This window comes from Pholcus phalangioides, unplaced genomic scaffold, assembly GCF_987345545.1.
Source record: "Pholcus phalangioides strain wild (caught in Gottingen) unplaced genomic scaffold, Ppha-v1.0 ptg000015l_1, whole genome shotgun sequence".
NCBI classification, from domain to species: Eukaryota; Metazoa; Arthropoda; class Arachnida; order Araneae; family Pholcidae; genus Pholcus; species Pholcus phalangioides.
The window spans coordinates 96,007,960-96,296,317 of record NW_028301608.1 but is presented as its reverse complement, the minus strand read 5'-3'; the positions used below and the strand labels follow the sequence as shown (position 1 = coordinate 96,296,317).

Sequence of the window (288,358 nt, the reverse complement as noted above, 5' to 3'; positions counted from 1 at the left end):
TAGAAAATCCACCCATCATAATGGAGCCTTAACAGATTTATGATGCCGGAGTTATGAGTGTTTGAGAGAAAGAAAATAAAGACTTCAGTGACGTCGCGAACTCCGCGAGGAGACTTTCTGCTATAGAAGGTGTTGACCATAGCTCGTTATATCCTCTTCAGGAAGAAAAAATCTGATTAGAAATAAATACAACGAAAATTTACAAAACTTACCAATAAATGATGCTGACATGAATTGATAGGGAATAAAGGAATACAGTATATGAATGTACAGCCCCTGTACCTGGAATGTTGCATACGTTAATATACCTATTGAATTATCCCCATGCTAAATTTTATATCTAACGGTAAAAATCTAAAAAAACTAGAATATTTATAAAAACTACAAGCTTTGTTTGAAACTCTCTTGTAATTTTTTTCCTACGATATATAAGTTAAACACTCTGAAAAAAAAATATTTCAATTAAAAATACACGGAACTACGACTTGTGAGAAAATTTAAATAAAGAAAGATTCTTAATCTGGAGTTTTGAAATTGTGAAAAAAAAGAATTATTAAATCTTCACCTCGGAGTGGATTTTAAGATTATAAAGAAAATAGGGAATAATAAGATTATTTAGAATTGTGTGGAATTCAAGTAATTAAAAGTGTTTTCTCTACCTACAAGATTCGCTTTAATATCACGCCTATTTTATTCCAGAAAACTTACGTATTAAGATTCAGATTTTTTTTTTCTCCCAAAAAACTCTGAAAATATTTTTTCACTAGCTATTGGATTTAAAAAAAAAACTACGTTGGTAGATATTTTGTGAGAAGCAAATAAATACAAAGAAAAGATTTTTTGTAGTTTAATTAACGAAATGTATTTACTCTTTCAATATTAATCTTCATACATATCATATGGAGCAAACTCGAATGTGACGAAACCTCGGTTATAACAGTAATGATTGGCAGTTCGACAGACAATTTATTGATTGAACTTGTTATAACATCGATGATCGCAGTGACTTCGGAGATATCGACAAATTTTTCGTCGATTTCGCTGCCTTTATTGGAACTTTTCCCCCAGAAATTCTAAAAATTACAATTCGGCACATTGAGGAAACGTATGTATAATGTTCTATTGATACCTAAAGATGAAATATTATCGTTAATTTCGGTTTTAATCGGTAATAATCGGTTTTATATGACAACCATATTTTTATGGGCATCTTTTTATCAGCCACCTCGTTGGGCATTTTGTCTGTTGTGGCGTTGTATTTGTATAAAACAAAATATTTATCACATTTTTGACATTTTAAACTTGCTCATCGTCGTGACCCTTGTACGGAAAAAATTCCGGTATTTTCCTGTATAATTTCTTGCCCTTTTCCGGCTTGTCTGTTTTCAGAACAAAAATTATTTTAATTAATAATCTGAATCAGGGAATTAAAATAATTTGTATAATTTATAATTTATAAACCATATTATAATGGAACTGCAGCACCAATTCGTTAGAAGTTCGGCGGAGGAATATGGCCGAAGTGCACGTGTAGTTTAGTAGCGTCTTAAATTTTCTGAAAATTGTTCAGTGGTGCTCAAAAAATCTTGAAGTTCTCCGCGTTCTCCTAAAGTCATTCTTCTGCTTTCCCGAGGCTTAGTTCGTCCGAGTATGCTGTTAGGTTTTGAAGACTGTGCTTAAAGAGGGCATTGACTAGGCTTAGGGGGGTGCAGAGAATAGCTACGCGTGCTCTTTTTGGCACACAAGGCTTGAGCTATGAAGAAAACTTGATTTCTTGAATATGCTTACATTGGAGGAACGTAGGTGTCAAGCGGGGATGATTTGATCGAAGTGTTTAAAATTTTCAACGGGATGGATAGGAAGGACCATGAATTAATAATACTACGTCAATGAATTGTTTCGACAAGGGGACACCAGTATCGTTCAGTAAGTGACAACTACGGGTTGTGGTGTGTCGCAGGGAGTTTTTCTCTAATAGGGTTGTTATTAAATGGAATAGAGCTTACCTCCGGGGGGGGGGGGGGTCGTGAATTCTAACACTATTGACGGTTTGAAAAGAGGCACGATAAACACAGTGGGACAAATTGAGAAGCTGTCCATACTTGGATAACACAACCATAAATTTTTTTTTAAAGGCAGTGTATATTATATTTGTCATAATAATAATTTTTCTTTTATTGCTCTTATTGGATTGCCGTATACTTTATATAGTTTATAAAGTACATTTGATATCCATATTTTTTTTATTTGCATCTTTTTTCAGCCACCTCATTGGGCATTTTGTCTGGTGTGGCCTTTGTATTTGTATATAACACTCTTTGAATGTGTGATTGATTCAAATTGAATGAACATTGAACAAACGCTGTGATTGAATAAAGTTTTTTCAATTTGTGTTTCTTATTTTGTATGTCATTTTTTTTCATCTAGTGGTTGAAATCGAAACTATTATTTTTAATTAAAGTTTCTATTCCCCATGGTGTGTAAGGTAAATTGTGTTGCTCATTACGTATATACAAATTTTCAACGTAGTACGTCGGCCAGAACAAGTTTCAAGCTTTTTTTAATTCACTGCAATTTTCAGTAGCGCTTCATTTCCTACGATTGGTGACTTTTCTGTGATTTTTAGCATGAATTAACAACTTTTCGCACTCTTGGCATCATATTGGCAATAATTGACGATGTCCCGTATTTTCCCGTATTTCAAAGCCTAATGTTCAGTATTTTTCTCGAGCAAATATGGTCAGCCTACCTAGAGGGACAGAGCAGGGTGTCACGATTGGTCTGGAAGCCAGAACAAGCTATACATAGATCTCAGTAAGATCAGTTTAACTGTAACCATCCAGATTTGATTCTGCATCCGACTATATTTTAGTCAAAGAAAATTCTTGAAAACGTGAACTTTGTAATCAATCACTCGGTTTTATCACAATAGTTTAGGCTATTACACAGACAACACTAGTTTCAATGAATTTTTCGACTAACATGAACTATATTAAAGAGGGAATATTCAAAACTGCTCTATTATAAATATTTTCATTACTTATTCTCGAGTGATTAGATCAGAATTCGAGGCTTTTTGCTAGCTCTCGTTGCCACTAATTCCACGTGAAACTACTGGTGCCTTCCGGATAAAAAGGAGGACCCCCGAACGCACAAATTTTATTCTCCAGTATTTATCCAGTCCTCCTGATCCTCTTCGAACGAGGAACATTCTCGAACTCTCTTTCAAAAAGGGGGGAATGAAGAAACGGGATAAACGGGGAAAAAGCAAGGTAAAACTTATTACGATGTTCACTCGGCTGTTCACAGCATCACACTTTCTGAAGCATGATTCAATCTACGAAGAGGGTTTCTTCGAGAGAAAACGTTATCATTCCGTGAGTGCTATACACTCACTTCCTATATATAACTAGTGTCTCTCTCAAGTGGCTGTTTCCCCCACTACCAGCTTCTGAGAGGAATGTTTCCAAATGAAATAGGTAATTTCCTGATTGCTGCAAAGTGTTGACGGTATCAGAAAGGTCATAATTCCCATCTCTGAAAGGTTATTGGATTATATACAGGTGCACGTAATCTTCAGTGATTCTAGGATCTATCTAGGAATCAACACAAACACGTCTGTAATAAATAATTCAAACGCTAAGAAAAAGATTGCATTGGATTCTTGAAATACATTTGTCTATCAATTAATGATGGTTGGCTAAATGGTAAAAGCTAATAACTGCCATTTTTATTTTCATTATTATGCATAATAACTGGTTAAAGTATGCATAATCACCGACCATTTTGGTAAGTTCCATGAATATATCTCTAAATTTATCACGTTTACCGGCGATTATGCATAATACCCAAGCGTCGTTGGTAAACATGATAAATCGTTCCAATAAATTCTAATAAATTTTTCACACTGTTTAGTAACAAAATTTTTTACCAATTTACTAATTAGTTAATTTTTGGATCTTGTTGTGACTTCACATGCGACCACTAGTTCCTTCGGGGCCCACATGCGACCCGCGAGTTTGGCACCCCTAATTTAGATTAACCTACTTGTAAGCCAGAGTCGTTCAAACTTCTCTTTTAAATCGACCACAACTCCGGTCCTATAGGCAATTTACTACCAAGTGAGTTTTGCTGGAAGTGTGAGTGTGTGTACGTAACAGTCTGAATGCATATCTAGTGTTGTATCAGATTTTTCCGTGCTGCCATCTATATATCAAGTTGTGAGTGAAGAGTAACGATTGAATACTTGTACCGCTGTAAGAGTCAGAGTCTCAATTAGATATAATGAACTCGAATTTAACGATTTTTTTCCTATAATTAACTCTTATGTGACGAATTCTGAAATTGGACCTCGATATAATTAACTCCTATTTAACAAATTTTACGATCGTATCCCGATATAAAAAAACTCTCACTTAACAAATTCTTTGATTTAACGAGTTTCCGCAAGTATTTGTGCGTATACAATCAGACCCCAACATAACTAATTCTTATTTAACAAATTTCGAAAATGAACCCCGATATAACGAACTTCTATTTAACAAACTTTACGATTTACCTTGATATTATGCTAGTTCTAATTTAACAGCCTTAACCATAACTTAACTATAACGAACGACGCTAATTTTTTAACCGTTATCAAATTTATCAAACTTTCCCAGGTGATTAGTGATTATACATGATAACTAGCGATTACGCATAGTAACCAATTAATCGCATTTACCTGCATATAAAATGTACAACTAGCGTTTCTATCTCTTTCTGTGGCAGTTCCTCCCCCCCCCCCCCCCCCCACCCATCTTCTAAGAGAAATGTTTCCAAATGAAATAGGTAATTTCTTGATTGCTCTAAGAGTGTTAACGATACCACAAAGGTCATAATTCCTATCTCTAAAAGGTTATTGTATTATACATGTATATAGATTCACGTAATCACGTAATCTTCAGTGATATTCCAGGATCTATCCAGGAACCAATACAAACGTGTTAGTAATAAATAATTGAAACCCCAGGAAAAAGATTGCATTGGATTCACAAAAATATATATGCCTATCAATTAATGATAATTGGCTAAATGGTAAAAGCTAATAATTGTCATTTTTATAGCTATCTTTGTCTATTCAACACCATATCGAGATTTCGTGAAATATGCATTTCCCTAAGGACTTGCGTATCCAAATCAAATACGTACGTGTATTTACTCCCCGGAAGGCCTTCCTTTATGAATATTGATAATTTATTACTCATTCGTGCCCCCCTGAATATTAATGAGCTCCCCATTAATTATATTAATATTAATCTTACGGTATTTGCGGAGAGTTGTGAATGAGGGAGGTTTCACAGTCATTTTATTGTGTATTGGGAGGTAAATTCCTAATAAGCGAATTTCGTAACGTTAATTTTTTGAACGTTTTTTGGAAACTAAAACTAATATAACGAATGGAGCTTTATAAGGCTATTTATGGCCGATAGTTTTGTTTATTATCCTCGGTATATTTTCATCAGATAATTAAGGTTATTGTGATGATGTTGCTTAAAATGAATACCTCAGAGATTGCAAAAGAGAGATTTCTTTAGATAATCAGCAGAAAACAGATATCCCTGAGTTATCTCTAATGCATTTTATAGAGATAATTAAGCGGTTTTTTTTCCTACAAAAAAAGTAGTTATGTGTTACTGTAGTTTTTTATATTGAGGAAGTAATATTTTTTTCATATTGGGGGCTAGATTTAATGACTTGCTTCTTATATTTATAAAAAATGTAGCATAAAATTTGATAATTTTGCACAAAATATTTATACATCGTTTTTATGTATTTTTGGAGGTTTTCTTATTTCTAAACTTTCATCTTTTTTTAATGTGCAAGGAAATCAATTTCTTACAAATTAATACATGTAGGAAGTGTGGGATTTCGAAATAGTCGGGTAATATGGAATACCGGGTTCTTTTCCGATTTCATTTATGGCCGCAAAATGAAACAGTGATAAATAGAGCCCGGATTATATGTAAATGCAAATGCATGTGCATTTGCATATTTTGGCCTTTTTTTAGCATTAATGCATAAAATCAAAGAATTTTCAGCATAAGTGAATATTTTTGAAGGTTTAAGAGGAAGGTTTAAGCTCTCTCTCTCTCTCTCTCTCTATTTTTTTTGTAATTTTCAAATAAATATTTTTAATATTTTCATAACATCGGTTTTTCTGCAGCAAGTGAAATTTAGTGAATTAATACATATTCATAAAGTATGTTTTATTGTAAGGCTATTTCTAGAAATGTATCAAAGTGTAAAATGATTATTTAGAAATAGTGTCGAAATTCTTTTGTTACTGGTATTTTCGTTATTGAGCAGCTACAACAAACTGGAAATTAAAAAAATGCCTGAATAAAAAATATGTAGAAGTTATTTGCATTTTTATGTGCATATTTGCATATTTTTAGAGCATATTTTACCACTTTTTTAGTGCATATAATCCGGGCTCTAGTGATAAACTACCTCAAAATGCTCCTATGATGCTATAGAGTCAGCGTCACTCGTTTTTTATCACCACGGCCGCTATGGGAGAATATTTGTTTTCTCATTTCTAGAAATTTATTCAGATAAGTTTTCAAAAGTGATTATTAATTACTTAAAAGTATGCCCAATGATTTGAAACTAAGCACAATGCACCTCCCAAGTATCGTATTTCATTGTGCTTTGCTCATTTTCACCTTGCAATTGTCTCCGGTTAGATGGAACGCTATCTTTTCAGAGATAGTGTGTCGAGTAACATGGAGTAGGCTACTACAAGTATTTTCCTGTGAGTTGGGCTCATAGGCGTACGCAGAGTTTTCTCGAAAAGTGGGGGGGGGGGGGGGGGGTTCAAATTTTTTTTTTCTGAATGAGGGGGAGGGGTTACGTTTCTTCCAGCAAAATAACATTATAATCTCGGCTTGCCCCCCCCCCCCCCCCTTGCGTACGCCAATGGTTGGGCGGGAATATATCTTAAAGACGATAAGTTTAGGAAGATAGAAGATAGGAGGTCTAGGAATATAACTTGTGTCCTGCTCTCTGTGGGCCCAACTCGGATGTCCTAACGCAGAGAAGAGAGATCGAATCTATAACTTCTGCAATTAGACTATGGCACCATAACCACCATCAAGCAAGAAACATGCTTTTTTTATTTTTCATGGTCATTATATGCATTAAATGTTGATACTTGATCAATTTCCGTCATTTTTCTCCATTTTGAACCCCTCCCATTCAATACTACCTGACCATTTAAAAAAAGGTGTTCAACCCGTTGCCCGCCAAGACATCGATTAATGAAACAGGAAATCCGTATTCCACGGATTATGGTATTAATTCTTATTCATTTTGGGCATGACATGCATTGTGCGGACAATTGATATCTACAAAAATCTTGACCAGAATTCTTACCGACTTGTTTCCACTTTGAAGCAATAAGAGAGTTAGTTACAGAAAATTTTAATTACAGAAAAGCAATAAAAGAAAATTTGCTGAATTACATCAGAATTTTTTTTTTCAATAGTTTTCGAGTAGTTGACACTTGAAATAAATTTGTTCAGGAAATTACTATTCTAAGATAAAAGGTCTTTTTTTTTTTTAACATCAGATGATAGTCCTGGGTATTTATTGAGCAAAAGCGTCAGACTGAGCGAGCTCTAAATTGTCAATAAACAATCCAATAATCAATGCTTATTAATTAATAATTCTAATTTATTTATATATATAGGATACTACTAAACCATACACGTACATCGTCCATATTCCTCTTCTTCGAATTTCTGACGAATTGGTACATGCTAGAATGTTCGCGTCCGTGTTGTGAACTTTATATGTGAAGCTTGTTTCTGTGTAATTCTTGTTAAAGTACTTCCATCTGCCTCCTATTTTTCAAACTATGAGTGAAGTGTAATGATTTTACTGTTGTAGGCTTGCATATATTTTTTATGTATATATTTTTATGTTATGTAAGTTATTATGTAAGTTATATGTATATATTTTTTACAAAATAAATTCACAAATTTTATAACAGCCATAATTTTTCATTACATGGTCACCAAGACGGAGGGGGTAGGGTGCCCTGTGACTTCAAAAATCTGTTGTGGCCCGCGGATGCAAAACGTTGAAGACACCCTCCCCCCCCATTTAATATTACTCCACTGATATGAATTTTTAAAATAAATTTTTTGTATATATGATATTCATTTTCAAACACCATACATTTGTCTAAGGTTTACATCATCTTTTAAATTGGAACATTAAAAAATATAACGACATTCCCCCCCATACTTCTTATATTTCAAAAAATGTCCTCAATCATTGTGTTATGCACAGGGTGGGCAAAAAGTCCGTACAAACTTTAGAAATGAATAAAAACCGAAATAAAAAATGACTTGCAGGGTTAGCATCGCTAGGGCACGGGATTTTTTTTGATAGGGAAAAAACCTAAAACAGCAGCTGATAGGTGGCGCTGGTACGAGTGACTTACGGTAGTACTGGGAATATGTAAATGAGACGGTTATAAGAACTTGCGCTCCTAATCCACAATCAGTATACCGTTGAAAACCGTGTATATGGACCTGCTGCTCTCTACCGTTGCGGGATTTGCGACTCGCCTGCAATGTGTTATCCCCTGTGGTGGTGGTCACGTGGAACTCATACTGCTGTAATAAACGATTTGGAGGCATTCTGTTCGTTATTTGCGTATCTTTTCTTTGACTTAATGAAGTCAGCACCATCTATCAGCTGTTTTTGAGTTTTTTTTTCCTGTCTTAAAAAAATTCTCGTGACCTAGCGCCTAACCTTGCAAACCGCTTTTTATTTCGGTTATTTTTCTGATATTTATGAATTTTTAAAGTTTATACGGACTTTTTGCTCACCCTGTATATAAAAACCCACACAGATGAAAGTGTATTTCTTTACAAAAACTTGAGAGTTCTAGCATGCACATATTCCAGCAGTTTTAATAGATTTAATTGGAAATACATTGGCTTCCAAAAGTTAAGGTACGCGACGGCTTACATAACTTGACGCCACAACTTTAATCGTGTTTCCCCCATAATTGGACAGTGAGTGGAGTGCAAACACGTGGTACCCGGGTACACTGTCATCCAAAAATATAATTTCGAGTAGTAATTTCACTCCCAAAATTTTAAGGGGGATTTTTTTTATCAGTCAGAAATAACTCTATTAAAAAAATTACCTTAAAATTCAAGGATTATTTTCATTCTTCAACGAAATTTCGAGGATTAAAATTAAATTTCGATGCGTGAATCACGCATCTAGATGCGTTTTGGCGAACACTGCTCGGGTGTGCAGCCCCTTCCTGTGAAACCTTCAGTACTTGCACATACTGTGTTATCAAGTGATACTGCAAGCATGTATGTAACAGTTGTGGAAGTCGCTCGTCGAAGGTTCCACAGAAAGGGATTGTACTTCGAGTACAACGTGTTTGTGTTCCACTAGCCGTCCAATCCAGAGGGACACGATTAAAGTGGCGTGTGTCGTCATGTTATATACTCCATCGCGTGAACCGTAACTTTTGAAAGCCAATGTAATGGACTACAATAGGCCAACGCCTAATGATTCTAGCGGTGGTGGATGGAAATATATGTGGGGAATCGGTTAAAGCCGTCCGGATATTATATATATTTTTCCTTGTGGTTGGAAGAGAAGTCAAAGCCGTCTGGAGATGACACTCGGTGTTTTGGTTGAGGTGTCACATGTTGTCGCGTATGTGTTTGTCCGTTCCATGCGTATGTAGTGATTTTTGTGATTTGTTTTAGTTTAATAAATAAATTGAATAGATTTTATCATCGTTAATCACTACAACTGGTGACCTATATTGTGAAGAGGACAGGCAACCAAAGGATTTAAGCAAAACAAAATGGCAGATGAAAACGCAACTGGTTCGGCAGAGATCGCCCATGTTTCCGTAAAAGCTCCACCGTTTTGGCGAGCAAATCCGGAGATCTGGTTTAGGCAGATGGAAAGTCAGTTTCTTCTGGCAGGAGTGACAGCCGAGGTGACCAAGTATCATCACATCGTATCTGCCTTGCAACCAGAGGAGCTGTCTGTTGTCGGGGACATTATCACCAGCCCACCCACCGCAACATCTTACGCTACGCTAAAACACCGTTTGTGCACGCAGTATGCGGACTCGGAGGAACAGCGGTTGCGCGACCTAATTTCTGGATTGCAACTGGGTGATCGGAAACCATCACGCCTTCTCCTGGAAATGCGAAGTAAAGCTGGGCAACGGGTGAGTGATGATATTTTGAAGTCTCTTTTCCTCCAGCGGCTGCCTACAAATGTTCAGCAAATACTAGCGATATCCAATGATAGCCTGGATAAATTGGCAGAAATGGCTGATGCCATACTTGCCGCCGCGGAAAGCTCCACTGCAATTCATGCGGTTTCAGCTGAAGCTTCGCAAATGCAGACCATTCTAATGGACATTTCTTCCCGTTTGCAGCGTCTCGAAACGCGTGCTCGATCCCAATCAAGAAATCGCCGAGGATCTCGTCAGCGTTCCAGCAGTCGTGACAGAAATTACCAGCACTGCTGGTACCACTGGCGTTTCAAAGAAAAAGCAACCAAATGTGTCCAGCCTTGCAGTTTCAACCAGCAGGGAAACTAGTTGGGCCGTCACTCGATACTCAGAGTGACGGCAAACTCGAGTGCTTCCGGCTATATCTGTCTGACCAGTCATCTTCCGTGCAGTTCCTCATAGACACTGGCGCTGATGTATCTGTACTGCCACTACGCAAAGAAGATTCCCGACGTCAGCCAGACAAGCTTCAGTTGTTTCCTGCAAACGGAACTGCCATACACACCTTCGGTCAACGACTGTTAAAACTAGACCTAGGACTTCGTCGTGCATTTCATTGGTCATTCATCGTTGCTGCCGTTTCACGTCCAATCATCGGATCTGACTTTCTGCGGCATTTCGGACTGCTTATAGATGTTCGGCGCGGTCAATTAATCGATCCACTCACTCAGCTTCGTTCACATTGCAAGATTGCTGGTGCGGACGTACCATCCCCAGCAGTGAAATGCATCCGGGACAATAGTGAATTTCATCGAATTCTCACCGAGTTCCCTGAACTGACAGAGACTGTAGCAACGTTTAATGCTGTTAAGCATGACGTCCAACACTGCATTGAGACCAAAGGCCCGGCAGTTGCATCAAAACCTCGCAGGCTACCACCGGACAAGCTGCGTGCAGCCAAGTGGGAATTCGATCATCTAGTTGCCCAAGGAGTTTGCCGACCATCTCAAAGTTGCTGGGCAAGCCCACTGCACATGGTACCCAAGTGCAACGGCGATTGGAGACCATGCGGCGACTACAGGAGACTAAATGCTGCAACTATCCCTGACAGATATCCCGTTCCGCACATCCAGGACTGTCTCCAGGTGCTAGAGGGGAAACAAATATTCTCCACCCTAGATCTCGCAAAAGCTTTTCATCAAATCCCTGTGAGACAAGAGGATATTCCGAAAACAGCCATAACAACACCATTCGGGCTGTTCGAATTTCTCTTCATGCCTTTCGGACTATCGAATGCAGCTGCAACATTCCAGAGGTTCATACATATGGTGCTGCAGGGTTTCACCTTTTGTGTACCGTATTTCGACGATGTTCTCGTGGCATCTACAAACGCTGAAGAGCACAAGGAACATTTGCGCCAAGTATTCAAACGTTTTTCCGAATTCGGAGTTCGCCTCAACGCTGCTAAATGTGTTCTGGGGCAACCATCAGTTCGATTTTTGGGTCATTTGATCTCTGCAACTGGCGTTGCACCTCTTCCTGAGAAAGTGTCGGTCATCGCTCAATACCCAAAGCCAGACACAGTCAAAGAGCTCCGACGATTTTTGGCCCTCCTCAATTTTTATCGTCGCTTCGTTCCAAAAGCAGCAGAGACGCAGGCGCTCCTGTATAAATTTCTAGCGGGTTCCAAGCGAAACGATAAGAGGAAGATCGTTTGGACCAAAGAAGCCGATGAAGCATTCCTGAAGTCTAAGCGGGATCTGGCAGATGCAACAGCTTTGGCATTTCCAGTGGCAGCAGCATCTTTGGCTATTGTAGTAGATGCTTCCGATATTGCCATGGGCGCAACTTTGCAACAACGTGTGTCAGGATCTTGGCAGCCACTTGGGTTCTACTCCAAGAAGTTATCTCCTGCACAAAAGAATTACAGTGCCTATGATCGAGAGTTGTTGGCAGCTTACTCTGCTATCAAATATTTCAGGCACATGGTTGAAGGCCATTCATTCGTCCTGTACACGGATCAGAAGCCTCTCACATATGCCTTCAGACAGACTACTGACAAATGCTCACCTCGTCAGCTTCGACACTTGGATTTCATTGGCCAGTTTACCACAGACATCCGACACATCAAGGGTGCAGAAAATGTTGTGGCAGATGCATTGTCTCGGATATCTATATCTTCCATAGACACACCATCTCCCACCGACTTCAAACGAATGGCAGAGGAACAACTCAAAGATGAGGGTATTCAGCAACTACTCACCAATCCTTTATCTACTTCCTTGAAAATCCACTCTCTTCCTGTTGATGAATCAAAGCTTCAGCTGTACTGTGACGTCTCTACAGGACGCATTCGACCACTGGTTCCATCCTCGATGCGTAGGGACATCTTCACTGCCTTGCATGGACTGTCACATCCTGGCGTGAAGGCCTCTGTGAAACTAGTTCAAGAGCGTTTCGTGTGGCCCGCACTGAAGGCTGACGTGACCACTTGGTCACGTACATGCATTAGCTGTCAGAAGTCTAAAGTGAGTCGGCATACGAAGAGCCCACATGGGGAATTTTCACCACCTGATGCCAGGTTTGAACATGTCCACATTGATATTGTAGGCCCTTTGCCTCCATCAGAAGGCTACACATATTGCCTCACCTGTGTGGATCGCTTCTCTAAATGGCCTGAAGCCTTCCCTATGCCGGATAGCTCTGCTGACACCGTGGCCAAGGTTTTCTATTCTGGATGGGTTGCTCGGTTCGGTTCACCTAACAGAATCACCTCAGATCAAGGTGTCCAGTTTGAGTCCTTTTTGTTCAAGGCTCTAACCAAGTTTTTGGGAACCAATCGCCAGAGGACCACATCATACCATCCACAAGCAAATGGTCAAGTAGAACGCTTCCATCGAGACCTTAAGTCTGCTATCAAGGCTCACGCAACTAACCGCTGGGTAACAGTACTTCCTACGATTCTGTTGGGTTTTCGAGCCGCCTGGAAGGAGGACTTGCAAGCTACAACTGCGGAAATGGTGTATGGTGCACCTATACGGCTGCCAGGAGAGTTTTTCGTACCTAGTCGTCATCACCCAGATCCATCAAGCTTCGTTGATCAGTTGAAGACCACCATGGAAAATTTAAGCCCAAGACAGACTGTTCGCCACGGAAAACATTCTGTTTTTGTCAGCAAGGACCTGCTGTCTTGCTCATATGTTTTCCTCCGTACGGACAGAGTGAAGAAAGGCCTAGAACCTCCGTACGAGGGACCTTACCAAGTACTGTCAAGATCAGAAAAGGTGTTCCAAATACTAATAAAAGGTCGACCAGTATCTGTAAGCATAGACAGAGTCAAACCGGCTTACATCTGCGGTGATGACCTGCCTTTCAATGCCCACAAGCCTTCCAACGATCAACAAGAAACAACAACTTCAAAGCATCAGCAGACAACTTCTAACGATCAGCAAGCAACAACAACTTCACAGCAAGCAACAACAACTTCACGGCAAGCAACAACAACTTCACGGCAAGCAACAACAACTTCACAGCAAGCAACCACAAGTTCAAAGCATCAGCAAGCAACAATAACTTCAAAAGATCAACTGATTTCCAGTGACGAGGACCAAACTTTCATGACCACCCGCTCAGGTAGACGGGTCAGATTCAGGTTGCCTTGCAGGTAGTTCTCTCGCTATCGCTGGTGGGGGACTACCTGTGGGGAATCGGTTAAAGCCGTCCGGATATTATATATATTTTTCCTTGTGGTTGGAAGAGAAGTCAAAGCCGTCTGGAGATGACACTCGGTGTTTTGGTTGAGGTGTCACATGTTGTCGCGTATGTGTTTGTCCGTTCCATGCGTATGTAGTGATTTTTGTGATTTGTTTTAGTTTAATAAATAAATTGAATAGATTTTATCATCGTTAATCACTACATATACTTAAGATTTTTTAATTTTAAATTATTGATCAGTTGAAAATATTTGTTTACTGTTTTGAATTCCAATCAAAAGAAAACAAATACAATCATATATGTTACTTATACAGGGATTTCCTGAAACTTAAATTTGAATGTGCCAAAAAGTGAAATAGATGAATCTCCAATTCTTTGGATAATTATGCTCATCCTACGAGAAATGGGTTTTCTGAAATGTCGTTAGAGATACAAAAAAAAACAAAAAAAACTGAAGTAGTTTTGGGATGAATGTTATCCCCCTCTCCCCGTGTGTATATACAGTGGTGTGACTGACTCTAGCGTAGGTCACAGAACCTGTCACCTCAAGTCAAAGAGCAGATGTTACTCATCACTGACTGCCAAAGGATGAGAAGAAAAAAAGTTAGACATGGTTCACACCAAGAAATGTCAAAACATGTCTATTATGAGCGTCGTTGTCTGTATGTTAAGAGTTAGATTATGAAGGAAAAATATTGGTGAAGGGCCAACATTTCCAAGGAGACGACATTTTGATAGACGTGTTTAGGACACGCTGCTAACCTTCAACTTGCTCCGATAGTAGTTATACGCAGAGATATTAAAAACAAAAACTTCCCGAATCTTCCCTTTTAGAATTTCTAAATTGTTAGATGGTAATTGTCGATGATCTCATTAAATCTATTGGTATTCCATTATGTTCTTAATTTTTTCTCATTAAATACTTTAATGTTTTAGTTGCATAACTTTTAACGAATGATAAGCCGCTTAATGAAAAACATTAATTTTGTGGGAGAGGCATCATGCTTACAAGGAACATACGACAACTCTTTTATATTACCGTACATTCAAAAAAAAGGTCTGTTTACATGCATATTTTTTATGCTTACTTGCCAAAAAACAAACAAAAATTGATTATTTTTTGTCATAATTTTGGATGAAATTTTAGAGTTCATCGTGATTCCCTGAGTACTATCTACAGACGCAAATCGCATTCACAAATACTGGAATTTCAAGGAATGGAAGTGGTTGTTACTCACTTTCTTTCCGTTGAATTTTTCTTCCAGATTTTTCAACCCCTGGATCGATACGCCATCCAGGCGTATGTATTTGTACGAATTTGTAAAATATATTCAAAAATTACATTTTAAAAATTTATTTAAAAAAATATTTATTCTGACTCTAAATTTAAGTGTTTACTCCTATCTTTAAAGCTGCAGATAATACACAGCGGTATATAAACCACGTCAACAAACAGATGTTTCTTTAACGTATAAAGTTTGCAAGTTATATGCAGAAGAATACGATAAATTATGGTTATACGTATTTGCAATTTCACGGACCTTCAGAGATTAGTAACCTGGTTCACTGTTTATTTCTTAGGGTGCGAATTTTTCTCGGTAAGGGTGTTGAGAACTTTACCCGAGATTTGAAAATCTTTGCGCGAGGTTTTTGTAATTTTGAATATTTAAGACAAATTATCTTCAAATTTTCTACAATAAATTTTACGTTTATAAATTAAAGATGTATCGCGGTGTGTACATTTACGCGAGAAGAATTTTTTCTCAATTTGTATTCGTATTTATTTCGAAATATTTCCGTTTCTAAAACAAATTTTTGTGATTTTAGTCTACTTGGAACTTGTTAATATCATACCCCAACACATAAAATATTCACATGGTTTGAGCTGTAATTCTCTTTATAGATCAAATACTGTTTAAAAATAAATTATATGCATGCACAGAAATATGTTAACATTGAAATCGCATATGGGAATATGTACAGTACTCGACGTTGGGCATAAAAAAAATTGCCCGAAACAAACAAACAACTTCTAATACATACATCGGCTTTCAGGAAGGACGATGTCCATTGAGGATACATTGCGTGTGTTTTCTGTACGTGAATAGCGAAACGTATTTGCTTGCTAAAAACACATTTTGCCTAAAAACTTCTTTATTCATGGGTTATTTTAGATTTTGTCCCAACTTTAGAGAACCGAAAAAATATTTTTGACCTCAAATCTGTAGACCATAAAATAAATATAATTAAAAAATTTATATTTTCAAATTAACACTGGTTTTCAATATAAAAACCAAATTAAATAATAATTATGATGAATATTTTAATAACGCCCAGTCGATCATTGACCAACAGCAACAAAGCCAGTGGCTTTTCATGTAAAACATGCATAAGAGAATTGTACGCAAACAGAAGAATCAGAACTACCTCCTAACCAGATCATGACTCACCGCTCTGTCTCGACGAAATGGTTTTAGAAGATGGAAAAAAAAGACCTGGGCCATGCTGGAAGCTGTGCGTGTATGTGTTATGAACCTAACGTGAAGTTTGTTTCCTTATAAGACTTGTCATGCGTAATGCTGCAACCTGCTAACAATTTTTCTAACTATGAGTGAAGTATAATGATTTAATAATTGTATCGTTGTAGAACTGCTGCGCTGTGTGGCAATCAGAACCGCCGAAAAAAGTTGAAGAAAAAAATCATTGGGAGTGAACATAGTGCTGGACATAACATTGTACCAGGCTTCAGATATTACTGACGAATAATGATTGTAATGTAAATATCTGTCATGATGAACATGGCTTTTGCTGGCAGATCGAGTGCCACCTGCTGGATAACAATTGTTGTTATTGTTATTTTTTTGTATGCGTAAATTAGTTGTTTGAATCAGCTGATGTATCACAGATACTTTTCATTCGTGTACGGAAAATTCATCGCCAATAATACACCATCACGCAATTCACCGACGTATTGACGTAGTACATAAGTGAGTGGATGAGCACTGCGAGTTAGTGAGCAAGTGAGTTAAAAAATCGTGCTTGCTTGGCTTATCAAGAAATAGAAGACGTACATCTTTGAGCCATTTTGCTGGCAATTACAGAAACATCATGAACATCTATAAATAAAAATCGAATGTTTAGGATTTGCTTAAAAGCATCAATGCCGAAATGACCCCTAAATATACAATGCCTTTACTAGAAAAATATAAGAAACTCATATTGTTTGGAGAGCAACACACTACCAGATAAAGGATTAAAAGAAACACCCAAAAAATCTACAAAATGCATTTCTATATACAAATACAAGTACATAGGTTACAACAGAAAAATTTCAAAAAAAAAAAAAATGTTCATAAAAATATGGATGCCAAATATAACCAAAATAGAGCAACCCAAAATATCAGCAATTATCGCGAAAGAAATACTAATAATTAATAATATACAATGATACACTGCCCAAAAAAGAATATGGTTGCCTTATTATTGAGAATGAATAGCTTCTCGAGTTATCCAGTATGTTTATCGTACAGTGGAACTTCGGTTAACGAGCAATTCGCACAACGGGCAAAAGTTTTGATTCGGTTAACGAGCGATGATTCACAATAGGAGCAAAAAAATTAGAGCCTTGTTTATTTATTTTCACTTTATCACAACTGATCTGAGGATTTTCCATTTTCGTCCACACAAGTACTGTGAAATTGTGGGTAATGTTCTCCCCTACAGTCTTCGGTCATCGAGCCTGAAAATGAACATCCCCTACGGAATTGACTCTTCAGTATATGAAAGTAGATGTAGCAATGTAACCCCGCGTATGTGCGCTCTAAGTTTTAAATTCTTCTTGGAGAAAAACTTTGGATTGATAGCATTATTGACCGTGACTTTGAGGGGGGGATAGTTCATGAACAAGGGCCATCATTTCTGAAGAGATTGTGTCCTTGGGGGAAGACCATAAGATTGGAGGTGCATGAGCCCGCATTCAAGAACTAGTGGAGGAACATGGTTATATCCACAGGCGAACTGTGATTATTATTAACGCAAGAGTTTGTTGTGATCTCGTCTGAGGAGGACGAAGAGAGAAATGAGAAGTCCCTCATTTCAAATGAGATTAAGAGATGCGTAGAACGTGGGAATATTTGTGCAAAACTTTGTAGAACAGAATGACACCAAATAAAGATGCAGCAGTGAACAGTAAATCTGTCCAAGGATAGTGCGATTTCCCATTTCCGAAAAAACCAAACAAAGAGGCAAAAGCACGTGTCATAGCTAGGGTTCCATTTGAAAGTCACACAAAAAAGAATAAGTTTACGGACGGTGAGTGCAGTGCGTAAGTCGTCCTAAACCAGAGATCTTCAACTTTTTTTTAGTCACAAGCCCTGTCTGTACTCCATCATAAAAAAAAGAGCACTCTTACGGCAAGTTTGACATATAAATACATGGAATTAGCATGATTTCGGTCCTTGAATGTAATTTGTACAAAGTGTTTAATAGGAACTTTGATCAAGTGCTCGCGAGCACAAAATCGAACATGAGCGTCCAGCACTCTAGGTGCTTCAGGTAGCACCGTGGTGCTTGCGAGCAACGGGTTGAAGATTCCCGCTCTAAACTACCAGAAAGAGGAGGAATACCGTTTTGGACAGGCATCTTCAACCCGTTGCTCGCAAGCACAACGGTGCTTTCTGAAGCGCCTAGAGTGCTCGATGCTCATATTCGATTTTGTGCTCGTGAGCACTTGATCAAAGTTCCTATTAAACACCTTGTACAAATACAAATTATATTCAAGGACTCAAATCATCCTAATTCCATGCATTTGTATGTCAAACTTGCCGTAAGAGTGCTCTTTTTTTATGACAGGGTACAGGCAGTGCTGGTGACAAGAAAAAAAGACCTCTGGTTTAGAGTAAGTTAATATTTGTAAACATTATCGTATTTTGTATATTTATTTATAGTATTATTACTTTTTAAATATTTAAGTATTATTTATGATATTGTTATTGTGTTGCATTATTGAATGAATGACGTTTTTATTAATCATTTTCATGTGAATGAATAATTGTCAAACGAAGTATCCAAGTTTCCATTTTCCTATGAGGAAGTTTGGTTCGCATAATGGGCAATTCGGATAACCAGCACGTTGGTGGAACGAATCAAGCTCGTTAATCAAAGTTCCACTCTACTTCTTTTTAAACGTGTCAATTGTGTTACAATTCACGACACCCGAAGGTAAGCTATTCTATTTATTAACAACCCTATTAGAGAAAAACTCCCTGCGACACCACAACCAGGAATTGCCCCTTACTAAACGATACTTGTGTCCCCTTGTCGAAGCAGAAAATTGACGGTGTATTAATAATGGTCCATTTATTCATCCCGTTGAAAATTTTAAACATTTCGAATATATCCCCGAGTATACCTACGTCCCCTCGAATACAAACATATTCAAATAAAGTTCTCTTCATAGCTCAAGACTTGTGTGCCCACAAGAGCACGCGTAGCTATACTCTGCACCCGTTTAACCAGGTCTATGTCCCTCTGTAGTTATGGTCTCTAAAATCTTACGGCATACTCCTGTCCAGGACGAATTAAGTTCCGAAAAAGTGGAAGAGCACTGACTTTAGGAGAACTCATAGAACATTTTTAATTTTAAACCGAACATTCTATTCGATTTTATGAACACCGCTGAACAATGTTGAGAAAACCTAAGCCACTCGTCAATGACATTTCCCAAATCGGTGACCCTAGTTGCATCCAGGATAGTGACACTATTCTACTCGTAAGAGAAACGTGGGTTGGTCGAACCAAAATGAGCGACCATGCCCTTTTCAACGCTAAACGTCATGCTCCATTCATTTGCTCATGCTGCAATCCTGTTTAAGTTGGTCTGGAGCAACTCCCTATCGCTTTGATTCCCGACTAATTTTGAAAAGAACTCATAATCAGGAATATAACAATATGATCAGAGTTCTTGTAATTGATAGAATAGATATAATTAAGCGGATTGAAATAATTGAAGAATTTCTGTGTTTTGTTTATTCTTCACAGAATATTCTAGAAATATTTTCTATTCAAACATATCGTCACTCCTCATACGTCTTTTTTTGCTAAGTTTTGCCTGAAATGCGAATGTGCATCCCCCATTTGAATTAGTAATTTTCCTAAAATGTTACAAAATATTTCAGGAAAATAACTTCCATAGAGTAAACATTCAAACGTCATTTCCCACGTCCTTTTTCTTTTTTTTCCAAGGGCATTGTACATTCGTGCTTCTTGCATATGGAGGATGATATAAGCTAATTAGCTTTACGAAAAAAATAAATTATCTAGTACAAGAACATTACTTAGCGTTATCTTATTACTTAATTAAAACTGCCGTCCTCCCTCATTTATTATTATGCAAATGCAGCGTAAATCACCAGCCGATGTCATTTTATTATCTAATCATGATCAAAACATAAAAATAACCAATGTTTTACATGAATTATAAAGATTTCATGCCAGAAACTAACACCAGAGAAGGATAATAAAAAAACTACATTAATAAGCTCCATTGGATCGCGGATTAATGTTACGCACATAATTTACTTCCAACAAATCCCATCGTGACTAGATTTCCGATCATGGCTTCTATGGTTTGGTGGAAGAAATGAGACTCATGACGTATCAAGAGAGTTTTCCAGATAAGTTCAGAGATAAACAATTACCACAGCAAACCTGAAGAATCTTGGAATTAATTATTAGATAACTGGTTTCAATCAAGAATCGTCGTGCATCGAGTTAATGAGTAACGCTACCAGTTGATTGAGTTCTAAAAAAAATATTATAAACGATGAAGAATACGGTTTCGTAAAGAAAAAATTCATTTTGGTTCCTTGATGAGTTTGGTTATTTTCCCATGAGGATAAATTTTGATGTCATAATTGTATGTCACAACTAGAGCCCGGATTATATGCGTTAAAAAATAGAAAAATATGCACCAAAAATGAAGATAATTAAGGTAATTCTTACTTAAGTATGCCAAGATATGCCATGAAATCAAAAATATGAGAGATAAATGGAAACAAATCCATCTAATGATGCTGAAATATTGCACAAAAAATGAAAAATATATGCAAAAATAAAAAATAATAATTTTTTTGAAAGTGCCGAATAAAAAGAAAAGATTCATAAAAGTTGTGAAAATATGCATTTAAAGATACCGAAATATACATGAGATAAAAAATATGCCTTAAAATTCTTCAATATGCCGTAAAGGACATATCTATCTATTCTATAATATAAAATCACAAACAAACTCGAAAAGGGCCTGTTGCTAAGCCACCGAGTGACGGAAGTGGGTGAAATTTTTGAGTGACGGAAATCTGTTACGGAAGTCGGTTTCGATTCCTATATCGATATTCACATTCATATATCGTACATTCATATTCATATATTCATATATCGATATGATATCATATATCATATATCGATATTGGGTCGATATTCACATATCGGGACCCATTTAACCCATCGGGACCATGTTATGTGCATGTACCAAGAGGCTCCCACATCCTACAGCAGAGCCCTTAGGCTGGAATTTAGATTTCGAGCCCCCAAACCAGCTTTTCAGGGGCCCCTGTGTGATTAATTTATAGTGTGAAAAATCAAAAAGTGATAAGAATCGTTGTGGCCCCTGTCAGCCCTTCCTTTGTGGGGGGGGAGGTCCATGCCGAGAGGTATATATATGTATAATATACACACACAACAGCAGTGCTCCCAACACAGGGTCGGGGTACCCGGGGAAGATTTCACGTATAAGTAAAAAGTTTTCATTTCCAGGGGCCCTTGATGGATCTCATTGTTTTCTTGCTGCTTTAACGTTGAAAAATTTCGATAGCGGAAGCAACAGATATATCCAGTCTGGGGCCCCACCAAAAGTATGCGAATTGGTGTCCCGGGTAATTGGTTGGGGGGTCCTGGATCTTATTCGTTGGTAAAACGAATACAAATGAAAATTTTTCATGGCACTCGCTCCGGGGGATGACCGACAAGCTTCCAAGTCGGGGGCCCCATGTTTACAGGTTTCATTTTGGGTGCCCTGGATTTTATTTGTTGGTAAAACGAATACAAATGAAAATTTTTCATAGCACTCGCACCGGGGGATGACCGACAAGCTTCCAAGTCGGGGGCCCCATGTTTACAGGTTTCATTTTGGGGCCCTGGACGAATCTCATTCTTTTCTGTTGTAGAATTCGCAACAGCGGAAGCCCGAGATAAAGCCAGTCTGGGGCCCCACCAAAAGTATGCGAATTGGTGTCCCGGGTAATTGGTTGGGGGCCCTGGATTTTATTCGTTGGTAAAACGAATACGGATCCTCGTGATGCGAGGATCCGGGTTCGAACCCCACAGTGGTGGTCGGCTGAAGTTGGTTTTCTGTGGTTCCCAACTTCAAGGCGCAAATGCGAGCTGATCTCCCCGTTAAAAAGTCTCGCCACAGAGAGCAACAGTCCTACAACGAAAAATCATTCAACCATAACACTTCACTCATAGTTAGTAAAACTGGGGGCAGATGACAGCACCACACATAACAAGCATTACACAGAAACAAACTTTACGTCAGGTTGCACTACACGTACACGCACATTCCCGCATGTACCGATTCGTTGGGGGTTCCGCGGGGGGGGGGGTGCATGTGTGGTGTAGCAGTAGTAGGTAGGGGCTCGGGGATCCATGATGTTCTTAAGTCAGCCACCTCGTTGGGCAATTTGCCTGTTGTGGCGTTGTATTTGTATTTGTATTTGTATAAATGGAAATTTTTCATGGCACTCGCTCCGGGGGATGACCGACAAGCTTCCAAGTCGGGGGCCCCATGTTTACAGGTTTCATTTTGGGGGCCCTGGATTTTATTCGTTGGTAAAACGAATACAAATGAAAATTTTTCATGGCACTCGCTCCGGGGGATGACCGACAAGCTTCCAAGTCGGGGGCCCCATGTTTACAGGTTTCATTTTGGGTGCCCTGGATTTTATTTGTTGGTAAAACGAATACAAATGAAAATTTTTCATGGCACTCGCACCGGGGGATGACCGACAAGCTTCCAAGTCGGGGGCCCCATGTTTACAGGTTTCATTTTGGGGCCCTGAACGAATCTCATTCTTTTCTGTTGTAGAATTCGCAACAGCGGAAGCCCGAGATAAAGCCAGTCTCGGGCCCCACCAAAAGTATGCGAATTGGTGTCCCGGGTAATTGGTTGGGGGCCCTGGATTTTATTCGTTGGTAAAACGAATACAAATGGAAATTTTTCATGGCACTCGCTCCGGGGGGTGACCGACAAGCTTCCAAGTCGGGGGCCCCATGTTTACAGGTTTCATTTTGGGGGCCCTGGATTTTATTCGTTGGTAAAACGAATACAAATGAAAATTTTTCATGGCACTCGCTCCGGGGGATGACCGACAAGCTTCCAAGTCGGGGGCCCTATGTTTACAGGTTTCATTTTGGGGGCCCTGGATTTTATTCGTTGGTAAAACGAATACAAATGAAAATTTTTCATGGCACTCGCTCCGGAAGATGACCGACAAGCTTCCAAGTCGGGGGCCCCATGTTTACAGGTTTCATTTCGGGGGCCCTGGATTTTATTCGTTGGTAAAACGAATACAAATGAAAATTTTTCATGGCACTCGCTCCGGGGGATGACCGACAAGCTTCCAAGTCGGGGGCCCCATGTTTACAGGTTTCATTTTGGGGGCCCTGGATTTTATTCGTTGGTAAAACGAATACAAATGAAAATTTTTCATGGCACTCGCTCCGGAAGATGACCGACAAGCTTCCAAGTCGGGGGCCCCATGTTTACAGGTTTCATTTCGGGGGCCCTGGATTTTATTCGTTGGTAAAACGAATACAAATGAAAATTTTTCATGGCACTCGCTCCGGGGGATGACCGACAAGCTTCCAAGTCGGGGGCCCCATGTTTACAGGTTTCATTTTGGGGCCCTGGACGAATCTCATTCTTTTCTGTTGTAGAATTCGCAACAGCGGAAGTCCGAGATAAAGCCAGTCTGGGGCCCCACCAAAAGTATGCGAATTGGTGTCCCGGGTAATTGGTTGGGGGCCCTGGATTTTATTCGTTCGTAAAACGAATACAAATGAAAATTTTTCATGGCACTCGCACCGGGGGATGACCAACAAGCTTCCAAGTCGGGGGGCCCCACGTTTACAGGTTTGATTTTGGGGGCCCTGGATGAATCTCATTCTTTTCTGTTGTAGAATTTGCCACAGCCGAAACCCGAGATATAGCCAGTCTGGGGCCCCACTAAAAATCTGCGTATTTTGTCTCCGCTAATGGATGTGGGGCCCTGGATTTTATTTGTTGTAAAATTGATAAAAATGAAAAATTCTCACAGGGGGGTGTCCGACAAGCTTGCAGGTCAGGGCTTCATGGAAATGTTGGCAGGTTGTAATTCGGTGCCCCTGAATGTATCTCATTGATTTTCGTGGTTTAACATTGTAAAATTTGCAACACATCGGTAGCCCAAGATATATCCAGTGTGGGGCCCCACTGAAATTCAGCGAATTGAATCTGGGGACCCCCATGGGGAAGTTTTCTGGGGATACTTGATGAATCTCATTTGTTTTTTGTTGCTTTATTATTATTTTCATTAAAATTCGCTTCTTCAGTAGGCTGGTGCTTTCACACGTCCCTTTCCCCTTTTCCATAGCACGCTGATGAAGTGGGACGAAATAAACAAGATATGTCCGGGAGAGAAGTGGGGGGGGGGGGGGGGGTTGGCCGCCAAAGGCGGCAGGGGCGCAGAGCCCCCCTAGTATACATATATATATCATACGTGTACTGAAAAATATACTAGAAATGAAAAAAATATGCATTTAAAAATGCTGAAATATCCATAAAAATGATAAGCATGCACAAAAAAAAATGTATACATAATAAGAGAAATATACAGAAAAAAAGTATATTAGAAGCACTGAAGTATGGCCTAACCTATAAGAGAAAAGTAGAGTATGCAGTAAAACTAAAAAATTTGCGCAAAACACGTGAAGAAGTGTCTAAAAATATTCCTTAAAATGATCAATACTCAATGACAAAATATTTTCTTAAAAAAATTAAATAAATTTGATTAAATTTGAGGAGCAGAAAGATAAAAAAATAACCTTGCAAACATTAGTACAATACCATAAATATAAATATTCAGGTTGCATAGCAGGGGAGTATGGCATTTGAGTGGCAAGCCGTTTATCCTAGAGAGGTATACTTCCAATTAGAAAAAGTATACAGCCCTTGTATGCTCAAGAACCCAAGTAATTGCCAAAAAAATTCCACTTTTCTAAGTGTAATTTGCTGAGATATCCGAATTCGAAAAACGGAGGAAAGTTGGGAAAAACCAGCAGTAAATGAGGATAAAACGGTTTGTCCACTACGGCATTATGTTCGCACACCTTACGCTGCAGTGTTTTAGTACTTTTTGCTTAGAAGCAGGCAACAGGCGTGTATTAATATGTTTGAAATGATTGGTAGGTACAGTCTACATAACTACACTACCAACCGCATTTATCTAATTTCCCGGATTTTTTTTCTCAAATCCGTGGTGAATGTCAAAAAGGATGAAGTGAGTGCAATTTCAAAACTTTATTGTTCTCATTCTTTCACGTTCAGATTATTTTTTTTATTTTAAAGGGTTATCTAATTCGAATATTTGTGCTTCAAAGATGAAGAAGAAGAAAAAATATCCATTGACCAGTGCTTCAAAACAAAAAGTCTCTCCACAGTGAGCCGGGACCAACAACATTTAAAACGCACGCATAATACAACAGGCAATTCAGAATAACTTGCGGAATTGTTTGCTTCCAAACACGGAAGATAGTACTTCCTAAACACGAAACAAGCACATTCCTCATAAACATCACGTCAGGTAAAGTACGCATACGTGGCATGCACTAATTCGTTAGAACTTCCTCAGAGGAACATTCACGAGGTGTATTTGTGATTTAGTAGCAGTTGATAAGCGATGAGAAGTTACTGCGACCGAACATTTCCCATACTATAGCATAAACGCTTACCAATCGAAGGGATTTCAGCAACGAGATGTGTCCGGTGACTGATTTCAGGCGTTCATGTCATGGGGGGGGGGCGAACCCCTGATTTCCTCTTGTATGAAGAAAGCATGGCAATCACGATAAGTGTATTCAGACTCCTTGAAAGGGGAGGGGAGTGAATCACCAAGGGTGTGTATAGTGAAAGCGTAAGAGGCAGAACGAAGGCCCACCTCTACCATACCGCTTTTTTTGCCAATAATATAACTTTTGCATTTAAAAGGGGGGGGGGCTATCGCCTCCTCCTCAGTATCAGCCTATGGAACTCGCACGGTTCTAACAATGCTCAGATGACTAAAAGCCCGTTTACACGCGTCAGGTAATTTAGTAGTTAAGTGAATTTTTAAAGCGTCAAGTGCTTGAAAATGTATGCAGACTGTTAAGAGCCGTTTAGTTGTTGTGTCAAGTAGACAAGTAAATAAAATGGATTCTATTTTTTTGAGTTAAGTGAAAAAAGCCCTATGCGCATGCGCCAGTGGGAGCGGTCTCGTATTATCCAATGAGCATCGACTACTTGATCACCTACGGTAGGACAGTTTTTTGAGCTCTCAAAATTTAGTTAACCACTAAATTACTTGACGCGTGTAAGCGGGACTTAATGTTATTATTAAGCTGAAACGGAATAGGAATCAAGCACATTGGAAGCCATTTCCTGTATAAAACTCAGTAAAAAAACTGAAACTTTATCGTTTGGGATCGAATTTATGTGTATATAAAAGTGATAAATAAAGATTTTGCATGTGCGTAATTAATGGTATTTTGCATGCGGCAAATTGAATATAACCATAAAGTGTCATTGAAACATTAAAATTCTACAGTTAGTGTTATCATCGCCAATAGATTAAAAACTGTAAAAAAAAACTTCCAAATATCCCAAAGAATGGGCTCTCGTTAATTCTCGAGTACTGATGACCAATAATAATAAATTTTTTTTTTCATTTCTTCTTCGAAAAATAAATCTGATGAATTTTCAAAATGGTATAGATAAGTAGCTAAAAATATTATTTCTTTGATAGGTAAGCGTGCGGGTAATGACTGTCACATAAGCATCTTCCATGAAAAGGACGCCTGTCAAGAGATAAAGCACGAATCCTACGCTCCATTTCCATCCTCATAATGACATCGAAAATCGATATTCGCTTTCTGATAATAAATTTTTCTTCTTCTTACTCTTTTTGAAAATATCGATTTGTGAATGTTTACTCTGGATTCAGTCGAATTGCATTCAGTAGGAGTGTGTGTGTGTGTGTGCTTCAAAGAGAAAGTGAGTTTTTACTCTTTTTATTCTTTTCCTTTACAACTCTAAAGCTCTTTCCGAGTAAAGAATGAGAGATTTTCATTCAGGAAAAGGATGGCGAGAGAATATTTCTGTGATGTTGGGAAAAGTCCCTACCGACTGCATTTGAGTTAGTACTTCAAAGATCGGTTTATAGAAAAAAAAAAGGAGGGGAAAAAATATCTCGTTGAGATTGAGATTTTTGTACGATACACGGAATATGTACAACATATTGCTATCGTTCTATACGTCCATGTAGCAGAAACTGGCTTTATATAACTTTTGAGATTCCTTGGGATATCATTGGTGGACCGACTATTCAACGGGAAAATTCTCTAGAATCGGGATATGGTCATGAAGTTGATGTACTTGCGCGTAGATGAGAGGCGATGGAAGGCATGATGGCAAATGATGACTTTATCGACCATCAGAAATGTTTCTAGGAAATGAATAACGTTACTTGATGGAGATCGTAAAGAATATTTATTTCTATATTCCAGGACCACCAAGGCCTATTGCCATAGGGCAGTGCGCTTGAAACTTTTTTTGGCTACGAAACAATTTTTTTTCTCTCAGGAAATACAGGACAGCTTATTTAAGGAGGCCACCATACGCACCTGAGAACACTAGTCCCATTCGTAGAGGCGAACCCTTTATGCAGGGGGTGTTCAACCTATCAGACACGGTGAACCAGATTGGAACTTCCCACGAAGCTCGCAGGCCACCAACTCATGCAATTTGGTGAAATCTTAATAGAAGGGACCAATGGTGCCCGAGTTAAACGGGGGCAAAAATAATCGAAGACTTTTATTTATTCTGAAATTATTTCTTTCATTTATAATAGGTTTTGAAATAATTTTTTTTTCACTAATTCTGAAAAAGTTTTTGAATAATTACTGATCAAAATGATTAATTCTTAGATTTATTTTAATCCGAAATCATTTTAAATGATTCTTTAATTATTTATTTTCGTGACTCTGAAATTATTTTTCTTGTGAGTACATCTTGAAAACATTTCTTATAATAATTATGCAATTATTCTTTCATTGATCGTGAAATTATATCAATCAGAAACTACGAAATTATTTTTCTCATTGATTTATAAGTCATTCTTACCGCGCTTTTGTCATATCTGAATGATTTCATAGAATGGATATAAATACCTTTAGAGAGAAAATTGATGAAAAATATTTGTTTTTGACATAATGTATTATTATTAGTATATCAAAACCACATTTTACACTTTCGATGAAGCAACATCCAGGTCCACAATAAAACCCGAATCTGTTCAATCAAAAAAAAAATTGTTAATAGTTTTTCTGCTAAAAGTTTTATCTGGACTCAAATGTTTTTTTCTTTTCCGACTCGATGATCCTGAAATACACGATTCCTTCTCAGGGAATATCCCAAAGTTAATAGAAAATTTTACCAATAATATTTCTTCTCGACGTTCGCGCAATTTTAACCAGTAAAAAAACCTATTTATTTATATTTATTCATTTAACTCTTCATCTAATACATAACTCATAAATAATGGAAATAGATATGAAAAAATAAAAACTCAAGACAAACAAACATGCAACTAATCAGTACCGATAAATTTACAAATGAAATAAACTACACTGAATATGAAAAAAACACACATACACATAACACACGCAATCCATACATAAACATTCAGTATATATAAGAATCATCCAATTAATTTTCCTTAGACAACATATAAATTTTATTGATTTTAAACATTTCTTTCATACTCGGAGATATAATTCGGAATAATTTAGCAACCGAAGCGTAAAAAATCTCTTATTATCTCTAACGATTACATAACCTTTTTTTTTTCAAAGATTAAGAAAACTACGAAAATTTACCATTTTTGTATAATGTCTTAGGATGTAAACTTAGTTGCACTAGGGAGCTGGAAAAAAAATTGAAATACGAGGGATTGGGAATTCCCTTCTCTAAAGGGAAATTATTATTCGTAATAATTGAATTCAACGTTTTTGATCGTAAAAAAACTTTCTTTTCATAACATAACTAATACTAGAATTACGGACTGAAAAAAGCTGAAAAACCACGGTCCAGAGGAACTTTAATTTCCAAAATGTTTCATTAAAACGAGATACGAAAGTAGACGATTACATTTTTTCAAGTGTCCCCTGTCTCATCAGCTGCGATCCCGTCTCAAATGAAGACTTATACGGTGGAGGGAAAAAAAGTTTGGAAATTTGAAAAAAAATTCAAGAAATTTGATTCAAATTTGCAAAGAATTGCATTTTACGTTAAAACTACTGCACTTCTTTCGAAATATGTTATACATATAAACCCCCGCAGAGTTCAGGCGAAATGCCATATATATGTGGGATTTTATTTTTGTTATTATCAATCTTTTTTTTGTTGTTGTAAAAATGCATTTTTACGAATTCTTCATAAAAAACATATTTCGATATTGTTTTGTGTTTATCCGTGAACTTTAGAGGTCATATTTTCTGTAGGATGTGGATATTTTGGGCATTGAGAATTTCAGGCATTGCTTTGTTCACAATCTTCAACTTTTAGTATCAATTATTACAAGGAATCCTCCAGCCGTTCTAGACCCCATTTAAAATAGGCACCAGTGCCTGAGGGATAGAAAATTTGGCGTTGTCAGGCACAGACGTGACAAAAACTACTCATCTGTGCTATACTGATATTTTTCAAAAACACGCACAATATGTCGGGTGCGATGTCTACCCGCAGAGAGCACGTAGATCTTCAACACGATATTTATATAACATGAAAGTTCAGGCATCTGCTGTTTTCACTTCAAAATATGGAATACAGACGGAAGCAACTATATAACATGAAACACGCTTAACACGTAAATACCTTGAGGGGCACATATACACTAAAAACGCATGTTCAGGCATGTACTAATTCACTGGAAATTCCACTTAGAAATGTTCACGAGTTGTGCATGTACGGTTAAGTACTAGTAGTAGTGACAAAGAAGTCGGCTGAAGGTATTTTCTTCGATTTTCTAACTTTGAAGCACAAAGACGAGTGGTTTCCTATTTGAATAAAGCCCCCTCGATAAAGAGCGGGTAGATCTTCGACACCATACTTGTACGGTTCTAACCCCACCGTCGTCATAGTGGTGATCGGCTAAAGTTGGTTTTCTGTGGTTCCCAACTTCGAGGTGCAAATGCGAACCGATCTTCCCCTTAAAAAGTTTCGTTACAGAGAATAACAGGCCTAAAACGGTACAATTATTCAATAATTGCACTTCACTCACAGTTACGTGACGTTACTCACGTCACCACTGAAGATGTCCGTCTTTAGGTCACGTGACCCAGCTGGCGCTGTCATCATTAAAGATGACGTCTTTTCGTCACATGACCAAGGTAGAACCCCTTTATACACGGCGGCGTATATGAAGGCGTCTTAGACCAAGGTGGCGCTAGATGATGTCAATGAGAAAGTTTTCGCCTTACTGACACCGCTGAACATGCAGGAAAATGTCGGGAGGATTACGAGATCAATGTTAACCGTGGCGACGTCACTAGACATACAAGAAGATTCCGAGTAATCACGTTAGCGCTCTGGAAAGATCTCTGGGGGGATATCAGGAAGAGGGGGGGGGGGTTTATAAAATAGTGACCAGAAGACGACATCTTGAATTGTGACAGAGACAGCTCAGCCTAGTTCACGTGACCAAGATTTCATTTTGAATGGTGAAAGCGCCATCTCGGTCATGTGACATAAAGACGAACACCTTTAATGATGATGTCACGGGATGACGGCGCATCGTTAAACAACACGATCATCACCGACAGGGATGGGGGGGAGGGGGTCCAAAGGAGTGATGGTACCCTTTGGGGAATGTCTTTTTGTTTACATGAAGCTCAATGAGGAGTAATTTGAATAAATTAATATCGATCAAAATTAAACAAATATTTACACGTTTTATAGAAGCCTGATACTGAGCCCCATTTTTCTTCTAGGAACTCGATCAAATTAATTTTAATTTAATCAAGCTCCGCGGCAAGTCGAATGTTAAGCAGAGCTTAGTTACAATGAAGAACATGAGATGGCTGAAGTACACATCGAACACTGAGACATACATTTTTCCGTTGATAGCAACACGGAAATTTCGAAATAAAAGGCTCTCAAAGTCAAGAACGTAATCACGAGAAGTTCATTTGCATGAAGTCCTAATGGAAAATCATCTCGTGTTGTCTCACCACAAGAGGCACCCGGTTCTAAATGATCTAAAGTCATTTGCAGAGGTGGCGGCGGCGCTAAGGCCATTAGAATGATTTAATGCATATAAGATGCATTGGATGGAGCCACACACTCTATCTTATTACATACCTTCTGATTCGAATTTTCCGAAATGACTTTTATATGTTTGCTGCACGTGGTACAAACACCCGCAGCAGAGAATTTCTGGATAATTCCCTGGTGCGGGATAAAATTCCTAAGCATGGACGAATTCTTAGAGCGGTGAAGTTTCAGAGCTGAAACGATCTCGAGGCTGCGATGATTTAAGTGTGTGTTATATAGCCCGTAAATCCTTATAGTTAGATCTCGTACTATAAGCGCTATTTAGTACCCTTTTGAACTTCCCATGATTTTCGAAACCATAATCTTATTAATTTGTCTTCAAGTTTATTTAAGGGGTCTCCTAACTATCAACATGGTGAAAAACTATGCTTTAATAGAAATATCATTTAAAATATTATTTAACCATCGATTTATTCAAGTTTGGTGCAGATATACAGGGTGATTCAGGAAAAAACGTCGCCAAACTAAAAGGGAAAATTCAGGGATACGATAACAATCCAAAATCACATGGGTGCGCAAACACCATCTAGAGCCGCTACAGGCAGTTAGTTACTGTGTGACAAACTTTTGAAGCAATCCCGGAGTCAGCAAGCATGAAGTCACAATTCTGACAACATAAATATGTTAGGGGGGGGGGGCACACTTACATTCAGAACACACATTCCCGCATGTACCGATTCGTTCAAAATTCCTCAGAGGAACGCGTACGAGGTGCATGTACGGTTAAGTAGCAGTAGCAAGCATGTAGTCCATGCGGAATTTCTAACGAATCGGTACCCGTCGGAATGTGTGTTCTGGGTGTATGTGTGACTCCTAACATATTTATGTTTGCCAGAATATCGACTTCGTGCTTGTTGAGTTTGGGACTGCTGTAAAAGTGTGTGATGCAACACACTAGCGGTTCCGGATGGGGTTTGCTCATCTGTATTCCTATGTGGTTTTGGATTTTTACCGTTTGCTTGAATTGTCCTTTCAGTTTGGTGATGTTTTTCTGAATAACCCTGTATTTGATTGTATATGCTGTCGTATGCTAGTACAGAGGTTTCGAACACCTCCAATGCTTGCTTCTTTTGCAAATTTTCAAAAAAAAACCCCGAAAACATTACAGAATCAACAACGAGATCCATTCATAAATTCTACTGTTATATGAAAATATTTAAATTATTTTATGGAGTTTTAAAACTTAAAGTTTAACTTTAAGATAGAGTCGACAAAATCTCTATATTTTTAATCATTTTATAAACGGTTTCCGTCATTTTGAAACAATTTTTATTCCATTACATTGATGTCACGTTATTTCATCATTCACGAAGGTGTTGATAATGCATTTTTTTTTAAATTTGCGCAAAAAATTAAGTATTAGGGATATTCAGGATGTCCTGTAAGTCTTAATTTGACCTTTATCTCATCAACCATTTAGCGTTAACAAATGGTTACGGTTAAGAAAAATTCTCAGAATGTATTCAGAAAACACTCTGTACCAGTTTCGATAGTGAAAATATAGTCTGTCACAAAATAAAAAGTCTAAATTTTTATATGGTCCCCCGTCTCCTAACTTTCAATTAGAAAGATGTTGATTTGTCTATCCTGGAGCAAGCAAATAAATTTCATTTTTCCAAGTGCAATATTCGGTAAGGTATTTGCATTCAGAAATCGGAGAAAAGTAGCGGAAAACAGCATTTAGTTTATGCTGTTATATATAAAACCCAACTTTTCTCCTATGTTTTTGAATTCAAATATCTCAGTGAATACTACACTTCGAAACATGACCTTTTTTTGAGCTCAGATTAACATCTTTCATCGGGGCAACAGCTTTCTAATTGAACTTTGGCACGCGATGGACCGTATAGAAATTTAGATTTTTATTTTATGACGCACTGTATTTTCACTCTCGAAACTGATACAGAGTATTTTCTGAATACATTTTGAGCAATTTTTAAATCGTAACCATTCCTCTACGATGAACGGTTGATGAGGTAAATTCCGAATCACGACACCCTGCATGGGATATTCTATCGGCATAGGATAGCATGAAGAATACAAAATATGTGCATCAAATTTGAAATAAATCACTGGTTAAATAATATTTTTCATGCTATATATTTCTACTAGAGCATAGTTTTTCATCACATCAAAAAGTAGGAGACAATTAAGTTATTCAAATTTATTTAATTAGTTTTTAAATTAAAGGGAAAGAACGTTTTCTACCGCATGCGTTGCTCATTTTTCCACAATTTTTCTTACTTTCGACCGTTCTCATTGGGACTATAATAAAAAATGACAATTTTTTCCCCATGACATCAATATGAAAAGCTTGCGTTTTTCCGTCCTTCTCAATAATACGATAAAGTACAACTGATTCCCTTTAAGCAAACAATAATAGCAATTAATTAATACAATATCGAAACTTCAGGTAGACTATCGCTATCTCCTCTAATAAACATTTGAAACATTAAGCTTAAATTATGCATTAAGTTGAAAAATTGATACGATTATTACAACACAATCAACACTGATATTTTTTCAGAATCAAATTTTTTATTTACCGTATTTCTCTGCATTAGCCGGGTCTGTCCCGTTCCCGGCATGTCGGGTTTCAAAAAGGATCGAAACAATTTAAAGGATTAAAAGTGAAATTTAAAAGAAGGATCAAAAATCAGGGATTTTAATTTTCATCCCTACATTTACTAGAAAAGTTATTGTTATTGCCAATTAAGTGAAACGAATTTTATGCTCTTATTATGGAAATGAAATCTTTGAATGCGTTTTCTGAAGATTTGTGTTTCTTGCTTTTCACTTCATGAAAAACTTGATTTCTCGAGCTTTTTTTTGAAATGTCTCTATCAAATTTCCCACTGTGTTTTAAACAATTTTGACTGTGCAATGAACTGAAAACTAAGCAATATGTCTAAAACTATTAGATTTATATGATTTTGGAGTGAAATGTGAAGTATTTTTTTACGAAAAATGTGTATTTTTTCACGTAAACAATCATATCTCAAAAAGTTTTCATAATATTTTGAAACTTTTAGTTTACTGCATAGAACAAGGTCATAGCAATGGTCTGCGTGAAGAACATGTTGATAAAATAAGAAGTTCTTAATGCATAATGTACGACAGAAGAAATTATGCTCATTTTACATATAAAACTGGGAATAATTATTTATTCTGTGTAATTCTGAAGAGTCACATGCCATTATGCCTGGAAAGAAAAGTTTTTAACCAGGGTCTGCTACCAGCACTGGCGTTTGGAGCTGAAACATAAACACTCACAAGTAAGACGATACAAAGTCTACAGACAACACAAAGGAGCATGGAAAGATATATGCTAGGATCACAAGGAGAAACAGGAAACGAATCACTTGCATAAGGAACCACATAGGTATATGATATCATGGAAAGAATTAAACGCCTAAAATGGAAATGGAATGGACATATTGCAAGAAGACAGGACAACAGATGGACCACAAGTATGAAGGCGTCCCCACGCAAGATGGATTGACTAGATCAGGAAAGAGGCAGGAGTCAATTGAATGGCTGAAGCATCAGACAGAGCAGAATGGAAAAATTTAGAAGAGACCTTCATCCAGCAATGGATGAAGGTCATCCATTGCTGGACATCAATATAAACCATCATTTCTATTCATTCATTGCTATCAACAATAACCATTGAAAATGGTTATTGTTGTTTATGATCATGATGGTGAATTAGTTTTTTTGTAAAGTCTCCAATGAAATAACATTTATTTTCTTAATTTTATATCATATCCAAACCCAACTAATTAACTCAATTTAAATTTAAAAAAAATCAAAACTTATTTAATAACCAAAATCACATTCGTTTTATCCAAAATGACTTTGAAAAAAAAAGTATTTTGAAGAATGATCGTCCGATGTTTCCAAAATTTGTGTCTCGAATTTCCCGAAAATGCTGGTCTCCCTCGCCGTTCACCGGCATGCAGACTAATGTAAAGGAATACGGAATTTAAAAAAAAACATGTTTTAAAAATCCCTGCAAATGGAAAAAGTTAAAAGACGAAAAATATTCAAATAATTGAAACTGATTAAACGGTAAATTAAAATTCTCACATGTCTCAAAATTGAAACCGAACGGAAACTCATTTTCCGAACACTCTGTGGTGGATTTAATTCGTTTAATTTTCTCTCTAATAAACAAAAACAGAGCAAGTTTGATAAATTTTCTGAATGAGCATAATTAATATAAACCTTTTCCTTCCGAAAAAAAAAATTTAACTTCGCCGTATTAACTTCCAGTTCGAACGTAAAAATCAAAAATCACAAATCGTATTTCCTCCGGCATTAAAAGCGATGAGATTGGATGTGTTGCAGCAGACATTCGAACAAACACACACACACGTTGGCTGTAGAATAATTTTTCTCAGTTTCGGAAAATATCGGGGTGGATAGAAAAAAAAAAACAACAACCATAACTGAAACTAATTGCGGGCATCCTTTACCCGTGAAATGTTTTTCTTTCCCGTGTTTATCGATCAACCAATTAGCCATTTTCGTTTCGACCGCCGTCGATCGTAGTTTTTGGAATCGCGCGATAGAAATTAATCGCAATTCATTTCCCGAGATAACGCAAGGAGAAGACTGTAATTTCGGATTCCACAGGAATGATGGTGCAGAAATATGCCATTATTATAAATGATATGGCCTGGAGGGGATCATTTCATTTTTTTTTCCCTGAACGCATTTCTAGTTGCTCCTAAAAATATCGTGGGATTAAAGAAGTTTTCTGGGGTTTTCCGACCGGTTAATACCTTACCCAATTTATGAGGGGGGGGGGGAAGATGGTATTTATATTACCCATAATAATAAAGTATTATTTTTGATTTTTGCCTCTTTTTACATGGTAAAATGACCAAGAATCAAAAGAAATACGGATATTTTTGTGGAAAAGTGTAAAAAATAAAGAATTTCAAACTTGAATGTCTCGGTGAATTTTCAACAAAATATTAGCGCAGTAAATTTCTTTGGTTGGTGTAAACAGAGAAACTTCAAATTGGTTGATTACTATTGAACAACAATGGTTCTTGGGTCCCAATAATGACTTTCAGAATGTTTACTTTGGTTACCATGGTTCCGAAAAAATTCATTTCAGACATGTTTATTCTTTTGCAAATGGTTTCTTGTTCTTCAATGCTCACAGTACTGTTTTATATGGGGGAAATCCCGACAGCTCATGGTGTGATGACTAGTTTTCTATAAATTTATAATCTGACACAGCAAAAATTGGAAATTCGCTGATAACAAGAAATTCGTTATAACCACAATTTACCCTCGTGATTGGGAACTGTCGTTATAACAAATTTTTACTGAGTTGTATTAATGTTATTTTTGGGTAAAATCTCTAAATTATTCAAGCTCAACCCACGGGCACTAGCTCAATGTAGCCCCCGGAGTCATCTGATTTGGAACGCGAACTCAAACAAAATTTTTTTTAAAAATGAAATAAGCGACACATTTTTCCAGAGCACTTGAGTCAGTCACAGCACACTTCCAGATCACTTCAATGACCCGCGGCACATTCACAGATCACTTAAGTGGCCAAAATCACAGTTTCAGATCACTTCAGTGACCCGTATGACAATTACAGATCATTTAAATGATCCGCGACACAACTCCAGATAATTCAAGTGGTTCGTTGCACAGTTTCAGATTACTTAAGTGACCCACAGAGCATTCTGAGATCACTCGAGTAAGCCCCGGCACATTTACAAATGCCGTAAGTGATCCACTGAGAAGTACTAGACCACTCACGTTGTGGCAAATCTCCAGATCACTTAAGTTATCGGGGGCACTATTAAAGATCACTTGATTCACCCGCGGCACATGACATGAGTGACATGTACAGATGACTTTAAGTGACTCGTGCCACATTTACAGGTAACACGTGCCTTTTCACACCAATGAAGTGGACATAAAAGTTGGACACCCTTGCTCTAAATTATTTAACCCAGACACTATACATTTACAAACTTTCACTCTGGCCTCAAAAGAAGCAACAGAAACATTGTCATACCATAAGTGAATTAATGCTCACATTTTCTTGAAGATCCTGGAGACGCTTCAAATAACGTTATTTCACACTCCGTGATTTCACGTCACCAGAGCGATGCGTATAATCACAAAATTCTCAGCGTATATAAAAACTTTCATCGATCGAATGGAAATTTATTTCCCTTCACAAGGGAGTAAAATTATTTCAATGCATGGCATTTTCCCTCGAGAACCACGTTTTTATGTCCATGGAAAGAATTTTTTTTTTTTTAAAAAGTGTTAGCCGATACATAACATTTAAAGCAACATGTACAAAAGCCATTAAAAACCTCATTTTTTTTAAAAAAGAAAAAAAAATACTTTATTTGTACTTTTACAGGAAAAAGAGAGGAGATAAAATTGTTCCGTTCACTGGATTGGAACAAGCTCTTGGGAAATTCAATGAGATTTTCCCCTGGAACCAACCACACCAGGAACGCCAGCTTGCGTGTAAAAAAGATTTTTTTAGGAGGGTGTTAATTTGTGTTTCGCTTTATTTTTTTCAATACTATTATTATTACTATTTTTCCGAACAAATATTTTAAAGACACGTGTCGTATAATAATAGCTCGAGCGTACTATGCGTCACGCAACAAGAGTATGTGTAAGAATAGAAAAAATATGTTGCACCATCCGGAGAGACTACTGACGCATCAATTCAACGCGATAACATGAATTGGAATGGAAGTGAAATATTTGAAATTTTCATGAGCTTTTCCACAACGTTGCTATTCGCTCTTTTTTCATGTGACTTCCATTTTCATTTATTCATTCGCATTATTTATTCACATTACGTGATTAAATACGGACCAATGTAAAATCCGTTAATGAAACTTCAAGAATAGAAACAAATGGAAAACTTTGGCGGGGGAGTGGGGAGGGAATGAAACACTTGAACGTATTAACAGAACAACAGAACCAAATTTGATAAGTAATGTAGTTTCTTTCAAAATGCGTTTCGTAGGTCAATTATGGAAGCGAAAACGACGTTTCAAAGGCTATGAATAGCGTTTCTTATGAATAAATAATATGAGTTGTTCCTAAATGAATTTATACAATGGCGCAATCTGAAGCATAGCATTTCGTAAGAGAATGCGAGAAGGTAAATTAAATTTTGAACTATTAAAAGAAAACTTAGTTTCCCGATATTTGTGTGATATTTTGAGCTTAAAAACTGTTTGATTTTGACGTCATTGAATTTTGTTTTACATATATATTACTGAAATATATCACCTACCGGTTATTTCACGGAGTTTTCAAAACAAATCGGAATGAATGATGAGTTTCTTTCGTAGCAGTTTCCGAAAGCAAACACACACAGAGATGAAGGGAAAAATGGAGATGAGATTATTCTACTCACTGTGAATTGGAACAAGCTGTTGAGATATTCAATTAAATTTTACTGGAACAATAAACGAACTCCAGCTTGCTTTTTAAAAAGATTTTTAGGAGGGTATTGATTTGTGTTTCACTTCATTTTTTCTCAATACTCTGTTGTTATTATTTTTTCGAAAAAAACTTTCGAAGGCACGTGTCGTATTATAATAACTGAAGCATTCTATGTGTCACGAAACAGGAGTTTTTTTTGTAAGAATAGAAAAATATGGTACACCGTCTGGAGAGTGCAGATGCTTCAAATTCAACACGATATCATGAATTTTAATGAAAATTAAATATGTGAAACTTTTATGTGTTTTTTTATAACGTTGCTGTTGTTCGATCTTTTATCTGACTTCCATTTTTATTTATTCATTCGCATTACTTATTCGAAACGCATGACTTGACTACGTACGGACCAATGTAAAATCAGTGAATGAGACTCCAACAATAGAAACTAATTGAAAATTTTGGACCTGGGGGGGAGGGGGAAATAAAACACTTGAGCGTATTAATAGAGCAAATGAAAAAAATTATATAAAATTTGTTTTTCTTTTTCAAAATGCTGTTTGTATATCAGTTATGAAAGTGAAAATGACTTTTTTCCAGAGGTATGGAGAGAGATTCTTTTCTATGCATAAAATGTATAGTTCATCTGCTTGTATACTATTTTCAGGGCATAATTTGAAGAATAATGAAAATATTTTTGTAAAAGAAAATACGACAAGATAAACTTATTTACAATTAAAAGGAAATTTAGTGTCCAGATATTCGGTATTTTCAGTTTAAGAACTTTCCGATGTTGAAGTCATTGAACTATCGGCTATTTCATAGCATTTTCAAGACAAATCGGAATAAATGATGGGTTTTTTGATAACAATTTCTAAGAGCAAACTCAGAAAAATGAAATAAAGTTGTTCCGATCAGCTATTCGGAAATTCAATGAGATTTTTCCGGGAATCACGAAGGAACGTCAGCTGGCAAGTATTTTTAGAGGGTGTTAATTTGTGTTTCGCTTTATTTTTCAATATTATTATTTTTTTTTCCGAACAAATATTTCAAAAAGACACGTGTCGTATAATAATAACTCGAATATTCTATGCGTCACGCAACAAGAGTATTTCTAAGAATAGAAAAATATGTTACACCATCCGGAGATTGCCGATGCATCAAATTCAACACGATAACATGAATTATAATGAAAATTAAATATGTGAAACTTTCATGTGCTTTTTTTTATAACGTTGCTGTTGTTCGATCTTTTATGTGACTTCCATTTCTATTTATTCATTCGCATTATCTATTCGAAGCACGTTACCTGATTACGTATGGACCGATGTAAAATCCGTGGATGAAGCTCCAAGAATAGAAACTAATTGAAAATTTTCGAAGGAAAATAAAACACAATTCAACGTATTAATAGAACAAAAACAAAACAAAATTTGATAGCAAATGCATTTTTTTCCTTCAGAATGTTGTTCGTAGGTAAATTATGAAAGTGAAAACGACTTTCCAAAAATAGAGCGATTCTTTATTATGCGTAACATGCATAGTGTTTATAAAGAAATTTATCTGCATATAATATTATATTCATTCATGCCATAATATGAAGTTTAGCGAAAATATTTTTCTTAAGGGAATGGGAGAAGATAAATTTAATTTAAATAATAAAAGGAAATTTCATTTTTTACAGATAATTTGATATTTTCAGCTATCCGATTCTGACGTCATTGAATTTTTTTATAGCCTATACTACTGAAATATGTCAAATGCCTGTTATTTTATGGAATTTTCAAGACGGATCGAGTTTCTTAGTACGAGTTTCCGAAACAAAACCCAGCGTTGAAGAGTGAATGAATAAACATATCAGTATAATTTGAAGCACGAAATGTAATCCAACTCACAAGTATTTGAAACTGTTGCTCGGTGAGGTGCTCATGGAAGCACTCAAGAACGCTCGATGCTTGTCCCCGATTTCGAGTTCGGCTTCTTCATCGACGCTAAACACTTCAACTGAATCATTTGATCCGAGTTTCATTCGAGTAGTAATTTAGCATTAAACTAGTCTCAGTTTCAGTTTGAACACATGTTGATGTCCACTTCTGACCACTTACGGGATTAGAAAGATACATCGGCTTGCGTAATTAATTAGGATTTTAACTATCAGATGGAATCACGGTCATTTGATTCCACGAAGTCTTTCTGTGTGGTCATTTGAAGGTCGTTATACAAATACAAATACAACGCCACAACAGGTAAAATGCCCAACCAGGTAGCTGAGAAAAAGATGCCCATAAAAATATGGATGTCATATATTTCAAAAATAAAGCAACCCAATTAAAAATGCAATTAACAAAAATTATAAACAATATATATACATATGATAAAATATTATATTATATTATATAAATATATATAATATAAATGATATATATATATAAGTATTATATATATTGTTTACATTAAGTCCCCCCGAACATTGTATCTCGTTGACCATTGCAGGAAAATTGGCTCAAAAACAGTGATTCCCAAACTTTTTCAGGCCAGGCCCCACAAAAACATCTCTGAATGTTTTGTTTTTCCTGAACCTGATGTTCCCACGTATGGCCGTAGCCGAGAGGTACCACTCATTCCCTCCATCGGCGAGAGAGAAACTTCATAGTTCCACAACAAAGTTTTTTTGTTGTATAAACACCATTCATTTTTTGTTTTGCATCCTTAAATTTTGCAACCTGGGGGCTCCCCCCCTTCCCAGGTGCCGGTCCGGAACGATGTGACGGGAGAGGCGAATTGTGTAAGTTCGTTTGATTGTACTGATTTTATGGGACAAGCAAACTTTCACATATTATTCGGCTCATAGGAGGGGGGTGGTCGTTCTTATCGCCCCCTCGAACCCGCACCTTAGCAAAGGCAGACATCTTCAGCTTAAAGGAAGCAGAGACAGTTATCTTCGGCTGTAAATGTGAGTCCGAGCTATATATCCTCATCTGCGAATGAGGCCGAAGGAGACATCTTCATCCTTGATTGGAGCAAAAGAAATCTTCAGCTGGAAATGGAGTAACCTTCTGTGATTTTGATTCTCATACCATACAGTCGTAGAGATACAAAAACCAAGTGATGAAAAAGCCTAATCTGCTTGTGTTTTATCCGCTCATTATTGACTGACGTTGCATTTGCGCAAAGCTTGCTAAAAAAAAAAATTAATTTTCATACAAATCTTTGTATGAAATTAACATTCTTGGAAGCTGTAAGGTTTAATAAGTGCCACAAATTTTTTTTAAAATTTGCTTACAGAGAAAAATAAATTTTTATGATTTTTTTCCAAAATGAAATCTTTGGAAATTAGTTTAAAAAAATTACTAAGCATTATAATGCATTAATTTAACACGTCTTTTGGAAAAACCTGTTAAATTAATGCGCTCTTTTTTTGAAACTTCTCAAAAGTATTAAGTTGTTGTTACATATAAAGAAATTGTGTAGTTTGGTTATGAACCGGAGAAGCGGTCAAAAATGGGTTAATTAAATAAAGAAAAATTTTTTGATTTAATTTTGTAAAAAAAAAGTTAGATCCTGAAGGCAGTTAATGATGGTAACATGATTTCAATAGAATTGTCTGACGGCATTTAGTCTATAAAGAAGGCACAAAAAAAAACAAAATGTAAAAAATGTAAAATAAATAAATAAATAAAATTCGAAGGCAAAAATTGAACTTCAGATTCAATCACAATTTTACAGTGCGAAACTTTAACCAACCTTTAAAGTACCAAAATTTTATCATGCTTAAAATATTCTCCACCAATTTTGTACAAACAGTTCCTTTAAATAAGTTTTAAAATATCCCTTCGATTCTCAATGCGAGAAAAAAAATATATATATAAATACTAAAAAAATGAAAAAAATATATGAAAATATTTTTTCATTTTTTTCATTCTCATACCTAACGCATTTATATAAAAGAGAGAAAAAAATATTCCAGAAATGAATTCTTCATATATATAGCACTTGTGCTTTTTCACTTCTGAACACAAACTAACCAATATTTCTGAACAATTTGGGAAATTTTCTTCCGGCAGACTCAGTATAGAGAATAAAATTCTCGAAATTCTATTTTCCAAACGAATGAATAAAAAAAAAATTATAAAAATAGCTGAGGGAATGAATAGCGAGGGGAAGGAAAAAAAAAAAGAATTCCGGAAAATACATTCCCATTCCTGCTTATTGATCTTTATTTTATTCTTCCGGATATCCACGACGGTGAACCACGCAGAAAGAAAGAAAAGAGTCAAAAAGAAAAGGTAGTTCTCTCGAATAAAGATTTTCTTGAGTTTTCTTGGCAAATGCAAACTGAGTTCCCCATTGCGGATACTCTACCAAAGCATTCTTTTGCTATATTTCCTCTTTTTTTCATTCCTTTATCATAAAAATGCAAGATTCGAAACTTTTTTTTTTTTCTTCCTTCCATTATTTTTATTTTCCTGGAAAAGATTTAGGAGAAATGGAATGTTCTATAATTTATTACGTCTAATGTAAGTCATGTTCATTTCACCTGCATTTTACACCGAATCTCTTTTCTAAGTGAATTTCTTTTCAGGCCTTCGCTTTGTGTGAGAGTTTACGGAAGAACTTACTTCCGTGTTAAATCAGGGAAAAAGAAAACTCTAAAGGGAAAATGAATTCGAGGAAAAATAGGGATCAAAAGTTATGAACTCAATTTTTTTTTCTCAGTAATTCAATGTTTTCGGAAATACCAGATAACCCATGAATACAAGGATGACGTCACTCTCCGTTACCATAAGAAGGTTTTTTTTTTTAAACAACTGGCTGTTGCAAAGATGATTTTTTGGAAGAAGAGAAAATTCAACTGCCTTTGCGAGGAATCGAACCCACGTAATTTCACATTCCGGGTGAGCGCCCTAGACCACTAGTCTACAAAGGGAACGAGTCTCGCACTCTTTCCTTGGAGCTCGTACACTTTGTACAACACTGCTTTCAGTACAGAAGGGGGTTCAGATTTTACCCCTTCTGGGAAGGTTTTCGTTTTATCCTGCAAAATAACACTATAATCTTGGCTCGGGGGAGGGGGGCGTACGCCAATGGTTGGGAGTTTTGTTTTACACGCTATCTTGTCAGTTTTAAACTTTCTTGGCTACAAGTTACTACAACAAGCTGTTCGGAACTATTGATGTTTTGTAACTTTAGTATTTATAGGTTTAATAAACATTTTTACTGTTGCGTGCGTATGAAAATAATTAGAGGAAAAATAATAAAAAATTGTACTTTGCTCTCAACTATGGTCCAGCCATTTTTATGGACCACAAGCTGTTACTCGCAGCATCGCTCGCGTGGATTTGGTAATTTGAAAGTTACTCGTCGATGACCACCACTCATGTAACATTTGAACCTCTTCATGACCTCCTTAAGGGGGGGGGGGTGAATTTTCAGAAATTCCGTCTTAGTGGGTATTTACTAAGAAAATTCTGAAAGAAAAATGAATTCGAGGAAAAATAGGGATCAAAAGTTATGAACTCAATTTTTTAAGTTAAAATACAATATTAACTAAATTTCATATTTATGGCTTCAGCGATTTCGGCTCAGTGTTGATTACTCCATATAACCCTTGAACCCCTCGTTCCCAAGGGGGCTGAATTTTGTAAACTCCATTCTCAGTGAATTTATGCATTGCAATACAAAAATACTGACTGAATTAATACGACCCCCACTCCATTGAACTCCCTTATGACCGCCTTAGCGGTCGAATTTCGAAAAACCCTCTCATGGTCATGAAACGAAACTTCTAACCAAATTTCATTATGTACTTCAGCGGTTTTGGCTCAGCGGGATTTCTCTACGAACCCCCCGTTTTGACCCCGGGGTCGAATTTAGAAAAACCCTTTCTTCATCTTCTAGCAAAAAAGATGAAGATGGATATATGATATAGTTGAAGTAGATTCTCTCAACTATGGTTCGTAAGTGATTTATAACGCGAAATATATATGATGGACTATGATTGAGACGATAACACAACTATGTTGCAAAATTTAATTTTCGAAAAATTCCACATTTGAGCTGCACAAGCAATAAAAAAAGTGTTTAACATTAATGCTTGATCTTTTTATAAACAATATCGGCAAAAAAAAAAAAAAAAAAAAATTGAATATCTTGCAAACAGAAGTTATGATGATTAGATAATTAGATGATATCTAGAAAATGATGATATTTTGGACCATAGTTGTGTGAAATTATGGTATCCAAGTACATCTCTTATAATCAACACACAATTTAGGTATGTGAGAAGTTTATTTAATTGAGAAATGAAGTAATTGATATTGTAAAGGGAGTTTCAAATTGTTTTTGTCCGAAGAACTATATCTGCAACCGCTGACATTAGAACTAGTACCACTTGAGAAATTTTTCAACACGCGGTTTCTTAAAATGTCATAATTTTTTGAGGGGATCGTATTAATGAAAAATATATGAACCAACTTTTTATACTTCCCGTTTGCCAAAAACTTTAATTAGTAAAATTTAGAATCTGGTCCTAAAAGCTATTTGCAAGAAATTCCACGTTTTTGAATGCAATATTTATCGAGATGTTATTATCTATATATATAAAATTGATTTTCTGTGTGTCTGTGTGTGTGTTCTCTATTACAAATCTACAATTTTAGATCGATCGTCACCAAATTTTGCATATATACCAAATGGGACCCGACTTGAACGACAGGCTACTTTAAAATTTCGTCAGAGCAGGGCAAATGCCGCAAATGGGCAAAAAACTGTCGGGCCTCAACAATCACTTTCCGAACTTTTTACTTTAGTTACCGTGGTTCCCTAGCATTGCGTTTAAGACGTGTATATGCCAATATATATATATATATACTAGGGGGGCTCTGCCCCCCTGCCGCCTTTGGCGGCCAACCCCCCCCCCCACTTCTCTCCCGGACATATCTTGTTTAATTCGTCCCACTTCATCAGCGTGCTATGGAAAAGGGGAAAGGGACGTGTGAAAGCACCAGCCTACTGAAGAAGTGAATTTTAATGAAAATAATAATAAAGCAACAAAAAACAAATGAGATTCATCAAGTATCCCCAGAAAACTTCCCCCATGGGGGTCCCCAGATTCAATTCGCTGAATTTCAGTGGGGCCCCACACTGGATATATCTTGGGCTACCGATGTGTTGCAAATTTTACAATGTTAAACCACAAAAATCAATGAGATACATTCAGGGGCACCGAATTACAACCTGCCAACATTTCCATGAAGCCCTGACCTGCAAGCTTGTCGGACACCCCCCTGTGAGAATTTTTCATTTTTATCAATTTTACAACGAATAAAATCCAGGGCCCCACATACAGTAGCGGGGACACAATACGCAGATTTTTAGTGGGGCCCCAGACTGGCTATATCTCGGGTTTCGGCTGTGGCAAATTCTACAACAGAAAAGAATGAGATTCATCCAGGGCCCCCAAAATCAAACCTGTAAACATGGGGCCCCCCGACTTGGAAGCTTGTCGGTAATCCCCCGGTGCGAGTGCCATGAAAAATTTTCATTTGTATTCGTTTTACCAACGAATAAAATCCAGGGCCCCCAACAAATTACCCGGGACACCAATTCGTATACTTTTGGTGGGGCCCCAGACTGGCTTTATCTCGGGCTTCGGCTGTTGCAAATTCTACAACAGAAAAGAATGAGATTCATCCAGGGCCCCCAAAACGAAACCTGTAAACATAGGGCCCCCGACTTGGAAGCTTGTCGGTCATCCCCCGGAGCGAGTGCCATGAAAAATTTTCATTTGTATTCGTTTTACCAACGAATAAAATCCAGGGCCCCCAACAAATTACCCGGGACACCAATTCGCATACTTTTGGTGGGGCCCCAGACTGGCTTTATCTCGGGCTTCGGCTGTTGCAAATTCTACAACAGAAAAGAATGAGATTCATCCAGGGCCCCCAAAACGAAACCTGTAAACATAGGGCCCCCCGACTTGGAAGCTTGTCGGTCATCCCCCGGAGCGAGTGCCATGAAAAATTTTCATTTGTATTCGTTTTACCAACGAATAAAATCCAGGGCCCCCAAAATGAAACCTGTAAACATGGGGCCCCCGACTTGGAAGCTTGTCGGTCATCCCCCGGAGCGAGTGCCATGAAAAATTTTCATTTGTATTCGTTTTACCAACGAATAAAATCCAGGGCCCCCAACAAATTACCCGGGACACCAATTCGCATACTCTTGGTGGGGCCTCAGACTGGCTTTATCTCGGGCTTCGGCTGTTGCAAATTCTACAACAGAAAAGAATGAGATTCATCCAGGGCCCCCAAAACGAAACCTGTAAACATAGGGCCCACGACTTGGAAGCTTGTCGGTCATCCCCCGGAGCGAGTGCCATGAAAAATTTTCATTTGTATTCGTTTTACCAACGAATAAAATCCAGGGCCCCCAACAAATTACCCGGGACACCAATTCGCATACTTTTGGTGGGGCCCCAGACTGGCTTTATCTCGGGCTTCGGCTGTTGCAAATTCTACAACAGAAAAGAATGAGATTCATCCAGGGCCCCCAAAACGAAACCTGTAAACATAGGGCCCCCCGACTTGGAAGCTTGTCGGTCATCCCCCGGAGCGAGTGCCATGAAAAATTTTCATTTGTATTCGTTTTACCAACGAATAAAATCCAGGTCCCCCAAAATGAAACCTGTAAACATAGGGCCCCTGACTTGGAAGCTTGTCGGTCATCCCCCGGAGCGAGTGCCATGAAAAATTTTCATTTGTATTCGTTTTACCAACGAATAAAATCCAGGTCCCCCAAAATGAAACCTGTAAACATGGGGCCCCCGACTTGGAAGCTTGTCGGTCATCCCCCGGAGCGAGTGCCATGAAAAATTTCCATTTGTATTCGTTTTACCAACGAATAAAATCCAGGGCCCCCAACCAATTACCCGGGACACCAATTCGCATACTTTTGGTGGGGCCCCAGACTGGCTTTATCTCGGGCTTCGGCTGTTGCGAATTCTACAACAGAAAACAATGAGATCCATCACGGGCCCCTGGAAATGAAAACTTATACGTGAAATCTTCCCCGGGTACCCCGACCCTGTGTTGGGAGCACTGCTGTTGTGTGTGTATATTACACATATATATACCTCTCGGCATGGACCTCCCCCCCCCCCACAAAGGAAGGGCTGACAGGGGCCACAACGATTCTTTTCACTTTTTGATTTTTCACACTATAAATTAATCACAGGGGGGCCCCTGAAAAGCTGGTTTGGGGGCTCGAAATCTAAATTCCAGCCTAAGGGCTCTGCTGTAGGATGTAGGAGCCTCTTGGTACATGCACATAACATGGTCCCGATGGGTCAAATGGGTCCCGATATGTGAATATCGACCCAATATCGATATATGATATATGATATCATATCGATATATGAATGTGAATATCGATATATCAATCGAACCCACTTCCGTAACAGAGTTTCCGTCACTCAAAAATTTCACCCACTTCCGTCACTCGGTTGCTTAGCAACAGGCCCTTTTCGAGTTTGTTTGTGATTTTATATTATAGAATAGATATATATAACGCTGCCAGTATATGCATTTATGCCTTTTTATAATGGTTTCCCACATTTTCAATACTCCCGGTAATGACGCTTTTTGAATAGATATCATAATCATCATCAGCATCGCTTTGTCGGTGAGGAAAAGGGTCATCCTCATAGAAATCAGTGTTAAAATTTTCGATTTTACTGAAGAAATGCCGAAATTTGGTGGGGTTTTCCGCCACATAAATAATTTCAAAAATTACATTGAATTCTCGATTTTTGAAATATTGAATTCGTTTAGAGATATACAAAGCCCAGGAGATTGAATATGAAGTAATTAGCTGGACCTACTTTTGAGTTGGATATTCATGCAATAGCACATTGCTTTCAACTTTTTATTTATATCTTCTCAAGCATAAAAATTATGTTCTTGGTATTGTCTTTTAATAGTCAACTGCATAAATTCATATAGTTTAGGTTGTTTTAAAATCAATTATGGGCCCATGAAAAGTACATAGAAAAAATCCCAGAGCTTTAATTAAGCATTTTTGGAAGCTGAGACAGGCAGATGCATAACTTGCATTTCAGGGGCGGGGGGGGGGGGGGAATAGAAATACTTAGCGCCCCTTAAAAAATATATATATTTTCATTTATACGTTTCCTTAAATCTAGATTTATTTCATGAGTCGCTCAGGAAGTCGCCATATTCGTTGACTTAGACACGGATTGTATGTCCCTTAAAGAAAGAAGGGGGAAATTACGTGATACAAAAAAGCCTCATTAAAGAAAACCCGGGCAGCACCGGGTAATATAGCTAGTTTATACATATTTTTCATGTATACGATTCTCCAGGGCCGCAGCTACACGCCTTGAGTCATCCGGGGCAAGCACGTATTTTTGCGCCCTCTTGTAATGTAGAAGGGGGAATTCAGAGCCCCTACAGTTTGGCACCCGGGGCACCAGACCCCCCTGCTGCCCCCCCCCCCCCCCCAAGTCACAGCTTTGTGACCCTCAAAAATATTACGACATTTCAAGAGAAACCGCCTGTTATTTTAAAACTTTTGTGACTTTTGGAAGTATACCTAAATAAGTCAACGGTTGCAAAGATAATCCTGCGAACAAACAATATGAATCACCCTGTATATTTTTCATTGTAATTTTTTTATATTTTAGAAATATATGAATTTTTTTAGCCAGAGACATAAATGAGAATATTGTTATATACATTACTCTAATTATTCATTGTTCTAATTACTCAAATTAATTTTGGATATAATAATGAAAGTTTAATGCAAATTTGAGAACGATTTAAAATTTGGTTTAGATACCGATAGATTTAACGTATTAGTATCTAAACTTTCCATTAAAAAAATTCTATGAAAAAAATGACTATATATACGTATCAAGGAAAAAAAACGTATTTTAATAAAAACATAATTGTAATAATTCTTTCAAAATTTTACACATGAAATAATATACACGTATAAAGTATAATAAAAGTGCATTTCGCAGAAGTATGTAAGAAACCATTTCTTTGAGAACAAAGACAATATAAAACTATTAAACAAAGCATTTTCTCCTACTATAAACAACAAAACGAAAAGTACGTGACGTCTTCTTCTAAAGTGCATCACATAAAAGTACATAAACCGAATAATAAATTGCTTGAAAGCTTAAAAACTCGAAGTACATTATCGTATGAATCATAACGTGTGGAAAAACTATTCATCTAATTCAGTTATGAACTCGAAAGAAATTAAGGAGAGAATTATTGTTAGATGAACTTGAATTAACTAAATAGAAAACGTCTGAGATATAGAGCTCATAATAACTCATTTTTCATACTTACATGCACTAAATTTTTAGGTATGATAATAAATTTAAAAGCAAATTTTTTTTTTCGTTTAAAATTTTATTTATTTTATGTTTTCAAGAAAAAAAGTTCTTATTTTCATTTTTAGAAAAATGTGTTGAGATGATTGTTACACGTCTCGAGTCTTTCTGAATGAATCCATGTAAGAAATTATTCTTTTTTAAAAATAAAAATGTATAGAAGGTATACTCTTTGTTTCATTAAATGCTGCTATCCAGAAGTTTTATATCACGCCATCTTTTTTTTTTGCTTTTCAGAAGAATATTTTCAAAGATAATCAATCTTCTTGGCACTTTTATACGCGAAGTCATTGGCACAAAAGAGAAGCTTCAGTTGCGAGAGATTTTAAGCTTTTTTCTCCCACTTCTTTCTTTTTTATTTTAGGAATTTCAGGAAAATAGTCGGATTTTATAGTTCGTTTAATGAGCCATAACCAAACACTTCCGTAGCCTTTCTCTTTGAACGAGGGGAAAATTTTTATGTTCTTATATTATTGTTTTTTGCTCTAGAGAAATTGAAGTGCAAAAAATCCCCGAATCGGATTAAAATCTCAAAATTTTACTGGTCATTCCTTTTCTTTTTCCTCTTTTGAATAAAAATTGTTTCATTTTCGATTAAATCTGGATAAACGGTAAAATAATTGTTTAAATAAGATATATTATTTTTTTTTCCTTGAATAATTAATATTTGTATGGAAATGGTTTTTATTAAAGTCTATATTTTTCTGAATAAATCACACGAAAATATTGAAAATTAGAATGAAAGTTATTCCAATTGTTGAAAATCGGTTAAAGATTGAAGAATAAAAGCTTGATTGGTTTAATTAGTTATTCAGGAAGTTATTTACAGTTAGTTACACAGGCATGAAAATTACAATGAAATTGTCTCATCAAATTTGTTAAACAACAAGTTTTTAATTGTATTTATGAGAACTGGTTTCGTCTATATAAAAATGTAATTGTTTTATTTTAATAACTATAGTAGTATAGTATAGTATAGAACCGAGCACGCCCAGGTTCTGTCGCTTTTGCGATATAAGCTCATTGATCGTGAGATCGTGGGCGTGCCGGAAAAAACTCAAACCGGCAAGCCGGCCGGGAAAGCATACCCGGTTCGGACCAACATCCCGTTAACCCCCCCAAGCAGCACAACCACACCCCCACACCCAAACCCCCCCAATCCCAGGGCACATCACCGCTCGACAAATAACTATACAATTCTTAGCAATATGAATGACAGGTCTGAGGTCTATACGTAATTTGGATACTTTTCCTAACTGGAAGTATGCTTTAGGATCAACGGTTCGCTAGTAATGTCCGGTGCGTGCTGTTAGCTGCGCACTCTGTTCCGCTATGTTTATTTTTCCAGCCGAATTACGAATAAAATTACGGTCATACCAGTTTTATATTGATATCCTATGTAAACATTCTTATGAATATAGTTAAAGAACAGAATATACGATTCATATTATTCGTTGGTTCAGTCAAATTATGGTATAAATTGGAGAAAAAAGTAATGTAGAAAAGATACTGTACTTTACTGAAACTTGAAGGATGAGAAAATATCTACTTTTTTCTATAATTTTGAATTTTTTTCTCATTTAAGAACTTTTTACTTTTTAAGCCATTTTTATTGATTTGGAATCATCTATTTACTACATTTAGTATTTTCTACTTATTTCAGTATTTTTTATTTGCTCATTTACATGACTTTTAACATTTTTACTTGCTCATTTACATGACTTTTAACATTTTTACTTGCTCATTTACATGACTTTTAACATTTTTACTTGTTCATTTACGCGTTTTTAGTATTTTTTACTCGTTTATTTATTTTTGTATTTTTTATTTGTTTATTTTAGTACTTTTTACTTGTTTATATATTTCAGTGTTTTTCATTTTTCAGTAATTGCGAATTAGTTTTTATTTGGCTGCTTTTCTCTACATGAATTTTGCGTGAATAATAATTGTGTATATTAAGGATATATTTGTTTCCCCGATATATTGAGCAGGGAAAAAAGCCGTCTATCTTTCAATTGCGTGTACTTTTTATGCCCGGTGTAAATACATTCATGCCTTCTAGGGTGGTATGTAAATGTTAATTATTCAACTGTAAATGAAAATTCATTCTTTCGTTCCTTTGTAACTTACACAATATTGTAAATATTGCGTATAAATACTGTTTATGGCAACCGTAATTTTTTTTGGAAAGATCTCAGAATTATCATGAGCGTGGCGAAAAATTGGATGATAACATCTGAAATTGCTCTGAAAAGTGATTTTAAACACATAAACGCCAAATCGCTTCCCTCACAGAAATGACGGTACGTATAACATACAATATTTTCATCTAAGATTTGATATGTAATAAATAAATCCTAAATCATGTTTATTGAATAAATAACATGCACTTGGGAATCGAAATACGAAAACTTGGCTTCGTCTTCGACGTTAAAGCTCCCTCGTATGTCTGTATACTGTACACGCCCAGCAAATGTTTATTTCATGTAAATGCGTGAATAATATCTTTTGTCTTTCCATGTTTATTTGAACCATCTGCCACGTAAACTAATTATGATATCGAAAGACAAATGTAATTAGGGGAAGGAAAAAAAAAATACCTTGAGAAACAAATATTTTTATAGACTTCAATGAAATATTTGCATTTATATCTAACATGGCATTTGTCTTGTGCAATATTTGTTGTTTTTTTTAATAATCTATTTGATTTCGTTGAGACATTCGAGATATTATAGTTTGGTTTTTTTGGTATAATACCATACAATATGCGTATGAATTATGTATTTTCGGAAGATTATTCTTCTATTATGAAAAGCTGAATATATTAAACTTGAGAAATTTTGTCTGGATATTTTGTGTGAGTGGGTGTTTTTTGAGTGTTGAAGCTTCAAAAATAATTAGGATGATATTACCATATGAAAATTAATTATGAATAAGCCAAATGCTTTTATCATATGTGTATTGCGTAAATACGACACCTTCACAAAAAATTTTTGAGATATAGATAGTCGGCAAAATTTAATGCATCTTTAATATTAATGAGCATTAAATTGATTTCGAATTCATTGATTAGTTCTTCAATTAATTTTTTTATCAATTTTTCGTTGGTTATTGTTGTCTCTCGAAGTATATCTTTGAAATTTGTGTCAATGCGAATAACATCCATTTTTCAGTGTAAGGATCGCAATGAAATAATTTCGTTCAACGTAAGCGAATGATATGCACTATTCCTACGAAGAAATTTAATTAAAATTTTACCAGCGCAGTACTATTTTACTGGAGAAAAACATATGTAGGCAATATATAAATACATTTGGTAAGCACCGGCGTACGTTTCGGCACTCATCGGCGTTGTTTTCGAGCCGCTAAACAAGAAAGCTTCTACAACTAGGAAAAATCGTGGTTAAAATAAGAGTTCTCTTGTTTTTAACCTTGAAAACGGCACTCACGAGTGCCGAAACATATGGCGGTGTTATTTATGTATATATACAGATTTATTTATGTATCGCCTAAATACGCTGCAATATTTCACTTTTTCTCGCTAGACTCGGGCAAGTGTTATTGATGTCAATTACTGTATTCTTAGAAACCGATATTTATAAGAAAATCCTCGCTAAATTTTTCGAATCAATTTTAAAAAAGTTGGAATCAGATTGAATTATTTGATACTTGGATGTTGCTAGATATAATGCTTAATAGAAATTTTTTCGAAGAAAACTGACAGTTTTATTGATAAGTACGTTAATTTCTTAAAATAAAATTTTACATAGGTGCACGCGCGTCATCAGTGTAAGCGTCGCAAATCTCCAAAATTAAGTTCCTAAAAATTTATGCGCCAAAAAATGTTTTAACTATTACTGCTAAACTGCATATTCACCTCGTCCATATTACTCTACGGAACTTTAAACGAATTGTTACATGTCGGAATGTGTGTGTATGTGTTGTGAACCTGACGTGAAGCTTGTTTCTGTGTAATGCTTGTTATATGTAGTGCTACCATCTGCCATCAATTTTCCTAACTATGAGGGAAGTGCAACGATTGAATAATTGTACCGTTGTAGGCCTGTTGCTCTCTGGGGTGAGACTTTCGAAACGGGAGATCGGCTCACATTTGCGTCTTGAAGTTGGGGACCAATGTCTTAACCGAGGTTCACGAGAATTTCATTATGTCCGTTTTTAATGAGAAGAAATCACATAGCTTTTAGAATCAGTCTTTGTCAGTAATAATAGCGATAAGACATTATGGGAATGACAAATCAGGGATGCACAACACCTGTTTACCAAAAATAACCGCTGATGGTGGGGGTGTAGAATTATGCTAATTTTAAATATAAAACATTATTACAATATTGTAGCACGTGCAAGATCTATAGTCTTGATAATTGGCACGGGTGAGTACAAAGTTCTCGGCTACAACTGTCCCGTGAGCTAATTTCCCATACCTAATTAACGAGAGCTGAACAAAACTGCTCGATAATAAAAATTCGTACTTTGGCCTTCTCATTAGCTGAATGTGAGTCATAACCCTACCAGGAGGCAGAACAGAAGGTGAGGTCAACGGAACTCCCAACAGGACGATTTTTTAGTGTTATGAAGAAAGCGTCTTGATGCTGGTGTTACCATGCTGTGACGCAAGCTCAGGATACGGGACCTCCCGATGTTTAATGATATCAGTCATGATCTGCACTGAAAAGCCTCCTTTTGGTATTTTTCTACCATTCCTCGTTTTCATTGGTATGAAATGACAATTTGGACGTTTCAATGTAGACTGGTCGCCCTCTATGTATTGCCTAAAAAACGCCATCAAAACCCAAACGCTTACATTCAATGTTTCGTTTTACTTACACGGTACATACAGAAATTTTGTGACTTTGAGGAGGGAAAATATATATGTGTGCAGGCAAACTTTTGGGTAATTCGAACTTGGTTTATTCGAATTTTAGTAATTCCCCCTGGCTTTCCTATTCAGTTTACTGTTAAAATGACCTGTTTATATAATTCGATTTTTTTTTCACTATTGATGTGGATAATTCGAAGTTTGATTCAGATATATAATATGCAAAATGTCCCTTTTTCCTATGAATTCCTCGCTAGCGTTAGTCATCTTTTTCATTATTATACAAATGCAAATACAAGGACAACCAGGGGTACAACAGAAACGGCGACGTGACCACAGAAAAAATTGCTACGGCAGGGAGTCCCCCATCGAGGGGTTAGCACGCCAACCTCCCGATGAGTATAAAAAACAGGCCTGCCGTTCGGAATCGGCAAGAAATTGTAGGTCCCGTTGTAATTAGCCCTCGTGTGCAGAAAATGACCGTGGTAAGACAAAAATTATCAAATGATCAAGGACACAATAGGCAAGATGCTCACAAGAGGTAGCTGAGCCGTGGTTTATAAGGATTTCTACTAGATTATACAGGGTGGTAACTATCGACCGCCCAATAATTACACACGGGATTCCTTGTGAAAAACTAATAAAGAAAAGTGTTTTCAGTTTTTTGATTTGACCCATAGCTAATGAGTAGGGCTCCGATTTTTATGCCCTAAAGATAAAGTTTCGTTACTGAGAGGTTAAAAAACCTGAATTTACCCCCGATCAGCAACGACGTTTCATCTTTAGGGGCATAAAAATCCGAGCCCTACTAATGAGTTATAACTAGAGCCCGGACTATATGCAAATGCATATGCACATATGCATTTGCATATTTTTGCCTTTTTAGCATTAATGCATGCGAATGCATAAAATCGAGGAATTTTCAGAATATGGGCATACTTTTGAAAGTTTATTTAAGCATAATCACACACACTTTCTTACAATCTTTCAAATAAATATTGCTAATAATAGAGTAAAACCTCTCTTTTGCGGTCACCAGCTGGATAAAAAAATTCGTTCCTAAAAGACTGAGTGACCGATGATCAGGGGTTTGAAATGTATACTTGTATTATATAAGGGGAAAATATCACTTGGCCTTAAAAGAAGGGTGACTGCATCTAAGTGGTTGTCCGTTGAAAGGGGGTTTCACTGTATTTTTATAACATCGGTTTTTTTTGCCGCAGGTGGAATTTAGTGAATTAATAGAGATATTTATATTTATTGACGCAGAACAGTGACCCTGACAAAGGTTGAAGGCGCGCCATGGCGCACAGTTTGAGAACCCCTGACTTGAACTATTAGCATGTTGTGCTTAGATTTGAACTATCGTGAACATGGTTCAGGGAAAAACGTCAAAAAATTTAGTCAAGTGTCAAAGAAACATTAGTTTATAGTTGTTGCGGCTGGAATCAATGCGTGAAGAAATATTCAATAAAAAATATTTCTAAATCTGGAAAAAATGTTAAAAAATAGTGACTTTTTTTAGTTCCGTTTTTGAATCAATTAAAAGAATAAATGAGCGGGTGCAGGAAGGAAAAAGGTTAAGAACCACTGCACTATCATTCATTATCGTTCGTTTATTTTGGAATACCAATGTAGCCTAGTAACATTTTTCATCACGTCCTAAACGAGGTTCAAAGGCTTGTCTACCTTTCTAAAATGTTGTCTCATGTCTAAAAAGTTGATGGTAAAGTTCCGTCGGTACTTTTAAAGGGTTAACTTTCAATTAGCAATATCTCAGCGAATATTCCACTTGAAAACTTTTTTGGGTTCAAGAGACAGATGGAAAAATGTTTCTGATTGAAAATTAGCGTAGGTTACTTTGACAGCGGAACCGTCCGAAAAATTAAATTTAGTGTACATATACGCGACTCCTAGTAAAATAAATGACACGAGTGACTAAAATGGGAAAGTTTTTTGGATAATTTTTGTCAATTGAAAGAGTTTGTTTCCATAATTAATTATTCACTATTAAAAAAAAACATTGATAATGACCTTCTGGACCCTGTATGTAATCGATCTCCTAGCATTTTAATGTTAAAGTTGATGTCGAAGTTTTTCCATTCCCCGAAAACATCCTATCCTTAGCGAGCGATCGTATTCTAGAAGTTCGAAAGAGCTTCGCAGGAAACGTGAAATCGTTTTCATTAGAGTAGGAGATTGTGGAAATGTAAATTAAGGCAGTCATGGCTATCAGTACAATCGAATAGAAAGCGGGGAAGGTCATGTTTGCTGTGCCGAGAGTAAAAGGATGGCGGGGATGAGTCCGTGTTCGTATGTGAAAGACAGGGAGAGAGATAGAAACTCTTTCCCCGCGTGATACACCAACTTGTTTGCCTAACCGTGCAAAAGCAGAAAACAGAGGCCATTAAGTATCTGCTCAGTCGAGAAGAGAACACTGTTTTCTAAATTAATTCTGTCTGTCAAGAGTTACGTGCAGGAACAAATTGAATTTTCATGGGGTATTTAGGTGTTGGCGCTGGCGGGGAAATGGGAAAGGCCCAAATGCAAGATCAATAGTTAAGGCGTAATATAAACGAAGACTCATTTTTGCGGAGAGTGTATTTATGTGATTCGAATTAAATTAGGATGTTTCCGCAGATATCGCTCTGCGCGATAGAAGTGTTATGAAGTACTCGTGATATGTCATGTCCCGCCAAATTGCAAAAACATGGTGTTATTATTCAATTATTTCAACGAAAGTGTGGCTTAAATGGTGCTTTTACATGAAGTCTGAATGGATTGAATATACAAGGAAGTAAGTGAAATTCCCATGGGATCGTTTTACTGGTGATCCATTGATCCTAGAGGCATACTTCCAATTAGAAAAATTATGCAAATAACACATATAAGTCATTCATATTGTAAAGACTTGTATAATTATTAGAATAAAAAAAAATAACTTTTTACACGGAGACCATGTCCTCAAAAACCTAATTAAAATGGGGTTTGCCCTGTCTCTCCTGAGGCCAAAAAAAAAAATTCCACGACTCTAAATTCAATCTCCACAGAGATATTTGAATTCAAAAATCGGAGAAAATGTGGGAAAAAACAGAATAAAGGGGGGGGGGCGGGGCGGAAAGCGATGCTCTTTGGTTTCTGCTGTTTCTTCCACAACATTCCAACGGTTTTTGAATTCAAAAATACCTCTGGGAATATTGCACTTTGAGACGTGGAACGTTTTTGTTGGCAGCAGGAGAGACAGGGCAACACAATTCTAATTGGGTTTTTGGGGGCAGGGTGTCCGTGTAAAAAAATTATTTTTCTTTAATTTCAATAACTATACAACCCCTTTGTAAAATGAATGAAATCTACACGCTAATTGGATGCAATTTCTAGCTGGAAGTATATGCCCCTAGGATCAGCGGTTCACCAGTAAAAAGCAGTCAATGGACTTCCCTTACTATACTGTATATTGTAAGGTAATAGTAAGGTGTATTGTAATTCTTGGGAGATTTTTGTTCAATATGTAGTAAATTTTCTTCTCTATTTTGGAAAGAGTAGGACAAATTTCAGTCCAGAAATACGATTCAATTTTAACTCATGCTTTGTAACTTTACTAGCCTGTCTCAAAAGGATTAGCGCAGAACCACCTCTACTAGGTGCGGGATCCTTCGAACCTAGATGCAAAAATAATACCGGGGAGGGGGGAGGGGAATCTTTAGAAATTTCGAAGTCCCCCCCTATCAGCCTTGAATTTTTATATTTTGATTGAAGGGAATTGCCTCACACAGAAATTCATAAATTTATACAGAATGCCGAAAAAATATAGAAAATATCATGAAAAAATATTAAACACAGAATTATATGTAAATTAACACAAAAATTAATGAATATTCATGAAATTTCAATTGAAGAGAATTTTAAATATTGATGAAAGAAGTAATTTAAAAACTAATAAAAACCATGACCTGAAGCAAGTAACATCTAGAATTGATAAACAGGCTATTCCAAAAATTAATGAAAGGAATAATTCCAGAAATGATGAAAAAAAAAAAAACACTTTCAAATTGAGGAAAACTCAAGAATTGATGATGGAATTATTTCCAGAATGGATGAGAGAAATAATTCTAAAACTAATTTAAAACCACAGTAGGCCCCATTGCGATCTCACCTTTTGCACACTCCAAAAGGTGGATGTGATCCAAGATTGTGCATGTGCCTGAAATCAAGAACTCATCGTCGAAATGTGTCTGCGAAATCTGGCCTGGAATTTCGGACGGGACCAAGGATTGAAAAAGAAGAGGTATAAATTCGTAAATGTGCTAACTATACACAGGGAATTAAGGTAGTTGTAAATTAGAGTACTATGTAATTTTTGAATATGATATAGAATACTGAAGTTTTTATTTTAACTTTTTTAAAGCCGAAAGATATCCGAGAAAAATATGATAACATAATTTCTTTTTGGCTGTTGTATTCGTTATACAAGTATGAATTGTTTGGTTGGCAAGAAACTAGAGTGTTTTGAACTCTTTCTTTGATCCGTGTTTGGCTTCATTTCAAGATTTTTTACGCCTCACGCCATCATTAACGTCTGCCGAGTTGTTTTGGGGATAATTTAAAATCGCACTACGTTCTTGAGCAGCGATTTTACAACCAGAATCGAACTGATTTTATCAATTTCGGTCGTAAGAATGTAATTTTTTTTTTTATGGTTCAACATGTACATGGAAAATATTTTTCTGAATATGACGTATAAGACAACTAAACCATGTAAGAAAGTCAAATAGCAACATTTTTTTGAGAAACATACAGTAACGCACAGACGTATTTTGACAACCGTAAATGTCTCTGCAAAATTTTTATTTGAATCTTTTAATGAAATCTACCCTATTAAACATAAACACTGAGTCTCATTACTAGGGCTAGGATTTTTATGCCCTAAAAGCTTCTAAAAAATGCTCTATAAGAAATGCATTTATTTCCTTGAAAAAATGGAAATATGTCCAAGAAATTTGTTCATTCCCATCTCAGATGACATTAGTTTTAGCAAAATAATATGATAAAGTCTAGATGCAGTCTAGACTATTTTAAACAATTACTTATTGTATGTACAAACATTCTTCATTTTACTAACCATTAGGAGTATAAGAGAATCAATAACGTAGTCTTTTTTTATATACAGTGGAACTTCAGTTAACGAGCGGTTCGGTGAACGAGAAATTCGCATAACGAGCAAAAATTTTTGACTCGATTAACGAGCGATGGTTCGCATTACGAGCAAAAGTTTTGCACTTTTTATATTTATCGTCACGTTATCACGACTGAGCTGATGGTTTTACGCTTTCGTCCCCACACGTACTGAGAAATTGTGGGTAATATTCTCCCCAACAGTCTCCAGTCAGCGTGCCTTACTCGAAAAATGAACACCCGTGTACGGGCTTGACTGATTACGATACGAAACTAGATGTCGCATTGTAACCATAAGTATGAGCGCTTGGAGTTTTTTTAAATATAAATTCTACTTGTGTGTGTGTGTGTGGTCAGGAGGTGATTCTAGACAAGCTGATGGACCTCCATTGTGTACAACAGCAAGATCTTATAGAGGGTATATTTTCTGAGGAAGAGAAAAGTGCCTCACTTCGAATAAGATAGATGAAAGAGATGTGTAAAATGCGGGAATCTGTGCAAAATTCTGTAGAAAAGAACCAATCAAATAAATCGGTAACAGTGTGCGAGAAATGAATCTGTCAGAAAAATGTAAATTCTAAATTTTTGAGAAATCCTAAAAAGGAGGCAAAAGAAAGTGTCATTAGATACGTTCTTTTTCAAAGTCGGACGAAGAGAATGCATTTGCAGGAAAAAGTGGGCCCCTACAATTGCTCAAAACACTAGTCCTCATCTCTCTAAATTGTTTAGAGTAAGTTAATTTGTAAACATTACTGTATTGCTTGTTTTTTATGGCGTTATTTTATCATATATATTTTATTGTATTATTTATTATATTATTATTGTGTTGTTTTATTGAATGAAGCCAATTTTATTAGTCACTTTTATGTGAATGAATAATTGGGGAACGAATTAAGTGAATTTCCATTATTTCCTATGGTGAACTTTGATTCGAATAACGAGCGCTTCGCATAACGAGCACGTTATTAAGCTCGTTAACCGAAGTTCCACTGTATATTCAAGTTTTTTCCCCACGAATTCAGAATTAACATGCTGCCATCTATCGGTAAAGATATCTAAGGTTGCTGTCACAGTTCCAGGTTCTAAACCAGAGGGAGGATATTGATAAAATATTTCCCTAATGCACTTGAGGTGGCCACCGATAGATAGCGCTTTCATTTCCAACCCATCTCATTAATGGCAGTAAATTGCAATATAGCGATATGACCAGAGTTGGTGTTTGGTGAAGTAGTGGTAAAAATATCCATCTCATTATTATTTCTATATTCATCATTATTTTTTAGCTCCTTTTTAAAGGAGTAGCACGAGAATATTTGTAAAGGATCTAATTTTCAATAGATGATATCGTCGTTTGATGCCGCGTTTTCCCGCTAAATAATGTGCCGTACAGTTTTGCTAAGGCGAGTTGCTAGAAGCCCGAAATACAATTGTTAACTTATCATTTAGGACTTTTACCAAGTCAAAGTCCGTTTTCAATGAATCAATTAACATTCATCAACTGGTTATTTCCGGCTGCTTATTAATTAGTTAATAATTACAATCAATAATCAACACATGAAGTCATTATCCCCCCCCCCATGAACTTATTAGTTTCCTGATGCCAATTAAGCAATTATTAAATATCTTTAATAATTGCTTCATTTTTAGTTAACTTATCGTTAAGCCAGTTTTTAATGAATCAGTAAATCATCAGGAACTTTTTAGTTCCTAACGCTTATTAATCACTTAATTAATATAAATATTTAATATCAAAATGTAATTAATAATTATAGTTATTTAACAATTACAGTTAAATTATAATTGTAATTAATTAGTAATTGTAATTATCCAACTCAGCAAGCGCATCTTAGCCCGCGCATGATGACTCCGCTCCTCCTCAATTAGCGTTAGGAAATAAAGTTCGTGGTGATTAATTTCATTAGTAAATTATTAATTAATCATAAATATTATAATTAATCAACTACTAAATAATTACTATCATTTAATAAGCATCAGGAACTACATGAAATCACGATTGTGTGTTTATTTATTAGAAACGGGCTTTTAGTGTTCGGAGTAAATTAGCTAATTGATTTATTCCTAACAGTGTGAACTTGAAATTAGTTTTATGTAAAATATTTATTGCTTAACGTCAGGAACTATTCATGGTGTTATATATATATATATTCAATAAATATAATTAATTAATTATAATCAATACAGTAATTAACTAATAAAAAGTGTTAGGAATTCATAAGATCTCGATAGTTAATTGATTCATTAACACCGGGCTTTGACAGTAAAAGTCCGAAACGAAAACGTTTTAACAAGCGTATTTCAGGCTTCTACCAACTCGCGTTGTTATAAGACCTCGTTTTTACCAGTCGTCCGCTTTTACAAAAAAAAAAAAAATACGTACAAAGACAGTGAGCTGAGCATTTACTCCACTGCAATTAAATTCCGAGGCCTTTATGTTATGGCTGTAAAAATAATTTTTCCAGCATTTCATGCAAAAGTTTCTCGTCAAATAAATATCCGCGAATGAATAAATAAATCACAGCATATTTTTGAGACATTTAGACAATTATTATAGCGTTAATGAGCCAAAAAAAAACAAAAAAAAACAACAACCATCGTTTCAAAGCGAACCGGAAATTTGTTTTCCCAGTAAAACACGTTTTTCCCTCGTTACCTTGCTAATTAGCAAATAAAATGCATGTCGAAAAAAAAAGACATTATTTCCAGTTGAAGAGTAAACGTTTATTCATGCAGCTCTCTCGTATAAGTGAATTACCACGTCGAAAAAAAAAAAGCTTCGAACGTCGATAAAAGTACTACAAATACAAATCGATAGCCTTCTCATAAAACCAGAACGGAAGGTCAATAAATGTCGTTATACCGACCGCTTCATGTTCTACTACCAAAACCCTAAATGTTTTCAATAGAAACCTAAGTGAGTAGGTGCGGCTCCGTGCCTCAATACTGATTTTGTTCTGTCAGGTAAATTGGCACACCGGACATGAAGAAAGATCATAAAATGCACCTGTTCTTCGTCTTTTTTCTTTGCTTTCAATCTTGTTCGAGCACCTTTTGTTTCTCCTCTTTCCGCGAGAAAAGAAAAAGGTGCTCGAGAGAGGTTGTAAGAGAAAGGTAAGCAGAAAATCTCTCTCTTTCCTCGATATTTAAGGAGAAAACATTGACTGGAAGCGCAAAGGTGTAGAAAAATAATAATAAAGAAAAAGCAGAGAAAAACTTTTCCAGAGAGAAGAAGCTAGAACCCGGAAAGTTAACGTTAATGTCTATAAGTAAAAACTGTTCGGAATAAGCACCGAGACATCTGTTGCCAACCTCCCTCAAGTCTTGAGTGATATTAAGTTAAACGGATTTTGCTCACGTAGTATATAATGTATCGGCACGTCCTTGCTGTTCTGCAAAGTACTACATTTTTGCTTGAAAAATACGGATGTTATACCTTGGAAAGATTCTGTGGACCATGATATAGTAAAGATGGTGTAAGTAAGGTATTTTTCAGCTTTCGAGTATTGTAGTCTGACTATATTAATTGCAAGTTTTATTAGAATTTACTGAAATATGTTAGAGTCAACGTTCATAATAACGAATCCTCCCATCGTTCCACGGTAAATGGACTTTATAATGGGAGGCCGTTACATCGAAAGTTGGGATACACATCGATTTCTTAAGAGAATTCCTGTTTGGACGGAATGAAAATTTATATAATTATGTAATTTTTATTCTATAATGCAAATAGTTTCAGCGAAAATTCAACAGATTAGAAAATAATAATAAAATTGTGATAATTAATTACATGCACGCACTATATACTTTTACAAAAAGGAATCGTGGCAGAGCTGAGCTTCGATATTGCATTGGATTGTATGGTTTTCGGGGACGTTATATTGGAAGAAATATATAATGCGTAAGAAAATATAATGGAATGGTCCCCATTATATTTAACGCATGGTCGTTATAACTAGCGTAGAAAGTGCTTTTTTCAGAAGGTAAGTGCTTTTAGTTACTGAAAGTAATTGTTGCGGTAGTATCAAGCTTATGTTTAAGGTGTTTTTTGCCTGTGCAGTCGAACTCGGTTATAATGACCTCGGTTGTGACGACAGCTCAGCTATAACTTCTATAGTTAGCAGTCCGGATTGATTCCCAAAGAGAGCAATGTTGATGAAGCTCGCATATAATGTCAATGAAAAACAACCACCCTAGACACACAACACGGATATAACGACAAAATGTTTTGTCGCGTTTCTTTCGCTAACAAGGTGTTTTCCCAAAAGTAATGCTGATCATATCCAGGGAATGCTACCGTTGAAAAAAGAAAAAATTATTACATGTTTGACGCTTCGAACCGCTCAATACAAAACATTTTTGTATTTTTTCGTTCTCGACTACTTTTTTATCAAAATGTCCCGTTTTTTCAACGAAGCTTCCTTTAAGGGGTTTGGTGCTCGCAAAGTTTACAAAAAAACATTTTCCAATTTTTCAATTTTTAAATACTATGAATTTTTTTGCGTCTGACTGTGTGTGTTCAAGTTCTTGTTCTACCCCTGCATTAGAAATATTTTTATAATATTTTAATATAAACTGCTAGCATGCACTACACGTGCTAATGTCTTCCACTGAAATGCTCTTTTCTCAAAACTAAGTCTTTTGTTAGATAAGAAACAATTTTTTCGAACACCAGCACCACTCATTCAAATGCCTTGAAACTTTGTGTGTCTCTCAATACTATGGTTAATATTATATACTTTGTATTGTACACTTTGTATTGTACACTTTGGTGTACAATACACAAGGTTAATTACATGGCGTCCATGTGATTAACATGTAACAACATGTTTATACACTTTAACACGAGGATTTTTTATTGAAATTATTTAAAAATTTTTATGGCACAAAATATTCGTAAATTTTGGTGATTTTTGAAAAAGTTGCATGTTGTTAAAGTTAAAATTCAAGAAAAACAATAACCAAAAATTAAAATCTTAAAAGCTCGCGTTAAAGTATGTAACACCATAGTGATAGTGTTGAGAGACACACAGTTTCAAGACATTTGAATGAGTGGTGTTCGAAAAAAAGTGTTCCTTATCTAACAAAAAACTTAGTTTTGAGAAAAAAGCATCAGCATGTGAAAGCCCGCCAGCAGTGTACAATAGATATATTTTTGTACAGGAAATATTTTTAGTACAGGTAGAACAGAAACTAAACTTGAACACAGACGCAGAAAATTTCATAGCATTTAAAAATTGAAAAATTGGAAAATGGGTTTTTTGTAAAATTTGCGTGCACCAACCCCCCTTAAGTCCTAATGTTTACTAGAATCAGGAATGAGAGTAATTTGCATATTTATAAATTGTGTTATAATTAACCTTTTAGCTGTCGTATTAAGATTCGAATTGATTTTCTTTCTGTTATTTTCCTTTCTGATCTTTTAGTTTCGAGATATCAGTCATAAAATTCATTGGGGAGGGGGAGAAACTCTCTTGTACGTTTTCTGGACTTGCGAATGTCAACAGAAACAACATTAAAAACAAAAAAAAAAATTAAATTCTATTCTTCCTTGAAAATAGATGACTTAAAAAAATAAAATTCATGGCATAAAATTGAGTGAAATTTTTGTTTTGTTGGTGAAGTTTTAGAATCTCATTCTTTGAGTGAAAACAATCAAGTGCTTTCATGTAAAAAAAAACATATTTTTTCAATTAATAAGACCGATGTACTCAATTGGGAACTCTGACCGTTTAAAGGTTAATGCGACTTTAAATATTCATCTCACATATTCACCAATTTGATATTTTTCCGTGAAATACACTTCAGCAGATTTACTGCATCAGTGCATTTCTTTGCAAGGGAATATTTGCAATATACAAATAATACAAACACACACAAAATTAGAAACCGCAGCAGGAAAATTTTTCAACAAGGCGGCTGGGAAAAAAGGATAGAATAGAAACCATGTAAAAATAAAATAAAAAATGTATTAGAAAAAGCCCATAAAATTATGGTTGTCGTAGTCTAAATGCAGCTGCCCAAAACAAATAATATGCCAGAAAAAAAGTAACTGAACAACTAAAATAACTTCCCATTGAAATCCGGTTGTCATTCTTTGAATATGGATAACCTCTCGATTACTCTCTCCCACCCATCTTATCATATTTCTCTTGAAGGTGTCTATCGTGGGGAGGATTCACGACATCAGAAAATTAGTTATTCTTTACATTTACAACCCTGCTGGAGAAAAACTCACTGCTACACAATAACCTAGAATTATCCCTAAATAATCGAAACTGGTGTCTCCGAGCCGAAGGATTTGGAAGACGGCTTAACAATATTTCAAGATTCACCATATCGATCTCCTTGAAAATCCTAAATACCTCAATCATGGCTCAAGATGCCTATATATGCGCTGTTCCAAAGAAATTACATTCAAGGAATCAAGTCTTTCTTCATACCTAAAGCCTTGTATACCCGCCAATGTTACAGTGACTCTTCTTCAATCAAGTCTATATCCTTCTGAAGATAGGGTAACCATAGGCGTATGCAAAATTTTCTCGGGGGGGGGGGGTTAAGATTTTTTTTTCTTCTAATGGGGGGTTTTACGTTTTTTCCTGCAAAATAACACTATAATCTTGGATCCCCCCCCCCCTTGGGTACGCCATTGTCCATAACCGTTTTGTGTACTCCAGGCCAGGACGAACTAAGCATCAGAAAGGATGCCTTTTAATAATCAAACCGAGCATTCCATTTGCTTTTCTGACCACAGCGGAGCAATGTTCAGAAAACCCAAGCCACTCGTCAATAAGAATTCTCAAATCTGTATGCCTAGTTGCATCCGGAATAGTTTTCCCATTTAGCTCAAAAGTGAAACGATGGTTTTTCAACCCAAACTGAGTGACCACACACTTCTCAACCCTAAACGTGCTCCATTCATTCGCCCATGCTGCGATTCTATTCAAGTTGACCTGGAGCAGCTCCCTATCGTCTTGATTCCCGACGATACCCATTAACCTAATTTCCTCCGCGAATTCGCTAATAATCCCCATCAATTCCCTGATTGAGGTAATCGATAAAAATTGAAAAGAATGTTTGTCCTAGGACACTTCCCTGAGGGACTCCACTTGTGACACCTGTCTAATCAGAAAATTCCCGTTGACTATGACCCGCTGTGACCTATACTGCAACCATGATTCCATTCATCTCAATCAGTTGTCCCCAATCCCAATCCCATGTTTACGTTTCAAGAGTTCACTATGTTGAAAACGATCGAAAGCCTTTATGAAATCAAAATAGACCACGTCAATGTTTTTGCCTTTGTTTAAGACTTCAACGCATCATAAAAGAAGGTTGATTACATATGGCTTGTCCTTCCTGAATAAGCACTTATTGGCAGTTTCGCCAACATTTGGCAACTTGTTTGGAGAGAATCAGCGATGGCCCGTATTAATTATCTAATTATTTTGAATTTTTCTCGATCAAATATGGTCACTCTAATCATGAAGAAATAATAAGTTCATGCATAATGCATCTGCTTATATTTTTCGTCAAGAAAAGGTCTTGAAAACGTCAATCTCGATTGTAACGAGAAAAGTTCGTGGAAACTTCCAAGTCGTTATAACCGAGTTTGACTGTATTTGAATATTTGACGCGCATTCATGTGCACTATCCCTACGCGAATCAATCTCGGCTCTTACATACTTCATACAAATAGCGGAAAGTGGCATCATTTCTTTTCGACCAAATAATATGAAATTTCTGTCGTTACTTTCTGAAATCGATTATCATAAATACCTTAAATTTTAGAAGCTTCCGAAGTTATAAATATTTAGAATATGTTACAATTATATCCTGCTACGCGTATTAACAGCTTGAAAGAGTAGGAAGAGTAGGCAATTAGTAAGCTGATATTGCTGATCACCAACGGACATTAAAGATGAATGGATAATTGACTTGACCAAGCGGTCTATTCAGAATATCTGCCGCAAATGGTTTTGACTAACTACACTGCTGGCCACCGTAAATGCAACACCCTGAAGGAAGCATGCAAATAATATGAAATTTACAACATGCATTAGCGGAGGTGAGATATGCAAATGATTAGAATTTCAGCGCAGACGCACATCACGCGCGCCTGTGGCGCCACTTCAAAGCGCTATTTAAGGCTTGGAGATTTCGACGATTCGAAGTACGGCAATTGTGTTTTTCTTGTGGTTTTTTCAAAAAAACGATCAATTATGTCTCGTAGAAAACAGCGATCATCTTTTGATCAAGTATCCGAGTTCGACAGAGGAAGGATAGTGGCCTACCGAGATTGTGGATTATCTTTCAGGGAAATCGGTAGTCGTGTTGGACGAAACCAAACAACTGTAATGCGGATATGTGATCGTTGGATGCAGGAGGGTACGACGGACCGACGTGTTCGATCGCATCCGCCTCAGTGCACCACTTCACGTGATGACAGGCGTATTGTGCGTATGGCAGTGACGGATCGCTCAGCCACATCACGAACCATAGCACTACACATTCAGTCTGTACCGCATCATCCAGTGTCTGCGCGTACCATTCGACGCCGTTTACAGCACAGTGGTCTGTCCGCAAGACGTCCATTGCTTCGTCTACCCTTGACGCAGAACCACAGACGTCTCCGCCGCCAATGGTGCGATGAAAGAAGGATGTGGACGGCACAATGGAATGAAATTGTCTTTACTGACGAGTCACGCTTCTGTCTGCAACACCACGATGGTCGGATTCGAGTCTGGAGACACCGTGGAGAGAGGATGCTGAACAGCTGCGTTATGCACCGCCACACTGGTCCTGCACCGGGTATTATGGTATGGGGCGGTATTGGATATCACTCTCGCACTCCTCTAGTACGCATTGCCGGTACTTTAAAAAGCCAGCGCTACATCTCTGAGGTGTTGGAGCCAGTTGTCCTTCCTTACCTTCAGGGCTTGCCCACAGCCATATTTCAACAGGATAATGCGCGACCACACGTGGCACGCATTGTCCAAAGGTTCTTCGTCAATCGCCAGATTGAATTGCTTCCCTGGCCAGCTCGCTCTCCGGATCTTTCGCCGATAGAAAACATGTGGTCCATGGTTGCTCAACGATTGACCCAGATTACATCCCCAGCTGCCACACCAGATCAACTTTGGCAACGCGTGGAAGCTGCTTGGTCTTCTGTACCCCAAGAACACATCCAAAGTCTCTTTGAATCAATGCCGAGGCGTGTGGCAGCGGTGATCTCCAACAATGGCGGCTACTCTGGCTACTGATTTTGGCAGGAACCACACTTCACAGAAGTCTATAAATTTAATCATTTGATGCTTGGTCAACATGTTATCTACAAAATAAATATTGTTGCGATATCTCTTGTCTTTCTTGGTGTTGCAATTTGGGTGGCCAGCAGTGTAATTTCCACCCTTCGATGCATCGTGCAACTGATGGGTTGCAACTAATTTAAATCGATAATAAATTACTGTAATTAATTTACGTAAAAACTATTTTCATGTGTTCTATTTAATTTAATTAATACGCATGATATTCAAGTGGAACAGCGATAGACCAGTTCAAAATATCCCAAGACGTTCTGTAATGAGTTTCGCTCGATTGTAACTATCATCACGGTTGACATAGAAAAAGATTTGTTTTTGTACTTCCTCCTCCTAAGCACATCATGACACTTTGCTCTGTTTCATTGAGGAGATATAAGCACGCTGTCGAAGAAGACCTTCACCATGCAGGAAAATGTGCCTGTACGTGTGTTGTGAATGTAACTGGAAGTTTGCTTCCGTGTAGTGCCACTAACTGCTATAAATTTTATAGCGGTAATAGTGTACTGATTGAATAATTGTACGGAGGTGAGCCTGTTGCTCTCAGTGGCAAGATTTTTTAACGGGATTTTTTTTTTTAATTTATTCCTGGAACTTGGAAACCACAGAAAACAAATTTCAGACGACCACCACGGTAGTGCCTGCCGGTGGGGTTCAAACTTCGTCACTATGACCACACAACAACCATAGCGGCTTTTTCACTTCCAGAAACTTGAAAATTCGAGTCTCTCCGCTTCTCTTCGAGTGCCTAATAATTTGAAATTTATGCACATTGTACATGCATCACAAGAGCTGTATTTTATTATGCTGAGCTCACGTTTCAGCTAGCGATTCTTTGCGGTTGTCGCGATGAAACGCTATTTTCCAAGACCGGTGTGTCGGGTAAATACTATAAGCATCGTTTGAATTGGCGTCTCCTCCGGGCGGAAAGTTTTAAAAGATAGAATAGAAGAGAGTTTCACACAGGAGAATAATGTGGCCCGGTTCTCTGTGGATCTACCTTGACTGCTCTGGGAGAAACATTCCGAGAAGGATTATTGCATCTGTTATGGCTTTTGTATAAACAGACTATAACACCACCTCATCATCAACTACAAAAGCACACGATGAAATGTTCATTTTTGATTGTCATAAGCTAGACTTATTAAGTCTTGTTTTCAATCAATTTTAATCCATTTTCTTCATTTCAGACACCCCTTTCTATATTACCGACTTATCTCATACTCTTCAACTTTACGCATAGTTTTCAATATATACTATGAAGTTTAGATACTTAAAGACACGATGCATCATCTGAATATAGTTGTGCTCATTATAATGACCCCACGTTATAGCGACAATTACATTACAACGAACGGTAGGAAAAGTCCCACCTAATGTTTTCGTATTATGACTGTGCTATATGTTCTTCTCCCGATATAACGACCTCCCAATATAGCGTCAATTTTCTGTGGAACTATTGGGGTCGTTATAATCAGCGCATCGACTGTATCAACAAGTTTTACATTTTTTAAAATAATTTTTTGTCGCATCACGGTCATTTTCTGCACACGAGGGCTAATTATTACGGGACCTACAATTTATTGCCGATTCCGAAAGGCAGCGTTCGAAATTCTATATCACCGACAGGTTAGTGCGCCAACCTCTCGATGAGGGACTACCTGCGGTGGCAATCTTTTTCTGTGGTCATGTCACCGTGCCAGCCGCTGTGGTGGTCGAGTGGTCATAATGACGGACTCGCATCGCGAGGATCCGAGTTCGAACCCCACCGTCGCCATAGTGGTGGTCGGCTGAAGTTGGTTTCTTGAGGTTCCCAACTTCGAGGCGCAAATGCGAGCCGATCTCCCCATTAAAAAATCTCGCCACAGAGAGCAACAGGCCTACAACGATTAATTATTCAATCATTACACTTCACTCATAGTTAGAAAAACTGGTGGCAGATGGCAGCACTACACATAACAAGCATTACACAGAAACAAACTTCACGTCAGGTTTCACTACACGTACACACACATTCCCGCATGTACCAATTCGTTAGAGGTTCCGCAGAGGAATATGAACGAGGTACATGTGTGGTGTAGTAGTAGTTGTCACCGTGCCATGTCACCGTTTCGGTTGTACCCCTGTGTCATAAAAGTTTCTGACACGGACTGACCGGGTATCGCACTCGTGACACCTCTAAACATGCTTTGGTACTTTAGGTGACTGTCTCATCGATCTAGGGCAGTGGTTCTCAACTTTTGGAAGCCCGCCCGCGGCTCGGTTTCATTTATTTTTGTAAGTGGAAGGCCCGGTCAAGCACATGGTTATCGGAACATGAATGGTTGAAAAGGAAACGGGGCAGATCAGTCGTGGCCCGGTATGAATGATGGATGTCACGGCCGAGTACCGGACCGCGGCACGGCGGTTGAGAAACACTGACCTAGGCTACCGCTCCCAACAAGTTTTGTATGAGAATAGCTTGGCTATGAAAGTATCTGACGTCAACGTAATAACGTTCCTTACAAATAACACGGGTAATTAAGGAAAAAAGACCAGTCTCATAATTAAAAAGTGCATATGTAATCTATATTGTAACTTTTTTTTCTTTTCCGCGAATAAATGAGTACAAAAGAGAAATCTGAGGTTAAACTGATAAATTCGAATAAATGTTTGGCACAAATTAGTTTCCATCAGAGATATCTCGTGTCCTATTCGGAGATTTTTCCTCAGGTGCAAAATAAAAAAAAAGAAACAACATGACCTTCAGAGCAGTTAACCTCTGTTCTATGAAGATAAAGTGAAAAAAAACGGCACCTTTTGACTGACTCCGGGCCAGAGAATGTGGGTGTAGAATGCGTTTGATGGGCTCAGCAAGTGTCCCCTCTCGAAGGGATACTGTTGCTCTTTTACCGAGGTAAAGTGGAGGGCGATAGTCGAGAGTTGATATCGACCGTTCTCGTTCGACTCTCTCTTATAAGTCGATGAGGAATCGGCAGGCAGTGCCCTAAACACACACTCACACACACACACCACACGCAAACACATACTCGTTCGGAAAAGGGGTAACACTTTCCGAAGATATTATGGAAGAGGTGGAGAGAAGTGCGAAGAGAAATAGTCGAAACACACTAAACGAACTTCGCTCTTTTCTCGCCCATTTTTTTTTTTTTTTTTCTTATCCGGAAAAGTCGCCTCGTAGCGACACCCTGCGGTCCAACTTATACGATCATCACTCGAGCAAAGATTATCCGCGATCAGCAGCAAAAAACTATTGAGACAGAATATCTGCCGCGATATTAGAATCCTTTCTTGTGTGTATTTTTGTTCCTCATCATATCGGGTAAAAAGAGAAGTCTGAGAAAAAAATGCACACACACGCGGAACTTTTGACATCATTTTGTGTGTGATTACATGCCATTGTTCTATTTTTTATTTTTGCGTTTAATTTGATTTCTCTCGTTGATGATGGTGTGAATTCGAAACTTTGTCAGAAATAATGAAAATGAACTATGATTGTGGAAGAGAATATTAAAAACTGAAGAAAATTTCAAGTAAGTAAAAATAATTTACTTTCACTAATATATTTTTTTAAATGATAATTCTTGCATGATATTACGTAACTATCGAAAGAATTTCGAATTTTTTTATGGAATAAAATAATTACTATTTGGTTTTACTTATACAGTATATAAGTGTAATACAAAACTTATAGCTTAGTGACACTTTTACGATGACGATTATAATTCTGTGACTTGTAATATAACTATTCAAATTAATCTGATCGTCGTTTAGTTGTTATACAGTATGATACAAATGTGACACTGCGGCTCGTGTCACTTCAACAATGGTTATGATTATTACATGGTTATATTATCGATGTGATTATAAAAATTTATCAGGTCGAGAATTTCGCATGATAAAATGATATTTCACTTGTTGCTGCAATAATTCGTTAAATAATGGAATACATTTTGGTGTTATAATTTTCTATTGTATTGAATACATGATTCAAATAATTCCTATAAGGGCTAAAACGATTCTCATGCTGGGGGAAAATATCAATATAAACATACAAATACCCAAAGATCAGGTGTCTGTAAGATATATAATGCATATAATTAAAAGAAATGAATAAAAGATGATGAAATTATAAACGAAGATAAGAAGGGGGATATACAATAGCAATATTACGATTACAAAATAAATAATTATTGTTTACAGTACGTTAAAACATATTTTAGTGGCAGTTGTCAGATAGTCTCAAGCAGTGTCGATAGTATCATGTTATACAATATTCGCACGGAAGCTTAATGACATGTCATTGATGTTATAAAGTAACTCATTTTATTACGTGTTTCATAGTTGTTCTAATAAAACATGAAAATACCAATTTAAATTTAACTAAACTTCTAGTATCTTCGTCGCATAGATGGAAAATTACTATATATACACTTAAAATGATTTAAATATAGTCGTACATTTTAGTAATATTATTTCCCGATTATCAGAGATTTTACGAGATCATTTACCTAAACCTGTTTGTGAAACCAATGAAGTATATACTTTTTTGCAATTACTATAACACTCCGAATTTTGAAAATAATAATAATAATATGAATATATTTTTTATTAAAAATTCAATGTGTTTTTACAATTTATATACACGCTTGTTACAAAAAACTGGAACACCCCAGAAATTTACGAGACCAGTTCATGAAAAGCTGTACCTGGAAAGCCCACATTAAGGGCACGGTTATAATTTGCATTTTCATCTTCCAAGAGGTTCTTCTGGAGAATATCGGTGACAAAACATCTGCATAAAGTAGATCGAATGTTTCTTAAAGTGCAAAATTACTTTTTCCTCTTTGTTTCAAAAAAATTGAGCATCTGTCTTAAAACATATTATTTACATGAATATTTTCATGCAAGTTCAAATCAATTTGACCGAATAAGTGTTGGATGTATTTCCTGTTTGTGTATATAAAAACCTAGAATAGTTCAATATTCGCATTACCGGTATAAAAACGAGTCATTTCTGCCAACGCAAAATTACACGTGCATTTGCTTGGACAGTAACGAGAAAACGCGTGCTAATATCGTGCGAATACATTGTAGTGTAACCATCTTTGATCTTGACCATGGATTTTATGCATCAAGACATTGAATTGATAAGTTTCCCGTACAGATCTGGATCGGACTTCAAACATGAATCCCATCGTCGCTATTGTAGAGACGATAGCAACTGGTTTGCAATCGATCAGCTTCTTTTTTTTTTGCACGACTCATAAGTCTCTTGATAGGATCAGTATCGGGTGCAATGATCAGATATCGCGAAACCACCTAAGTATTGATGGTATTTTTATTGTACCCCTTGCCGAATTCTTGATCCAATCTTCATTTTCCGTCTTCCAAGTCTTCAGCTGCGCGGACCAAAAAACAAAGACCATTGGATCAGAAGACTTCTCTGGATGGAGGAGTATAATAGGCTCTGAACTTCTTATTCCAGATAACTTTTGCTTTTATTTACTACTCAATTAGCCTAGCACCGGGCAAACTAAGAGAAGAAAATTAACTCATACTTGCTTTCTACTTCGCAAAATTCTGTTTTCAAACAGGTTTGAATTGACTGGTATTAGTTTTCTCAACACTAGATGGATCACGGTCATTTTGACTGGTTTTGATCTTTCTTCTCGCTCGATTTGCATCATGGATCAGTTTATATTGCTGAAATTTCACAACTTTTCTTAACATTACTGAAATATTATACTGTTCAGCTATTACCATCAATTTGAAGAAAAAAAATTGGCAGAAATATTTTTACTCATACCTAAATGGACCATGACCGGACAATTTGACCGGTAAGGCCGTTTTGCATGCACAGCAAATATTACGTCGAATCGTGACATCAAATTTCCTGTAATAAAGACGTTCTAGGTTCGTCTAGTTGAAACCATCTTTATTGAATACCTAATGATGAAATGAAAATACCAGTTTGGCCAAAATTATAGCAATGCAAATCACTGAATCGTATCTGAAAGCTAGTAGAAATGTGCACACTATTGATGAGTTTTTTACTTCATTAAATCTTGCTTAAAAACTAAAACAGAATAATACCATCTTGGTGAGTGTAATAATTTAAGATCGAAAATAAATTTCGCAGGATTTTAAAAAAATTTAAAACAAGGATCGCTGCATAAAAGAAACACATTTAATAGTACATAAAGACATTCGACTGAGTGTTTTTTAGAGTGAGAAAAAACAAGATATTCTTGAACTAAGTTAAACGCATTGAGTTGAAATATATATTTTTAAGTTGAGGAAACATTTCCCGAAACCATTGCGTTTTACAACGAAACACAGTATTGTGTTATCAGATGGCTCGAAAGCGATCCATCCGTGCGAGTATCCATCATTTGCCAGAGCGCGTTTTCTACATCATTCTACTTAGCATCAATATATACTAGGTAGATTTGTAGAAAAAATATATACCACCGGAATTTCTTTCTTGTTGAAATTAGCTAGGAAACTTAGAGAACCTTACTTGTTCAGAAATCTCAGAATTGTACTAATAACAATCTTGAATCAAAGGCGTCGGTAGTGTCTACAACGTGGGTGCTCGACTTGATCATAAAAAATATTTTGATTTCTGAATTAATTTTTGGGGGTGTGCAGACAGGTGCTACAAAATACTGTGGGTGCTCGAGCACCTCCGGCTCCGATGCCACTGACAACAATTACCGTGGCATCAGGAAAGAGACATCGATGTCGGATCCTGCTATTCAATAACATAACAAACGGTACATTTCAGTGAGTGAGAAATCTATGAGAGGAAAATTTATTTGTAATGCAATATATAAATATATATTGAAAATGTAAGAAGTGTGTTGTGTGAATATAACCGTAGTTATATAATGTTTAGAATATCAATATTTTTTATTAATTGTACTACGAAGAATTTTTTTGGAATTTAAAATGAAATCGAATTATCTAATTTTATTTTTGGGAAGAATCTTATAAATTATATATTTTTTGTTTAGGGGCCGTTTAAGTATTACGTAAGCAAATTTTAAGCAATTTTTGACCTCCCCCCCCCTTGTCAGCAAAAGTCAACAAAACGCTGACCCCCTCCCCCCTCTTGTCAGCAAAATTTCGTCATCAGCTCTACCCCTCTGCATCCTAACTCATATTTTCATAAAGGGTGGTCGATGACGTAAGCATTATCCAAACCCCCCCCCCCCTTGTCATCAAAAGTCAGCAAATCGGTAATTCCCTCCCCCCCCCCCCCCTATCGATGATGACGTAACACTTGAATGACCCCTTATCTATATAAACTCATGTACATTTTAACATGATAAAATTTACGAAAACACGGAGCGTGTAGTGAAAATCCAGCTCATTTTGGGTTCAAAAATGAACCTTTCTTCCTTCTCTTCTCTCTTAGGTTCTTCCTTCCGGAAATTCCTTCTTCTCTTATGTATAACGAAACGACGGTCCTTCTAATGTTAATATAATGTCGGGTGTTATGTGGTAGGACCTCACGGTGCACCCCCGATCGAATCTACCACAATTCAAGGCTTCCTCTCAAGGCCAAGTGCAACAACCTAGTATAGGAAAAGAAATTATTTTTAGATTAGACAAAAAACGAACTAATATAAGAAAAATACGTAGATGTGCCATCTTTATATTGATCATAAGGTGCCAATAACCTCACATCATGACAGTGGAGTAGAATTCTAAAGTATATTTATATATATATAACTCTCCTACTACACATTACAGAAAGCGAATCGTCCGATTGCGTGCCAGTCGACGTGAATTAATGATATTCTGGTGACTTATAAAATACACGTCTTTCGCGCTTATTTCAAAAAATATGGTGTGTCCACACGTCACAGAAAATTTTCAATACTATTTCGGGTTTTTTTTAATTGGAATATATATCGGAGAAAATAAATAAAATTCTCTCTACCCGGCTTCAAAAACCAATTAACTAGAGAGTTTCGCGAATACTATTCTTTCTTCCTTCTTCAATGTTAACATAAGCATTAATCTTAATTACAAAAATGTGTCCGATATATTTTCTTACTTAATAATATTCTTGTCTCTTAATTGAGCAGAAATTCTAAATTTAATTGCAATTATCTTGTAGCGTTTGATCAGATTGAAATTGCATCGTGGGGAAAAAAAAGGTATCTTCCAAGGAGCTCTGGAGCATGTGATAAGATGATTATAGTGATTAGTTTTCAATTTTTGATATTAATTTCCGGGAATAATTATATGGTGTTTTAATTGATGTTTCATCGGATACATTTCTTAGGTCCGGTTGAGGGATTTTAAGTATACACCGGCGTTTAAAATAATGAAGCGCGGAACTTTATTTATTATTACATACAGGGTGATTCCATAATTCCGGTTGCCGCAATTTACTAGTGAACCGTTCATCCTAGAGGTTTACTTTCAATTAGAAAAATACAGTATTCAAATGACAGGTCGAACTCAGATATATATATGCCATTCATGTTGCTAGAGGTTGCCTAATTATTAAAATTTAAAAAAAAAAACAATTTTTTTTAGTTATCAAGAACCCAATTAGAAATTTATTGCCCTGAGACCAACAAAAAAAATTCCCATTTCTAAGTGCAATATCCACTGGGATATTTCAGTTCAAAAATGGAGAAATAACAGACTAAACGATGAGAAGAAGCATTCTCTGTTATATTTGAATTAAAAAATCGGAGGAAAGTTGGGGGAGAAATTAGCATAAACTTACGAACAACGCTTCTTTTTTTATTTTCTGATTTACGCTGTTCTTTCCAAACTTTTCTCCAATTTTTGAAACGCCAAATATTCACGAATATTGCACTTAGTAACAAGGATTTTACTTTTGTTGACCTCAAGAGAGACAGGGTAACAATTTTCTAATTGGGTTTTTGAAGATAGGGTGTCCACAAAAAAGGTGTCCTTTTTTTATTTTAATAACTAAATAACCCCTTGCAAGATAAATGACGCATCTGAGGTCCACACACGTTATTTAGATACCTTTTCTAATTGAAAGTATGCATCTGGGATCAACGGTTCATTGTGTGCTCATTAGAAGGCTGTCAGAAATTTCATGATTTGTAAAAGTAAGTTAGAAGAAATGAATAAATAGTATGAACGAATTTTGTGTGCAAAATGTTATTGAAATAATGCTTGATATATTTCTGTAATTTATGATTTTATTTCGTCCATTTTTTATGTTCAGTATTGGTTGATACAAAATCGTTCGAAATAGAATCAGAATAAGCACTAGATTTGTGGCTAAATTTTTTAATAACCTAAGATTTTGATATTTTTTAGTTTTTTCTTAATATTTAAAAATGATATGATAAACAATTATCACTATATATTTTTTCCTTTTGATGTATTACTGACATTTTGAAAATTCATGAATATCATGTTATACAGGGGTGGAGGTTAGAACCGATGAACCACCACCCACCTCTCCTCATGGTGATGCAAAAACAAAAAAAAATTTTTGCCATCACGCGCGAAGCTCGTGACGTCACTACTACTACTGAACCAGACATGCACCCGGTCCATATTCCTCTGCGAAACTTAATACAAATACAAATACAACGCCACAACAGGCAAATTGCCCAACGAGGTGGCTGACTTAAGAACATCATGGATCCCCGAGCCATTTTTTGGAGGCCCTACCTACTACTGCTACACCACACATGCACCCCCTCCCCCCGCGAAACCCCCCAACGAACCGGTACATGCGGGAATGTGCGTGTACGTGTAGTGCAACCTGACGTAAAGTTTGTTTCTGTGTAATGCTTGTTATGTGTAGTGCTGTCATCTGCCCCCAGTTTTTCTAACTATGAGTGAAGTGTTATGGTTGAACGATTTATCGTTGTAGGACTGTTGCTCTCTGTGGCGAGACTTTTTAACGGGGAGATCGGCTCGCATTTGCGCCTTGACGTTGGGAACCACAGAAAACCAACTTCAGCCGATCACCACTGTGGGGTTCGAACCCGGATCCTCGCATCACGAGTCCGGCACTATAACCACTCGACCACCACAGCGGCCACCACTTCTAACGAATCGGTACATGTTGGAATGCGTGTGCATGTGTAGTGAACCTGACGTTAAGTTTGTTTCTGTGTAATACTTATTATGTATAGTGCTGCCATCGATTTTTTTCTATGGTGAAGTGTAGGCTGACCATATTTCTTAGAGAGAAATACGGGAAATTGGAATTTCAAATACGGGACATCGCCAATTATTGCCAAGAACAACGCCAAAAGTGTACAAAGTTGCCAAATATTGCTGAAATTACAAAAAATCGCAATGGCGGGAAACGAAGCGTTACTGCGAATTGCAGTGAATTAAAAATGAATTCCACGAAATAAAACGTTCAACAAAACAAATGTGGGAGATTAATGTTCTTATTTATAATTTTAATTATCATAATATAATTTATGAGATGAAAAATAATTTCAATCTTTGATTTCAATAAAGAATAAAAATCCAAGTAGGCGTCATGTAAAAAACGGGAAAAACCGGGACACTTTTGCAAAAAACCGGGACTGCTCCGGGAAATACGGGATGTATGGTCACCTTAGTGAAGTGTAATGATTGAGTAATTGTATTGCTGTAGGTCTGTTGCTCTCTGTGGCGAAATTTTTTTAACGGGGAAATCAGCTCGCGTTCGCTCCTCGAAGTTGAAAACCACAGAAACTCGTGACGTCACTGTAGAAGGTCACTTCACCTATAGCCATTGGATATAGGAGGCCGACCGACTGCATGCACCATCTTTACCCTTTTTTGTAGCATATCCAATGGCTATAGGTGAGTTGACCTTCAGTGACGTCGTGAGCTTTGCGCGGAGGCCTTTTGCTATAGATGGTGTTGCCATAGTTCGAATTCGTAAGGTCCATACACCATTTTATATATAGTAATTTCATTGAATACTGTAGATAATAAAAAGCGCTCTTCAAAAGGGTTAACCTAAAATCCCTACTTTAATTCAGAAATTTTGAGGAGTTAAAATGGAACTGTCTATTGAAATGTGTATAACGAATTACAATACTTATTTGAATGTACTGTACGTTCCACAGATTCCTTGTGAAATTATTTCGGCAGAGAAACTGTGAATGTGGTCAGTTGAAAGAAACTGACGAAGAAATGGAAAAAAAAAGACTTTATTTTTAATCTCACACATACATTCACCGAGAAAGAAATTGCAAAAGAAGCGCTACGCTTACATGGATCATAGCGGCTATTACGGCCCGTTTAGGACATTGTGAGCCCGAGTAGGGGAATTTTAGTCGATAAGGAAGCCTTCTAACCACCTACATAGTCTTGCATATTGAAAACGATAACTAAAAGAGAAAGAATGAGCCTGGTTCAACATTAGCTTCAAAATATGCAAAAAAACGAAAAGAAAAAAAAAACCTTTCGAGAATGTAGTCCTGATAACTACAAACGGATATTTCCGTACTCTGCGAAAGTGATACCAATACCCGAATGATCAGGGGCGGCTCGAGCTTACCGGCCGCCAAGGTGTGAAACATTATATGCCGCCCCTAATGGTGACCCGAGCGGGAGGCTGACAGGGCTTCAGTGAAGGGGACCTCGAGATAAACCTGATTTTTTTTTTTTTCAGAGGAAAGTCGCACATCATTGTTTACCGTGCAAAATGTTCGTGACCATACGTCCCGCTTTTAAAGTAGAGTTTCCCGGTTTTTTTTCCTTCCAGAATTATTTTACCATTCTTAAAAATGTCAGATAACTTAAACCTTGAAACAGCACTTATTTCTTATTTTTGTGATTCATCTTCACTTATCCTATAAAGATGATATAACGAAGTAATTATTTTTCTTAACAAATTTTTTTCAAAAGTGTTTCTGGTACTCCAGTGACCGGACAAGTCAGAAGTCGAAATTTTCCTTTGCTTTCATTTGACTATTGGGGAACAAGTTCTGGGTGAGGGCAGGCTTATCATGCTACATGCCTCTCTCCCATCCTAGAGTAGGACACCTAGAATGGGAATCTTTTGCGCCCCCTCAGTCAAACTGCTCAAGGGCCCTTCTATAATTAATTTATAGAGTGAAAAAGCCAAAATCATATGAGAATTGTCCCGGGCCCTTGTGGGAGCCATGGGTAAGGGAATCAAAATTCACATTTGCCTCTTGTGATAGAATACAGGGGCGACACTTGGACATGTGACCCATTGCGGCTGCATGGGACGCCACTCAAGAGGGGTGCTAAATCCGAGGTGAATGGGTAAAAAAAAGTTCCATTGGCCGAAAAAAATAAAAAAAAAACTTTCTGTCGGCTCTGGAGGGGCACAAAATTCAAGATGAAAGGGCAAAAACATTTTTGTGTTAGGAAATGTTTGGATAAATTGTGAGAGTGGGGCCTGACCCCCAAAGATGGGCTGACAGCGTTACAACTTGAAGCCCGGGCATCCTTATAATTTTTCTTTTTTTCACTATAAATTAACTGTAGAAGGGGCCCCATGGGAAATCTGGTCTGGGCCCCACGAATGATTCCAGCCTAGGGGCCTGAAGTAGGATGTAGGAGGTATGGGGGGCAACAGGCAGGAGGCCCAGTCCCGCATGGGTACAGATTTTGTTTCGAGCCGCCCCGATAGCTTACATTCTAGTTTCTGCTATTACGGGCAGATGCTCTGTCTATTTTCTCAACGTTTCGTCGTAGAGGAATGACTCAAAAGTGTGGCGTCATGTGAATTTTTACTGTGTTAAATGTTAAGGTCCTAACTAAAGTCTACGCTGCCGCCCTGGGCGGCACCCCTTGCACCCTCACCCGCCCTTGCGAATACCATTATCCGTGATTCTAATAGGTGGCACAGACTGTATTCCAATACATACGGAAATTCTAAATACATAGTATTTTCCTTATTTGATAAATATTAGTTTGGAATTCAAGCAAAAAAAAAAAGAGTTTAATAACTCATATTGAAATCATGAATGACCAAAATATAACTATTACCAGTTGTTTTAGATGAGAATAGCCTAAAACTGAACTTATTATCATTGGTTAGAGAACTGTCGTACAGAAAGCAATCGAAATTCATATCACAGCGCATCAAACTTCCATACTTCCAATTATAATTTAACTCTCTCTCTCTCTCTCCATACTTTGGAACAACCCGTCATTACGATGCATCACATGAATGCTCAAATCCATGTATGTGTGTGTGTATGCTTGTGTAGAAACCTATTATACACGGTTGGCGGTTAGAAATTTCCGAGTTCAGTCCAATAATCTTGATGCACACTCTTGTTAATTACAATAACCGTTTGCCCGGAAACTGGCTTTAATAGCCCTTGAATGCAGTCGTAGGAGGGTTACGACGCAATTTCTGGCCACTCGGGCAAAGATTTAGGGAGATGATGGCTGTCATCTCTTCGTCGGTTGTTAGTTTCTCTTCGAATTGAAAATTAAAAAAATTTCGAGGTATGTGTGAGAGAAAGTTTTTCCCACTATTTCCTATACAGGGTGATACAAATTGTTTTTCTACGGGACTAGTTCTGCAACCGTTGACTTTCGAAATGTTCTTCTAATTGCAAAATGTTTACACATGACAATGATTTCTTAGAATGTCGTATTCTGTTTTGAGGGTTCGTATACATCAGGGGTCTTCAACCTTTCAGACATGGCGGGCCAAATTGAAACTTCCCACGAATCTCGCGGGCGACTAAACTACTGTGATTTAGCGCTGTCTTAATAGAAGGGAGACAAACGGGGCCCCCCAGTAAAACAAGGACAAAAATAAACTGAAGACTTTCACTCATTCTGAAATTATTTTTTTTATCAATTATCAATTTTGATTAGTTCTGAAATTATTTTTTCTACTAATTCTGAAAACTTTTTGATTAATAATCACTAAATAAATTAATTAATTCTGTGATTAGTTTATATCTGAAATCACTTTTAATGATTATGAATTAATTTCTTTTATTGATTTATGATTCTATTTCACTAATTTTGAAGTTATTTATTTCAAAAATTATTTCTTTCTTAATTCTGAATTTTCATCAATTTGTTCTGGAGTTATTTTTTCATTTATTCTAGATTTAATTGTTTTTCTATGTTTTCACCCATTTTCTTAAAATTTTCGGCGTGCACGACAAAAAGCAAGGTCCGAGAGCCAAATGTGGCTCGTTGAAGACCCCTGGTGTACATAAAAAAAAAAAAAAAACCATATTTTCATAGTCCCATTATGTTATAACAGGGTAACGCAGAACCTGCTCCGAAAAATCATTTGCAGAAAATTCCACATTTTTAAATGCGATACTTATCGAGATATTAAAGATGGAAAATTACTACGTTTGGCGACTTATCGTTCAGCTGGAAAGTTTATTTTGACTTGAAAATTTCCATATCAAGAGGACTGCTACTACTTAACCGTACATGCACCTCGTACACATTCGTTTTCGGAATTTCTAACGAATCGGCACATGCCGGAATGTGTGTTCTGAGCGAATGTGTGGCCCTAACGTATCTATATTGCAGAAATTCGCTTGTTTCGTGTTCATGCTGCCATCTGTCTTTCATTTTCTGAAGTAAAGATCGAAATGCTTGAATTTTCATGTTATGTCAGTATTATATTGAGAGGACTTCACACCAATGGAATATTCTCAACTAGCGGTTACTTCATTTAGATTACTTTATTGTGTATTTAAAAGATAAATGCTTTTCATCGCTCACTGTGTCAGATACTCCTCTCCTCGGTTGCACAAAACTATAAAAAACACAATAATTATCGTTTGGGGAACAAGAAGTGGAATAAAAAACAAAACCCATAATGTATGGTAAATGTCTGTTCGGAAGATAACAAACGCATGAAGCGTTGTTGCTTCCAACTTGAAATTACTGGTCACATGAGAAACGCAAATTAATTATGTAGTTTCGTTGTGAAAAAACTTACCTAGAAATGCTTTATTATTGAAAACTTGAAAGCGTGAAACTACAACTGTTTAATTTTTTTGGTCACCATAACAATTACATTATTTTTTTACATTTGGAATTTGATTCAAGTCTTCGGAATTTTTTGAAGCCTACCCTCAATCGTTATAGACAAATGATGTAAACTTCGAAGATAAAAATATCGCGATAAATATTTCATTTGTAAATATGGAATTTTTCGCAAATTACCTTTCGGAGCAGGCTCTACATTGCACTTAGGCCGGAATCACACTCTAAAAGTTTGATAAAAATTATTTTATAAAAGTTGAAAAATGTAACCAATAAGCACATGTGTTACATTCGAGCGAACTTAACTGATCCGCCTATTGGTTGCATTTTTCAAGTTTTATAAACGAACTATTATGAAACTTTTATAGTGTAATCCCAGCCTTAGGCACTCCGGAACTTGATCAAAATTAGTTTTTTATATTATTTATGTACTCCTACTTTTTACGACTCCTAAAAAACAAAGTACAAAATTTCAAGAAACCATGTTACTTTAAAACTTTTTTTGAAACTGACAATATACTTCTACAGTCATTGGTTGCAGAGTTAGTCCTGTAGACAGATAACTTGAATCAGCCTATATATTACAATGAACAATATAAATTTTTCGTAACGCCATTAAGTTGTCTTATACGACACAAAATATCGGTCTCTTCTAAGTCAAAGTGAAATGGAATTTTTTCTCCTGCGAAAAGGGTCGTGACGTATTCAAATTAAGTATCAGCATCGCTGTGTATATATATGCGTTCCTCTCTTGAACGATGTATTTTTTTTGTTTTTAAATCATTTAGCGTCTCCACAAGTTGATTTGACGTGACCTGTTATCGATCGCGTCGGTGGTTACGATGGCTTTTAATTAAAATTTGGAAAAGGGAAGAAAAATCACCTGGGAAAGACGTTCCCTGATTATTTTTTATTTTTCAATTCCTGTGAGTAAAAAGAAAACGTCAATGTAAACGAAAGCAATATTTTCGTAAAAAGTGTTTGCGATTAAACAAACGCATAATTTAAACCAGTGATTCCCAACATGGGCATTAACGCCCCCCGTGGGGCGATGGAATGTTCCGGGGAGAGGAAGAAGCCACGGATAAAGCATAAGATCCTATGGTTTACATTGCCTTGGGGGGGGGGGCGATAGGACAAAAAAAGGTTTTGAAACACTGATTTTTAAACCCTTTTTTTTACTAAAATAATAAAAAACGCGCTTCGGAATGTATATCATCGAAGTAAAGGTATATTTTATTTTTATGTTTCAGTCGGGAATGGTAAAAATTTGACACAGAGGCATACTCTAACTACTATAGCTCATATAAATTTCTAGCAAGTTATTCTTTTAGAGCAGGGATCTTCAAACTTTCAGACACGGCAGGCGAAACTGAAACTTCCTACGACGCTCGTGGGCCACCAACTCATATAATTTAGTGACATCAGCCATCACCACCTAGAGATAGAAGGCCTTCGCACTCTGCTTGTGACGTCAAGTAAGTAGTCCATTTTCCCTCAGATTATTCAGGGGAAAAAAATTCCCTGCTCGTGCCAGTATCATCATTGCGAGGAAAAGAAACGATCGAGCTCAGAATTAGTGATTTATATGCCCCACATTCAATCACTATGCGGTATTTGTGAGTCAATCAGGAAGATTCTACGCCAAAATAAGAAGAAACGAAATATGATGCTATGTTTCAAAATGTGGCAAACTTGTTAAGTAGTCTGAATGACGTTTATGGCAAACACTGCAGATGCCTCTCAAGGTGGTGATGCATCAGCCCATCACCTCCTAGAGATAGAAGGCCGCTGCAGTGTTTGCCATAAACGTCATTCAGACTACATAGCAAGTTTGCCACACAGCATCGTATTTCGTTTGTTCTTATTTTGGCGTCGAATCTTCCCGAGTGCCTAAAAAAAGCCGCATAGTGATTGGATGTGGGGCATAGAAATCGCCAATTCTGAGCTTGATCATTTCTTTTCCTCACAACATTGATAGTGGCACGAGCAGGGAATTTTTTTTCCCTGAATATTCTGAGGGAAAATAGACTACTTATTGACGTCACAGGCAGAGTGCGGAGGCCTTCTATCTCCAGGAGGTGATGATCAGCCCCGTTTACATGTGCAAGCAGTGATGGTAACCTCTTCCAGCGAAATTTCCCTCAAAAATTTCCCTTTTGACTAAATGTTTCCCACACATTCAGAAAAGTGTGCTGCCGTTAAGCGGGGAAAATACGTAATCAAGTATTTTACAACAGGGAAGTGGGAAAACTTGGTAGACAAAAAAAAGTTGATAACATAAAATGAAATTCTGATTGTAAGACACTTTTCCTGTGTTATGGTATTGGTCCGTCACGTTCCTTGTGAAAGTAATAACAGTGCCTAAATGGTAACATTATCCGTGGATTTTAATAACCGGCATCGACTGTATTGCATTTTTTTTCAATAAAATTCAGTATTGGATATTGGCAAACTCATTATTAGGTATTTTTCCTGAGAAAATTCATTATCAGATCATTTTTTCCGAAGAAAATTCATTATCAGATCATTTTTTCCGAAGAAAATTCATTATCAGATCATTTTTTCCGAAGAAAATTCTTTGATAGACACTTTCTCTGAGAAAAAATTCCTTATCAGATAATTTTCCGATGAAATTCCTCCTTCAATACTTTTTCAGAGAAAATTCATTATTGAATATTTTCCAAGAAAAATCATTCTTTGGTGCTTTCCGAGAAAATTTATAATTAGATCCATTCCGAGAAAATTTATAATTAGATCCGTTCCGACAAAAATTTTTATTAGACACTTTTCCGACAAAGTTCATATTATTAGATACTTTCCCCGAGAAAATTCCTCTCTCATTAGATACTTTTCTCGAGAAAATTCCTCATTAGATACTTTTTCCTAGAAAATTCATTATTGGATACTTTTCCAAGAAAATTCCAGATTAGATACTTTTCTCGAGAAAATTCCTCATTAGATACTTTTTCCTAGAAAATTCATTATTGGATACTTTTCCAAGAAAATTCCAGATTAGATACTTTTTTTCGGAAAAAAAAAACTTTATTAAATTATTTTCCCGAGAATACTCATTATTAGATAATTTTCCTACAAACTAATTTATTCCAACGTATTACTTTTCTACGTCATTCTTTTGAAATTAAATGAAGCTATATTTGTTTAATTTCAGCAGCCTATTGTTCTGATGATTTGATTATCTTATTTCATTAATTTCATTTCATTCGAATTATTTACTGACTCATAATATTTTCTTTTTCCCTTTTACCCAAGTTGCCTGGTCTCATTATTAAATACCGTATTCCTGCTCATTAACCAGAAAGCAGCCGGAAAGCAGCGAGGGAGACCAGCATGACGGATAATTCAAATCACAGGTTTTTGGAAAATTCGTAGATATATTTATTATAAAAATCCATTGAATTGGATGCACACTGTGATCCGCATTATACCTCGCTTTTCTTGACACGCCGGGAACGGATCAGACCCCCAACATTAAAAGATCTGATATCCCTCAAGTTTGGCGACATGCCCGCTAGTGCGGGGGAATACGGTTATTTTATTTTCCAGCGATGACATTTTTCAATTAAGAGGTATAAAACATCATGGTTCATATCATGATTAAACATGAAAAATTTAAAACATTTGGAGTGATTTCAATTCAATGCACAAAGTACAAAGTCGTTTATAAGTTCTAAGTCGTTTTCAAAGTCACATAAGTTAGAATCGGAAAAAAGAAACTTCTTATAAAACATGAACAAGGTGCCATTTTTTACGAATATTTTTTTCATCATATGCCTTAAGTTGTTGTGGAAATCCACGATTTTCGAATCGACGAGTACATATTTTTTACGAGGCAAAGAAATTGATTTCAATTCACTTCATGACCACCACGGAACATATTCATGAATAAACTTTGCTTTGAAAAATAAACTTACAGTGGCATGGGAAGATGTCAGAGCAGTAAAATTTTGGAACTTTCCTACAAACAATCTGGCAGCTCGTCAAATACTCTATCTATGTATGCGTTCAAACAAAGCATAAAACACAAAATTTTACTGGGTATGCAACGGCAGAACACCAATGAAATATTCAGTTGGGCAAAAACGAAACAAAAAACAAATGAACCCAACTGTCATTCGCACAATATTTCCTTTTTATGCGTGTTCAAATAATAACCACGTAAGAGAAACCTCTTCTATCTCATTCAAAAATATCGACGGCATCATTTTTTAAACCGAAAACTGATCATTATCAGCTTCGTTTCAGACACATTTCACTGTTTTCCGTCGGTGTATGAAAGTCACGGAGGTAAATGGGCCATGAGCCAAAAAAAAAACCTATTTAAATATTATAAAAAATTGGCAACCTGTGAAAGTAAGTAAAAGAAAAAAAGATGTAAGAGAAAACGTATTCTAGAATATGCGAACATACGAAAATGAAATTATTCGGAAATTAAAAATAGTATGCCTGGCTCGACGTTACATTCAGATTGGATTAGAGATTAGAACAACTTTTCAAGTTGCTCATAAGCTTTTCATTACGCTCATAATTTTGACGTTAGTTGTAGTTGGTGATTATAATCTTGACCACTAAAATAAAAAATTTACTTGTATATCTTACGTCAAAAATATTACATTACTTATTATATCGAAATCCATTGCTATTCGAAGTCATGGAAGAGTATAACACCATTGAGAATTATTGTGTTTTTCTAAACCCCAGAAAACTTGTATTGATGACACTGGTCGTTAAAGCCGGATTTTCCTAGGAGTAGAGCTTTGGCGCCGTGTGCAGCGTGAAATTGTTGATTGGTTAAAAACTTGAAATTCAGGTTTTTTTTGACTAATCAGCGTTTTTACGCTGCGTGTACTGTGGAAACCTGCTTCTAGGAAAACCTGGCTTTAAGCCGACATTCTTTGAAATTATTGGATGCTTTTTCCGAGAAACTCTCTCTCATTATTAGATACTTTTCCAAGATAATTCCTTATTAATACTTTTCCAAGATAATTCCTTATTAATACTTTTCCAAGATAATTCCTTATTAATACTTTTCCAAGATAATTCCTAATTAATACTTTCCCAAGATAATTCCTAATTAATACTTTTCCAAGATAATTCCTTATTAATACTTTTCCAAGATAATTCCTTATTAATACTTTTCCAAGATAATTCCTTATTAATACTTTTCCAAGATAATTCCTTATTAATACTTTTCCAAGATAATTCCTTATTAATACAATACTTTTACCGGGGAAATTCATTGTAGGATGCTTTTTCCGGGAAAATTCATTTACTATATACTTTCCTTAAAAAATCGATTAATATAGATACTTTCCGAAAAATTCATTATTGGATACTTTCGAAAAATTCATTATTGGATACTTTCGAAAAATTCATTATTGGATACTTTCGAAAAATTCATTATTGGATACTTTCGAAAAATTCATTATTAGATAATTTCGAAAAAATTCATTATTAAGTAGTTTTTCCGAGAAAATTCATTATTAAATACTTTTTTCCGAGAAAATTCATTATTAAATACTTTTTCCGAGAAAATACTTATTAAGTACTTTTTCGAGAAAATGCATTATTAAATACTTTTCCGAGGAAATTCATTATCAAATACTTTTCCGAGAAAATGCATTATTAAATACTTTTTCCGAGAAAATTCATTATTAGATACTTTTCGGAACACTTCGTTATACAAATGCAAGACCACAACAGGCAAAATGCCCAACGAAGTGACTGAGTGATTATTAGATACTTTTCGGAACACTTCGTTATACAAATGCAAGACCACAACAGGCAAAATGCCCAACGAAGTGACTGAGTGATTATTAGATACTTTCCCTATAAAATTCATTATTAGATACTTTTCCCCTGTAAAATTCATTATTAGATACTTTTCCCTATAAAATTCATTATTAGATACTTTTCGAAAAAATCAATATTAGATACTTTCTGAAAAAAATCATTATTAGATACTTTTCGAAAAAATCAATATTAGATACTTTCTGAAAAAAATCATTATTAGATACTTTTTCCGAGAAAATTCATTATTAAATACTTTTTCGAGAAAATTCCTTATTAGACACTTATTCTTTAAGGAGAATTCCTTACCAGATACTTTCTGAAAAAAAAATCATTATTAGATAATTTTCCGAGTAAGTTCATTATTGGGTACTGCTGAAATCGTGGAAGATTTTGAAAATTATTGTTTTTTTTCAGTGATCGGTGATGCTGTGGGGCGCGATGTCACCGTGGTCTCGGCCCACTTGTTATCCTGGATGGGAGGGTTAATGCAGCGGTGTATGTTAGTATTCTGGCCGACCACCTTCATCCAATGGTGCAATATTTGTTGCCTGATTCTCGACCTGTTCCTAGAAGATAATTTGCCCGTTTACACTGCTGGAATTGTCGGAGACTGACTTGATGAACTGCAACACCTCGTGTGGCACGCTCGGTCCCCATATCTTAATATAATTGAATGTTTGTGGGGTATTTTGCAGGCCAAAATGTGCAGAAGGTTTCCACCTCCAAAGACAGGTTCTGAATTAGTGGCTTTTTGCAGGAGTAGTAGCTACGTATACCTGTGACTGTTGTGCATGACTTGTATTTGTCCATCCCAGGACGGATACAAGATGTAATTAATGCAAAAGGAGGGCCAACAGCCTATAATAAAGATTTTGTCTCATTTCACAGGTGTGCATATTATTTTGTCCAATCCCTCTATATATAGCGCCTCCTCTGTTTCGGGAAACGAAGAAACAAAGCCTCCACACAGTACTGTTTTGTTCCCCTTTAATTTTACGGAATATGCAATATACACACACAGAAAACATATAGAGCCTCCGCTGCGACGGGAATAACCAAACAGAGCCTCCGTTGACAGTTCTAGGCATTTACATTTGAATTACTCACATACATTATTTACATAACAAAAATTTCCCTTTTTTATACTATTGGGAATGTACATAAAGATTACCATGAAGGTAATACATATTGGGAAGAAATATCACCATGAGATCATACAAATTATTATCGCTTCTTATAGTGAAGGAAAATGTATGTGTGTGACACACAAAGGAAAAAGATCTATCCTTCAGTTCTTGAACAGTGTCTTTCAATTGGCCAGATTCAAATTTCTTTTTTCCAAGAGGCTTTTTCTCAAGGAAATCTATGAAACATATAATTGCACATTAATAAAAGTATCGTGATTTCAAGAAAACAAAACATGAGACAGTTGCGTTCCCAACCAACGCCTCACAATGGCTGATTATAAAAAAAATGTATGATTTTAGCGTAAAGGGAAAAAAGTTCCGAAAAAAATGGAACGATTGAACACATTTCGCACCCAATTATGTAGCAAAGAAAAACAAATTTTCCGTGTTACTATTATCCATTTACCATAAGTCTCAGTCAACCAAACGGGATGTATGGTCCCCGTACCCGCAAACGGGATTTTCATCGAATACAGTCATCATTCGGCGATTCTTGTCAGAAATCCCAAGTTCCGATGTGACCAGATTAAGCTGCATATGGACTGTATTAATATTAATCAAATTGCGCGTTGATATTTTGGGTATTTTCTGCTAAAAAACCGGATTTATATATATACCAGACATCATTTTACTTTATTAGTCCGTCATATCGAGTGTTTAGTGCATTCAAAAATGAAATATCCTGGCACTTTCATCCGGCATGGAATAAAATAATGTATTCATTCAGTTTTCAATGAGAATGGATTATGAATAGCTGCGGCAACTTGTCCCTTCGAAGAATGAAAGATGAAATATCGCTTATCAACCCATGCATTTTTTTTATTCTTCTTTTCACGCTGTTTTTGAAGCTCTTTTTACGCTCTGAGAATCCAGGCCCGAAAATTTGTGAAAAATCTGCGCTCTATTGTTTCCACGAAGACAAACGGGAAAACACGGGACATCTTAACAGTGGTGGAGGATCTTATTTTTATTGGCGTGTTTTATAGATCATTAAGGTCGCTTTCGGATTCTCTGTGAGTTACTCATGGCAGAGCACGTTCCTATAAGGTTTTTGGGCTTCTTCTTTTTTTTCATTATTATCTAGAATACAAAAGCGCATCCTTTCATTCTACTTTGGGGGGGCTTCATTGACAGATTCCTTGGCCGCTGTCTTTATTATTTTTTTTTATCTTTCCTCACCCTTAATCTTTGTCTATTCGGTTCCGTGTGTTAGATCAACGCCACCAGTTGTGTAAGCGTTTCCTCTTTCTTTTATACGCCACTGTTATCTGATTGAAAGGGCGAATCCCATGGGTACTGAATGAGAAAAAAAAAAAAAAGGAAGAGTGAACTTTTATCGACGAAATGCTATTTACGGCGTGCGAAGAATTTTTCATGGAGTATATGTGTTGTTTTTTTTTATCATCATCATCATCATCATTATTTTTTTTTACTTTATTCATATCTTTTATCGTGTTCATTTGATAGTTATTATCGCGTATTGGAAAGTGTGGAAACGTCGGGCGGGTCACGTACGCGGTTTGTGTACGGAATATATAGACGTCATCGTCGCAAAATGGAATGATTATTATTTTTATCATATGGGTAAAATTTAACGATAATTTTATTTTTTGATAGGTTTTTGTATCTGTTATTTTTCTCTTGGGATTTTTTTTTTTTTAAATAGGAAATTCTACGAAAAATATCAATGATAAATATTTTAGTTCCTTTTATCGATTTTAAGTCCTTGTATTTTAATAGAATGCGATTTAATATAAAATTGTTTTTCTTTTTGCATGGAGGTATTCATGGAATATTCATGTTAAATTATAATTAACTTTTTTTCATGAATATTATTAAAAAAAAAAAAGAGAAGCGTTTCTCGGTTATGGATCTGACGTGATTCACAAGCAGATATTGCATGTTAATTAATTTTGTATTTATATTCATGATGCTTAAAGTTTAATTTTGATGGAGTGAAAATACAATTTTAAATATAAATTGGAAGACAATTATTCAACTGTACGCTATGGAGTTGAATAATACAGTCGAGTATAATACATATCGAATCCCGTTTTAAGGAATACCGACTTAGCGAAAATCTCGTTTTAATAAACACTTTTCTAATCCCCCCCACCAAATAAGTCTATATAGGTACAATGCCAAAAAACTTGGAATTAATTTATAGCGAAATTTCATTACGACGAAGGGATTTCTCTGGTCTCTTGGAGTTCGTTATAACGGGATTCGACTGTAGTCATGAAGTCTCTAATAAAATATTGAACCCGCCTATTGCGAGTTAGTGAGTGACCTATTAAGGGAATTTATAACGAATTGGTACAAGCCGGAAAGTGTGTTGTGAACGTATGTGGGGCCCTAACGTATTTATGTGAGTCAGAATTGTGCTCGTTTTTTTGTGGTATTGCTGGTGCTGCTTCCATTTGAAGTGCTTGACCTTTTGAAGTGAAAAAGTCCCTAAATTTTCGTGTCGTCTTAGTACCGTGTTGAAGGTCTGCCTGCTCTCGGCGGAGATATATATTTTTTCCAATTTTGGACCGACAGGAAGAAATGGGAGTCTGTCGAATTCATTCACACATTTCCTTGGATTCAGAAATGTTTGAAATTTCCACAGAAAATTCCGGATAAATCCTAAACTGTTACTCATAGCATCGATACTATATCTTTTTCCCAAAATATCTGAGGGAAAATGAAATTTCACGTTTGATTTGACTTCTTTACCATGTTGGAAAGTTTTTTACCGTACTATTTATACTACGGGATTTTGAAAATACTGTAGCGTATGCAAATTAGACGACGGTGATACAGCGGATGCATCTTCACGTCCAATTTGCATATGCCACAACACCGTATTTTAGTTTTCCAGACTGCAGCGTCACCTGTTAACAAACTTCGCCACGAATTTCGATATCCTGTTTGAGTTGTATTCATGTCATTCCGGATGAAAGGTTTGCATGAGTTTCTACGAAGTCTATTCTAAGACTACACCAAGTTGTTGTTGCAATATTGTTGTTGTTTTGTTTCCATTCTGCAGTGCCATCTGTTTAAAAAACTGTAATTAATTTTGAAATTCTGTCCGACTTAAAATGTTACCCAAAGCAAAATTCAGCAAACGGTGCATTTTTATCGCTTTCCGGTTTTTTTTCTTCTTTTCCATTTCCCGTATAAGCCTGCCAATTTAGGGACACCCTGTATATCTAATGTGGACTTGGGGCACCATCTGATGGGCATTATTGAAATAAATTTTATTTGATTAAATAAATTTTTTGAAATGAATGTAATATATTTCATTTCACAATATGCTTATTATCTATCGAACTAAGCTGTTTAAAATGTTTCCTGATTTTTGAATTGCCTTGTATGTTCAAATTTTCTTCTACTTTCTCAGTATTCAAAAATATATATTTGTATTTTTTACCTTGGGTTTTATACCAATAGACGAATAAAGTATTAGTATGAAAATTATGAATACTTTCTAACTTATACAAATACAAATACAACGCCACAACAGGCAAATTGCCCAACGAGGTGGCTGACTTAAGAACATCATGGATCCCCGAGCCATTTTTTGGAGGCCCTACCTACTACTGCTACACCACACATGCACCCCCCCCCCCCCGCGGAACCCCCCAACGAACCCCTAACGAATCGGTACATGCGGGAATGTGCGTGTACGTGTAGTGCAACCTGACGTAAAGTTTGTTTCTGTGTAATGCTTGTTATGTGTAGTGCTGTCATCTGCCCCCAGTTTTTCTAACTATGAGTGAAGTGTTATGGTTGAATGATTTACCGTTGTAGGACTGTTGCTCTCTGTGGCGAGACTTTTTAACGGGGAGATCGGCTCGCATTTGCGCCTTGAAGTTGGGAACCACAGAAAACCAACTTCAGCCGACCACCACTGTGGGGTTCGAACCCGGATCCTCGCATCACGAGTCCGGCACTATAACCACTCGACCACCACAGCGGCGAAATAATGAACAGAAATATTTATGATTTATCACGATGATTAATTTTTATCGTATATACATTTTTAGTTGAATTTCTATAAAATTAAAAGTATCTAGTTTTTAATTTAAGATATGATTAGGCGTGATTATCATCTTAAAGAAACTTCTACCGATAATCTAATTATGCAATCGCATTTCCTTCGGTGAATGTTTTTCGAGTAATATATTTAGCTTGCGTCATCTTTAACGAGCTTTTCTGGTGTGATAGTGATTAATCACAATAAAAAGTGCCAACGTTATGTATACTTCATACTAATTTGTCACCCGGAAGTCGAAAACCTGAAATTTTAAGGTGGAAAAAATTCCCTGCGTGTTTTAAGGGAATTTTTCTATAGGGATTTCTAGATGTATTATGTAAAGCGTTGTTTGCGTATGGAATGCCTTTTTTCGCGATTTTTGGCTTTTCCCAAGTTTTATGAGGAAAAAATAAAATTCTGAAACATTTATACTAGTCGTAAAAGAAGAAATGTTGGAGAAAAATTTTTTTGAACGTTTCCAAAGTGTGTGAACAACATGGTGTTTTGACAGCTCCACATGTTTCGTTTGCTTGGAGAAAACACGCACTTTCCCCCCCCCCCCCCCATCATTATGTTTCTTCCACGTAGAAAGTATTTATAAGTGTTTAACACGTACAAAACACGTGTGGAGAAAAAATGTAGTAAATAAGTGTATTTTGCTTAGGTTAATATTTTGAATATTAATCATTTCTCGCGATCTGGAAAAGATAGTTTGAATCCTGGAAAAAAAAGGATTAATGTGAATTTATATTACCAATCTTGTTTAATAAACTTCTTTGATCAGTGATTTTCAAACATTTCTCCCAGTTTTGAGAATGACATTTTTTCACTCAATATTAAATCCAAGTGAGATCGATATCAAGAATGCATCAAATTTAAAATGAGACTTTCTGTCCTGAAAAGGATCGTTTTATTTAAAACGAAAGTATATTGAATGTATATTACTCTATGATACGAGTTTTTGGATAGGATAAGCAAATGATAAGGGATAAAGAAAAAAAAAACGCATTTTACAAAAACGAAATGAAGTATTTTGTAGCATTTAATGCAGACACCGTTAAGTGATCATTGCATCAGTATATAGCATTAAGCTTATGGAGGGAGGGGGTCTTTGACCAAAAGTACGAGTAGGCAGACCAACCATTTCATTCCCATCACAGCGGACCACTGATGATTGAGTTTTTATAAAACAGTCAACGTTCGAGAGTCAGGAATACTATACTGCACCTACTTGAAATATGGACGACGGATGACAGCACTTATTGAATATAAAAAAAAGAGGTACACCGTACGTGTACCTCGTATACATTCCTCTGGAAAATTTCTAACGATACGGTGGGAAAGTTTTGATTACGCATTATGTATCCTAAATGTATCTGTCATGCCCTAGTTATGCATGTCTCGTATTCGATAAGTGCTGCCATCCGTCGTCCATATTTCAAGTCAGTAAGATATACTGTAAGATAGGCGTGCTTCTAAATTATGCTATAATAGAGCACACGTCCTTGAATATTGAGTGAAGACGTTGTTTCTTGCAAGGCTTAATGTCTGTTGCTCACCATCGGAACAGCAAATTTCCAATCGCCTTGACAAATTCCAATGGGAAATGCAGGAACATCTGCCTTATACTCCAGATTTGCCGCAATGCAATATTGATTTGGTTATCTCTCCCCCCCCCCCAGTTCTTTTCTTCTCACGAAATTTTTTCTACAAAACGGAACTATTATGTTACATTTTGAGTGAAGGACATTGTAAAGCATTAGTTGCTCTCATAGTCCAAGGAGAAAAGCCAAAGAAGAACATTTCATTGCCTTCTTTCATTTTGATTAATCTTCATAACTATAAGCATAAATATTTATCTTCTTAAAGAACTCGTGGCACCTTTATTTTCTCTAGCATACAATTCAGAACAATTACGAATTTTGATAATTTCTAGATTTAATATGAGTTATTTAGGTGATACATTGTACACAAGAGACTACAGCACATAAATCATATTCAATGAATAACCCTATTATTCAAGTATTTGTATGCAGCCAGTCTTTGGAATCATTTTGTATGCTAGCGGATTGTTTTATCTCAGGGTATGATTCGGGCATAACTTGGAGAAAAAAAACCCCAACTATTTTAGATTTAAACCATCCAACTTCTAGTTTAGATTTTTTGTTTCATACTGAAATGTAGAACCGAGAGAGAGAGAAGATATGATGGCTATCCTCAGAACATGAATGAATGAACGCCAGGACTTTGCTATGGACTTATCCCGTTGCCGAGATCTCTTCCAGCCCAGCTTCATCTATGCTCAGAACAGTGTTTCTCAAAATTTTTGAAGTGCAACTCTCTTTTGCCATTTTATTTGCGGCTGCCTACATAGGGTGACCATATGTCCCGAGGTAAATGTGCTTTAATTTCCGTACTCAGGGATGAATGAAATAAATTTTTCAATATTTAATTGGCAAAATTGTTTTATTATGGAATTTCTAACTACCCACGCATTTTTTAGCTTTGAATTCTGCGGACGGTGTCATCAACACAGCCGCAAGTTAGGACAGAATGCATATCTAGCACATCGCAATGGTGCACAGGAACTAAACTCAAGGTCACCATTACCAAACGCATGAGACAGTGTGAAAATATTCTCGGGTTCCTTTAATTTGTTACATTATTCTGAACATTCGTGACATTTTCATTCGTTGACATTTTCAGCCGCACTTGCTTTTTTAAAAATATATATATTTTTCAATTGAGTAGGATTTTCTAATATAACGAGTAACCGGCGTACTCCCCATAACATTTTTGACCCCCCCCCCCCTCCCGATATTTTTGAGTCCTCCCAATATTTTTCAATAACTTTACTTCTTCATCAAAAAAGCTTCATAAACGACACACTAGCATTACTAATTGCTCATAATCTGAAATGTAGTCATTTCCCCCATACATTCGTCTATCACTTTTATCATTCTGGGTTTTATATTTTAAAAATACACTGGTGAAATAAAGTAAGAGAATTTGCATATTTTATCGAATTTCATGAAAAGAACTGAACCGAATATAAAACCACTGCTTCTAGACAAAAATGCAAATCTTGTACGTCTTTTACGTAAGCGTACACGTGTGTGTAGGCGGAGCCAGTAGAGAAACAGGCTTTATAAGCGCGCGTAAGTTAAGACGCATTTCGGTCGCTAGCACACCTCGGCGAATTTCTTAGAGTTATTTTGCAGCAATCGGGTAATTTCAAATTGTAACAGTAAAAATGAGTAACCACCAGCGTTCAGATGATGGAATGAGGTGGCGAACTGTGGGGAGGCTAGAAGCAGGCCAATCTCAAGTCCAGATTTGTAGAGTTCAATTTAACGCCCAGCGTCGTGTGTAACTTATGGAAACAGTTCCAGGATACCGGATCCATCGAGAGAAAGCCTGGGCAAGGTCGTCCAAGAGCCACGACGGCCAGAGAAGATCGCCATTTGTCGATTATAGCGAGGCGTAACAGGGGTGCTACAGCTTCTCAGCTCTCTCGTGACTTGTATACAGCCACAGGAACCCGTGTATCAAGGGTGACTGTTTCCGAAAGACTTCATGAGATAGGGTTGTTTGCAAGAAGACCTGCTGTTTGCGTCCCGCTCACTTCTACGGACAGGAGAATCCGTTTATCATGGTGCATAATGATTGGAGTATGGATCAATGGGCGACCGTTCTCTTCACTGATGAGTCCCGGTTCAGCCTAAGCACCGATTCTCGCCGTACGTTCATATGGAGAGAACCAGGAATCCGCTGCCTACCCTCCAACGTCCGCGAAATCGACCATTATGACGGAGGAGGTTTAATGGTCTGGGCAGGCATCATGTTGGATGGCCGCACACCTCTCCATGTCAGAAAGAAGCACTGTGACTGGTGTGAGGTATAGGGAGGAGGTCTTGGAGCACTATGTTCGATTTTTCAGGGGTGCAGTTGGCCCTGAGTTCATTTAAATGGACGATAACGCGAGGCCACATAGAGCTCTTCTGCTCGACGATTTTCTAGAGAGTGAGGATATTCGCCGGATGTATTGGCCAGCCAGATCTCCAGACCTTAACCCTATAGAGCATGTCTGGGACGCTCTGGGGAGGGCAATTGCAACTCGCAACCCCCCTCCGGGAACCATCCAGGGAATTAAAACAGCTTTGCTGAATGAGTGGGACCAATTGCCACAGGAAATGATAAACTGCCTTATTTCAAGTATGAAATCTCGCTGCGAGACCTGTATATCTGTAAGAGGGGACCATACCCCCTATTTACTCATTTTTTTGTTTATTCTGCAACCGCTGTTTCATACTTTCCGACTCCAACGAGTGTTACGCACGATCATGCGTGTGTATTACAATAATTGAATGATTAGTTGTTTTGTATTGTGTCAATGTATACACATATCAAATTTCATTAAAATCGGTACAGTAGTTCTAGAGATAATCGAACAAGTCTGCAAATTCTCTTAATTTTTTACACCAGTGTAAAAATATTTCAAAATCGAAGGATTCTTTCTGAAGATTTCTCGGTATGATTATATTAACTTGATCTATTAGAGTTTTGTACACGTAGAATTTTCGATAAAATTACATTACACTGTATGATACATATGTTCAGCTGTGAGTTGAGGAATTTTTAATTTTTATATATCTTTACACTTACTTACCCTGCGAAAAATAAAAATTGATTTCTTATCCGGACATTTTCATTTTGGAGAATATCTCACGATCTCACAAGTTCATTAACGCCAACCTCACTTTTTTTGCTCCACGATAATGGACACGATGACAAAACTTACTTTTCCCCCTCTAAATCAATAGCATATAAAATGAGTAACCTTATACGTACTCTAAGTATTCAAATTCTATCATTATCATCACCGTATCCGCCTGAAACAACTAGATTGAGTCAATTAGTACAGAAGCCCTAATGTGTTGGCAACATGAAATTTTAAATTCCACATCCGTAAAATGACGGACTGGTATTTATTCTTTGGCTAATAGCGAAAGCGCTATAAATCTGATTATCGTCTCATCGTAATCGGATTTAAAATTTCCAACAGCAATGAATGATGAGATAGTTTCCAATCCTCGGATCAATAACTCTAATGGATATTTATTTCTATGTAAGCAACTCTTTCAATTTCTGTCATTCTCATTTCAATGTGAAAAATAAAACAAGAAACTCTATCAGAGCTATTTTTGCCTTTTAATTCGGATGAGTAGTGGTTTCTGTCTAGGATCCGATTATCTTAAATGTAAATTTAAAATTCTTATCTATCTGACGAAACAAATTAAAATGAATAAGAATTCCTAATTTTTCAAGTTCTTTCGTACCCGATCCCAACCAATATACGTATGTTGGTTTTTGAACCAGAGCTGGTGTATTCATATTTTGATCTGTCTTGCTGCAGTCAGCTATCTAACTCACTCAAATGGGTGAATTACAGCGTGATCCAAACTCCAAAATCGATTGTGAACGTCGAGATAGATACCTTAGTTAAGGAATTCTACAATCAGAGTTTGACTTCTAAACCACATGACTTTGGAGTCTATCTAAAATTAATTATACTTGAGTAGCTAACCGATTGCTCAGAACGACTAGTGAATGACAACCGCATGGTGTAAGCCAAGGCTTGTCAATCGTTCCTATTTGCTATTACTTAGTTGTAATCCACGCTGTGATCTGGAAGGGTTAGTTTCGTCACACGATAGTAATTTTATGTGGCCACGCGGCTAAAGGGGTCCAGAACCTCAACAGATATAACCGTATCCAGGCTGAAATCCGAATTCAGAACTGCTAAAAACCAAATAAGTTTGTGTATTTTTTTACATAGTTTCTCCATAACTCCATTTTAACATCACTAATAAGGGAGTTTAATTTGCATGATTAATATGTTTATTATCACTAAGGGAGTTTAATATTTATTCACAAATAATGGAGTTGGAGTTTAATACATCCCGATTTATGAATTATGACGTTACGAACACATGTACCTTTGCTGTGTGTATGTGGAGGGGGGGGGGTTTCTGTGGTGAATATATATATATATATTAGACTATAAGTGAGGGATCACACACACACACACTGTTTAAATTCAACTAATGAGATGTGGTCATGAGACGAAAATATCCCGTTGCCTTCAAATGTTTTGATCAGCGTTATTGATACGGAATGACTATAGGTGTCTGCATAATGTGGAAGAATAAAAAAAAGCTCTCGTCATCCGGAATCGTACTTCACTGAATTGATGTGTTAGTAATACTGCATTTCCCCCACATTATCGGGCATGCCGGGAAACAGCAAGTGAGATCAGCATGCCGTGAATACCCGTATTTTCTATCATGCCGGGGAATTCGAAACACAGATTCCGGATAATTCTTAAATATTTGGAGTCTTAGAACCAATCGAATTGATTATCCTGTTCAAAAAACGTCCAAAAAAATTCTATCACATACAAGACAAAAATTATTTTGATTATTTATATAAGGACTATTACGATTACGGACTGATTATCTGTGGATGATGCTATGATCACAATTTTTACTCCAGATTCTTTATTGTATATATGTATATCGTTGTTTGTTATTTTCACATAAATTAATAAATTTCCGGATACACCCATCCCCCGGGAAGGCTTTGATATCTCTCTAAAATTGGAAGCGGGGTGTGTCCGGTCCTTCAATGTCCAAAAAAAGTAACCAAATACAAAGTCGTTGCCCTGTCTCTCCTGAGCCAAGAAAACAAATTCCATATTTTTAACTGCAATATTTGCTGAGGAACTTGAATTCGAAATACTCTGAAAAAATGAGCAAAGGAAAAGCATATGAAGATTGGAATAAGCTTGTTCGTTAGTCTAAGCGGTTCTTTCCCCTCATTTCCATCGATTGTAGTTTTGTGAGTTGCAGTTTACGTTCATTGATTGTAATTGCTATGATTGGATTTTTGAGAGCAGTGTGTATGTATAAAAAAAGTTAATTTTTATGTTTTTAACTACACACCCACCCCCCTGTAATATGAACGATATGTACCCAAATAATCGCACATTCCAGTAGCCCCATTAAAGAAAATGCCAACTTCATTCTATGATTTGACCCAATATTATATTGGTGATATTGTAATACGATTTTCACTTATTTCGCAATAACAGTTGCTGGTGTTCCAACGCAGTCTATCGGTGGAATGTATTGTGTTAAAAAACATCTAATATAGCATGTTATTCTGTCAAAAATCTGCAATGAGCTTTTCATTAATTTTGTTTTTTTTTAAAAGCGTCAATCTACTTCAGGACACACTGTACTAGTAATAAATATTACTGAGACATAGCCGATTAAGCAAGTGCGTTCATGTACAGGAGAACAAAATAAATTCCCATCAAGGCTTTTTTTCCCATTGTCCATTGTTATACTCATGTCTACGCATATAAATAAAATTCAATTTCAAAAAAAAAAAAAATCCTGTCATGTACACAAGTAATTTATTTACCGAATGTAGAACGATTTTGAAAACTTTCAAGCATATCTTACCTCTTTTTCTTTTTTCCTCGTCAAGTATAGCGACGAAGTAGGAAAAAAAAGACAGAGTGAGAGCGAAGTGTGTGTGTTTTTGGAGGGGGGCATGGAAAACTCAAGATATATTTTTCATCTTTTTCTTTCTATAAATAAATATATGGAGTACCTTCGCTACGTCGAAGTGCTTCCATATTTCATTGCGATAGAGAAGCGAGACGAGAAAAGAAAAGAAAAAGAGAAAGATGAAAAGGAAATGAGAGATAAATATAAGATATAAGAGGAAAAGAAAAGGTGAGATATCATTCTATGTTTGGCTTCTTTCATCACTAAATTAAAAATACGAAATAAGTTACATGCGATTTATACACTTGAAGGAAATACGGAAATTAAATTATATTATCCATCAACACCTTTGGATAAGAAGAATATATTCGTCGCTCGTTGTATATCGCTTCACTGAAGAAATGCATTAAACACATTATACATGTCTCAAGGCACACGTAATTATATATAAAATAATTTAGATCGTTATTCAGTATCACTGATAGCAAAGAAGTATTCAGTGGGTGGCATTGTTTTCTCACAAGATGTACTCAATAATTGAATTGCTATTCGATATTTATGAATAGTTCTCCCTTCAGATAGGTATATGGATACGTATTTCCATCTTAAATACTGTTGACGAAAAGCATTGAACTATAGAACTGTTGGTATTTTGCGTATTTTATCTGAATTTCTTCAAAATGTAATTTAAAAAAATTCCGTTTTATAAATTATATGTAAATTTCTTTTCTTGTAATCCTATCCTGCATTGATTTTTAGATAAGCGGAGTACATACAGTGAATGCCATTTCGTATTTCAACAAGTTTATCTATGGAAGTATCATTTCTAGCGGTTGCTATCTTTGTGGTTATCTCCAAGGCTTTTGACATTCTGAATTCATTCAAATGTTTTTTCTTCTGCTTTGCATTCAAAAATTATATCAGCACCTGTTTTAAAGTAAACATGTTTCAGTGATTCAAGTGAGTTATTTATTTAAATTTAACAAGCTACAAGAGAATAATCCAATTACAGCTGGGTAAGACATACAAATGTAAGAATAACGAAATCAAATTGAATAAAATGAAATAGAATACATACACGCATAAAATATATATATATATTAAATTGAAATTCAATTAATAAAAACAAACAGAATTCAAAAAATATGTAAAAAAAGTAAAAGGCTTGTAAAATCGTGAGATCAATCAAAATAGTTATAATAATAACAAACAGCATAAGTCCATTAAAATAAAAATGAATAAAAGAAAAAACAAAAGCTAAATGCATAAGCAATCGCAAATCAAATACAAAAGCAAAAATCGCCCATCAATCGGAGAGAAGCTTTCTCAATTTACAAATACATGTTGCAAATATATCAAATTCATCAGGTAAATTATTGTATAAGACATAAAATCAGTTTATCGTGCAAGAAAGACCAATAGAGGTCCTAAAGGGAGATATATGACACAATTTATTTGACCTGGTGTCGTACCGTGTGGCCAAGAATCCTATTTTAGACAACCTAAATGAACAATCGATACTCAAATTAATCAACCGCTAGAAAAATCTCAAAAGAATGAAATAATTCGAGTCACTTTTAGAAAGTAGCATTCGAATCCCACCAGATTAGTTACTAAAATTATTATACGGTCCCCACTTGGCGGTGTCTGCTAACGTGGAGTGCCAATTGTGAAAGGCACAGTTCCCACGCACAAAATTATCATGCAAAATTACAAAAATTAAAGTAAAGTTCAAATTTTGCTCTCTTCGAAACACCCGTCTTTCATAGAAACGGAAATAGTCTGATGTTCTTTAATTCTTTCCGTTCAAGAGCGAGATATTTCTTTTTTACCTCAACATTTCTCTCCTACCTTCTCTCACTAAAGTCTGACGAGTAAAATAATACCATAGCATGACATATAGAACGTAAGTTCGGCCAGGACAAGAAGAATAGAAAATCCTGCCCCCCACTCATCTTTTTTTCCTTTAATATCCTAAATGTTAAAAAAAGTTACCAGTTTTTGAGATATATCGATAGTGCTTCAACTACAAATCATCCAAGTTTGCTATCAAAATCGTGCGCGTAAAAAGTCTAACGCATAATCGGCGGAATACAGGCACGAGAGAGGGAGAAAACGTGAGAAACACTTTCCAAACTAACTTGTATATATCACCCAATTCCCGTTTAAATTTCTTTACATAATCCTGATTAGTTTTCTTTCTGTTCCTAATTAGGATTTAATTGCCATTAGATCTGAAACATCCAAAAAGATAAATCCTTTTTAATCAGCAGAGAGAAGTACAGCAACGTTTATTCCTTTTTTCTAATATACACTTCGGAGCGGCTATTATCTGTGGAGCGCCATTGGACTGTAAAAGAAGGATAAAGAAGAGACTTTTGGAGAAGAACATCCATGTACTTCGCGTATCCTTCGGAACTCGCAGGTTTTGCCTCCAAGAAACTCGAGAGGGTTTTTTTTTTCATTTTCTTCCTTGCTTCTTACCTCCTTCACATTATTGCAAAACCGTGTAAACGGGAGACGGTGAACGAACGTCACGGGACACACACACACAAAAAAAAAAAAGTTATTCGCCAACGACAGAGTATTCATCTCTTATGAATGGAGGTAATAAGCGAGTCCCTTGAAGAACATATTTCGAAAACCGGGACGACCTTTTTCATCTACTATGTGGGTAAAAGAGAACAAAAAAGAAATATACTCTTTTGATATATATTTTCTTTTGAATAGGATCTTTCGGTGGAATATCTTTTAAGGTTTCTTTTCCACTCTGGATGTGAAATAGAAAAAGCGAATCTCTCAATGAGAGACCCTGAAAAAGAATAAATACACACAGATACATAAAAAAAAAAGATGAAATGGAACAGAAATGTTGCTCACCTCACATTACGATAAGCCGCCGAGGATTACTTACGGATCAAATGTGATACTTTCCAAAACTATTTTTTTTTTCCTTCTGCGTGTGGGAATTTAGAAAAGTGAAAATAACAGTGAGGAGGAGAAACACAGAATTATTTCTAGTATGACGTAAATAGTTGAATTCAGAGAATTTCGGAAATTTCAGCGCAAACGTCCTGTAAATGTGTACAACCTATCATCAAAAGAGAGTTTTGTCGCGAAACAATTTCGAGTTAATGATTTACAAGACCCCCAGTTGTCGTAGCAGAGCCAATACCACGCAGTTTTATTACCGGAAGAGAAATTTGTTAGTTTTTTTGTATTTTTTTTCAATTGGAATTTTCCGTTACAAATTGCAAATGCAGTAAAAAAAAAACACCGTCAACGTAAAGATACGAAACAATACAATAAATATATATATATATATATATATAAAACAAAAATGAGACATATATACACTTTTTGGGACCGTTCAAGTATTACGTAAGCAAATTTTTAAGCCATTTTTGACTTAAATGTCAAAAGTCATGACTCAAAAGTCAGCAAAACTCTCAACCCCCTGCCCCCTTGTCAGCAAAATTTCGTCATCAGCTCTGGCCCACTGAATCTTAACGCATATTGGTGGGATCAGAGACGTATACAGGTGGGGGGGGGGGCATGGTGGGTGCTCGTGTCCCCCCCCCCGACGATAAAAAATATTTTTTTAATTGTTTAATTGAAATTTTGGAAGAAAATACCTTTATATGTTATTGTAATCAATTTATATTAATTTCAATGTTTTTTGAACGGTTATGAACTCAAAATGTATCTTTAATAAATTCATTGCGACCCACCCTCTAAGCCATATAAATCCCCATAAAGGCCCTTGGCCCGCGGACCAAATATGGCCCTAGGGGTTATCTGATGCGGCCTGCCATCCTCAAACCTAATTTTGTAGAAATGAACTAAGCGCACCATTCACAGATCGCTTAAGTGTCCCGTGGTACAATTCCAGAACATTTAAGCGGCAAATTTTTAGATCACTTAAATGACCCGGGACACAGTTGCAGAACACTTCAGCGATCCGTGATACATTTGGAGATTCCTTGAGGGACAGGTGCCGTAGTTTTAGAGCATTTAAGTCCCCCCCCCCCCCAGTGCGGTTCTACATCACTCAAGTTACCCGCGGCACATTCTCAGATTATTTAATCGATCCCCGGTATATAATTACGGATCGCTTGAGTGATGCGTTTCACAGTTCCAGAGCACTCAAGCGGCCCGGACACATTTCCAGATCACTTGGATCCGCGAAAAATTTAGAGATCACTAAAGTGGCTCTGTAAAGCACTTGTCAATAGGGGGAATGGTACTTGAAGTGCCCACAAACTATCGAAAGGTTTTTCTCGTTTTTGGGGCAGCGAGTAAGATGCCATTAAGAATATTTCATATTTTCATAAAGGGTGGTTGATGATGTAAGCATTGTCCAAACCCCCACCCTCATTGTCATCATAAGTCAGCAAATCGGAACCCCCTCCCCCCCCATCGATGATGACGTAATACTTGAACGGCCCCTATGTGACCCGAAGGGATTTTGCAATCCTTCCATCAGGTCTAGATGAGGTACATAATTCAAAGTTGTTACAATGCAACAGCATTGGTTACTGTGGCGTTTTTGTTAGTTACTATAATATAGTATAGCGCTCGTTATGATTCAAAAACCGGTCTTGTTCCTGTTTTGTTTATATGGCGCTTATAGACACGAAGTTACATCCATTTTAGTATTGCATTTCTACATACAAGTAATCCGTGAATAAAAACTAGTGATGTGTTTCACGAATAAAATTTTATTTTTGAGTTTGAAACATGATTTCTAAAAATGCATTGATTACGTCAATACGAAATTTAAATATAATATTTTGCTACACACATTGATTCAGAAAAAATGGGAAAAACTGTGATAGCACACACCAATACAAGCAATTGTGATCAAACAATGCTCGGTCTAACATGAAACGCACACGGCCGCTACGCAAACGTTAAAACGGCATTCCTGTTGAAATTTATCGGGAGAAAAAGAACACCATGCATGCAAATGTAACCTGGGGAAGAAGAAGAAGAAGAAACCGTATGCAAATCTGCGTCACAGTGAATAAAAGGCACGGACGCCAGCCCTGTGAAGTTATTCCAGCGTGCAACCGTTCTTACAGTTGTAACGTGCGGGATAATGACGCACTTTAGTAATACTGAGTCTGAATGAGGGGTTTCATTCTCAAAGAGGTCTCTTCGCATTCTCCAAAAGTCATTCTTCCACTTTTCCGGGGTTTGGTCGTCCTGGACTGGAGTATGCCGTTATGTTTTGGAGACCATACTTACAGAGGGAGATAAACTTGGTCGAGGAGGGTCCACGGTGGCACACGGGCTTAAGCTATGAAGAGAACATTGATTTGTGGATCGAAAATGTTTGCATTGGAAGAAAGAAGAGCGCAGGTGTCGGGGCGATATGATTTAGGTGTTTAAAATTGTAACGGGATGGATAAAATTGAGCATGTATTTTATTAATGCTATCTCAATCAACTTCTTCGAAGGGGGACACCAGTATCGATTGGTAAGGGATATTCTAGGTTGTAATGTCACAGGGTGTTTTTCCTTTAATAGGGTTGTGATTTTGTTGTCCCTTTAATACATGGAATAGCTTGCCTCTAGGGGTCGTGAAGTGAAACACAATAGAGACGTTAAAAAAAAGAACTATAGTAGACATAATGTGATAAATCCATGAGCTATACATTCTTACGAAGGTATTTTTTAACAACTGGCTGTTGCGAAGATATATTTCGGAAAGAGAGAAAATTCAACTGCCCCTGCGGGGAATCGAACCCACGTCCTTTCACTTTCCGGGTGAACGCCCTAGACCACTAGACTACAGAGGCACCGAATTTCTCAATCTTTCCTTGGAGCTCGTGTACACTGAAAGGGAGCGTACATAGACGGCCGGACCAGACTCAGGCCAAGCTCACAACTGCTGACGCTGCCACCAGATGGCGACTTATACAAGGATGACGTCACTCTCACCTTCGTATGGTAGCGGAGAGTGACGTCATCCTTGTATACATTCTTAGATGAGACAACCATAATTTTTTGTTTGCATCATATTTATATTTTAACATAATAATTGTTTTTTTATAGCTCTTATTAGGTTCCTGTATTTTTGATGTAGTTTAGATATAATATTCGACGTCTATTTTTTATGAGCATCTTTTTTCAGTTGTGGCCTTTGAATTTGTATAATCATATTCCTTGACAATTAAACTGTGTTATAATTTGACAGTGGCACAGTGATTGCGTGTTTCAATGTAGATGTCTGTGTCAGCGTTTTTTCTTCTGATTTTTAAACACATGTATTCAGTTTTTTTTGTACGTTTAATTTTAGTTTATGTTTGACTGGCCATAAATTTCAATTTCAATTTTATTAATATTTTAGACGAATGATAACAATACATTAGGTTAGTGAAAACCACCAAGGAGACACCAAGATCCCATGATGGTTGTTACAATGAAGTTAATTCAATAACATTTAATTATCATACAGTGTAAAATAAAGAGTCGCTATGTAGTGATTTTTGAGATTGAAAACAAAAAATTATGAAAAAACTTCAAAATAGGAAGGGGGGGGGGGTTGGGGGAATGTGATTACACAAACACATATAATACAAGAAATACAAATATATATGAATAATGCAATGATGCAAGGGACACAGGGGGGTGCTTTAGTGATTATAAAAAAAACTATAAATCAACATACGATTATGTATGAATTGGACTGGCAGAGCAGTTGAGAGCAAAGGTATTTTAATGAATAATTCGACCGTGGGAGGTGAAACGACAGTAACACACACACAACAGGGAGTGATTGAGAATCTGAGGATGAAATCAGAAATAATTTTCAATATTGAAAATTTGTAGCAAGTGTTTTTTCAGGTTTTTTCTGAAAATTGAAAATGAGTGCGACTGTATGAGATCATTTGGAAGGCTATTAAAAAATTTAGGAATGAAAAAGCTAAAATGTCTTTTCAGGATAGTTTTATGAACTAAAGGCATTGAGTAAATTAAATTCTACCTATTAGATGTTCTTGACGAGTTCAGAGGTAAAGAGAATTGGTTTTCTTTAATTATAAGTATGGATCGGTAGAAGTATAGATGTCTTAAAGGAAGGATGTTTAATTGAAAAAGTTCATTGTTGGAGTGTTGTAATTGCTTGCCAAAATTCTAATAACTTTTTTTTGTAAAGAAATAATGGGTGCAATATTGGTGACATAATCACTTCCCCAGAGTGGCAGACCATACAGTAAGTGTGAATGAAACATTGAATAATAATAGGTTAACTAGAAAGATCGGTTTACATATGGTTTCAGGTTGGAGAATTTGTATAAAATGAAACGAGGTTTTGATTTTAAATGATTACAATGAGATATTCGTTTTAGATTTTGATCTAATTAATTTTAAATTTTAATCAATTCCTCTTCTATATTTTTAAAAGACTTTACAACGTATGGCACAGTATCGTCAGTAAAAGATATCAATTTGCCATTTAGCTTCAATTTACAAAAAATGTTGATAACAATTAAAAGCAATAATGGTCCTATAAAACAGATTCTTGTAGCGTGCCTTTTTTGACTTCCTGAAATGTGCGTATTTCTTCATTAATTTTAACAACCTGCTGTCAATTATAGTAATTGAGTTACAAACCAACTTTACTATTTTTTTTCAACTAATGATAACACTCTTACTGCAATTTTAATACATTGTGTGCATTTTTATATTTCCTCTTAGATAGTGATAGGTTTGATATTTTCGAAAGAGCTTCTTCAAAAACAAACACACTAACACACAATAAATTTCAGGATAATACTTATTATAAGCACTTAACTGTGCTCTTTTCAGTTTCGATAGATAATTAACGATGATTCCGGCATCTAACACTTTAGTATGCCATGCTAAAAATACTAATGTAATTTATAACGATTTTTTTTATTACTTGTTCGATAGTTTTCCACTGATCTCTCAAGAAATTCTTCATCGAAAAACGAAATTGCTTTGATGCATCGTTATATGAGTGTGTCACGAAAGCGTCGATAACACATCATGGAAGCAATCAAGGATCTATTGAAAACCGTGGATGTCTTTCTCGTTCTCCTCTTTGTAAAAATAAAAGTGGAAAGAAATTGGGTTTTACAGAGGTGTTAACCATTACACGAAGACTAAGTTGATTCGGTAATAACTAAAAAAAAAAATGGCGAAAGAGTAAAAAGTAGAAAATTGCACTAGCATCGGAAATCATTGGAGAGAGAGTCTCGAGAGATAACCTATTCTATCTCTTTGGGTGATTTAGAACCAATCCATTTCACAACGGCTCTCACGGAATTTCGAATTCAAGCTTTGACAGGGAAAAGGAAAATTATTAAGCAATATTAAAATTGGTAGTCTATGTTGTTTTAATAGTGAGTGACAGTTTTTATTCGAAGATTTTTTAAAACTACGAGGAATTTCCGTTCAATTTAAGTGCTAAAAGTCTCTTTTTCTTATCGAATTTTCATTACTATTATTTATTAGCACTTTTCACGGGAGGAAAAGTTGGGAAATTGACATATTTTTGAATCTCGATGCATGGGAAATATTTATTTAATGGACAGATGGTATAGAAGCACAAAGAGGGAAAAAACGGTGAATGGTTTGGTAATAAATGGTATTCTTGATCTTATTTTTTTAATGAATCGGAATAGAAATCGTATATAGATGAAGGTACTGTTATGTAAATACATATGGTATATATTTTTTTCGAAAAACTTGCATTTTAATAATAAACATCAGCCAGAAACAATATATGACAAAATCTTTTCGTATGGATGACAATTTATAATGGCATGTTTATATTAAAAATTTTGATATTACTATAACATGCTATACTATGTATAGAATTCAGCTGTTAATGTAATGAACGTTACGAGCATATTCAAAATAATGTGTGGACGAAACCATTATATCATATTTTAAATGACGGTCACTTGAGGCATACAAATAACAAACTGAGATGTTACAGACACATAATGACATAATTCATAAGTCAAATCTGCGAGTGTATTTAGGGTGATGGGGCGTCAAGGAAACCACATTGCCAACAAAAATAATGCAAATAAATGAAATTTTATATTTTAAATATATGAATTAATTGAAAAAAAACCTCGCAACTCACTTAAACTATCTAAAATGGATGACTTAAACAGAAAAAAAATTAAAATAATCTGAAATAGTTGTAAAAATATCTAGAAAAAATCTTCGTTGAAATAAGAGATATTTTCTTTGAGGGGTAGTTGAGAACACAATGTCGTTGAGAGAGTCACTCGCCTCATCGTCACTGCCATCGTAAACTGGGATTCCTCTACATCGCATGTTCTCAGGAAAGAAACTTCCAAATCTTCATCATCATACTTGTTCACAATTTCAGCCTTGTAGTGTTTGATAGAATTTTCCCCAAAAGATCACGAAGTCACCAATTTCAGCATTCTGTGGTTACGACTGATTGTTACTTTGACTGAAGATCTCGTCTTCGTCACATTCAGTTGTGTAAGGCCCCAGTCATTCAATGGATGTCATCTTCCTCCTGGGTGCTCAGATATTTATCTTCTTGTCGTCTCTTCCTTGCTAAATTAAAATAAATGTTGGTTGGTTCTCTGATAAAAAATGACAATTAGAAAATGGGCAAAGTGACACCACGGATTTCCTATGGAACCTGGGATGACGTTGCCCAATAAAATAAAAATTAAGGTTCAAAATCTAAATATATTCCACAATTGCTTTAAAATCTCCATTACGTTTACTAATAATAATAATAACTGATGGGACTCACCTCGTTATTAACCCTTATAGCGGCAATCCCGAGATATTTCGTCAAACTTGATCTGCTTTATTTCGGTCATCCCGAAATATCCAGGGTTCTTAAGGTGTTTTAACTTATAGTGTGGCAGTTATAATGCGGATTAGGAAAATTTTAAACACAGCTCAGAGGGTTATAAACGCTGCACAAATGAAAATTTGGGGTCTTCAAATTTTCCTTCAGATTCAACTCTCGTCAGCAAAAAACCGCTCATTTATATGTAAAAAAAAATGCCTTGACGAATGCAACGTGTCAAAAGATCAGTTAAGGTATCCGAGAGTACTTTTCTGTAAAGTGGTACTGGAGTGAACTTTAATAGCATTTTTTGGTTGAAAATGTCTCGAAATGGTGAAAACAGTAACAAATTTTTGTCTATCTATGTCATTTTCTATGAAAAAGTAATTTTTATACCAAATTTTTGGCAAAATTCACGTATAATTCGAAACGCGATATCAACACGTAAAAAAAAATTGTTAATGAAATGTTTTGTGCGCATGGAAGTAGAGTGGCTAGGAAGCTAGCCTCTGACTGTTCAGTGTTCAGGTCTGGGTTGAATCCCGGCTCGGGCAGGGACGTCCACCAACACTAACTAATTCCCTGGATGGATCATGCTGATCCCTGTGGAATAAGTGAGGATCACGTTATTATTATTATTACATTTAGCTAGTGCTTTTGCAGGTTGTGAACCGAAATTTAAAGAATTGCATGATACGCTCATAAGTTACACCCAAATACGTTAATGTAAGTGTGAATGTTCTTGAAATTTTATCCTACAATACTACTATAAAATACTGTAATTCAAAAAATATATGTGATATACTTTAGACATTGATTCATAATCTCAACAATATATAGCAATATACCATATTAAAATTTCGTATTTATACAATGAATAGAGTTTTAGAAATCATGTCACAAACTCACAAGTAAAATGTCGAAAATATTATTGTTCGTAAAACATGTTTAAATTTTTCTTTCACGGAATACTTGTATGTACAAACGCAACACTGAAGTGGACGTAACTTCGGTTCTGAGCATCATGTAAACAATGCCTGTTTTGGAATAACAAAGAATAGGGCTTTCATAAAAAATAAAAATCGATATTTTCTTCCAAAATGACATTTTTAAAGTTGTCGGATACATTAACACTTAAATGACCACATATTATTTCCCGTAGGCTTACTCTAAGACCGGCGATTTTCACGTTTGGAAATAAAAACAAATACATGAGACAATTAAAAATCGAGAAATCTCGTTGCCGGTCTATTACGTCTCAACATTGAAACACGAGAAATCTCGTGAGGGGTCGTTTAAGAAGTGTTTTTAAGCATATTTTACCCCGCTAAAAACCATTTTTCCAAAAGTGGTCAAAGTCACCCTAGTTGACGGTAGTGGGATTATTGAAAAAAAAAAATTACCGCAGTAAATGTGCATAATGGTTTCAACGTAGAAGTTAAAAATAAAATCTTGAAATTTCCATTGAAATTCTCATCAAATGTTATACCCATGTTCTTCCATGTTCTTACATGGAATATAACTCGCGGCATCACCACATTTCATTTTCAGCGTTTTTCAAAAGAGTGCATATTTCCTTGAAACTATAGATTTGTGTCTTTTTATCGTCTAAAAACTCTCCGAAACTGAATTTAACATTTATTTGACGTTTGTTCCGCATCTTTTGCCGAAAGCGACAGTTACCACAAAAATACTTCAGTTTTTTGTCTATTGTGCAATACTTTCTGTCATACACTCGATGTTTCTCAGAACTTTGTACAAAACCAGTAAACACTTGTCTAAGGGGTCCTGAATTCTCTACTTTATACTTTAGTTTAAGAAAAACCATATTCATGTATGTTATGCTATATTGATATACGTTACAATTCCTATATACACGATAGTCAGTTGGAGTTTCAAATATACCGAATTGTATTTTGTTACGGGAAACTAGGCCTGTCTATAGGCCAAAAGTTCTGTACCCTTGATCTTTTCCCATGGGTGCACAACTTCCGTTTCGTGATAGGTGTTCCAGTAAAAAAGTATCAATACATAGAAGACGACAAACGCCTAGGCTGACCACATTTCCTTCATAAAAGTACGGAAAATCATATTTTTACGGGTATGTTTCACCAATTACCGCAAATAATTATCAGGCGCTGGTAAAGTCGCCAATTATCACAGAAAAAAAATCGCTAACTGCAAGTAAAAAAATTGTCAATTGCACCCACCAAAATTGTTAACTGCAATTAAAATTGCCAATTACAGCCAGAAATGTTTTCAAAGGAACGTAAAGTTGCCAGTTAGATCGAAAAAAGTTGCGAAAGAATAATAATAAAATAATCAGAAATTATTTTTTTCAAAATTTCTAGTAAGCGTAAGTTATGACGATGGAAATTACTGGAATGTCTCGTGAAATTAAAGGAATGTCTCGTGAAATTACAGGACATATGGTCACCCCATGTATAGAAATCTGGCCCCCAAGCGGCAGAATTTCCGCATGTTTGGCCAGCGGACTGAAAAAGATTGTGTACAACTGTTCTCTGTTTCGTCAGCATTAGACAATAGAAAATCCAAAAAATTCATCAGGAAATTAAAATAACATTGAATTTCCACTGCATTAGAAAAAGCAAAATATTTAACAATCGACTTGTAAATGTAGAGATCACAAGAAACATATCACGTGACCCAAAATCACTAGATCAGTTTCTAACATCGATTCCAAATAAAAAAAATGCCGAAAAAAATATTAATACAAAAAAAAAAAAAACCATTCCGTTTCTTCAGCGAATTTCATTAATTTCATTAACCATTATCCGATTTTCTCTACGTTAGCTTCTTTTTTTTCCCATAGAGAGAGATAATATCCCAAGAAGCAAGACATTCTATATCAGTGTGTTCTAAAGAAAGTGGGCAATACAGCCCCCTGATGAGCGATGGAATGGTCCAGAGGGGCAATATACGCTACGAGTATAACATAGTATCCTATGGTTTGTTTGAGTTGGAGGCGATGAGTGAACATTTCTGAAGAAGGGCGCGATGGAGCATAAAGTTTGGGAAACTATCTTCTACATTAGGGGTGACCAACTGCTTTTCTTATTTGACAAAAACAATTTGTATTTTCATATTCTCAACACACGAGCATAAAACCTCTTTAAACAAACACAGGTTACATAATCGATTGGAAAAATCAATTGTGGGAGTTATGGAAGTAACAGTAGCAGATTTTCTTGCGGAATCATCGGAGGTCAGTGACGGTAATATCGACGAGCAAAATTTTTCTTTTAAGTAAGTAAAGCTAAAAAAAAAATACTCGGGGCCCACAAAAAAGATTCGGCTGAGTTGCGAGCAACTGACACCATTAACTTGAGGGCTAAAATTCCAGAAAAATCTCAGGAGAATATTAAGTTCACCGCGTTTGATAAATCAGAGCAAACAAACACCAACACCACATTCCTATCACGAAGTTCTTGGGAAAAGTTTCACATCCATGAATAAAAAAATGTCCAAAATCCAGCCTTCAGTGGAAATGTTTCTAGGACTGCACATAAAGGACCTACTAACTTCGCTGAATCTAATGAGTTGCTGAGAAACTTGGAAAAAATCAGATGACTCAACCCCAAAAATTTTCTCCAATTTTACTTTTTGGACTTGGGGAGTGGATTTCCCGACTTTGACAAAAACTCGGGAAAAATTCTAGTTAGTGGGGATCCGGAAGCAGCCGATGTTACTTACTTACTGACCGTCTGTACTAACTGAAGTACATTACATACACCTTCCTAGGCTGTGTGTTTACTAGCCCGTCTGTAATCCCACAATTCCATCATCAGCTGGACATGGGGGTAAATATTTGAGTCTGGTCTGGTAAGCAGTTGTAGTCCTTGCTGCAGACGCGATTTCCGTCTGAGCGGATTTCAATGTCTATGAGAGAACATAAATACTCTCTTCCAAAAAATGAAGAGTTCAGTTAATAATTCATTGATAATTGTTTAAGTTAATTAGTTAATAAATCTCTTCAAAATGTTTGTGGCCCGCGATGCCATAGCAAGCAATCAAAAAAAAAAAAAATGGGTGTGGCTTATTTGTATATGCCGGGGTTTTCTCTCTCCTTGTGCATGCGGCTTATATACCGGAGTTTTGTCCCTAGTGCTGTCCGTGACTCTGCATCTGACCATTAAGTTGGCCCTCGGACAGAGAGAAGTCCACCCCTGTTCTATATCATGAAATATGAAAGGAATAAAAATCCAACACTTATACAGAAGAACAGCGGTTGAAGAAACAGAAAGATAGAGAGATAGATATATATGAGAGAGAAAAGTAGAAATGAGAAAATAAACAGGATACAGAGTACCCCAAATAAATAGAAAAATAATAGTGGGTACCGAAACTGATTTCCTCATACAACCAATCGGTAACAGCATCGTGTTTCCTATCGTGTTGAGTGTATTTATATTTTTCTACTAATACTTACTAGCAACTCTTACTTGCAACTCGAATTTCGAACGAATTGGCGCATGTTTTGTGTATCATTGGTTTGCCTCAGAGAAGCTACTGCTATGTGTTCAAGAAATGCTGTCAACTGCTTTGCAAATTCGGAGGCAAACGACTGGGCAGTTTCCTTGTTCGAATAACGCGTGGATTTTAAAGGCTTGGTTGCTCTATGTATATAGATACTTTTCTCTTAGAAAACATTTCCAGGTCCGGATGGAACCCTTTGACGGTCCGCACTTGGCCTACGGTCCAGGAGTGTGGACCTTTCCTTTATTCCAGGGGGTGCACAACGTCCGGTCTGTCAAGAGCTCCATCCAACCAGTGAAAATTGTTCAAGGTAGAATGTATCAATACATACAACACGACAAACGCCTAGGCTGGCCATATTGCCTTCGTAAAAGTATAGGAAATCGGATCCATACGCGGGTATATTTCACCAATTATCAAAACAAAATTATGAAGTGCTAGTAAAGTTGTCAATTATCGCAGAAATTGTTAACTGCAAGTAAAAAGCTGCCAATTACACCCAAAAATTTGTTAACTGCAAGTGAAGTTGCTAATCATAGCCAAAACAATTGACAAATTCAAGTATAGTTTCCAATTACAGCCGAAAAATTGTCGAAGGCCAGTAAAGTTGCCAATTACAGCCAAAAACAAATTACCAAACACACATAAGATTGACAATTACAGCCAATAAGTTGTGGAAAATAAGTGAAGTAAACCAATTACAGCCAAAAAATGATGGAAAAAACCTTAATTTATAAGTCCTAAACATAACTTAACATCCTTTTTTTCGAAACTTCTAGTAAGCCTCGATGAAAATAAAGTAAAAAACGGGACATTTTATGAAAAAGTTAGGATATTACAGAAATGCCCCGTAAAATTACAGATCATATAGTCCACCCCTTGTATAGAAATCAGGCCCTCGAGCACCAGAATTACCGCATATTTGGCCCGCGGACTGAAAAGATTGTGTACCCACTTCTCCATTCCGCCAACACGTGACAATAGAGAATCTTAAAAAATTCATCAAGAAATGTAGTATATTATAACATCGAACATAAATAGTAAAAAACGTAACATTGAAATTCCACCCCATTAGAAAATACAAAATACTTAACAATCAACATCACTTAGTAAATATAAGAACATATCACGTGACACCAAATCACTAGATCAGTTCCCAACGTCGATTCCAAATCTCAAACAAAAAATATATATTAATACAAAAAAGTATATCCCGTTCCTTCAGCGAATCATTAACCATTCTCCGATTTTTTTCTACGTTAGTTTCTGTTTTCTTTTTTCTCCCCATAGAATAGATAGCATCCAGAGAAGCAAGACATTCTATACCGTGAAATGAAAAAAAAAAAAAAATTCAGGAAGAACCATTATCGTAAACGTGCCAACATTTATATAGGAAAAAACAGCGGTTGAAGGAACAGAAAGAAAGAGAGAGATACATAGCGAGAGAGAGAGAGGAAAAAATAGTAAATAAAATGAGAAAATAAACAGGATACAGAGTACCAAAAAAGAATAGCGTGTACCGAAATGGATCTTCTCATACCACCAACCGGTAACAGCATTTCTATCTTTATGAGCAAAGAGAGCTCCAATTCCAAACTAGAAGGTGCAATATTTGTTCCTCTTTTCGTTACCAGATAAGAAGAAGTTCCGTTTGGTACTACATACATCAACTTTAGTGTAGATTGGATAAGGAACCGAAATATAAATAAAAACTGCTTCCAACTCATTTCAACAGCGGAAGAAATATAATGAAAAAAAATCGCTGGAATGTGTTAAAAAAAAATTCAAAAACAATTGTGACGTGTGATTTTTTTCACTCGCTTTTCGTCGGGACTATTTTACTATGTTATCATTCTTTATGGCCAATTATAAAGCATTGAGATATTTTTGTTACCGTTATTTTCATTGGATTTATCAAAAGAAGCCTCGTAGCAAACGTTTCCAGTGTCAAATAATTCACAATTAATATAAAAGATACGAATAGAAGAGTACAGGCGAACTCGACTTTCGCACAATTCGCTATTTCGCATATTTTAAAAATTCAATTTTTTTTAAAGATTTTTGTCGATAATGCAAAAATTGTTCGCTTAAAAAGTTAGCTCGCGCTCACTCAAACATTGCCTCCTAGTGTAGCGGACTTCTCGAAATCGGCATTACCAGGGTTCCGAGCCGCAGTGTCGGGGACGAATATTTCACGTTTATTCTTGAGTTGGAGTGCGTGTCGATACGTTGTGTGTTCTGTCAATTTATTATTTGCATATTTAAATATTTTGCCTTTATAAATTTATTAACATGAGTGAGAAACAAAGAAACTGCAGTGTTGATACAAAAAAAAAATTAAACACTCAAATTTAATACGATCGAGACAAAGATGGAAATAATTAGACGTCCTGTAAACGGTAAATCCTTTGCTTCATTTGGCCGTTCGTACGACACAAACAGGTCAACGATATATTCAATTTTGAAAAACAAGAATAAAATTTGATGATTGTGAGTTCTGAAGTGCTTAAAAGGCCTATCAACTTCTCCTGAGGTTAAAAAATGTGGTTTTTATTACCACCCATTCCTGTTCCGGGTATTTACTACCATGTTTGCTCTCATCAGAATTTAAGAGCAACTAAATTTTCTTGGTTGAGCAGATCCATAATGCGTATGAAGGTATTCATAATCTACATTGAAATCCCATAATTCATATCGATACACTTTTTCTTATAGAACGAGTTTTGTGAAACCGAATCCGTAGATTCAAGATTACTCGAAAGACTGGTTATTTGTGGAGATGAAGATTACAAGGAAGAAAATTCGTCACTGCCTCCACGGGGACTCGAACTCCGGTCTCTCGCTTGCCGGACGAGTGCTCTACCATCTAAGCTATGGAAGCAGATAGAATATTTAAACCTTGGAGCGTATATAATATTGGCTTGGAATATTTAAATATTCTATCTGTTTCCATAGCTTAGATGGTAGAGCACTCATCCGGCAAGCGAAAGACCGGGGTTCGAGTCCCCGTGGGGGCAATGATGAATTTTCTTCCTTGTAATCTTCATCTCCACAAATAACCTGTTTTTCGATTAATCTTGTATTGACAAGTGGAGAGGACGTTTCTATATGCGAATCCGTAGAATATAAAACTACATTTTGTTTCTTCAAAAATAAAAATCATGCGTCGTATAAAAAGACGAAGTGATATCATTCCAGCATGTTTCGATTCTACTGAGACAAAATACAAATCTATTCACAAGTATCGAGGTTACGAGAGACGATTTGAAATTCTGAATTTATACATGTTTTATGACACTGAAATACTTGTGCGAAGTTGTATATTCGATGCATCATGTTCAGATGTCTCCTCATGCGATACATTTCAGTAATGTAATGATACTTTTCAGTCTAACTGGGGGGTATAGAGCGTGGGATGTTGTATATTTGTCATTTTATTTTTGAATACGATGTGAGTGGATATACGTGCTTGAGTTAAATTTGAGTGAGCATCATATGGTATTTTGGAGATATTTGTAACATACAAAAAAAAGTGTTGATTGTAGTGTGTTTTGACGAAGGAAAACCCATGTATCTGCTAAATATATCTTTATCTACAAACAAGAAGTTAATCACCATGGTGAAAACACAGTTATAGATGCTAAATTTGAAATTATAAAATAAAAATTCATGCCGTAAATGTTGAGAGGTTTACGCGCATGAAAGCTACCGAAATCTTAAAATCTCAGTCTCATTACTAACACAAATACTTAAAATATTCAAAAATAAAACTATGTAAAAATGTTTTCAGACGATAACACCAAACACTATAACAGAAACAGATAGTAACGAAATGTATAAATAAATAAGAAAATGGTATAAAAAGTAAATAAGTACATAATAATAAAATAAAATAAATAAAAATAAAATAAAAAGAGGTGTAACAAAACTAAATGAAAGTGATACACAAATTGAAGAAATAAAAATGAAATGAATAAATATAAAATAAATTAATAGTACATAAATGAAAATAAAACTAAAAAAAATGTTTGAAAATTTGAAAAAAAGTAGACAAAAAATAAGTATCGCAATTTCATGCGCATAATCCACGGCTTTATAATCAACGTATGTGAAATACATTCACCAACAATGAAGTATTAAAAGTCGAGTCATATTGTTCTTACAAACAATGTCGATGTTTCAACTCGCATCTACATATTCATCCATGAAAAACAAAATTTTTTATTTTTTTCGAATCAGTCTTCTAAGTATGTATTTCTATCCCAAACTCTAAGAGAAACCCTTGCAGAAAACGGTAGTACGCAACGACATATTGTATGCAGTAAGGAGAGTAATCTGTGGGATTATACAGGGCTCTCGTCTTATATAGTAAGGGCTGTTTCATCCCTTTTAAGTTACGCTTGCCGCCTCGGCTCAGTGGGTGTGACCTCTTAGCTACTACTATTACTTAACCAAACATGCACCTCGTACACATTCCTTTGAGGAATTTCTTCCGAATCTGTACATGTCGGAACGTATTGTGTGAGTGCATGTATATGCAAAGTCCTAACGCATAAATGTTGTAAGAGTTGTGCTTGTTTCGTGTTCTTGCTAGTGCTGACATCTGTGCTTAGATATTTTGAAGTAAAGATTGTACTTGATTGATTTTTCATGGCGTCTTAGCTACTTCTTCACATCTCTGCATTTTCCTTACAAGTTAATCGCCTATTCTACTGTTTTTAAGTGAGTGATCTCTCGTTCATGGCGTCGTTTTAGTGTATCAATTATTATGCCCGCGTGGTATTTTTATAATCTTTTTGTAATCTATAAGCTAGAAAACCGATTAAAATCAAGAAATAGTTGGTAAGTAATAATGTCGACTCTGGTGCTTCATGAAACAGTCCTCCTTATATAGCCCTAGAGATTATGCAAGAAATTATTATTATAGGTTATAATTAAGAACAAAATTATCCACATTTAAATGAAAACTTGATACTGCCTTTGTTTGAACACGAACTCGATCTAATGCATTAGTAACAAGTGCAATTCTTCTCAAAATGATGTAAATGATAACCAACGCCAATACAGTATTTCAATGCACTAAATATAAAATAATGCTATTCTATTTCACGCCGCTTCGAAAAATTGGGGATAAAAATCGGTTTTTAAAATTTTCTTCCCTCCCTAGTAACACTGCGATATCTTGTCTTACAAGAATTTTAACGTTGGCTGTTGCTATTATTATTATTATTTTTGGCAATTTTTTCACGCACTTGTTGTTAGTGATAAAGGCGATCAAAGAAATTTTTCCGAACCATCATTTGCAGAAGAGAAAAGTGGGGAAACGGAAAAGAAAACACACAATGTATAAAAGAATCAATCCGTTGCGTCTGCGGTTTTCAGATAAGTGAGACATAAAAGAAATCTTTACAAAAAAAAAAACCCCGAATACATGAAATTCTTCTTTTCTAAATATTTATTTCCGTTTTTTGTCTGTTTGTTCAAAGTCGAAATTTCGACGAAAACCGAAATATTTGACGCTTTTTGTTCGATGAATAGAAATGGAATATTCTTTTGTTAAATATTCACACCCGAATGACGTAATATCCAATTTATTTGATGGAGAATAATTAGTTCTTGGTTTTCAATATGATCCGTTCACTTTCTTCATTCGTTTGCATTTAAATTTTTCTACACGAGAATTTGAATGAAAGTTTTATCCAAAAGTTCTGGGAATATATCCTTTGATATGGTTTAGTTATTATAATTGAAGATGGTCTGTTCTTCGACACAGTTGGATAGACTCTTGATTATTGTAAGAAGTTTCGAAGTTCGATGGAATTAATTATCGAAGATTTATAATTGGCAACTTTACTTGTATTTGACAATTTTTAACTGGTAACTTTACTTGTATTTGGCAATTTTTAATTGATAACGTTTACTTGTATTTGGCAATTTTTAATTGATAACGTTTACTTGTATTTGGCAATTTTTAATTGATAACGTTTACTTGTATTTGACAATTTTTAATTGATAACGTTTACTTGTATTTGGCAATTTTTAATTGATAACGTTTACTTGTATTTGGCAATTTTTAATTGATAACGTTTACTTGTATTTGACAATTTTTAATTGATAACGTTTACTTGTATTTGGCAATTTTTAATTGATAACGTTTACTTGTATTGTGAACTTTCAATGTGAACTATTCACAACTTTTTTGTGATAATTGGTGTTATCGTGTATGGATCTCATCTTCTCTAATTTTAGTGATGGAAATGTGGTCAGTCTAGGCTTTTTTTCGTATATATATATTTATAATGGAACATCTTTCGCTGCCAGATGCAACCACCTGGCGTGCCAGAGGTTGTGCACCTCTGGTTTAAATTCACAGAGGAGCTCAGCCTATTTCTGCTGATACACAATAAATAAAAATCATGTTACAGTAGAGCCTCGATAATCCAAGGTGGATGGGACAGCAGCCAGCTCGGATTATCGAAAAACTCGAGAATTATCCGAAAAACAATAAAAAATTCTTAAATGTTGCAAGTTTATTCACGAAAGTTCACGAAGTTTTTCACGAAAAAAGAAAATGACAAGCAAAAGCAGTACTAGCATACTTACTCTATTTTTATTTTTGAATACGATATAGATGCCATACGGTGTGTTTCAAAAAGTGACAAATATGAAAAGGGTTATGAGGGAGTGATTAACAAAAGTTGGGAATGGGACTGATTGTGAACGAAGCTGACACTGATAGCTTTACACTGTTTGCCCAATAATTTTACGTGACCAATCAGGGATTACGAAGAGAACCACCATTACGAAGAAAAAGGTTAAACTTGCTTCATTTTCTCAACGACTCTCTCCGAAATTTAAAATGGTGTATGTCCATTAAAGTGAGTCTAATATTTTGCTACATCCACTACCCATTATAGGACTGGGGGGGGGGGGCTAACTAGTCCCTTTCAAACTGAAATTACTGTAGAATATGTACGCCCACTACGTAGTATTCCTGGACAAAAAATAAAGAAGTTTCGTTATTGGAAGAAAAAGAGGGTCTCAAAAGAAGAAAATTCGAACATTTTCATCGCCTTGGATAATCTGGCAACTCTAACTTTCGGGATTCGGATTTTTCGAGATTACTGTATTTTAATATATCGCACTTTTTCTTGCAATCTGAACCGAAATGACTACTTGCGTTAACATTTCATCAAATCAAAAAAAACAACTCACGATAATAATAAAAAAAAACTGGATTTATTAAGATTTCGGGAGTAATATACACGAGACTCCCACGCTGAGATTTTCACCTTTTGCATGTTCCGAGAGAGAATTAGGTTCGACCATTAACGTAATAGATCCAACTACGTGCACGTCCCTTCGGGATATGGAATAAGAGTGCTCGCATATCTCAATCTCATTTTTGCACGCATCAAAAGTCCCTCAGGTTATTACGAAATACAGAAAAGTTGTTACATATTACTCTCCGAGAAGCATCGATGTCAGTTAAGGAATTCGCAAAATTACACGAATATGAATACATATTTGAATATTTTGAATTGATCTTCCCTCTAGTTCGTATCAATTTCAATTCGAACTGACGTTGTCATCGAATTCATTTTGATCTTTGTTGGCGAATTTTATAAAGACAAAAATATCCTATTACACACCTATGAAATGTTGTATAATTTGTTTTTGTTTTCACTCACACAGTGGATAGTTTGTTTCTAAGTTATTATTTCTTAACGATAATAAAATACTAATCGTCTTTGGATCATGATAATAAAAAAATAAGTTATTAATTTTCATTATTTCGCAATAATAAGAGACGTCTGTGATTATTAAAAAAGTTTATTAAGGTAATATATTTTGAATTGATTTCTTCTAGCACTAAAAGACGTTGCTCGGGAAAAACATTTATTTTAAAAACTGAATTTTGTTATTTGAATCGAAATTTGAATTTTTTATTTCGTGTGTTGAGAGATTATATAAATGTAAAAAGAACGGAAAAATATGATAAAAAATAACAAAAGATGCGTCAAAAAATTGCATAAAATTTTATTAGTTTTATATTCTAAGAAATAAAACGATAATGAAAATTAAAATAGCAAAGAAAATATAAATTTTTTTCCTTTTCGTTTCCATTTTTTGAAATATATATTCAATTAAAAAAATACTACAAAAACTTGGTTTCTCAACATTGTCATTGATACAAATACAGAGAAAACTGAGATAGCAACATATTGAAGTATTTATTTTGGTAGTATTAAATTATATATTGCTATATTTTAATTAAAATTTTTTAACATATAGTGAATATATCTTGAAGTTTATGCAGTGTGCTAATTTAAATTTTTTAATGAAATTAAAATAATTCGGATTGGGAATTTTTTAAACACTACACCAGTCATAACTAATGGGGTCCTTCCTTCATTATACTCTGGTTCCAATGTCCATCATACACATTCGATCAAATTCAATACAGTGCAACTTCGGTTACCGAGGAATTCGCATAACGAGCAAATATTTAGAAAAAAAAACTTAACTCGGTTAAAGAGTAATGATTCGCATTACGAGCAAAACGATTTGCGCTTTGTTTATTTACTTTCACTTTATCGCAAATGAGCTGATGGTGTTAGCTTCCACTCACACATTTACTGTGGAATGGTGGGTACAGTCTTCGATCAGCGTGCTTCACTCAAAACATGAACTGAACGTACGTGGGAGGACGAACCGGGTATCGAACTCACAACACCTCTAAACATCCTTTGGTAGTTTAGGCGAGTATCTTATCGATCTGGGCTATCGCGCCCACCAACGCCATAGGCAGTTGTAATATGCAGTGTGGTGAAAAAATATTGTTAGTTTCATTGTGCATGAAAAACTGAAAACAAATTAATTACGTGAACAACTGGAAATTGAAAACAATATACATGAACAGCGAAAATTTAATTTAATAAATTTTATTAAATTTGATAAATTAATTAATAGAATGTTCATTCTAAATTTTTTTGAAATTTTCAGTGTTCATACATATTGTTTCCAGTTTTTGACATATAAACAATGAAGCTTTAACAATATATATATGTGTGTGTGTCCATTAAATATTGTGGTACTCTAAAGTAGTTTTCGTCTTTCTAGTTTTTTTCAGTTTTTGTATTTTCTCATATTTGCTTTTTTTCGACTTCTAAAGCTTGTTTTCACAAAAATGTCGGGGGAACTGATGGTAATTGTATGCCTTTCTTTTGCTTATCATCATCAGCAACATTTTTGCTTCTTGGGACAATCTGGGGGGGGGGGGTCCCCCTTGAGAACGACCTCTTCATTGTTCCATTTATTTTTGTATTTTTTTGATTTTCTCCTTTTGTCCCTATTCTAATTTTACTTGTATAATTTATAGTTATGTGTATACAGCTGCCTTGGCTGCCTTATTCTGTGGCTTTTGAAATGGTTTAATTTGGAGTTTTTCATTTAAATTCAGTATTTCTTTTATACACTGTATGTTATATATATATATATATAACAATTGTGGAACGAGTTATCCGAGTTTCCATTATTTACTATGGGGAAGTGTGATTCGATACACGAGTGATTCAGATAACGAGCACATTGGCGGAACGAAGTAAGCTCGTTAATCGACGTTCTGCTGTACTAAAATATATAAAAACTTGACATATATGATGTGCTTATTGATAAAAACCCTGCACATTTATTGAGTAAATGTGCAAGATCTTGTTATTTTTTCGGGGCTTAGCGAGTAAACGTTAACACAAGCAAATCCTGGAACTTTTCACTTCTCGTGCTCTGGTTTCTGTAGTATTACTAACATAGGTAGGCTACTAAGTTATACGTGAGAGAAACAAAATATGCGATTGTTTGAATATAATACCCCCATTATAGAATCCGAAATTATTTCCAATGGTTATTGAATTTAATGGTAGGCAAAGAAAACATTCGAGAATTAAATGACTTACTATCGTCTGAATCTTAGGAATAACACCACATTCTTCAAGAAATACGAAAACTCCATAAAAACAAGGACTTAATTCCATGATCTACTGAATAATGACCACAGGCCACTCATAAATTTAATAACTCCTGAAAGATTTCATTCCAGTGAAACATATTGCTTGAATTTATTTCATACTACTCAGAAAGAGAAGTTAATGTCGAAATACAGCACGACGTATCGCAATTCATACGGTATAATTATAATCTGGAAACAATCGTTTGAATGAAAATTTCTCTTCGGGACGGTTCTAAATTTCCCGAAGCTTAAAATAAAAAAATAAAATCAATAAATATAGTGTCAATGAACGAGTGAAATCTAATGGAGCCCATGATAAAGTTAGTTCAATGTCTGACTTGAATGGCTTACCTCTGCGGCGGAAGCACTAAGAGAAACGTGAGAGCGGCTAAAGCATGCGAGACTGTATACGTAGTCATTATACGACCATTTATCTTTCGGACTTGTCATATTCAGGAGCTCCGGCCATCTATACTACACAATGCTGAGATCACGTTTCCCCTCTTATTAATAAACACGATAGATTGGAACAGGAATCAAATCTAGAACATGTAAGTTTAATGGAATTTTCCGGATAGTGTTATATTTCTATTAAAAATTGAAGTGGGAATTGTGTATTATTATATATATATATTTTTTGTATTTTTGTGTATTTTTTGTTTGGTTTGTCTATATCACATAGTTTCCCATCCTTTTTTGTCCCATCGCCCCCTTCTTCAGAAATTTTTTTTTTCTCCCAGCGCCCTCCACCGCAATCTCACCCATAGAATCCTATGCTATACTCGTAGCTTCTACCGCCCCCCCCCCGGAACATTTCATTGCCCCCCAGGGGGTGTTAACGCCCACGTTGGGAATCACTGGTCTATATCAAAAGTACATCTTGATAGGCAAAAAGAAGTATTGCGTCTAAGTTGAGTGAATCGTTCATTTCCCGCTGAATAAACAATGCATATCGTTGTCGCCAAAGGACCAGTTCTCGCGTGTCGCCAAGATGCTGGTTTGACACCTACCCCCCCCCGCCCCTTATTGGAATGCTTAACCTTCCACAACATCATGTCACTTACCTACGCGAACGGGTCACTTACGAGAACCTTTAGAACAGTGTGGGCTACTTTACTGGTTCAAAAACGAGTCTCAGGCCACTTGAGTGATCTGTAAATGTGCCTCGGGCTTTCTTTGTTCCAAAACGCTCACAACCCCGGTCTATCCCCATGAGCAATTTATTACCGAGTTAATTGAGTCGAAAGTGTGTGCATCTAACAGTCTGGGTATATAGTGTTGTGTCTGATTTTTCAGTGCTGGTATCTATATTTCAGAAGTGAAGTGTAATGATTGAATATTTGTACTATTGTAAGCCTGGTGTTCTCTGTGGCGAGACGTTTAGTAGGAGAAATCGGCTCGCATTCCCCCACCGAAGTTTGGAACCACAGAAAACCAACTTCAGCCGACCACCACTGTTGCGAAGGTGGGAGTTTGAAACCGGGACAAATTGATCACAACAGTGGCTGTGCCGCGGGCCGCTTAAGTGATCTGAGAATGTGCCGCGGACAACTTAATTGAAATGAGAATGTGCCGTAGGTCACCTAAATGATCTTTAAATGAGCCTCGGGTCACTTTTTTGAGTCCGATTTCCAGAAATGATTCGAGCTTTCACCGTCCAATTCATGAAGTGGCTGGAGATTCCTGGCCAAAGTTCGATGCACTCATATAAGATGGTCCGGTTGGCGCCAAATCTATTTTTTTTTCATCGCTAATGAGCTATACATGCCCATATATAGTATCTGTAGATCCACATGACGAGAGAATAAAAAGAAAAGAAGAGACATTTGAGAGAAAAAACAACAACAAATATATAGAGTTTTTTCGGCCAAATGTTGAAGAAAAAAAAGATCACCTCATCATGACCGCGTTATGATGGGTTGTCATATCTAAGGTGGGCATAATATAATCATGCAAGGATGACGTCACTCTCCGCTACCATACGAAGGATTTAACAACTGGCTGTTGCGAAGATATATTTTGGAAAGAGAGAAAATTCAACTGCCCCTGCGGGGAATCGAACACACGTCCTTTCACTTTCCGGGTGAACGCACTAGACTACAGAGGCACCGAATCTCTCAATCTTTCCTTGGAGCTCGTGTACACTGAAAGGGACCGTACATGGACGGCCGGACCAGACTCAGGCCAAGCTCACAACTGCTGACGGTGCCACCAGATGGCGACTCATGCAAGGATGACGAGGGTGAAAGGACGTGGGTTCGATTCCCCGCCGGGGCAGTTGAATTTTCTCTCTTTCCAAAATATATCTTCGCAACAGCCAGTTGTTAAATCCTTCGTATAATATAATCATCACGAAAAAATACTCAAACTTGGCAACGATCACGAATCATGTCTTATGCTATCGGACTTTGACCAGAGATCCCCGGCCACTTCAAGAACTGGCTGGCCAAAGCACGAAATTCAGACATTGGCAGAGTCAATTCAAAACGAAATTGGCCAATTCGCGATATGGCCGGCCACCTCACGAACTGGCCTTTTTCAACGAGCTTTGGCAGTAACATACTATAAAATAAAAAACTTTTTTTTTTGACATAAATAAAATTCCGTCAAACAGTTCCAAAAAAAACTAAATCTATTTTTCTCTATGCGGTGTTTTGCTCCTCAAAAATACTATATAAAATGTATATACTGTTAAAAAGCACACACACACGCTTCTTCACATAGGATTTTTATAAATCTCTTTCTTATGTGTCGCGAGATGATTCCTGGATCTAGCTTCGGGCAATATTTTATTCTAGGGATATCTAACATGAATTCTAACTTGTTTTTCTTGTAAGTGTTTCATGTGGGAATATGAGAAATTCGAACCGACCTTTATCTTCACTAAAATATTATATTCTATAGATCGTATACGAGGCGACGAAATAATTGTCAGGCATTTCTTTAGCCAATTCTGATTAATACACCGTTATCAATGAAACAAATATAAAGTGCTCAAATGCAAATGCAAAAAATTTTAATGGGTTTTAACCTTAATAAGCATTTGTTTTGGTTGAATGTGAAGCACCGAGGAGTAAACACAGTAATTAGACGAAGTAATGACGCAATATAGTGCTATTAATGTTTTGACGTTGTAGTCAGTAATAGAAATACAAAATCAGAAACCATAACACGGTGGCTCACATGTGATACGCTACCACCTACACCAATTCAGTCTTGATGAATGGGTGTAATCTTAGCACTATATAACGGTAATCTTAACAGTGCATATAACAACCTCGATAGAAGTTTCTCTCACAATGCCCTTCAGACTGTCCCCAGGCTTTCCAGAGGTTCATCAATTTTTCTAACTATGAGTGAAGTGAAATGATTGAAAAAGTGCATCGTTGTGTAGGTCTGTTGCTCTCAGTGGCGAGACCTTTTTAATGCGGAGATCGGCTTGCATTTGCGCCTAGAAGTTGGGAACCACGGCAAACCAACTGTATCCGACCGCAGATGCAAATGGGATACATCCATTTTTCTGAACCATACGCGTTTGTCAAGCATGGCTCAGGTCTTCTTCTACCACGTGCGTATATGTCTTCCTTGAGACAGGGCTGCGGGTCATGATCTGGTAAGGAGGAGGAACCATATGCTTCCTCGAATGGGGTGACGATAGTACGAAAACATAATTTTGAAGAGTAATTTCATTCCTCTCGAAAATTTTAAGGGTATTTTGGTTAAAACGAGGAATAATTTTTTTCTTCTTATCAATGAGAAACAACTCTGCAAAAAATAATAATTATTTAAAATTTGAAGAATAGTTTTAACTCCTCAACGGAATTTGGAGGAGTGAAATCGAATTTCCATTCGTATTGGCGAGGTTGCCGGTTATAATTGTACAAACCAACATTTTGCTCGACTCTGATTTCCTTTCGTGCAGTGCCTTCTATCGACATAAATGTGAACTAATTTTTTTTCTGATGGAAAAAAAAGAATCTCCCTTCCAGGGAATAGCATTTTCGTTAACCGCTTTCAAATATACCAATACTCTTTTATGAATTAAAAAAATTACGTATTTACGGGACAGTCTGTATTAAATATATTTCATTCTATGTTTGTTTGATCATTTTTGTCGCACCACAGTCATTTTCTGCACACGAGGGCTAATTTTTTAGACCGGGACCTACAATTTATTGCCGATTCCAAACGGCAGGCTTGTTTTTTATACTCTTCAAGGGGTTGGTGCTCTAACCCCTCGATGAGGACTCGCTGCGGTAGCAATTTTTTCCTGCAGTAATGTCATCGTTTTTGTTGTACCCCTGTGTCAGGAAAGTATTCTGACAAGGACGAATCGGGTATCGAACTCGCGACACCTCTAAACATCTTTTGGTACTTCAGGCGAGCATCTTATCGACCTGGGCTACCCCGCCCATTCTATGTTCGTCTATAGTTAACTTTACACATTAAAAAAATAATTAAAATGTTTGCTTTACCATAACCTAAAAAAAAAGAAGAAATTTGCGTTTAAAAAAAAATTAATTAAACAACACCATGTGGCATTTTCAACAAATACATTTCCTTTTATGCTATTTATTCGATCACGCATGAATGTTACAAGAGTTTCTGATCCGATTTCCAATCCTGGTTCCAATTAACCAACTGACACGCAGATTGAGGAATTCTCAGTAAATCGTAATCAGATTTACATATGAACGAAGATAAGAAGTAACGTGGGAAGTTATATATACAGTTATATATAAATACGTCGAAACGCGTTCAAAAGAAAAATCCGATTCCCTATCTACTGTATTATTGTTTTTTCATGCTTACGCCACTTGTTAATTGAGAAATCTTTTTAATTACAGAATGCTTAAATTTTTTTTTTCAGCTGGAGATAATGAGCATATGTTGGTTTCTTGATTAACAAGTTATTCATGTGTTTAATTATTTTATTACATGAAAAAGAAAAAAGATCGTAAATTAAACTTTTTTTCGCTGCTTTTTTAGAAATTAATGGATTCGCGTTCGATGGACTGTTCTATTACTATGATGTAAATGTGGAATTTATTTTTAATTGATAGTCAATTTAAATTATATTATACATAATTATGAATATTATTTAAAAAACTAAATAAAATGATCGAATTAAACAGATAGGTTTTTTTTTCGAGGGGCCGTTCAAGTAGTACGTCATCATCGATGGGGGGGGGGTTCCGATTTGCTGACTTTTGATGACAAGGGGGAAGGGGAGTTTGGATAATGCTTACGTCATCAACCACCCTTTATGAAAATATCAGTTAGGATTCAGAGGGTCAGAACTGATGACGAAATTTTGCTGACAAGGCGGAGGAGGGAGATCAGCGTTTTGCTGACAGGGGGGGGGGAAATCAAAAATGGCTAAACATTTGCTTACGTAATACTTGAACGGCCCCCGAATATATTTTTGCTTTTTCTTGTAAGTGTTTACTTTCGCAAACACGTCTGCAGTCTCATTTAGCTCAGCGTAATTATTTCTGGTTTGATTACCAAATTTTTGAACGAGATTGGAAAATTTTAAATGCAGTCTAGCTCGGTTATAACGAACTTGACTGTAACGACACGGCGTCAATAACATCAATAGTTTGTGGTCCGAATGATCACTCTGGAGAATAATGATAATGTACCATTCTCTTATGATGTCGATGAATATGCAGCGACCTAAGATATAACGACACAGTTTTCGTTACTGTATCCGTTTTCGAAGATATTCCAAATAAATTGTTCCTTTTTTTTTCTCTTAAAACAATTTAGATTTCTTGAAGACTTTCTGTAATATTTTACATGCTCTTAGCCTAGAGTAAGTTATTTATAGGCAATAATTGACTCTCAACGGCAATCACCAACGTTTTTAGCAAAAAAGGAAATCGTGTCCTATGTTTTTGATTCGAACTTTACGTATTGTTTTTCCTCGATAAAATATGGTCAACCTCAATTTATCATTGTGAAATAATTTAATTTTCTGCATAAAATTGCATGTGATTGCATTTTTCGTATTTAAAATGTCCTGGAAAACATCAACATTGCTTGTAACGACAAAATTTCAAGGACTGCAAGCACCCCTTCCCCCAAAATTGAATTTAATCGGTTGATGGTTAGAGCAAAAATGAGTTAATATCTTGGCCTAATCCCTATCATATCTCTCTCATTATATTGAAAAAAGGGGATCTCAATATAGTTCTCTCACTTGTGCACTAAATTAATAACAAGGAAAGGGACCCAAGGTGATGTCTTCTAAACGTTTTGAAAAAAAACCCCCACTGATTCTACTTATTTAAATACACACAAAAATATTTTAAAAGGTCCGATGGAAATATTATGGGTCACTCAAAAATACTTTTAAGCGAATATCTTATCGACCTGGGCTACTGCGCCCGTATTCAACTGTTATTATTTTTAATAATTTTCTACGGCTTCAATAATTGCACTCCACCGTTAATGTTCTTATTTTTATTTATTTCTGGGTGAAATGAATGTATTTAAACTTTTTCATAATTTTTGAGGATGACATCTGGGACCCTTTCCTTGTGAGTCCGGCCATAGTTGACAGAGATATGACCCAGAGACATGGGAATGAATTTTTCAACACATTTTTATATAAATTCCCCTAGAACAGGGGTTCTTAACGTTTTTCAGCCGCGACTCAAAATCAACGACAAGATCAGCTTCGGGACTCATGGGACTATTTATTTTTGAAATTGGTAAAACCAGTAATGCAATAAGTGCATTTCTAACAGGACTGTAAGGGGGTTTGTACGTCGACGACTCATATAAGATACCCCAAGCGAATCAAGTCTACGATGTGATACATGGCTCAATAATCCCTGCCTGTAAGTACATTTGTACGACCCGTCTCAAAAGCCCCTCCGAATCAAGTTTGGGTCGTTGCCGATAGCTTCAAGAATCCCTAGCTGCAAGTGTATTTGTGCGACAAGTCTCGGAAGGCCCCCCCCCCCTCCCTACGAATCAATTTTGAATCGGGACCAATAGCTCAAGAGTCGTTGGCTGTGTGTCAGTGGAATTCTACGACCCTTCTTGGAAGCCTCTGCGAATCAAGTTTTGTTCGTGACCCATAGCTGAAGAGTCGCTTTCTGTAAATGTGTTATTCTACAACCCATTTCGGAAGCCCGTGCGAATCAAATTTGAATCGGGACTCATAACTCCATAGTCTTTTTCTGTTAGTTGATCTAAACCAGTGGATCCCAACCGGGGGTCATATGGCCGCCCTAGTGGTATTGTGATACTTCAAGGGGGGCCACGGAAGAAAATTTAGAAAGGGGCCATGACAGGTGGTTTGGAGGACTGCAGAGAGCTGAGAAGAAAAATTAAGGTGTGAAGAAATAATGTTTTTATATTAGTGACTAATATAAAAACTGTTATACACTTACAGAATCCAACAAAACCTGGGCCGTCTTAGGGCATGGACCCACCCGGGCCTCACCACCTACATGTTGCAGCAGGTTCCCTAGGAGGTTCCCAACTCTTGTGAGGGGTCATGCCCTGGGTTCTCATGTCCATAAGTGATCCCACCTTATGATATTTTTTATAGTACAATAAATTTTGAAAATAAGTAGGAACTATGCAGGCTGTTTATTTCCGGTTGTAAGTATGGGACTACCATAGCATCACTTTGGCTGGGGGCCCATGATTTTGAGACGGTCCTGAACAAAACTCGGATTAGCGGGGAGCTCAATAAATTCTAGGCCAGTGGTCTGGAGGCCAATCTTATTTGCAAAACTTTCATTCAGTATAAATTCACTGAAAAACATCATTTCAATACGCATAAAAGATCTCGCTTCTAGATGACAGGTCGAAGACTGGGTGAGACAGGGGAGTCACGAGAAAAAATATGCTTCAAAGGGGGCCACGGGCGAAAAACGGTTAAGAAACGCTGATCTAAACGACCCATATCGGAAGCCCCGGCAACCCATAGGTTGAGAATCCCTGCCCTAGAAAATCATTTTAATCAGCAAAAAAAAAAAAATTAGCATGAAACAAAAACCTCCTCCGACATGTAAGGAGGGCTCTGCCCCCCTCTATCATGTTATTCAGTAAAAATTTAAGTCGGTGCTTTGAATTCCTTCAAGGATTACGTAATCTAGAGATTAAAGCGGCTTAAAATGAATTGATTGCTAAAAATAAGTGGAGAAAAAAATTACGGAATTCCGGGTAAAATAATAAGGAAGAGATCAATTTCTCTCGCGTTAATGCCTCAGGTCGATTGTGCAAAAAAACGGAAAAAAATCAATGAACGCGGCGCCTTTGAACATTTCGGAGAGACGTTTCCGCTATCATCAGGAAACACGTTGTGTGTGTGTGAGAGATGTTGAATTATCGGCAAATATTTAACATCAGCAAGAGAAAAGAAACACCTCCATCTTAAGTTTTAAATTGCAGTCTACACGTTGATGATGTTCTTCGATCATTGTCAAGAGGGGGGAAGAGAGACCGCGTAATTACAAACATTAACTCCAAGTGTAAAGAAGATTAGGAACCGGGGAAAAAAAAAAGATAAATAACGCAATAGTAAAAAGAAAAAATGTTTTAACTCTCTCTCCCGTTTTTAGAATTTTCTCCGGGAAAACTAATATTTACTGGAAAACACCGAGAAAAGCTTCTTACGTAGAATTTGATTGCATAAATTCTTGTTTGCACTCTCGCTAAGAAAACTTTCCCGGAAATTCGAGATGTTTTAATGTAGTTATCATATAATGAGTGGTGAATTGATTGCCAGTGTGTATAATTGAATTGTTATGCATTTGTTACGGTAAAATCCCGAGCACTACTAAGATCTACTACTACTACTACTGAACCACACATGCACCTCGTTCATATTCTTCCGCGGAACTTCTAACGAATTTGTACGTGTTGGAATGTATGTGTACGTAAAGTGAACATTCCGTGGAGTTTGTTTTTGTGTAATGCTTGTTATGTGTAGTGCTGCCATCTGCAATCAATTTTTTAAACTATCAGTTTTTTTCTCTACTCATAGTGAGTGAAGTGTAATGAATGAATAATTATACCGTTGTGTAGGTCTGTTGCTCTCTGCGGCAGGACTTTTTAATGGACAGATCGGCTCGCATTCTCGCCGCAAAGTTGGGAACTGCAGAAAACCAACTTCAGCCGACTACCACTGCGGCGACGGTGGGGTTTGACTGAAGTTAGTTTTCTGCGGTTAAAGTAAGATCTTACCTGTAAGATCTAGGTTTTACCAAGGAGAGTTGGTAAAAGTCCGAAATACGCTAGAAAACGTTTTCATTTCGTATTTTGCCAAGTCAAAACCCCTTTTCAATGAATCAATTTACAATCATGAACTTTTTAGTTCCTGCCGCTGATAAATAAATTAGTAATTATAAAAATTTAATAATTATAGTTCTTTAATAATTAGCATTTAATTAATCAACAACTATGAAGTTATTAGTTCCTGTTCCAATTAATTTACTCCGAACAATAAAAGTCCGTTTTTAATGAATCCATTAACCTTGATGAACTCATTAAGGGGACACCATTATCGATTCGTAAGGGGCAATTCTGTAGGTTATGGTGTCGCTGGGAGTTTTTCTCTAATAGGGTTATTAATAAATGGAATAGCTTAACCCCGGAGGTTGTAAATTCTAACACAATTGATACGTTTAAAAAGAAATACGATAAGCATGTTGGGGGTAAATCGAGAAGCTATCCATACTCAGAATAAGACAAGCATAAATACATTTTATGAGCACATTGTATAATATTTTGCCATGTATATATATATTGTCTGTAATTGTATTTTTAATTGGGTTGCTGTATTTTTGAAATATATGGCATCCATATTTTTGTTATGGGCATCTTTTACTCCGTCACCTCGTTGGGTATTTTGCCTGTCGTAACGTTGTATTTGTATTTGTGTAAGTTCTTAACGCTAAAATAAATTAATTTCTAATTAAAAGTATACAATTATTACAGTTATAATTATAATTATCCCATGCATCAAGTGCATCCTGACCCGACACCTACTTACTCAAAAGTATAAAATAATAAGTTAATTGTGGTTAATTAATGAATTCATTAATTAATTACAATAAATGAAAAATATTAGTATTATTTTTAAGCGTTAGGAACTAATAAATTCCCGATGGTCAATTGATTCACTAATATAACGGGCTTTCACTGTACAGTATGACCTTTAAAGCAATTAATAAATTAATTAATGATAAATTTCAGGCTTTCGCCAACTCGCCTTGGTAAAACACTGGTCTCCCCGGTCTTGGAACTTTCCCCGTGACACGGGTTGAGTAGTAGCTTATCTGCGAGGAATCATTAGTTTTTGATGAATTAGGTATTTATTAATCTTGCTTGCAAGATCTTCACAGTACAGTGCACGTCTTAACGTGATCATACATCGAGACTCGGGATTTCTGATAACAATAACCAATCGATAACTACATGAGAAATATCCGGTAGTAAGTACGATGACCGTATGTCTCGTTTTATCAAACCCGCATAAAAACGCCCCGTTCGGTCCACACCGGTTTTTCAGCCACCTCGTTGAGCAATTTGCCTGTTGTGGACTTTGTGTTTGTATTTGTATAAAAAAAGACAGTACTAAGTTTTTCTTTCCCACGTAACTGGTTTCAAAATACAGGGTGTTTCAAAAAGAACCATCCGATTTTAAAACAAGTCATAACTATTCAGCATTTTAATCTGTGTTGATCAAATAATGTATAGGTAGAAATAGGAAAATCTCGTGTTTTTCTCTCCCACGCAGTTGCAAAGAGATAGCGCTGACGCTCTTCCTTCAGCCGCACTTCAATGTTTGTGAAGATGGCGACTGCACAACAAAAATCTTCTTGTGTTCTAAGCTTCGCGAAGTGTGAGTCCGTAAAAACTGTTCACCGTGCTTTTCGTCGACAATACCCTGGTGTTGAACTTCCTACCGCTCGGAGCATTAGGCGATGGTACAAATAATTCCGAGACATGGGTTGTCTGTGTACAGAAAATTCTCTTGCCGTGCCCGCATGTCAGACGAAAATGTGGATCGCATCCGACAGAGCTTCGGAAGTGGTCCACAGAAATCCACTCGCAGTGGATCCAAACATGCTTGCAAAAGTTAAATATGAATTTGACTACCGTATAGACATATGCCGTGCGTCCCAACGTGGAGACATTGAGCACCTTTAATTTGGAAAAAACATTTATGACTTGCCATGTATAATATATATAAAATTAATCTTAAGTGTGTATGTGTTCAATATTTTTCGTAATATACGCATTTCAAATCGGGTGACTCTTTTTGAAACACCCTGTACTTAATATTACAGGTGTTTTCCTCCTTTATACCAAAACGGGATTTTTCTTCTTCTATGGATTGTGTGTGTGTGTGTGCGCGAATCCTTTCAATTACTTTAAAACACGTGTCTAATAAACCTTTCTGCTAAATTTTAGAATTTATATTTTAAATTTTACGGATTAGTTCAAAAAACTGAAATCTGAGAAAATTGCGTTCAAAATGTGTTTTTTTTTTTTGCATGAAACATTTACATTATAGTTCATTAGTTGTTTTATTTTGAAATAATAAATTAACCGATCGACCGAAAAATTTTTGCATTTTATTTTCAATTGAATACAACATTTTTCAAAGGCATTTTTTAAAAATCGACTTCTGGGATCGTGTCACCCCTTAATTATTAGTTTAGAAAGAATGTTCTTCATGCCAAAGAACCGCATCCATCTATGTTCCAGATCAGACGTGAGGAATTAGAAAACGAGTGGATTTTTTTGAAGATTCATGTGATTCGAGCGCGTACTTAACGTTTATAATGTGAGATAAACTGATGCCTTCTCATGAGAGTCATCCACACGTCTAGACCATCTCACCGGCATTGACGAGATAATTCGTCTTGTTAATGAAGGATTCTCTATTCTAGGATGTGTTATGCCGCTCTTCACTATTGATATGAAGGGTTTTAACGACTGACTGAACTGAAGAGGAATTTAGGAAAGATAAAAGTCCATCTGCCCTTGCGGGAAATCGAACCAACGTCCTCCAATTTTTCAGGTGAGTGCCCGGGTTTAAACCCCACCATCGCCGCAGTGGTGATCAGCAGAAGTTGGTTTTCTGCGGTTCCCAACTTCATGGCGTAAATGCGAGTCGATCTCCCATTTAAAAAGTCTCGCCCCACGTTGATATTTGCTGACACAATTTGCAGTGCGTTTGGCCTGAGTTAGGTCTGAATGGTTCCGTTTAGTACACACGAGTTCCATGGAAAGATTGAGATGTACGTTACCTTCGTGGTCTAGGGCACTCACCCGGACGTGGGTTCGATTCCCCACACAACGACAGTTGAATTTTTTCTCTTTTCTTAATTCATTTCACTTCAGCCAATTGTAAAAGGCCATAACAATTCTCTAAAGATAAAATTTGTGACAAACTTTAAATATAAAAATTTTATCCAATCGGAATATCTCAGAAGAGAATTATAATTCAGTTAAATATTCGCGAAATATTACACACTCAATTACGCTGTTTTCAGTTACGCATGTAATTGCGCACACGCGGCAGAGCCTTTTCCAAAACAATAACCATGGAAATTCACATTTTCCCCCTCAGAAAAATTCATCTGCAATAATGTATTTGGTGGGATAAAGTTCTAATCTTAATGATCAAATATTCATCCCAAGAGAACAATTTTCGGCGATTTAAGTATTAGATACTCAGATGCTCCCTATTGTTACTCCATAATACATTTTCTAGGGATTAAACAGGAGTTATAAAGGATTTTCCTTCCGAAATTTTCCAGTCCCGTGACTTTAAGGTATTAACTGAGTTCTAGAAAGGTATTCGTATGTTCGATGAAATAAATAGAAATAATTTCCGACTTTAGCTTTTCGCATCGATTGATTGTTTCTACGCAGTATAGCGTATTGTACGAAATAAAATTACTGAGAAAATAACTCTATAGCGTAAACTCTTGTTTTATGTGTGTGTGTGTATTACAAAAATAAACACAAATTCTATAAGGTATAATGACAAATCAAATGTACTGGGCGAAAACTACTATTTATAGCTAATTACTAAACCGTATCTTAGAGGAAACTACTAATTATCAAATATGTTTGTAATGTTGCCACCGATTATCTTATAATGATTGATGATTTTTAATAAATTTAATTTTCTCATGAATTAAAATTTTCCCAGACACTACTGTACGTTTGTTATATACAGTCGAATCCCGTTATAACGAACTCCAAGAGTCCGGAGAAATCACTTCGTTAAAACGAAATTTCGTTATAAAGAAATTCCAGGCTTTTTCATTGTTGCTATGTAAACTTATCTGGCGAATTAGAAAAGTGTTCGTTAGAACGAGAGTTTCGTTGTTCGTTAAAACGGGATCCGACTGTATCATTTGTCAGAATCCGGAAAATATATTGTTTTACTTTGACATATATGCCTATACGGTCTCAAATCTTTCAAGGGACATTTTCAAATCAGGAATATCCCTAAAATTAAAAAAAAATTCAGCAGTTCATTACTTTGTCAGTTTTGGTCGTAAGAGAATGGAGTTTTTTTTTTGTTTCACATATAGAGAAAAAAAATTCCGTTTTTACTAAACATGAATTATAGGTTCCAAGGACCGTATATCAGTATAAAATTCTTATTGTTCAAAAACATTATGTATAGTTGTGAGGTAGATGACCGTTTAGAGATGTGTGATAATATTTTAAACAGGCTGGGATCTTTTTCGAACATAATCCGAATTCGTGATTAAAATAGTAAATTCATTTTAAAGTATCATTTAAATCACCCCAAGAGAATTACAGTCTTATTAATTACACTCTTAGAATTACACTTATATTATGGTAAAATAGGAATAGAAGTGGTCTATAAATGGAAAAATATAAAATGGTGTATAAGCAAAGTTTTCAGACAAATTGAGAGTTACGTCATATTACAAGAGGTTTTATTATAATTGTATATTTATTAAATGAGGAAAATTTCCAAAAAAACATGGTTTAATATCTATGATGATCAGGAAAGTATCTGACAAGCTGGTATCGAACTCCCGACACATCTATACATCCTTTGGTACTTTAGACGAGTATCTTATAGACCTGGGCTACCCCAGGTCGTTATGGACGAGAGATATGTGTGATTCCTAAACGGAGGAGCGATAATTGGGTCACAACAAAAACAGCGACATGACCATAGAAAAAAATTGCTACTGCAGGGAGTCCCGCTCCGAGGGGTTAACGCACCAATCTCTCGGTGAGTATAAAAAGACTGCCGTTCGGAATCGGCAATAAATTGTAGGTCCCGGTCTAATTAGCCCTCGTGTGCAGAAAATGACCGTGGTGTGACAAAAATGATTGAAATGATCAAATATTTATGAGCAACGATCTTGCATTTACACGGAAAGCTTTTGAATATCCAGTCCAGCTTGTAACTGGCCGTTTCTGGTTTAAGTGTAGGTGGTGATTGAAGTAAACCACCTCTGAAAAATCAACAACTGGAAAGGTATTTTGATAGATTCTGAGATTCTTTGTTTTGATTTTTTTGAGTAAATGTATAGTGAGCAAACATTTTCAAAGAGAGGCCGATTCCCATACCCAAGTTCTAGAGTTCTAGAGTTCCTAGTTATTTCCTCTTGTGGGATTCTATGCTGGGCCATCTAAATGTGAGGGGCCCCGGGCAAAAAGTCATGTTATTTGGACAACCGAATAAGCAATCTGATTTTCAGTGCTGTAAACTATATTTTAAATTGTGAGCGAAGTGTAATGATTAATGATGTTTCATCTGCGGCTCATTAGAAAAGTTTAATCAGAGATATTGTTCATTCTTAAAGAACTACTTCAAAGCATAAATAGGTACACACATCAATATTTCCTGCTCATCGCGACGCATATGCTAAGAAACACTAGATTACACATCAACATACTTGGTCTCGAAAAACATGGTACTAGATCTCGTTTTGCAGCTCTCTCCCCCCCCCCCCCACCATGGACATAATAAAGGGTCATGGTTAGAAGGGCCATCTCTATACATTAAAATGGCCCTGATTCTATAGGCGTCGCTGCTGGAATATGAAAGTAATCAAAATTCCCCACATATTTCTCTTAGAGAAGCATTATTTCTTCACATCTGAATACAATTTCCACTGCTACAGGGAGCACTACTAAAGAAGCCAAATGGCCTCAGTTGAAGAAACACTGATCTAGTGTATGGTTGCACATTTTCAGGACCTCAGAAGAAGCTAGGTTGTACTATAAAGAACAAAGAACCAAATTACAGTAAAACCCTGTGATACGCGATAGACGTGACCGGCACTAAAAATGTGTTAAGTCGGGGTGCAATTCCGCATACAAATACATTCAATAGTGGTTGATTGGAACCAACATTGCTGAAAAACACCGATTTTCCGAAAAAAAAAATTCAATCAAAATGCATGAAATTAAAATATTCACATTTATACTTTCAAGTTGCGCCAAAATATATGCAAATGAAAGTCATTGTAGTGCAATATTTGGTTTTTTTGGTTCATCTTTTTGTTAGTTTTCGTTCTTTATATAAAGTCAAGTAAAGTTTTCCCAAATTAATTTGCGTTTCAGGTGAGTAACCGGATGCATTATCAGTAAATGTTTTATAGCATCATTTCGAACCCAGTGTATTAAATCAGCGTTACCCTAAGTGGACAATATCACCCCCTGGTGTGCGATGGAATGGTTCGAGGGGGCGATAGAAGCCACATGTGTAACATAGGATCTTATAGGTTTGCTTGAGTTCGGGGGGGGGGGGCGATGAGGAAAAAAATTCTGAAGAAGAGGGTGATGAAGCAAAAAGTTTGGGAAACTATGTATTAAATGGTGACCAAGCCATTCGTCAAAAATGGAAGGCGTGCTTCCAAATGGTTCCAAGGTACAAATCGAATTTAAAAATTTCTGGGGCAAAGTGTAGATCTTAAACTCCGCTTTCCCGGTTCCTACTTTTAGCAACTTAGAAATAATTTAATTACCCAAATCAGCTAATATTTGTGTTCTGTTCAGACAAGGACACAAGACCCAACTTTGTTTCCATATCAGCTATAATCTCAAAACGTTTACGGAATGTGATGAATTCAAGACAGACATTTTCAAACAGAAAATCGCATAAATCGGATCATCACTATATTCCCAAAAGCGTACTGGTTCACCGTAATAATATACAGTCTAAAAATACATCACCCCAATCGTTATTCCCCATAAATATCCGTATCTATTAATTTTAAACTACCGCGAATATACATCTCGATCCCCATCCTTAATATCAATATATCGTAGGTTATAGTATACGTAAGTTCGTGATTTGTTGGTCTATTTTGAGTCTTTGCGGATAAAGAAAAATAATGGAGACAAAGGAAAAAAGAAATAAGAAGTGTACATGGGATATTGAATTTCCGATGATTCTCTGCCAAAGAAAACAAACAGAAACTATCGGAACAATATTTCAGGGACAAGATTTCTTCCATTGAACAAACATTGGCAGGAAGTCGACAAAAATTTTTGCCGAACACGATGTTCGTTTTTCGATATCAAAGACTTCATCAACGTTGAATGAGTATACGGAACTAATATATATATCGAACATCGGTTCAAGTTAGAATCTTGTATCGAGCAGGGATTTTTGAGCTTCTACAAACTTTAAACTATTATAAACATTATTTATCTTGAGGGTAAGTTATTAATTCCTGATTTATCACACGAATACACAATCTTTCTGATGCAGACAGCACACGATTATCGATTATGAATTTAATTTCAACGAAATAATCATTAAATTGTATCAGAAAGTTATGTAATTATTAATGGTTTTTTTTTTAAATTTCCATTTTTTTTTTAATAACATAGATCATAGCTCTTTAGTAATTTTACAACTGCTTACCAACAGAATCGAGCGACACCAAGTCTCTATCACATAAGGTCATTTACGCACATTGTCCCATAGGAACTCGGGTATCGAATGAATGTCCGAGCAGGGCCGCCCTTACCAGACGCGCGACCCGATGCGAAAATAATAGCGGGGTGCCTTTAACCTCGATTTTTTTCTTCTTGAGAGAAGGGAATCAAAATTATTCAGAAAAGGAAAAACCATGAAAATTCACAATAAATGCAAGAAATAGTTTCGGAACTGATGGAAATTCCGAATACTAGAATTAAAGAAAATTCAGAACAAACGAAAAAAATAATTTCAAAATTGCTAGAAGTGCAAAATTTATTTTTAAAAGAAACCAATTCTAGACAGGGTGGAAATTCAGAATTTATCAAAGAAATAACTCCAGAATTATTTCTTTCCAGATGGAAATGTGTGCATATTTACAGGAATTATGAAAATTCAGACTTTATGAAAGAAATTATTGTTACCGTAAATGCTGCCCTCCCTGCTCCCACCCAAAACGCGGTCGCACCTGCCGCACAGCCCTATGGGCACCAACCTTTGTTTCGTAACAAATTGTTTTCCGCTGTATCTCGAGCAGTTCACAACGAAAACACACGACGTTGGTATCATTTGTTAGCTATTACAAAAACAAAGACGATGATAGACCTAGTTTCATTATGCTAGTATCTGTCACGTGACTCAAGGCACAAGAAAACGTATTCACATCAAAACTTGCGGCAACCGATTGCTTACCACAATTATTTTTAATTAGAATAAAAGATAACGCAATTTTTCTTTACACGTAAATTTCAATTATATAAAAACTTAACTGTTCAAAAGTTTGAAAATTACGAAAGTGCAGAAAATTAATCAGAGATATTTTAGTTACTAATTCCATTCAGATTAACTGTTAATTCAGTTACTAAATGTTGATTTCAATTCTTTTTACTATTAATATTTAAAAACAAAAATCGGTAGAATTCTCACATTTGCACTTTACAGTCATATTATGAAATAATGCTGCAAAAGATATTAAGAGAGAGCCTCATAGAAAATGTCGAGGACACATTTCAGAAATCAATAACAAATCAACCAATTAACATAAAAAAAGGTGCGGTTTTCACTGAAATACATATCATGGTACAGAATTTTTTTCAGGAGTTTTAAATTAAAAAAAAAGTCACTCGCAGGTGGCACTGTACAACGAAAACCTCGACACAACACATATTATGTGGCACAAACAGTGTATAATCAATGTTTAAGACAATTTTGTTGCATAAAACTATCATTTTTCAACCCTTTCACCTGTTTAGATGTAGCCCAAGCTAAAAAGGTCGCTCATATTCGAATGTGATAGTTTCATGTAACGCAAATCGTCATGAACATTAATTATATAATGTTTGTGCTGTATTTTATGTGTTATGTCGAGTTTTAATACTACAGTGAAACCTATATGAGGGAAAATTTGTACTTTTGTTTTGAGTTATCAAACAAAAAAAATCTCTAGGCCATGATAAGTATTTTAGTGCAAACGGAACCCTTTAATGTCGAATGTTCGATTCTTTATTAATTTCCAAAATGTGTCGAGGACTTCTCGTCAACCCTGTACCATTAAAAATTTAACTGCGTAAAGGTACGGATCTACGTAAGGCGCGAAAGTAGATAAGATTAATATGAAAAATTGAAATAATTAATTTCATTTATATTGATATAATATTGAGTTTTTAATTACTAATTATTAATTTTATCACTGTTGATATTAAAGAAAATAAAAAAAGTCGTATTTTAACTTTACAGTCATTTTTTTCATTACACGTGAAATACTTTGTAAAAGGTATGATGAGAGCCTCATCGTAAATACTCATCATCATCATTATTACAGGGAACCTCTCGATGAGTGACACCTGTAGGACCGATATTAACCTCTCTTCCAATTTGTGGTGAAATATATAATAATATATATAATATAGAATATAATATAATATATATAATATAAAATATAATATAATATATATAATATAAAATATAATATAAAATATAATATAAAATATAATATAAAATATAATATAATATATATAATATTGCACATTGTTTTATATCTCATAACTGGCACTTAAAAACAATAAGTTTAAAAAGTTACAAAAAGTGACCAATTTACAAAAAAATGACAATTTATTCAGCCAAGTTTTCATTGCAATTAATGTAAACTCAAATCAATCAACTTTTAAATCGTATAAATCAACTAAAATTTAATTAAAATAATTAGAAATTATGATTTTGGGAAACCTCATGTATCATATAACAAAAAAAATTTGCGAGAAAACTTTTTTTCTTTCTAAATTTATTTCTGTTCATAGGGTAATGGGGAAAAAATTCCAGATCTGAAAATCAAGATAAAATTTCCGAAAATTTCATTTTTGAAAGGTCATAAAAAAACCAAATTTCTTCAAATGTAATTGAAGCCCATTGATGGAATTCGGAAAATTGTACATAAGAAGTACCATCGTATTTTGTCTTTTCCCCCACGTGTATTGATTTCAGTATTTCTCTCCTGAAATAAATTTCCAAATTTATAATATTTTTTTTAATGAAAAACACAGAACAATTCGGAAGCCTAATCTAATGACTTCCCCAGTTACGGGAAACAAGAAGGAGTGAAAATCGAAGGCAAAACAAAAGTTTCGCAACCGGGCTCTAAAGAAATCCATTCGGGCTTTCGTCTGGTGGCCCTAAAAACGCGCTCGATCACTTCTGGGCCTCAAAAGGCGCAGGCGCGCGAAACGGAAAAGGTCGCTTTTCTGGAGAAAAGGTGGGACCTCTCCGAGAAGCGTCAGTAAAAGTCACCATAAGCTCTTCGGCGATCGCTCTGGGACAACACACACACACGCAACTTTACTTTTCTCGCAACCGATAAACAAATTAAACAAAATACATTATCAATTGAAAGCGTTTGACGAAACGATTCTGGGATCTACTCGGAACAGCAGTGGATATTATATAAACACGGCAACGAAGAAATATTATTATTATTGTTTCTTTAACGCTCCACTTGAAAACTTTTTCCTCAGAGTCTATATACGTCACTGTATGCGTCACTTTTAGTGAATCCCAAGATAAAAACTTTGATTTCTTTTTCCATATTCAAGATTCCTTCTCCGTTGCATATATAAGGTAAGAATTTTTATCTATCTATTTTTACAATACATCTATTTTTATCTTTTTTTAGAACAATTTTGTAATCATTATTGCCTTACTGATAGATTCTCAATCAATCTGATATAATAATCCGATAATAAATTGGTTCAAAAAATATTGATAATTAGACAGTGGAATATAAATACTTATCAAGATATAATATATATATTTCTTTTATATTATGATGAATCTATATGAAAATAAACACTGCTGTGTTTGAGATTGAAGTAATTATTATCTTTTCATTCCTTTATGAGTGATTGAAATTTATGATTGATCGATAGATTAATAATCGTATCATTAATTATCTATTTATTTTTATTCTTTTCTTTAGACTTTTTTTATCACTCTCTTTAAGATACGAGAATTGATTATATCTGTGTCATACGGATCTTAAAATAATATGCAGTATGCCTGAATGATATAAAGTATTTGTTATTCCATAACATAAGACTATTTAGAAAATATATGAATAAAATTTTACTTGTTTATGTATAGTATTGTAAATTGAAACGGACATATGGTATGGGATTGGGGTTGCAATGAATTTTATGGCCATTTCTCAATCAATTCGTGCCATTTGAGCGTCACATTCATTATATTGTTTTTTTTGTCCGACTTTATCTTTAACCTTCTTGATCCCGGGTATATTTGAATGTATATGGTAAGTACATGGCAAAAAACCCATTATACCAATCAGAGCCGCCCTTTGTGGTGTGCGACAGGTGCGGTCGCACCGGGCCCCGCGTATTGTGAGACCCCACACTCACGGTAAATAGTTGGAGGTTTTCAACAATTTTAAAATATTTCTTATATTGATTCTGAACTTTCTTAAATTCTGGAATTTTCCACCCGTTAATTCTGAATTTTTATTCCGGAATTATTTCTTTCAATTAGTTTTAATTCATCAATTCTAATATTTTCATTAGTTTCGGGATTTTTTCTCTTATTATTTTAAAATTATCTTCATTCTGAAATAATGAGTTTTGGTATTAATTTACATTTGATTGCATGTTTCAATTTTTTTTGTATGCATATTTCCTGCATGTTTGGAAATAATAGATGTTGATTCCTCTCCCTTCTGCAAAATATAAAATTGGTGCGAAAAGAGATATAAACATTTTTTGGTGCCCCGAAATTATTGAGACCCAACTGGCCTCGCTATTATTTTCGCTTTTGATGTCTGAAACAATGGATTTCCATGTTAATTTCTGAGACTGATACATTGGTTTTTATAAATTTTATTGGAAATACATATATCCGGTAACGCTAGAATATTCTTATACATAGACTGACTGCCAGACTGTGCTATTTAAATTCGAATTTTAATATAATAAATGAAAATAAATAAATAAATAAAAATATATACATTCGAATCCCGTTTTAACACTTACCGTTATATCGAAAATCTCGTTTTAACGAACACTTTTCCTAATCCCCCAGATAAGTTAACATAGGAACAATGTATAAACCTGGAATACCTTTATAACGAAATTTCATTATAACAAAGTGATTTCTCTGGTCGCTTGGAGTTTGTTATAACGAGATTCGACTGTATATATATTATTTAAAAAGAAAGCAACAGACTAAAACCAAATTACGGTTTGCGGTATAAAAATGTCCGTAAATTATGAATAAATTAGTAAAAATTCACGCAATTGTCAAATAAAAATACAAAAACTCTACACAAAGATGAGACATGTTACAGTAAATACATAAATCGGAGATTACACATTATATCGCCGAATTTATAAGATTTACCGTAATATATACAATAAATACATTTACAATAAAAGCCTTCTGAAATTAGTAATAGATGAATGAAAAATATCCAGAAGTTGAGGATCATATTCAGTGGGTAAAAAGAACTAATGAATAATTTCGCATTCATCAATGACATAAATAAACGAAAAACAGTTTTGCGTGAATTATAAATTAAAAGTTCAAAATAATTATAAAGTATGACTTTTGTCCTGTGTTCGAATATATAATTTAACTTTCATTAAATAAGATCATTCCTTTCCTTTAAATGTTAACATTTTACAATTTATCCATCGTTCTTAAACGCGCTTCATACTAAATTTGCTATTATGCAAATACACAGGCAATAATCAGTATGAAGCCACACAAAGTGGTTAATAAATAAAAGCAAATTCCCGTAATGCTAAAAAAATGAAAAAAAGTAAAATACTTACTGTAAAAATACGGTATTATATAAATATAATTATCTACACTGATTTAATTTAAAAATTATGTTTACCTAATTAGAGTTTTATTTTATCTTATATTCAATTAACTGAATTAATATAGCTTAATTAACTGCGTTAGTTTTTTTTTAATTGTGTTATAGAGAAACGCATGAGAGAGAGAGAGAGAATTACATTTATAGAAATTTTTTTAATTGATTCGTGTTCATAAAATTAATAAATATGAATAAAAGTTCTGATAATTTTTCATTTTATAGTCTGTATCAGAAAAATATTTTTTTAGCACAATTTGTATGAATGAATTAAAAATTATAATTTTATGAATTGACTTAAAGCCCGTCATTTGTGGGAGGGTGTCGGGGACGATTTCCCCCCCCCCGGCTTTATAAAATACACTAGAAATGATATATATATATATATATATTTATTTATTTATTTATATATATACTACACACATTGAGTATATGTTCTTTGCCCTCCCACTCCGAAAAAAGTTGAAATGATGGGCCTGATTGACTTATAAATTTTTGTGATGGATTTAATACATTTGAAATGTCTCATTTGTTTAATTTAAAAGATGAATTTCATCAGTGTGATTTTAATGTATTTAATTAAATATAATTTCAATTCAATTAATAAACTGAGTTTTTACAGGAATGATTTTACATCCATCTCTCCTCTCATTATCAAAATTGCTAAAGTCGAAAATAGTTTTATCACTCATTATAAATTGAAAGACTTCCCCTTCTCCCATGAAAAATACGGGTCATCATTATTACTATTATCATGAGTGTTCGATGCATAGAAATTTCTCGGCCAAATATAAGAAATAAAGTAATTCGAGAGACCTTTTTCAGTGATCCTCCATTTCGGAATTTATTTCGAAGAAAAAATATTCCCTATTTCTTATTTGTGTTTCATATTCTTATAAGAAAATATATTTCGGATTTTTTATGAATGGATATCTGATGTATGAATAAATATCCATTACCGACAAGCTTGATAACTCTATTATTGCTATATCTTTATTTTCCAACGGAAATGAAAAACCTAAAATTGAAATGGGAAGAAAATTTCTTATTATAATATGACGTCTCCAAGAAGACATTGCTTATTTCATCCAATTTATCAACATTGAGAGTCCCGTTTTATTTTGGATGAAATATGCTACGATTATATAGAACGAAATACTTTAATGACATAGAATGCTCAGTTATGAAGAATAAAATTCACTCATTTTTGTGAAAATTTATAGTACGAAATGTTTTATCGTCAAGGCATTCATTTTCTATGAGATTTTTGAAATTTATAACACTCATGAAAATACAGTCGAACTTTGTTAATTTGAAGTCCAAAGTGACTGGAAAAAAAGTTTAAACTATCCTATAAATCTATCCTGGGTCCGTAAAAAGACTACAAATTGCAACTATCGATCATTATCGTCAGTTACGAAACTGTTTCCCAAATTTTAATTATTTATAATTTTAATATTTTATCTTAGCTGCTACATTATTCCACTGTTCTGAAATTCGATTTGTTTTCCTTGAATGCTTTGGGTAATTCGAAGTTGGGGGAAAATATCATGATTTTTTATACAAACAATTTTATCGCATTTAGACAAGAAATTCTGCACCATTGCAGAATTTCCTGATCATGCTCAAAGCCTGATTTACGGAAACAGTCCATGATCGTCCGTTAGGAAACTAGAAAGGAAATGTAATTTCATTAAGATATTACAAAATCTGTACTTCCCGATACTTTTTATACTCTTGATGTCGATAAAATAATTCAAATTTTGAATGGTACACCTTGATTCACTGGCTGAAGAATATAACCGGTATCAAGGGATACTCATTCTGGACGCACTCAAGCTGAACAATGTTGAAAAATGCATTAAATTATCAAAGAAAGAGTAGAGAAAAACTTATAGTGAAAAATAATATATATATAATATCTACGATCGATCTCCGGGCTTTCCTATTGATCCTGATTTAAGCCGTCTCAACATCATGGGGGGGGGGGGGGAACATAAGCAAACTGATTTTCTAGAGGCCCAGTTTTAGCTGAAACTAACAGCTTACACATATGCATGTACTGCACTTTCTCGCGAAAGTCATAGTGCCATATCTCATCATATCGGCCCCATATGGACATACGTCAAGTCTCATCATATAGGCATATAGATCATCTTGGACACAAAACCCCCGGAGAGGCCCATGCGTTAGAATGACCCTGGTACTATAAGTAGTTTTATAGGATTCTGAAAGTAGTCGCACTTGTACCCACCATACTTCGCTTGAAATCTTTTTTTTCCTTCAGATATGAATTTTTTCAGAGCTCTCTGCCATCTTTAGCCACCTGCCAATTAGCCTCCTTCAATATGATTTTCACCCGTATCCCTCACTCCTGAAATATTCCATGATTACTAGAGGGCCACTTGGCCTTAGAATCAGAAGCATATCACTTCGGCATTTACTGTAGCGTCTCCGCAGCATCCAAACATTCACAATGTCACCAAAAGGAGAAATTATCAGGCTAATCATCTTGTCGAATGCCGAATGGGAAAAGTTTTAACGTCATGCAGGAGGATAAGCCTCATTCAACGACAACTAAGGTAAAAGGACCCTCTGGGTGGGCGGAATGTTGTGAGAAAAATCTCAGATTTCCAGTAAAATTTGGGGATTTAAGTTTCGGCTTTCAAGAAAAGAGGGGAAGTTTAATCTGGAGAAATGGCAACACAACCTCGTGTGTTAGTCCAGTTAATAAAGCTTTGAAGTCGGCGTCTAAATGGAAAGTCCCAGAAGGCCTGAAAAATAATAAATAAAAATTTCATGAATAAATATGAGAAAAATGTATTAGTGTGCTAAGAGAAAGGGATAGAATTCAAAGGCTTTTTTATAACTAATCGCCTTCAATAATAAAAGCCGCTATACACTACTCTGACGTCGCGTGGTAAATTCCGATTCGTGCGAATCCTGTGACGTGGAAGTGACATACACATTCCCATGCCACAGAATTCCCATGAATTCGAATTCACCATGTCACTGATGGTGAGATTAGTGTGTTGCGGCTTTAAGAGCCGCTGCAAATATCTTGGAATGTTGACTGAGCAGGGACTTGTGTTGAACTATATTGCTGCTCACCCATGTCTCAGAAAGTACCCAATATCTCTCTTCTCACTAAGTATCACTGAGAATTATGAACCTCGATCACTGTAGTCATTAACTTCTGAAGTGCATAATACCGTTTTCCATCTACACACTCACACAAGTTGATACCAAAACACTTTTTTCCCCCGGTCTTGTAATTCGAAGATTATTACTGAAATTTAAGACGTGGTGAAGTATGCAGAACATCAGTAAATTCCAAGAATGCATTCCGAATAATTTCCCTGCATCTGAACATTTCTGGTCGCTCAATAACATCCTATTATTACCAGTAGTTTGAGTACGTCTCACGTATATTAACTGTAATGAACAAATATTAATTTCCTCGCATTTTCCGAGAAGACATTCAGTAATTAAAGATGGCTGAAATCTCTTTACGCCATAGGCTGTTTCTTATTGAAACTAATTAGAGCGAAATGAGGAAAGATCATTTACGTGGAGTGGTATGGTACCCTACCTTAGGTGTTAATGAGGTTCCCTACGTCTCGGAAGAAGCGAGGAGCTTAACTTGAAAAATGCAGTGTTAAATATGATTGAAATAAAGATCATTCACCTCCTTTCCGATCGGTAGAAACTCTAATCTTAGATCTATCCGAAAAAGAAAAGAGTGTATTCTCTGTAAATTTCGTGCAATCACACGTATAATTTTTCTAATCGTAAAAAACGAAGTGAACTCTTGTCGATTGCATTGGGTATTCATGCATTCTTTACGAAGCTTCTAAGCTGTGTGTTAAATCTGGTTTAATCTTTAATTAAGCTGTTTGTTTGATCCATTAAATTCTTACTTATCAATCGATATACATAGGGTGCATAGGAAATCCTGTTTATTCTAGAATAACTGGCGATCCTAGAAGGATACTTCTGATTGGGAGAAATTATCGGAATAACGTGTAGACCTCAGATACGTCATTCATATTGCAAGGGGATGTGTAATTATAAGTGCACCCTTTCCTCAAAAACATAACTAGCCCTTTTTTTGCCCTGTTTCTCGTGAGCCCAACAAAAAATTAAATGTTTTCAAGTGCATCATTCGCTGAGATATTTGAATACGAAAATCACTGAAAACGAGGAAAAGAACAGAATGTAAAGCGTAGAATGACTTCGTTAGTTTATGCGGTTCTTGTTTATTGGGGTTTTTTAGGTCAGGGTGATCAAATTAAAAGTTAGTTTTTATTTTATTTTAATAACTGTATAACCCTTTGTAATATGAATGATGTATCTGAGGTCTGCCCGTTATTTGGATACTATTTTCTAATGGGAAGTATACTTTTAAGATCACTGGTTCACGAGTTATTCTCCAGGATAAAGGTATATTCTGATGCACCCCCGTATAATTATGAATTATTTTTGTTCTCGACGCTCCAAAATATCTAGTCAATGCTTTATGTCTTAACGTTATTGAAAATTCGGGTCCAGATGTTACTTTTTACGTACTGCATCAGCTGAAGTTCTGCAGCTTTTATGAAATATTAGTCGATAAAATCCAAGGAAGATCGAGTAATTGTCAAACAGGGAGTGTGATATTCACATAAAACAATCGCTGACCATACGGGACGTTACACGAAGAAAGTCTGGAGACAGTAAAAAGTCTATGGTTGGTTCTAAAAATGAAATAATAAATATGAGAAAGAATAGGATGAAAGGGAGAGAAACTCTCAGCTGTGAAATGATTGCCCCTCAGAAAAATAATAATCAGAATAATAATCAAAATAATAATAATAAATAAAATAATAATTTTAAGTGCAATATTCGCTGAGAAATACTGAATTTTGTAAACGACTCCGAAATCAAAAAAAAAATTCAATTATAAAAATTTCTGACTCCTTTAATTCTCCTGGAAGTAATACCTACCGTGACATTCGAATTAAAATTTGTGGGATATCTATGAGTGAAATTATTGATTTTCGCCGATTTTTACGTGATAAAAAAGCAACTTTTTTTTAATCGACGCAAAAAAAAAAGAATTTCAATTATTGTTATATCAACGAATTTCCATCCAATGTTTTCTGACATTGCCAACATTTCGACAAAAAGCAAGATGGACGAATTCTAATATTGACTAAGTGTAGGTTTTAAAGTGTATATTAGTACATTTTATATATCCGCCCATTATTATTATTATTATTTTAAATAAGCACTGGGCTATCGCAGGTGGATTTTTTTATTGTCCGATATTTATTCATTATTGTTCTGAAATCTTAGAAACGACCGTAAAGAAAAAGAAGATTCCTTTGATGGATTTTCTTGAAAGAGGTAACAAAAATTAGAGCTCTCGTCGTAAATAAAACCCAATAAACTCGAGCTAACCAATTTTGAAGAAATTCCTCGAGTCCTCTGCATCGGACAGTTTACAAACAGAATCGCTTTGATTAGCAGCATCTAAAACACCCCGTCAAGACATGTCTTGAAATTCGCCATTCGTCTGCAAAAAAACAACAACAAAGTTTTGAGACAAATTGGATTTTCTTTAGAAGAGCACTGATTTTTATTGTCTCATTCTTTTTCAATTGCCCTCTTCAAAAGTCTAACAATTATTAGGTTACCGTAAACATGGGTTTTACTTTGGCCCACTTTTATAAAACTTGTTTTTAAATCTTATGCTAAAAATAAGAAACAATAAATACTAAGATTTAAGGTAATTTTTAGATAGTTCAAACTTTTCTCTAATTGACTGTGGTGTAAGAAATTCACTTTCTATAATATTTTCATGAAATTTATTTATTTTATTTTGGGCCAAAGTAGCCCATCAGTTAGGGATGACTTTGTTCGACGTCAAATATAAAAAATATATTTTGAAGCACCCCGTGAAACATGCTTAAAGCGTTAAAAACCCACTGGTTTTGAAACAGGTACAACGAGATTTTTTATGATGGGTACAGGAAATACTCGCGACTAGGAAAAAGTTGGAAGACCTCTGTTGGAAAGTGCCCTTGAGCAATTGGGCTTCCATATTTTTCTCAATGGACTAGTTTGTCTTACCTTTCCCAGTTGCTAGTGTTGGATCAAGAAGCAACTTACGCTACTTTGTCCCACTTTTTTGAGACAAATATTAACACGTTTTTCGGAGTTACTTGCACTATTTTTTCATCTGTGCATTTTACCAAAGACACCTTGATTCAATCAAAAGTTAAAAAAAAAACAAAAACATTTTATATGAGGTTCTTATTTTCAAAAAGGAATATTTTTCCACTTTTTTTTTTTCAAAATACACATTTTCGTCGGTTTCTGAATATTTGGGATGAGCTCTGTCGGACTATGCAACATGGTTTATACAAATAGGAACAGTTTTGGTCGAAATTACGATGTAAAAAGGGTAGTTTCTATCAAAAGAGGGAACCTACACATCTTGTTCATTTACCTCGGCATTTTACATTCAAAAGGGAACATAAATAAAAAAGCGGTTGTCCTATTGGCGTTAAGGGATTTCTTCCGAAACGTCACATTTTTCTGAAGCATTTTCAAAGTCGCATTCCACTGTAGAACCTCCCGATAAAGGACACCCAAGAGACCGAAAATTTTGTCCGTTAACGAGGATAGACCGTTTATATATATATATATAGTATATAGAAGTGCGATATATACATAGTGGGCTAAATCGAGAAGCTATTTATACTTAGATGAGAGACAACCGTAAGCTTTTTATGGTCAGAATATCAGATATTTTATCACAACTATTGGTTTATTATTGCTCTTATTGGGTTGCTGTATTTTTGATATTGTTTAGATAAACAATCGACATCCATATATTTAATGGGATTTTTAAGCCTCCTCGTTAGACATTTTGTTTGTTATAGCCTTTGTATTTTTAATATCACTGAAATTCGTTCCCTAAACTAAAGGATTCTTGACATATGGGTCGTGACCCCGTTTGCAGGGGCTTCTCAGAATGGTTCGTACAAATTTTCATTGAATCTGTTTATAAATTCACTTGTCTCACTGGTTTCAGGAAAATGAAGGCAACGATCTTTTTCATTGAATGAGAAGCGCAGATCAATGCACACACAGCATAATATGAAGTGTTGACACCTTGTCTTCGAGGGCATTAAAAATCATGTTGAGAATACGGAAAATCTACCACGTTCGATCAATCTCCAATCCCACAGGGAACGGAAGGACCGGAAATCATTCTCTTGTCCCCAAATCTATCTTTAAATTTGTGGCTTGAATGTCGTCAATTGTTGAATCTGGTTCTTGATGGGAGATTCCAGGGAAGCCAGTGGTGATGGAGAAATCCTAGATGTCGAAGAGCGAAATTATTCAGGTATTGGGAGGGATGGTGATGGTGGGGGGGGGGGGGTGAATTGGCCATGTTCCCTGCCTGTCAGTTTTCCATCTCTCGCATCGATTCTCAAATGGAGAAGTTGGGATGCAAGCTGTTGCTTGGAAATAATGGCGGACGTGTTGTGCCTCTCATCAAGAAAATCGATTTTTTTTTATATTTCGATGAAGATTTCTCTTTTGGAAATAAAAAGAAAGCATCAAATCGAAGGAAACGCTGATTTTTGACACGTGTGACATTTCCTTTTGACACTTGATTGTAAAAAAAAATCATTTTTTTTCAGATATTTGAGAAAAAAGAAAACCATATCTGTTGTAGTAAATTTACCATTTACACAATACTTTGTGTCTTTGTGGTAGCGTTAGTGCACCATTCTGTGTAACCGTGTGTAGGTTTTTTACGCAATCAAATGTCCAATTTAAATGTGTGAGGATGATTCTTAACGGCTACACCAGGCTATTAATAGCGGGATCGATCTTTGCGCTAAGTTGAACCTAAGGTGGATGAGAGAACTTACAACGGATGTAGTTGAGGCCAGGCCCGTCATTTGGAAGGGGGGGGGGGAGGGGGGTTGATGTACTAGCACTTCTCTGAGTGGAGGGATCGTGGAAATGTGGAGAAGTATCATTCTGTGGAGATTTTCCGTGTTTCTAAAACAGTATGAAAAGGGAAGGAAAACATAGTAGCTGATACCGTTCTGATGAATAATGGAGCTTGTACAGGGTAGCCTTACATCAGCGTTTCCCAAAGTGGGCAATATCGCCCCCTGGTTGGCGATGGAATGGTCCAGGGGGCGATTGAAGCTACGGGTATAACATAGGATCCTATGAGTGCTCTTTCGTTGGGGTGGGGGCGATAAGAGGAAAAATTTTGAGAAACTATGCCTTACATTATCATGTGTAAACAAGAAACCTTTGAAGCTGCTCTATAATTTTGGTATGTATTCTAAACCAATGCTGGCTTTAAAGAGACAAATTAATTCGTTACCAATAACAAATTACCAATTAATTCGCGTCCAATTCTTTTTGTAAAAATATAGAATATATTCCGTTATTCCTGGGGAGTTGAAAGGAGAGAAACTCCTTAAGGGCTTCGGCACATTTGTCAGACTCGACTACAGTAATAACCCAGAGTCCTTCAGAAAATAATTTCAATCAAAATACAGGTTCCCCTACATTTAATTCAACTAATCCCATTAATACTTTTAACTTGCTCCAAAATATGTACAAACGCACAAAAATGTTACTTAACAGTAATAAAACGTACAAAAAGGTCATGCGTAATATTTTTATCATCCATCATGAAATGAGCTTCTGGTGTTAAAGGGGAATAGTTTTGTTACTAGATTTTTTGTTTCTTTAAATATTGTCAAGTATAAAGTGGCAAAATATTTCAAGGTAATAGTAAAGGTTCGAAGGTAGTTTTAGTCTGTTAACCAATGTCTGGTTCGGTGTGTCCGCCAAGGTAAATCTCCCAATCCTGTAAATATTCAAGTGTCTCCGCTTGGATGACGGTGTAATTTCCATCAGGTCGTTCAATAACATCAGTTTTATTAGAAGAACTGTTTTTGGTGAATTTGATTACTTTGGCATTATCTGACAGTGAATTTTTTCTGTACAGAACTTCTGTCAAGAGAAATTCTTTTCTTTTCTGATTTCTTTCTTGGAATTCCTTTGTGCTTCTTTATAATAAATCCAGTTCAAGTTTGGTACGGACAGCTTTCTTGTGTACTTTCCTTGTTTCCTTACGAACGGATTCACGATCTTCAGCGTCTTTTTTTTAGAGTAGACTTCCGATTTATATAGCTGGAATGGACATACTGATTTTATTGCAGAATTTCTGATTGATCCCATCAGGGTAATCCAAGTCGTCTCATGCTAAAATATCTCTAAGGTTGCTGAGAGTGTTGAAGCCTTTTCAAGGTTCCCTTTTAGAAGAACCCTAGTTTGTGTTCCTGAAATTCCGAAAAAAGCTAGAAACATCTGGTACTTCATAATGGAAGTTTACAAAGTTTATTATCCCCCTCCCACACAGTAGAAAATTTCTGAACCTTTTTCTTCACCAAACAAACCCGCTCTACGAGATTTTACACAAAATTTGAAAAAAAAGTCAAAATAATCTCTAATTACATCATCAGCATTTAAATCCCAATAACTTTTTATTTTAGAAATCACATTGCGTCAACATGAGAGGATAATAAATTGTATTCTATGTACTGTACACATCTCAGTTAATTCTGTTTACCCCTTTTATATTTCGCTTTTGGGATTGTCCGATTCCGGTGGTGACACGACGCGGAAACGTTGATACACAACGGTGTGGTTCAAGTCCAGAAAACATTAATCGCTGTAAGAGAGAAAACGACCGTGAACCTCACGTTCAGCCTTGTTCATGAATCAGCGGGATCAAGACAAAAGAGAAGGGCAATGGCTTTGGCAATTGCCCAAATGGGCCGGGAGGCGTCCCCCCCCCACTCCCCACCACACTGGCAGTACCTTAAGAACACACATAGTTGTGTTGCGTGGATCTTTATTACTGCCCCGAGCAACTTGTGCTACCTTTCACCGGTGACGGTTCATTAATATAGATATTTATTTATTATACGTTAACGCCAATTTTTCGATGATTTTCAATCACGCAGAGGAAGTCAACGCCTTTCACAGCGGCTGTTTAGTTAAATAATCTGTCGAGCTAAGCTATTAATATGACGTCTTTTCCCGTTCGATAATTTTTTTTTCATCAACTGTTTTACGAATTAAATCAATTTAAAACCATATGTTTTAGTAAGTTTTTACAATTTCATTCAACACTTGCAATGAATTATAACTGGGATTCTTCTCAGGGAATGCAAACGCGATTTCACCGCCCTTTCACAGTAAAAGTCTTTGATTGTATAACAATATTTTTGTTTCCCCTGAACTTTGCCACCCGGGGGCAACTGCCATTTGTCTTCCTCCCTAGTCCCCGCTATAGGTTATCCTATATAAATAAGCGCAGTATAGACATACTTGAACAACGTACTTGAATTCCGTTCATCCACATCATTTAGGCTTGCATGTACAGGTACGTTGAAAAAAAGAAACCGATCCGTTCACGTCGATCGTTACTGTGTTACTGTCAATACTACGCAGGTATACCGGATAGTATACCGTTCAGGTTATACACACGACGGATAAAAGTAAACTTAAACGCATGTGGCAACCGTTAACTTTCTTCGCCCATGGGTTTTCCTCTTCAAGCCATATTTTCCTTCTTATGAACCCGTCATATCCGGGTCTCCTCCGTCAAGAGCGTATTAAGTTGATTTCTTCAGTAAATTTATAGTGAGAGGATTTTATACATAAAGTCGGTTTCCAGATCTCCCATGAAGCAGTTCAGTGACGCCTTCCCCCTTCCCTACTTCTTCCGAAGAGCCTATATCCATTTATGATGGGTGCCAGGGCAAAATATGTTCTGTGTCCCCGTACTCGGCTGGAAAAACAGATTACGTATTTACATATACACTTTCGAAAATCATAGCGTCAGTTCTCATTATGTAAACCCCCTTCCCTACGTTCATGTAAGCCCCATGTCATTTCAAGACGACCCTCCTTTATGGACAGTTCCGGACATGACTCTGGAAATACAAACACATTTCCCTACCAAATTTTCCTTAAAAGCTTTATTCCTTCAGAGATCATTAATTTCCCCACGTCTCTCCCTTAACCACCTGTCACGGCTTTCGAAACAACTTTTATGGCAGTGGGTCTCTTGGACTATTGCAGGACCTTGCATTAGTCCAAGTGTGGGTAGAAGAGGGCCAGGTGGCCCCCAGGTTCAGAACCACTGTTGTAGAATATGCAGTATGAGTACGATATAGTTATGTGCAATAATGCATAATTACTTTCGATAGAACACATTGACAATGATATATATTTTTTAATTCTCTGTAGAATCATTCGAAATTCGTTCAAGGTCGCAAGAGCATTCAGTTGCATAATTTCTCTCTTTTAGGAAAAGGTAACTTCTACTATATACAGAGTGTCCTGCAAGTCCTGATTCGGCCTTTATCTCGTCAACCGTTCATCGTACAGGGATGGTTCCAATTTAAAAAATACTCGAAATTGGTTCAGGAATCACTTTGTAAAAAATTTAAGAAAGAAAATACGGTGTCACGAAATAAAAAAATAAATTTTTAAATTGGAACCCAGTCCTAAAAAATCCAATCAGAGAGAAAGTTGTTGCCTTGTCTCTTCTGAGGCAAAAAACAATCACGTTTCTAAGTTCAATATTCGCTGAGACATTCATATTCCAAAAATCTGAGAATACTTGGGCAAGAACAGCATGCAAAAAGTGGACAACGCTTCTTACTCTCAATTATAGTTTTTTCCAGATCTTTCTCCGATAATTAATTCAAATATCTCTACGAATATTGCGCTTAGAAACGTTATGTTTTTTTGTTGGCCTCAGAAGAGACAGGGATACAACTTTCTAATTGAAATTAGAAAGACGGGGGGGGGTTTAAATTGAATTTTTTTGGTATTTTCTGACACACTGTATTTTACACTCTCAAAACTGATATAGAGAGATTTTTTGAACACATTTTGAACATTTCTTAAATTGAAATCATTTCCTTACGATAAACCGTTGATGAGATAAAGGCAGAGATACAACTTACAGGACACCCTATATAATGTAATTGTCACATGAATGCAATGCAATTGCACAGTTTATTCAACCGAAATCTTGTAATTGCTTAAGGGAAATCCAAATGAACTTTTCCAGCGTCATTCCCCATGTCTCGGACAATCAGTATTAAAGATTAATGTTTAAGTGGATCTTGGCAATGAAATAAACACAGTGTGCTTCCCGGATGTCCGTGACGCATCCTGGATGATTACTTCCTACCCACTTTGGGTAAAATGTCTCCACAGAATTCCTTGGTACGCGAATTCTGATTTCTATTCAATTTGTCTAAAAGAAACTCGTACAAAGTTCACCTTTATACAGAAACGGTGCGGTTTATTGTGCACATAAGACAGAGAGAGAGAGAGCCCTTTAAGCTTAAATTAAATTTCCGTTAGACGCTTAATGAGGATTTGGTTGCTCTTAAATCTCCATATACGAGATTAAACCTTTTCTGCAGCATAATTTTAAATTGATTCCCTGAAGTAAATATAATCTGCATATTTCTACCAGAAAGAAAACCAGGGAAACTTCCCTGAAATTGTTCACTTCGCTATTTTGAAAATTAATATTAAAATCCATTTTTTAATATTCAGAAGTTTTTGATCACGCGGTTTAGCTGTTATATACCATTAGGAATTTCAAATATTATTTACCTAAACCAAGGTATAGTTTATGATGATATGCAATAGACGGGGGGTTTTCAAACTTTTTCAGATATTACAGACCAAATTGAAACTTCCCACGAATCCAGTGAGCCACCGCGCTATGTCATACTGCGGTAATTAAAATTGTAATATAGAATCCAGAATCTCAAGGACTTGAGGTAATGTGCAGTGGCGTCCAATACGACTCGGAGAAAAAACAAGGGCCACAAATAATTGACGATTTTCATTTATTCTCTGACATCATTTCTTTCACGATTCTGAAACTATTTTTAGGTTCATTATTTCATTTTTTACGTCTTAAAGAACTTTAAATGATTCTCAAATTATGTCTCAATATTTCCTGAATTTCATTTTTTTTCCTTCTTTCAGGAATTCTGAAATTACTTCTTTCAAAAATTAAGAAACTATTTCTGTCACCAATTTATTCTTAAATTGCTACTTCAGTGATTCAGACACTATTTCTGTCAATAATTCTGGAATTATTTGCCATTAATTCTGGAATTATTTGCCAATTATTCTTAAATTATTTGTCATTAATTCTTAAATTATTTGTCATTAATTCTTAAATTATTTGTCATTAATTCTTAAATTATTTGTCATTAATTCTTAAATTATTTGTCATTAATTCTTAAATTATTTGTCATTAATTCTTAAATTATTTGTCACTAATTCTTAAATTATTTGTCATTAATTCTTAAATTATTTGTCACTAATTCTGAAAAATTATATGTGTTACTTCTTATATTATTTCTTTCAAAAAATTTTCAATTTTTTTTTTGTTTCAGGGTTTTCAAGTATTTTTGTAGATAGTGAAATTATGTATGCTCTTTTTAGATGCTGATTTTTCGCTTTAAAAATAATGAAATTATTTCTTAATCTTCTTTCGGTATTTTGAGGTGGGGAGCTTCAGACATTTTTACCTTATACTTCCTTACGCGATATCAACATTTTCATAGCTTTCTGATGAATACTTACGGCCTGCTGTAGAGAGCTCAGAGCAGGGAAACTTCAAGTTTGACCGAGATGACCACATTATACATATTTTCAAATATTTTTTTACCTTTCCCAATTGCACCGTTCTTTTTTTTTTTCAAATTTCCGTTTGTCGACGAAGCCTATACACGAATTCTTATTCTTTATTGAAATCAAAGATGGAAACATATTATTTTAATAATTTACAAATTATGAGTGACCAACTTATAAATTGGTGATTGAGAATACAGATTTCTATATTCATCTCGAATATCATTCCTGTTCAATGAATTTTCAGTAAAATGCATTTGAATTCATTGTGATTCAAATTAGCCGTTTATATATGCTGCCCATCTGCAATATTTCAAACATAACAGGCAATTTTACCATGTTTGGCAGCTTTATTTATTTTTTTCGCGAGAATTACTTTATTTCGTATTTTTCTGTTCTACTAGTTACGAGTATTTTTTCGTCAATAAATATGGTCAGCCTGTTTTGTAAGCAGTCTATATTCAATGTTCATAGAGAATAACATTGGAACGGTTAATTACGTGCTTTCAATCTTTCACGTTACTTTTATATCAATGATATTAACAAATATCATCGAATGACACTAATATCAGGTCAATTCAGAAATTAACTGAGATCAAATGTTAATTAACTTAATTATACGACGCAAAAAATATCAAAGTTTAATGAATATATTAAGAAATTGAATTGATTAATGTATATTTGTGTGCGATGGATTCTTGCTTTCATCCGATGAATATATCCTGGTTAATACAGAATTCGTCTGAAAATTTCAGGGAATTCTTTCGAGTGATTTTCCGATTGATATTAATTACAATTTGATTGAGTGTAATTGAAATTAGCTGATAGTTTTTCTTTCGAATGATAATATTTGATTACCTTCACTTGATTTCGATAAATGAGTTTTTTAATCTTAAGAGGTATATGCGGGGATAGTGTCTCTGATTGAAAAAATTAATTTCATTTTATTTATTTTTCTTTTGGTTAGGATAGAAGGAGAGAGTTTCTAGAGATTTTCTCGTTTAGCTTTTTAATATTGATGACATTCACTAAAGTTCTCTATTGATGCATTTTTTGGAATGTTTAAAAAAATTTTGATAGAAATAGCAAAAAAATCCAAGTTAATCAACACGTGGCTATTCATTTGGTGACTTTCAACGGAAAGTTGTTCTTACGTTTGAAAGGAATATGATAAGTTGTGAGAGTCCGTATTTTTTGTGAAATGGGGGAAAACGTGACGCCAAAACTTTGAGAGTGTGCACGCGAAAACACCAAATTAACCACAGTATACATGATTACCTTACTGTTCCTAAGGTGCTCCTGGTGAGGCCCGCAATGGTGCAGTTTGTTGGCCCTCAAACAGAGAGAAGTTGGCCAACCCTGTGCTTTAAGCCTATACACCAGCAGTACACAACTTACGGTCCTCGGGCAATATGCGGCTCGCAAAATGTTTTTATTCGGCCTATGAAATGCGTTCGTGAAAATGAAGAACAATTCACATAATGCGAGATAAATTCTCTAATTTGATATGCCGCCCACGGCCCGTGATCATCTCGCATGTCTCGCCCGAAGCCTGAACAGGCTGCGTACCCCTACTATAGACTTCACTGGAGAGGTCATTGGTGTCTTTCTTATACACAAAGCACTTAGGAGACATAATATTGGAGATCAGGGGATAAAAAGTGTTGATAAATCACAAAGCCTCATAGAAGTCTGGAGTAGTGATGGGAAAACTACGGTCCACGGGCCAGGTGTGAAAAATGGAACACATGGAATGAATATGTATAAAATTATTAAAATATACTTGTTTATTTTTTCACAGTTGCAAAGGATAATTATTTTCAATGAAATCATTGCAAACTTTATAACCATGCTCCAGCAACAACAACATGATGACAGTCCGCCACTTCATTTTAAGCATAAATAATCCAATTACGAATTAATGTCAGAATACATCCGTCCCGCCATAATTTTTACTTTTTGTTTTCTGCCCCGCTCCTAAAAAAATATTACCTATCAAGACACTACAATAGTCAAGACAAACGTATTACGTTAGCTCGATAACTCCGGATAGTGTCCACACATGATCCCACAATATCACAGCTTGAAAGATATCGATTAATATACCTCGCATTATTCGAATGTTCGAAGGGAAATTGAAAACGGTTCGAATCTGTTAAAGTATGTAAATTTTTATATGGATTTCTGACGAATGCACTGGAGTTTTTAGTCTGGGTATCCAACTTCCGTGCCATTATGACTAAACATGCCAGAGGGCTATATACTCGCTCCAGAGAGAAAAAAGATTTCAGCAAACAACCTCCTCATCTTGCCTCTTATAATTCTCATCTCTTTCTTGTTCCTCTCGTAAAATTGGAGAAAAAATCCACTCAGTAGGAGAAAACAAGGGACGCCATGAATTGATTGCCATCGTTTCAAGCGTTGAACACTACTCATCATGGCTACAGAAAATGGCTCGTAACTCTCCGACCTTGAGCATTAATGGAACTCGACCAGAAAAGCAGAGAGTCACCACTTTTCCCCCTACCGCTTTACCTTCATAACTTTATAACCAAGTTCCAGCAACAACAAGTTACAGCACCGAAGGGTAAAGATAGACATAAATTCATACATATCTATATTATTCTTAGTCGTCACTCTACCAAGAGCTCCCCCAACATGAAACTTATTTCTCGGTGAGTAAAAAGGAAACCTCCAACGACGAGAGAAAAATTTCCGAAACATAACTAACATAATGATACTGATATCAGCTCTCTAAAATAACCAGTTGGAATGGATCGGGCTTTTTTTATTTTCTGTAACGCCTCTTATGTCTTTTACTTATGTTGTCACGTTATTTTTAAAACCACTTTCGGTATTAAATGACATATTGATGTTTCGAGGCTTTAAATTCGTTTTTTTCCTCCTTCGGAAGACGCATTTAGTTATTTCCCACTACATCTCCGCAGTTTTCCCCCCCCCCCATTTTCATGTCCTCTCTCTACCATTTATTTATTTTTTCCCAATTTCCATTTCGTATTGCTCTGCGACACACAACTCTCACTTCTTTACTATTTTGTTTATTTTTAAACAAGTGAAAAGCGCATGAGAGAGAGAGAGAGAGAGAGAGAGAGAGAAAGAGAGAGAATGGTGAATTGCATTTGCTCGGGAAACTAAATTATACTTGAGTGAGAAGCGAAAAGAGCGATTCATTCAAATTACTGCAAAAGCAGGAAGTGAAAAATTTAAATAAGGACAAATACAGTGTAGAATAGAAATTTCTTGGAAAAAAAACCTTTCCTTGTATTATATATCTTTTTGTATATATGAATGAGATCCATCAATAACATGTACTTTTAAATATGGATGTGAAATATAATACATTTAATGTGCTGCTCCTCTTATGCTACATTCTTGGAATTTGCAATCGTTCGTGCACTTATATTCAAAAGGATTTTAGTACTGAAATGTATGTATCAAGTGGCCTAAACCGAGCACATTAATTAACATTTCAAGAGCAAAAGCATGTGCCTGTGCCACCACTCCTATAATGTATAACCGTCGCAAAACCTAAATAGTAATAGTTTTGCATATATTTTTTTTTCCAAAGAACTTTCTAACATTCAACAAGCTTATTATTTTGTTCTTGTATGGCAGAGAACTCACCAGAAGGGGCTTCACGTTACCTCTCCAGAGCACTCCAGATAGTATCTTCACATGATCTCGCGTTATCAAAATTTGAAACAAATTGGCCATATTCGCATTGCTCGACTGTTCTGTAGAGAGGAAATTAATTGGTATTGAAACTCTTCGAATATCAGTTAAAAAATTTAAATTTTCACATGAACCTTTAACAATCTGGATATCTAAGTTTCGTGACATTACAACTAATCATGCAAGAGAGATACCTACTCACTCTAGACTTGAGCGAAAATAATTGCTGCAAACAGCCTCCTCTTTCCAAAGAGTAGATATAGACATTAAATATATATACTCATAAATAACCTATATTATTCTTAGTCATCCTATCAAGAGTCCCTACGAAACCTATCATTTTTAGTAGGCAAAAGGAAACCTCCAACGACGAGTGAAAAATATTCCAAACATGACTAGCATAATGATACGGATATCAGCTCTCCCAAAAAAAAACCGGATCAGAATTTTTATTTTTGTAATGCCTCAATTATGTCTTTTACTTATGTATCGTCATTATTAAAACCAATTTTAGTATTAATCCTAGAATAGTACCTTAAAAAAATCTATGCTTGTGATACCTATAACAAAACTACTTCTACGTATAGGCACCATTCTAGGGTTAAATGACATATTGATGCTTCGAGGCTTTAAATTTGTTTTTTTTCGAAAGACGCATTTAGTTGTTTTCTCCCTACATCTCCGCAGTTTTTTTCCCCATTTCAACGTCCTCTCTCTCTACCATTTATTTTATTTATTTATTTTTGCGAATTTCCATTTCGTATTGTTCTGTGACAACTCTCACTTCTTCTTTTGTTATTATTATTTATTTTTTTAAACCTGTTAAAAGGTGTATAACAGAGAAAGAGGGAGAGAATGTTGGATTGCATTTGCTCGGGAAACTAAATTATACTTTGCGAGTGAAGCGAAAAGAGCGATTCATTCAAATTACTGCGAAAGCAGAAAGTGAAAAATTTAAATATGGACGGATATATATATAACACAGAATATATACATTTTTCTTGGAAAAAACAACTTTTCCGCGTATAATATTTTTTTTTGTATGAATGGAATCCATCAATAACACGTACTTTTAAATATGAATGAGAAAAGATAATTTTCGACGAAAAATATATCTGATTTGCTTTTAGTCTCACGCTACATACATGGAATTTGCAATTGATCGTGCACTTATATTCGAAAGGATTTTAGCACTGAAATGTCTATATTACTACTTTTTTTTCGAGATAGTTTTAGCTGTAATTACCTCGAATAAAGAAGAACGTTTGATGCATTATGTACTCGACATTTGGAATTAATGGAACCTAATTGCATCTGGAATGGGAAATATATACTCCGGAAGCAACTAGGATCACCGATTTGGGAATTCTCATTGACAAGCGACTTTGGTAGATCGCGACGAGGCCTTTTTAAGAATCAACCCTCCCGTCGAATCCCGTTATAACGAACTCCAAAAGATCGGGGAAATCAATTCGTTATAACGAAATTTCGTTATAAAGGAATTCCAGGTTTTTTTGCATTATTCCTATGTAAACGTATCTAAGAGATTAAAAAAATGTTCGTAAAAACGAGATTTTCGCTGTAACTGTATTCGTTAAAGCGGGGTTCGACTGTATATCACACTTTAAGATTTATCATGTTTACCAACGACGCGACGCTTGTATATTATGCATAATCGCCGATAAATCTGATAAATTTAGGGAAATTTATCAAACTCAACAAAATGCTCGGTGATTATGCATACTAACCGGCTATTATGAATAATAATCAGATTTATCACATTTACAGTATGGTTTGCTATTCTCAATATTTTCAGTATAAATGTAGGGTGGTTGAAAGTTGATGACATTTGAAAAAATTATTGGAAAATACACAAATTTGACAAATAAAAATGCGGTTAGCAGTAAAATTCTCATTATAGGCAGAAATATTCCACATAAAATTTTTGAAAATAGAGTAGTTCATGATTCCAAACTCTTCTATAAAACATGTAAACAACGGCAGGAATTTGACGCAAACATTTACAGTGCTTGATAGTTTAAAAAATTTATAATTTTCAATTTGAACCAAATTTTCATATGTGAAAAACCATTGCAGCTTGTGTGAGTCAAAAATTCAAACAATAATTTTTTCATTAAATGCGTGTCTAAATACGGCGTGTTGTAGTTTTGATTTTATGCTTGATTCCTGTCTTCAGGTGTTGAGTGGTAACCAAATACAGTATAGCATCGACTATCTGAAACTATTGGGGACTGAGGGGGGGGGGGGGGTTGTTTGGATAACCGATCATTCACGGAAAAGTACTTCATTCTGGAAATAGTACCAGTCATTGGAGCAACATGAAACAAAGAAACTGACATTAAACACAATACTGTATACATTTTGTATCACACGTCTTAAAAATAATACAGAGAACTTACTAGGCTAGTTTGACGAGTTCAAAATGGCCATTAAAGCATAGTATACAGTGGAATCCCAGTATAACGAACTCCAAGAAACTGGAGAAATCATTTCGTTAAAACGCGCGAAATTTTTATAAAGGAATTCCAGATATTTGCATTGTTCCTACGTAAACTTACCTGCGGGATTAGAAAAGTGTTCGTAAAAACAAGATTTTCATTATAACGGTGGTCGTTAAAACGAGATTTTCATTATAACGGTGTTCTTTAAAACGAGATTTTCATTATAACGGTGTTCGTTAAAACGGGATTCGACTGTATCAGCAGTTTAGTAAAAGACCAAAATTTTCTTTTGCGTCAGAGCTGAGACTCGTTTTTCTTTTGCCGCTGAATCTTGCAAACGTTTTGAAGACAGCAATTGGACAGCATCACATGCTTTTGGTTGTTCTAACCACTTCATAGCCGTCTCAAGGCAGTGAATTTGCCGACTGGAACTCTTTCGGTTAACCGATGTTACCGTTGATCGGTATTGGGATAATCAATACACGCATGAAAACGGAGTACATGGTCATCCACGTGATGACTTTAAATCTATTTGTGAAATGTTTCAAAGACTAACATTGACTTTGGGAAAAAGAATGGTGACACACTACAGAATCATGTTTTGTTTTTCTGCTTGTGTGGTGCTAATAATTTTTTTTTTCTCCACTTTCGGGAAATTGAATCGATTTTTATCGTAGAATCTTTTGAAAAATCGATCTAGAAATCTTATTGAACTGACGATTTACATTGAAAAGCTTTAATTGCTTGTACGTACTAGGCTAATATCAAAAAGTGATGTTCAATAAACCAAATGTTATTAATTTTTGAATCAGTTTAGGAAATTTTAGTAATTTTTTTTATTTACATTTTTCTCTGAATGCTTGAATCAGATTCGTTTATTTCAAAAGTAAACATGTGGATATGATTGCTTCTCTTTGATAGAAATACAGTTTTTGTGTTTTCTAGCGCTGTTCCAACGGGGTACTATCCTAACTTATCCTATTGAATTCGACATATTCGTTTTTTAGAAACAAAATATTTTTCAGTAAATGTAATCTATTGAATCTAAAATCGAAAGTAGATTTAATCATACATATCTTTTATCATACATATCTTTTATCATACATTTTTCATTTTATAAAATCTTAAGCAAAGTTAATTGAATGATATATTATAATACATAGGAATAAATTCCATTAATTGATTTATTCATTCATTCGCTGATATTTTATTTGATTCTTAAAGGCATCATAGAAATTGGAATTTACGCTTATAATAAAACATAGAGATTGGAAATTTTATGTTTAAACATTTAGGAACGAACTCATATATTTTGAGAAAATAACTTAAAAGTGGAAATATATAGCCGTGAATGATGATAATTTATGGAGATTCTTTTTTTGTCAGCATTAAATCATTTTATCATGATTCATACACGATAATTGAGACAACGATATCCTGTGCTACGACAAATCGAAATACAGCGATATTTTTTGAGTAGATTTAGCAACTGCTGCAACGATATTTTTTATTTTTCAACTCATATATCACCTTCTTTAATATATTTTTATATTCCTCACCGTGCTTGTTCTTTCGAGAGTGTTTAATGACACCGATAGTTTCCAGTATCTCCCTTCGAAAGTGTTATTGAAGTTGCCTTAAAAATACTTAGTATGCACTTAGTAATACTTTGCATATTATGCTCTGCGGTATGCAAAAGTGTTGGGTGGTAAAATATAAATTTAATTTAAATGGTGAATTTAATTAGATATTAAACCAACTTTTGCTATATTTTTGTCCCTTCCATTGCAGTGCTTACATTTTTAATATTGGAGGCTTGCGGTGCTTTTACTGATGTGACAACGATGTTAATCATTGCTCAAAAATGCATTATCAAAAAAAAAAAAAATTGACCATGAACAAAGAAGAATAGACTTGGATTACGAATTGGTTAGTTGCGTTTCAACTGTTCAGAATCGGGTGAAAACATTTGGAAAGTGTTCAGACAAATATTTAGAATTTAGAACTTTTTCACAATTTTTATTGACACACAAACATACAAAATGTGGGGAAGGAACAAAACATGAATAGGCAAAAGCAAACACAATGAGAGGAGGAAAAAATCAATGCCTATATCCATATTAGACTAAAGACATCTATATGTGATCTGTCCAGGGTCGATTACAAGTAATTTCAACGTTGGCAAAAACATGCTATAGAAACACACAATACTCAATACTCAGCATTATAAATATACATAAATGATACACACAAGTTGATCAAACAATAGGTACAGTAAAAGGTATGGTTGTTATTTCTATCCAATTCTTTCTCTCTTCTTTTACAACTGAATAATAGAATACAAAATTTTATCACTTTTTTATTTGTCGAACACAAGAAACAGTATTTACTATAAAATAAATATGAAAACGAATTTTATTCTAGAGAGGTGCAGCAAATAAAATTTCATTGGTGAATTTCATCAGCAATTCTACCCATATAAGTTGCATCATTTTTAACTGGAACAATTAAATTCAAATACCCTACTGATTTTGTATTATTTCTTCTTTTAAGTACAATGTACGGTACTTATATCATAATATGATCATTATATGGCACATTTATAGGAATTTTAAATTCATATTACAGATACTGTATCTATGGTAAATTTTTCTACCCAAAATTATAATTTACGAAGGAAATAAGCACATTTACGGGTCCTCTCTTTTATCTCATTAGTCGAGGAAAGGCGCAATTATGACTGACAGTCATAATCGGAACTGCGAAGTTTACGAGCAAAGTACGTGCGGGTACTTGTCAAATCTCACAATGCCATTAAACGCACCGAGAAAGAACATTGGAAAAGTTATTATCCCACATTCAACTAAACAAACAATGACACCCTAGAACTTTCATCAAAGAGAGAATATCGTGTTTCCCTTTTATCTACAATTACGCCTTGAATATACAGGGCGCATAGTTATCAGGGATATTAAAATTTACTGGCGAACTGTTTGTCCCCGGATATGTCATTCATGTTGCTGGGGTTATGAAGTTATTAAAATAAAAAATTAAATTTTTTACACCATCACCGTGTGCCGGAAAACCCAATTAAAAAGTTGTTGCCAAGACTCTCCAGATGCCAACTGAAACTTCCACGTTTCTAAGTGAAATATTCGCAGAGATATTCGAATTGGAAAAACCGAGGAAAGGTGCGAAAAAGCAGCATTAAATGCGGGTAAAACTGTCACATTTATAATGATGTTTTTCCCAACTATCCTCTGGTATTCGAATTTGAATAGTTCAGTGAATATTACATTTGGAAACGTGGAATTTTTTTTTTTGGTTGGCATCAGGACAGACAGGACAACAGCTTTATAATTGGGTTCTTGAGAACAGGGAGTCCGTTATGAGAAGTTGACATTTTTATCTTAATAACTATGCAACCCCTTGCAATGACATGAATGACATATCCGAGTACTACAGTCGAATCCCGTAATAACGAACGCCACTTCGTTAAAATGAAATTTCGTTATAAAGGAATTCCAGGTTACCTAGCATTGTTCCTATGTAAACTTATTCGGGGAATCAGAAAAATGATCGTTAAATCGAGATTTTCGTTATAACGGTATTCGTTAAAACGGGATTCGACTGTATATATTATTTGGATACTTTTTCTAATTGCAAGTAAAAGGTTTATAAATTTAAGTTTTAATTTTACGATTTGATTCATAGTTTTCTCAATTGATATGAAACTATTTCTATGGAAACTAATTACTATTTCCTGGAAATGAATAATTAAATTATTTACTGAGAAACAAAAAGTATAAATATTACTAAAAAAAGTCATTAATTTTTAATATAATTATTTAAAAGGGAAATAATATAATAATGATGATGATGATAATAATAATATCAATAATATATATATATATATGGAAGTAACCAATTAATAAATTTCATTCGTTTCTTAATCAAGTTAAAAACTAGTTAATTATATATAAAGCATTATTATTCTATAATATTACCCTAATTTTCAGCATATTCTTCGTGATTCTGAAATGAATCATTGTATATGAATATTTCTCTTATTAGTGCTGATAAAATTTACATTTGAGTGTTGTATATGCATAAATCAGCTGAAGTAATTATAAGATAAATTTTATTAATTCAATTCAATTCAATTTTATTTCCGCACACGAAAAATTATAGAATGTTTCAAAGCTGAATAATATAGAAATAAATAAGCATCAACGATGAGAAGTGCATTGCCGTACATAACAGTCGAACCACGGAGAATTACTAGAATTATTATAATACATTTCACAAACTTTTTCTGTTCAGCTTCGAAGAAAAATCAGATTTCGTGAGTATAATACTTCTATTAATTTTTTATTTTCTTAAACTCTAATATTTTACCAAAACTCTCAATAACATTTTATTGTTAAATGTATCGGAAAACGAAGAAGCACAATATCTAAGAGAAAAACTCTATAAATGGTTGGCATCTCAAGTCTTTCTTGAAGATCCACAACATTTCGTCTGTAGTAATTGTCTTTATCCAGATATAAAACGAGAGGGGAAAAAACATTATTATCTGGATACTACGTATAATAAACTTTAAGCGAATGGCTGAAAGCCAAAGCATAAAAAAAAGGAGGAAAAAGGTACATGATAAACTCCAGGAGTGTAAAGTCCGGAAAGAAAAGGAAAGTATCCACTATTATATACAGTAAGGGTACACGGAATAAAAAAAAAAAAAGCTAGATAAAGATAAATGGAGTCATGGTATCCTTTTAAACTGAATTCCAAAACAAAACGGGCTGTCGGAGTATAGAGAGTATTTTATAAATACAATAATATATCTCTCGAAAAAACGCAAAGAAAATGGTATAAACAGTGAAATGAAATTTTACTTGAGAAGCTTTTTTTTGGGAAAAAGTATCTCTTGACTTTTCTCGTGTTTTTAGTCTTTAATGTTTGATATTGAAATTTATTTTTAATAATGAGACGTGTTTTTTTTTAAAAAAAAAAAGGAATTCCAAACATATATTTAATAGAGTTTATTTTTTTCCCCAAGAGGAAAAACTTTCACCATTTTTTGTATCTTTTTTCAAGTTTTTTTATCGCAGTTTTCTCTTATTTTTCTGTAAGAGAGAACGAGGAGTTGCTTTCAAAACCATTATCTTACTTACCTTGATTCCACTTTCACAGAATAAAGGTCTTTTTTTTTCCCAGAAAGTTTTCTTCTATAATATATATATATATATATATATATATTCTTATTTTTGTTCTTTTTTTTAAATATATAACTGGTTTACGTTAATGGGATATATATAAGATTATAGGATACCTCTAATGACGGTGGTCTTACCAGAATATCGCTCGATAAAATCCTCTAATGGTCGGGAAACGTTATTGATACCAAAAACAAATTGCATTGCGTTTTTCTCTATGGGTATCGGAAATAAATTTTTTATTGGCTCAAGCGTTTTTCTTACTTTACAATGATATATGCGGGATTTTTTTTTTTTTTTGAAAATTAGTCACAGAAATGATTTTACGATGGAAATAAGAAAACAACCTTACACTCGGTTTCCGGGATATTAGGCCATGGGCTACGGCATTTTCTTTCTGATGGTTTGTCCACATCTGTGGCCGGCATCTTCTGAAGTTAAATGGACACAGGACTCGCGACAACCGAAAAAGGCTTCTTACATTACATTATCTGTACGAGGCCAATGAAGCCGACATTTAATGCCATGTAGGAAGCCTTTCTTGCTTGTCGCGGAGACCTGCGTCTATTAACCTCAGGAGATGCATGGCGCAGATATGAGTAAAACGTCAGGAAGAAAATGCTTTAGAGTTTTAGACCATGGCCTAATAGCTGGGAAATCACTTGTAATTCAGCAATTTTTTTCTCTTTTTGTGGCATTTCATTAGAAAAAGCACGGACTGACATTCTGTATAAAATATTTTTTTAAAGTTTTTTTTAAATATATATATTAAATGCTTATAGTTTTTCACTCACTTATTGCTGTATAATTTAGTGTAATTGTAATATAGCAAAAAAAATGACATTTTGATTCTATTTAATTTTTGAACGTCATACAGGAAGGCCATTTCTATACACAAAATTACAGTATATTCACTATTGATAGTCAAAATTCTTGCTTTCTTTCAAACCGAACACAACTCAGGTCTGTCCCATCTATGGGCAATTTACTACCTAGTGGGTTGTGCCGGAAATGTAAGTGTGTGTACCGAACAATCTGAGTGGGTATCTAGTATGGTGTTTGATTTTTCTTTCTCAGTGCAGCCATCTATATTACAGAAGTGAAGCGAGTGAAGTGTAATGTTTGAATTGCAATTGTAGCGTTTGTAGGTAAGTTGCTCACTCTCTCTATGGTGACACTTTCAAAAACGGAGATAAATAGGCTCGCATTTGCGCCTTGAAGTTCGGAGCCGCGCAAAACCAAACCACCATGCCAACCAGTGAAAGTAAGCCGAACACAACCACTGTGGTGACGGTGGGGTCGTAGAATAACCAAAATTCTTGCTGTTATATAATCATATCAAAAGAAATGTGACGATCCTTCAAATACAAAATTGAAGTCACCCAACGAGGTGCCTGTAAAGAAATAATAATAATAACAAAAAAAGTTGTAAAAAAATGAAGATATGAGAAAATATATATAAACATATTTTATATATAATTAATAGAGATAGAACATTTGAAAAAGCACATAAAAACTATATTTTCATATCATGAATATAGTAACATAAAGTTAGGAATAATTCAGAAAACAGTGATCATAAAAATATGGTTGTGATTTCAGTTAAGTATGGATAGCTTCTCGATTACTCAGATTTCACAGCTACAAGTTTAAATGACGTCAAGAACAAATTTAAGAAAGCTCATAAGCTCTGCCAGCGTTTCGAGGAATTTAGGAATTTTTAGGCCTATTTCATAATGTGATATAGTGGTGTAACGGCTTTTAGTTCTTCATTTAGCAAGTCATAATTTTTATCGCAATTTCATAATTGTTTACAGCAGTTATTATGCTCCGGTTTGACACCTAACTATCAAATAAAGAATTATCAATGAAATTACTAAAATTACTCGTATTTATATTATTCAGACATAGCCAGATTAAATAGGCATATAGTTTCGAATAGTGAGGAATATAAACCAGATTTGAGAATTATTGTTTTCAATTACTAATGACAATTCATGACAATTTCTTTTTTTTTGTGTTTAGAAATCATTTATACAGAACGATATGGAATTATAAATTAATATTTGAATCTAAGACTAATATGAATACCCTGTCATCATTTTAGGTATACGCAGTTAATTAAAATCATTCGTGAATATGCCATTTTCAATAAAAACAATCATAAGTAGATCAATTTCATTGAAAGAGAAGTATGTATATTGAGATATTTGTAACGCGAACAGCATGCACCCTTCTCAGCCACCTCGTTGGGCATTTTGCCTGTTGGTGCGTTGTATTTGTATTTAAGCGATTTTTAAAATCTTACCGATTCGCCTTATAACTATCCTAGTGGAAGCCACTAGGTCGTTTTTTCAAAAATAATATATATATTTTTTGATTTTGTGATCGTTCTCTCCTCCCCCAACTCCTAGAAAAATTAAACCGAGGAAGACTATATGGCTTTTTTTCTATCACTTACATTATAAGTATATCATGCCCTACCTCGAAGGGAAAAAGAAAAATCAAAAACTGTCGCTCTCTCTCCTTCTAGTATCAAACTTTGAATAAAAGTTGGCTCCGCCCACCAGCAGTTACTTTGACAGGTTGGGAGGGGAAAGAAAACATTTACGCGAAAATATAAAGTATTTCAGAGAAATATCTGTGCGGCTCGGCCAACACTTTCTATAGCAGAAAGCGTCCGCGCGAAGCTTTAACATCACTGAAGTCGTCCATTTCACCTGTAGCGATTGGATGTATCAGGTCGACGAATGCGGAATCTTTACCCATTTTTTTTTGCAATATATCCAATGATTACAGGTGAAATGAAGGTGACACGAGCTTCTCGCGGAGACTTTCTGCTATAGAAGGTGTTGGCTCGGAAGTGCTAAAATAAGAGTGTTTTAAGGAGAAACGAGATGTTTCGTAAATGTCGAAATGCAAGGCATAAAGTTAGACGAAATATCTTAGGGTTAATTGCCAAGGCTCATACACGACATTTTGTGCTTTCACTTAATATAGTTTAAAGAATTGATATATTTAGCATGTTCTTGAATTCTAAGGGCTATACGGCACCATGGAAGTGCGACACGAATACTTTTTCATCATTCCGACTCCTTATATAGACTGGTCATTTAATGGCTGTCTTCGTACGCGTATATTATATGTGGATACCGGCTTATATATTTGTGTGTGCGTAGGTTTAATTTATATATATTTGAGCACAGTGACCTCTCCGAGTATATTACGCGTGACGTTCTCTTCCTCCCGATAAGTAATTCATTAGCATAGCGAACGATAGTGAAATTTGTGTTGTCATCTCAAACAAAGGCTGATTGCTGCGATGTCAACGGCTACAGAATCCATCTCCGTCCGATAGGGCTTCAGATATCACGAGGAGCATTAGGTACTATTTGATATGTTGGCAATACACTACTAATACTACTGTATACCAGTAGTGTATTGTTATTTGATACGTTGGAAATACGCTACTGGTATACATATAGTTGTTCTACTAAGGATATATATGGAATTGGAAATTGATAAATGAGCATCTAGAGCATATTTTTAAGAGCAATTTTTTTTTTATCGGCGTTTGGAAACCAAAAATAAGTACAGTATTCGGAAACTAAAAATAACTATTGAAATAAAAGAGCATTATAATTGAGAAAATAAATATTTAGAAACAAACTGTATGCACTAAAATAAGTTTAATATTCTTGCTTATGAATTGCATTCAGTGTTGTATATTACCTTGTATCGAAGATTCTGCATGGGATGGTGAATTTCCAATTAGAGTGCTAAGAATATGTATAGCAGTAGGAATGAACTTTATCAGAAATATGTATGGCAATAAAATAAAGATTCTACTAAGCAATTACATAGCAATCACAATTATAAGACTTGGTGGTGCAGCATTTTTTAGTCGAGGAACCCTGTTCACATTTTTGCAATTATCTACAGAAAGCAGGCACATACTTTTAACGCGATACTTACGTAACATGAAAATTTAGGCACCTGCCATTCTCAGTTCAAAACATGGAAAACCGATGACAGCACTACTATGACATGAAACGAGCATAACACTAAAAACATAAATATGTTAGAGCCAACGCACACACAGACAACACGTTCCTTCATATACCAATTAGTTAGAAATTCCGTACGAGGTGCTTTTGTACGGTTAAGAAGAAGAAGAAAACTTAGCTAGAATCGAACGTCTTACGACAGACAAAATCAAATATTGAATCATCATAACACTTCACTTACAATTCGAAATATACAGGGTGTCCTGTAAGTCCTAACGTGGCCTTTATATTATAAACTGTTCGTCGTAGAGTTATTACTGATACGAAATTCCCAAAATGTGTTCATGAATCACTTTGTACCAGTTTCGAGAGTGAAAATACAGCGTGTTATAAAATAAAATAAAAATCTGAATTTCCATACGGTTTCTCCTGCACTCTACCTTCCAGAAAGAAAGTTGTTGACCTATCTGTCCTGACGTCAACAAAATAATTCCATGTTTCTAAGTAATATTCGGTGAGACATTTCTGAATTCAAAAATCGGATAAAAGTTAGGAAAGAATAGCATAAAAACGAGGGAAAGAAGCATTGTCTTCTAGTTTAGGCTGTTATTTCCCAATTTTTTCTAACTCAGATATCTCAGCGAATATTTAGAAACATGGAATCCTTTTGTTGGCTTCAAGAAAGACAGGGCAAACAGCTTTCTAACTAAAAGTTAGAAGACGTGGGGGGGGGGGGGGGGACTGAAGGAAAATTTAGATTTTTTTATTTCATTACACGCCGTACTTTCACTCTTCAAACTGGTACAGAGTGATTCATGCACACATTTTGAGCATTTTTTAAGTTAGAACCATACATCTACGACGAACAATTATAAGATAAAAGGCCCCATTAGGATTTACAGGACACCCTGTAGATAGCAGCACTAGTGGCACACATAACACCGTATATATATGCGCGCAGACTGTTGAGCACACGCACTTACGGCATAAGAAACTCACTCCAGAAACGGTTAAAACTATAGTAAAATGTTCAACGGTGATAGAACGGAGTAGTGCTTTGTTTAGATTCTAAAATCTAAAAGAAGAAGTTGCTAGGCATCGTCAATTTTCGGGTATACGAAGTCATCACGATACCGACACGGTTACGCAGGCTCATCTGATTCCTTGTTGTCATAGCCTGACATATCCTGCAGTACAATTCGGCCAGTATGTGACGTTCAAGGTAAGACGCAATTCAAGATTCCCCGTAGTCGATTGGCACGCAAAAAATCAACTTTGATTAGGTGTTAGTGAGCATATTTCTGTTTGGAGTCCTTGATCAGGGGATACGAGATAATTATGATCTTCAGGGCATATCTGATACCGTTGGCTTAAAATGAAGTCTGTCGCCACAGTGGTGGTCTGCTAAGTTGGATTTCTGTGGTTCCCAACTTCGAGGCGCAAATGAAAGCCGATCTCTCAGTTAAAAAGTCAAAACGTCTCACCACACAGAGAAACAGGCCTCTACACCGGTACAAATATTTAATAATCACACTTCGCTCATTGTTAGAAAAATTGATGGCAGTTGGAAGCAATACATATAACAAACCTTAAACATAAAACAAACTTCACGTTAGGTTCACAACGCGTACACGCACATTCCGGCGTTTACCAATTTGTAAGAAATTCCGTAGAACAATGTGTAAGAGGTGCATGTGCGTTTAAGTTGTGGTAGTAGTAGCAGTAGCAGCAGCAACAGCTAGAGTTTTGGCCATGTTTGCTCCAGATGTCAGTTCAAGAAGAGGATTCACCCCTTCCCCCATATCTTCCAGCATGGACTAACCAGTTCGAGTCTTTGAAAGTCATCACATAAATCATGGGTTCTCAACCTGGGATCCACAGATCCTTTAGAGTTCTTGGAGAGGTTTCAAAAGGTTCATGTGATCTTGAATGAGGAAACAGTTGACTTACCGAGAAAATGACCAGAAGTACAATAGCTGAATTTGAGAATGGCTGCAGCCTCTACACTCTCTATGAAGCAGTTTCGTAGAAAAATTCTCTCCGCAGGGAGCAGGCAGACGTACAACACGATACTGACATAACATGGAAATTCAGGTATTTCCATCCTCACTTCATGAAACTGAAGACAGGTGGCATCACGAAAACGAAACAAGTGCAACTCGACAACATAGTTATTTTAGAGCCACACGTATACTCAGAACACACATTCCCCTTTTCATTATTCGTGAAGTTATTACTAAAGAACACGTTTTGAATGAATAAGACGTAATTAGCGATTGTAATAATCCCTCCGATTGTCCGGCGTCCAAATATCTTCGCGTCTATATAGCTGCGTTCAAGTGTACTGCGTCCAAACGTCCTGCTCCACACATTCCGGCATCTGCCGATTCAGTAGAAATTCCGTCGAGGAATGTGTATGAGGTGCATGTACGATTATTAGTAGTAATAGTCTATACCCAGCAAAGAATACTGTGCAAATGAAACAGTGTTTAAATCGTGAAAATTGGAGTCACCATGGGCAATGTGTTTACCCGTATCACAAGGGGTCCAACATTCGTTTCCCGGAGCCAAGACATTTTCCTTTCCGAAATTCAGCTCGGCGTAACATCCAGAAAGTGTCTTGATTTGATAAATTGATCGATTGTTTTTTACATCATTATATGGTGGATATGTTCCTGTAAAAGGGCCCGCAGCTCTCATTAGTGTCGAAAGGGGGTGGGGTCTGTGGAATCACCTTATTCACGTCAAGGGTCACACAATTAGAACACAAAAATGCTAAGAACTCCGACTCAAGGTTCAATAACAATGATAGCCTTTAATGAGTGTCTATCAACGTCTTAATATAACGCATTCAGGCATGTCCGTTTCTGTATATCGGTACTTTAATTGTGACTATCATCCATGAAATCAAAGAACCAGTTTCCAAAACTTGGAAGCAATCTAAGATTATATTTTCCCGTTTTTAATTAATTAATATCTTCCAATTTACGTTTTCCTGCAGTAGGAAAACTGTCGGGCGAATCATATACAGTCGAATCACGAAGTAAACTTTGTGAAAACTCTTTTGAAGCCAAATATGATAGATCAAGAGAGAGACTCGCGCGAAGAATTTTATCTTCTCGGCACTCAATCTAGTTTTAATTACTTCTTGGAAAAGTTATTTTCCATGAGCTCTCTAACGTCTTGGAATAGGCTGAAGATTCTTCAAGATGATGCAGCTAAGTGAGGCTCCTTTAATGTGATCTTCGGCGGCTTAAACAAATACATTTTGAAGACGTTGTTGCTGTATATAATTAGGAGAAGGAAGCGAAATATATTTTTGCTTCAAATAGCATTATAAGATGTCTGTGTGGATTTGGTGCGCCATTGAAATGAAACATCATTATAGTATTCTATTCGCGTCTAAGATTTCTTTGAACTATTACTTTGAGTTTCAAACATGATTTCTAAATATCCAGTGATTGTGATAATTAAAAAAATGTAATACCCTATTTTCTGCTATACATTTTTAAGATCATGAGAAATAAATCCTCAGGGTATTACATATATTAATTTAATTACAGTGTTATAGAAAACTAACGCCGAGCCAAAACCGCTGAAGCTCATCATGAAATTCGGTTAGAAGTTCCGTTTTTTGACTGAGAGGGTTTCTCGAAATTCGACCGCTATGGCGGTCATAAGGTGGGGGGTCGTATTAATTTAGTCAGTATTTTTGTATTGTAATGTAGAGATTCACTAAGGGAATTTCCAAAATCCCCCCCCCCTCCTAGGGAGGTGGGGTTCAAGGATTATATGGAGCAATCATCACTGAGCCGAAATTGCTGAAACCATACATATGAAATTTAGTCAATATTGTATTTTATAATGTAAATACTCACTAAGACGGGATTTCTAAAAATTCATCCCCTAAGGGGGGCTACGTTAACACATCAAATTAAGCTTACGGTATAGGAGTTAGATTTAAAAAAAATTCCTTAAGAAATTTTGTAAAACATTTTAGTTAATTGAAAAATAGCACAGCAACACTCCTCCTCCTCCTCCTAACCAGAACATGGCCAGCCGCTGTCTCAACAAAGAGTTATAAACAGGTGGTCAAAGAGCTGGGCTATGCAAGAGAAACAGCAAGACTCATGTAAATCTACAATAGCTTAATTTAGAATTAGAAATGAGAAGGAGCAAAAATATAACCCAAAGAAAAAGTTATCATGTTTTACTCCGAAAGAATTGAATTGTTTGAAATTATTTCGTGAACTTTGTTTACACTGTCCCTTAGCAGATTCTAACAGTAATCTGCCATCCTATGAGTATTCCATCTGTCCTGGTATCGGTCCCTCTATTGCCCTTATGTCCTCACAAAATCGTTCACCTGGTTTTTCACTAATATTGCCTAGATTCTCTGGGAAACGGCTGTGAAAGTAATGAACAAACGGGATCCTCGGTTTTGCTCTAAATTCACGAAATAAGGATCGTTTATGAGCGTTTTGATTTAAAGCTCATCGAAAATCCCAGCTTTAAGATTTTCTGCACTTATTCCAGGCGTTTTTTGTCCTATGTAGGAAAAGCAAGTACTCCCCTGATCAAGAGCTTTCATGAACTTTTTTATTAATCCTAGTTTAATGCAGCTGAGACAAGATGACTCTGTCTCGTCCGACTAAGTATTCACGAATGACATTTCTTCCTCCAAAAGCCAATTCTCTCCCGCAAGCCACGCTTTTCTTATCCAGTGGCATGGTTTGGCTCTGCTATCCCATAAGGCACAAGAAGGGGTCTAGGTCAATTCGTCGCGATCAACTTGTCGCACGACAATTCGTCGCAATCAATTTGTCGCAGCGTCAATTCGTCGTGCTACAAACTCGTCGCGGTACAAATTTGTCGCAGAGTCAGTTCGTCGCGGTACAAATTTGTCGCAGAGTCAGTTCGTCGCGGTACAAATTTGTCGCAGAGTCAGTTCGTCGCGGTGCAAATTTGTCGCAGAATCAGTTCGTCGCGGTACGAATTTGTCGCAGAATCAGTTCGTCGCGGTACAAATTTGTCGCAGAGTCAGTACGCCGATCAAATAAATTTTCAAAATTCAGTTTTCATGGTATTCATGCCACACTTCCCGCTTTCTGGCGGGATCTCCATTTCTCGCAGCGAGGGGCGTTGGGCGAACACACGAAGATGATAAATAAGTTATGATAAAATAAATTTTCAAAATTAAATTTTCACCGTATAAGCCGCACTCCCGCTTTCTGGCGGGATCTCCATTTCTCGCAGCGAGTGGCGTTGGGCGAACACACCAAGATGATAAATTGCGATAAAATAAATTTTCAAAATTAAATTTTCACCGTATAAGCCGCACTCCCGCTTTCTGGCGGGATCTCCATTTCTCGCAGCGAGTGGCGTTGGGCGAACACACCAAGATGATAAATTGCGATAAAATAAATTTTCAAAATTAAATTTTCACCGTATAAGCCGCACTCCCGCTTTCTGACGGGATCTCCATTTCTCGCAGCGAGTGGCGTTGGGCGAACACACCAAGATGATAAATTGCGATAAAATAAATTTTCAAAATTAAATTTTCACCGTATAAGCCGCACTCCCGCTTTCTGGCGGGATCTCCATTTCTCGCAGCGAGTGGCGTTGGGCGAACACACCAAGATGATAAATTGCGATAAAATAAATTTTCAAAATTAAATTTTCACCGTATAAGCCGCACTCCCGCTTTCTGGCGGGATCTCCATTTCTCGCAGCGAGTGGCGTTGGGCGAACACACCAAGATGATAAATTGCGATAAAATAAATTTTCAAAATTAAATTTTCACCGTATAAGCCGCACTCCCGCTTTCTGACGGGATCTCCATTTCTCGCAGCGAGTGGCGTTGGGCGAACACACCAAGATGATAAATTACGATAAAATAAATTTTCAAAATTAAATTTTCACCGTATAAGCCGCACTCCCGCTTTCTGGCGGGATCTCCATTTCTCGCAGCGAGTGGCGTTGGGCGAACACACCAAGATGATAAATTACGATAAAATAAATTTTCAAAATTAAATTTTCACCGTATAAGCCGCACTCCCGCTTTCTGGCGGGATCTCCATTTCTCGCAGCGAGGGGCGTTGGGAGAACACATGAAGATGATAAGTTATGATAAAATAAATTTTCAAAATTAAATTTTCACCGTATAAGCCGCACTCCCGCTTTCTGGCGGGATCTCCATTTCTCGCAGCGAGTGGCGTTGGGCGAACACACCAAGATGATAAATTAGGATCAATGCCCATCCCAAAACACAATTTGCCTAAGGGGTCATTCAAGTATTACGTCAGGATCGGGGAGGGAGTTTCGGATTTGTTGACTTTTGATGGCGGGGGGGGGGATTGAAGGTTGCTTACGTCATCAACCACCCCTTTTTGAAGATATGAAATATTCTAAGCTTCTGGTGAAATTTTGCTGACGGGGGAGGGGATGGGGGTCAGTGTTTTGCTGATTTTTGCTGACAAGGGGGAGGGGGTCAAAAATGGCTGAAAATCTGCTTACGTAATACTTGAATGGCCCTAATTCACTATTGAATATGTATCTGCCATGTAGGGAATACATCTTTGAGGAATTTTTTACCGACAATATATCTAAGGCTAGCATTACACTATGAAAGTGTTCTAAAAGTCCTTTTATAAAACTTGAAAAATTCAACCAATAAGATTATCGGTTGCATTTGCTCGAATGTAACCTATGAACTTTATTGGTTGGATTTTTTGAGTTTTTAACTTGAGCAACTTATCCGGTGCAAATTAAATTTTGAAAATGTATGTGATCGCAATTTATCATCTCAGTGTGCGCCCCAACTCCCCTCGCTACGAGTAATGGAAATCTCGAGAGAAAGCGACAAGTGTGGCTTATCCCGTGAAAATGAAATATTAATTAAATTAAATTATTAATTATTTCAGGTTCTTGTGGAGATACTGTAGTGGTTAATGTTGGTGGGAGTCTCGATTCCACATGGGACAGATACAAGTTTACACTTAAAGAGAGCCTCCGCTGTACTGTAATTTGGGGAATATCATAAACACCGACATTTTTTTACAGAATTTTAAAATTTTATCATAGAAAAAATGATTTTTTTAACATTTACAATAATTAAATAATAAAACATTAATATCAATTGTAATTTTAATTTCGATGATTTTTTTCGAAATGACAAAAAAAAAAATTTAGTAAACTGTGTGCATTTCTTGATGGAAAAAAACTTTTCTTCATGTTTATTTTTCACGTATGAGACAAAAAACCTACATACAGATCGCGTGACGAGTTGACTCTGCGATAAATTGACGTCCCGACGAATTGGTTACACGACAAATTGTCACTGCGACGAATTTGTACCGCGACGAATTGGCTCTGCGACGAATTTGTACCGCGACGAATTGGCTCTGCGACGAATTTGTATCGCGACGAATTGGCTCTGCGACGAATTTGTATCGCGACGAATTTGTACCGCGACGAATTTGTATCGCGACGAATTGGCTCTGCGACGAATTTGTATCGCGACGAATTGGCTCTGCGACGAATTTGTACCGCGACGAATTTGTACCGCGACGAATTTGTACCGCGACGAATTTGTACCGCGACGAATTTGTACCGCGACGAATTGGCACTGCGACAAATTGATGCGCGACGAGTTGAGCGCGACAAGTTGATTGCGACAAATTGACCGGCTACGCACAAGAAGCAAGGGTATTTCGGGTAGCCTACTTGCTGACCAAGGAGAAAGTTAACAATTATCAAGTCCACACAAATTACCCATTGATCTTTGTGAAACGTCATCTTCTCCGTGACCAAATCTATGGTATTATATTCTTCTTTCATTTTGGTTGAATGGAGACACGCGCGTCTCTATTATTTCTTTACAACAACCTACAAAACAAAGAACCACTTTCGGCACAACTGATTCGGTAGTAATTTGCCCAATGGGGATAGGCCGGAGTAGTGCTCCATTTGAAAAGAAAACCACGAACTTTAGAGGTTGTTTTGGGTTTACATCTATATAATAAATGTAGATGCAAACACAAGGTTACGTTAATAAACATGCATAGGTACCAATGCTTCCGATTCACCCGGAAGCCTTCCAATTTTTCAGCCTTATTAAAATCTTCCGGTCGGAAATCTAATTCTTAGAATTTTTTGTATCTTCATAGAGAAATCCCTAAAAGTCCTCAAATTGAGCTTTGTTTGAATGGAATATCCCAAAAGAAAATGCTCTTTCAGTTCCTGCAATTTCAGGCTGATCGCGTTTTCTCTCTCAAAAAAAAAAAAAAAAAAAAAGAAGGGAAATGCGTCCTGGAAAAAAGGGATTTATTTATGATCAATCGTTGCAATTTGAAAAAATCCTCGGTTTCTCCCTTTTATGTGTTGGATATGTTTTCTATGATGCGGAAATGCGTCATCACGGGATAAGCTACAGATTTTTCAAGTCTGTGAATTGGCACCTATAAACATGACTTCATACAATCAGCTGATAGTAGTACAGAGAAGAAAGGAAAAAACAGGAATCACAAACCACGTGAAAAACTCAATCATTACTCAATGAGTTGTGCAGTAATATATTTCTTAATTTAGCTACGCTGAATCTCAAGAAGTAGAGCTGATCGAGAAAAAACGTTTTCATATTTGAAAACAGTTTTTTTCAAGGTATTCTCAAGTTATTGTAGAATAACTTACACCAAATAGTTTTCATATTTGAAAACAGCACACCAAATACTATAGTCAAAATGAGTTTAAAAATTCCAGTCACCTAACAAGAAAAAAACAAATTTATCAAACAATATTATTAAAGTTCATCCAAGTACCATTTTTTAGAAAAGCACTGAACTAAAAAAGGGTGGTCGGATACCTTAAGGCAGTGGATCTCGAAGTTTTGTCACCCGCGGCTGCTTGTGCCTAAAATTCATGGTTCATCCTTCTTCCACCCACCTTCGATCAATCACCAGCCACGGCTCCTCTTTTGCTTCATTTCCACTTGTGGCCCCTCTTTTACGTGCAGGTTTTTGGCAACAAATTCTGAGTGTCCGTATTTGAAGTATCGGCGATAAAAAAAAATTACTTTCCCTGTTCGCATGTTAGAAATAGAAAGGTGGAAAGAGATTAGTGTGTGTGTGTGTGTGCAACGTATTGACTTTTCTTGTCCTCACCTTCTCTCTTTGGGGCCGTTCAAGTATTACGTCATCATCGATGGGGGAGTGGGAGGTTTCCGATTTGCTGCCTTCCGATGACAAGGGGAAGGGAGGTTTGGATAATGCTTACGTCATCAACCATCCTTTATGAAAATATGAAATATTCCAAATGGCATCTTACTTAGTGCTCCAAAAACGAGAAAAACTTCGATAATTTGTGGGCACTTGAAGTAACACCTCCCCACCCCCAACTGATAGGTGCACTACAAAGCCACTTTATTGATCTCTAAATGTTTCGTGGATCCAAGTGATCTGGAAATGTGTACGATCCGCTTTAAGTGCTATGGAACTGTGTCACGCATCACTCGAATGATCCGTAATTATATGACGCGGATCACTTAAATAATCTGAGAATGTGCCGCTGGTAACTTGTCTGATGTAGAATCGCACTGGGGACCACTTAAGTGCTTTAAAACTACGTCACATGTCACTCAAGGCATCTCTAAATGTGTCACGGATCGCATAGGTGTTCTGGAACTATGTCTTCGTTCATTTAAGTGATCTGAAAAGGTGCCACGGGCCGCTTAAATGTTCTGGAATTGTACCACGGGTTACTTAAGCGATCTGTATATGTGTGCCGCCTAGTTCATTTTACAAAATTAGGTTTGAAGCGGGCAGGGTGCATCAGATAACCCACCAGGGCCATATTTGGTCCGCGGGCCAAGGACCTTTATGCGATTTATCATTATATGGCTTAGAGGGTGGATCGCTATCAAGTTTTAAAGATACATGTTGACTTCATAGCCTTCAAATAACATTGAAATTAACAGAAACTGATTATAATAACACATAAAGGTATTTTCTTCCGAAATTTTAATTAAAAACAATATTTTTTACACTAAAAAAATAAATTTTTGGTCGTCGGCGGCGAGGCACTAGCCCCTATGCCCCTCCCCTCCTCCTATATCTTTTTCCTCTTTCTCTTCTTTTATAATTTTTTTTTTTCAAATTTTGTCTCGGCCTTTATCTTATCAACCGTTCATCATGGAGTTATGGCATAATTTGAAATACTCAAAATGTTAGGAAATTCCCCTGTATCAGTTTTAAGAAGAAAAAATACAGTGTGTCACAAAATAAAAGAAATGTAAGTTTTTATGCAGTTTCCTCTGTCTTGAAAATCCCAATTAGGAAGTTGTTGCCTTATCTCTTCTGAGGAAATTTTTTTTACTGCTGAGATATTTGGAATCAAAAAGCGTAGAAAAGTTTGAGAAGAATAGCATAAATTAGCTTGTCCGTTAGTTTATGCCGTTCCCCTCCCATCTTTTCTCTGATATTGAATTCAAATATCTCAGTGAATATTACAGTTAAAAACATGTTTTTCGGGGGAGGCTGAGATGAGACCGGACAACATTTTACAAATTGGAACCAGGTCCATCATTTGGAGGGGTGGGTGTCAGGGGCCATTGCACCCCTCTCCCCCGGCAGTAGGAAATACACTAGAAATGGTGTATATATATATATATATACATACATTGAGTATATGTTCTTTGCCCCACCCCCGGAAAAAATTCAAATGACGGTCCTGATTGGAACCATACCTCTATGGCGAGCGGTTGTGAGAAAAGGCTGAATAGAGAATTACAAGACGCCATGTATAATGGAAAGATACATTATATGTGGGGGAGGGATCATTAAACAGGAGTATCGAAAGAGCAGGGGGGGGGGAGAACCATTTATGTTCATAGAGTTACAACCAAGCTTCGCGATGATAAGAAAAGAGCTAAAAAACAGGGAGAGCTAGAATAAATTTCCTCTATTTGCATTTGGATGAGATATTTCGTCCTTAATTGTTGGGAGGGGCGGGGGGGGGATGAATGTCTAAACCGCGACGATCTATAATGCAAAATTTAACATTTTCGTAACGTATCCGAGCATCTACCATATCATTATGGAGCAATTACCGTCACGTTCTCAGTATAATAACATTTTATTGGTTCACCTTTCAATACAAATTCTTGATGAAATACTAAGAAATAATATTATAATTTTTCATTCTACACTGATTCTTTTTAGCTCCACGATAACATTTCATGGCTCAGTTACGTTCGATCCATGATCAATTGTGTTCCACTCAATGTATTCGGATCACACGAATTTTCTCCCAAATTCGTCGGGAAAAGATCAATTTTTCGTCTTTCCTCTTTGCTGCTTGTCTGGGTTCCGGCTCCTTTTACCTCTTCAGTGACAAATAACAGGTTTCGATCCGACGGTCGTCCTCACCAGAGGAGCAATGGATCCTCACAGGAGAGATCGACGGCATCATTCAACTCATTCCTGAACGAAAAAAGAAGATTATCCTGGAAAAAAAAAAGAGCAATATAAAATAAGTTGGATAAATGATAAAAGACTACGTGGTCCTTATTTCAAAAAAGACCCTGAAATTTCGCTCATGAGAAAAATCGTCCAGGCAATGATGATTTATTTGGCTAAAAAAGCCTTATCATTCCAGGTCTCTCCGATGGCTGTTTTTCTAAAATGTAATAAAATATGAGCGAAGTCCTTCTATTTTCGTAATAAACGCGTAATTTATTTCCTTGCTATGTCGATTGTACTTATAGAGTGAAATAAGAAATATGTACAATTTTTTTGTGGAGTTTCGCCGTAAATCATTTCTTAAAGTACCAAATACAAAATATCGTATTACTCTGTACTATGGTGTCCGAAAGCAATAAAAGATGGGCAAAAAAAAAAAAAACCATGACAAAATTTAAAAAACTTACTTAAAAATATTAGACATTTGACATAAAAAAAGTGTTGTTTGTACAAAAATACTGGGTGCCCTATAAATTTCTAAAGAAAATAAATTCAATTCATAAAAAGATCCTAAGAATTCATAAAAATTGAATGTTTTTGCAAAAAGAAAGTTATTCACACGAGGAGAGTTTTTTTTTTTTGTCAAATATATTTAGTTCAAATTTTAGTCAACAGAGGACGAAAGTAAACCGCAGAATTCTGACCTTTCTTCAATAATTTTTTTGTCCGAAACGTTTGTAAATCTTCAGCCGATGATTCGTGGCTGAGGTAAAGCCACTTCAGCAACAGTGACTTATCAATCAATTTCAACATCAAAATGAACGTGAAGGTTGTTGTCAGGGTCCCGGGTTCGAACCCAAGGTAGGATATAGATAAGATATTTTCCCTAACGAACTCGAGGCGACCACCGATAGACAGCGCCTTCACTTCCAACCCATCTCACTAATGGCAGTAAATTGCAATATAGCGATATGGCCAGAGTTGGTGTTTGGTGAAGTAGTAGTAGTAACAAGTGAATTCACAGAAATAAGCGTTTAATTGCGAACCTTTCATTCTATAGGACTCTGATGTGTATACCTCCGATGATTTCATAAGATGCAGTGTCTTCTTTCGACAGGAATTTCAACTAAATTCGTTTCCGTACTAAAAGAAATCCCCTCTTCGCGAGAATAACTTTTTCCGCGTAAAACATTTAAAAAAATTCAAAATTTCCGTCACAGATGGCGCTGTATCAAAAGATATTCCTCAATGAATATGAAAATTAAAATTAATGTACAGCCTATTTTAATAGAATAGAATAGAGAGTTTTGTGATTGACAACAGCATAATAATAATAATTATTATAATTATTAATTATTATTATTCCCTATGATAACCGCGCGTGTCTGGAGGATTTTCCAATTCCAATAAAAAATTTCCTCTTTGATAACTTCTGAGATTTTCTTCTTTTTTTTTCAAATTTAAAACTAACCTTACATTTTTATTCCTTCGGATATTTTTTGTGAAACACCCCATGCATTAGATGCGTCCAAGTTTTCTAAAATTGTTTTACTTATTAGATATTCCTCATTTCGCTATTAATTATTATAATTGTTTTCTATATTTATTTCCACTATTTTCTATATTTAATTCGAAGCATTGAAAGTATCTGCATTCTCTAGTTGAAATTGGAATCGTTGTTACGCTAAGGCGTATAATTTTTACAGATGCAGACATTTGGCTTCGTAATATGTTGTTCGTAAAAATTTACCAATTTTACAAAGAAATCAAATTTTTCTTACCCCCTTGAAATTACAATCAATAATTCTGAAATTCCTCCTTTCATATTTTCTAGGACCGCATTTTCATATTTTTATGAATCTTGTCAATTATGAAATAATTTTTGGAGTAATAGAATTTTTTGTGTGTAATGGAACCATTTCCACCATTAATTGTGAAATTATTTCATTAATTTCGAAAACATTTCTTCCATTGTTTGTGAAATTATTTCATTAATTTCGAAAACATTTCTTCCATTGTTTGTGAAATAATTTCTTCTATTAATTGTGAAATGGTTTCTTCGATTACTTATGAAATGGTTTCTTCGATTACTTATGAAATTATTTCTTCTATTGATTTGGAAACCTTTTCATTGATTGTGAAATCATTAATTCTCTCGCTAATCGTCAAATTATTTCACTGATTGTGAACGTATTCCTTTCCTTAAGATGTTTTCAGTGATCGTGTAAATGTACGGAACAAGGGATTATCAATATTTTTCAAGAAATTACCTCAAAAGAAACGAAATAAATAAAATAATTTCGTATTTTTCTACACAACGAGAAAATTTTGCGTGTTACCAAGGATCGTGACAGGGAAATAAAAGTTGACAAAGAGACATTATTAGGTCGGTTTGAGCTTAAATTAACACAAAAACTGCATCATAACATATTAAAAATAGTTCCAAAAATAATAATAATAACATTAATAAATATGTCATTGAGTAAATTAGTAGGAAATATTCAAGAGAAAAAAAAAAAGAATAAAAATATGAATGTATTAAAACGGTGGGATAGTCTCAAAACTTACTTGGACAAGTGGGTCAAAGCAAGGTATTGATTTCCGAGTGTGTCACACGCATGGCTTCGAATCAAATGCAGAACAATCACGCCACTGCAAAAAAAAATAAAAGAATAAATTTCGTGCATGAAAAGAGTGAATTTTTTTTTCTCTTTATTTATCAATTTATCACGAAACGGTATGCATGTTCTGAGAGGACATGGAAATACGGAATGTTAATGTATTGGAAGCTTAAAATATTCCAGAGGTACTATCATAGAAAAAAAGTCGCATTCGAAATTTTACTCGTATTGTGTGTATGCTGAATGATCGAAGGAAAATTATTCTTTTAGAATAGAACTTATTTTTAGAGTTATTTGAAATATAATGGGAACAATATTTCCATTATACTTCAAATAACATTCCATTACGCTGGTGTTGTCAGTGTTGGTTTTTTTAAAAGAATTTTACGTGTTGCTTAGTACTTTTATTCAACAAAGAAATTTCGTTTAATCATTTGTTTCATTTATGGTATCACAAATAACTAATATCCAAGCAGGGAATTGTTTGCCTCATGCATTGCTTGTAAAGTTATCGTTAATTTGGTCACTATTTGCAAGGTTATTGTTAATTTGAGCTCTGTTTGCATGGTTGTTGTGAATTCGGGCACTCATTGTAAGGTTATTCTTATTCTTATTTTTTTGACAATAACACTACAAATATAATCTGATACAAAGAAAGAAAATAATGGTACAAAAAGATGAAAAAAGAAACAAAAAACACATATAAATACATAGATTAGGAACATTCACTCTGTGACCTCAAGGGACTAAGGTGTCCTTCCAGTAGGTCTACAAAAGTAATCTATTGTCTGTTGGCACATGGCAACTGTCATTCATTTTTCAATTTATGCTCTTTTTAAAATGATATTTTATCTTAATGTAAAGTAGCACAAAGAATTATTTAATATCAAGTTATGTATACCTCCACTTTTTCCATCTTATTTGTGTAATCGGTATTGCATACTGTTACTGTTATCCATCATTTGTTAAGCATTTAGTTACTGTTATCAATCATCTGTATTTATTACATGATTTCTTCATAGTTTATATCTTTTGCAAATGAGTAAATATTGAAATTTGATATTATATTCGTACGGTTCATTGTGTGAAAAAGATTTAGTATTTTTGGGCAATATAACAGAAACTTTTTAAATAATGTTTAATTGACTCGTGGGACTTGATAAATATTCCTATATCGAGTAGATGATCTACTGCTTCTCATGGTTAGCCTTATATTAGTTACTGTTACGAGTTTTATAATTTTATATACGTAGATTTTCCTTATGTTTGGTGTTTGACATTCTGTTATATTGTTGTTAGAGTTAGTACTTGTTATTAGTGATCTAATTTTATTGTAAGTGCTATTTAATCCTTGTATATTTGTATCATATGCCCCACCCCAGGCACAAATTCCATATATTGTTATTGAATAAATCCATGCGCAAAAGATGGCCTTTAGAAAGTTTTATCAATCGTGTATTTAAGTTTATATACGATTGCTGCATAGATCCTAATTTTTTGACTATGCCTTGTTTAAACCACCAGCTCAGAACTGGGAGGCCAGGGTTCAAATCAATTGACTGTGACTGTGGACGGGATAATGAACCAGAGGCAACTTAGGGGGATTTGCACCTTTGTCTTATTTTTTTTTACAAATACAAATACAACGCCACAACAGGTAAATTGCTCAACGAGGTGGCTGACTTAAGAACATCATGGATCCCCGAGCCATTTTTTGGAGGCCCTACCTACTACTGCTACACCACACATGCACTCCGCCCACACCCCTCCCCCCCGCGGAACCCCCAACGAATCGGTACATGCGGGAATGTGCGTATTCGTGTAGTGAAACCTGACGTGGAGTTTTTTTTTGTTTCTCTGTAATGCTTGTTACGTGTAGTGCTGCCATCTGGCACCAGTTCTTCTAACTATGAGTGAAGAGTTATGATTGAATGATTTATCGTTGTAGGACTGTTGCTCTCTGTGGCGAGACTTTTTAACGGGGAGATCTTCTCGCATTTGCGCCTTGAAGTTGGGAACCACAGAAAACCAACTTCAGCCGACAACCACTGTGGGGTTCGAACCCGGATCCTCGCATCGCGAGTCCGTCACTATAACCACTCGACCACCACAGCGGCCAGGTTTATATTTACAGAATACATTGAACGTGATAACGGGGTCGTGATTCTCAGTCAGTGTGTCATGGCAGCTGAAGATGCCTCAAAACACTCAGAGATCACGCAGAGATGTACCACGAAATATTTTTAATTCACAAAAGTTCAATGAAGTTAAAATGTTTGGGAATCCACGCATATATTTATACTGTAAAAAAACTTTAGTGTGAATAACTAAAGTGAAACTGATTGAAACAAAAAAAAAAAGAAGATAACAATAATTGTTATTATTTCAAATGCAGTAGAACCAGCTAATCCGAACTAATTTGGGATGGGATCCGTTCGGATTACCGGGGTTTGTCTTTTAAACAAGACTTTTTTAAAACTGTAAGAATAGTGAGTATCTCTACTCATTTACCTAGTTGAAATAAGTTACAGACCAGAGAATTTCCTTTAACGATAACCAAAACAATTGCGGGAGAATTAAAGGGACTTTTTTACCCTGCAATATATTTTTCTATTGTCCATGTGCAAAATGTAACGTCTTATGATGCAGAATTTATGAACGGTTTTTTTCTTCCGTTGGTGAATCTTCAACTTTCGCGTCGTCTTTTTTTAAGGGCCTTTCGGATGAAGCGGGTTTTCGGATTAGCGGGATTCAGGTTAGCGGAGTTCTACTGCATTTTAGAGAGAGAGAGAGAGAGAGAGAATCAATTTAATGATTAAAAAAAAAGTCACGCGGATAGGAAATGTTCAAAAGCTAAACTTTCGTAGGTTAAGAGTAAATGATGCAAAAAAAAAAAATTTATGCATATTACGTGTCGTCTTAAGCTGCGTCGTGTGTGTCCGCTCCGCATCTAATTGTCATAAGTCCTTGGGGTGCGAGAATTCGAAGCGCCGCCGATGCTATACGATCTGTCTAAAAAAAAAGTGGAAGAACAGCACGTGGACGCTTTCTTAGAAGAAATCTGACACCTCATTGTAAGTTAATTTACTGAGTGACTCATACGTCGCTTTCACATGTTAAGTATCTTGAAACCGATCATCAGATCATGAAACTCCGATTTCTGGAAACTTATCAGCTCGATACAGTAGGCGAATACATTCTTATAAAAGGTAAGTGAGGGTAATATGGCCACGCTAAGCTTCCGTGATTTTTGCTGAGACCGGTATGATAAATCCTAAAAAAAAACCAGATGTATAATATTAAAAAAATATTTTGAAGCATTATTTGCTAAAAGAAAAAGTAATGATTTACGCCGTATTTCAACCTAAATTATGAAAAAAATCGATTTTTTCCCCTCGAAGAGTCGACCTCTTGGCCATATTCCCTACAGGTGAAGGTAATATGGCAATTGGGTAGCTGTATTTTAAAAATATGACATCCATATTTGTTATGGGCAAATTTTTCTCAGAAACTTCATTGGACATTTTGCCTGTTGTATCCTTGTATTTGTATAAAACAATTTTCAGATCAATGGAAACCACCACAGAACCACGACGCCAAAATAATTCTCGCAACTACACAGACATGTACAATCATAAAAATGAAAGTATTTCTACACATAAAGGTCTTATCAGTTGTAATGAAACATAAAGAAAATATAAAAAAGACACACATTTGCATCATAACGACACGATGCTGGAATTTTTCCTGAAAGCTCTTTTTGAGAAGACACGTGTTTTAATCTCGTGCACAGGAAATAGATAAGGACGTTACAAACACACACACAGTGTGTGTGGGAAGTTAGAGGAACGTCAAGTAGAATCGACTTTGATGAGGCTCTCGTTCGTTCGTTCGTTCGTTCGATGGGCTGTTGCAGAAAATCTGTTTCCGGAACTTGTTCTCAAAACTCTTCTCCTCCTTACCAGAGACTTTTCAAAAGCCTCTATTTTTCCATCTTTTTCATCAAAGGCAAGGATCGAACCAGTTTTTTTTTCTCCCCTCTTCTATCTAATGCTAAAAAAGAACTCGAGAAGCCACGACGTCATTCGAGTGAAGAGTAAATTCGATGAAAAATTTGGATTTATTTCTCATGTCACTGCATCATGACCGTGAGGAGTAGAACAAGACTGACTCGCACAGAGAAACACGGTATATTTACATGCATTAATATTTTGCGTGAAATTGTGTATGAATTCAATATTTCTGTTTCAAAAAAAATCAATTCATTTACCCAATCAACTCTGATTTAAATACCTTATGTGTGAACACTAAAAAAATACAGGAATCACACACTTCCGACGTCTCGAGAACTCATGGAAGTTAACACAAGTGCCACCCCGTTAGTTAAATTGGAAGTTACATGTGAAGATATACAACTTTATACACGGCACGTGACGTCACGTTGACGTCAATGGAATGAAAAACCCAGGTAGGAAAAGATGTGAACGTCAGGAGTTGATTCGGTTAATGTTGAAAATTTGAACAGCATTCTCCGAAGGATATTTTAATGAGGGGTTTTTTATATGATGTGTTAAATTTATATTTATCATGCCTGTAATAAATAGAATACAGTGAAACCTCTCTACAACGATACTCGATATAACGATAAATCCCTCTACAACGATATTTTTTCGTCTTGTTTGGAAATGTTCTACACTCTAGTGTTAAACTACTGACTCCCGATATAACGATCCATAATTCCTCCACAACGAAATATTTTCTTTGTCCGAAGAGTATCGCTATATAGAGGTTTCACTGTATAATTCTATCAAAACTAATAAATTCTGTTACAGTAATTCTCGCAATAAACGCTGGTTGAAACAGCAATTTTAGAAGCTTGTAGAACTTAAACTGATGATGTTACAGGCTTCGTGTTTTCTCTTGAAAAAATAGAATTTTGAAGAAATTAGCATAGAGATTAAATAAATAAAATAATAGTGCCTATATGGATGGTATAGATGAATATTTTTCATTACGAGAAAATACTGTGATAGGCTATATATAATAAGCATGCTAATTTCTAAATTTTTTTGTAACATTTTGGCATATATTTGATGGCTCATGTTTTCTCTAAGGTGTTTCTAAATTTAGCTATTTATTTTCAACATCAGTATCAAACTGAGAGTTAAATCTGTCAGAGAGAAATGAAAATCAACTTGATAACGTTAATATGATATGAAGTTGAAAATTCAGTCTAAAATACATTTATAATACTTTCATAATTTCATAAAAATTTCCATATCGTATGAATATTCCGTATAAAAATACTTAAATATTCAGCTTGAAATTCATGAATATTTAATCCAAAAAATATAATCAGTCAAAAATGCATGAGAAAAACTTAAAAGAAAATTATAATACTTAAATCTGAAGACATATATAATACAGTTCAGTTTCTAAACGAAAAAGATGCATAAAAATGCAATTTAAAACTGCTTATATCCAGTTAAAATTCAGTGGTAATGTGTAAGAAAATGCAGTCTGGAAATTTATGTACGAAATAACTCTTTAAAAAAATGTATAAAATTTATTTAAAATTCCGTAGAAACCCAGTCAAAAAATTCATCAAAATCTCTATGTATAATTGACTTTGTGTGTATACATGTATATGTGTCTGTCTGTCAGTGTGTATGTTCTCTATACAAATCTGCAATTTTGGATTGATCGTCGCCAAATTTAGCATACATATATCAAACGGGAACCGACTCGAACGATAAGCTATTTTAAAAGTTTGTCAGAGCTGGGGGCAAATGCTTGAAACGGGCAAAAAAACTGTCGGGCAACAATGGCTTTCTTGGGCCTGAATAATCACTTTCGGAATGTTTACTTTGGTTACCGTGGTTCTCAAACAATGCGTTTCACACATGTATACGTCTTTACTATGGTTTGCCCTTACTTCCTTATTGCTACCAGTATATGTATAATAGTTTATATGCCTTTATAATGGTTTGTCACTTTTTCAATTCGCCCAGTCAGCGCCGGGTAACATATAGCTAGTCTGTTATAAAAATATTCAGTGTATAAGAAAATTATATTTTTTTTTAAAGCTAATATTACAACCAGCATTTTCTAAATCGGGTATGGACCCACATATCAGTTTACTAATGATCCGATTTTAGGTTAATATCGCTTTTTTTTTGGAAGAAACACGTAAACATACTAAATTAGATAATTTGAGGAGTATAATGATGCAAAATATTGTAATTTTTGAGAGAGGGAGAGAGAGAGAGAGAAATTGCTGAAAAATATGGTACCCGCAGGGAACTAACTATAGGGTGTAACTAGCCTATTTTGTTTAAAATTGATGATTGATTGTATTATGTGGGTATGAAGGTAGTTTCTATAGTTTTCCAAATACCATCGACAATTTCATTCGAGTAAGGTTGCAGTTTATCTTACATAACCATTGTTCAATAAATTCTTATAACGTTTCTTATAACAAAGGTAAGACTGCTGGAGGAAGACCGTTGAAGGTTCAAGTATTAACCCTAAAACGTGGCCTTGCGTGTATGCAAAGGGTTCTGTGGACGTTCATTACTGCAGTCAGTTTGAAGATAAAAATTCAGAATCGATACTGCACATAACCTGAGGTCATGTTCTTTCTATTTTATGTTTTGAATTTTCTGGCAGATGTCCTAATTAACCACAACAAGTCTTCGTTTGTTGCAGAGCGTGTATGGCTATGATTTCACCAATTTTAGTAAAATGACTTGTTTGCATACCTCGGAAAGTTTTCCACCCGAATTTTTTTTTCTTACTATAGTGTGAATCTCAAAGAAGGCAGTTACACATAGTTCAATATTACTTCGATACCTTTATTTTATGGGTGATTTTTGAGGCTCTATACGTCGTCTTAAAGAGGCCCTGTAAGGCATCTTCTGTGTCTGAAGCGTTCGTAAAGCCGGTAATTCGTGTCTGAGATGAAACATTTTCAGTTGTGCTTTATCGACTGATGCCAACATTACAATGAAAATCCTTTGTAAGAGCCAGTAACAGGAAAATTCCAAAATTAGATCTTAATCGTGCACCTTGCACTTGATAGGACTCTAATTTGAATATATCCAGTAATTTGCTTTCGTGAAATACCCTCTATCGACGAAAATTCAAACCTTTTTTTCTTCCTGTACCAAAAAAAAAACCCCTTCCTGACAAGAACTTTCTCGCAAACAACATTCAAATATGCCTACTTATTGAATTTTTGTGAATTTTGAAATCATTTACGCATTTATGGGACACACTCTATTTTTCGTTCAAAGTCTTGGAAATGGATTTGAATAGGATTAGGATTCGTACATCCCTATCAACAAAAAATTGAAATATTTTTTTTCTCTGTGCGAAATCTTCCTCAACTTTTTCGCGAACTACATTTAAATAATATTATACCAATTCTTTATATTTTTTATTAATTTTTAAACTATTTACGAATTTATGGAACAGTCTGTGCAATACTATGAGTATTGTGTAAATATCATTAACTTTCCATAAAGTGAAGCTGGAATGAACAAAAAAACGGCTGTTTTAATTAGTTTCAGCTTTATTGTATGGGAAAAATATTCTGTGCTTCCTCCGTCGGCTTGACAGTTACAAGAGATATTTTGAAATTCAGTCGGCTTTCAAAAATATAATTTACTGCAAAATGTCTGAACATCTATAAAGTTTCAATTTTTAGGTTAATATAACAGTGTATAATATATATGTTGTGAAGTTCATGATGCATTATGATGTGTCTACATAGAGAGCGAAACCATCAAAGGAGGGTAACAAAGGAAGCGAAATGCTTTATGCTTTATCTCAAAAGTTATTTTCCGCGTCCCGGAATTAGATCATTCCCAGGGCGATGTATTGTACAGTCTATGGATTCTCCTGCTGTGAGTTTCACTTATGGAATGGATTTTTGGATGCCCGCAGCTCAAAATTACACGTAATTAGCATTGATGAGTTTGAAAATTTCACGTTCCGTTTGAAAATTTCCGTTGAAATTGTTATCAATGAATGCACCCGAGACGAGGATAATGATCGCAAAATGAATGCAGATTCATTGCGGTATTCATTTTTATTCGTAGCTGGTTCATATTCTAAGACGCAAAGTCACGTTCAATTCAGTCTTATAGATTCATTCCTTCAGCCAGGGAGAAAAATCCGCAGATTCATCAATCGATGTATGAATTTTGAGAAGAAAAAAATTGTATCCAATACAAAAAATCCAATCTGACCATTGTGAAACGGATTGTTCCTAGTTCATTTTATTACCATCGCTACTTGAATTTCAATGATATTTTTTTTATATTATCTACAGCTTCCATGAATTGAACCTGCAGTCAACCCCCCGCCCCCCCCTCTTTACGAACTTAATTTGTTCTTCGTAAACCGAATTTTTCGCAAGCCGAAATACTGTTCTCATAGGAATTAATGTTAAAGGAATTACCGTATATACTCGTGTATAAGCCGACCCCTCAACTTCAGAACCACCAAAACCGCAATAAATTGAAAACCCGTGTAAAAGCCGACCCCAAAAAATCCGTGCATTTTAGAGAAAAAAAAAATTTATATTTTCATGCAAAATGAATAGCTTACGGAAATTTACAATAGAAAATGATTGAAACTTTTTAATCCGTTTCTCCTGAGTTTCCAAGCTCATCGTAATCCATCAGATCATCATAGGGGGTTCGGCATCTTTGTTTTCATCTTCACCTATGCTGTCATTGCCATTGTCACTTTCAAAGAGGATATCATCTTCAGTTCCGTCCATCGCATTGCTGATGCAACACTTTTTGAAGGATTGGATGATAACTTCGGCGGAAATAGAATTCCACACCTCGTGTACCCATTGGCACACTAGGCCAATGTCAGGTTTCTTCAAGACACCACTATTTTGTAGTTTCTTTATCATCGGAAGTCATCCATTCGATCCGCAAATTACTCAAATAGTCTTTGAGAGGCTTGTTCGTGCCCACATATAAAGGCTGTAAAATCGACGTTAGCCCACCTGGTATCAAAGCCAATGATATTTTCGATTTCTTTGCCTCGGCTTTGACATTATCGGTTCTGTGGGGGTTTGAACATATCTCATACCAATAATGCCGGCTACAAAAATGACTACTGATTGCGGGGTCTACTGATTGAAAAACTGACCCGAGTATAACCCCCCCCCCCCCCACTTGATGAACAAATTTTTCCACAAAATAAACTCGGCTTATACACGAGTATATACGGTACTACGTTCTTGGGACTTGTTAGATTTGTAATGTGTGCATATTATAAGATGCCTGCGCAAAACCAATAGCTAGTATCAAATCAACACAAAGTAACTAACTAACCGTGCGATGGCTCGGTCTATATATTACGGGATTTCTAACTGCAAAGGCCATCACCGGAAAACATATTATTTTCAATATGTTTAAAATGCGAAATAAAATATCACACACACACACACACACACGCACACACGTGCATCCCATACACATTCCGTAAATTTCCAAACATTTCAGAGATAGTAATACAAGCAAAATAAAATAGTACATATTATATTCCATTACATAAATCCTTTGGCAAAAAAATATGAAATGATTGGCTTAGGAATAGATGGCAAAGGGAATGGAACGACTCGGACACTCGAGCAAAGGTGTTCAGGAGGTATTTCCATAAGTTCAGACTCTGAATTAAGTCTGGTCACGTCACAGAAGATAATTTTTCTCTCGAAACACGGCGCATTGCCAACTTATCTAAAACGCTTCGGACCCTCCGAAAACAAATCCTGTAACTGCACTATTTCACACAGTGCCCGTTTAGTGGCGGGAATTTTACTCTGATGAAATATAATTGTTCAACCAAACTCTGTCGAGAAAAAACAAAAGTAATCTCAGACTTCTGAAATATGCTTCCTTTTGGATTTAGGGTGTTTTGCGTGCTCGTATACCAAGATAAGTTCGTAATCCAAGGGTTGACTGTACTACAACTTAACTGTACACGCAGCTCGGGAACATCTCTCTTTTGAATTTATACACCGAATTCGTGTATACCTGAACGTGAATTGTAAATTTTTGTGTGGCCCTAACATATTTATGTTTACAAAGTTATGCGTGTACCATTATGCTCGACCATAAATCAGATGCATATAAGCGTATTCCTCGTTCTTGTAGTCAGGCATCACGATACTCATTGGAACAAAGAACTAACATGCTTACTACCGCAATAGCGCTAATTTACTTCGTCCGCAGCGCGTGATCCTACCCAAGCGCATGCGTTTCGCGACGCTGCTTACATCAGATATGACGAATCCACAAACGCATTCACCGATCAACTGACATCCAACCTATCGTCTCCTCTGCATTCAGAGCCTGCATGCGTTTTTCGCGATTTTCACCCTCTCAACGCGCTTTGCGATACCATGTTTCATCGCAATTTTTGTTCTTCTTGATGCCTGCCAGCAAACCTCTGACTTCGTCCGTCCATTAACAGAACGCCCTGAATAGATATAGAACTTTGTCGGTCACCGACCGTCATTATTTTCACGTATCTGATAGAAAAAACATAGAATATAGTTAATACGGATTCTAAGATATTCAAATCACGCAAATTGGTGTCTCTGTGTTCAGAACAACACTAACTTATCTTATCAGTGAGACGCATTTCCTAGTAGTATGCGACAAGTGTGAACTTGAAGGAAAAGCCCTTTCATAAACAAGAGCGAATATCCATAAACATTTTTATTTGGATGACACTCATTGGACGAAGCGCAGAAAAGAAAATATGTCGCGAGAAAGAAAGTAATATATTTTAATTGCTTTCGCGGATAAATCAAGCTGTAACTTCCAGTGATGTCTGACAAATCCTAAACATTTCTCGGACGGTTCCATTCGACAGCATGTTGTAAACAAGAGGCTTCTTTTCTGTTGTTGCTGTTGAAACACGAGATTGCAAGTCCCGAATAAGAGCGTGCTAATAAAAGGTCACCCGGTTCAAATATCCTTAAGAAACTCGAGAAACGGGCCACTTTCTTCATCCTTTGCTTCCTTTCATTTTTATGTGCCGAGTAAAAGCAACAGAAACGGACGGTTTCGAGGGTGGCGTATCAAATGTTACTCGACATCGTTTGTCATACGTAATTACTTTGCCACGCCTTGAACGGAACAGACATCGCATTTCCAAAAAAGAAAATTCGAATGAAGAAAGCCGAAGTTTTTATAATGAAGGGAGGAAAAAAAAAGACGTTTTTATCTTGGATCTCAAGTTTTCGGCCACCTCTTAGATGATAAAGTGGGTCTTGACCGGTAGCTTTTAAAGATAAGATCGCTGTCTCCTTAAACCAAATATAGAACGCGCAAGATAAGCTTGCGAAGAACGGTGTAGCGTATCTCATTATCTTATGAGGTATTTATCGGAGAAACGCTGTGTAGAAAGAGTTGAGCATTCGCATGATGGTCTCTTTTATTTTCCGTAGTTATTGGATAAAAGAAAAAAAATTATGTAATATTTCAGTCGTACATCGATATAATGAACTCTGACTCAATTGAATTCTTCAATTTAACGTTTTTTTCTGAAATTCTGATGAAAATTGGATGTTAAAATTTGCCGTTTCGAGTTGGTTTATGCTCCTGATCAATTTGACCACGATTTACTGAATAAAATTGTCGGTTTCTACTGATTCGTTAAATCGGGGCTTGACTGTATTTGTACTTTATTCCCGATGTATTGTTATTTTTATTTATTTATTTATTATTTTATTTTTTATATCTTTATTCCCGATACAGCGATAAAATTTTGTTATTATAATATTTTGAGACATTGTGCTTGCAACTGTTTTGCCAAAGAAAAATTAATCATAATGAATTCCAAATGCGTTCGAAGAAAGGTAGACCTTATTCGTACACAATAAGGTCTCTCTTATGGGCCCACCTTCTTAAACGCCCCCCTTTTAAGGGGAAGAATCTATAGATTTATATTTTTATACATTCGATGCTAGTTTTCCTTTCATTAAAAGGTTACTTTCTCTCCGCTTTCCTCTTTCATTGGCTGGTGGTTTTTTCTCTCTCTTTCATTCTGGTGAGGGGAATCGGTTAAATTCATTTTTTGAATATACTGTAAAACCTCGCTACAATAATATTCGATAAAATAATAAATCCTTCTTCAAAGATATATTTGTATGTCTTGTTTGGAATTGCCTATACTCTAATATCAAACTCGTCTCGATGCATCAATTCTTTACTTTAATGAATTCCCCCATATAATGATATTTTTGTTGTTGAAATTTCGAAACTGCTACAACAATGTTTTTTATATTCACTCAAAATCATTTTCGGCATGTTTTTAGATTCCTCACCAGTTCTTTTTTCTTTCGAGGGCCTTTAATGGCATCAGTAGTTTGCACTATCTGATCTCGGAAATTGTTAATGAAGTTGCCGGAAGCCACTTTCTATGCAGTATACAAAAGTATTTTAGGTGAACCACTTCAGTGGGTGAAATAATCAAATGAATTTTATTAATCAAATAATCAATAAGAATTTTTATGCTGCGAATAAATACAGACAGCGCCAATTCAGAAGAGATGCTAACAACAGCATAAATTTGTGGTGGCGACGGATGGTAATGGTACCTCTGATGGTACCTCTCGGTATAACGATAACCCCCTATACAACAATATTTTTCTTGCTTCGCAGAGTATCGTTATATCGAGGTTTCACTGCATTCATTACGTACTTGTAGCTCTAAGGAAGTCGACGTACTGATCTGCATTCTGTGAAATTTAGTTGTTTCGTAGCAGGTAATGGGAATTGGAAATCCACCGATACACACGTGATACCACACTTTTGGATAAATATGATGGAATTGTTTGAAGGGGTTCACAACCACAGAAGACCAAGTCCATTTATCTTTATTATGGATAATAGCATCTTGAATTTCTGTAAAGGCAAGATTTTAACTGAACTTTGACATATTTAATTCCTTTACATCACTTCAACTGAATTAATTATCTATCAAAGACTTAAAGGTGCTATTATCCATAATAAAGATAAATGGACTTGGTCTACTATGATTGTGAACCCCTCGATTGTAAATGGCTCTTTTTTGTGAGTTTAAATTGAACGATAAGAAAAATAAAAGCCGATTATCTAGATAATCAAATAATCGATATCCCATAACCTAGAATTCGCATGAATTCGTACAAATTATTGTATGTAGAAACTCGTTAATTTTTTATCACGTATTATGAGTTCATTCAGATCCAAACTTGTAGAGCGTTCTGGTTCTATTTTATACCGAAAAGGATTTTCTCAATAATTTCTCAATGCTGAATAGATTATTGACACTTGCGACATAAAAAGATAGTAATAATCATTTCAGTCTGCGTTTGTAGACTGAAAAATCCTTTTTTTTTTCTTTACACCTCTACTAAAAATACACGTATAATTCCCTAAAGGACTTGTTTTCAGAGGAATAAAGAACGACTCGCTTGTAGAAAAAGGTTTAACTACATTCAGAACGCTTTCACAAATGCAAATTCAATTTCTATTTCGTGAGAAATTCAATTTGCTAGTTTAACACTTGATGCATGACTAAGAGGAGGAAAATAAATAATATTAGATCCTGCTGCTTTACAAATAATGCTTTATTTGGTATTGTCGGATGACATTATATATACGCCTGTTCATTAACATACGTAATACGGTCAGCACTAACTATAAAGAAAACTAGCAATTCAAATGAGAATGACCATCACTGTCAGCGGAGTCTCTGTTTGATTATTCCCGTCGCAGTGGAGGCTCTCTGTGTTTTCTGTGTGTGTATATTGCATATTCCGTAAAAGGAAAGGGAAACAAAACTGCCCAGCACTGTGGACGCAGGCTTTGTTTCTTCGTTTCCCGTCACAGTGAAGGTGCTGTGTATATATATTTTGTATATATTGTGTATTTGGACCATTCTCAAATCTCTCCCACTTCAACATGCCAGCTTCTTCTTACTTGCCCCCCACAAGTCTTTTCCACATTTCTTTCGAAATCCCTGGCTGCGGTCTCCGGCCCTTATGTGCCACTGGGCGCACGTGCAATTTTTCTCTCTAGTCATTGGGTTCGGCTATCCATTTTAATCAAATGCATACGTTGCATCGAGTTGATGGCTGTCTTCATGGGGATAACGACGCGAGTGATTCGATATTTGTGAGCACGGGGCAAGGGGAACAACTACTATAAATCTGCAAACTTTTTCCGACACAACTCTGCTTCTTTTGAGGTAACGAAAGTAAGGTGCTTTGCATCAGTCTGGGTTGTGAGCGGTTCTATCTATCTATCTATCTATAAAGAAAACATAGCAACCATTAACGTAACTTGAAATTTACGAGTTGCGTGGACTACATTCGGATGTATATATACAAATACAAATATATCATACTTAGAATAATACTGTGTTATTGCATCAGCACTAGGTGAGAAATGAGACATGATATTTTTATTTGTTTTATATGTAAATGAAAAGAAAAAGAAGTACTAAGAAGTGAGCGAAAGGAAGCTTACATTTTCTAGGCTCAATTACAGTCGAACTCGTTTGAAAGCAGCACAGTTAAATGAAATCATGGAATACAAGCAAATCGAAAACCATCGACTTGGTATTTAATTACGGTATAAATTTCATGCTTTTTAAGAGTATTCAAAGCGGAAAATTGGTACATGCGAGCACAAATATAATGAGCAATTATATAAGCAACAACAGCATAAATTTGGTGACGACTGATGGTAATGCTACCTCTCGGTATAACGATAACTCCTCTACAACGATTTTTTTTCTTGGTTCGTAGAGTATCGTTATATTGGGGTTTCAATGCATTCATTTCATATTTGCAGACGTAAGTCCTTGCAGACTGGCTATTTCTTAATTGCATATCACTAAGGAAGCCGACGTATTGATTTGCATTCTCTGAAATCCAGTTGTTTCGTGGCAGGTAATGGAAATCGGAAATCCACCGATGAACTTGATACTTTTGGATAAATGTGGATGAAAATGTTTGAGGGCAAAATAATTGTAAATGAGAATTTTTAGTAGGTTTAAATTATACAAATACAAATACAAATACAACACCACAACAGGCAAAATGCCCAACGAGGTGGCTGATAAAAAGATGCCCATAAAAATATGGTTGTCATATGTATAACGATGTCATAGTAACGATAAGAAAAATAAAAACCCCGATTATCAAGAGAATCAAATAATCGATAACATAAAATATAGAATTCGCATAAATCCGTACAAATTATATGTGTAAAACCTCGTTGAATTTTTATCCGGTGTTATGGGTTCATCCAGATCCAAACTTCTACTCCGTAGTTCTATTCCATTTTCTCATTTCTGAAATCAGTGCCAATAGTTTTTTTTTTACTTTTAATGAAATTTTGTGTATTATAAGAGCAGAATAGAGCACAGGTGTTTGATCCACTTGATGTGTAACTAACAGAATCCATTTTCCTGAGCGAATTAAATACCATATAATGCCGAAATACAAACCATATCATGCAATTGATGTATTCGTTACAGCAAATGTGATAAATCGGTTATCATACGAAATAACCGGTCATTGTGCATACTTACCTGGTATGCATGTCTTGGTAAGTTTGATAAATACATTACTTTTACCGGTGAATGTGCATGATATCCAAGCGTCGTTGGTAAATTTGATAAATACTTGAAATTTATTGCCTTTAACAGTGATTATGTATAATACCCAAGTGTAATTGGTGAATTCAGTAAACATATATAAAAATTCCAAATGAGTCTAGTACGTGTGATGAACTTAGTCGGGCCCGATACAACGATAATAAATTTCACGATCGTTCCCCTATATAATGATACGATTTATGTATGAATTATCATGTATAGTAACCTATTATATACTACGATTTATCATGCATACCAATGAAGAGACACTTGGGCATTATGCATAATCGCATGTAAAAGTGATTAATTTAGGGAAATATATATCAAATTTATCAATGGTGCTTGGCTACTATGCATAATCGCCAGTAAAAGTCATAAATTTAGGGAAGTTCATCAAACTTTCCAAAATGCTTGGTAAATATGTATAATCGCCGGTTTTTATGCACAATAACCGGATTTATCACATTTACCATAACATATTTATTATCATGTCTCAAGATGTGTTTCAAATTGATGTGAACGATGTACCAGTTTTTCCTTATTCTTTAGCGAAATTAACGAGTTACGGCAAATGCACGAAGAAACACTAAATTCCCTACGCACATAAACTGAGTTCAACTGTATTCACTGTTTCTTTTAAGACTCCCTGAATCCAGGGATTTAGGAAACTAATCTCGAATATTATTATAATCAGAAACCCAACACTTTAACGAAATTTAAATATAGAACAAAACTTCGAAAAACTTCGCATTAGCAAAGCGAAAAAGTAATTCGTGAATATTCACAAAAATATTCCAAGAATTTTATTTTTAAAAATCTGTTTTTTTCTCCTCCTTAATGCTTTCATTAGGTGATTTATTCTAATTATTTCTAATTCTAAAACTTTTTGAATTCTTTTTTCCCTTCTGTTGAATTTACATCACTTTATGCAAATTTGGAGCGACGTTATTTCCTCTCTATTAGCTCTCATTATTTGCCCCTTTCCTGAGTTTTTTAACCAATTTAGCGCTGAGATTAAATTCCTGCTGTTAATAAAAGAAGAGAAAATTCAGGAAATTCTAGTTTTTATTTTTAGATGGAAAAACGGAAAGAATTCCGGAATATTTTCTTCTTTTTTTCCTTCAAAAAATTATTTTTTGGGGAAAACATTTCATTGTCTTCTTTTATTATAATATTATTCAAGAAACGTGTGAGAATAACTCTATAAGATTTTTTAAAGAGTTAATTTATTGGTAAATATATCGCTAATAGTCGTTATATATTCTTAAAATTATTGATTTTAATTCTAAAATACATAAATATTTTGAGGGGAAATTGAAAAAATTCCTAATAACGCATATTTACAAGCGAAAGTTTGACTTGAATTTTATAAGGGGTGTGGATTGATATAAAATGGCTTCTTAAAGTTGCAAAAATTGAAATACTCGCTACTAAAAATAACACACATTCTCCCTCATTTATTTTTATTTCCCATTTTCTATTAAGTAATATAAAAAATTGAGTATCAATATATAAAAATAGTATAAAAATTATAAAAATGAGCATTTTGTTGAAACGAATTAATAATTCACCCTAAATAGTACCGGAAAGGTCAGAAATGACTCCAAAGCATCTCGTACTCAAATAGAAAATCATTCAAATAAACAAAAACAAACTACCATTTAGAAACACTAAAAACTGCATTCTGTAAATAACCGTTTCTTCCTAGATTTTGGGAATATCCATTTTTACACATTCATGTTCTCTCTGTAGATTTACACACACATTTAACAATTTCATCAATTTAGTTTCTAGTAGCTCTCATTATTTGCCCCTTTTCTGTGTTTTACAGTAATTTAGGGAGAGATTAAATTCAGTAAATTACCGTTTTTTTAGTGAATTATAGATTTTAGGTGAAGATTTTGTTCAATAAATATTTTTTGATGAGGGAAGTCTCATTGTTTTCTGTTAATTATTATTCAAGAAACTTCTGATTGAGATTTAACATTTTTGAGCAAATTTATCGGTATATAAATACAGTAATCCTCAAATACATTATATATTCTCAGCAATATTATATTTATTTTAAATATCATTTCTATATTTTGGAGATAGATAAAAAAAACAAATGTACCCTAAAAGTTACAGAAATGTTTAAAAAATGGCTCCAAATTATCATATTCAAATCAAAATTCATTCCAATAAAAACAAACTACAATATCAGAAGCCATAAAAATGAAAAGAAACATGTCTCCATGTAATAATTTCGGCCTACATTTTGCGGTTATACATTTTTTTGCATATTTATTTCTTCTCTGTTGATGTACATTTAATAATTTCATCAATTTTCCCCCCTTTTCTGTGTTTTTCAGCCAATTTAGCGCGAGGTTAATTTCGGGAAATGTTAGTTTTTCTAGTGAATCCTAGTTTTTAGGTGAAGATTTTATTCAATAATATTTTATTTTGGGGAAACAACATCCCATTGTTTCCGTTAAATATTATTCAAGAAACCCGTGAATGAGTTTTAACATTATTTTAAGAGTTGATTTATTGGAAAATATCTCTAATAGCATTATGTATTCTCAACAATCTTAAATTTATTTTAACTATCGTATTCAAAAATGAAAGCATGAATCAAGTTTTATAGTAGGTGCAGGTTTAATATTAAATGACTTCTTAATATTGGAACTAAAAAACTGAAACATTACATGCATTATTATAAATAAAAATTACAAAAAAGTCCTCCCTCTGGTATTTATTTTTTCATTTTCTTCGTTAGATACAACTGAGAATTCAGATGGCATCTCATAAAATACAGTTCACACAGTGGCGAAATATTCAAGGAACGGCTCCAAATCATCATATTCAAATCGGAATTCATTCAAAAAAGAAACAGACTGTTAAGAAACTGAAAAATCACATATATTGTTTTTTTAAATGTCTCCAAATAAATGTTTCGGCCTAGATTTTGAATATCCATTTTTACATATTCATGTTCCCACTGTTGATATACATTTAATAATTTCAACAAAATAAAATATTAAGAGGGTCCTTTTTTGAAATGTAGCATTGGGACGTTTATTGCCGAATGATAGCGTTATTCCGAACGATAGAATGCCATTTTTATGGCTTTTCTTCTCCGGTCGTTTTCTTATTGTTTGTTGATTTCAGTGAAATGTTTTTTTTTTCCACACTCTTTTACGAACTCTTCTTCGCCACATCAAACAAATTTTTTTCCATAAAAACAGCTTAAATAAAAATATATATTAAAAATAACAAAAATGCTCGAATACTTTAGATATTTATATGTTTATGATTTCTTTTAATGCGATATCTCGATATAAGGAAAATAGCTCTCCAGAGAGAATTCTTTTATTTCTCTTCAATATCATTTACTCCAGTTTATTTTATTTTATTTTTAAGAGTTTTTATGTAAAATTTTTATCCGCAATTTCACTTCGAATATTTCTTGGGCAGTTACTGTGATATTCTATTTTATTTTCCGATCGGTTTAACATTCCCGAAAGTCGTATTTTTTATGCGTTTAATGTGTTTTCAAGGGGGGAGGATCTATTTTTTTTTTTGAATACATCTTTTCCAAGTTTTATTTATGTGTTGAACGCGTGTAAAAGTGATTTGTTTATCGGCATAATTTTTCCTCCATGTTTTGAAGTTTAAAGTTCAATGGAGGTGGTTAAAACAGAAAAAGAATCGTTGTTATTCAAATGCTGGATATAAATTATTCATTTTGTATGCTAATGCTATATAACTAAACGGCATAATTTGATGTACGTTTTTATTTATTCGTTGTAAAATTTTCAACAGCAGTATTTATTGCACAAAATAGGAAAAAAATCACTTGAAAATTTTTCTCTAAAAAAAAATTTCTAGGAGCAGGTTTAAAATTGTTTTTTTGGTCACTTTTCTGATGGTTTAAGATTTGAATTTACGTTTTTGCTCAAGACTTTCTGTTGAAACATTGCCGCAAACGCAACCTTCTCTTTCTTACCAACCCAACTTACGAACCGATTCTACGTCATAGTTCGTAAGTCGAAATTGCGATATTTTGGCAGGATTTCATATATTTTAGTTTTGTTCTTTTTTCCTTTAAATTCACCATTTACACGAGGATTTCGAAATACTTTACAAGATTTCTTGATTACTTTCTTCGCGAATAAATTTCATACATATAGGGTCCGCCAATCATCTCAATCCAAAGGCCCTCACTTTGTTCTATCACGATGGTATTTAACTAATGACTTGTGCAAACACACCGTGAATATTCATCAGCCAAAAACTAGAATCGGTCTAAATATTTTTTCCACCCGTTGCAGGGGTGCCTTAACGCATAGGTCCCAACTGGAACGGTGTGGGACATCAGCTTCACAGGAAGCTCTCATAACTTTTTACTACGTTTTATTAGAGTAAGTATGCGCATTGGCATGTTGGTCATCTATCCGGGGGTAAAATCCTAGTATATTGACTGCGGCGGTAGGAAGTTATGATGTACTTGAAGCCAGGTGGAATTCTCAAGTGCTTTGCCCACATTACTTTCAAAAAGACCCTGATAACTTTTTTAACTATGTTTCATTTCTGTGGTCTCCCTCATCCCCCTTATTTAAACAAATGAAATTAATTTCCTGCCGTGACTTTTCTTTCACTTGGTTTTTGCCCACGAACCCCTTGAATATCTCAGGGCTCCAAGTAATGTTTCTTATTTTTTTCCTGAGTGGACCTGATTTCCTCCGGGAAGGGAAGCTGTCATTTTCACCAATGGTAAATTTAGGGAGCTTGCGTGCGTAGAATCACTTTTGGAACCACCTTGCAAAATAACCTATGCGGTCCACAAGAAATGAATGAAATGATGAATACGAAGTCCATTAGATAAGCTACACGACTCAGATTGGGAACAATTGGTATACATTCTACATAAGTGAATACTTGAATATACTGTACATTATTTTTGAACGAATATGTAAACAGCAGGAAAAGTCTGGTTAAAAGATTTTGCCGAATATATATCGCCAACGTCGACTTGGGAATCGCCAAGAGCACCATATTTTGGTTCGTAACTCGAAAGTCGACAAGTCGTTCGCTCGTAACGCGGAAGCGGCATCTTCCATGTTCAGGTTCGTTTCCGTCTGGTGTGTTTGTGACCATAGGCTTTCAACAGCTGGAATACTTCGAGAGATGCTTGGCGGCACAGGTCTTGTGCTGTTTCCATCCATCCTTTTCCCAGATATGAAGGGTCTCTGGTGCTTTTAAAGCTGAAATTTTTTTTTCACCTTCAGACCAGAGCTAGACAAATCCAAGAACAAATATCCTTTGTGTAGTTAATAAATTGCAGGCTGAGAGCAGCTGTAAATGTCTGGAATTTATGGCAGCATATCTGCCAACACGAAAGAGGGTCACTATGCCCTGAAAAATCAAAAGAAGCTTTACTTTGGACATTTTTCTTCGAATATATATTTTTAGCACCTAAAAAACTGTTTTGGCATCTAGATTTTTTTTGCGATTTGTCCATCCCTGCCGTAGACAACGTGAATACCATTAATGGACTGGTGTTTGCTTCCCGACTATCCTACTATGCTTTGACGTACACAAAACTCAAAGGCACGATTCAACAATAGTGAAGGCTCAAATATTATTAAATATAAGAAATTTGTGTCATTTAAATTTAATGAGTAGAAAAATAACTATAGATCCCTTAGTACGAGTGAATATCCCTTAAATATGCAGGAAAATAACTTCAAACTGGTAAAAAAAAATTATGATATGAACTTATGGCAAAACGTAATTATAACGATGAATTATAATGAGGTATTGACTTACGTTCTCTATTAAAGAAAATAATACTCTTTCTTCCCTTCTAATTACTTTTGTGCTAGATATATCCACTTTTTTGCCTTTCAGGTAATGTATTCAATTATTTGGTTATTCATCATTTTTTATGCTCATTAAAGTACTTTTCTTCGGTTATTCCTAGTAAATAACATCCTTCGTTATTTACATTGCCGTATAATATGTTACTGATATTTTCGCAACATTTTCTAATTAAACTTTCATTACAGTTATCATTTTATTCAATATTACGATTCATTTCCCAAGTGGTAATTGAAATTTTTTTGAATATTTCTTAGTATGTTTAACGTGTTTTATCTTATTATATGGAACTAAACTTGGCAGTGGGAATTAAAATTTCCGATGGAATTTTTTTTTTTGAATATACATATATAAATGTGTTTACATGTTATGGTAAATATGATAAATTCAGTTACATTATGCATGGTAACCGGTTACTATGCAGAATTTCAGAATTTCGTTAAGCATGTTAAATTCCACTAAATTCACCACTTTTACCGGTGGTTATGCATAGTACCCAAACGTCGTCAGTGTAAACATGATAAATCGTACTAAATTCTCACATTTGACGGTTATTGTGCATAATCGACATTGTGCATCGTACTGGTAAATATGATAAATAGGCCCCATTGCCGTGATAAGGTTTATTATTTAGCTTTATTTAGATGATGTACTTGTGAGCCAGAATCTGAATCGGATATATTGAACTCTGATTTAACGAATTTTTTCCGGCATAATTCCTATGATTGGCTCGTATTTTACAAATTCTAAAATCATAAAAATCTCGAATACAATGAACTCTTAATAAACAAATTTCACTATCGTACCCTGATGTAACGAACTGACATTTTAAACAAATTCTTTGATTTAACGAATTCTTACAAGTTTTTTTGTGTATACAACCATACCTCAGTGTAAAAATACCTCCTATTTAGCAAATTCTACAACCGTACCTCGATATAACGAACTCCTATTTAACAAATTTTACTGTTATTGCAATTTTACGAGGAAAAACCCTTAAAATATATAACTTATCAAACAGGAGTTTGTTGCATCTGACTAGGTTTATCAATCATACTACCATTGGGAATTTTCTTGATATTTATGAAAAGAACAAAACTAGCACCAGGTATTACGTATAATCGCCGACAAAAGTTGCAATTTTTTTATAATTTATCAAATTTAACAACGACGCTCGGATATTATGCATAGCCACAGGCAAAAGTGATGAATGTATGAAACTTACCGAGACGATTGACAACTATGCATAATAACCGATTCATCACATTTACCGTAACTTATATAAATTCGAATTGATATCAACGAAGATAGCTTCTCCCAGTTTTAGTTTTAGTTAGGATAAATAAATGAAATTCAATAAATATTATAAAGCTGAAAATTTTTTTCGAATCATATTTTTCCGTTTCTTGAGTTCAATATCGAATTCGGAATTGTTTTTCTTGTACATAAGCAACGTCTAAGATGCATTTTATGTCTCTTTACGTCTGTCCAACATTGAACTTATTTGTAAGAAAGGGGGAATCTGATAGTAATATTTCTTCAAATGCTCGATAGAAATTCGACCATGAAACGGAAATTACAGTCACCAGCTTGAAACATTACCCTTTTCATTTCACGTTTTCTTTTCGAAATTCGATCCGATCATCAGTTTCCTGTGACAACAGATATCGAAACTGACAACGGTTGCTGGAAACAAAAAAAAGTTAACAATGAAAATTGAAGAATCACGAACTTCCATGAATAATAAATTCCATCAATCTGAAACCCTTTTAAAAAAATAAATAAAATATTTCAAATGTAAGATTTCTTCGAGCATTAAATCTTTTTCACAGAGAATTTTGTTGTAAGAGGTAAACAATGAAAAAGTGACGATCATTGTGACATGGATGCTTTTTACTCAATAAAAGCGTAAAATAGAATTAAATATAACGATGTTCTTTCATAAAATTGTATCTTGATTAAATAAAAATAATTATAGAACTATGATAATTGCGTTTAATATTCTGCTTACCATTAGGTCATGCTCGATAACTACTTTTAATAGTTTTTTCAATCCTTTCTGCAACTGCGGACCGGCGGAATTGAGAGGAATAATTTGAGGACAAAAAAATTAATAATTGGGAGGAATAATTTTTGGGCCGACAAATATATCATTCCAGATTCTGCCACGAAGCTGAGCTGGAAGAGATCTCGGCAACGGGATAAGTCCAATGGGAAAGTTCTGGCGTCCATTCATTCATTCGGCTGACAAATATAAATAAATAAGAGAAATAATCCGTTGACTGGCGAAACGCAAATAAACAGAAGTAATAATTTGCGAACTGGTGAAATAGGAAATAATCAGGACAAATAATTTGCGGTCCAACAAAAATATATACATGGGGGGAATTAAACCGAGTGACGGCAAAAAAATAAATAACTTATGGACTGGAAAAAAATGAATAAATGTGAATGTTAAAAACCTTCGGAGTATGGTAACGAAATTTGAAACCACAGGATCGTTAGCTGTTGGTCCTGGAAGAGGAAGAAACCCCGTTTCTATAGACGCAGTACAGGAGGTTCAAATTCTCGTGGTAGCACTAGTGCCAAACGTGTAGCACAGGATAGGCCACGTTCAACTGTCCATGAGACCATGCGGAATATCCTCCGATATTATCCGTACAAACTTTAACTTGTGCAGCGGTTGTTTCCACATGATTTTGACGCTCGACCCCGGTTCTCACTGCAGTTTCTAGTTCAGTGATTGAGGTCGATTGAGAATGGCTTTGGAATATCCTTTGGACAGACGAAACGCATTTTCACTTGGATGGTGCAGTCAATACTCACAACTGCCGAATTTGGGAACCAGAAAATCCACACGCTATCTTAAAGGTTCCATTGCATTCACAAAAAGTGACGGTATGGTGTGGATTTACTGTATCATTTATTCTCGGTCCCTACTTCTACGAGGAGTTACGTTCTACAGGTCCAGTGATATGTTCAATCACCGGAAGCGATCGATATGCATTGCTGTTACAGAACGGAATCGTTCCGGCTCTGCAAGCACGTCACTGCCTTGCAGACACAATCTTTATGCAAGACGGAGCTCCTCCACACATTGCAGTGTGTGTTAAGAATGCTCTTAAAACGCATTTTACAGAAGAACGTGTCATCAGCCGTCACTTCCCTAATCTTGACACACACTTCGGTGAGTTGTGAAACATGCCATCTCGCGATTTCACATGGTATCTGAAAATGATGGCCATCATGTGGAACATGTTTTGTTGCAGTAACAATTGTAAAAGTGTTTAAAAATTGTTTAAATTCTAAATGTCTGCCTAAATGTCATTTCTTACTAAAACACCCTCTGGTGGCAACATGTGCAACCAAGTCCCCCCCCCCGCCTGAAACAAATTCCCATCACTTCATGAAGTCTTCCACAAAATTTGACAATTTTCTGATGACTGGTTTCTCCTGTAGGCTACTTTAAAATAGGGTCTTTTAATTATGGATGTCCTGTAAATAACTAATAATTTTGTAAACCGGCAGAAAATAATATTATTCCAGAAAAAATTTGAGGACCAACAAAAAATATATAAATAGGAGAAATAATTTGCAGACTGCCAAAAAGTAAGTGAACGGTTTAATTTGATAGACGGAAAAAAAAATTACAAAGGGGAGAAATAAAATGCGAATCGCAAAAGTAGTAAATAAATGAGAGAAATAATTTACGGACTAGCAATAAATGAATGGAAGGAAAAATCATTTTCAGACATCCTAACGGCCAAAACAGAACGGACCGGCAACGGTCCTCGGACCAGAGCAGAGGTTGGAGAATACAGATACAGAGCACACCCAAGTTCAGTTGAAAAAAGTTTTTAGAAAATAATGTGCATTGTTTTCCTGCGTATAATCCGCGTATTTTCATACGTAAAAAAGAAAATAATAATAAAATAAAAAACATCGAAATTTCTTAATGCTGCTTATATACTGCTGAGTCCTTTCCGTAACTTTTTTTCTAAGTGATTTAACAATATAAATTCACAAAATTCATTGGAAAAAATAAATTTTCAAAGATGATATTATCGATGGCGTATAGATGTGTGAGAGTGAATAGATGAGTCAAAACATTTTCTACTTAAAACGCGATGCACAATATCTTCCATTTACTGATGTGAATAAATTTTTTTTCACACGCCGACATATACTCCGCAAACGATAACATTGTTTCTGAAAAAAAAAGTGAAATTTTTGTCTGCGGATTATACGCAGGAAATTGAACGTTAATAAATAATGCACGTTAAGTATACGTATAAATACGTATTCATATAATATAAGCCCAATGTGTGAATTTTGTATAAAATGGAACTTCTCTCATTTATCGGAAATAAAGAGTGCTGCACCCATTTTCGGATAAAAAAAAAAATTCTGATGTAAATATTTTTATACAGCTGGGAAAAATTCTAAAATAAAGGGACTGGTGACGGGCTAAAAAGTTTCACGGATTTACTTGCCTTTATAACTTTTTCAGACTGACCTTGGTGCCCCAAATGTGTTAGTCTCTTTTTCCCATTGTAGAATATTTTCTATCGACCTCAGGGAGTTGCGTCTTGAAGTGAATTCTGTGGTGTTTGGTCAGAACATGATATCTCCAAAAAAAAGGGTTTTTGATCTAGTAGTAAGTCTTGCTAATTATAACTAATTAGATGTAAGATAAATGCACAAATACGTGCGTACGGCTAAACAACATGCTGATGTTTGATATTTTCATTTACATTTGTGTGTATGCTTTATTTCTGATTTTTAAATGACAATGAAAATGCTTATATCTCAAAAATGTGATTTTGGAGTTATCGTGTTCTGACCAAACACCACAGATTAGAACTCAGATTTTTTGAGTACGAAATGCAATACATTTTGAAAATCCCTAAAAAAATGAATGGTTAGGTTTGAAAGTTGTAATGAAATCATACTTGAAATTGAAAAGAAAAGTTAGCTGATTATTTGCTATATATTCCTACTGAAAATGTTTGGAAAAACTCCCACTTCTGTAACCCTAATCAGTTCATGTTTTCCGAAGCCACCATAGCTCAGCGGTTAGAGCACTGGTCTTGTAAACCAGGGGTCGTGAGTTCGAATCTCACTGGTGGCTTCGGTTTTTTTCCCCCTTTCTTCTATCTGCCAGACAATAACTTGTTTTGCTTTTTTTAACTGTGATTATCAGACTGAGTCTCTCTGGCACAGGGGTGCCGAATAAGTTAAAAGTATTTCCCTTAAGAAACGCACGTTCATAGAACGCACTATGAGTATCCATGAGTATTATACATTTTTAATTGTTCGAGACAGCGCAGATTTTACTGCAAAATATGGCCATACGTAATATGAGTTGACACAAATGTACAGGGTGGTCCATAAATTAGTAAATAGCTAGAAAAAATTCATGAAAATTGAAGGAATCGGTGCGTTTGCAAAAAAGTCATTCTCACGAAAGGGATTTTTTTTATTTTTGCAGAAAAAACTTTTATTGATACAGGACGCTGTACGAAGGCGAATCAGCAGTGATTCGACCCGAATCACTCGATTTCTTCTGTGCTCGAAACGTTGGTGAAGCTTTAACCGAAGTTTCGTGGATGATGTAAAACATCACTCAATAATGCTTTATTCATCAATGTCAACATCACAATGCAACCTTATATAAGCACCAGTAACCGGAAGATTAAGAAACAAACAGTTAATCGTACACCCAGTATTTTTTAATACTCTGATTTGTATGTTTCTAATGATTTGCTTTCGTGCAGTGCCCTCTATCGACAAAAGTTTCAAGTATTTTATTTACTGTGTGCCAAAACATATATTTTTTCGTGAAATCTTTATGAAAATCGCATTGAAATAGAACGAATTCCTTCAATTTTTTTTATGATTTCTTGAATTATTTACGAATTTATGGGACACTCTGTATCTGTTAAACATTGAATGAAAATATCGTGATTTTATGTCCTGTGGGATCCGTGAAAATAATTTAAAGTGTAAAATATTTAGCTCTCTAGAAAGTTCTATTTTATGGAAATGAGAGAGGAATTCCTACCAGAAAGACCTTGATTTGTTCGCATTTATTATGTGTTAAAATTGAATTGTTTTAGATTTAAATTATGCATTATATGGCAAATTCAAATGATTTGATTGAAACTTTTAAACCTTTTGATTTTTCTTTGAATCTCCAAGAGAGATGGATTACGTTGATTTCGTAGAACTTCTAAGGAAAAATTTCGAACAATCGCGAAATATTGAGTCGAATTTTTTTTTTTTAAATTCAAAGTTAAACACAAAAGAGTTGCGATTTCTTTTCCCCCCTTATATTCAAATATTTGATCGTGATATTTCTCTCTCCCGTGATAGCTTTATTACGTTTAGAAAATTTATAACTTCTACGATTTTCTAATCTGTTTGCTTTGATGGAATAACTATAAGACTTTCATTTTTTTTTTCGTTATAGTTTCCCCGCAACGTGGGATGATACAGTGAAAGATATCTGAAGTCGGTCTGAAATGGAAGTTATTCAGGTAAGCATGAAATACTTTTCTCCGATGTCTAATTGTAAAAGAATGCGGTAGCTCTCTTGAATTAAGCCATCCGATAGAGTTTGCATTTTTTCCAACCTTGATCTCTGAAGCATGATAGATGTTTTGATGGGATTTTCTATAATGGTTTTTGTTATTTTCATTATCAGAATTTGAATTGCAAGTTCCCACTTATCCATTGTCTTTTTTACAGACATTCCATCAATATTCTAGATTTTAAAGGTAACTTAAACGTACCCAGTGCCTAATTTGGTCCAGATGCTAGTGTTTTTTCTTCTTTTTTTGAATGACTGAAAATCATGTATTGCTCACATCATACAAAGAGATGAAGTATTTTGACACAAATACTTTTTCTTCTTCTGTTGCAAATTTTTCCCTTAGAGATTATACATCTCAGTGGCTTATTTACCGAAAATTACTGTAGTTTCTAGGAATATCCGCTATTCATATTTTTTGACAGAAAAGGAGTCATGGTTGGTCAACAATACTATTCGTATGATGTTTGAGTGCACAAAGTTTACCTTATAATTGTTTGAGGAAGAACTAGGTGGTTAAATTGGTCAACGTTTATCTACTATGTCTCAGGCCGGGATTACACTATAAAAGTTTGATAAAAGTTCGTTTATAAAAGTGGAAAAATTGTAGTGGAATGTAACAGATGTGCTTATTGGTTACATTTTTCAAGTTTTATAAAGTAATTTTTATCAAACTTTTACCGTGTAATACCGGCGTCAGGCACAAAATGATGATAAAGATTTAAAATAAAAATGGGGTAGTCTGGACACTAGACATAATGCCAGTCATAGACACGGCCGCTAGTGTTGACGTGAATACGCTCTTTGTGCCTTGAATCTCGTGGTAAGTTCTTACATACTGGAAATGATGCAGTAAAATCCCTCTTAACGGACATTTTTCAGATGTGGTGACCCCTCTTTTACGACCAAATTATAATTTTTCCTTGTATAATAAAATTTTGCATTTCAAACCCCTGATTAATGGTCACCACTCTTTTGTGGTCGAATTTTTTTTGTCCCACTGATGTCCGCAAAAGAGAAGTTTTACTGCATCGTCGGATTTGTGCGAACTTCTCGAATGCATAAGGTAAAACAATTTCGTTACAAATACGCGCCGCGGATTTGCTGCGAAGACCAGAAGATGTGTTAAAACCCGAGTGGCGACATTGGATTTGCCTCAGAAATGCTTATTGAATGAGGCCAATAGCTTCTACTTGCGTTGTGAACCTCTCGAGATATAGAGTAAAACAAATTCTTTAGGAAAGTGGACCGCGAGACTGGTGCCCAGTTTGAGAGAGGCATTGAAACCGCAATGGTATATTTGGATATGTATTAACAAGATCTACCCGCAGATATCAAATACACTAATATATTCTGAATACTTTCTGAAATATGAGTTTTAATTATTTCGTTTCTCAACTTTTTGCGAATTCATCCAGTATTGTCAAATAATTTAAAAGACGTATTCACGTCAAATTTCATTGAATAAGGTAATCGGTTTGAATGAGTTTGAAGAGCTAATAATTCACTTCATAGAAGCTGTATAAGCCGCTACTTTATTACGGGTAATTCATATCAGGAATTACTTTATAAATAATATTTGGACAAAAAATGTCTGTGTCCGTTCAGTGGTTCTATCCACTGGAATGAATGATGAAAGTAGTGTCTGAAGGATGACCGTTAAAGCAGGGGTTTTAAATGCATACTTAAAATAAGGATTTCTCTTGGGGAAACCGCATCTGCGTTGTGACCATTGATTGGGGTTTGTATACCATAGAACGGGGTGAATAGGAACGAAACTTTGTAAAAGCACAAACATATTCCCCCTGTTCAATTCACAAAAGAATTTTCCATTATCATGTTAGCCAACTGAAAATTAAATTGGGGACGCAAAATTCTTTTGTGAGTATAATAGGAGATTACATGTTTGAGCCTTTACAAAGTTTCGGTCCTATTCGCCTCGTTTTACACAAACACAACTTTGATGTATATGATCATAATTTTATATCTGCTATTGTTCGTATTCGAATATCAACTGATTTTTCACGACATCTCTGTGTGAGGAACCTGCTTCCGTTTGTCCAGTAACTTTCGAAAAACTTTCAGAAGAATTAATGAAAGTCGTTGAAAATACTGGCAATTTTTGATTTGAAAGCAATTCAAAATTTTAAAACCGTGAATAAGTACGTTATATATAATTTTGTTCAAAATTTTATAGAAGAATTTTCTAGCCAGTTCTCTTGGCCAAGGTTACTGGTCTTTTACTAATTAACACAATCATTTTCCCTCTCTTCTCTCCGTAGTATAAATACGAATATTATAAATTCGCAGACAATTCAACTGTTATGAATAAGTAAACAAGGACTAACACTAACCTCTTTAATGACCTGATCGTAATCCGACTGTTAACCGGAGAAAAAAAAATGTATATTTTGAATATGATTTTTGCCGGTAAAAAGTATTACTATTATTAAGATTATTTGGCCGTAAAAGAGAGTGATCGCATTTATGGAGTGAGTGACCGTTGAGAGGGGTTTTACTATACTATAAAAACAAACTTTTGTGCATACAATATCATCACAATTATATCTTCTATTGTCCGACTTCGAACATAAACCGATTTCGAGACATCTCTGCGTGATGAGCTTCCTTGCAGCAGTCCTGAAACTTCGATTTCCATTAAAAAAAGTTTCTCCTCAGAGAGCAGTCAGACAGACTTACAACACAATACTGACATGACATGAAAATTCATTTACCACTTCAAAATATCATAGTTGGATGGCAGCACCAGCAAGAACATGAAACAAACACAATTCTGACAACGTAAATACGATAAGTGTCACACATACACTCAGAACGCATATTACGGCATGTACCAATTCGTTAGAAATTCCGTAGAGAATGTGTACGAGGTGCATGTGCGGTTAAGAAGTAGGGTTCCCGAAACTTCCGAAATCTCTTAAAAAATTAAGTGAATTTTTTTTTAAAAAAAACAACGGAAACTTTTAATTGAAAAGAAATGCTAAATTCCTAAATTCCAAAATTTCAAATCGTGAATTCATTTTTATTAAAAAGACATATAGAATAATTTCTTCACAATGTCATTAGGTCTAGGCCAAGGACACTTGTCTTTTACTAATTAACAATTATTTTTCCTCTCTCTTCGCAGTAAACATACGAATACTATAAATTCACAGACAATTCAACTGTTTCCTATAACTGATTTTCACGCGATTGTTCTCATCATTATCTCGCACCGTCTCGGGTTGCGTTATGGGTAAGTAAACAAGGGACTAACACTAACTTTTAACGACCTGATCATAATTCGACGGTTAACCGGGGAAAAAAAAAATTGCTCATTCAATCCCTCTTGTCTTAATCAGTGTTCAGCTGATTTAGTGTTTCCTGCTTTAGGGAAGTTGCCTGATTTTTCTCGTCTTTTGGCAAATCTTGTATCACGCACATCGCGCAGCTGAGTCCACACCGAGGCGTTTGCTTTGTTGACGCATTTCATATAACGCTATTACAAAAGAGAGAGATGACACTGTATCGTGATGGGGTAATGAACTTTTTTCAAGAGAACGTAAGATTATTTGACAATAATCGATGTAGAGCAGAAAAAAGCAGAAAAAAATTCTGCAAGAATCGAACATTTTGTCACTTGTACGTCTCGACTGGCACTTGGACCATAACTTTCCAATGATAGAGTTGACAGAAGCATGGACTTCCTGTTAAAAGAGTGCGTACGTTGTTATGGTTGAATGTATTCCAAGTCTCGTTGTGAGAGAGAGGGATTCCGGTATTTATATTTTTTTTCCCCGTGTAAAAACAGGGGGAGAAATTGTTTTCAAGCCTTTTTGGATTCACACAGTGTGGACATTCTAATATTTTTAGAAAAATTCTTCTCTCCACTTTCCGTGTAAGTGCATTCAGACTTTTTTACTCAACTCTCTTGAATCCATCTCAAGAGGCATTTAGAAGTCAAGTGAGTACTTACATTTTTCCTTTTACAAAACGGTCGAAGTGCATGATATCATGATAAGTAATAATTATAAAAGTTAAATCATTCGCAATCCGCTCGTTTTGCTGTTCATTTGTTGCGTCGGATTCGTTTTAGGGTCTAATAAAACCGAGTTTATTTTGATCACTTCATGCTCTCAAAAGTTTATCAGACCGTAGCGTATAGTTTAATGGAAGATTGGCTATAACAAAAGAGTATTTATCTGCGAACCGGACTTCTCTGATTAAAATCTATTTGAACTGAGGTTAATGTGTGCTGCCTTCAGCAATATGCTTTAACTAAGTCGGTGTTCTTGCGGACCGTGGACTAAATGTGGCCCTCGGAGCTTTCTGCCGTTCCTCGCCGACCATTTTGAGAAAATAGCTTATTATACACGGAAAAACGATTCCAAAGTAATTCATTAAGGAGCGCTGGTCGCGGAAATCTGTGCCGCTGTATTTAGAAATATGACATACTTCCCAGATTTAACGGTTTATATCACTCTGCATCAATCTACGTAATGTGTGCATTTGATATATTAAAAGGGCTGTCCGCGGGACCTGGAGACAAAACGCTTTTTGAGGCCTATGACTTCGTATATTTCGCAAGGCAAAATTCGGCACCCGAATGGTATAAATAATTACAGAATTTACCGAAATGTGAAAAAACACGTCGATGAAAAAAATAATTTCAAAATTAAAGCAAAAAAGTAACTTCAGTGAATCATTGAAAATATATTTTCAGAATATTAAATAAATAATTTCAGAATTAATGAAGAAATAATTTCAGAATATAAATGAAGAATATTAAATAAATAATTTCAGAATATAAATGAAGAATATTAAATAAATAATTTCAGAATATAAATGAAGAATATTAAATAAATAATTTCAGAATTAATGAAGAAACAATTTCAGAATATTAATGAAAAATTAATTTCAGAATATTAATGAACAAGTAATTTCAGAATTAATGAAGAAACAATTTCAGAATATAAATGAAGAAACAATTTCAGAATATTAATGAAAAATAATTTCAGAATTAATGAAGAGATAAAGCTAAAAAAAAATCAGCAACGTTGAAGCTATTTCAAAATAAATAAAAATTCAAGTTTAATGAAAGAAACAACTTCAGGTAAATAAAAGTGTTTCACGATTTAGGGAACCATATTCAATAACTGGGAATACCACGATAAGACTCGGTGCCTCGCGTGGTTCATAGAAAATTTTGATTTGACTCGCAATGTGTGTAAGGCTGAAGACCCCTGAACTATATACGCTACGATATAAAAATTTTAAAATATATTTTCAACATTTCATTTATTTATCTTTCATGTATTGCAAAAAGTAACTCTGGTTTCTGATCTTTGATTCATTCGATAATTTTAATTTGATGTCATACTATGTAATGCAAAAACTCGATCAATTCTAGGTACTGTAAAATTGAGTCATTCAACGCATTATGTGTTTCAAAATTATGAAAATGCATAGGAAGTGTGGTTTTTATGGAATACAATTTTTATTATTATTATTATTATTATTTCAATTTGAAACATGATAGGAACCTGAAACTGGGGTTTTTATAAAATTTGGATTGTTTTCACTGCATTGATTTGGTATTTCAAATAAATATTGTATCATGTCTCAGAAAAAAGGCATTACTTATCTATTTTATTAGGAGGGTAATTATGAAATAGTCGGCTAATATAGAATAGGAGAGTCAAAGTGATGAAAATTGAGATTGATAATCAATTAATAATTGACAAATCTTGTTTTTTACAAGATTTGATGAGTCTATGACAATGAAAAGTACAAATTTCGTAGTTTGTTTTAATAGTTCAGGATGATGTTATAGTGCATTCACAAATGTCGCTGATTCAGTCTTCCTCTTCTGCCCTAGAAGAGTCAAAGAGGTGTCGAACAGGGGACACATTATTCCCAGACGTCTCCTCTTCTATTGCCTGAAAAAGTCCTGTCTTGACGAGTGAAGAGATGCTTTGCGTCGTCTTTAGGGCCCAACTAAGATTATACTTACAATATTCCGTATAATACAAACACCATATTTAAAAAAACCCGTCCCATCTAATCGGGAAGAATCGCTGGCTAAAAAATGAGTCAGCATAATAAAATAGATCTCAATGTTATTTAGTTTCAAATTATTAGGCTCTCTTCCAATTATTAATAAAGGATTTTGAAAATTTGTCTGAATAAATTTTTGCAAATGGAAAAACAAATATTTTCCAATGGGCGTAAGGATAGGGACAATTGTGTGGCATTGACTGCACAGCCTCATGGGACATTCTGATGTAGTTTATCACTGTTCCACTTGTCGGTCATACCTGAAAGCCACAGTATTCCCGGTATTCCACATTGCTATCCTTTCTGACTATTATTTCTAATTATCTTTATCATTTATTCATTATTATTATTATTCCAGAGTAAGTGCATTTCATGCCTTCTGGGTTATTGTAAATGAATAAATATTTACATACTCGACTATTCCATAATCCCAAAATTTCCTATACGTCAGCACATATCTTAGAGAAAGAAACAGTTGATTTTAATTTCGAATTCATTTTTACGATTAATATATAATTTACAATTTCAGTGCAAATTTATCCTTTGGAAAAATGTTATAAGCTATTATGTTATCAAAAGCTGTTATTATGTATGAACAAGCAGTAATTCTAGTAGTAATTCTCCCTCGCCGTTGCATTGAAAAACGATAGTTTTTGCTCTTCAGATTCATCTTTTATTATATATTTCAAAAACGCTGAAAGTAACAGTATTGTAATATCACAGTGTTGAAACCAGGAAATAATTTATTTCTTTTTTTCATAAAAAAACTTGCGTAACACATTTGTAAAATAAGCATCTTATGTAGAAAAGTATATTATATAAAAACAAATAAGTCTCTGAGGAATTATTTTCATTCGTGGTAATTAATATATTAAGTGTAGAGCATGAAAAAATGCGAAGCTTAGTTAAAGTAATCAACGAGATGAGGAAGAAAAATTAGTTCCCTACTTTAGTTAATTTTACTGTTTTAAAATTTCTTGTGAAATACCACCGTACGAAAAGATGATGGAAATTTATACGTTGCAATTTCTCGCACAAGTCGTCATTTCATTTTGATTATTTGAAAAAAAAAAGCCGCAGTGCAGAAACGTATACGGAAATTTAAAAAAAATAAACTATTTTTTCAGCTATATTACAAATGATTTATTTTTCTAGGTATAAATTTGAATTAGAAATTAAAATGTTAAAAAAAGAACTCCCATACATAATGAATTGAAAGATACTGTATTATACATTCGTGTTACACAACATTATTCATTTCTCATTTATTCAATACCATATTATAACGGTTTCACAGTCTTTCTTTATACAGTAAAACCCCTCTTAAAGGACACCCTCTCAGATGCTGTCACCACTCTTTTAGGGCCAAATAATAATAATTTTCCTGTGTATATTAAACGTATGCGTTTCAAATATCTGATTAAAGGTCACCCCTCTTTTAAGGACGAATTTTTTTGTCCCACTAGTGTCCGCAAAAGAGAGGTCATTTTTTGTACTCATTTTTTAAAGATTTCGTGTATAAAAAATTCTAGAATACTTCTCGACAATCCTGATTGTGAAAATACCGTGTAAATGCATCCATAATAGATAATACAACAATAATAATAAACAATGCTTTATGTTATAGTATTTTAGTGCAATACAGTGTTCGCGGAGTCCAAAATGAAAATACTCAGCAATACTTCTCATAAATACATTTTTGATCGAAAATGCTTATTGCTATTTTTGGAACATGTGGTTGAATACCTTACAAGAAACAGTGTAGCAATAAAAGAAAAAATAATAACATTTTTTTTTCAATGGAAAGGAATTTTTAAAATTCGAAGTGGCTTTAAAAGGTTTTTTTTCAAAATAATAGATAAAAATGTATGAGTTTGCCATCCATATCCTAAAGACAAAACTCTCAATGAATGAATATTCTTATGACAACAATTAATTAAATGTTGTAAAGTCTGATATTTGATTAATGTTGTAAGCTCTGTTACTGAGGAGAGATTTTGTCAAACAATAGGAAAGTCAACTCACAGATGTATAAGTAGATTCGAACCAGTCTTTAGGCTTGACAGTCATCGAAGTGAGCTGAGTGGATATTAGTCAGAGTGAGATGGTTCCCAACAGGAGGACCAAGGAGAAAGAGGTTTTTCCTTCTGGATATTATTCCGAAGTAAACTCGGAAAGAACTTCTTCAGGCTTTTTACTTAGAGTCCACCTCAGCATAATACCGAAAAAATTGGATTCTGATAAATTTATATACAGTGAAACCTTGCTACAAAGATATTAGATATAACGATAAATCCCTCAGCAATGAGTTTTTTTTTTCAAATCTTGTTTGGAGTTGCCTATAGTGCAATGGTAGACTCCTCCCAATACAACAATAGCCTTTATTACAATAAATACCTCTATAACGATATTTTTGAAGAGATTTTGCCGTCAAAACGATACTTTTTTAAAATTTCTCTCAAAATTGTCTTGGATTCAATTTTAATTTCGTCACTGTTTTTTTTTCATTATTCTAAGGAGCGTCCGAAAACATCGGTGTTGCAACCGCATGATAACCGAAAGTATTGTTGAAGTTGTTGGGTATTGCACTTTATTATAAGACACATGAATGCAATGCAGTAAAACTCCTTACAGAAGCAATGCATCTAAAGAAATTTTATTTATCAACCAATCAAATACAGTTTTTCATAGCGAATAAATACTTTATAGATGTGTACGTTTTCTGATGGTATTAACAACGCAGAGTATAGAAGAAATGTCTACTGCATGAATTCGGTGACACGGGATTACAATGTTGCATCTCGATATAACGATTATCCCTCTGCAATGATACTTTCTATTATTCAGCACGGTATCCTTTAGTACATTTGTCATCTCACAAGCTAGTGTCTCTTGCCTTATTTCATTAGCTACGCACAGTTGATGTCAAAAACAGAAGGAGCTCACAATAATGTGACTCGGCTACGTACATATTAACACCATGACAATTTCAAAGTACTGATATAGAACCTCTCATTCTCTTCAACCCTTAAGAAAATGCAGTATTGTGTAGCAGTAGGTCATTAAACAGCTGCAGCGACACCAGACGTTCGGTAGTGTCTATCCTCATTATATCAGTAACCATGAAACAATACCATCCAGTCACACAATGGGTATCGGATATCAAAGGAGAAACAACAATCTATTCGGAAACTATGGTGAGGGGACTCACCCTCTCCTCGCAGCTGGTCGGCTCAACACGAGAGAGAGAGAGAGAGAGAGATATTCATCGCGATTATTAAACGCCAGACATTCAGAGAGTTCTGGTTATTCATAGTAACATCACTTTCAATTTCGTTGCCGTCGAGGTGATTGCAAATACCTACATAATTACTCCGGCGTCCGCAGGAAGTGTTTGCCAACTTGGCAGTTGATTTAACAATGAGTTCCCGAGTTGTAATTTAAGTTTGTTGTTTCCCGTTGAGTGATATATCCATCCGCTCGGGTTTTGGCAAAAGGAAATGATCGGCATGTTAATCAAAAGCGTATATGAGAAACGTTTTAGATTGTACTTTCGCCATCAAGTATCGGCGTGACTTTGGAGAGTCACGAACCAAATTGAGGAGTCGGGGAAGAATCTGACGAGTTCCAATAATGAAAAGTTTCATTTAATGAACAACAGTGGGTTTCGGGCGGTATTTGAAGGAACATTTATCAGAGATGAAATTTAGTTCCAAACAACGGAGAAATTTCTATCTCTATAGATTTTACAAAGGAAGAAGAAGCGAAGAAAAAATTCGTCTTGATCATTTTTTTTTTCTATTTTCTTCGAGATTTTATCGTTGTTATCAATAACTGATGACGTCAAATAGCAATCTCAGCGAGGAAATAAATCTATTCTAAATGACGTCATGGCAACGTTTCTCATCCGTGCGTGTAGAGACATATCAATGCGAACGCATTCACTTTCTCTCGAATATATCCTTTCACGATGTTATAACGATATGTTTACGCGGTAAATTTGATTAAATCCGATTATGCATAATTACCGGGCATTTTGGCAAGTTTGATTGAATTCCCTAAATTTATCACTTCGTCTGGCGATTATGCATAGCACCCATGAGTCGCGTCGTTGGTAAACATGATAAATCGTACTTTATGGTTATCATTATACATGATGATTAATAAATATATCATTATATCGGAGTCTGACTATATTCATCGCACATACTAGACTCATTCGAAATTTTCATATTTATCACAGATAATGACGATAAACTTAAATTACTTATCAAATTTACCAACGAAACTTAGTTATTATGCATAATCACCGGTAAAAGTGATATTTGTTTTAGTATATTTTCAAATTTACCAACGACGCTTAGGTATTATGAATACTGACCGTTTAAAGTGATAAATTTATCACTTACCAAGACGATTGGTAAGTGTGCATAATAAGTGTCTATTATGTATAACCGATTATTATTTACCGCAACAGATTGCATAATTTAAACTTTTACGGTTCAAGATCCAGAAATGCTCAAGTTAGGACCGCAATAGGAAACCATGGTTCGTATTCGTTACACAACGCATCCTTGTCCTAATTGAAATGGTCCTTGTAAATTTGGCGTCTTAACATTACTAATAAGCTATACAAAAATCCAGGCCTGTAGCCAGAAATTTCGTTCGGAGGACCACATTCATTTCGGGGGTGGAGAATACTTCAGAGACGTAATATCCATCATTATAGAGACTGAAAATTTAGGCACTAAAAATGGTCAATATAGGCAGACAAAAGTCACTAAAAATGCTTAAAATAGGCACTAAAACAGTCACTTACAATTAATGGAAGATAGAAAAAATGACGAAAAAGTTAAGTTAATTAAGGTTCAAAAACCGGCTCAATAATTGGCTGCACTAACTCCATCTACATTTTTAATTACATTTTAATTTTATTTTAAAATTATTATTTAATTATGTTTGGATAATAATAATGCAGTTATTATAAATTGATTTCATGCCGAAAATAAAATGTTTGTAGTTCTCCTGAGGAAGAGGTTCGATTCCAGGGCCACTGTTATCGGGTGCCAAAAATGATCATGGGGCTAATTCGAATTACGAACAATTCTCGTTTATTCACTGTATCATTTTTGCAATATTCATCATCATTCTTAAAGTTGAAACACAGTTACCTTGCTTTATTTTTTTTAAATAGTAATAATAACTCTTTTTTTCCTTCTAAATTGAATCTATCATATGTGCGGGACTCCAAGAGCAAGGCCTGATGTGACCGCGCCTCTCACACATTTCTCAACTCTGCTCAACTTAATAATGAATGCATATTAAGAGTTGGAGATTTTAAAACGAGCAATTCCTTTGAAGTTTGTTCGAAATTTCCAAATTCTACAGAATATTACCCCTGAAATTCAGGAATAAACTAAAAACGATGTTAAAATAGGCATTTATATAGCAGGAGAAATTAAAAAAAAAAAAGGCGTTTTTCCAAAACATGTTTGAAAATAGGCAAAAAAAGCATTTATGGATTTGTGCCTGAACTTCCGGGCTTTCTCCTTCATATATCCATTTAAATAAATATTATGGAAAAGCCGAAGATGATTCTACACGGAAAGAACACCTTTAAATATATTTTGTTTTGTCATTAAATTAGAAAAAAACTGTTGAAATCACGCTATGGGGTCATATTAACCCAATCTCATCCTTCCGAGGATGATATTGAGTTATTGAGTCGGATTTTAATTCCTTGTATGGAAATACGCGAGACCCTCTTCATTTCATGATCTAAAATACACTCATTGCCATAAAAATTTGCGCACCCAGAAGAAGTCGTCAAAATGAAACGAAATTTTACACATGTAAGTACTACGTTGATATAAGTAAGTGATTAGAAAATCCAAGAAAAAGGATCATTTATTGCAGAAAAAAGTACAGATGAACAGAAGTTTTAGTACTCTGTTGGACGCCCTCTAGCGCGAATGCACGATGCGATACGAGCGGGCATTGAGGCATACAAGTTCCGTATGATGTCCTGAGACATCTCGTTCCACAGTTGCTGTAAATGCGCCTCTAGTTCGACCAACCTCGTAGGGTGTCCAACTTGCCGTCCCAAATGATCCCAGATATGCTCGATTGGTGACAAATCTGGGGATAGAGCAGGGCAGGAAAGGGTGCTAATGTGGCGGAGGCAGTCTTGTCACATCCTTGCTGTGTGTGGCCTAGCATTGTCTTGTTGAAAAATGGCTCCTGGGAGCCCTGCCATGAGTGGCAACACATGTGGCTGATGGATGTTATGGACGTACCGCTGGGCTGTCATTGTGCCATGGATCAATATTAGGGGTGACCGTGTATCGTAAGCAATGGCACCCCATACCATGACACCAGCTGTGGGAGCGGTGTGTCGCTGTAAAGCGGAGGCAGGATTGAAGCGTTCACCACGGGTCCTCCACACACGAACACGATTGTCATCACTGCTCAAGTTGAATCTCGATTCGTCGCTGAAGACAACCTGGTTCCATTCCGTTGCAGTCCAATCCCGTCGTGCTCGACACCACTCCAAACGGAGGCATTGGTGGGTGGGTGTCATTGGCAGCACACGTAATGGGCGCCGCGATATCAGATGTCCTTCAGCCAGGCGCCTTGCGATGGTTCGGGAAGACACAGAGGCCCGTAGTGAAGCTGCTGCCTGTGTCTGGATAGTGGCCAATAATGAGGCAGTTGGCTCTACGCGTGCGTTTCGGATGATGTGATGGTCTTCTCGACGACTGGTCTGTCGAGGGCGTCCTGAACCTGGTCGCCATGTAAATGACGTCTCTTCTGTCCACTGGTCCCAACACCTCCTCTCAGTAAAATCAGAACGGACTAGTTGACGAGCTACTCGCCGAGCTGACCACCCAGCTTTCATCATCCCGATGATTCTTCCCCTATCGAACTCTGACAACTGCTCATATGGTCTTCGACGGCAGCGTAACGGCATGTCTACGTCAGCATTTCCTTTGCAAACGATTAAATACACTCCAGCAAGCTCTGCTTACCTGTTTTATACTCCAAGGAGAACGAAGTTCAACGCTCTCTAGTGGCATTATGCAATGCTCAATCACGCTGCATTTCTAATCATTTGTATATCTGCCCGACATGTACCATCAGGCCAACTTTCGTTTCGATCTCACAATTATTTCTTGGTGCGCAAATATTTATGGCAATGAGTGTAGAATGAATAGATTGATCAATAAAATAATTCCGACTCTAAAAGCCGCAAAAATAAACAAACAGCGAATTCGATATTCTATTCGAGTATTTCTTTACGAGAAGTGCGTGCACTAACCACACAGTTATCATAGGAGAGAGACATAAATACCTATAACAACAGTTTTCATTTATTCACGATGACTATACGTAATCGAAACTTTCAAGATAGGTTATTCGATCGGACATTTTTTTCATTTTCCAACATCCAAAGATGATGGATCGTTTACGGATTTGAACATGGAAAAAAAAAATAACGCGAATGAATAAGTTTTCTATTTTATTTTTGACTTACGAACTTTAACTTTCAGATTTCCCATTTCCCGTGGAAAAACAAAAAATGTTTCAGAGCTATTCTTTTTCACATTTCTATAACCAAGAGAAAGATAGAAACATAATAATAAAGAAAATAGTGAAAGGAAAGAGAAAAAAATACCTTGTTGAGTTTCGCTTTCCAGAAACAATCTCTAACAGTTGTTGACAGAATTGAAGAGTTATAAAGAAAAATAGAAGAGAAGTATCAAAAATTGTTGTTTGCTTTCCTTATATCTTTTAACTTTGGTGGAAAGCACTTTTTTTTTTACCTTGCTGTCAAAATTTGTTTTTTCCTTTACTTTTTCTCTAAACATGTTTCTTTTACAACTCAAAATCGAAGCAATGCCATTTTAGTTTCCTTCACAGGTGCAAACAATTGATTCCAAGGGGAAGCTGAAAATAATTCAATGGTCTAGTTTGAATTCTCGTTTTAAAAGTGAATTATTTTTCTTTTTTTATTCTAGAAAAAGAATAAAATTGTGTTATGGAGAGATGACGGAAGAATCCGAAAATATGAAATTCTTATAAATGGAATTTACAGAACATAAAACATCCAGTTTTATATTGTTCTGTGTGTTTCTGCTTCTAGAAAAGTTGTATTACAAAGTTATTTGCACAATCAATGTAGTTACGGTATTTGCGAAATCAACATTTTCCTTCAGATAGCTAAGTTTCAATTTGATCTTTTTTCTGTAAATTATTTCGTTTACGGAACTCTTCGAAATAGTTTGTCCGTGCTTATTAATATACTGTATAAATTGGGGGAGAGCGATTCTCTACCTTAAACCGAATGATAGATTAAAACGCATGTTTGAACGAACAATTGAGCGCGGGTGCCAGCATTTGTGAATAATAATTAATGCGTTCGTTTCTCGGAGATTCGTAATTTATAATTTGTTTAAGTACACGCTTAATTGGAAGCAGTAATTTAATTAGTGGTGTAAAGTGTGGCATGTGTGGCATTACATTTCTCAGCATCAACGGGCAAAGAACGCTCTTGGCATAGGGAACTGTTGTGTGTGCTGTGATATTACGTGACAAGCAGCGCCACAAAGTGTCATTACTAATAACGCACGTGGAAATCATTTATTATGCCTTGCAATATTTAATAATTTATTTCTCATCCTCTATAGAATATGTATTATGTTTTCTACCAGTGAGAATTCAATCTAAAAGTTCCTGAATTCCAGTGAAATGATATAATGTTATGATATAAGCATCTAATATATATAGGGTGGGCAAGAAAGTAATACGAAAGTTTTTAAAAACAGCTGGCTGATGCGAAGGTATATTTAGGAAAGACAGAAAATTCAACTGCCCTTGCAGGGAATCGAACCCAAAGTCGGTATTTACTTTGAAAAAAATCGCGCCACTTCGAGTAAAAAATTCCGAAACATTTTTTTTTTTATAAATGCCACTCAGAAAATTCACAGGGTTCATATGTAACAGGGCATATGACATTTTACAGTGAATCGTAGATCCTAGAGGCAAACTTCCAATTGGGAAATGATCATTTGATCATTTTTGTCGCACCACGGTCATTTTCTGCACACGAGGGCTAATTAGACCGGGACCTACAATTTATTGCCGATTCCGAACGGCAGGCTTGTTTTTCATACTCATCGAGAGGTTGGTGCGCTAACCGGGACTCCCTGCGGTAGCAATTTTTGGTGTGGTCTAGTCGACGTTTTTTGTTGTACCCCTGTGTCAGGAAAGTTTTCTGACAAGGACAAACTGGGTATCGAACTCGTGACACCTCTAAACATCCTTTGGTACTTTAGGCGAGCATCTTATCGACCGGGCTACCGCACTCCCAATTGGGAAATGTATCCAAATAACGTGGTATGCCATTAATGTTGCAAGGAGTTTTATAATTATTAAAATAAAATTTTAAATTTGCATACGTTCTCCGTGAGCCCAAAACCCTAATTAGAAAGTTGTTGCCTTGTCTTTCTTGATGCCAACAAAAAACAAAAACAAAAAAAATCCCATGTGTGCAATATTCACTGAGATATTAAAATTCGAAAAAACGGAGGAAAGGTTGGGACAAAAGATTAAATTACGGGAAAAACGGTTTACTCGCATTTAATGCTCTTTTTCCCAACTTTCCCCCGTTTTCTGAATTCGAACATCTCTGCAAATATCACACTTAGAAACGTGAATTTTCTTTTTGCTGGAATCCGAAGACACAAGGAAACAACTTTTTAATTGGGATTTTTGGCACAAGGGGAATGTATACACAGTTGTGAATGCTATTAGCTTATTTTCAATTGAAACAACACATCAACACAGCAATTTAATTAATTAAAATTAATTGTTTAATCAGTTGAAATGATTAATTAAGAGTGAAATATACAGTTTGCTTTGATTTTAATGCATCTATAAACAGATAAATTTTGCTCAACTATATATATATAGTTGAATCATGGTTGCCTTGAATATTATTTCAAATTCCTGAAATTCTTAAAATTCGCAAAATTTAAGCAGTTCTTGAAAAAAGATACATACACGAAATACCAACTCTTTCTATAAAAAAATTATTCCACTTATGCTGTCACGCGTATTATATTTTCTACTGAAATGACACCGAGAGATGCACTTTCTAAAATACCAATAAATAAATAAATAAATTGGTATAATGGGGTTTTCAACCATGTATTTGCAATGTATATTCAAATATAGTAAACGCTCTTTTTTTGCGGACATTCGCGGGACAAAGAAATTGTCCGTAAAAGAGGGATGACCATATCAGAGGAGGTTCCTGTTTAAAATGTATTGTCGATTACTAACATTAACTGAAATGGTTCTTTATTTGAATATGAATGGAATTTTGACAATCTGAGATGCGTTCAAAGTCATAAAAATACATAATTATTGCATAGATACGCACATATTGCATAGATAATTACAAAAGAAATATTGTATTATATAAATAAATTTAAATATTGAATTTACATGTTTTGGAAAACTGACCATTTCATATTTGATGGATTTTGCTTTACTTCACCTCCTTCAAAATGTATTTTTAGCTGGGAGACTAAATTCAATGCCTTTCCGTCATTGTGTTGTTTACAGGAAAATGTATTTAATCAATGCATTTTCTTTATTTGCAAAAGCACGAACTCCAATTTTATGTTCTTCATTGTATTCGAGACATCGGTTTTTTTTTCTTACGCCGGAATTACACTATAAAAGTTTGATAAAAGTCCATTTATAAAACTTGAAAAATGCAATCAATAAGGTTGCATTTTATAGAATGTAACCTTATACACACTGACCCGTGTCCGCCAATCCCCAGGAGATGCTTTATGTATCATTATCATAACATATTTACAGTATTTACATTCAGTTAGCACATCAATCATACTTGTTATCGCTAGCAGCGCGGCAGTTGCTTGTGTTGGGCGCGGTTTTGGCACAGTTTATGGCTCTACATACGGAAGCTGGACCATTTCTACTGATTGAATGAATTTCTCTGTATATTTTCAGAGTTCAAAAATTTTATAAGCAGGGTGGGACCAGACTCCTCGGGAGTTCCTCTTTTATTTCATTCTCCACCCGTGGCCAACCCCAAAGTATCACAGGGCCACAAAGAAGGGAGGTGCTTCTAGCATAGAATCTCTGCTTTGAATAATGGATATTTTTGTTAATCTTTTGACAATGAATAAAATGCATAGGATTGATAAAATGTGTGTAGGAGGCTAGAAGTTGTTCTCTTGCCCCCTCCCTTGTTGACAAACATTTCCGTACTTAATGTCATAATCAGTCCTTGTACGTGTGGAGTTGCTTTTGCAATGGCCTTCCTATAGTTGAAGGGAAATATAACAAGAAAAAAAACTCTTACTTTCAGTTCTTGATGACTTTCTTTCAGTTGATCAGATTCAAATTTCTTTTTCTGAGAGACTTCCTCAAGGGTTTTAAACGTATTATACATTTAAAAAAACATCGTAATTTGTGATGTACATTAGGCAGTTTCATTCTAATGCCTTACAATGTTGAATAACAAAAACGCAGGATTCTAGCTCAAAGAAAAAAGAAGTCCCGTTTTAGAATAGAATTTTAGGAAATTGGTACGATTGAATATTTGGCAACCAAAGAGAAAACAACCAACCAAAGAAAGAAGAACAGGGATAACCCCTTTTACCAATACCCGTTAACCATACGTCCTGTTCAACTATACGGAAAATGTATGTTCACCGTATTTGCAAACGGGACTTTTTCGGATATAGTTATCATTCGGTTATTGGTGTCAGAAACCTCGAGCCCCGATGTGATCGCATTAAGCGGTGGGGACTGCATATTCCTCTCACTTTCCATAAATTTTTACTTCACATACCCGTTTCATGAATAATAGTTCCGAGTGCATACTGTGCTATGATAATGTCTAGAAGCTTCTCCCGAATCTGAAATATTCATTCGAAAATGAGAAAGTACAAGGAAAAACTTTCAAATCAGCAATTTTTTGTAACTCGAGCATAAGTCTAATATTCTCTAGTCAGCTCCTATTATTCTTGTTCTTCATACAACAACAACAAAAAAAAAATGTTCGATATAACATCCCACGTCTTATCATACGTCTGTAGTATGATAATACACCTGAAAGCCGAGCTTTCATTCTCGATGAAACATCCGAGCTTGAGTCGGTGCCGCCAATGGGCGGATAGTTGCAGAGTCCTTCGAAGAATTCGTAATCTCATTTCGGATTCTTCTGCTTAATATTTATTCATCGTCTCGCAGGCGTTTCACCCCCTTCGCAAGTTTCTCTCATTCCAATAAAGAATTATTCGACGGGAGTTTTTCTTGTATCTCCTATCGAATATGTTTCCTTACTTCTACCTACGCAATTGTTTCTTTTCTATTTTTTTTTCCTATTTTTTCCAAGGAATTCTATCAAGAGACATTTTGTTCTCGCCCGTGCTGTGATGAATCATGATGTCTCCAAGGAGACAACCATTTTCCCCCTATACATCATCATTACGTAGGATCCAAAAATGACGTAAAAAAAAAAGAATATAAAATAGAAAAAAAATGTACTATTGAATTTACTTATTTCTACAATGATATTTGCTGTTTCACCTGTCCAGATGTATTTGGAATCTGAGTTATCAGGACATCGCGTAAGTTCTGAGCGTTTTTTGTGGGTGGATGTTTTAGGTGCGTGTGCATTTTTTTTCATAATGCTAGACGGTCTTACGCGATTTTTAACCAGGGGTCCTTAGAAAGGTTTGAGGGACTTTTAGGGACTTGACTCACTCCGTGAGGTTGAAAACGACTAATTTATTTTGCTTACAATCGTTATGTGCTGAATATTATTCGGTATATTCACCGACCACCAACTCTGGCCATATCGCTATATTGCAATTTATTGCCATTAATGAGTTGGGTTGGAAACAAAGGTAACATCCTTCGGTGGTCGCCTCAACCTCGTTAGAAAAATATCTTATCCATATACTTCCCTGCGTTACCACCACGCCACTCAAGCGTCAACATGAGATAGACTGAATGAATGAACGCCAGAATTTTGCCACTGGACTTATCCCGTTGCCGAGATCTCGTCCAATCCAGCTTCGTGGCAGAGTCCGACATAAGATTGACTATAATGTTTTATCATATCTACCAACTCACAAAGCAGAACACCATCTTTGATTTCTTTTACTCGCTCCGATCGAAATTCTTCGTGGGAAAAATCAGTCAATGAAATGAAACCGTCGTAAGACACATTCATAAATGACTCTTTTGTAACCAGAGTAGACCATTATATTATACATGGACAATTGCTAAAAATTTCGTAAAGTTGTAAGACAAAAATACTTCGTCGAATCGAGTTGAAGTTTCCAAAGTTTATTTTCTCTGCTCTTAACGCACAATGAAAACGCTTGGAGAATTTTCGGAATAACCTAATAAAATTTACAAAACACATATTCTGCATACTTGAAAGACAAGCGATTGATGAAGCATCCGGCACATGTAGCTGCATTGCCTTAGTGATAATACACCTGGGAGGCAATTACCATCACATGAATAGCGTTAAACTCCAATTCCAACTTACCATTGAGCCTCACATATCAATATTCTCGCCTCGGCGTTTAGCCCATGATAAAGTTTGTACATGCCTCGAGCAATCAAATTCGGCAGTTCTGTTTCTGGTTTTCCAGCAGGACATGACTACACTCATCGATAATTATTTCTCCCCACGTATTTAATTATTTGTAAATCCACGTTATTTTCCATATAATTCCAATCACTATCAAAGAAATCACTGAAGTCTGTGGATAAATCACCGTATTTACCATATATAAGATGAGGTATAAATTTTTGAGATCAAACTAAAGTAAACTATATTTATTTATTCACCATCTAATTTCGATTATTCACAGATAATAGCATTAAGATTTTGAGGGTGAGACGACGTAAATGCAAAGTAGCGTATTGTATAGGGATTTCTGAATATACTCTGGAGGGATGCTCAGAATTTCAGTTACAAAATATTGTGTGTGCTTCAGCAACTACTATACCTGCGGATCTGATACCAACATTGGTGTATTGGTGTATTCACGGGAGAATCTTAGCGGGCTATAGCCCAGGGCGGCAGATTTGAGGAATGAGTGCCGAGGAAATTAGTAAAATGAAAAAAGAAGGGCACAAAACCATAAATTCACTTCTGCTAAGAGAGTGAGAAACCAGATCAGCGAGTGACCTGGAGTGTTTGCAAGCAATTTAGTGAGCAAACTAATGACCGAGAGCGTGTGCAAGCATGGGATTGACCACACAATGTGGAAGCATGCGAATTACCGAAATACTCTACAAGCATGCGAGTGACTAAAACCAAGAAAGACCTAGACGCAAAGAATCATATCAGTAAGCGACCAAAACAGTGGGCTAAAGTATGTGTGAGAAGAGTACCAAAGCGTACATGTGAGTGACAAAAACAGTACGCAAGCCTGTGAGTGACCAAAAGAGTACGAAAACAAGTGAGTGACGAAACATGTACTTTAACATGTTAGTGACCAAAAACGTACGCAGACATGTGAGTGGCCAAACGAGTAAGCAAACACGTGACAAAACATGTACTCAAACATGTGAGTGACCAAAAGAGTAAACATGCATATGAGTGACAAAACATGTACTCAAACATGTGAGTGACCAAACGTGTATGCAAGCATATGAGTGACCAAAAGAGTACGCAGACATGTAAATGACCAAAAGAATACGCAGACATGTGAGTGACCAACAGAGTATACAGACATGTGAGTGACCAAAAAAGTTACTTAGAGACACGGGTGTAGTTTGCAATAGCTGGGGCTAAGCGGGCTATTACCTAGGGCAGAGAATTCGAGTAATGAAAGATCGAGGAAATTAGACTATAATGAGAAAATGGCGGTAAAATTCGTGTAGTCCGCAGGTGGAAAAACCGTAAATGCTCCTCTGAACACCACTGTCGGGATCCCTTAACCGCTACAAAAATACTGGAAACTTTCACAAATTCTGAAAAATATGCTGTTTATAAATTCTGAATTTTCATTAATATTCTGGAACAACTTCTCTCAATAAGTTTCGATTGTTTTATTCATCAGTTTTCTGTTATTTGATTCCCTGATTCTGACTTGAATCTTTTCATAAATATTGAAACTCCAATGGATCCCGAAATATCATTTTCAATCAGTCAAAATTACCACTAGTTATGAAGTTATTTCTAAAATTTGATTCCACTTTTTCATATTCATTTTATTAACATTTTTTGTTTGCATATTCGCTTGCACATATATGATAGGGCAACCTAGGTTTTTGAAGCAGTGGAAATTGAATAAAAACCTCGTTCTATACGCGAGTAAGTACGGTATATCAGAATAATATATAGAAGGAATTTCTTCTATGCGAGTTCCGATCCCCCTGTTGAATGAATTCTTTCTTTTATACTCAGTGCAATATCATTACCCATTGCGTCCCTGGCCTCCAAAGCGTAATGATTCGCCTCTGATACAGTGAGGGCAAAAAAACAAACAAAATAGACGTTACTTTCATCCCTGGTAACGACGGAAACAATTTGATAAATCTTTTTTCCCATTCCCGAATGACAACACCAGAATGCTCTGGGGTAGGTTGGAAGGGTAAAATCCATACCAGCTCCGCATCTGGCCACGAGAGCTAATATGATCGTAGCGTCGTCCATCTCTACATACAAGGTGTTACTCTGCTGCATTGCTTTGCCTTTGCATCACCTTTATTAATGGAAAACAGTTCATGGGAACGTGAGGAAAACCATCATTTTCCTGCTTTGACTCGGAGAAAATAGGATATACGATTATATATATATGTGTGTGTTGTATGTATTCAAGCACATGTACGTGAATAAGAGGTTACTTTTACGATTGAGAGGCTTTCATTGCTCATATCCTATTGATGGAAATCTACGAATAATGAAGACACAGGACACAGCCATAAACCTGATAATTGTTAAAAGCATCATTTCGAAATTGATTTGAAGGAAAAAATCATGCTGGTCATATCATGCTGATATCCATTATCAGTATTCGAGAAATGGGAATATAGTTTAGTGTCAGCATGAATTTGTGAATGTAAGTTTGAAAATTTATAGAAAATGGTAGTGAAATTATAGTTGCAACTGAATACTACAGTATGTGTATGACATATTGACATTGATACAATTGTGTGCATATCACAAACGGATAAATGATAAATGGAGATTCCCCGTTTAAACACGTAAAATCCTCCGGCACCAAAATTTTTCCCTCAGATACAATATCAAAGTATCCTGCGTAAGATAATATTTTTATTGAACGAAATCTAGAATTAACGGAAAATGTTTCACAACTAAGTTAAGATTAAAAGAAACATTTGAGAATATATAGGTAATGGCTTCATCATTGCAATTAATTATAATTTTCATTTCACATTTGCGATGTCTGATTCATTCGTATTAATATAAATCCTTCATCAGTTGTCAATTCACAAACTATACTAGTGTTGTAAAATGGCAATTGAATTGTTCCCCCCCCCCCATAATCAGATACCCCGCTCAATTGAATATTGTGTGCTAGAATCGTTGATATCCGATGAAGCAGGGCCGACTGTATATACTTGCGCCATTCACAGGGTCCATAAGTTTCTGATAGATACATGGAACACGCTTCAGAGAGGATGTGAGCTAACATGACAAACAATTAACTCGTTATTTTGTATTTCAGTAGATTGTGAAAATTATTTTGTAAAGGAGGCCCATGGTATAAATTTTATTTACTCCAAAAGTCCATTGAACACAAATGATTATATATATTGATCGGATATCAACACTCCCGCCATTATACCACATTGGTGTTCGAAATTAAAGAATTATTGAAAAAGTCCTGTAGAGAGAGAATGAAAAAAAATACAAGTTGAAGAGTGAAACAGAAATTATTTATTACGAATACAAAGTAAATGCTAAAAAATGCTACAAATACAGTAAATGCTGACATAATTGACATGTTTAAAGATAAATACGATAAAGATGGTGGGGTAAGTCGAGAAGCTATCCATACTCAGAACAAGACAACCATAAATATATTTTATCATTGTATTATATATTTTATCATTGTATTATATATTTTATCATTGTATTATATATTTTATCATTGTATTATATATTTTATCATTGTATTATATATTTTATCATTGTATTATATTGTTTGTAGTTTTTGTAATTATATTTTTAATTGGGGAAGTTGCTGTATTTCTCCCGAAACAAATTCCTATCACTTCATAAAATCTTCCGGAAAATTTCACAATTTCCTGCTGACTGGTTTGGCCTATAGGCTACTTTAAAATAGCGTCTTTCAATTATGGACGGCCTGTACATAATTTGTCTACTGTATTTGTATTTACCTTCCTTCCTTCCTTTAGCTTTCCTTGGTATGTCGAGGTACCATAGTACGGCTGTCGCACTGCATACCCTCCCTATCAGCATTTGCACCATCTACAAGTGCGTTGTGTAATTTAGCCATGGCTTGTGTGTAGATAAATAAATTGTTACCTCCATTTTTGTATTTACCATATAACATATATTTATAACAATTCATTTATGTTAAAATATTCTTAAAAGGAATTATAGTTTAACGCGTCTGTACGCTTACAAAATATCACTGCTGGCCCCTTTCCTGTTTATCCGATGATTCTGATTATCCGACATACTCCTAATTCTGTGAGAGATGTATAGTCCGTCAACAGTATTCTGTAATAGTTACGGTATTATGAAATCTCGTTCATAAATACTGCACTTATACGCATGGCAATATTGGAAATATATCGAAATGAATATAACCCTCCCCCTCATTCCCTTTTTTAGCCTGAAACGAGATAAAATAAATGCCCCACATTACAGCTCGGATATTAAACTTATCATAACCAACTAGGAAATTTACAGTACAGTGTATTTTTTTTCCTCTCCTCTTTCCAGTTAATCGGATAACACCAGTGTCTGCCGATAACCTTCGATACCTACACCTTATCGCTCGGTTACAGAAAATTGTGTTGACTTCTGTGTACGTATTTATTTTTCTCCTTATTTTCCTTTTATATATATATATATATATCCCGCTCCGTTTGTACAACGATTAAGATCTTATCTGCGGAAAGTTAACCCATTAGATAGACTTTTGCCAATATGTGGGGAAACGTGTTTTCCTACTTTCTCTCACGATTCATTTAATCATTATCGAACTCTTAGAGATGGACATATAGATGGAAAAAAATGTTCCTATATTTTTCTCCGTAATAGATTTTTTTTTTGTGTGAGTTTAGTTTTGCGGTAAACGACGTAGTTCTGAAAATGTTCGTAAACGTTCGAAATTATGAAGTTTATAATAGTTTACAGAATAACAATCCATTATCAGGATTTCAAGCGTGTAATCCGCGGATTATATATATATAAAAGAAAAAAAAACCTGAATATATTGTGGCGCAGATTATATATGACTGAGTTCTATCTACAGCTTTTTCCTGCCACAGAGAGCAGCAGATTTTACAATATAGAACACAGATGACAGTGCCATTAGAACGCGATACAAGTGGAACTATAACACACGCACACACACATACACAAATCGTTCCTGTACGAACCAAGTTCGTTTGAAACTTTTCAGAGGAATGTTTATTAGCTGCATATACGGTTAAGTAGTAGTAGTAGCGTTTTGCTGAGCGGGTTGTGGATTGGAAATATAAACTTTATTTTAACTAAATAGTTTAGAAAAATTTACGGTTTAAGATGTGATGGCGTATAAGTTGGAATAGAAGAATCAACAGTTAAAAAAAAAAATTGACCAACGACCCATCTTATTCCTTAATAATTCAATATTACTGAATGAAATATTAATTATTAATTATACATATGCAGATTACAGGACGACATTTTTTTTAATGGAAGTAGTGAAACGCGCATGTGCAGATTATACGCAAAAGGTAGGTGTGATCGAATGAAAAGTTGCGAAAACTGAATTGAAAACTCACCCCACAAAATGGTGGTTTTTTTTACATAACATTGGCCATCCAGTTCGTCTCGCAGCTTCAGATTGGTCACCACAAAAGAGATTTAATTCTCAAAAATGACTGAGAACCCCTGAGCCTAAATTTGAAGAACCAGATGCAACCAGATTTTATTCACTTGTGTGATTTCGCACCTTCCCGAAAGGTGGATGATGGATCCGGAATTCTGCAGCCCCAGCATTTCACATGGGAAATGTTAACGCTACCCAGCCATTCGTCAGCTCAAAGGAACAGCAACTGCTGATTAAGCACTTTTAGAGGCAAGCTTCAACAGTCGGGTGTACCGTAATTTGTACGACATTGCTAAGCCATAAATAACAAACATTCTGGAATGTGTTTATTTTGTAGACGTTTTATTGTTATTTTATTATAGCAAAATCTGTCTTTAACGGAACCTGCATAAAGCGGAAAACTGTCTTCAACGGAAAAGAATCGTGGTCCGGTGATTTCAATGCCAAAATACACATTAATAAACCTGGATTAAATAGACCCTGTCTAACACGGAAAAGGAAAGGAAAATTGTGAACTTTAACGGAAAATTCGAAACAAAAAAAGCGCTGTGAGTGTTTGTCGACCAATAAACCAAAATATCATGCAAAATATTAAAGTGCTCCACCAAAATTTTTTACGATATCTATGCTTGTAAATATAGTTGTACACCATCCACCCTTAGCAAAAACCGTTTCTGTACGTGATGCTATTTTTTTGATAAGCCATATGTAGTAAAGCGGTTGCTTTCTTAAATTTTAACAACATTTTTCATAAAAGCATGCTTTTCCGCGGGAGAAATCAGAGTAAGGGTTGAATTTCCAAATGGTATGAAAGGCTTACAAAATTGAATGCAAACTGTGTACATTTCGTTATCACAAGGCTGAGCAGGTCCAGAATTAATTAGAGAGAGGCAAAGAACAGCTGAACCGGCAGCAAAATTTAGGGATGACAAATTTTAGGTGGGAACAAAAACACCGTAATGAAATCATTGAATTTTACTACGGGTAAGTGTGACAAAATCATTTGCTCTTTCCCTCACAAAATTCCTAGTTACGGAACTGATGTTGAGGATTACATAAACATAGGCGATAATGTATAATCTGAACCTGACACGAAGATATTCACACCCTAATTGAAACTTTTGAGGAAGTAAAAAAGAACGTAAATGTCTCGTTATTTTAGAAGAAAAACAGTGTAGGTCGGAATTTTATACAGATGCTATCAAAAACCTAAATACAGTATTTAGTAATTATATACTAATTATTTATTTACTTTATCTATTTTTAAATTATTTACTTTATCTATTTTTAAATTATTTACTTTATCTATTTTTAAATTATTTACTTTATCTATTTTTAAATTATTTACTTTATCTATTTTTAAATTATTTACTTTATCTATTTTTAAATTATTTACTTTATCTATTTTTAAATTATTTACTTTATCTATTTTTAAATTATTTACTTTATCTATTTTTAAATTATTTACTTTATATTCAATTTATTTATTTTACTTCAATTTCGCACGAGATCGTTACATAATTTTACACATTATATCAATTGAACCTTGATTAAGCGGAAACATGTGTTCAACAGAAAAAAAAATATCGGTCCCTTGTGATTCCGTTGAAGACAGGTTTTGCTCTATTTTTCACCAGCACAAACAACCAATCTTCTTACAAAATTTCTCAGGAAATCACTGGAACTTCTAATTACCAGGTAATTCCCCTGGTAATCACTAATACTACTAAACCGCACTCACACAAACACTTCGTAAACATTCCTGTGTGGAACGCATAACGAATTAGACTGACAATTACTAGAACACGCACCCTTCATTCCGGACCTGCGATTCTATAGAGTTTTCCCTTTTATACTTCTCTTCTTTAAAATATTGGAATTATTTTGACTATCCTTATATAGATTATGATTTAAAGGACACTCGAGAGGATTGGTTGCTATCACCGTTCAAGACCTTCGTAGAAAAAAAAAATACATATGCAGATTAGCGTAAGTAGTAGAAGCATTTTGCTGAGTGTGGGTTGGGTTGGAAATAAACTTTATTTTAACTAAATAATAAAAAATAATGTTTTAAGATCAGCTTTTAAAACACCATGATCTCTACGTTCAGATACACTCGTTCACCTTTAGTTTGATAAATCCGAATATATAATATATGTTTCCGTTTTTTTGTTCACATAAATTGGCCTCCTGAAGTTGGTTTTTTTGTGGTTTCCGAACTTTAAAATATGAATGCGCGCCGATCCTCCACATAAAATAAACCTCTATACAAAGAGCAATTAAGCCTACAAAATTTGAAAATATATACATTAAATCTACATACAACAAGCAAAACTTAACCTGCCAAGTTGTCTGTTTCCGAACTGAGAAGCCAGATGGCCAGACTACTCAAACACATAACAAGCATTTCTTTGTAACAAATTTCACAAGGATTCATAACTCACACAGTCAGCCCAGCACCTCCTAGAGACAGAAGGCCTCCGCACGCTGCTTGTGACGTCAGTAAGTAGTCCATTTTCCGTCAGAATATTAAGGGAAAGAAAAATTCCCTGCTCGTGTCAGTGTAATTGTTGTGAGGAAAAGAAATGATTTCTTGGGCTCAGAATTGGCGATTTCTATGCCCCACATCCGATCACTATGTGGTATTTGTGAGTCAATCAGGAATATTCTACGACAAAGTAAAAAGAAACAAAATAGGATGTTGTGTTTCATCCTATGTGAATGACGCTTATGGCAATCAGTGCAGAGGCCTTCTATCTCTAGAATGCGCTGGTCAGCAACGCTTAATTGGGTATATCAACAATTTCAGCACAAAATATCCTATTAAGTAATGCGGGGAACAACTCAATTGCCATTTTACAACGTTTGTATGGTTTACGTATTGAAAACTGATGAACAATCAATATTAATAAAGCTTCTCGAATACATCAGACATTCAAAATGATATGAAAATTTTATTTAATTACAATGATCACAATACCTGAGATTTTTACATTTCATAAGGAAGGTTTGCGCCATCTACTAGCTCAACAGAGAAAAAATCAAAATTACTAAATTATATATATTGAAGACACAACTTGAATACTTCAAGGCCAGTATCTACTCACAAATCTATTTATCTTAACTTAGTATAGCATATTTTCTGTTAATTCTAAATGTTTCATTCAATAAAAATATCATGTTTAAAGTGGTTGTGATGTGAATTATTAGCTGACGTGTGAGGGGTAATATTCTGTTGAATGATGAAATTACCATACATAGCGGGGAACATTAGTGCCAGAGGACTTTATCCGATTAAGCGGGGCTGACTGTACATGCACATTCCAACATGCAATCATTCCTTAGAAATTACATGAAGGAACATGGTCGAGGTGCATGTGGGGTTTAGTAGAAGTAGTTCACATAATCATCATATTTCAAGAAAAAACGTTTTTTTTCTCTAAAATTTCGTAGCCTAACATATTGCATTAGTCCACTGACGAGGTGAATGATACCTAGAGAGTGTGACGGCTCCATTATGTTCTATAACTGGTTTTTGTTGAAAAGTTAATGGGACACGACGAAAATAAGCCAAATACAGTTCCTTGATGTGACCATCATCACTTTCCCGAAGGGAGGGGAAAAAAAAAACATTATAAATTAGAGGGACATCTACTTGGAAAATAATTTTCTCTCTCTCTTTCGTAGGGTCTATTTCTATGATACTGTATAAGCTAACGCGCGTGAGTATGTGTACACGCGCACACAAAGTACCAGGTAATCATTTTAACGAAAATGGTCACCGGAGACGAACGTTCCAAGAGAGCATTTCCAGGGGTCTCATAAACGTTCATTGATGCCGTCTCTAGAGGACCATTCAGTATATCAGTCTGTGGAGTGTAAGTGGAATAAAGTAAAAGGAAGCCGGAATATAGTAGGCGGTGGGAGATTCCTGTGGTCGTTTACTTTCAACCCTTACATCATTTTTCCTCTCAATGTCGCTTTTTTCTTTATCATTTTTTTCCCCTAGTTACTTTTCCCTGATGGTATAGTCCTGTAACATCCACGCAAACTTCTCAGTATTTTTCACTCCGATAGAGTGTTTTTTTCCTCTCTCTCTCTCTCTTCCTGATCCAAAAAGAAACCGCTTTCTGAGCTGCTTATCTTAGTCCGAAGAAGATAACACTTTTCAACTCCTGTGTCTATTTTTTTCTCTTTACTTATCCTGTTGTTTTTTTTTAAAAACTTCATTTTTCACGTTTGCTGCTCCAAAAAGATGTTTATAATGAAGGTTATTTATATTTATATCCATACAAAATGTTGCCATATAATGAGTTAGCCTGAATTGAAAATTTTGCAGCTGGAGGTAGGATCAGTGACTCTGCATTGGAAAAAAAAATTGGTTGAAAAAAAAAATAAACCGATAGAGCAGGGGGTTCTCAATCTTTTGCGTTTAAAACGCAGTCTGTACACACACTTCTTAACAAACTGATATTTATCATGTAGCGCAATGTAAAAACAATGAAAGATACTTTCTGAATATCAATACCGAGACAAACTTCGAGACAAAGAAAAGTTTGCTGGTATCGGACGAGAATTGGATTCCCAGCCTCTCCCAATCCTAGCAAGCCTGGGACTTCTCTTTCTTTATAGTACGCATAGTCGCTTGGTGCGCTGAGTAGAGTCTTCTAGAACTTCAGCAATATCCCCCACGTCGCAACAGTAGACAGATCTGTTTTCTTGGCCCACAACATATCCAGGAAAGATACATTGTTGGATGATAATGGGGCGTTACGATCCTGTGCATGTTAATGTCCGTTTCTCCACGGTATATTGGTCGGTACGTTTGCCTTAATTGCAAGAGCATGTGATGTCCGATTTGTTGCAAACTTTTAACTTTTCTTCCTGAAGTTTGCCTCTTCGTTTATATCCGGAAAGTCTTTTTCCTTGATGTGTTGTGGGCTCCAAATGAATTCACTGTTTTCTCATTTAAAAGCTAAGGCACATCCTGGAATCTCTCCAAGGACAGCCAAGCGGTCCGTAGATTACTGACTAACAAGTCTTGCGATAGAGGGTCGCATCTTGGGCAAACGATGAATCTTTCTTACACATTTCAAAATGCGATACTTTTTTTAAGAAATAGATCTGGTAATAAAGGAGGTGGAATCCTGATATACGTGAAATCATGTTTGAAGGCCCGAGAGTGTAACGTGCAGAGATGTGATATTGGAACTGTATGGATTGAGTAACTTTTATTCGGGTAAGGTTGATAACAAGACAATGGTCCCTTGTTTTCGCCGAACCAACTTTTTTTGAGAGAAAGGGTAGCAGGAATTTTCAAGGATCGGTTGGAACCAGTCGGGGTGGTAAGTCAATGGGAAGAATTTAATACGAAGCGGTTCTCTCTCTCTCTGTTTTGAACAACGTCATACCCTTTGTTCGTAAAAATTTTACATGAAATAAACATAATATATATAAAGTACATAAAGTACATAAACATAAATTTTTACATAACTACTATGTTTACATTAGATGAACGCAAGTGTCGGGAAGATATGATCGAAGAGTGAAAAACTTTCAACGGTATGGATAGGATGGACCATGATTTATTAATTCGCCGTCAAAAAACTGCTTTTACAAGGGGACACCAGTATCGTTTGGTAAGGGAAAATTCTAAGTTATGGTGAATTATAGGGAATTTTTCTCTAAGAGGATTATTAATAAATTGAATAACTTACCGACGGTGGTAGTAAATTGTAACATAATTGACACGTTTAAAAAGAAATATGATAAACATGTTGGGGTAAATCGAGAAGCTATCCATTCTTAGAATAAGACAACCATAATTATTCTTTATGGGCATTGTATAATATTTTATCACGTGCATATATTGTTTATAATTTTTTTGATTGCATTTTTAATTAGGTTGCTGCATTTTAGTAATATATGACTTTCATACTTGTTATGGGCATCTTTTTCTCAGCTACATCGTTGGGCATTTTGCCTGTTGTGAACTTGTATTGGTAATTTGGTAATTGTATCTAAAAAGCGTTGTCTGAACCCCCCCCCCCCGCATGATTAACAGATAGCGTGCATAATCTTTATCTTGAAAAGAACACAATATTCAGAGAGTATAAAAGTGGACGAGGTGACCTGTCATTGTTCATTTATAAAAGAAAGGCGTTAAAGATAGGGATAAATGATGCGAAAAGGAAGTTGAATCTAGGTTGGCAGATAACATTGGATCTGACCCAAAATCATTTTTTAGATACGGAAATAATGGATGTAAGGGGACAGTTGCCCCCCCCCCCCCTCTCGATAGGAGGACCTATGGTAGAGAGCAATGTAGGCATGTGTAGTGGTTTCAATGACTTTTTCGCGTCGGTTTTTATATAAAGTAAACGATATTCAATCTCCAAGTGTTACATTGCGTAATAAAATCCTCAGCGATTTTCAAGCGGAAGATGTGGAGGTCCAAAAACTTCTAAAAAGTATATGTGCAAGCAAAGCACCAGGACTAGATGATATTTGCCCTATGATCAACAGGAAATGTGCTAATGAATCGTTGGAATCAGTCAAACATATTTACAGGAGTAGTGTTGCTGAGGGTATCGTCCAAAGGGATTGGAAGCTTGCTAATGTAGTTCCGACATTTAAAAAATATAGTAGAAAAGCTGTGTTCAATTACCGTCCAGTGAGTTTGACGAGCTTCCTCTCGGCAATTTTAGAAATTATTATCAAAAGTCAATTTGAGAAGTGGATAGATGATATTAATGTATCGTCGGATAATTAGCACGGGTTCAGAAAGTGGAAGTCATGTGTAACCAACCTCCTTTGCTTCTATGGTAACGTGCTTAAGGCTTTAGTTACGGGAAAAATGTTCTTTATATTGATTTCCTGAAGGCATTCGATCAGGTCCAACATGGTAAAGTCTTGAAGCGTTCACACGAGATTGGGATTGGGGACAACTTGCTGAATTGGATAGAATCGTGGTTAAGAGATAGGTCACAACGGTTTAGGACAAACAGGGAATTCTCTGATAGGACAGGCGTCACAAGTGGAGTTCCTCAAGGAGGTATGCTTGGCCTCGTACTTTTTTCCACTTTTTATCGATAAACTCGATCAGGGTATCGATGTCATTGTTAGCAAATTCGCAGATAACGTGAAGCTAATGTGGGTAGTCGGGAATTAAAGCGATGAGCTGCTTCTGACAAGCTTGAACATAATTGCAGCATTGGCTAATGAATGACACATGGTCTTTAGTGTAGGTAAGTGCATGGTCACTCATTTTAGCTCAAACAACCCACGTTTCTCTTACTAGGTGCATGGTATCACTATCCCGGATGAAACTATGGCCACCAATTTGGTAATTCTCATTTACGAGCGGCTTAGTTTTTCTGAACATTGTTCAGCGGTGGTCAAAATATTGAATAGAATGCACGGTTTTATTTTCAAAAAGGTTTCTTCACAAAAAGTCATTCTTTTGAAAGTCAATCTTCTCCTACAGTCATTCTTCCGCTTTCCCGAGGCTTAGCTCTTCCTGGACTGGAGGATGTTGTTACGTTTTGAAGACCATACCTTCAAAAGGACATAGACTTGGTTGAAAGGGTGCAGAAAGGAGCTACGCGTGTCCTTGTTGGCACACGGGGCTTCAGTTATTAAACACCAAACATGGCCCCCGCTATGTCCCTTGTGGGATATAAGCAGGTCACCTTAAGGCGGGGCCATGTTGGAAAAAGGAAAGCCCGCCAGCCACCAAGACCAGCGGTCGAACGCCGCCGGCATTGCACCACCGGACTTCCGACCTACGCAAAGGACCAGTAAGAACTGGCATTTGGACGCAATATTACGTCCTTTGATCATAAAGTGGTTGAAAAGAAATACGATAGATATACGTAAATCTAAATAGAAGCTCTCCATTCTTAGATAATACAACCATAAATATATTTTATGGACATTGCATTATATTTTATGATATATATATATCCCCTAGTTTTCATAATTGCATTTTTAATTTGGTTGCTGTATTTTAGAAATATATGACATCCATATTCGTTGCGGGCACCTTTTTCCCAGCCACCTGGTTGGGTATTTTGCCTGTTGTGGCTTTTGTATTTGTATTTGTATACATGTACAAGAAAAAAGAAACCATAATCGACGCGAACTGAAATCTCAGCAAGCTGGGACGGGGGGATGCTTTCGATTTGATGTTTTTCTGCAAATTGTTGCGCGAATTTTTGAATGGTACGAATGGAAAGTTTGCTATCGATCCGAGACCATTCGTTGAAGCGGCAGAACGCTCCGAATGAACTTTCAAATTCGTGCCCAACTTGTTCACACACACACATATATAATATATACAGTGCATATTTTTTCGGTGACATTAGAATATATATTTTAGTCTTGAATTTTCACGAATTCATGATTCAATGCATAAAAGAATATCTCAACACCGTGGAATGTTTTTTAGAAAAAAAATCTGGTCGATTTCAGTTTCGTGGTATGTACGTGTTACTTGGCATTGTTTCAAGAATATTTTGTTATGATGGAACAATATACACGAGGTAGAGAAAAACTTTTCCCTAGATACGGTATGTATTTAATATTGCAGACAATGGCAGGATTGTTCAGATGTGTTTCGGATTTCGAAGAATATTTTTTCGCCGGAAGTTCACCCGAAAAATTCTCTGATGTAATATCCTGGCTTGCAGAAACCAATTAAGTTTGACGAGGAATATATTTGAGCGAATGTGCAGAATAAGGAAAAATGTTCACAAAATTTCTGAAAATCATCGACATCCGCCGTTAAAACCTTCATTTTCTTATCACCACGGTCGATTTAAGCAAATGGACTCATTTTTATGATTACTGTTATTGTTAACTACTTCAAACAACTCTGGTTCCCGTGTAATTAGCCTTTTTGTGTCAAAGAATGTTTTGGAGAATAATTCTAAAAGCAATATGTCAGCGTAAATTTAGGTAAAAAGATCAAATGATTTACATAAATCACTTATATTACCAAATACTCACACCTACACCGTCTAGGGCAATCAAAGACATTTAGCAGTCTTCTTCCTGAGGGCATACGCAAAGGTTCTGAATATCTAAACAAAACCTACAAATGTCACATTTTCGTTACATTACCTGTATAGTCGACGATTTAAATAAAAGCAACCCTTATACCTAAATAACTCCTCACAAGTAGACAACATCGTCTAGGCAAGAGTGCTCAACCTTTAAGGAGATGGTGGGCCACTTCGTTGGTCTGTGAATATACCACGGCTCACTTAAGAGATCTGGAATTGTGCCACGGCCTGCTAAATTACGCGGGCCAACAAGTGATCTGTGAATATTCCGTGGATGCAAGGGCGGTTCCAGAGAGTATGTCTGAGGGGTGGGGAATAAGTTTTTTCTCAGATAGTAGCCCCCCCCCCACCCATGGGATTACAAACTATCAAACACAATTTTTTCTTCCGTGTATGGTTTTCTTAGTCTGGGAGGGGGGGGGGGCAGTAATTACCCCAGACTACCACCCTCGCGTGAAACCACCACTGCGCGGGTATTAAGTAGTAGTAATAGTAATAGTGTTCCTTTTGTGTAAGTGCTGTGTCATCAATCGCTATCGTAGAAGTAGGGTCTCAATTTAAAAAAATGCTCAGAATGTGTTCAAACATCACCCTGTACCAGTTTTGATAGTGGAAATACCGAGTGTCACAAAATAAAAAATTTAAATTTTTATACGCCCCCCCCCCCCCTGCGTCCTCTAACTTCCATTAAAAAGTTGCTGAGCTGTCTTTTCTGAGTCGAGCAAAAAAAGAAAATCCATGTTATTGACTGCAATATTGACTGGAATGTTTGAATTCAAAAATCGGTGAAAAGTTTGTAAAGAACGCCATAAATGGGGAGAAGAAGCGTTGTCCGTGAGATTTGCTGTTTTTTCCCAACTTTCCTCCGATGTTTTAATTAAAATGTCCCAGTGAATATTGCAGTTAAAAACAAGGAGATTTCTTTTTGTTGGGGGTGGGGAGGGCTTTAATTAGAAGTTAAACGACAGGAGGGACCGTATAAAAATTTAGCTTCTTCATTTTGCGACACCCTGTATTTACACTTTCAAAACTGATACAGGGTGATTTATGAACACATTTTGAGCAATTTTTAAATTAGAATCGTGCCTCTACGACGAATGGTTCATTAGATATGTGTTAAGTGATGCGAGGGACGGGTCACTTAAGTAATGGGCGAATGTGCCAAGTCCGGCTTGAGTGGTTTTGGAATGTGCCACGAGTCACTTGAGTGCTGTGATAATATACTGCGGGCTGCTTAATTTGTCTAGAACTGTGCCTAACATCACTTATGTCGCGGGTCACTTAGGTGAACTGTAAATATGCCGCAACTCCCTTAAGTGATGTGAAAAATGTCCCGTGAATCACTTGTAAGTGATTTACAAATATTTGAGTCGTGGGCCCCATTTGACAGCCCGCGGGCCTTGGGTTGGATTTATATGGTCTAAGGCATTTCACTGTTACCTTATTTATGGAGTTGTTCATTTGTACCTCCTTTTAATTGTAACCTGAGTCGTAGTCAATTGACTATAACGCGTTAGTATGGATTATAATGAACGAAATCTAATACGAATATCAGCTTGAAGAAATACTTCCATATCGACAATTAGTTCGATCTCCAGAAATATTCAGAAAATGATAGACTATAATAGGAAAATTAATATATCAAGATAGATTCCCATTGCACCGTTTGAATATTCAAAGGATGACGTCACTCTTCGCTATCCATACGAAGGTTTTTAACAGCTAGCTGATGTGAAGAAGAATTTAGGAAAGAAAGGAAGAGTTATAAACTGCCCTTGCGGGGGGAATCGGACCACCCGAGCTCTAAGGAAAAACTGCAATTGTCATTGTAGTCTAGCGTTGTAAGTCGCTCACCGGGCAAGTGAGAGTATGTGGGTTCGATTCTCCGCAATGACAGTCGAATTTTATTTCTTTACTAAATTCGTCTTCCTATCAGCCACATGCTAAGAACCTTAGAGTATTGCTTGAGAAATATTCGGAATCGGCTTATACTGTACTTCTTTCGCTTCTATAGAACGACAGGGGAGGTTGGTTATTCACTCTAACAGGTTAAACTGAGCTCTCCGAAGGAAAAAAAAAGTGAAGAAGAGTCTTACTAAAAAGAGGATTTTCCCTTCTCTCTTTTTCTAAGTAACAAGATCCCATCAAAGAAAATTCACGAAATAGGTAAGATCAGGGAGAAAAAAATCTTTTTTTTTGCAATGGGGGTAAATAGGGAATTCTTTGAACTGAATCGAAGTCGATTTCATCCGATTTTCATTCAGTGTTCATTCCAATCTCGTTTGAATAGAATTTACAACATTTCCGCGAAAAGGAAGGATATTTTTATTATTTTCTTTCCTATATACAGGAAGATTCGATTCCAACAGATGTACAGATTCCTCTTCTTTTTTTTACATGAAATCTGTGCGTCTTTGAAGTCGAATATTGGATGTATCTACGTCCTGAAAATCAGTGAACGCCGAAAAAAATAAAGCTGTATTTTTCGGTGGTGTTTTTTTTTTTTGTTTATGGTGATGAGATCAATATGGAAATTATATTGTTAAACGTTGTGGTATATTGAGTGAACAACCAAATTGAATGACTGTACCATGACGTAGCTGCCAGACGTCTGTTTGTAGTGCATTCTTCCGTATTTCCAGTTTACCGTCAAAGTCTGATGAAATGTATGCAATTTACGTATTTTTAGACATTGCTTATACATCAATAGAATTCCAAATGATAAAGTATTAATTGATAATGCATATCATATCATATTACGGCATAAAGAAAAACAAAGACACATTGTGGGGTTAGCTACAGATAAGCTGACCACAATTCAAATTAATTTTTTGCTTGGAGTGATTTTGATTTTATTTTAACGTGTGTTTGGTGACGAGTAATGTTTACCTATATTTTGGTGTCACTTAGTGTTGGCCAGATTTCTCACTTTGATTTTAATTCATCTTGACCATGAACCTTCCCTCCTATATCAGAGTGCCGTAGATGAGACTTTAACAGCTCATACTCCCTCCATCATCGCTCTGCCAATTCTCAAATGCAGTTGTGCATTGAAGCCACGGTTGGTATAACAAAATAGGAATGATGAAAATTTAAGAGTCATCTAACACCATCTGAGATGTGCGAAAAATTTGTAAATGTTGCTGGAAGTACACCTTTACTCCGGAATGTGTGGCTGGTAACGTCCGGAGTAAAGGTGTACTTCCAGCAACATTTACAAATTTTTCGCGCATCTCAGATGGTGTTAGATGACTCTTAAATTGTCATCATTCCTATTTTGCTATAATGATGCTGATTAAAATATTGATGATAATTGATGCTAACATGTGATAATACATATGATATAATGTGAATAAATCATAATAACTTCACCACACGATGAGTAAGATATTGTAGATACAACATGTTCGCTCCCAGTGTCCTTCAAGAATTGGTAAAGGGTTGGTATTGGTATTTCCACTCTCACGTTATTTTCTTGAGTAGCTTATCTAAGTTATCTTCTGAGAATAGAACAAGGGTCACCAATCTTTATTGCTGCATTCTTGTCTCTGAGCAGCTTTTCCCTTGAAAGTTGATACGCTGTTCAAACCACACATGTACCTCGTCCATAAGAAATTCCTCACGACTGCGTACATGTTAGAATGTGCGTGTACATTTCGTGAACCTACGTGAAGTTTATTTCTTAGGAATGATTGTGTGTCATTTGTTCAAATAGTGCTGCCATCTGTATCTCGAGTTCTGAAGCAGGCAACTTGACTTATATACTTTGTGGTGTAAATTATTCGTGAATTTTTTATTGTTATTGACCTGATTGCTTTTTGCGGCGACACTTTTTGACTGGGAGATCAGCTCGCCTTCGCACATGCTAATAACGACTAGATGAATTTTTTTAAGCACGCTTCTGTTACGGTTAAGGTAATTTAGCAATTTTTGAGGACTTGGTAATGTGTCTTCATATTGGGCTTTTAATTTCACTGACAAAAAGAGGTCCTAAGGTGTCGTATTGAAGAAAAATTAAGTACATTCATCTCACTCAGAAACACATAAAAAAAAACAACAACAACAAAAAATAGCGGTGGAATGCAATTGTTGAAGGCGCAAAAAATTATTTACATGATAACAGTCGTCTACTCATCGCCTCTCGTGCTTCTTGGCGCTATTTATGAAAAACTTATTTTTCATTTCTTTCTTCCAGCTTCTGCGTTTTAAAAACCAGTTATTTCTCTTTTCTTCCCTTATTTTTTCTGTGCTGTACCTGATCGTTTATTGTTTAAATGACTAGTTGTTGAGGGAATTCTAATGACTAAATGTTGAGGGAATTCTAAATTCATTCTTGGCTTTCAAAATATTAATACAGTATTTACTTTTTTTTTGAGTGACCCACAATAATTCCGCCAGAATTTTTAATATTTTTGTGCGCATTTAAATGAGTAGAATCAGTGGTAATTTTTTCAAACCTTTTTGAAGACATAACCTTGGGACATTTTCCTTGTGAAATATTTCCGTACTGAGGTTTTCGCATTCGATATGTTGGAAACCTGGCAACCTAAACCAGCCAAAATCATGACAAAACTTCCCATTCGAAAAATGTTCAGCATGAATTTAAAAAGTGTGTTTCATAAAGAAAAGTGTGTGAACATATTTCCTTCGATTATATTATTTAGTTAAAAGAAAAATAACCCACATCTTATGCGTTTCTGTGTTTATCACTTCAGTACATGTAAGTACTACGTACGCTGTTGCATTGTAACAATTCCAAATTATGTATCTCATCTACATCTGATAGAAGGATTGTAATAATCTCTCTTCAGGTTTACAGAATGTATGTTTGTTTTTCTTTATTTCTTCTTACTGTTGTGTTCTTACTTTTAGCACTATGCATTGTGTAGTTCCGTTCACCGTGCCTTTGTATTTTTGTCTGTTTGTGTGTGTGAGTTAATGTATAATAATATGTAATGAAAACTAATTAGGATAGTTAGACTGTGTCATAGACACCGCCACAAGTTTTAACGTGAATACGTTTTCTGTGGCTTGAACAGCGTCTTAGGTACTGAAATAATGGAATTATGCCATTTTCGTCCGCATTGTCTTTGGAATAGCTAACAAACGATACATTTCGTTGTGAACTGTTCCAGATATAGAGTAAAGCAATTCGTTACGAATCAGGCAGCGGGCCTGGTGCCCAACGGGGAGACATATTAAAACCAGAGTGATATCATTGAATGCACCTTTGCAATGCGCATCTGACGACACTATTGCTTGTGACTTGCGTTGGGTACTTTCCGAGGTATGAGCATTTATAGAATTTCGTCACGTAACTTTTTGCTAATACTCCTATAGTATCGTCAGAGGATTTAAAAGACGTGTTTCACGTAAAAAAAAAATTTAACTGAAATGCAAATTTTTAGTATTTAGTCATTTTTAAAACATAATGTGTATTTGGGTGATGTGTGTATTTTCTTATATTAAATAATCAGGGACATTTTCATTGCTATCATAGAACTATAATTTCATTCTCACAGTTATTTCTCCGATACACCACAATGCATTTATAAAGTTAGCGTACAAAACAGTAATTTAATTAATAGTCTACGTATGTGAATATGAATGAGAAATGAGCATATTCCTTTTTTATGTGTTTGAAAGAAAAAAATTGATAGAAAATTAAAATTATTTTTCCTCTCTAAAAGCTGCGCGTATTTTGTGTCATTAATTAACGTTAATTACTGTTTTGTATCTTGGAGAAATATCATGTGATGGTTTTTTTTTTCTGTTTCCGAAAATAAGTTTCCGGAATTTGATGGATGAAAAATCGGAAGTTCCTACATCGCAATTATCAGTTTATCTTCGGCTTTGGACAACCACTACAAAAAGAAAAAATATACAGGGATTTTCTTTTCCTTTTTCTCCTATGGAGCCTGTTGCAATAAATGATCTCTAATATGGAGGGAATGTTTTTGAATGAAGGGATTCTTGAGAATCAGTGAAGAAGAAAGGATTTTTTTTAGTATATGCCAACAATTATCAATCACTAAATTAAGTTGTTTTTTTTGGTTGGAATGAAGAGACTGTATTAGTAATCATTGAACGGGAAGGGAGCGTTTGTGAATGAAAGGGTTTAAAAATGAAAGGGGCTATTTCTGAAATAACTAAAACGGGGAATTGGATCTTATACAGGCTCTCCCACAATGTTTGCACGGTAGGTATCTCTGCAACCGATGACTTCAGATACGTACAAACGAGACGTTCGAAAAATGCACTTTCAATTACAAAAAATTTTCCCGATGCAGTTACGTTACTTAAAATCTCAAAATTCGTTTGAGTGATCACATGCATAAAAAAAAAAATTAACTTTTTACACAGTCCCCGTGTGCTAAAACTTTCAATTATTGCAATGTAGATTCCACTCTGAGAAGTCATTTGCAAGAAAAATCCATATTTTTAAATGAAATATTTATCGAGATATTAAATATATAAAATTAGTGTTCTTTTGGCACTTTACCACTGTATTAGCGAGTTTTCATTGTTTCAAACGTTTCTATTTCTAGGGACCGCATACACAAATAGAATGAATTCAACAATTTTATTTTGTTACAATAATAGCAATCACATTTCTCGACAATTATTTTTTTGACAATAACAGAATTTTTTACATTTCATTTACGTTTCGCAATTTGTGAAACACACTCCATTCATTGGCAATGAATGCTAAAACATCTAACTCAAATAAATCTCCGTTAATATTGCATTTAAAAATATGAATTTATTTTGTTAATGACTTCGCAGAGCCGCATTCACATTTCACTTATTGGAAGCTTTCCCCGACATGGATCTACATAAAAAGTTTATATTTTTTTTATGCATAATAAATTTGAGACATTCTATTTTCAAAACTGACGTGCAAAATTCTTGCAATTATTCAAGGTATGTTTCTAAGGTCGGGATTACACTATAAAAGTTTAATAAAAAATTTTTTAAAAACTTGAAATAAAAACAACCAATAGACCAATTGGTTGCATTCACTCGAATTTAACCGATGCAATTATTGGTTGCAGTTTCAAGTTCTATCAAACTGCTTATAGGGTAAACGGTTGTAAAAACATCCGCTGTGAAAAAAAATTGGAATAGTCTGTATTTAGAAAGAAGAGACAGGAAGACAGACAGGGAATTTTTAAGGTGTGAGATATTGAGAATAGAACGACTGACAGCACACAACTTTAGTTATTTATTTACAATAACTCCAGAAGGCATGTAATGTACTTGAATTCAAACACATGAGCTGAGTGTCCCGTTTCGATAAATGAAATATTACAACGCAACTCACCTCTCCTCTTCCGTGGGAGAGTTGTTGAATTGTTTGAATACCTTGGTAATGGCTTGGCTATTACTAATAGAGAGACTGCAATCACACGCATCATTTAACCTGAAAAGCATAATTCGTTATTCCGGGGGTTCCAATGGGTAGTTATAACTCATCAATCCCCCTTCCTGATTACTCTGCCGATTCATATAGCTGTAGTGCGCTTTGCCATAACGGTTATATACATTAAGTGGGTGAATACGTAGATTCACCTAACACCCCCTAAGGGGCTCTTTTTTAAAAAAGGAAAAAAGCATAATCACACAGGCACAACCAGGACTCGTGGATAGAATAATTCTCTGGGGAATGCAAAATACATTGAATATGTAATTGCGATTAAATATGACTAACTGTATGTACAGTTTCATATTTACACTAACAGGATCACACATCCACATATTATTTATTATCTATTTATATATATATCACTTATTTATTTTAAGAAAACAGTGACGCAAATTTTTGGGTGAATTTGAAAGATATGATCAGATAGTAGCCAAAATAATAATTATTTTCTGTATGGCGTTCACTGTCTACATGCAGATATAGGAAATATATTTATTCTTTCCATTACTTTCTTCATTTATTTAATTTCTCATTATTTTACACCAGATGACTCTTAATGTTGATTGCGGAATTGAATAGTGAAATTAATAGGCGATTATGCAGTAAGAGGATGGATTTCAAAGCAAAATTTGTGAAATTATCTTTTGAATATCTGATGCTAATTATGGATACCTAATGTGGCTTAGATAGCCTCATCGATTATAGTGATGTCACTCTGATTCGGTTACGCGCCACAGTCTTAGGAATTATACTCCTAGACGGAAAAACTTCCAGAATGTACGAGACGGCTAATGAGTAAATGATGAGGCAGTGGAAGGAATGCCCAATGCAGATACGCGGGTAACAAAATACGAAATTATGATCACTCGTTTTGAAACTCTACTAATATTTTAGATACACGAGACTAATAAGTATGAAGTTTGTGAAGACGCGTTACTTTGGATGCAGTGCTGTCCGTATGCATTTCGTCGAATATCATTCATAAATCACTCTTCAAGAGGAAAGGCTGTCTCTATCAGAAACGAACCCGTCATCTTTCTCGGTTTGGAGCAGTTGGCGCCCGGGGTGGCAGCCATCGTTTGCTTTATAAGCTAGCGTCTGTCTGGTGTTACCGTCTCCTGCGTCTATTATTCAACATCGACGATATCCTGAGCGCTGGTAAAAAGTGTGTGTGTGTGTGTTAAAGTGAAGAGTTTTCCGCAGAAAAGAGAATGCAAGGGGAAGACTTTTCTTGCATCTATAACTGCAGTCGCAAATCGATTTAGTGGGTAGTTTAGCTGAACTATAGGCGCCAACGTGAGAGACACGAATTTTCCAGAATGGTGAATGAGGAGTGAATATTGAGAAAGAAGATAGTCAACAAGGAAGTTCAAGGCTTTATAGCAACAATTCATCTGGCTAGACATTCCGGATAACGATCAATTCTGATAGTCTCACTATGATTTCTCTGAGATCTGGAGATAAGTATGCCATCAATAAGATCTACCGAGGATAATATTCGTTGCAGGGTAAGGCTGAAGAAATATTGATGTCATTATCGATCACATGAAACCCTTCAAAATCGGTATACCTAACATCTTCCAAAACTGCTTCAATAAATAATTTTGAGATTTTTATTGAAATTTTCCATTAATGTATTGAAAAACAGAAAGATCACGAGATTATTTGAATGAAATTGAAACCTCTCAATCAATTTTCCTATTTGGATTTCAATTGGCACAGGCTATCAAAACATAATAATTAAATTATAATTACCTAACTATAGTTAGGTTTACATTATACTTATATAGTTAACTTACTCGTATATCATAAATTGCATATTTTGGCTTCGCTTCTTAACTTTCAATGTTGACTCTCAAGATGCTGTGTTAAACGTGAGCATTATTATTTCATTAATAAAGTTTTTTTTTCTATTTCTAAATGCAATAAAAAATTTATTAAAATTAATACGTGCTATCACTATTATTATTTATTTATTATTATTGATATTTGTAGTAACACCTATGCTCTATCGCCATTGCGCATAACATAACTTATATTAGTCATGCAGCAAATAGCGTAAGGGTGGATCTACAGACACATCTACAGACACTCACCGTGTCTGTCAGACACGGCAAACATTCTTTAACATAAAACTAATGAATGTATCCATATCCATGTGTCGTTGCTGGGCAGGCGCAGACGGACATTTTTATGTTAAATGTTTGCCGTGTCTGACACGAGAGGGTGAGTGTCTGTAGCCTTATGGGTGTAGCCATAAGTAGTCCACCCTCACATTGCTGTATCGCGTAGTGAATTTGATGTCGTTAAAGATGTACCATCAGTGTGATTGTTGTTACTAATAATAATAAAGCTGGTTCTTATAAGTGCAATAAACCACCAGAGTCATAGTTGAGGCTCAGCTATAGAAATGTGTGATGAATGATCTATGTATGTTATCCATACATGTAGATATATCACATGTGTGTGTGTGTAAGTTGACACATCAGTGCTAGAGGTAGTTGATGCTCCGTTATAATTGATGACCAGTGTTATAACTGATGCTGTAATGTCAATGTTACGTCCTTAAGTCTTAGAAAAATTAATTGCTATCGTTCAGGCTTGAAATACCAGTGTTTTGCTGTTGTTCATGATGATAGAGATATTTTAAAGATTCAATATACAACGGGCACAGCAAACGGGGTGGGGTATGACATTTTACGGGTGAAGCGTTGATCCTAGAGGTGTACTTTCAATTAGAAAAAAATTCCAAATAACAAGTAATAATCAGATATGCTCTAAAATAAAGAGAAACATCTTAAAAAAATCTAAAAATCACAAAGAGAAATGCTTTTGTGACTTTATTCTGTGAAAAAAAAGTGCACATCACGATACTTTTTATATTTTATTTTAATGGAATATTTTTTTCTCTATTTTCAGAAACCAGACAAGTCAGATTATGGAAAAAGGGGGATTTTTGCTGAATCTTTATAACTTCTAGTTATGTGCATGAGCTGCATTAACGTTTCCTCAACTTCAATAAGTATTCGAACCGAAACCATGAGAAATGATGGGAGTGAGGGTGCAGAAGCTGCGGTATGATCCCGTGTCTGCGTGAACTAGACTGAATACGCATCCTTGAAAAAATGTAGCTTTGTTCAACACATGAACATGAGTGTGGTGTGTTGGAAAAAAATGCAGAGATTCCCTATTCCATGGCGATTTTCTGCTGAGGGACGAACAGAAATTGGATGCAATTATGGATGCCATATCACGTGATGACCATATCGGTGTCTCATGCAGTGTTTTATATTGCTTTTTCCCCAAAATGCGGAATCGTATTGTCGTTTATTCCGACTTGATGTTACTCGATATTTGAAACGCAAAATGTGAGCCTGAGGGGTATTCATAATGTTCACGAACATTCCGATTTCATTTCTCTTACTGAGGACCTGATGAATATCGCATAAACATGACCACGTTCTCACCTTCGATTCTGGATGATGAGGACGTGAAGGCGTTCATCCCAGCCGCTGCGACATGTCCCTCCTGGATCCGATGGGACGTGCTGCAAGCCCCCGAAAAATTAACCGCCATCGTCACCTTAGGACTCGTCACGGCCGTCGTAGTCGTAGGGAACCTGCTCGTCGTCCTCGCTGTGTTCACTTCCGCGAAGCTCAAGACGGTCACGAACTTTCTAATCGTCTCCCTGGCTGTTTCGGACTTATTCGTGGGTATAGCTGTTCTACCGTATTCCATAACACTTGAAGTGTTAGACGTATGGATATTCGGTGAATTGTGGTGTTCGATATGGCTAGCAGTTGATGTGTGGTTGTGCACCGCTTCGATTTTAAACCTGTGTGCCATCAGTATTGATCGGTTCCTGGCAATCACAAAACCTGTACATTACAGAAGTATCATGTCACCCATCAGAGTCAAGCTACTCATAGCATCCGTGTGGGTTTTATCATTCATCATATGTTTTCCGCCGCTCGTTGGCTGGAATGACAGGGTAAAAGACGACGAACACGTCACGGAATACAGCAACTTCACCGTTTTCAGCAACAGTGGCAAAGACGTCATCAGCGATGTCCTGTCCGGAAACTACAGCCGGGATGGCAGCGATAGAAGAAGCAGTGATTTCATAGATGTCTCCGTGTATTCTAGTCCTAACTTCACAGATGCATTTGGTTACGGATTCAATGGCACGAATTCTTCCGATGATAGTAAGTATTACGTCAGGAGCATAACGTCGCGCTGTTACAAGCCACAGTGTGCACTGATCAGCAACCCCGGTTACGTCGTGTATTCAGCTTTAGGATCATTCTACATTCCAACGCTCATCATGCTGTTCGTCTACTGGAAGATCTACGTCGCTGCTCTCAAGACGAGTCGTGCCTTAAGTCGAGGGTTCAAAACCACGAAGTCTAGTCGGGTAAACACTGACAGCGAGAATCTTACCCTGCGTATACACAGGGGTAGGCCGGTTAGCGAGAAGGCACCACGCCAGGCACCACGAGTTAACGCCAAAGTCCCTAGCGGAAGACCGGGAGATATCCTGGTCCCCAGACGTTTACCGACAGTAGTTTTTCATCACACCAAAGAATTCTCTAGTCCACGCTGTTTTCGGGAAGGCGGTAGCGGGAATCGCAGCTACTATACGACAGTAGCGACAGACAAGGAGGAAGCTGGAACCTCTAGATCTAGTGAATGCAATCTGAAGAGAGCCAAATCCACAACGTTTGTCGAGAGGAGCTCGACTCCCGTGGCGGACGAAGACTTCCACGAGTCCGAGGAGCACCTGACGGAAGAGAAGAACGGCAAAGTCAGTCGGAACCTGTTTTCGAGAATAAGCAGGAGAAACGTGCGAGTGCAGGCGAAACGTTTCAAGACCGAAGCGAAAGCTACGAAGACTGTCGGCATAATCGTTGGAGGTTTCATTCTGTGTTGGCTTCCCTTCTTCACCGTGTACCTGATATTCGCTTTCTGTGCGGAATGCATCCCGGAACTCTTGTTCAAAGTGTTCTTCTACCTTGGTTATTGCAACTCGGCCCTGAATCCCATCATATACGGTATGGTGAGCAAAGATTTCAGGCTCGCGTTTAAAAAGATTCTCTGCAGCTGCAAGCTCAAGGACGACGGCGTTACTTCACTCATACGACAGATACACATGCCTACTTTCTTCGCCGAGGAAGATAACATGAGCGACGAGACACTCAATCGTAGTCAAATGGGTACCATGTAAATCATCACTGAGCATTGGCTTCGTAAACCTCTTAAATATCAACGATACGAATTCATTGTGATATCACTGCAACACATACAAATGACCCATCGCAACATTTTACATAAATATAAAACAATCCGAACCCAAATGTTTCAAGTTTTTTGGCTCAGTTCCTCTAACAACACAAGACCACCCGCCACCATTTCTCCAATTAAAATAAAACCATTAGTAAATGATGATAAATCTCCCACAGCAATCTATTCATCAGGTTTTTGTGACATTGCCAATTGACAATAGAGGTTCTCGTGGGCGTAAGACCGTTGTTAGTACGAATTCATTCAACGTTTGCCTAGCAATAGTGGTTGACATTATCAGCTTGGGCTAGAAGCTAGAAAGGAAAATTTTTTAATTCAGTATCTAGTAAGATATTTTAGATACAGTGTGACCACGATAAGATGGCATATGACCTTGTATGACCTTCATCCCAAAATGATAAGGATTCATTCTTCAGTAGGGAGAAATAGGGGAGGGGGCTCCAGCAGCAACACCAGAGAATTTTCCCATTTCTCGCTATTGCAAAATGAACCTTCCCTTTTCGTCATGAAGTTATCAGAAAGCCAGAGTCTCATTATGATGCCAATACTTAGCTTTGGAAAAATGTTGAGAAAAAAATGAACTCGTGCCGTTGAAAGCCCTTTGCCTCGAGAACCCCTCCTCCAATCTGAACATTGTTTCTCATAGTACAACAAGAAAATGTTTTAACAGTGCTCGATTGAAACAGAGTTTAAAGTACTGAAATTCTTTTCTTTTTTGAATCAATGACATCAGTTCAAAAAATAAAGCAAATATATCTTAAATTTTCCATAAACAGAAATACGCTATACGTACTTGTGATACACAAATCTGCTGAAGTTATTTCATCAGTGGAGGAAACGAACGATAATAGTTGAAGAAGCCAATGCTCAGTGGCGATCTAAGTGATTCCATCGGATACAGTCGAAAACGCTGTGAGGTAATCGATGTCAATTTGCTGTATGCGTACTGTGTCGTCACGGACAAACCAAAATCCCATTCATTCTGTTATTAAAAATATTCATCGTTTTTTTTTTCTAACGTGGATAATGCTGTAACACATACAGATTATGCTTCCTCAAATCTGATCAACAGATCACATGGAATGATTGTGTTTTGAAACCTCTCAATCGGTGTTTATTTCAATGTAAGAACAAATATTCATGTAATATCATTGTTATCAAATTTATTCTATGTCAATCGTTGGAGACATCAAGTCAATTATTTATTTATTTATTCTAAGTTAATATACGCAGTGATGTAAATTATTACACCGACAAATATACCATTTGCATCCAGCATTTAAACATATTGATAAAACTTTAAAATACATCCCCCCTAAATGCTCTAAGATTTTTTATTCTTTAACCATTAGTTTTATCTAATCAATATAAATAAATTTTACCGTTTCTTTCTTCATACGGAGTTAATGTGATTAATTATGCATGAGCATGGTAACACATACGAAACAGGTTTTGCATTAAAAATTCCAGGGATTATAACGGGCGAGAAAAGATACCATTAAGTGTTTACTCTTTTTTGTCAAACAAAATCGTCCAGTTTTTACTTTCTTCAAAAATTTAAGTCTAAATGTGAATATTTTATAAGGCGTCATCATCACTCTTACATTATCGATGTAAGAATAATCGAATTTTCTAATGGAATTTTTTTTAAACACACATGGAAGTAATATCGATAGATAGAAGTTTGATGAATCGAAATTAAATATGTTCAACATAAACTTCTTGAGCCATTGTTATATTAACTGAAATAAATTAAATGCATGAAAATTTTTTTTTTCCAGTAAGGTCACTTGGAACTTTGATATTATGATATTTAATGTTTTGATTTTAATTTCGAATAATTACAAGTATGCCAATCGAACAGTTGTTTAATCTTTTTGACTGCTCAATAATAATCTATGCGCAATACGTCGCATTTTGTAAAAATAAAACTTTTGTAATGAAAGAAAAAAAAATGTATGAACTTCTGTACAAGAACCCCTTGACAGTGACGCCCGGATCCAGTTCGGACAACACAAAAATTTTATATCTGTGATTTGGTGATTATGTTTATGACAAAAAAAAATTATCTTTTCCATGAAGCCTGCATTGAGTTCGTTTGTCTTTTTTATTGTTATAATGCACAACAACAAAGAAAAAAAATATTTTTTTGGTGAATTTTCCTGCATTTTTCTGAAATAAATTGCATTATTAAGGGTGTTAAAGAAATTATATACAGCGATTCTCGTGGACACAACACCATGCAATGATTCCTCAATAAATATTTTTTACACGGATTTTTCCTCAACTAAAAAATTATGAGACTGATAAATAAAAATTGAATTTTTTTTTTTGCAGGGTTAATAATATAACACCAAAATTGAGGAAGGCTGGACATTTAGTATCGTATTCTCGTAAGTTATTACAGAATAAATCTTTCTTTACTGCTTTAGATGATAATATTGGAATTTTGTAAATCGAAAGCTGATTGTGAGCAAAAAATTAAGGTAAAAGCTCCACCTGTCGGATACAACGTTTAATCGACGCCATACTGGGCAGACAGTTATGATTCTAATTATTCACATATCTAATGGATTATGTAACCTGTAATGGCTGGCTAGCAGTTGTCATGCTATTGATCTCAAGATTTAATCTCCTATTTCCTTTTCTACTTAATTAACTGCAATTATCCGAGTGGTTTCTGTTTATTTATTTCTCATACCCCTTTCGTTACAGTTTTGGTCTGCTCTTGCTTCAAATTTGTCTTTTTAATTTTACATTCTTCTATTTCTTATAAACGAACACTGCTAACTAATTATAATATCAATACTAAATAATATAGTTATATTCGCTACCAGATTGTAGATCATAAAAATAAACTTCGGACATCTAGGCTTTTGATTCTTTGTTTTAACCCTCTAACTGCGCAAATTGTCGGCGATAATCTTCTCGCTTTGCGTTGGCGAGGAAAATTCCCTTTTTTTTTTCCAGTTTTCATTGTGGAAGACAGATAGCAATCAAACTGATACGTTGCATAGATTAAATATAACCGAAGAAATGACGGGAATACCGTTTAAGAGCAATCTCTCCACAGAATGAGGAAATGGTGAATGGGGGGAAAGAAACACCCAGGAACATATATTTTTACGCGATCCATCATACTTTATCTTAAGCATTTCATCGAGAAAAAAAAACCAATCCAAATCATCAGGAAGTAATTGAGCAGGTTATCATCCAGAAACGCTGGAAGCAGTTTAAGTGTAAAATATTCACGATATTTACTGTTTTTAATTTATTATTATCAATATAAAATACAATTTAAGTTAATCTACAAACACACACAACTCCTTCTTCTTCAGAAAATCCTTATTAACTTGGACTTGAGGTAAAAAAAGAATGTAACAGTTCAAGTTGATTATCGAGCGTCCTGAAACGAAATTATAACCTGGGACGCGCCCATTAATCAATCGTTCTCAGTGTCTTTGCATGGTCTTACGGAACGGATATGGTGTATTGCTTCGACTTCTTCTTCGAAATAAAAACATAAATTACATTTAAATATAGTAACCAATGGAAAAAATGAATGGGTGAATTTTAATGATATCATTAATCATGGATGTCGAAAAGGTGTGTGATGAGTAATATTGGAAAGCGGACTGCATGCGAATACTCGATACCCTCACAGTGAATATAAGAATCGTATTTTTCATATGCATGTTGTGAATGTTATCGTCATTTGTTATTTATTGCTCACTGATTGTGCATGATCGTTCCGAAAAACTGTACATTTTATGTGTGCTGCTGTATCTAAATGTTTTGTACCTGTTACTGTGAACGAGCATAGTGACAATCGGAGAGACAAAAAAAATGGAATTAAATGAACAAATGTTAAATTTTACATGATTATATACATGTTATATGAATATACATACATACATTTCAATTATATAAATATACATATATATTTGCATGGATATTGAAATGTTTTGTGCTTTCTCTCAGTATAAACGAACTAATGGAATCCTGAAGGTTACCAAAAAAACTTACGAAATGTACCAGAAATAGAAAAATTTATATACATTTTATTTGTAAATTTATATCATGAAAAATAGGTATCGATTGATTAACTGCCATGTTTCCCAAAACATGAATAAATTTTTCTTTTCAGGATTCCATCAGTTATTTTTAAACTGATTGTTCTCGTACATTTACGCCTAGAAGGTTTCTATTTGCGATGCGTGTTCTTTCTGTACTAGGTGTTTGTTTATTAATGTCAGTATATGTTTATCTGTATGGGATGTTGTATTGGCTTTGGATAGTGATTCGGACCAGTGACAGCACCTAACAGTAAAATATGTGTTGTTCATTAGTTTTTCTTTTCTTTTTCTCAATATTAACTAACGTTAGCAAGAATATGGCTCTTAATATGCTTTCGTAGCCAAAGTTCCCTTTGTCTCTTATATGAAAACGAAATACTATTAAAAGTTAATAATTACGGACAAATGAGTTTATTGTAGATTCAAACATAGTCAATAGATAAGTATACTTGTGTTTTTTGAAATATTGTTAGTAAAAAATAAGAGGGAATTTTAGTTCATTTTTCCCATTAAGATATTCGTCCAACAAAGGGAAGGGGAACTATTCATTTTTGTTTGAGGGCTTGAAATATAGAATTTTAGTAGCACTCTTAGCTGAAAAGCCGATACAATGGAATTGAGTGTTAGGCATCTAGGATGTTGCTGGCTATATGAATATTTTCATATTTTAAACAAAGTATTTCAGGTTGATTTCCTTCAATTAAATTATTTTTTTTGTTGTTAATATTTTTTATTTTCAGTTTTTTAATCTTTTACATTAATCAATCTTTTGCTTTTTCTGCCATTCTTTCTCTCGCTTCCATTTCCGTGTATATTTCCTTATTTTATCTTCTTTCTCTTTTGTCCTATTTTTTATATTTACGAGTTTCTGTTTTTTTACCGTTTTTTTTGTTTCCAATTTCCTTTCTTAAGGTTTTGCTTTCTTTTTTTCTTTCTTTCTCATTTAGTTGCAGTCATCTGTCTTTTCCTTTTCTCGCTGTTTCTTCTTTTCCCCCCCCCCTTTTCTTGTCATTTCTTCTTTTCTTCTTATTTCTTTCTTTTCTTAATTTCTTCTTATTTCTTTCTTTTCTTAATTTCTTCTTATTTCTTTCTTTTCTTAATTTCTTCTTATTTCATTCTTTTCTTAATTTCTTCTTATTTCTTTCTTTTCTTAATTTCTTCTTCTTTCTTTCCTTTCTTAATTTCTTCTTCTTTCTTTCTTTTCTTAATTTCTTCTTATTTCTTTTCTTGGTTTCTTTACAGTTTCTTATCCGCTCATCTTTTTTATATGTTTTTAGTGATTTTCCACTAACGCTTGTATTTCTGTTTCGTTTCTAATTTTGAATAGAATGACAAAATAAGATTTTGTAAGAAAATTGAAAAAAGATAAATAAAAAGAAGACGTTAGGCATTTACTTTTGTATTATCATTTTTCAGTTTTTTCTTTATTGCAGTATTTTTCTTCTAATATATATTTTACCTCATGGCTTCTACTTTTCTTTCATTTTTGCCCTTATTTTTCTGTTGCTACTCGGTGGTCATGCTTAATTTCAATTCTTTGCATGTCTGGGTTTTGTATTCCATGTTGATCATAAATGTGTTTGTCTGGCTCTTCTGAGATTTGCTCCTAATTCAAAGTTGAATTATTTTTGTTCTTCCCCACCCCCACGATTTTCTATCCCTCACTTTTTTCTTTCTGTCCTCTTCATTTAATAAAATCTTCCATTTATATCGTAATTTTTACTGTTAATATAGTTTTTAGATATCTTTGGAACAGATTAAATTTAAAAGGGGGAAAATAACCAAAATGAGCACTCCAAGTACAAATTTGTGAATTTTCATGAAAAAATTCAAAGAACAATTAGAAAAATGTTGTTTTATCACGTACCTACCCCGATTCAGTATAGGAGGGTTGTGATAGCTTATTTTTCCGCACACACATTAGGTGTAAATTGAAGAATATACTGTATTGTGTGTGTGTGTGTTAGTGTGCAATTCATGATATTTTTTTCATGATATTCCTTAATCAAAAGCTCGTAATTTTTGTTCTTGTCACTGGTACGAATCAAAACCCAAATGTATGTTTTTTGCTGTTTGAATGTATGGCATGATGTTGTTATTGTTATTTTTCTCCGTAGCACACATATAACAATGTTAATATTATGTTTTCTTCTGATTTTCGAAGCTATTATTCTGTTACTATAATTATGTCAGGTATGAACGATGTTGTTGGCGACTATGTTTAGTGTGTGTGTGTATGTATGTATGAAACGGATGTTGTAAATGTACAAGAAATAAATATGTTGTGTTGCTAAAGGGCTATGGAATTTATTAGAATCCCCCTCCATTTCTTATTATGCCTTCCATCCAATCCAAAATTTTTCTCACTAGAATGACGTTTAGTTCTCAAGGTTTCTACGCTCTAAGTGCGCTCTTGATAAGCATGTGACTTACTGACTATCTTTAATCACAATTTACGTCAATCGTGGCAAGCTTCTCGGGGGAAAAGGGTGTGTTCAAAATGTGTTGTTTTGTCCAAGGGTTCATGGCCTCTTAGAAATGACCATGACACTACTTATGACGGGACGTGCAAACGAAGAATCATGGTATGGAAAAGGATCGCCTTCTTCGGTTGTTTTCAGCGTGCAGGATCTCCTCAAGCCATTCCGAGTACCCCTGAAATTTTATAGGTCCTCAGGATGTCTTCAGGAGCTCTGGTACGTTGCACTGACGTCGTGGACATCAAAGCTTCCATCAACTATAAGAAGAAAATCAATATCCCCATCATATACTCATAATGCCATGATGTTTTCCGTAGAACGCGGGAGTTACATTCATATTGCTCTAGCTCAAAATGATTGATTTTAGCCGGTATAAACAACTAAATCTATTGTTTCTCTAACACGTTTTTTATTCGTATTCTTTTTTCACTTATTCATTTGTTCAGGATTTTTGAGCTAAAATGATATTTTTATTACCAAAATATCAACCAGTTTTTTTTTCTCTCTCTATGCTATAAAATAAAGGTATTTATTCACGTTCTCTAAGTAATTATTTCTTCATGGATTTGAAGCTATTCCTGATTCAAAAATAGAAAATAAAATCTTTTGCATGAAGCTGATAGCAGAGAATCTATGCGTGGATTTCAAGATAATTGTGTGTCGAAAATGATGTTTCTAATACTGATTTGTGTAATAAAAATAATGGAATCAAGTTTTCGAGTTAGTTCAATACTTGCGAGAGTATATCGACATCGCGAAAAGCAAATGATCAAAAAAAAACTATGGTGCAAATGTTGCAGGCTGCAGCAACAAGTCTGTATTGAAAAATTCTGCGTGATCTCACAAGGGGTTGATTTGTAAAAATGTCATGGAATAAGGCACAACAGACAGAAGTTGGATCAGCTGCAATCCTAAATAACTGATGGTAAAACTGAGTAAAGAACTTACCCATACCGTAATATCCCTTTAGAAAATTGTACAGTGAACGATCAATTAGTTACATGTAGGTATTGGTGCCTTCGAAATTGCAAAATAGGCCTAGGGTATTAAAATTTGCATTCACATAGCCCAAATATCTTTTAGTCACGAGCCTACCTAGCAAATACAGGGGTAAAAATCTTAAATAAAAGATCCCTCCTTGGACACACACCCAGGGCCACAACTAGGGGGGGGTGCAGGTGGGTCACGTGCCCCGGGCGATAGACCCGAGGGGGCGCAAATTCCATTCTGAAACCTCTCCTTCAACATTACAAGGGGGCGTCAAAATACGCGCTTGCGCCGGGTGATCAAGCATCTAGTTGCGGCCCTACACACACCTCCTCCTTTCATACCTGAGTGAGTGCTACAGTCAGGCCTCGGTATTACATCAACCCAAAGAGATCAGATAAACATAACTTCGTAAGCGGGGTGACTTGATAACATGTAAGACTAACATATTATTTACACAGAAAGAACTAAATTCCAAAATGACCCTATAAGAGAAGTGATGTTAAAAGTGGTTGACGTTATACCGAGTTCTTAGTGTATAATATTTTTGCGTTAAAAGCAAGTAATTGTTTGTTATGAAAGCAGTAGTTTATAGGACATTTTAATTATATAACACTAAAATAGAACTATGTTTATAATTGTAATTAATCAACGCAATTAAAAGCAAAAATTTAATGACTCAATTGAAAAATGTTGGAATTATGTATGATTGTTTCAAAAGTTTGAAGTTCTTGGTTTTTTTCCCAATAATAAACAAGTATTAAAGTGAAAATAAACAAGTCGGGTCATATTGACCAGAACAGTACAACTGTAAGGCAAATGCGAACAATACAGCAAGGTTAAGATAACTTATTTTCTAGATAACAATACGTGCTCGAAATATACGTCATCCCTCACCAGAGTCAGAAGAAAAATGTTTCGAATCAAACATTATATTAATTACATATGTGTATTATTAAACTTTCCACACTAAGAATTGTAAATGATACTTATTGCCAAAACAAAGCGGTGTTATAACAAAGCAGTGTGGCTATGCACGTAACTGAAAGTTGGAAAAACATTCGTGTTTATTTTATTTTATTTTTTACAAGCATGTCTGATGCATCAGGAAGAAAGTTTTACACAAAAATTTTTATTGTACAAGTGGCTTGAAGATTGAATTAATTTCGGTTATGCATGCTTGCTCACACACAAAGTGATACCTGAGGAAAATCCATTGTGTTGCAATCATTGATCATTGCGCGAAAAAATATTGTTGCAGATCTCTTGTGGGGAAAACCCATTGTGTTGCAGATCTATTCTGAGAAGAAAAAAAACAAGTTTTGTTGCAGATCCATTTTGCGAAAAAAAAAATGTTTTTAAAGATCTATTTTGCGAAAAAATAATTTGAGAGATTCCCTTTGAGGGAAAATATTGTTGTGGATCCATTCTGGAAAAGTATTGTTACTATATATTATGGGGAAATATTGTTGCGGGTACATTCGTGATAAAACACTGTAGCAGGTACATTCGTGATAAAACACTGTTGCAGATCCATTCTTGAAAATATTGTCGCAGATTCATTCTTGAAAATATTGTTGCAGATTCAATCTTGAAATATTGTTGCAGATTCATTCTTGAAAATATTGTTGCAGATTCATTCTTGAAATATTGTTGCAGATTCATTCTTGAAAATATTGTTGCAGATTCATTCTTGAAATATTGTTGCACATTCATTTTGAACGAGCATTGTTCGATATCCATTCTTGAAAGTGAACATTGAAATTCCATTTGTGAAAGAAAAATAAATTCAGAACCGGTACGGATAATATATTGTTGCTGTATGTACAGACAGCGGTCAACCTTAAAATATCGACTTTAAGCACAACTCATGTCATTTACCCACAGCATTCTGTATATGTCGATTCGCAGATTCATTTCATCTGTTTTTGTACAGCATCCATCAGAAAAATGTTATTTTCGGTGAGAATACTTGATGAATATTATAATTAAGAAACTTCCCAATGACCTTAAATATTTATACCTTCGATCTTTTTTTCAAGGGAAAGAACTGCGCTGAGTCTAAGAAATAAGCTCGGAACAAATTTAGAGAAAACTGATGGAGATCATGGCGGGAATATACGCTTCCATTCTGTGAAAACTACTTTCACCACATGTTGGTTCATAATGACGTTGAGGTACCCATTAAAATGACTGATTGCTGGATCCTTACAGATGGCTTATTGATCACTTCATTATATATTAGAGAAGATGAAAAGAAAGAGAAAAATATAGAGAGTGCGGTAATCGACCGAAGACAAATCTGACAAAGCTTTCTGCATACATTTCACGAATATAGTAATACGAAATGAAAAAAAAAAAAAGGTAGAATTTTGCTGCTGGATCAGTCCGGAATGTGTTACAGAGATACCATTAAAATAACATTTTAGTGGATCCATTTTTGGGAAAAAGATCGTTGCAGATTCATTCCGGAAAAAACCGTTCTTGCAGAGTCATTTTTGAAAGAACATTATTAGAAGTTTGGTCCGGAAAGTGTGTTCTTACAGAACTACCACTGAAAGAACATTTTTGCACATCCGTTCAGGGAAAGACATTCTTGTAAATCCATTGTCCGAAAGAAGTACTGTTGTAGATCCCTTCTGGGGAAAACATTGTTGCAGATCCACTTAGGAAAAAGAAAACTTGCAAATCCGCTTAGGAAAAGGAAAACATTGTTGCAGATCCACTTAGGAAAAAGAAAACATTGTTGCAGATCCACTTAGGAAAAAGAAAACATTGTTGCAGATCCACTTAGGAAAAAAAACATTGTTTCAGATCAAATCGTGAAAGAACATTGATACGAATCCAGTGTGGAGAACGAACCGTTGCGATGTGCACTTTCCACTTTCCAGACAGTGGTGGCCATATGTGACTCTAAAATATAGACTTCAAGCGCAACTTACGCCACTTTCCCAGAGAAACTGTACACGTTAATTTGCAGTTTAGTTTAATTTGTATTAAAAAAAATCGGCTTCGAAGATATTGTTTGCCACAAGAATATTTGATAAATTATAACTAACTTCTCAATGGTCTTAAATCTTTATACCTTCGTTTTTTCTTTTTTCTTTGAAAAAAAAAAAGCTTGGAACAAATTTAGAACAAACTGATGGACGCATGGTGGGAATATACTCTTTCATTCTGTCAAAACTACTTTCACCACATGTTGGCTTGTGATGACGTTGAGGCACCCATTAAAATGACTGATTGTCGGATCCTTACAGACGGCTTATTGATCGCTTCATCATATTTCACAGAAGATGAAAAGAAAGAGCAAAAAAGCACTAAAATAGCGAGCGGTAATCGACCAAAGACAAATCTGACAAAGAGGGAAGTCTTGCCTTGTTCTTTGATGTTCTAAGAAACATTTTATGAAATTAAGAAGGAAAAAAAAACGATGAATAGGCTCTCTGCATACATTTCACGAATATAGTAATAATAAAGCTAACATTTGATTGACAACTTGAAGATCTATTTTGAATGCACCAGAGCTAAAAAGAAACGAATCGCTCACTCGTGCTCAGAACTGTCAATATCATGAACAGCATATTTATTATTATCCTTAGTAACTTCCTGGTTGAAACACCAGCCGCTTCAACCATCACGCGAATAAATGCATTCAACAGAATTATTACAATTTTATTTTTTCTTGGAAAAGTAGATAATAGCAAAGATAATTAGTTAGAGAGTCTTTTACTCCTTTATTAATTTATCCAGTGCTATTATTATCAATTTAATTTCAAATATGTATAACCCCTCTATGGTTTACTCCCATGAAAATGTTATGGAATTTCTTTTAATAAATACGGAGATGGCTGCTCTTAACATAATTTAAACTAAAAAAATACATCAATGCAGCGACTTAATTGATTAGAGTGGTCTTTTTAATTAGCTAAAATGGTTGAATGAGGGTAAAATATATACAATGTGTCATTATTTAACTGTCATCCACAAACGTTCTGTTTGTTCTATGAACATGACTCGGGGTCTTTTAGAGGCCACATTCCAGAGTCTCCTGATGTATCGTAAATAAGTAACGTGATATTACTTATTCGTACGTGATCTGTACAAAATAAAACTTCAGCATCGTAAGTTTTTGCTCTGGACCAAAATATTACAGATAATAATAGATCACAAAAGAAAGTTTGAATTGAAAACTTATTTCTGAATAATCTTAAAATATTTAAAAAACGCTTTGAATAATCAAAATTGGTATTAACAGTAAAAAAAATAATATGAAAAATTTGTATTGAAGAATAATGATATTTTTATCATAACAACTACTAAAATTTCATAATTACCGACAAAATTGGAATAATAATGAAAAAAATGAAAATGAAAACGTCAAACTATTTATCTGCTATTTACCTGAATTTATTCGCTTCTTCTTCTACTTTTTTTTTTGTAAAAAAAAATTGTTTTTAGTATATATGTTACTGCCAAAGCCCGAAGTTGACCACTTCGTGAACTGGCCAGCCCAGCTGAACCGACCAATGCCCAAAATTCGGGCTTTGACTGGCTCTTACGTATGTATCCCTATGATCCGGGGTCATCGACACGTTCACGTATTTTGTTGTTATAATTATGCCCATTTATAATTATCTACATCTATATGAAAATAATAGGCTTATTCGGCTATTATAATTGGTGCATCACGTTCTTAGGCTCGCTCGTTTTAATGATGTTCGTAGTTGTTTATAAACATAATTATTATAGTTAACCATGATATATATGTCTATATCTTAGGGATCCATATGAAGGAATGTATAAGGATCGGCATATAGGGGCCGGCCAAGGCCCGACGACAATCCGCATTTTGGATATTGGCCGGGTCAACTGGGATTTGGCAGTAACATAATACAGGTGTATATTAGCTCTGTTTAAAAAGATGCCGTAATTAAAAACTCGAAAAAAAATTGAAATTGCCCTTGTAAGAAAGCTAATTACCTGCATGTACTTTTCATTTCGCCATCTTTTATAAATGAAAATGGGGGAAAAAAATCAGAAAGCAAGAATGCTTTTTAAGATGGTTTTTTTTTGTAATGAATGATTTCGTTTTCCTGCAGCAGTTAACAACCTCGTTATACTGAGACTTTGTGAAGTCAAAAACAAACAAATATAAGAGTTAGATGTTTCTTTATTAACTTTTATATCTATTTCACCTGAATAAAACCACTGAATTTTTCAACAGAAATGTCTTACCGACTGAATTCGAAGGATTGTTGCGATTCATTGCGGATTTCAACAACTCCATGTTGGGAATAAGTTGTTGAAAAGCCAGAAAGTGTTACTTATAGAAATGATTTTACAAAATTTGTTGCAAGAAATGATTTTACAAAATTTGTTGCAAGAAATGATTTTACAAAATTTGTTGCAAGAAATGATTTTACAAAATTTGTTGCAAGAAATGATTTTACAAAATTTGTTGCAAGAAATGATTTTACAAAATTTATTCGCATCATTAAGACCCGTCAGGTTTTTTATTTTGTTCAATTGCTGAGTTTTTGTTTTTGTTTAGTAGGAGCAGTTGGTCCATGCGGATTCGTCAGTCATCGCGTCATCGCGGTCACCGCGTTCGTATAAGTATTTGGTTAAGTATTGCTATCATGTGAAATGCGAATAGCACCAAGTTATTTTCAGTGTTAAGATTGAAATTCATTAATATTTAACCCTTTGGCTGCGGGAATAGTCGGAAAAATGCTTATCTCATTGCAGGAGCGCAATTTTTTAGGTCTTCTTTTATGACAGATGGATGACAATCAAACTCAGACATTGAAAACCCAATACAAATGAAAAAAGGGTGTGGTACATACGGAAAATCTGGGATCGAACACAAAATCACCTACACGCTAGTGATTGAAGCTAGACACTTAACCGCAACTCAACAGTGCATGAATGAATGAACGCCAGAACTTTGCCACTGGACTTATCCCGTTGCCGAGATGTCTTCCAGCCCAGCTGTCATGAATTGTCTTGTCATGGGGGGGGGGGGGGGCAATAGATGAATCGATTGGCTCGGTGAGCGTAAGGGGAGGCAATTTAAAATAACACATTAAATCAATAACTAACATGAGAAGATTCAGAGTTTGAGGCGTTTTTACTGTTTCACATTAAAATCCAGGATACAATCAGATATACAGATATATCAGGTATTTCAGGTAAGAGCTCTTAGAAATTTAAATTAACATTTCACATACCAGATCTGGTTGTAATGATAATCGGTTACAGCTGTGAGAAGACAAGGGAGGTGAAGATCCGGATCGATCATACTAAGAAAAGTGCAGTGGGACGGATGACTCCAAGTACGTCATACTTCTTGAGGAAGAAACCATGTACGACGAGGTTCTTGTAGATCGTGGTCGAACCGTTGGGACGTCATCTGCTCGGAAACAGTGGACGGACCGCCTGGGTGCAGTCATCTCCTTCCATCGTGTCGGCTATGGGTCCTTCGTTTCACTCAACTTTATTTAGTCCATTAGGATCGGATGGTCACTACTTTCCGTGTCTTATTTCCTTCGTTTAAGGTAGCATTCTGTTTGTTTTTACATTTTTTTGACTATAGCATGGAGTTCCCTTATCACTACATCATCTCCATCACTAGAGCTGAGGTAAACACGACCTCACTCGATCGGGGTTGGAACCAGAAGACGGAAAAAACTTGTATTTTCTCTTTTTCTTCCTGTCCGTTCTTCGGAACAGGTTTACTTCTACGCCAAACCAGCCTCTTGGCGACGGCATGCAGGTTTGTTGGCGGGGAAATTGTGTGACTTCACAACACAGCTTCGTACTCAACAGTGCATACAAACCTGCCAGAAATAGACAAATAATAATAAATAAATAAATATATATATATATATGTATAGTAGGATAAAAATACAAGAAAATGAAGATAAAAAATGAAGAAGTAGTGAAAAAATATATTTTGAATGACAAAAGCGCTAGGGCTGCTCACTTGTTCTTTCAAAAATAGGCCTATATAAAATGTATATACAAAAAAGAATTATTTTAAGAAAAAGTAAAAAAAATGAGTTTTATGCGAGTGAAATAGAACCTATGCAGTGGGTCTTCATTAGGTGGAACCCCATGCATGGTTGGAAAAGGTTCGAATCGGTGTAGGCGTTTCTGAAGAGTGGCTATGCCTAAATGCATTAAAAATTCCAACCCTTGTTCCCCGACGCCTGCCTTCTCAAAAACATGTTGCATGAAAAAGACAATGAAAAAATTTTAAAAATACAATATTAGAATTTTCAATACAATATACAATATTAGATATTAATTACAATAATATTAATTTAATTAAAAAAAAAAAAAAAAAAAAAAAAATATATATATATATATATATATATATATATATATTTTCTAATATTGTATTTTTAACATTTTTTCGTTGTCCTTTTCGTCCAAAATGTTTTTGAGAAGGCAGGCGTCGGGGAACAAGGTTTGGCATTTTTAAAGCATTTAGGCATAGCCACCCTTCAGAACGCCTACACTTTTCGAACTATGCATGGGGTTCCCCCTGATGCAGACTTACTGCATAGGTTCTATTTTACTTTCATCAAATTATTTTTTTTTCCTTTTTCTTAAAATAATTCTTTTTCTGTGTGTGTGTGTGTGTCATGTGTACGTCATTTAAAGAATTTCATCTTTTTTTTACATCATCTTGCAATTTACTACGCTTATCATCTGTGTATGAAGAGAGCGCTCAAAAGGTTAAGCAACAATATACATATATAAATTTTTCATGTACGAAATTGATAATAAGAAATTGATACTTCATTAATGCAGTAGATATCAGTTATTTGAAAAAGTGAAGTAAAAATTTTCAGTCTTCAAATTTTTTCTTGAAATTGTTCTTCAAATACTTTAGACAGAGATATAATATATTGAGAACTTTCTACGGCATATAAGTGACAACTTCTTACTACGACACACGATAGAACGAAAAATGTCTATACATTTTATCGTATTATATTCTTCTCATGAAATTTTTTTTCAAACCTTGTGAATAATTATCCATACCGTATCGTAGAATTTTTCTCGGTGCAACGATAAACACCTCTATATAACGATATTTTTTGATGAAATTTCGAAACAGAGATATTTTTATTATGTACTTCGCTCGAAAACACCTTCCGTCTATTTTTAAACACGTCATGTGTTCTTGTTCTTCCGCGGGCGTCTAATAACATCGGTGTCCTGCACCACCTGATCACTGGAAGTGTTTATGAAGTTGTCCTTATCGCAGTTTGTTTAGGTAGTTCACAGACGTGAAGTACTGTCTTTCCTTTTTTTTTTAGAGGGGGGGGGTGACGACTTTACTGATTTTTATTAATATGTTAATGGTTTATAATTTTATGATAAACAAATAAACTGATAAGTTATAATAAATAAAAGCGAATAAATACAGTGCACGCAGTGTGATCCTAAAAAACCACGGTTGTGAGTTATATGATGACCTGTTTGGTCAAACGGGACGTATGGGAACGGTGTAAATCCATTTTTCTTTCCCACGCAACAAGTTTAAAATGTTGAATCACGCATTCTTTTCCCCAATTGTTCAAAAACTTTTTATTAATTAATTGAACTAAATTGTTGAAATTTTCCCCCTTTTTAACTAAAATTCTTTTTACATATATATACAACAGGAATTGCGAGAAGCTAGAATGCAACTGTTTAATGTGCGTTATGGTGCATTTCATAAGGTACGGTATGTTCTATAGATTCTCTTATGCATTGGCGTACGCAAAAGGGGGGGGGGTTCTAACTTCTCTCCCCTCAACCCGAGATTATAGTGTTATTTTGCGGGAAAAAACGTAACCTCCCCCCCTTCAGAAAATCTTGCGTACGCCTATGCTCTTATGTAAATTTTGCGATCGAGGAACCGTGAAAGAAACTGACCATGAACTGAAGAAAGGAACTTTTGATTCACCTTACACATGCTTTCCCTATAGGAAAGAAATTGCAAAATAAACACTGCATATACATGATATACATGGGTCACAGCGGATATTATAGCCAATTAGTATATCCTACACTAGTGTGCAAAAATCAAGGACAAAGCTGAAAAATTGAGGATGATCACTCTTTACGGAAGAAAGCAGATTTAGTCTGACTAGCGATTCCGGACGCATACACATTTGGAGAGAGCGGGGAACACGCAATAACCCCTCTCACATCATCGAAACGGGCCGGTTTGCAGGTAGAGGAGTTATCACGCTTGGTGCTCTACATCTTCCGAGATGGTTCAATGACTGGTGCCCGCTATAACACCGAGGCTCTCTTTCCTCACCTGCATCTTCTTAGAAGTGGTGATAATTACCGGCATGACGACTTTTTTCCCCTTCGCAGGGGAAAAAAAAGGTGCAAGAGAAGCTCATCAAAAAAGCCCATCTTTCTTGGGGTGGATTGGTGGTCGACACCGACCTTCTCTCCCATAATCCTTTGCGTCGCGAAAATGACTATAATCTCCTTCGTCAGACATCTTGAATCAACCACTTCCGTTCAACCCACGTAACCAGTGGCGACTTCCGGAAAGAAGAAGGGGATTACCGGCATAAACTAAACGTCACGCGAATGGTTTGTAGCGAAAATCCCCGTTACCGGGAACTTCCCGGGATATTTTATTGCACATGTGAACGGGGCTATAGTGTGCAAGAACTACTTAAATTTAATGGAAGACCTACACCTCCTTCATCTTGGGGAATCACTAATGGCGTGATTACTAAATTCTGACAATTATTAAAATGTTATTCTCTGTTAATTAAAATAGCAGACCCTCCCCAGAAAAAAAAGGTGCAATTTTAATTTTAATTCAAATAACCATTTCGAATAGCCACATTGTACCTTCTGTCATGGCACGTAGGATCGTCCTCTTTCTCTCTCTCTCTCTCTCTCTCAATCATACTCCTTCATTCTTCTCATTACTATTTCAAAATCATCATATGGTACAGAGAATAAACGCTTCATATGTGTTTATGTGGTGTGCAATTAACAGCTCTTTTCTGAATTTCCCTCTTACTACCGCTTGCATAAGGTTTTTCATTGTGATGTTGACATTGTTAGGTAAAACACTATTGGTGAAGTTGTTTTACCTCAGCTCCGAACGAGCAGCTGAAGCTTTAAGAACGTTTCGGACACATTACTATTTGATCATATATGCATCCACTACGAAATTTCTAACGAATCGGTACATGCTGGAACGTGTATTCTGAGTGTATGAGTGGTCCTAACGTGTTTATGTTATCATAACCGTGCTGGTTACATGTTCTTGATGGTGTTGACACGTGTCTTCCATATTTTGAAAATGTATGAATTCCCATGATATTTCAGTATCGTGTTGTATGTCTGCCTCCTATCTGCAGAGACTTTTTTTTGGAATGGGAGACCGGCTCGCATGCACTCCTTGCGAAACCGCAGAAAACCAGTTTCAGCCAACCAAAACTCTGCATCAACGGGGTTCGAACCTACATCCTCGCGATGAGAATCCACCATGATGCCCACACGACCGCACAGCGGCAGCGCTTTCTATTGACAAAAACGTGAACCAAGTTTTCTTTTCTGGACCAAAGTAAAGTCGAGAGAACGCTTAATCTTCCAATGCCTACTGCGATCTTTTATTGACGCACCTCTTATACACGTACACTCACACACCCAGCATACAATTTCTTATCTTCTTCATCCAAGCTCGTACGGAGCAGCATCGAGCAGGGAAGCTTATGGGAGTCTATAGACTCGGTACGCCCTGAGAAAACGTGTCGACTTCAGTCAGTCAGCCGCTTCGAGAGAATAACTTTTCCGCAAACTACATTTAAATTCACTTCAATTTTTATGAATGTAAGGTTTCAAATTCTCAATCCTGAACATGCTTACTTTATTAGGCTGTCATTGCTTTTACCAAGAAGGAATCAATGCTCGGTGTATTGTTATTTTCAAATTCTGCATTTGATTTTCATCACTTTTTTCAGTAGAAGTTTCAATATTCATTCTTTTATAACTTTGCAGTCATATGTATCTAATGAAAAAATTGATGTATTCTAAATAATAGCATCCGTCGTATTTAAGGGGACTGCATTGGCGATCTCCCGAAGAACTAATCGCTCCACTACCGTATTTACGAGATAAAGATAATGGAACTAGATATCCCAGGATCTGGAAAGGAGGTAACGATGTACTGTGTAGGGATTTACCTCATCGGATGAAGATGGGGTTTCGATAACGTGTTTACCTTCCTGAGGGACAAAAAAACAACAAAATACTACCTCGAGTAAGACTTTCTGCCTTATTCTTATTATCCTGGCTCTTCGCGGGGTAGAGAAATACCGGAAACATGTCTTCAAGTTTCTGACTAACAGTCATTTCCTGGAAATATGTTGCCAAAGGAAATATTCCGCGATCTACCAGCAGGAACAGTAATCATGGTAAGCGTATGGGATAACAAAAGAAAGAAATAATGGACTATTTATAGTAAGTTTCTTCTGCTTCTATTTCCTAAATCCTTTCTTTTTTTCCTCTTCCCAGGAAACATCCTTACGAAGGTCTGAGGGAGATTTATGGTTTTGCCGCCTATGGGCTACACGAAATTTTCGCCCATTCCGATTCTAGACATAATTTTCTTAAACACTCGTTCCCGCTTTGCTCCAGCCCCTGTAAATAACGCCTCTGTCTTGAAGCCACTCTTCTGTCACTCACATGCTAGCACACTCTGTAGGTCACTCTTTCGGTGTTCATTGATCAGGTACCTCACTCTCCAGGTTACTCATTTGGTCGCTCACCGACTTGTTATTTTACTCTTTAGATCAATCTTTTTGTCATTCGCATGTTTGCACACCGCTTTTGTAACTTACATGCTTGCGAACTCTATAGGTAATCTTTTTGGCTGCTTACTGACCTTTTCCCTTGCTCCTCTTGATGATATAAAGGCCGTGCTATAGGCGCTTAACTTACAGGACACCCTGTATATTTAACTACAAACTTCTCTTTCGCATCGGTTTCAATTACAAACCGAAATGCGCACGATTACTAGAGGCACAGTCGCTCCGGGATTCGGATATTCATATTTTTACGACTGATCAAAAAGAATCACTAGACCTTCATTAGCAAAATCTCCTCATTTTTTTTCTCCCTCTGCTGGAACCGACCCGCCATTCTCTTGATCGGGCTCATTCTTTAATGAGAATGGTTCTCGCTAATTGCGACTCGTTCCTATCAAAAAGGTACATTACAATCATTTTAAAAACGACTTCTTGGATCCGGTGGCGAAAACTGTTCCTTACAACGTCCAGCGTTATGACATACGAGATTCCGGGTAAAGAGAGAATGTTTCCAGTTGAGAGTCATTTTGGTAC

The 288,358-nt window shown here is 35.6% G+C and overlaps 1 protein-coding gene and 2 non-coding genes across 7 annotated transcripts; 2 read left to right on the top strand and 1 right to left on the bottom strand.

Annotated features, from left to right (window-relative positions):
• Positions 1-73,119: 73,119 nt before the first annotated feature.
• LOC149077109 (putative G protein-coupled receptor No9) lies at positions 73,120-271,530 on the top strand. 5 transcript variants are annotated; one of them, XM_089244836.1, is made up of 4 exons: positions 73,120-73,418; positions 221,364-221,430; positions 245,548-245,632; positions 266,054-271,530. In XM_089244836.1, the coding sequence occupies exon 4, from the start codon at positions 266,586-266,588 to the stop codon at positions 268,356-268,358; it is 1,773 nt and encodes a 590-aa protein (XP_089100962.1). In that variant the 5' UTR covers positions 73,120-73,418; positions 221,364-221,430; positions 245,548-245,632; positions 266,054-266,585; the 3' UTR covers positions 268,359-271,530. The 5 variants fall into 5 exon arrangements, with proteins under 5 accessions (XP_089100962.1, XP_089100960.1, XP_089100961.1 ...); XM_089244834.1 differs by lacking the exon at positions 73,120-73,418 and adding an exon at positions 147,551-147,860; XM_089244837.1 differs by lacking the exon at positions 73,120-73,418 and adding an exon at positions 197,452-197,536.
• On the bottom strand, positions 109,188-109,261 carry TRNAS-GGA (transfer RNA serine (anticodon GGA)). The gene has a single exon. It is a non-coding gene; the product is annotated as a tRNA-Ser (tRNA).
• TRNAT-UGU (transfer RNA threonine (anticodon UGU)) lies at positions 219,950-220,022 on the top strand. The gene has a single exon. It is a non-coding gene; the product is annotated as a tRNA-Thr (tRNA).
• Positions 271,531-288,358: the final 16,828 nt, after the last annotated feature.

Excerpts from the sequence above, each read along its gene's own strand:
- LOC149077109 (XM_089244836.1), top strand. The coding sequence starts at position 266,586 with ATGACCACGTTCTCACCTTCGATTCTGGATGATGAGGACGTGAAGGCG.